Genomic DNA, 212,999 nt, shown 5'->3' with positions numbered 1-212,999 from the left:
ACCGGTTTAAGGGCGTCCACACACAACGGTGCCCCACTCCCAATTGATTGAAGGGGGGGGGGGTCCCATCTGTCACTTGCTCTGGGCTGGTGTTCTAGTTGGTTGGGGTGAGACAGGTGTGTGCTGGGGGGCAGCGATGGATCCGCTCTGGGGGTCCGTTGTTCGGAGGAAGGTGGCCAAGAGGTAAAGGGGCCACCCATCCCCCCCCCCACACCCTTGCCTCTGAGCACCGGGCCCGGTCTGGGGGCAACCCTTGTGCCTATCACTGGGTGGGGAGGGCTATTTGCATATGCATGAGCCTGGGGGCCAATGGGAGCAGGCTGAGGGACTCTTGCACCAAAAAAAGGGAGGGGTAGGTCAGGAAGGCTTATTTGCATATTAATGAGCCCAGCGGCCAATGGGAAGTGCCGGGGCGGGGGCTGAGGCCGTTTGTAAATAACGGGAGGGAAGGAGGGGGTTGCGGTCAATGCAGAGTTCATTTGCATATGCAGGATCCCACAGCCAATGGGAGGGGAGCGGAGAGGCGCTGGGAAAGGCGCGGCCAATGTGGGGGCGGGGGCCGTGAGACCTCGCGCCGAGGAGGGCGTGGCCGAGCGTGGGGCTCATTGGCATATTGATGAGGCGGGGGGCGTGGCCAGCGGCTGGAATGCTCCCGGGGCGGGGGAGGCGGCGCGTGCGTGCGACACTGTAACCAGGGGCCGGAGCCGGAGCCGGAGCCGGGGGGGGCTGGAGCCGGAGCCGGGGGCGGCCGGGGGGGGCCGCTCGGTGCCTGCGGAGCCAGCGCCCGGGTAAGGACTGGCCGGGGGGGGGTTCCTGGGCTCCGATCCCCCCCCCGCGCCTTGTGCACGTCGCATCTGCCCCCCCGGGGGTGCAGCCCCCCCCCGCCATAATCAGCCTCGGAAAGGGGGGGGGGGGCTCAGCTCCGAAAATCCTGCCCGCCTCGGGCCGCCCCCTCCCGCAGTGGCGGCTGCACGGGGGGGGGGCTCTAGCGAAGCGGGACCCCCCCCCCATCCTCTCCCCTCCCTGCGTTTATTACTGATCCCATCTGGGGAGGGGGGGTCATCCGACCGGACGGGTTTATTAGCCTGCGGTCTGCAGCATGCTGGGGGGGGAGTTCTGGGGGCCCCCCCACCCCTGGTGCTGGGTCCGGGCGGGGAGAGCAGCTGAGATGCCGAGGCTGGGCTGTGGGCCTGGCTTTGCCCTCCCCCCCCCCCGATTATTTTCTCCAAAGCCTCATAAACGAGAGAGGGGTCTGTGTCCACCCCCCAGGGGTGCGGGGCTTTTGGGTCGCTCCCTTCCCTAGGCCTGCAGAAACTGGGGGGGTCTGGGCCTCGGGTCGGGATGGGGAATTTGATTGTTTTTTGCAGAGCTGGGGGGGCGTCAGTGCTGGGAAAAGGGAAATTCCCCCTCCGCCCCCCCAAAAGGAGGGAGCCGCGCCGGGGAGAAATGTGTCATTTATTTTTCTAGCGTTTTGCAGATCTGGCAGGACTGTGGTTCGGGGCCTTGGAAACCAGAGGCAGCCGCCGAGGGGGGGGCTGAGCGCTGGCAGATGGCGCAGGCTGGGCGATCGATCCAAGCCACGCGGGCGCGATCAGTCGCCCCAGGGCGCCGTGGAACTGGGGGGCGCCCATTTGCACAGCGCCCCGTCTGGCACGCCTGACGCCGGTGGGTTACGCACCGGTTTTGGATCGGAATCTGAGGGCGAGGGGTGATGCTATCCGGGGGGGGGGGCGATAAGCTCTTGCAAGTTCGCGCGTCTCGACGGGGTGCGGATGGAAGCGGAGCTGGTGCCCGGGAGACCGGATTTAGGGTCTCCCCACGGCCGTGCCCTGGTGCCCGCTTCTGCTGCAAAGAAACCACCAAGGTCGGTGCCGGTTACCCGCCCGGGGCGGTTTCTTTCAGACACAGGAGACGGGGGTGTGGACCATCGGGGGGACCTCAGGCCGCCCCAGAACAGCCAGGGGAGCCCGGCGCACAGGGGAGCTGCTTCTGTGGAGTGCGTGGATGGGGAAGGGGCCGATATGCCCTCTCCTGAAAACAGCTAGTTCTTGGGGGCTGCCTCCACGTCTGGGGGTGACCGATCTTTTGCGGGATGTGCCTGTCCCGGCAGGGAAGGAGGAGATATTTGTCACACCCAAACCAAGGGGGCTTTCCCCAGTGCAACCCCCCCTTCCCTGACCCCTCTGATCTCTGGCTCCTTGCCCCGCAATTCCCAGGCTGGGGCGTGTTTGCGCTGGGAACAGGTGGCGGCTGCAGCCGGCCTGGGGATGTGAGAGTTTTGCTGGGGAAGCGAGGATGTGGCGTATCCCAGGCAATGATCAAAAGACCCCCCCCTTCCCCCCCAGCCGCTTGCCTTAATCATGCGGCCCCTGGATGCTCAGTGACTCAGGAGCCGGTGGAGGGGGGCAGGGGAGTGGATGGGTCTTTATTTTCCCGGCTGCTCCTGGGAGGCCTTGTTGCGGTACGGATTATTCCCCCGCCACGCCCAGGCCTGGCTGCCCGGGACCCCGGGTGTCTGCGTCTGGCTGGGTGCAGGGGCCAGCACGAGGGGGAGCTGTGGGGACTGGGGCTCTGGGGTTCTACCTCAGCTCTGGGCAGGGGACCCAGGCGTCCGGACGCCTGGGTTCGCTCCCCAGCAAGGCGGGGTCCAGGCGTCCGGACTCCCGGGTTTGCTCCCGGGTGCGCCACATGAAGGGGCTCAGGGATGAAGTGGTTCCCAGGTCTCTGGCTCGCCGTTCTCCGGTCACGGAGCAGGGGTGACGTCTGGGAAGTGCTTTGAGGGGCGTTAGAAGCGTCGTATTTCTGCACAGTCCGAACACACTGGAGCTTGGTCCAGGCCACGCCTGGAACAGCAGGGGAGAGCTCCCTGCATAAACAACTGCCCCGCCCCAGAGTCGGCTGCATCTCGGCGCCAGGCGAGGGGTCCCTGGATAACCGGCCCCTGCACCCCACCCCAGAGACGGATGCATCTCAGCGCCAGCTCCCTGGATAACCAGCCCCCGCACCCCACCCCAGAGACGGCTGCATCTTGGTACCGTTCAAGGGGGTCTCTGGATAACCGGCCCCCGCACCCCACCCCAGAGACAGCTGCGATTCATCCTGTCTAGTCTGTATGGAGGCTGGGATCTCGCCAGGGGCCGTCGGGCTCTGGCGCTGAACTCAGGCTAGGCCCGGATCTTCTGCAGCTCAGCTGGAGGGGACAGCAGGGCCATTCGTGGGGAAGACACTGGGCCAGGAGCCAGGACTCCTGGGTTCAATTCTCAGCTCTGCCACTGGCTCCCTGCACCTCCAGTTCCCCACCTTATGCTGGGAGCTCTCGGGGGAGTCCTTGCTCCAGCTCCCCCACACCCCCGCTCTAACCACTAGACCCCCCTCCCCGCCAAGACCTGAGGATAGAACCCAGGAGTCCTGGCTCCCAGCCCTGGTCCCTACCTGCTTGATCACACTACTTCAGTAGGGATGTGGCCTGTTTCTCAGATCTCCTCCCTTCTGAATTCTCTCTCCCCACTGTGATTGCTCTGTGCCTTAGTTTCCCTGTGCAAATGGGGTGTGAATCCCTAGCTCTCTGCTGGGTCGTCCTCCCCGTGGATCCCAGAGCCCAGCCGGGGTGGAGAGCGGGGACCGGGGCCTGGAGCGGACGGTTGGCAGCGGGGCTGATGGGGCAGGGTGGGGGGCACTTGCCACGGGGGAGCGTACAGGAAGCGCTCCCATTCCCCGGCCCCTGGCAGAGACAACCGCAGAGATCCCCAGGGCCGGCCTGGCTGAGCTCAAGGAGCTGGGGGGCGGCTGGGTTCAAGGGGTCCCAGACGCCAGCCGGGAGCCGGCAGGAAGTTGGGAAACGATCTGGAATTATTAGCATCCGTTAGAGCCACATCGGAGGCCAGCTGCTGCTGGAGTCTCCAGCCAAAGGGGGTGGAGTGGAAGGGGAGTGGGGGCTAGTGGTTAGAGCTGGGGGGGTCAGGGAGCCAGGACTCCTGGGTTCTCCCCCCAGCTCTGGAAGGGGAGTGGGGTCTAGTGGGTAGAGTGAGGGGAGATCTGGGAGGAGAGTGGGGTCTATTGGTTTTGGGAGGAGAGAGTCAGGATTCCTCGGTTCTATTCCAGGCTGTCGATAAGTCACTGTGGGGTAGGTCACGTCCCGTGACTCAGTTTCCCTGTGACCAGCATAGCTCCCTCCCAAGGAGCTTGTGAGGCTGGATTGATCCACCAAATGGGGTCAGGAGCTTTGGGCCGAAGGGTTGGTGCCCTGCCAGGTACCCACAGAAATGCAGCTCCGCCCAGCCCACCCTGCGTGGCCTCATCCGGAGCTGATCAAGGACGGGGGCCGGCCTCGGAGCCCCCCGGAGCTGCCCCCACGGGCAGGGCTGTGTCCCAGGCCAGACCAGGCCCCCAAGCTCAGCTCTACTCTGGGGTCCCTGCTGGGGGGGGGGGGGAACGGCACTGGCAGGCGACTGGCACGGCGGGGGGGGGTGTCTCCTGGTGTCCCCGGAGTGGAGCCGAGCCCCCAGAGCTGTGGGCGGGGGCAGATGATGCCAGCGGCTGTGCGGCACGGATCCCTGGGCGAGGCGTCCGCTTGGCTCTGCTCCGTGGGCACGGTCTGGACCGGGTCCCCCCAGCTCCTCCCCCGCTTCCCGCAGGGCTGGGAGCTGGGCACCGGCGGGGCAGCGTCAGCCCCATGGGGGGGCGTGAATGGGGAATATTTATCTCCCCGTCCCGGAGCTGGGGGAGCTCAGCCCTTCAGGGGGTGGGCAGGCTGGGCTGGTCCTGTCGGGGCTCCGGGGGCTGGTCTGTTATTGTAGGGTCTGCGGGGGCTTGTGTGTTATTGTAGGGTCTCTAGGCGTGTTGGCTCCGGGGGCTGGGCTGTTATTGTAGGGTCTGCGGGGGGCTGTGGCTCCGGGGCCTGGGCTGTTATTGTAGGGTCTGCGGGGGCTTGTGTGTTATTGTAGGGTCTCTAGGCGTGTTGGCTCTGGGGGCTTGTTTGTTTATTGTAGGGTCTCCGGGGGCTGGTCTGTTATTGTAGGGTCTCTAGGCGTGTTGGCTCCGGGGGCTGGTCTGTTATTGTAGGGTCTCTAGGCGTGTTGGCTCCGGGGGCTGGGCTGTTATTGTAGGGTCTCTAGGCGTGTTGGCTCTGGGGGCTTGTTTGTTTATTGTAGGGTCTCCGGGGGCTGGTCTGTTATTGTAGGGTCTCTAGGCGTGTTGGCTCCGGGGGCTGGTCTGTTATTGTAGGGTCTGCGGGGGGCTGTGGCTCCGGGGGCTGGGCTGTTATTGTAGGGTCTCTAGGCGTGTTGGCTCTGGGGGCTTGTTTGTTTATTGTAGGGTCTCCGGGGGCTGGGCTGTTATTGTAGGGTCTGCGGGGGGCTGTGGCTCCGGGGGCTGGGCTGTTATTGTAGGGTCTCTGGGTGGGGGGCTGCAGCTGGTCTGGTATTGATTTGATTCTCGCTAGTTTCACTTTGAATTCCAGTCCCTCCTGCCCCCACTTCCCCCCCGCCCCGGCCCCCGACACTGTCCAGCCTGGTCTGATTTGTAGGAGCCAGGACCCCACCCCCGCCAGGAGAACTCGCCCTGCGCTTGATTTCACCCAGGCTGCTGCTGACGGGGGTGGGGGGGACTTGCCCCCCATTCTGTGGGAAGACACCCCACATTCCCTTAGCCTGCTGGGGGGGCGTCTTTTCCCCCTCCCCCAAGGGCTCAACACCCCAGCTCCCCGTGGCCGGACACCCCACGCTCGAGGGGGCGGGGGCATTTAGGGGGAGCAGGTGGGGGGTGTTCAGAAGATCGGGTGTGCAGGGGGGTGGGGGGCTGGGCAGGGGAGGGGGGGCGGGGAAGCAGCTGAGGAAACAAATCCCCTTGGCCAAATGTTTGCCCGGCCCGACCTCCCCGCACGGCTCCAGCTGGTGTTGGGGGGGAGGACAGCTGTCCAGAGCCCTGTGCTGATTCGGGGCAGCTGCCTCCCTCAGGGGAGGGGGGTTACCATGGGGCTGCCCCCCCCCCCCCGCGGCCTTTTGTTCTGGCCGCCCTCGGTTGTCTGGGGCTGAGTTTAAATCAAGACCCCGATGCGGGCCTGGCCCCTCCCCCCCATTGCAGTCCTGGCCCCTCCCCCCAGGACTTCACCCCCCTAAAACACAGGCCTGGCCCCTACCCTTCCCTCCCCATCTTCCCCACTCCCCCTCCAACGCAGGCCTTGCCTCCCCTTGGCCCCATCGCCCCATTGCCCCCCCCACAGCCCCCAAAGAGCCAGCCCTGTCCCACCCCCCAGCCCGCCCCCTCCCTGTCCCCCCCAGGAGTCCCCCCAGCCCAACCTGCCCACCTCCCACTACCAGCCACAGCCCCCCCCGTCTCCAGCCCCGACAATCTGCTTTGGGGGGGTTCAGGCCAAGTCGGTTTGGGGGGTGGGGGGTTCCATCTTGGCCCCTTTTGTGCCCCTTGTTAGGAGCTGGGGGGGCATCGTGTGGGGCACAGGCCAGCTCGGCACAGAGGGGCCCACAGCAGATGCCCTCTGTGAGGGAGGCTGGGGGGGAAGGGGTTATATAGGTCCGTAGCACCACCCCGCCCTGCCAGGGCCCCGCAGCCCCCCCTCCCCCCCGTGCCGTTTGTGTTTCGGGCACACCCTGAACCTTCCTGCATTTCGGGGCACCAGGGGCTGACGAGTGGGGGGAGCCCAGCTCGGGGAGGGAGGGGCTGAGTGTCTCCCAGGGGTGAAGAGGCAGCTCATGCGAACTGGGGGGGACCCCCGGAGATGGGGTGCACATTCCCAGATTGATCCTTGTGTCTGTCCACATTGGCAGCTCCTGAGGGCAGTCCTGGCTCCCTGCCCCCCCGCTCTAACCACTAGCGCCCACTCCCCTCCCAGAGCTGGGGAGAGAACCCAGGCATCCTGGCTCCCTGCCCCCGATTCTAAGCACTAGCCCCCCCCGAGCTGGGAGAGAACCCAGGCGTCCTGTTTGCAGTGGGGGCCCCCGGCCTCACGCCCGTCTCCCCCAGGCCCGGCGTGGCGCGATGAACAAGCTCCGGCAGAGCCTGCGGCGGAAGAAGCCGGCCTACGCGCCCGAGGCCAGCCGGCCTCACCAGTGGCAGGCGGACGAGGAGGCCGTTCGCCGGGGCAAGTGCAGCTTCCCTGTGCGGGTGAGTCCGCCGGGCGGGGGGCTCTCGCACGCCCTCCGCTCGCCCCCCGGCGCACTCCTGTGTGCGAGCGGCTGTCACACACACGTGCCCAGCTGGGTGCCCACCGGTCCGGGGAGGTCGCACGCTCTGCTCGCACGGCCGGCACACGTGGGTCGGGGGTTGTGTTCTCAGCTTGCACGTGTGGGCAGTGGAGAGGCACAGGCTGGGGGGTTGCACGCTAGGTTGCACGCCTACGTTCTCAGTAGCTCCCCTGGGAGGCACACGCGTGTGCCCCGGATTTGCACATCCCCATCTCGCACACGTGGGCCTGCTCAGCTCCTCCCCCTCCCTGCGGGGAACCCGGGGGTGGCGCTGGGCATGGTGGGTGACGGGGCACTTGGGCCTTGCCTTGGGGGGTGGCCTGGCTCTGACCTCTGCCCCCCGCAGTACCTGGGCCACGCGGAGGTGGAGGAGTCCCGGGGGATGCACGTGTGTGAAGAGGCCGTGAAGAAGCTGAAAACAGTGAGTGCAGCTGGCCTGGGGGCCGGGGGGGCAGATCTAGGCCAGATGCCCCCACTGGGGGCCCCCAGCACCTCCTCCTTCAACCCCCCTCTCCATCCTGAGTTTCCCAGCACCCCCTTCAACTCCCGGCCCCCCCGAGTTCACCAGCACCCCCTTCAACCCCCACCAAGTTAACCAGCACCCCCCCAGCCACCCATCATCATCCCCCCATTAATCTCCCCCCAGCCTTGAGGGCACTAATGGATTTCTCCATTCTTTGAAGTGGTTCCCCCCAGCCTGGGACTCTGCCCCACCCCCATGGGGCAGAGGGCTCAGGAGCGAGGGATGGGCTGGGGGGGTTTCTAGTGTCCCCCCACTGACACCCCCCCCCCCGGTTGCAGAGCGGGCGCAAGTCGGTGAAGTCGGTTCTGTGGGTGTCGGCCGACGGGCTGCGGGTCGTGGACGACAAAACAAAGGTACGGGGGTGGGGGGAGGGACTGGGGATTGTGGGGGGCACGGCTGGGGGGGTTATGGGGCGGTTGGGAGCCGTAGGGGGGTCCTGCCAGCCCCCATGGTCTCAGTGGGAGCCCCGTGGACGTGCGGTGTCTCCCCCTGGGCTGAGGCGGGGGGGAAGCGGGGGGGGGGGTGAGCTGCCCCTGTCTCATGCCCCCCCCCCCCAGGATCTCATCGTCGACCAGACCATTGAGAAGGTTTCGTTCTGCGCCCCCGACCGCAACTTCGACAAGGCCTTTTCCTACATCTGCCGCGACGGCACCGCCCGCCGCTGGATCTGCCACTGCTTCCTGGCCCTCAAGGACTCGGTGCGTGGCCCCCGGGGGCGCCCCGGCGCCCCCCCCGCCCTGGCATGCCCCGCCCACAGCCCCCGGCACATCCTGCCCCGGCACCCCCCCCGCCCTGGCATGCCCCGCCCACAGCCCCCGGCACATCCTGCCCCGGCACCCCCCCCCGCCCTGGCATGCCCCGCCCACAGCCCCCGGCACATCCTGCCCCGGCACCCCCCCCCGCCCTGGCATGCCCCGCCCCGGCACGCCCCCCCGCCCCAGCATGCCCCCCTTGCCCTGGCATGCCCCGCCCACAGCCACGGCATGCCCCCCCCGCCCCGGCATGCCCCGCCCACAGCCCCCGGCACGCCCCCCCCCGCCCTGGCACGCCCCCCCCGCCCCGGCATGCCCCGCCCACAGCCCCCGGCACGCCCCCCTTGCCCCGGCACGCCCCCCAGCCCTGGCATGCCCCGCCCACAGCCCCCGGCACGCCCCCCCGCCCTGGCACGCCCCCCCCGCCCTGGCACGCCCCCCCGCCCTGGCACGCCCCCCTGCCCTGGCACGCCCCGCCCTGGCACGCCCCCCTGCCCTGGCATGCCCCGCCCACAGCCCCCGGCACACCCTGCCCCGGCACGCCCCCCGCCCTGGCACGCCCCCGGCACGCCCCCCCGCCCCGGCACGCCCCCCTTGCCCTGGCATGCCCCACCCCGGCACGCCCCCTTGCCCTGGCATGCCCCGCCCTGGCACGCCCCCCTGCCCTGGCATGCCCCGCCCACAGCCCCCGGCACATCCTGCCCTGGCGCCCCCCCCGCCCTGGCATGCCCCGTCCACAGCCCCCGGCACGCCCTGCCCCGGCACGCCCCCCCCGCCCCGGCATGCCCTGGCATGCCCCGCCCACAGCCCCTGGCACGCCCCCCGCCCTGGCACGCCCCCCGCCCTGGCACGCCCCGCCCACAGCCCGCGGCACACCCTGCCCCGGCACACCCCCCCTCGCCCCGGCGCCCCCCCAGCCCTGGCACACCCCCAGCACGCCCCCCCTGCCCTGGCACACCCCTGGCACGCCCCCCCCGCCCCGGCGCCCCCCCTCTGCCCCGGCACGCCCCTAACACCCGCGCTCGCTGGGTCTCGCATGTGCCCCTTTCCTGCTCATGTTCCACTGCGCCCACTCGTGCCCCCCCCGCCCGGCCCCTGCCCCCCCCGCCCGGCCCCTGCCCCCCCTGACCGGGCTCTGCCCCCTGCCGCAGGGCGAGCGGCTGAGTCACGCCGTGGGCTGCGCCTTCGCCGCCTGCCTGGAGCGCAAGCAGAAGCGGGAGCAGGAGTGCGGCGTGACGGCCTCCTTCGGTGCCAACCGCACCAGCTTCGCCCGCCAGGGCTCCTTCCGCGCCCCGGCCGCCCGCCCGCCGGACAGCCAGAAAGGTGACCGGGGCGCCGTCAGCTCCTGACCAGCTCTGCCCCCCGTGTCTCCCTTCCCCCGTCCCCCCAGCTCCACCTCCCGTCCCCCCCACGCCCTCAGCTCCTGACCAGCTCTGCCCCCCAGCTCCGCCCCCCGTGTCTCCCTTCCCCCCGTCCCCCCAGCTCCACCCCCTATGCCCCCCGTCCCCCCCAGCTCCTGACCAGCTCTGCCCCCCGTGTCTCCCTTCCCCCCAGCTCCACCCCCTATGCCCCCCGTCCCCCCGCGCCCTCAGCTCCTCACCAGCTCTGCCCCCCGTGTCTCCCTTCCCCCCAGCTCCACCCCCTATGCCCCCCGTCCCCCCCGCGCCCTCAGCTCCTGACCAGCTCTGCCCCCCGTGTCTCCCTTCCCCTCGTCCCCCCAGCTCCACCTCCCGTCCCCCCCACGCCCTCAGCTCCTGACCAGCTCTGCCCCCCAGCTCCGCCCCCGTGTCTCCCTTCCCCCCAGCTCCACCCCCTATGCCCCCCGTCCCCCCGCGCCCTCAGCTCCTGACCAGCTCTGCCCCCCAGCTCCGCCCCCGTGTCTCCCTTCCCCCCAGCTCCACCCCCTATGCCCCCCGTCCCCCCGCGCCCTCAGCTCCTGACCAGCTCTGCCCCCCAGCTCCGCCCCCCGTGTCTCCCTTCCCCCCAGCTCCACCCCCTATGCCCCCCGTCCCCCCCCTGTGCCCTCAGCTCCTGACCATCTCTGCCCCCTCTCCCCCCCACCCCTCTGAGTACCTGCCCCCCCAATACCCCAAGCTTCTGACCATCTCTGCCCCCCATCCCTGCCCAGCTCTAACCCCCCCCCAGGTAGCCGCCCCACTCTGAGTCCCGCCCAGCCCCCCCTTTGCATGCTGGGCGGGGGCCACTCCTGGTCTGAGGTGGGGGGACTTGAATGTGTGGGGGGAGGGACGGAGGTTCGTGGGGGAGGGGGCCGTCCTGGGGGGAGGAGCCGAGGGCACCGGGGGGGCGTGGTGGGGGGTCCACGGGGGGTCTCACCCCGACTCTCTCTGCCAGCGGAGGCCGCCCCCGCCGCCACCCCCTCGGCGCCCCCCGGCCCCGCCCAGCCGGGCAGCGTCTCCCCGCCGCAGGGGGCCCCCTCGCCGGCGGAGAAGGGGGAGGGGGGCCCCCAGCACGCCATCCCGCGTCGCCACGCGCCCCTGGAGCAGCTGGTGCGGCAAGGCTCCTTCCGCGGCTTCCCCGCCCTCAGCCAGAGGAACTCGCCCTTCAAACGCCAGCTCTCGCTGCGGCTCAGCGACCTGCCCTCCACCCTGCAGCGCACGGGGGGCTTCCCGGCCCGGGGCGCCGGTGAGCCGGGGGCAGGAGGGGGAGCCGGGGCGCGGGGGGGCCCGGGGGGCAGGGGAGCCGGGCGCGGGGGGGAGCTAGGCAGCCAGGCACGGGGGGCTGGGGGGGAGGGGAGCCGGGCATGGGGCCGGGTGGGGGTACTTGGACCCTAGGGGTGGTATCTTGGCTTCCGGCCCTTTAAGAGATGGGGGGCGTGGGGAGCCCCAGAGGGAGGGGGGGTGGTTTGCTCCGAGTTGCCCCCCCCAACTCTGCTCCCCACACCCCCCCAGTGCTGGAGCTGGAGTCGACCCCGCCCGGCGACAGCGACGGGATCAATGCCCTCTGCAGCCAGATCGATGCCTCCTTCGCCCGCCCGCCCGCCGACCCCTTCAGCCCCACGGCCACCGACGGCACCGCCTCCCCCCCCGCGGGGCTCCCCCAAGGTACGGGCCCCCCCTCTGTGCCCACTCCCTGTGCCACGCCCCCCCAGGTACACCGTGGTGTGCCCCGGGGGGTCCCCCCAACTATGCCGAGCCCCCTGGGGTGCCAGGCCCCTTCTGCCGCGCCACTCTCCTGGGGATCCCGCCCGGGGATGCCCCATACCCCCACTGTGCCAAGGGCACAGGGACAAGCCGTCCCCCCGAGGGAAAACCCCTATATAACCAGCCCCTGCCCCCCACCCCAGAGAAAGCCGATCTCAGCGCAGGGTGAGGGGTCCCTGGGGAGCCAGCCCCCCGTCGCCCTGCCCCGGCATTGGCACGCGGCTCGCTCCTGACGTGGGTTTTTCTCCTCGCCCGCAGAGCCGGCCGCCTGGGGCGAGCCCGGGGCGGGGGCCCCCTCGCCGGCCCCCCCGTTCCAGCCCGGACACAAGCGGACCCCGTCGGAGGCCGAGCGCTGGCTGGAGGAGGTGGCCCAGACGGTCAAAGCTCAGCAGCTGGCCCCTTCCACGGCACCCGTGCCCGCGGCCCTGCCCGCCACGCTGCCCCCCTACCCCGTGAGCTACGCCGCCGCGCCCGCCCCCGTGGGCATCTTCCGGCCGCCCCACATGCAGCCGGCCCACGTGCCCGTGGGGGCCTACCCGCTGGCCGGGCCCTACGGGGCGCCCAGCGTGCCCGTGGTGGGCATCACCCCCTCCCAGATGGTGGCCAACGTCTTCTGCTCCACTGCCCAGCTGCCGCCCTCGAACTCGGGGGGCAAGGCCGGCCCCTTCCCCCCTGCGCTGCGGGGCCCCGTGCTGCCCCCTCCCCCCCAGGCCCGGCCCAAGTCCGGCGGCGCCGCCCCCTGGCCCCCGGAGCCGGGCCAGCCGGGGGCCATGGCCCCCCCGCCCAAGCCAGACCCCTTTGAGGCTCAGTGGGCGGCGCTGGGGGCCAAGCCCCCCGGGGGGGCCGACCCAGTCAACCCCTTCGCCGGAGACCTGCAGAAAACCTTTGAGATCGAGCTGTGAGCTGGGGGGGGCCACCTGGGTCCCCGAGCCCCCCACTATGGAACTGACTATGGGGCCAGATAGAGGTGGGGGATGTACGGAGACCCCCCCACCCCAGCGGAACCTGGGTCACCAGCTCCTTGTCAAATGGGGGGCAGCCTGGGGAGGGGCCCCCAGGACTGCTCCCCCCCGCCCGCCCGCCCGCACCAGCTTTGCTGCTGGGGGCTTTGCCGGGGGGCCAATGCGGGGCTGAGCGTGGGTCCCAGTCCCTGGAGGTGGGGCTGGGGTCTGCTGAAGTGGGGGGGGGGGAGCGTGGGGGTGAGGAGCCTTTCCTCCCCCCGATGATGAAATGGTTAACAGGTCCCTAGCTGGCTGGCTGCAAAAGGGGAGGGATCCTGGGCTGTACGTTTTGGGGGTCTGGACCGGGGAGCACCCCCCAGATCCGGGGGTGATCAGGGCTAACCCCCCCCCGAGTCTTATGGTCAGACCTGCAGAGATGAGGCCCCGCAGCCCCGGGCCTGGGGGCAGGTGGTGGGGGGCTGAGCGGAGGGAAAATGGGGTCCTGGGGGCCGGAATTGGCCTCCCCTGCAGGGAGCTGCCTCGGGGGCGGGGGGTTTGGTTCTGGCCTTTCCGACCCCATAGGCCTCTGCTGCAGCAGTGGGGGGGGGGTCACGATGCACCAGCACCACCTACTGGGGGGTGCTGTGGCCCCCCGGCTCCCTCAGCGTGGCCCAGATGGGGAGTCTGGAGGGAGGGGCAAAGCAGGGGTGATGCTAACCCTAAATCTTCTGCGGGGAGCTTCCCCCCCATAGGAAAAAACACCCAGAGCTGGAGCTTTTCCTGCCCAGACCCCTGGCTGGGCCTGGCCTGGGGGGGGTCTCAGGGGCCCTTGGCCAAGCGGGGCGGGGGGGTTGTTCCTGGCTCTAATTTATTGTCTTCGATTTTTAGTTCGGGGGCAGGGATGGGGGGGGGGGGATCCTGGTGAGGATGGGGGAGGGGCTCAGGCCAGGGTGGGATGGACGGACAGACGAGCAGTGCCCCAGATGCCCCCCCCAGCTGTCTGCCCTGATCCTGCCACAAGTCAAAGCCCGTGGGGGGGGGGGTGCATTGAAGTGGCAGCTTGTCCCCGACCTGCTGGGCTGATGTAGGGGGGATATTGTGGGAACTGGGGGGGGCCTGGAGTGGGGGGACCAGACACCCCTCCCACAGGCTGTGTGGGGTCAAGGGCAGGGCCGGACCCCCGGGGGGGCACCTGAGGCCTCTCATCCACCCCACGGCCTGAGCAGCGTGGCCTGGATTCACCCCCCCGTGGGCACCACCCGGTGGTGCTTCGTGGGCCCCGGGGGGCTGGGGCTGCGGGGGGGGGTGCAGGCTGGCAGTGCCCCACCGCTGGGGCGGGGGGGGGGGCAGAGCCACGTTGTAGGTGCACAGAGCCCTGGGGCAGGTGCTGGGGTGCGGGGAGGGGGAGGCAGCTGCTGTCCTGCCCCCCCCCCCCAGCCCTCCGGCTGGCACGGGCCCTGCACCGACCCCCAGGAGGTGACACCGGCCGGGGGGGGGGGGCGGGGGAGATTTTCTATCTTTATTTCCACACGTTTTGTATCAAAAATCCCCCCCCCCGCGTTTGTATGACAGAAATAACTGCCAATAAAGCTACCCTCTGCTGCCGGCTGGTGCCCTGCGCCGGGCGGGGGCCATTCAGCTAAGACCCCCCCAGCAGCGGATTGGGATCGCGTCAGGTGTCCCGGCCCCTGGGGGTGGGGGGCGCCACAGCGGGAATTGCCCTGGGTCCAGCTGCAAGATCCCCCCCTCCCCGCCCCTCCCCGCCCCAGAGGTGGCTGCATCTCCATACTGGGCAAGCAGGTGCCGTATAACACCCCCCCCCCGCGCTTCACCCCAGCATCTCAGCACCAGGAAGAGGGGGCCCCCTATAAGCAGCCCCACCCTGCGTAGCCCCCACAGGACCCCCCACGGGGCAGGGGGCTGTTCCTCTGGGGGGAGCTAGGGCAGCCTGGGGTTGGAGCCACCTGCCCCTGCCCCAGCTCATGGGGAGCGCTGCCCCCTCCAGCACCCCCCATTCACCTGCTGGGGGGACTGGACCCGGGGCCTGTCCCCTCTGGGGGGCACTGGCTCCCACCCGGCCCCAGGGCAGGGACTGGCTGGCTCAGGGGGCCGGGAATGGGGCAGGGTCTGTCCCCTCCAGGGGACGCCGGCCACGGGGTGTGATGATTCTGCTGGGTCTCAGCCCGCAGCGATGAGGCCGGGGGGACCGGAGTCCAGCCCTATGGATCTCCCCACGGCACCCTCACCTGGCCGGGCCTGGGAGCAGTCCCTGCAGCCCCCCATGGCTCGGGCACGGGCCTGGTCTGGCTAGATGATGAAACACCCCCCGAGTCCCCCCACTCACACCCTGCCCGCCACCCCCATCTGCATCCCTCAGGTTACCCCGCTCCTGGGACCCCCCCTCCTCCCCCTGGCAGGACCCCCCTTGCCTGTGCCCGCCCCACCCCAGGGCAGACGTGCCAAATCTCCGGCTGCCTCACGGAGCCCTGGGGGCCCCAGTTCCTGAACCAGAACCAGCGGCTGGGTCGCGCCCGGCCACGTGCCAGGCCCGGTGCCGTGGGGCTCGTGGGATGTGGATGGTGCCAGGCGGGCACAGGCCATGCTGCCTTGGCACGGCACACGGCCCCCAGGGCTCCGTCACCCCTGCACCCCCCAGGCATGGCCCATCCAGGCCCCCCAAGGCGCTGGCCGTGCCCCCCGGCGAGGGGGGTGCTCTGCTGGGGGTGTGGGAATGCTGCTATGGTAACTGCCCCCCAGCGGGTGGTTTGGGACCCCACGGGGGGGCCTTCCCCTGCCCTGGGGAACTGTCGGGGGGAGCCATGGCCCAGGGGTCGCAGCCGGCTTCGGGGCAGCTCTGCGGGAGATGTGGGGGTTAGAGAAAGGAGGCTGCAAGGGGGGGCAGACGGGGGGTCCCACACCACCCTGCACCTCCGAGCCAGCCCCTGCCCTGGACCCCTTGGGGCCTCCTAGGGGGCAAGGCCCTGTGCCCCATTCCCTGCCCCCCCGACCAAGCCAGCCTCTGCCCTGGGGCCCCCCCAGCGCTCCCTAGGGGGCAGGGCCCTGTGCCCCATTCCCTGCCCCCCCGACCCTGCCAGCCTCTGCCCTGGGACCCCGGCACCCCCTAGAGGGGAAAGGTGGGTGGGCGGGTGGATATGGGGGCAGCGAGACGGTTGGGGGGAAGAGAAGAGAAGGGAGCGGGTCTGTCACACTGGGGGCAGCGGTGGGGGTCTGTGTTGGGAGAAGGGGGGACTCCAGAGGGCTGGGGGGGGGATGCAGCTGCCGCACCTAGTTCTCATCCAGCCACAGGAAACGCCCCACTTACCCCTCCCCCAGCCTGGCCCCCAACCTGGATACAGCTCCCACCACCGCCTCCGCAAGGCACCCTCCCAACTCCCCCGCCAGGCCAGGGAGCCCCCCAGCTCTGCCAGTGCCCCTCACTCCCGACCCGCAGCCCCCTGCTCCCCCCCAGCTCTGCCGGTGCCCCTCACTCCCGACCTGCAGCCCCCCCCAGCTCTGCCGGTGCCCCTCACTCCCGACCCGCAGCCCCCTGCTCCCCCCCAGCTCTGCCGGTGCCCCTCACTCCCAACCCGCAGCCCCCTGCTCCCCCGCAGCTCTGCCGGTGCCCCTCACTCCCGACCCGCAGCCCCCCGCAGCTCTGCCGGTGCCCCTCACTCCCGACCCGCAGCCCCCTGCTCCCCCCCAGCTCTGCCGGTGCCCCTCACTCCCGACCCGCAGCCCCCTGCTCCCCCCCCAGCTCTGCCGATGCCCCTCACTCCCGACCCGCAGCCCCCTGCTCCCCCCCAGCTCTGCCGGTGCCCCTCACTCCCAACCCGCAGCCCCCTGCTCCCCCCGCAGCTCTGCCGGTGCCCCTCACTCCCGACCCGCAGCCCCCTGCTCCCCCCCAGCTCTGCCGGTGCCCCTCACTCCCGACCCGCAGCCCCCTGCTCCCCCCCCCAGCTCTGCCGGTGCCCCTCACTCCCGACCCGCAGCCCCCTGCTCCCCCCCCAGCTCTGCCGGTGCCCCTCACTCCCAACCCGCAGCCCCCTGCTCCCCCCCCAGCTCTGCCGGTGCCCCTCACTCCCGACCCGCAGCCCCCTGCTCCCCCCCCAGCTCTGCCGGTGCCCCTCACTCCCGACCTGCAGCCCCTGCCAGCCCAGCCCCAGGCTCCCCCACAGCTCTGCCGGTGCCCCTCACTCCCGACCCACAGCCCCCAGCTCTGCTGGTGCCCCTCACTCCCGACCTGCAGCCCCCTGCTAGCCCAGCCCTGGGCTCCAGTGCCCTGAAATCCAGAGGGTCACTGGCCAATAGAAGGAGCCCAGCCAATGTCAAATCCATCCCGTGCGGGGGTACAGTCCTGGCAGCTGCGGAGAACCCCCCACCCCACACTTCTGCCAGAGCCTTGGCACTGCCCTGAAGTCTCAGCCCCCCCCCCACCTCCCCGGCTCATCCAGTTCCAGCTCCTCCCCCCGCCAGACATCGGGGGCGTGTGGGGCGATTCCTGCCCGCTGGGCTGAGGCCTGGCTGAACTCATCGCAGAGAAGCCAGCGGTTGGGCGCGACCGGCACCCCCTGCGGGCACTGTCTGTTCCTGCCGTCCGAGGGAATTTTCCCAGTGTACAAGCAAGTTTCGACTCTTGGGGAGACCACCCGCTCGATGGTTTGAGCCGCTCGGCGTGATCTGCTGGCTGGGCTCCCTGGGGGGCTCCCTGGACTGGACTGGGCTACAGAGTGGAAACAAACACATAACACCCTGTGCTCACCCAGCTTTCGCCTCCCTGATTCCCCTACAACCAGGATCCGCCCTTCCCGGGCCCAGATGCCTGTTCCTGCTCAGTAGGGGGAAACATTGGTGTCAGCGGTGGGATATGGGCAGGGCAGCAGGTCAGTGCCCCATGGGGGCTCCATCACCCAGCCCCTCCTCCCACTCCAGGGTCGCTGGTGGGTGCAAAGCAGTGCACAGGAGATGCCGCCCCCCACCCCGCAGATTTCCCATCATCCCCCGGAGCTGCGACGGCTGCAGCGGGGGAGGGGAGACAGATATAGATAGATATATATATATATTTGCCTTATCTCGAATAAGGAAATGGATCACTTGTGGTTGCTAAGGTAACCAGCAGCCAGAGATACTCACCGGCTCTTAAAGGAGACGTGCCTGGGGGGGGGGGGGGGCAGCTGTTTAATGTGGAGCCCTGCCATGTATCACAGGGGGCAGGCACTGGACTGGGACCCAGGAGATCAGGGTTCAATTCCCACCTTTGCCATGGACTCCCTATGTGACCATGGCCAAGTCCCTGCATCTGTCCACGCCTCAGCTTCCCAAGGGGCAAAATGGTGATAAAAATCCTACCTGTGAGCCCTTGGGGGCAGGGTGTGTCTCCCTTTGGGTCTGTGCAGCCCCCGGCCGGTCGGGGTCTGGACGGGGCCCCCAGTCCCAGCTGGGCACTGCTGCAATCCCAGCGAGGCTGGGGCCTGGCAGAGGCAGGTCCGTTTGCTGGCTGGGCTCTGGGCCTGGCCTGGGCGGTCCCTGGGCACAGGGGAAGCAGGCGGCCAGCTCGGCTCGGAAGGGCAGTGGGGACAAAGGCCGGGGCCATACGGGTTGCTCTCGCTGGGTGGAGCTGGGGTCGCTGGGATGGGCTCTCTGCCAAGCCTGCCCTCCCCGCCCAGGGGAAGCCGCTGCAGCAAAGGAAGGTTGGGGAATTTCCAGCTCCTGGGATGCCCCCAGCGAACGCCCCAGCTGGCAGGAGAAACCCCCCCATGCCAGCCTGGGCCCCGCCAGGCCTCAGACCATCTCGGGACATGGCTCCAGTCACAACAGCTGGCATGAGTGTAGCATGTGTCAGCTACAGGCGGGGGCACGGGGCTGGGCACCAGGACTCCTGGGTTCTCTCCCCAGCTCTGGGAGGGGAGTGGGGGCTGGTGGCTAGAGCAGGGGGGCTGGAAGCCAGGACTCCTGGGTTCTCTCCCCAGCTCTGGGAGGGGAGTGGGGGCTGGTGGCTAGAGCAGGGGGGCTGGAAGCCAGGACTCCTGGGTTCTCTCCCCAGCTCTGGGAGGGGCGTGGGGGCTGGTGGCTAGAGCAGGGGGGCTGGAAGCCAGGACTCCTGGGTTCTCTCCCCAGCTCTGGGAGGGGCGTGGGGGCTGGTGGCTAGAGCAGGGGGGCTGGAAGCCAGGACTCCTGGGTTCTGTTTCAAGCTGTGTCCGTGGGCACACAGAAAGGGCCAGCGGGTGACAATTCCCTTGCGTGACCCCCACATGTGGGGCGTGCTCCGGTGCCAGCCGTGACCGGTGCGTTCCAGCCCAGGCAGAGCCTGCGGGAGGGGGTTTGGTGTCGGGGTGGGGCTGGCCGGGGGGCTGGACATTGGCTGGGACCCAGGCGACAGGGCCCTTATCTGGGGCGGGGACCTGGGTCTGTGCTTTGGGCTGGAGCCTCAGTCTAGATGCTGCCATGATTGCGGGGGGGGGGGGGATCCTCCCCTTCAAGCTGCTGCCCGTCTGGCATTTGCTCAGCCCCCCCCAGCTCACATCCCCCCCATCTCTAGACAGAACCGACGGAGGGGAGGGCGGGTCAGATAAGCAGGAGCTGAAGGTTTTCACACACAGACCCTCCCCCCCATCTGCCATGACCCCCCACACACACACACACCTGTGCCCTCTGCCCTGTCACATGAGCCACCCCCAGCCGGTGCTCTGGGGACCCCCCCGCAGTGAAGCCCCCGGCCATTGGGAACCAGAGGAAGGTGGAATTGCCCCCTCCCTGCGGGCGGGGGGGGCACCTCCCCCTGCGTGCAGGGCCCCGGCCTGCCTTACCGGGGGGGGGGGCGGACTACGTTTCCCAGGATGCAGCTGGAGTTTTGGGAGGCCCCCGATTGGCTGCCCCTGCCCCACGGCAGCCCCGGGGAATGAATGAAGCTGCAGCGGGCTGCGGCGAGCCGGGCGCGGAGCCGGGCTGCGGGGATGGCCGCGGCGGTGCATAACCCGCTCAAGTCGTGAGTACCGGGCCGGGGGCGCCGAGCGGGGGGCGCCTCCATTGTGCAGCTGATGCCCCCCCAAACCCCGCCCCTCCGGCGCCCCCCCCCCGCACCGCTTGAATCCCCTCCCGGGGGGCTCGCGCTGTGCCGGCGCCGGGTCCCCCGGGGGGGGCGCCCGGGGGGGGCAGATTCCATTGTGCGGCGGGCCGGGGGGGCCGGGGGGGTCACCGCTGGAGCCCGGATTCGGGCCGGTCGGCGGGGGGCGGGGCCGAGCCCCCCGGCCCAGTTACCGCGGGCGGGGGGGCGGCTGTCGCGGTGCCAGGGGGACAAAGTTCCTTGGGGGGGTCAGGGGCCTGGGCCAGAGTCAGCCCCGCCTTCCCCCCCCGGCCACCCCACCTTCCACCCCCCCCCCCCCCGCCAGCCCCACACATCCTTCTGAGCGTCCAGCGCCAGCCAGCCCCTGAGCCAGCCCCATCTGTCCCTCCAGCCCCACGCCCCCACGCAGGTCCCCACCCAGATCCCTGGGTCCATCGCCAGCCCCACCCCCCTCGATCTGTCCCCGTCCAGAGCCATCCCTGCCCCCCCAGTACAGCCCCTTCTGTCCGTCCATCCCCAGACACGCCCATCACCTCTCTGGCCCCACACCTCCGCCCGCTCGCGAGACGGGCCGTGGGTCTAGGCAGGTGTCTTCCACCCAGCGGGGGGGTCACTGCCGCCGCATGTGGGGGGCTGAGGGGTGCAGTCACAGCCCCTCCCCGCCTGGCCTGAGATGGTTCTGTCCTAAGCACCCACGTGACGTGGTTAGTGACACTCGGCTCCTGGGTCGGGGGAAACTGAGGCATGGAGTGGGGAAGGGATTCGCTAAAGGCCTGTAGCAGAGCTGGGACTAGTCCCGACTGCCAGTCCCACCTGCGCTAGCATTAGACCCCCGTCCCAGGGCCAGGGCTAAAACTGGTTAGCCAGGACTCCTGGGTTCTTTCCCCAGCTTGGGGGGCGGGTGGTCTAGTGGTTAGAGCAGGGGGCTGGGGGCCAGGATTCCTGGGTTCTCTCCCCAGCTTGGGGGGGGGGTGGTCTAGTGGTTAGAGCAGGGGGCTGGGGGCCAGGACTCCTGGGTTCTCTCGCCAGCTGGGGGGGTCTAGTGTTTAGAGCTCCCCGCCGGAGGCCGAAGGGTTAACTGGGCCCTCATTAGCATCTTATTATCCCTGCCCCGCCCTCCCGGGGCCCCTGGCTGCGGGGGGTCCCTGGGCCACGGGAGGTGCCTGCCCGGAGCCCGGCTGGGCGCTGCCCCAGCCGCGAGAGACGGTCCCGAGCTCGCAGCTTGAAGAGACAAGGGCAGGGCCATTAGCCCCATGTCACAGGTAGAAAACTGAGGCCCAAGGTCACCCGGGGGGCAGGACGCCTGGGTTCTCTCCCAGCTCTGGGAGGAGAGTGGGGGGTCTAGTGGTCAGAGCAGGGGGCTGGGAGCCAGGACGGCTGGGAGCCAGGACGCCTGGGTTCTCTCCCAGCTCTGGGAGGGGAGTGGGGGGTCTAGTGGTCAGAGCAGGGGGCTGGGAGCCAGGACGCCTGGGTTCTCTCCCAGCTCTGGGAGGGGAGTGTGGGTTCTAGTGTTCAGAGCAGGGGGCTGGGAGCCAGGACTCCTGGGTTCTCTTCCCAGGAGTGACTGGCCAATGAGATAGGTCAGGGCCTGCTGTCCCCCCGACCTCCTGCAGTCCGGTAAAGGAGCCCCCCCGCCGGAGACTCCAGATACTACAAGGGGGTGGGAGGTCAGAGGTGGGGTCTGTCCTGGACCTTGGGGACCCCGCCCCCTATTCCAAGTGGGGGGTGGTCAGATCAGATTCATTTTAACTTCCTGGGGAAAGGGTCGTGCTTGGATCAGCTGAGCCCCCCCACTGTAAGCTGGGCCCCCCACCCCTCTGGCCCCATCCCCACGGCAGGGCCCTGCCCTGATCCCAGTTGCAAGGGGGTGCTGGTGCAGGGAGGGGGCTCCACCCACAACCCCCCCCATCTCCCCTGACACTGAGGGGGGCCGGGACGGGATACAAAGGGGGGGCAGAGGGGGCGGGGTTGGGATGCAAGGGGGAGCAGAGGGGGGCTGTGACTCCGGTCCGCCCCCCCTTCCATTTGCACCTTCCCTGAGCCCCCCAGGTCCCTCCCTCACTGAGTGACCCCCCCCAGGCCCAGCCAATCCGCCCCCTCGGGAGGCGGGCCTGCCAGCTGTCAAGCGCGGGGCATGCTGGGAGCTGTAGTCCCTGCCCGCTTCCAGCTGTGCCCCCCCGTGCCCCCCCCGCCATTGCACCCAGCGCCGCCTCGCGCAGCCCGGGACGGGCCCCGGGGCGGGACCGCAGCCAAGGGGGGGTGCGGGGGGGGCAGCATCTCCCGGCGTGCACCGGGGCGCGGCGGGGGGGGCGATGGGCTCCCCCCGGCTGGGGAATGAATGAAACCGGGCCGGAGTCCGGGGCGGGCGCGGGATGGGCTCAGCCGGGCAGGAGCCGCTCCAGGGGTGAGTGAGAGCCGGGCCCCCCCGGGCCCCCCCAGCCCTCCCCCGGACCCCCCCACCTGCCCCCCTAGACCTCCCACGGACCCCCCCACCTCCCCCCCAGACCTCCCCCGGGCCCCCCCCCACCTGCCCCCCAGCCCTCCCCTGGACCCCCCAACCTCCCCCGCCTGCCCCCAGCCTCCCCCCCAGACCTCCCCCAGACCCCCCAACCTCCCCCCCAGCCTCCCCCGGAGACCCCCCAGCCCTCCCACGGCCCCCCAGCCTCCCCTCCCAGACCCTTCAACCTCCCCCCCCAGCCTCCCCGGAGACCCCCAACCTCCCCCCCCAGCCCTCCCCTGGACCCCCCAACCTCCCCCTCAGACCCCTCAACCTCCCCCCCCAGCCGGCCCCCACAGTCTGCCCCCCAGACCTCCCCCGGACCCCTCAAGCTCCCCCCCTCAGCCTGCCCCCCAGACCTCCCCCAGACTCCTCAACCTCCTCCCCCAAGCCTGTCCTGCCGGTCTCCCCCAAACCGCATCCCCAGCCTGTCTTCCCCTCCCCTCTGCCAGACCCCTCAACTTCTCCCCCCAGTTTGACTCCCCCCCCCCAGGCCCCTCAACCTCCCCGCCCTAGCCGGACCTCCAAGTCTGTCATGCCTAGCCCCCCCAAATCAGATACCCGGCCCCACCAGTTTAGCCCCGCAGCTCCCTCAACCTCCACCCCCAACCCCCCCCCCCCGCATCTCCGAGCCTGACCCCGTACCCTCCCAACCTTAGCCCCCAGCTTGTCCCATAGGACCCCAACCTGCCCCCTCTGGCTGCCCCAGACACCCCAGCCTGCGCCCCCAGCCTGTCCCACTGCGCTCGCCCTCACCCCCCCCAGCCGGGCTCTCCCAGACCTTCCCGCCTGCCCACCAGACTCCCTGGCTGGGGGGCGCGGGGCCGGGCAGCGCCCGGGTCTGGCGGGGGGCGCGGAGGGGCCGCGCGGGGGGGGTACGCTCGGGGTGGGGGGAGAGCTCAGAGGCTCTGTGGGGTCGGGGGGCCGGGCCGGCCCAGCCCCCCTGACCCCCCGTCTCGCCAGCCTGGGGGAGGAGTTCTACCGCGAGGCCATCGAGCATTGTCGCAGCTACAATGCGCGGCTCTGCGCCGAGCGCAGCTTGCGCCTGCCCTTCCTCGACTCGCAGACCGGCGTGGCCCAGAACAACTGCTACATCTGGATGGAGAAGACCCACCGGGGGCCAGGTGAGCCCCCCCGGCCCGGCCCCAGCCCCCCCGGCCCGGCCCCGCCGGCGCCCCCCCGGCCCGGTCCCCCCGGCGCCCCCCCGCTCCCGGCCCGCAGCCCCCCCGGCGCCCCCCCGCTCCCGGCCCGCAGCCCCCCCGCTCCCGGCCCCGCCGGCGCCCCCCCGCTCCCGGCCCGGCCCCGCCGGCGCCCCCCCGCTCCCGGCCCCGCCGGCGCCCCCCCGCTCCCGGCCCCGCCGGCGCCCCCCCGCTCCCGGCCCGCAGCCCCCCCGGCGCCCCCCCGCTCCCGGCCCGCAGCCCCCCCGGCGCCCCCCCGCTCCCGGCCCGCAGCCCCCCCGGCGCCCCCCCGCTCCCGGCCCGGCCCCGCCGGCGCCCCCCCGCTCCCGGCCCGGCCCCGCCGGCGCCCCCCCGCTCCCGGCCCGGCCCCGCCGGCGCCCCCCCCGCTCCCGGCCCGGCCCGCAGCCCGCCCGGCCCGGCCCGGCCCGCAGCCCTGCTGGTGCCCCCCCTCTCCCGACCCGCAGCCCCCCCAGCCCAGCCCTGCTGGTGCCCCCCTCTCCCGAACCGCAGCCCCCCCAGCATAGCCAGTGCCCCCCACCGACCTGCAGCTCCGCCGGTGGCCCCCCGACCCACATCTCACCCCAGCCAGTGCCCCCCCCGACCTGCCGGCACCGCCCCGACCCACAGCCTTGCCGGCGCCCCCCCAATCGCGACCCGCAGCGCCTGCAGCCGAGCCGTGGGGCTATGAAGACTGGGGATGGGGGGGACTCTTGGTGCTCATTTCACGTGCCCCCCCAGGCCTGGCCCCGGGGCAGATCTACACGTACCCGGCCCGTTGCTGGCGCAAGAAACGACGGCTGAACATCCTGGAGGACCCACGTCTGAGGCCTTGTGAGTTCAAGATCGGTAAGGAACCAGGAGGGCGGGGGATGGGGGGCGGTGGGGGGGGGCATGGGGGAATGGGGGGAGATTCTGATCCTGGTGCTCTCAGCCCCTCCCTGTCGTGGCCCCCAGATCATCCCCCCCGCACCAGGGGCTTTGGGGGGGACAGGCGAGGCTGAGGTTGGGAGGAGGGGGGCCATTGGGGGGGCCCAGTTGGTTTCCATGGTAACGCTGAGGGAGATCAGAGCCTAGGGGTGGGGGGCACCCCCTAATTACAGCCCCACCTGACCACGGTGCGTGGCTGGAGGTCGTTTGGGTGGCATTTAGGTGAATTGCAGCCAGTGGGGCGTTACCGGGGGGTCTCTCCGAAGGTGTCGGAGCACTTGGGGGGGGTCTGTATTTGGGGGCTCTGCCCAGCCGCTCTGACGTGATGCCCCCCCAGACTGCGAGGCCCCCCTGAAGAAGGAGGGGGGGCTCCCGGAGGGGCCGGTGCTGGAGGCCCTGCTCTGCGCTGAGACGGGGGACAAGAAAACGGAGCTGAAGGAGGAAGAACTGGTGCTGGACTGTCAGGTGAGGACCCCCCCCCGCAGCCCCCCCTTGGGGCACCAATCTCCCCCCAAGGGCCCCCCAATCCCTCCCAGGGGTGAGCCCCCCTTGCGTTCGGTCCCTGCCCCCAGCCCATCCCTGGGGGGCTCCCTGGCGTGGCGGTGCTGTGGGGGGGCAGGGCTCTGACCCCCCCCGGCTCTGACCCCCCCCCCCCGGTCTGTGGCAGAAGCAGCAGGTGGGTGAGTTCCCCCACGACCTGGAGGGCGACGACCTGGAGGACGACATCCCCCGGCGCAAGAACAAGGCCAAGGGCAAGGTGGGGCGGGGGGGTCTGTGGGGGAGGGGGAGCTGGGATGATGGGGGAAGGGGGGTGTATGGGGGTGGGGAGCTGGGGGGGTCTCCGGGTGCGGGGAGCTGGGGAGAAGGGGCCGGGGATGGGGAGGTGTATAGGGGAGCGGGAGCTGGTGAGAGCCCAGCCCCCCGGGGCATCCCCACCCCTGTTGGCTCTGTGCTGGCCCTGGGGTGGGAGCCGGGGGGGTGCTGTCCTGCTGCATCTCACCCCATTCCCGGCCCCCCAGGCCTACGGGATCGGGGGCATGCGGAAGAGGCAGGACGCCCCCTCACTGGAGGACCGTGACAAGCCTTACGTCTGTGACAGTGAGTGTGTGGCAATGGGACCCAGGCGTCCGGGACGGCAACGCAGGGCACTCGCCACTAGGGGTCCTACAACCCCCGGCTCTAGGGTGTGGATGGGACCCAGGCGTCTGGGGCGGCAACGCAGGGCACTCGCCACTAGGGGGCCCTACAACCCCCAGCTCTGGGGTGTGGATGGGACCCCGGCGTCCGGGGCGGCGAGGCAGGGCACTCGCCACTAGGGGGCCCTACAACCCCCGGCTCTGGAGTGTGGATGGGACCCCGGCGTCCGGGGCGGCGAGGCAGGGCACTCGCCACTAGGGGGCCCTACAACCCCCGGCTCTGGGGTGTGGATGGGACCCCGGCGTCCGGGGCGGCGAGGCAGGGCACTCGCCACTAGGGGGCCCTACAACCCCCGGCTCTGGGGTGTGGATGGGACCCCGGCGTCCGGGGCGGCGAGGCAGGGCACTCGCCACTAGGGGGCCCTACAACCCCCGGCTCTGGAGTGTGGATGGGACCCAGGCGTCCGGGGCGGCGAGGCAGGGCACTCGCCACTAGGGGGCCCTACAACCCCCGGCTCTGGGGTGTGGATGGGACCCCGGCGTCCGGGGCGGCGAGGCAGGGCACTCGCCACTAGGGGGCCCTACAACCCCCGGCTCTGGGGTGTGGATGGGACCCCGGCGTCCGGGGTGGCGAGGCAGGGCATTCGCCACTAGGGGGCCCTACAACCCCCGGCTCTGGGGTGTGGATGGGACCCAGGCATCCGGGGCGGCGAGGCAGGGCGCACCCCTCAGCTCCCCGCCCGCGGGATTCCCGGGGGTCTGAAGAGGGTGGGGCTGGTCTGGGGCTCTGACCCTGCCTCCCTCCAGTCTGCGGGAAACGCTACAAGAACCGGCCGGGGCTCAGCTATCATTACACCCACACCCACCTGGCGGAGGAGGAGGGCGGCGAGGAGAACGCGGAGCGACACCCCCTGCCCCTGCCCCGCAAGAACAACCACAAGCGTGAGCCCCGGGGCTGCAGCGCCCCACTGCCGGGTGACTGTGGGGTGGGGGGGGGGCCTGCAGCGCCCCACTGCCGGGTGACTGGGGGGGGCCCATGGGGGCTGCAGCGCCCCACTGCCGGGGTGACTGTGGGGGGGGCGGGGCCCTGCAGCGCCCCACTGCCGGGGTGACTGTTGGCGGGGGGGGGGCTTGCAGCGCCCCACTGCCGGGTGACTGTGGGGTGGGGTGGGGCCCCTGCAGCGCCTCACTGCCGGGTGACTGTGGGGTGGGGGGGCCCCTGCAGCGCCCCACTGCCGGGTGACTGTTGGCGGGGGGGGGGCTTGCAGCGCCCCACAGCCGGGTGACTGTTGGCGGGGGCGGGGGGTGCTGCCTGGTTTCTAATTGTTCAGTGGGGGGGTAGTTTTGGGGGGACCCAGCCTGGCCCCATTCTACCTCCTGCTCCATGTCCAGCCCCCCTCCGGAGGTCCCTTTGCTCTGGGGGGTGCCAGGGAGCCCTGGGGGCTCACCAGACCGGGCTCCTCCCCCCAGGGCCCACGCTCTAGTCAGGGGTGTCTGGGTGGGGGACTCCCCCCAATCTCTGTCTGTTGGGGAGCTGGACTGGGGGGGGCAGCTGGCTTTAACCTCATTCTGTCTGGTTTTTGCTGTTCCCATCAGAGTTTTACAAAGAATTGAATTGGGTCCCCGAGAACCAGCGCAGACACACAGGTAACCCCCCCACGCCCCGGGGCGGGGCAGGGCCCCCAACCCGGCTCTCAGGCCCGACACCTGGCCCGGTGCCCCAGCCCCAGTTTGGGGCCTTGAAGGGGACCTGGAAAGGAGGAAAGTGACTGCCTGGGGCAGCGGGGCCAGCCCTGCCTGCCAGGGGAGAGGCCCCCCGCCGAGCCCCCCGTCCTGCAGCCCAGTGCCCCCTAGTGCCCCATGGGGCTGTGATCTCAGACATGAGGGAGCCAAACCCCGTTTGCTGGAAGAGGTTTGGAGGACTCAGATTGGTGCAGTTTCAGGCCCGGGGACCATCCGGCCCGAGAGCTCGGTGTGTGGCCGCGCCCGGCGCGGGGGGCTGGGCCGGAGCAGCTCTCCCGGATCTCACCCCGACTGCGCCCAGCCCCGGGGAGGAAAACGCTCTGAGTGAGATTCCTCCCTGGGAGCTGCCCAGGTCTGGCCCCGGGGCCAAGGCTGGGCTGACCCTTCCCAGCCAGAAAGGGGAGAAAAACACAAAAACCCGCTGGCTCCTGGCTCCCCCCCTGGAGCGGGGCCTGCAGGGCCCTGGAAGGCCGCGGGTGGGCAGCTGGGGGCAGCATCAGTCTGCCAGGGCACTGTGCGGAGGAAGCTCGCAGCAGGGGGAGGTTGCTGGGGGGGGAAGGGTTGGCTTGTTGCATAACCCAGGGATTCCATGTTGGTACCGGGCTGTGTCGGGTGCCCCAGGGCCAGGGGTGGGGGTGGGGGCGGTGTTAGTGGGGGGGCTGCATGGGGCTGAGCCTGTTGCACCCCCTTCATCTCCGCCCCTGCTCGCTGTTTTCCAGCTAAGAAAGCTCCGGACGGCTCGGTCATTCCCAACGGGTACTGTGATTTCTGTCTCGGCGGCGCCAAGAAAACCGGCTGCCCCGAGGATCTCATCTCCTGCGCGGACTGCGGGCGCTCCGGTAACGACCCCCGGCCAGGCCGGGGCAGCCGGGGGCGCGGGTGTGACGGGGGGAAGCTGGCAGGGGACAGAGCCGGGCGCGGCTGGTCACGCTGCCCCTGCTGGAGGGGGTGAGCCCTGCTCTGGGCACGCGCGGAGGACGAGGTGTCGTTTCCCCCCCCCCGTTCCCTCCCAGCCCGGGGCAAATGAGGCCAGGCTGAGCTGTTCTGCATTTCGCTCCTCTGCGGGGGGCACGGGAGCAGGCCTGGGACGCCCCTGGCTGGGGGGCTCGCTGCGGCTGCGGCTGGTGTCCTGAATTTGCTGGGTCTCAGCCTGGCGGGGGCGGCTTCCCAAGCTGGGCAGGTGGTACCGGGGGAAGTAGCGGGGGGGAATCGCTTGCTCTGGGCCACCCCCCACCCCCCGACTCTCCCCGCTCTGTGCCCCCCGCAGGTCACCCCTCGTGTCTGCAGTTCACGGCGAACATGACGGCGGCCGTGCGCACCTACCGTTGGCAGTGCATCGAGTGCAAATCCTGCAGCCTCTGTGGTACCTCGGAGAACGACGTGAGCCGCCCCCGGCCCCTGCAGCCCCCCGCTCCCCGTACGCGCCAGCCCCCCGCTCCCACCTGCTGTTCCCCCTGCAGCCCCCCGCTCCCCGTACGCGCCAGCCCCCCGCTCCCCATACGCGCCAGCCCCTAACCGCCCCCACCTGCTGTTCCCCCTGCAGCCCCCCGTACACGCCAGCCCCCCGCTCCCCGTACGCGCCAGCCCCTAACCGCCCCCACCTGCTGTTCCCCCTGCAGCCCCCCGTACACGCCAGCCCCCCGCTCCCCGTACGCGCCAGCCCCTAACCGCCCCCACCTGCTGTTCCCCCTGCAGCCCCCTGTACACGCCAGCCCCCCGCTCCCCGTACGCGCCAGCCCCTAACCGCCCCCACCTGCTGTTCCCCCTGCAGCCCCCCGCTCCCCGTACACGCCAGCCCCTAACCGCCCCCACCTGCTGTTCCCCCTGCCCCCCCTGAACCTGCCAGCCCCTAACCGCCCCCACCTGCTGTTCCCCCTGCCCCCCCCCGGCCCTGACCTCCCCACCCCCTGGACCTGCCAGCCCCTCCCTCCCCCTTGCCCCTCCTGGGAGTGGGTCCCATCGCTGCCCCGGGTGCCCCCCAGGGGAGGTGGGGGTCACTGCTCCCCACTGACCTGCCTTTCCCCCCCTGCCCCGGCAGGACCAGCTGCTGTTCTGTGACGACTGCGACCGGGGCTATCACATGTACTGCTTGAACCCCCCCATGGCAGAGCCCCCCGAAGGTGAGTCCCCCGCTCCCCCAATCCCGCATGGCTGGCTGGGGGGACTGATGGGCCGGGGCTCCCCTGCAGGGAGGGGCTGCGGGTTAGGTTGGGGGCAGGTGGGGGGGCCAGGCTGACGCTCTCCCCCCGCCCACAGGGAGCTGGAGCTGTGACCTGTGTCTGCGGCTGCTGAAGGACAAGGCCTCGGCTTACATCACGCTCACCTAGAGCCGCTGCCCCCCCCCCCCCGAGAGGGCTCCCTGGGGGGGCACTGCGACCAGAGCGAGTGGGAGGACCCCCCAGCCATGTGCCCCCAGACTCCAGCACCCTCAAACCCTGCACCTGGGGGGGCTCCTATGCCCCCCCCAGCCAAAATCCTCCTCAAAGCCATAACTCCAGGTGGGGGGGGGGCGTGCTGGGCCTGGGTGCTCCGGGGGGGGGCTGCTCCCCAGAGACCCCCCCCGACTGGCTGGGGGATGCAGGGGAAGGGGCTTTTGCATGATGTGGAAATAGAATTGTTTGTTTTTCCTTTTCCCAGGGCTGGGTGGGGACCATCAGTGTGTGGGGGGGGAGCACTGCCCCCCTTAGTGCTGGGGCGGGGGGGACTAGTGCGTTCACTGCTGCTCCCCTGTTCCCTGGCACAGGCCCCAGTGCGGCATCTCATGGGCCCCCCCAGCCAGCTGGGGTGTATTTATTTTAGTGCAAGAGGAACCGCGGGGGGGGCAGTGCCCCTCACTAAAGCTGTTTGATGTGGGTGTTTATTTTCTGTTGTTCCTGGTTCAAGAAAAAGGGGGGGGTAAAAAAGCTGCCAGGGGCAGGTGGGGGCTCGAGCAGTGGCCAGCCCGGGGGCAATTCCCGCCGCCCGCACGGCCCCCCCGCCCCTCATTCATGGTGTCGTGCTGGTACTCTGCCGTCTGCAATGTGCTTGGATTGTTCTGTGCATTAAACCATGGTCCATGGCCCGGCCTTGGCGTCTTTCCTCCCCAGAGCTGGTGAGAGAACCCAGGGGTCCGGGCTCCCCCCCCCTTTAACCTCTAGACCCACCCCCGCCCCCAGTGCTGGCAAGAGAACCCAGGAGTCCCAGCTCCCACCACCCCCGGTCTAACCCCTAGACCCCACTCCCCTCCCCGAGCTGGTGAGAGAAGCCAGGGGTCCAGGCTCCCAGCCCCCCACCCCCAGAGATGGGGTGCACACAGGGAGTTTGGCCAGCAGCCCCTGGCCCTGGGCATCACAGCAACCAGCGTACCCAGCCCCCTGTGTGGTATGTGTGGGGGCTGCTAGGTGCAACCTTCAGGTGTGACCTACTTTTTACCCGGCTTATACCCCAAGCTGCTGGGTTAATCTTTGCACTCCAGGGGGGGCTGCTCCCAGAGGGGGGAGTGATGTTATGGTAGCAGACCCCTGCTGGGGTCACGGTGCTCAGGATAAAGGGGATTTTCAGCCCTCCCATCAGGCTGAATTCATGGCTGAGCAGATGGCAGCCCATGGGGGGGGCTCCTGACCTGGGCACAGGGCCATGGTGCACTGGCCACACCAGCTGCAGCTACCAGGCTGAGACAGGACAGGCAGCAGCCGCGGGCTCGGGCAGTTTCTGCAGCCCAGGGTCTTCCCTGCCCCAGCCCGAGGAGAGGTGGGGAGGGGCGCTGCCCCCTTGCCCAGCAGGGTCAAGCAGGAGGCTGCGATGTCCAGCTGATTGGAAGCGATGCGCAGCACTGCCGGGAACCTGGCCCGTGCCTGCTCGCTGGGGCACAAGAGATTTCATGCACTGACATGAAATTAGCACCTTGCTGCCCTGTGACTGCGTGGCCAAAGAAGTAAAGCAACAACGGGCCATATCTGGGCAAGCCGCCAGGAAAGCCTCCCCAGGCGGCTACCCGGAGCCCAGCTGTTAGCCCTGGGCTTGGATTCTGGAGGCAGCTATAAAAGGGAATTGGGGGGGTGCTCTGGGGGGTCACCCCACCGGCCACGCGCTGATCTAGCTGCCCAGGAGCCGCTCTGGGTGACAGACGTCTCTCCCATCGCACGCCCCGCGGATCTTACGGTTACCCACCAAGCGCAGTAACCGCAGGTTCATTCCCCGGCACACGCTGCTCCTTGCTTTTACCTCGTGGCCGCTGTAAATGCTCCCCGCCGTCTGGTGCCGTGTACAGAAATCACATGGAAAGAGCCTTACAAAGCGTCTCCTTTATACAAATATAGTGTTTTATAAAGAACATTTACATGGCAAGCCGCCTGCAGGGCCTGACCCGCACTCAGCAGGGCCTTCTCTGGAAAATAACTTAGCGCTGAGGGGGTGCTTGCCAGAGGCAGGGGCAATTTTTATATTCTCTCCCAGGTATGGATCCCATCCCCTTATAATTATTATACACCCGAAACCCTGCCCCCCCCAGCGGCCGTGACAGCGACCGACCCCGTCCAGCCCCATAGTGCTATGTCTGTGGCAGACGGCCGGGGGACCTGGCCAGAAGATGCAGGCTGTGTAACGTAGTGCAGAAGGGCTGTTCCTTAGCCCACGGCTGGAATCAAGTCATTTCACAGGGATATTTCCTAGATTAGTAAAGGTTCATGCCCAGGAGATAATCGCCCTGGATGATGCATGCCCAAGATCTCCCCTACCCCCCAACGGGTCAGATCCCCTCCAGGGTGAGGAAGTCACTGTCCCGGCCTGGGTGCCCAGCAGCGCTCTTTGCATGAGGTTTAACGTCTGGCACTGGTGCCCCAAGAACATCCTGGCGGTGTGGCAGAGAACAGACACGGATCCCTGGCTTGACACACAGCACCGCCTGGAGGGAGACGGAGCAGTAAATCCCCGTGTTTAGCCACATATTGCCAGGGGCATGGTGCAGGCGTGGAAGGGCCGGCAATGCTGCTTCCAAGCACAGGCCCCTTCCAGCACATCAGAAGCTTCCCCAGTGCCCTGCGCCACCCAGGTCACTGCTGCCCCCACCCAGCTGGCAGCCTAGGGTACAGCGCTGGGTGTGCCTGGCACCCAGTGCCCTAGAGGGGCAGCTCCCAGCTCCTTATCCACAGGCCTCGAGAAGATCTCAGTACAGCGCTGGGTGTGCCTGGCACCTGGCGCCCAAGAGGGGCAGCTCCCAGCTCTTTATCCACAGGGCTCAAGAAGATCTCAGTACAGCGCTGGGTGTGCCTGGCACCCAGTGCCCGAGAGGGGCAGCTCCCAGCTCTTTATCCACAGGGCTCGAGAAGATCTCAGTACAGCGCTGGGTGTGCCTGGCACCCGGCGCCCGAGAGGGGCAGCTCACAGCTCCTTATCCACAGGGCTGGAGAAGATCTCAGTACAGCGCTGGGTGTGCCTGGCACCCAGTGCCCAAGAGGGGCAGCTCCCAGCTCTTTATCCACAGGGCTCGAGAAGATCTCAGTACAGCGCTGGGTGTGCCTGGCGCCCGAGAGGGGCAGCTCACAGCTCCTTATCCACAGGGCTGGAGAAGATCTCAGTACAGCGCTGGGTGTGCCTGGCACCCAGTGCCCGAGAGGGGCAGTTCCCAGCTCCTTATCCACAGGGCTCGAGAAGATCTCAGTACAGTGCTGGGGGTGCCTGGCGCCTGGCACCTGGCCCCCGAGAGGGGCAGCTCACAGCTCCTTATCCACAGGGCTGGAGAAGATCTCAGTACAGCGCTGGGTGTGCCTGGCACCTGGCGCCCGAGAGGGGCAGCTCCCAGCTCCTTATCCACAGGGCTGGAGAAGATCTCAGTACAGCGCTGGGTGTGCCTGGCACCTGGCGCCCGAGAGGGGCAGCTCACAGCTCCTTATCCACAGGGCTGGAGAAGATCTCGGCGAACTTGCGCAGCTGCTCGTTGGCCGTCTGTGATTCCTCCTGCAGCCGCTGGTTGTTCTGGCGCAGACTGGCCACCTCTGCCTGCAGCATCACCTTGTCCTGCTTCTCCTGAGCGAGAGAGGGGGGTGGTTGGAGAGCTCCCAGCTGCAGCCAGCCCCACCCCCAGCCGGGCTACCAGCCTGCTGATGGCTCAGGAGCAAGGAGTGAACCCAGGAGTCCTGACTCCCAGCCCGCCTGCCTCAAACCTGCTAGGCACCCCAGCCCCCGGGCACAGGCAGGCACGCCCGCCCGATGGAGCTTTCCGAGAGGCTGCCCAGCGGCAGAGAGAAGGGGGTGCCCTGTGGGGCCGACAGAAGGGGAGGGGGGCAGCCCTGGTGCGAGCCCCTTACTTTCTGCAGGTCACTGTGTAGCTGCTTCAGCATGGCCTCCAGCTGACACACCTTCCCCGTCAGGTCCAGGGGCAGCTCCTCGCTGGGGAGGGGAAAACATGGGTCAGTGCATCTCGCCACGGCAATGGGGACCCAGCGCAGACAAGAGGAGCTGGCAGGGCTGTGGAGACCTGCTGCAGCCCCTGGGCACGCCGGGCAGCCTCCTGGCTTAACCCGCTGGTGCAGGGAGCCCCGGGAGCACAGGCCAGGGCAGCCTCGGGGTGGGGGAACAGTCTCCTTGGCCAGGCTGTGGGTGTGAGATGGGGATGGATGAAATGCGAGCACCACCCTACAGACACACACAGAACCAGGGGTGTGAGGACGCAGCCTTGATGGGGGGCTCCCGCCAGGCAGGCCGGCTGAGGCTGCAGTGTCTGCCCCCCGCTCCCCTATAGCTAGCAGACTGCTCCTACGGCGCCCTGCCCTGTGGCACTCTGGCTGCAGCGCCAGGCGGTGGCTCCATGACACGCCGGCCATGTGAGGTCGGCTGGGTTCCTGCCAGCAGGAAGAGGCCCTGGATTGCCCTCGCCCACAGCCCAGGCCTGGAGGGCGCTCGCTGCCCCGACTGCTGCTAGACACACCTGTCCCGCCAGCCACCTGCCCAGCCCACCCAGCAGTGTCTGCCCTGTTACGGAGAGGGGCCGGGGCTTACCCGGGCACAGAACCAGGCGCCCCCGCTTACCTCATGGTGGGCGTGGTGCGGGGCGTGGGGCCCGGGCTGTGCGCTGGCGGGGCGGCGGGGCTCAGCACCGAGTCGTTGAGGGAGAAGAGGGAGACGGCTCTCTGCACTGCAAGGTAAAGGAGGGGGGTTTGCTTTGCCGCGCCCATGCTGCCTAGGCAGCTCGGCCCTGCCTGGAGGGCACCCGCACTCCCTGGGCCTGAGCACTGCCCGCATCAGCCCTGCCGGAAGCTGTTTGCAGAGCTGTGTGCTGGAGAGGAGCTCCTCCCAGAGCCCAGTTACCAGGCAGCGCCCTCGGCTTGACTCACACCCGGCCCGCCCGGCCCTCCGTGGGCCTCGGGGGGGGGGGGGAGACCCAGGCTGCAATCGAGGCTTTTCTCAGCCTGAGGGGAGCCCGTCCTGCAGCACAGATGGCCAGCGGTCGGGGGCAGAGACCAGGCTAAGGGCTGGCTGGGCTCTCTGCCCCTCCTGGGAACGGCCAGTGTGACTCCTGCACGGTTGGTCCAGGACAAGCTCCCAGGCAGGGCCGTGCGTGCCACGGCCAAATGTGAACTACGTCAAATGCACCCAGGAGGAAATGCCAATGGCACAAGCCCCGGCAACTCTGGCCTATGGGGTGCCAGTCTCCACGGGGGTCCCTTGCAGCACCGGTATGCCGAGCACTCGCAGGACACCCCACCGGGCACAGGCCTAGCCCCTGGACCAGCTGGGATGCCGGGTGAAGTACCGTCCCCTCCCCGCACACCTGCAGCACCTTCCAGGGTTAACCCTCGCTGTGCTGCCCTGCTGCTCACCCTGGCTACACGCCTTTCTCTTCCAAGCAGAAATTCGGGGGTTGAAATTTCCCTTTCACTGGGAACGGACACGGTTAGGAATGGGGGGGCAGTATTTGTGTGGGGCTGAAGCAGCTGCCCACCCCGATAGGTACATTTCAATGAGGGAATGGGAAGAGACAGGGCGGTGAGAATCTGTGGGGGCTCAGTTCTCCCTGCTAAGGCACGGGCCATGCCTGCGCTCCCAGCGCTGGCCTCCCATGGCACACAGCTCCTCTCCGCCAGGCTAGCAGCCTTGTCCCAACAGGGTCTGTTTATTTTGCCATGTCAGCGAGGAGGCTGGCGAGGCCATGGCTCCCTGGGGTTACGAGCGGCAGCGGAAGTCACAGGCGCGATGACGTGGAGAACCCAGCTTTGTTTAGAGGCGGCAGCCGGGTACGGAGAAGAGCAGAGGGGACCCAAGGGCAGGGGAGGGACCTAAGCTGCTTTTCAGGCTCCTCTGGAGACCGACCTCTGCACAGCCCGCGAGGGCTGGGGCAGGGGCCACAGCAGGGGGACGCACCCCACCGGCAGACCCCCCCACCCCCAAGATGCTGGAAGTAGGGAGAGGCAGCAACGCAGAAGGGCTGCGTGAGCTGATGGGATACAGGGGGCCCTGCTCCCCACCTACGCTGATGGGGTGCAGCCAATGCTCAGCACTAGACCCACCCCCCACCCCTCCTCCCCCTGACCAGGCCACATTGCACTCCAGAGGACAGAATTTGGGGCTTCCTGGCGCTCAGCTCTGTGCTCTAACCACTAACAGTGCTGCCCAAGGCAGGAGCCCGGGGTCCCAAACGCTCACCGCAGCAGTGGGGTCTTGGTGCTGGCACAGAGCCAGGGAACAGCCTCCTACCTGGGGAGGGGTCTCGGTCACGGGAGGGTGCTGGGAGCGCCCGTATTTCTCCCTGAGTGGCACGACAAGGGCTCCCGTGCGTCTCCCGGCCCTGCCAGAACCCCGGGGTGGGGCTCCCGGCCACGTGAGCGTGACGCATGGACAGGAGAGTCCCAGCCTGTCAGTGCACTGGGCGTGGCCGGCCGCGTGGGGCTGGCCAGGGAGGGGCGGCATCCAGACGGGGGCTGGGCAGCAGTAAAGACATCACTTGGCAGGGCAGCTCTAGGGGGAGGGAACGAGGGAATCCGAGCAATGAGCGGAGGGACTGTTGTGACCAGCTGCTCCAAGCTCCTGCAGCGCAGGGAACCACCCAGTGCAGACTGTCTCCTTACGGCGACTCCGAAGAGCTGGGGCCTCCTCGCACGCCCAGTGCCACCCTACAGACACCCCGCAGCCGAGAGACCCGACCGGGACACTCGCCCCTTGGAATCTGCTCCTGCTCTGGGGGCTTGAGCCAAGCCCCCCAAATCACAGGACGGCTCTGAACCTGGGGGCTCGCCCCTCCCTCTGGAGGGCACTGACCAAGTGCTGAGCTGGCAGGGGACAGCGTGGAGGGACTCTGCTGGTCCCGCTGGCCTGGGGCACTCTGGCTCCGAGTCGGAGCTGAGGGAGGCAGAGATGGAGCGGAGGGACAGAGGCTCACAGGGACGGTGCACAGATGACGCACGTTAGCCACTTGCCTTTGAAACCCCCAATTCATACCCACTTCCCGTCACTGTCCCAGAAACCCCCATATCACGTCCTACCCTGCTGCCCCCAGCCCCAGGGTGCTGGAACAATGCATACAGTGGGGGCTGAGAGCCACTGACCTGAACTGTAAACCCTGGATGTGATGGAAACCACTTCCAGCCAGGGGGTGCTGCAGCACGCCCCGTACCCCTAGTTCCAGCACCTTGCCCAGCCCTTCTCCCCACTCTGCTGCCCTCTGCCCAGCTCTGATCTCAGAGCTCTACGGCCAACAATGCCATGGTCAGTATTAATCACCGTCGCCTCCTGAAAAGGGAGGTCGTGCCTCGGTTTCCCTCTCACTGCCTTAACTGGGCAATAATTTCCCAACGCCGCAGCTGTCTGGGCATGGCTTGGCTAACGCGGATTGGCAGCCAGCAGCACCACCTCCAGTGTGGCAGGGCGCAGCTCCCTGGCCGCGGGGAGTGAGCGTTCTGCAGACGCAGGGCGCTCCTACCTTCATAGGCCTTCGCAGCATTGACCAGGCTGGACCATTCCAGGCCAGCTGCCGTGTCGGGCAGGGGCATCAGCCCCGGGTCGAGGCGTCTCGTGGGCTTGTCCCGTACATCGCTCAGTGACAGCTCCGAGGCAGAGATGGTGGCTTTGGGGAGAGCAGAGGGGTCAGAGGATGCTCGGAGTACCGGGAAGCAAGCCCAGCATCTCCCTGGAGCAGCACTCTGTCCTGCTGCCAGCCCCCCACCCACTGCCCTGTGGTTACGCCAGGGCCAAGTGTAGCCCAGGGATGAGCACCCCCAGCTTGTAGGCCAACGAATCATCCCCGCTAGCACCATGGGGCTGGTCTGCAGAATCCACATGCTCCAGCCCTTGGATCCAGCCCTGCCCCGGCTCCTGGAACGGACACTAGGGCTGTGCTCAGATCAGCCCCGCACACCCCAGCCCCGCCCTTCCCCAGGAGCCTGGGGAGACCTGCCAGTGGGGCCTGGCCTCACTGCCACTCACAGGAATGAGGAGGGACCGAGGTGCAATGACATGTCCGGGCAGAGGCACACGGGAGAGGGAGGGAGGGAGGGACTGGTCCTGTGACGGTCCAAGGACACCCGCCTGGTGCTGGGTGGAGACACCCTGGCTCTTCCCAGAGGGGAGCTGCACCTGCCCATGGGGAGACCCAGCTCTCGTCTACTACCAAGCACACGTGCAACGCAGGGCACCTCTCTGCCAGGCAGGGCACTGTGTGTGCTCCCTGACGAACCAGGATCACGGCAGCACCCACGTCACACGCTGCCCTGCGTCTCTCACATTCGTCACCTAGGGACTCCCAACCACGGGACATCCCCGTCCCCTTTCACAGCAAGGGCAGGTGACACAGCTGGAGTCACACAGCAGGCCAGGGCAGAGCTGGGGAAAGAACCCAGGAGTCCTGGTTCCTGGGCCCCTGCTCTAACCACCAGTCCCCACTCCCCTTCCAGAGCCAGGGACAGAACCCAGGAGTCCGGGCTGCTAGCCCCCGGCTCTAACCAAGACCCATGCCATACTCACATTTCTTCTCGGGGAGGCCCCCGGTGCCCGGCTGCAGGTGCTGCCGCCGGGTGGGCAGCGTGTTGGAGGGGTAGGTGCTGGTGAAGAGGACGTCGCTGGCCAGGGACTGTTCGAAGCAGGTGGCATTGGCGTAGCTGGCATCTCTCCTCCCGCTGCACAGGCTCTCATCTGACAATGTCCGCTGGAGAGTCTTCTGCGGAGACTGTCGCAGAAACACAGTTACTTTCCGGTAGCACCCAGGGGTTGCTACTGGGAGTGTCACAGTAGCACCGAGAAGCCTCATCGGAGACCGGGGATGGGGACTGCACAGAACCAGGGTGAGAGACTGTCCCTGTCCCAAAGACCTCACAGTACAGTGTGAGAGGGGAAACTGAGGCACAGAGAGGGGAAGGGATTCGCCCAAGGTCACACACTAGATAAGTGACAGAGCTGGGGATGGAACCCAGGAGTCCTAGTTCCCCAGCCCCCACTCCCTGCCTAGAACTGGGAACAGAACCGAGGAGTCCTGCCCACTGGAGCACAAACACCACCCCCTTCCAGCACCTGACTGCCGTTAGATGGATGGAAGGGAGCAGAGTCCCCCTTGTTTGTGGGGCCCACCTCATCGGCCTGCACCCACCATGGCTCTCTCCTGCTCCGGGCCCAAGCCGTCCATAATGATGAGCTTCTTCAGGTCGTCCTCAATGGTGGACTTGTAGTTCTTCCGCGGGGAGCGCAGGTCCCGGAGCGACGCCCGCAGCCTGGGCTGCCCGAAGACGTTCTTGGTGTTCACGTCAATTTGCCTAGAGCAGTGTGGGGGGGACGTGGTTAGAGACTGGCTCCAGGAGCAGCCCCCGTTAGCCAAGAGCACGGCAGGCCCGATGGTCATTGCCCTGCAGGCACAGGGCCACCCGAACCAGGTGCCCTGAGGCAAGAGGGGCATCTGCCTCCCAAGACTCCTGGGTGTTTACAGCCCTTCTCGCAGTCAGGAGAGCCCCCACCCCCTGCTCATCTGAATCCTGCGGAAAACTCTGTCTCCCGCAGTGCTCAGGGTGGATTTGGGCTTCACTCATCATCTCTCTGGGCCAGGACTCCATTTGTAAAGCAGTGAGCCCATGCAAGAGCGATGGAAACAATCATTTTCTTCACGAACTTCTGCCTGGTGCGAGTTATTTGTAGGACAGCTGTGCCCACAGGCCCCGACCGAGATGGGGGCCCCGCTGGGTGCTACACAGGCCCCAATGCGCTAGGCGCTGTCCAGGCCCAGTGAGACAGTCCCTGCTCCAAAGAGCACACTGTCTGGACAAACACAGAGATAGGCAGGGAAACTGAGGAACAGAGCAGGTGAGATGTGGGGCTACAACCCCTGGAGTCCTGACCCCCTGCCCAGTTCCCTCCCCACTGGGCATGTGTGATTAGGAGAGATTCACGGGTGGTGTGATTCGACAGCCCGAGCTGGAGCAGGCCCCTCCTGATGCCCAGCAGAGATGGGCTGGAAAAGCTCTGAACTGTCCAGGCAGCGGCTGGCCCAATTCTGGCTTTTCTGGGGTGGTTTTTGTTTCCTGGCCAGCGCGGGAGCAGCAACAGATCCAGTGGGGCCAGGCGACGCCAGTGGCTGCTCCGTTTATTAGCCTTTGTAGGAGGCAGGGGAACCACCTGGATCCCACGAGTGAGAAGAGGAGGCCCTAAACCCCAGGAATGGGGCCACAGCTTCGGTCTCTTTTTCGTCCACCAGCCTTGCTAGCTGAAAGGCCGGGAGCCGTGGCTCCCAGCTGCCTCTTGCCGAGCTGGACTGCAGGATAGCAGCAATGACAGGCCCACAGCGCGTCTCGCCATGCAGCTAACAAACAGCCGGTGCCCGAGCGGGGCCGACGGGAACGCCAAGGGCTTGGCTCTTGCCAGGCCGGCTTCGGCCCCTCTCTGGCGGGAATGCTACCACTGGCCCCTCTGCTCTTCCTCCTTCGACCCCTGGCAAGACGCTGGCTCCATGAACCAGTCAATGGCCCTGGGTCCAGCTGGGCGTCCCTGTGGCCCCAGTCGCTGGCAGGAGACAATTGGAAGCCAGGGCCAGGAGTACAGAGCGTCCCTGTAGACTTAGCACTGACCTGCCTGGGCCCGCGGGTAGCTGGGAGCTCCAGGTGGAGCATCAGGGGTGCAGCCCCCAGGCAGCCGCTCCTGCGGCCACACTGCTTGGGGGCACTGCTGCACACCTCTCCCTGGTGTGCAGGGCCCTGAGAGGGGGCCTGTTTGCTGCAGGAGGGATCCTGGCGCGGGGTGGACAGGGCAGGCAGGTGCCCATCTCTCGGGCTCCAAGCCCCAGCGCCAGGAGCAGCCACTGCTCGCACCAGCCAGGCAGGAGTCGTCTGAGACAGGCACGCGGCCGCCATCCTCTCCGACCTTTGGCTTAACCCTCTTGTGCTGGGGAGGGCTGGCACCAGCCAGGTTTGCCATTCATCCTTGTGGGCACAGCCACCCACGCAGAGACGCCAGAGCCTGAGAGAGTGTGGGGGGGACTCAGCCCCCTTGTTCCAGCTCCTCCTACCTTGCACTCAGGCCCACTTGCTAGCAGCAGCTCCAGACCTGCACTGGGGGGCACGGGGGCCACCCATGCCCATCTCCTCAGGTGCCAAGCAAGAGCTGCCCAGGCTGGGGGCACAGGGTGGAATGAGGTAGTGGGCACTGGCTGGCCCAGCCGCAGCATTCGCCTGGGAGTGAGCGCGGCTCCCACATGCAGACGGGCTCGGCTCAGAACTCATGGTGTAGAACTGATCCATGAAATTGTTTTTAATTGTTCACTTTATTAACATAACTTCATAAGTAAAGTTTTATGAATGAAACTACATCCATTCATAAAACCAGGTACCCCAAGAACCGGCTAATTGAGTTTCATTTTCAATCCAATTGCTGCTTAAATCACTGAAACTTGCACGGCCTCAACATGGGAACGTCTGCTCCCTGTTTGCCGTTCCTTACACGTGGCCATGGTGTAACCCAAACTCCACTGTACAACGCTCACTTCATTTTCGCTAAACCCTGCTGTAACCTGATGAGTGTAGTTTCGATGCGGGAATGAGGGATGGATGGATGATGGACTCAACCTCCAGCCCCAGCCGGTCCTGATAAAATAAAGTGTAAACACCAAGGGCTGAAGATGCAGACAACAGCCCTGACAAAGCGAGAAGAGTCCACCCTCAAAAGAAAAGAACAGAAGTACAATTGAAGAATCATTGAAGCCAGGTCCCAGGCTGAAAGTCAGGTCTGCAATTGACGGGTGATCACTCACACCGGACCCAGAGGCAGCTTGACACAGCAAGACCTATAGACTCTGGATTCAAACTAAAGCCTACAAAAAGGATGGGTGAGATGGAAGACTTTGGAGGGTAACATTCTGCTGCCAACATGGAAGGGCATCGGTGCATGCCCAACAGAGACCCAGTTCTTCCTTGTGCCCGGCTTTCCTGGCCAGTTCGCCGCCACAAGCCACAAACTCAAGCTACATTCAGGACTGGTAACTATCTAGCAGCTGCAGAACATTTGGGGGGGGGGGGGTGTCTATGTGCGTAGGTATTAGATATTAGTTATTGGTCTTAAATCAAATTGTGTTATTCTAATAAACGTGATATCTTGTCTTGTCCCCTGAAACGATCCTGTGCAGTTTTGTCTGTATAACAACAGCAAGCTATTGAAGGCTATCGCTCGAGTACCATTCCCCGGAATGTGCTCCCCATGGCAGAGATCACACACGCCTGGTGCTCTGCTCAGCCCCATCCCACCAGCCAGCGGTTCAACGAGAAGCACTTACTTCTTTGGGTCTATGAAGGCCACAGGTCTTGTGGGGGTCTCCTCGGCTCTCTTCCACCCTGACGCAGGCTTGCCCCTGCTGGTCTGTTTGGAAAAGAAGGATTTGGGGACAGAGGCAGACAGCTGGAAGGAGCTGGACTGGGACATGTGTGGGGGCCTGGGATTCTCAGCCACGGGTGTTTTGTAACCCTGAGCAGGACGGCCTTGTCGCAAACTGAAATTACTACAAAGTAAAACAAAAAAAATGAAAGCAAATCAATTCCAGGTCAGGCGGAAATCTGATTTCACCCCCAGCACCAGTGCCCCCCGGCTGGAAACAAGCCACTCTGGGATGACCCACGGGTAGCCTTTCATCACCAATTCTAAAACAATGCAACCGCTACAAAACCCGGGCGGTTTCTGGGTTGGGATTAAAACTCTGCTGCTCCACGGTAGCGCTGGGTTTGGGCCAGAGACTAGCACGTGGCCCAGTCTCCTGGGCTTTGGCATGTCTGAGCATTTAAAGCAACACTGGAACTTTACAAACCAGCCCTGTCTGATAACATTTGACCTGCTGGTTTTACAATGGGGCAAGATTTGCAGGTGTGAGCAGGGACTTGGATGCGGGACTTGAGACTCTGTAAAGGGCCGGGATTCGGCTGGGGCGGAAACCCCGACTTGTGACCATGGGGACCCCGGACAGGCACCTCAAGTTGGGAACCCCCAAATCACTTCTCACTGAGGGAATCTTGACCCCCAGAAGTTCGTGTGTAAAGTCTATTTGGCTCAGAGTTTCCAGTTTGTGATTCTGGGAAGGTAACGGAGATCTGAAGAGAATCGCTTTCCCGGCTGCCCCTCTACAGCCCGGTGCCTTGTTGGGGAGAGGAAATCAAGCAAACACAGGGGCTGCAAAACCCCTCAACTTGGTGGGGGAGCCAGGGGCTGGGGCAGGAGCTGTAGCTGCTTTTCACTGTTTCAGTGGAACAGATCTGGGGTGCTCTAAACACAGCTGAAACGTGGCGGGGGGGAGACGAGCACTAGCTAACAAGCAGGGTGTTTACTGAACAGCCTGGTGTTGCCAACTCATGAGATTTGGGGCGTTTTTCCTTTAGGGCCCAGCTGCTGCAGTCATGTGAGTAGGGGGTTCTGTGCCTCGGTAGTTACAGAGAAAGGCCTGAAAGTGACATCCCAGGAGCTCCCCAACCAGACAGCAAATACCGAGCCCAGCGGGGAGCAGTTTGGAAATCCCATGATTCAGGGGGCTGGGCTCATGAGTTCTGAACCCTTGGGACTGGCAATACAGCAAGAGCTGGAACAGTGTCACCAACCAAACCCATGCCTCCCGGGGCAGTACAGGGCAGGACTTTTAGCCCGTGCTCCAGAGGGGTGCCAGGAACCTGCTCTCTCTTCGTGGTTCACTGTGACGAAGCAGGACTGTTCTTAATGTTTCCTCTGAATATTGAGGGGGTGCCTCAGTTTCCCCTAGGCAGATCTTAAGTCTCTAGGGGGTGGGGTAAGGGTGTGTGATCGTTGCAGAGCCCTAGAGGGCAGGTGTGTGCAGGGGTCTGGACACAGAGAATGGCCGACACCCTGTTTCCTGGCAACTGATGGCCTGGGCCCTTCCCCCCTGCAAGGTGAGAGCTAAAGGGTTGGAGAACAAAGGGATCCGGTGACCTCCTGGGCCGGGAAAGGGACAAAGCCCAGAGGAGGAGGGGCTGGAGGGAGTTTCAGTTTGGGGCTGGCTGGGACATGGAGTGAAGGGCAGACGTGGTTGTCTGACTCACTGCCCCCCCAAAATGGACCCAGCTGAGGGGTCCTGTTCTCTGCACCTACAAGCTCTGTGTTAGACCTTGTTCCTGTCGTCTAATAAAACTTCTGTTTTACTGGCTGGCTGAGAGTCCCGTCTGACTGCGGAGTTGAGGGGCAGGACCCTCTGGCTTCCCCAGGACCCCGCCTGGGAAGCGCACGGAGGGGCAGGGGATGCTGAATGCTCCGGGGTCAGACCCAGGAAGGTGGAAGCTGTGTGAGCTGTGTGTCCTGCAGACAGGCTGCTCCCAGAGAGGAGACTCCCCCAGAGTCCTGCCTGGCTTCGTAGGGAGCAGTTCCAGAGCATCGCCTGGGGACTCGGTGACAACTGGTGGCAGCTGTGGGATACATTTGGTTACACTCAGACAACTGCTCAGAGTTATACAACATACCAACATTGTTATACACCGGACTTTCAAGAGGATACAATTTCTGCTGTTCTTCCATTGCTTTTTTGACTTGGAGCTGAAGTCTGTCAGCTTTTTGTTGCATCTGGTGGACACTCTCCTTAGCAGCCAGCCTTTCCTTCCGTCTTTCAGAAGCTTCTTTTTCCAACTGGGCCAAGGCTTGCTTCTCTCTCATTCGAATTTCTGCCAGTTTTTGTTCATGTTCCGACTGCAGGCCGTCTCTCAGGGCTTGCAGTTTCATTGCTTCTGCAGCGTCTGTGGCCTTAGGTAAGGGCTGTGCTCCTGCCTCCTGATCACTGCCCATTAACAGATCTCTCAGTGCTTGATTTGTAGCTTTCTTTCTAAAGCTTATCCCCTTTTCTGAACACAAACCTTCCACGGCTTTTTCGCCAAGGCCCTCATATGCTCGTTGCTCACCCATTGCAGCTGCTTTTTAACCATTCAAACTCTCGATACCAAAAGTCAGATTTGGACAGCGTGGGGATCTGACCCAAAGTTTAATTGACCTGGTTCTGTGGATCCTGCCGACTACGCCACTGTAACGAGGCTGGTTCTGGCGGGACCCAACGGAGAGGCGCCGATTCAGGACAAACTGCTTCAAAGCAGGGCAGTCACAGCCCCAGGCTGGGGTTTCTGTGCACACCAAGGAAAACCAAACCAGCCAGACAGAGAGGACTTTGGTCTCACCCCACTGGCTAACCACAAGTCACATAAGCTATTCCCTTAGACACCCCAGTTTCCCAGTATCCCCACCAGTGCCACTCGTTATGGGGACAAAGGGTTATGAAAACCAATACCCCAGTAAAAGAACAAAGGTTCTCTCGATCCCAAAGGACCAAGCCCCAGACCCAGGTCAATATACAAGTCAGACCTTATCCACAAATCATGCTGTTCCAAACCTTTAGAATCTAAAATCTAAAGGTTTATTCATAAAAGAAAGAAGATAGAGACGAGAGCTAGAATGGGTTAAATGGAATCAATTATATACAGTAAGGGCACAGTTCTTGGCTCAGGCTTGTAGCAGTGATGGAATAAACTGAGGTTCAAATCAAGTCTCTGGAGAACATCCCTAGCTGGGATGGGTCATTCAGTCCTTCATTCAAAGCTTCAGTGTAGCAAAGTCCCACCAGAGATAAGAAGCAGGCAGTTGTCACCGAGTCCCCAGGCGATGCTCTGGAACTGCTCCCTACGAAGCCAGGCAGGACTCTGGGGGAGTCTCCTCTCTGGGAGCAGCCTGTCTGCAGGACACACAGCTCACCCGGCTTCCACCTTCCTGGGTCTGACCTCGGAGTATTCAGCATCCTCTGCCCCTCCATGTGCTTCCCACAGCGAGTCCGCCCAGGCGTGATCCTGAGGAAGCCAGAGGGTCCTGCTCCCCAACTCCGCAGTCAGACGGGACTCTCAGCCAGCCAGTAAAACAGAGGTTTATTAGATGACAGGAACAAGGTCTAACACAGAGCTTATAGGTACAGAGAATAGGACCCCTCAGCCTGGTCCATTTTCGGGGGCAGTGAGCCAGACAACCAGGTCTGCACTTCACTCCTCGTCCCCAGCCAGCCCCCAACTGAAACTCCCTCCAGCCCCTCCTCCTCTGGGCTTTGTCCCTGTCCCCGGGCCAGGAGGTCACCAAATTCCTTTGTTCTCCAACCCTTTAGCTCTCACCTTGCAGGGGGGAAGGGCCCAGGCCATCAGTTGCCAGGAAACAGGGTGTCAGCCATTTTCTGTGTCCAGACCCCTGCACACACCTACCCTCTAGGGCTCTGCAACGATCATATACTCTTACCCCACCACCTAGATACTTAAGAACTGCCTAGGGGAAACTGAGGCATCCCCACAATATACAGAGAAAACATTAAGAACAGTCCCACTTCGTCACATTCACTAACGGGCATTTCACATCCTGGAGGGGAAGAGGCTTTCTGTGAACGCCCTTCCCTGCCTCTCCCAAGAGACGATTCGTCCAGGCCCATCCCAGCACCAGAACATTCAGGTTCCAGGGGAGCAAATCGGCTTGGCCCGCTGGCTTTGTCGGAGTTAGGGCCGATTTACCCCAGCTGGGGATTGTATTTCTCCAGCACAGACCTAACGCCTTCAAAAGCTACCTGGGCTTCCGTTCCACTGCTAGGTGCTGCATACTGAGCAGCAGGAGGGCTCAGCTGTGCTGGCTATTACCTGGAGGACACTGGCCAGGAACCTGTTTGGAGCTTTGCCCTCCAGCTCCACAGCAGGGGGGAGCTCCACTGTTCACGGCTGCCAGATGTAATGCCTCCCCCAAGCTGGGCCATGGAAAGTGCTGCAGATACAGAGGCTGCGATGACCGGAGGACACAGATCCCCTGTCTGCAGCTCAGAGCCTCAGACTCTACACGAAAGCAGCGTCTTTGCAGGGGACATCAAAGGGGGACCTGACCCACCAGATCTGAGCTATGTTTACACAAGGCCTCAGCCTTTCCCCCACCTACCTCTCGGGGGTTCCTGGGTATTTCGCTGTGTACTCAGACCTCCCCGGCCAGTGTCTCTCACCCAGACTGGCACAGCCCATGACCGGAGACACTGCCCAGCTCCAAGCAGTGGCGGAGGGAGGAAGTGGCTGGCCAGGAGACTAGCTCTTCCCCACTTTCCTCCTCTGTCAGCCTCCCAGCAAGAGCTCAAGCAGACCCTGGAGCCTTCCCATCACAGATGGTGGTGGGGGGGTTCCCCCTGCTTCCCACCCATCCCCCACCAAGCACTCTGCGCTGCACAGGCCAGGTTACCTTGGCTGCTTGAAGAGCTCACTGCCATGGTCGGGGGCTGCGGCAGGCCCGGCCACACTGGCCCCTGCTGCGTACATCTTAGGCCAGTGGCCTCGGCTCTGGCTGCCCACGCTGACAGCAGGAGAAGGCTCCCGCCTCTTGCTCCCGGGCCGCCCCCCCGTCTCGTGCAGGCTGGCGTAGCGGGCAGAGCCCGGCAGGGCTTTGGGCAGCTGGTCTCTCTGTGGCCCCAGGCGGGGGGGCTTGGGGTAGAGCATGGTGTCAACGCCGCTGTCGCTGGAGGCCCCCTTGGAGACGGGGTCTGGCTCCCCCTCGGCAGGGTCGGGCGCGTCAAACCAGCGCTCGTCGCTGTGGCTGCTGGAGGCGTTGCTGGACAGCGTGTTGCTGCTGGAGTGGCTGGAGTACTGAGCCTCGCCCTGCAAAGACAGCCCCGCCGCGGGTCACCGGAGAACGGCCAGCGGGACTCCTGCCGCACGCCCACCACTGGGGGTCTGAGCCCTGTCCCGCCTTCTCCAGCCAGGGACCCCCTGGGGAGAGCCGTGGGGATTGAACCTCACGCCTCCGGAGGGCTCCCGGTACCTCGGCAGCGCTGGGACCCTTTCAGGGGCTTCTTTCTGAGATGCTCAGATTGCTGGGTCTGGGGAAGGCGGGTGCAGTCTGGCGGGTCAGTCAGAGCGCCGGGGCTGGGCCCACATCTGAGTTCCCTTGCCCACAGACTAGGCAGCGGTGCGCTCACTGGGGAGATCATGGGGACGGCGCAGCGCCCCCAGGCAGGCCGGGGAGGGCGTACTGGCAGCCCCAGTTCTGATGGGCTGGGGCATTCAGAAGCATCACCCGCAGCAGGATCGCTGTGCCCGGCGGGTTAGATGACAGCCATGCCCAGACTACGCTACAGCCGCTGCGGAGACAGCCCAAGGGAGGCCGGCCTGCGTTGGGGATGCAACGCAGCAGAGGCTCTTGTGCAGCCCTGCAAAGCCGGGACAGATGCCGAGCAGCTCCATTGCTCAGCCGCGGTGCCTGCAGCAGCCTCTCCTGCTGACAAATGGGTCTAACTGGCTCCGAACGCTTCTGGAGATTCGCTCAGGTGGGTGTTGCTCTCAGGATATAGCCCGGCCCTTCCTAAAGCACACAGTGCTGGGAACCATGCTGACCACACAATCCGGGGCAGCGTTTCCTGCCTGGCCCCCACCCTCAGAACAGCAGCTCCTAGACTCAGCTCCCCTTCAACTGGGGGCAGACGCTGATGCGGGGCTCAGCTTCCCTGGGGTATCTGCCCTGGCACGGTCGCCCCCCCCCCAGGCCCAGACCTTTTCACTAGGCCTCTGCACGAGAGAAACCCTATGAGCCGAGCTGGCTGCTTCTCACCAGGGGAGAGCCAGGACATCCCTGTGGCTCGCTGGGGCTGGGGCAGGAGCAGGGCAGAGGGGCCTGCCTGCTGTAACAGCTCCCAGGCACCATGTGCTGCAGCCCACGTGACCCAGGCAGGACACTCGCACCGGGAGAATGCAGTGAGTAGCCTGGGGCCGGATTCAGGGAGAAGCTCCACTCACTTTGGAAGGCCGGTTGGGAGAATCCTTTCCTGCCAGCTCCTGTCTGCTGGGCCGCTTGGTCATGCTGCTCCCCGTCGCAGCAGGGAGCCGGGACTGCACCGGCACGTGCCACAGGGGCTCTGCAACAATCCACCACCACGCCACATCAGGAACGACATGCACAGCAGGCCCCGTGGATCCCAGGGCACCCACCACCGGCCTGCGGCATGTCAGACCGCACCGGCAGCCTCCTCTGGGGCAGAAGGCGCCAGCCTGTAACCAGAGTGCAGTGCCGCTAAACGACAGCACAGGGCAGGGAGGGGGCAGCTTTAGGGAGCTGGTAATTAGCCACGGCTAGAACATCGGCCCCTGCGACGGGAGCCACTAGGGGACAGGACACTGCTCCTCCCTTGCCCAGCCCAGCCCCCATTAACGCAGCACTGGCCTCTCCCAGAAGGAAGAGCACCCCTCCCGCTCAACACTGATGCTACCTCCCAGCCGCACACAGGGATTTCCAGAGAAATCCCCGCCGAGCCGCACCCTAAGCCATACCGCTGGAGGGGCCCCTCCCAAGGGGTGAGTCCGCCAGGGCCGCGGCAGAGCCTGCTGGCGGACACGCCAAGCTGGTGCCACACAGCTGTGCTGCCCTAGCTGGTCAGAGGGAGTTTGCTTTGCTCATGATCCCACCAAAGGAAATCTCCCCGCTTGCTCTCCCGTTGCTGATACAGACCAGCTGTGTGCAGCTGGTCCCCGGTGTCTGTTCTAAGGGCTTGTCTCGGCCACCCCTTCATGCTGAGTGGGGCTAGGGCCCTGTTCCTGCAACCCCCCAGCCTCACGAACATTAACCTGCTCATTGGCTCACCACCTGAGGGCAGGAAGAGCAGAGACACAGAGTGGGGAACATTTTCATAGTACCCAGGTGACTTAGCCACCTAAGTCCCATTTCCAAAACAGGCATGGAGGAGCCTAAGTCACCTAGGCACTTGGAAAATGTGCCCCAGAGAGATTGAGGCATACCTTGACTCAGGGCTGACAGGCCAATCTGAGACACCTCAAAGGGGCCCACTGTACACAAGGCAGAGATGGGCACCTCCACCTGGTCCCCAAACCACCTGTCCCCAGCAAGCCTGAGGCACGCCAAGTGCCAGCCCAGTGCCTCCCCGGATACCGCTGCAAAGAGAAGCAAGCAAAGGATGGTTCAGCAAGGGGTAAACCATTCACCAAAGTGGGAACCAATCCAGTTCTAATCCCCTGTTAATGACAGGGACCTGGAGAACTTTAACAGCTCCAGTCCCTCGGGGGCAGCTTTCCTGCCAGCCGCTTTCCTGCCAGCTGCTGAGTCTGGCTGGATCCAGTGGGTTCTGGGTGTCTGACTCTGGGGAGGACCAAGGTGCGCCAGGCAGACAGGACACCTGGTCTCTACTCCCAGCTCAGCCCATGACCTGCCTTGGGGAAACTGCCTCTATGGGCCTCTGTTCTCCTCCCGCCGTGTGAGGCAGCGCCCGGCACAACAGAGGCCCTGACCGCTGGTGGTAACTGGGCCAACACATTCATTGGGAGCTCAACTGTAAGAAGCATGTGAAAGTTGACAAGAGATCCCAATACCTCAAACTTTTGGCCTGCTGGAGAATGAATGATGGAAAATAGGTCAAGTTGGTTTCAGTAACAAATGTTATGAACAAGGGCAAGAAAACCCGACAGCGGCTGAGCCAGTCCAAACCACCACCAGCACGAGTGACTCATGGACTGGGTTAACATCACGCTTCTAAAAACAGACCATGTGGAGCCAGAAATTAATGCACCAAAATTGGTGCATGGGATATTAGGCCTAATGGTCGGCTGGAATAACGAGGGACGAACTATGCCACCGGATTTTCCCCTTTCAGGGGTTCTTAAAAAGAGACTGAGAATCTCAGCAGGCTGAGGGAGCAGAGCAGACCGAAGGGTTTCCATCATGAGAGGGTGGCCAGCAGGCCTCACTCCCGTTAAAGGAGCTGTGTGCTTCACCTCAGCCCATGGTGGGGACAGCTCATTGCCACCAGAGCCGAGCCTCTTTCGTTTCCCTTCCCTGCTGTGTTATGCTCTTCCCCTCCATTTCTTTCCTCCTGTCCTGTCTCTCACTCTCTCAGCTTCTAATCAAAGCCTGAAACCAGCTGGACAGCCTCAGCACAGCCAGATGAGATGGCCACTGCCCTGCCCGAGGACGATGTCCCTGAGCAGAATGGGAACCGGGGTCCAAGCACCAGCTGCCCAGGAGGACCTGCCAGCCAAAGCATCCATTCGTAACTGACCAGCAGTCCAGTGTCCCAGAGACATCACCCAAAGCTGCCTTTCCCCCCTTTGCTATCCGTCCCCTCCTCCACATCGGGTCTGTCTGTTACAAACAAGAGCAGCGAATACCCTTCACATACTTCAGCACTGAGTAAAATCACCTCTCCCCTCTGCACCAATGCAAGGTTGGTAATGAAAAGAGGAGATGCCAATATTTTGCCCCAAAAGGAGAGAGGCTTAAATAGGTTTTGCTGAAGTTTGTCTGGTATAACTCCAGTTCGGTTTCACTATAAATGCTCGTTTTAATTTCTTGGGATCTTTGTGTTTGAGCAATAAACTTTCAGCTTTAGAACAAATGCTTCTGGGTGTTTGCCAGACACCCGAGGAACCCTCCCCCGCTGAACCTTTTCAGCACTGTTCTAACGTCGGACACGAGAGAGTTTATCACACCTGTAACTCCTCTGATCCTTGGGATGAATACATCAGGCCGCTAGCCCGGCTTCAGTAACCTGGCTGGCTGAGCAGCCCAGCAGAGCGAGAGACAGCGCACTGAGGCTCTTCTAGGGAAGATGGGGCTGGACAAAGCCAGCCCCCAAAGCACACCAGCTGGGAATTTTAACATCCCGTCTCTAATAGCTTCGAGTTTCTGCCATCGTGAGGCAGCCGCTCCCAGAGTCCGCAGGCGTGCAGCTCCCACAGCGGGTGCTGGGAGACAGGATCAGCCTGGTTAGCTTCTGAAGGCTCTTGTATCAACGCCCCACCTGCGGGGCTCTCACCTCAGAGCAACCCCATCAGAGCCTGCTGGACACAGGATCTATAAATAAATAGTCTCCCACTTGGCTGGCAGAACAAAAGCAAACTTGCAATCACTGACCCATTGAGGGGCTGGGGCCAGATCAGCAGAGAAACGCCAGGAGAAATCCAGAGTCTGCTTTTCAGCACTTTTCTATTCATTGATTTCTCCCCCTCTCGAAAACAGCCAACTGAGAGTGGAGAGGAGAAAGGCATGGAACCCTCCTGCAGAGCTGATGGCAGACCTGATCCGTGGGACTCACCGCTGCAGGCTATTACCAAGGCCAGGAGCTCAGTAAAGATTTGTCAGGACAGCAGAGTGGACACAGCACCGGCCTGGGAGTCTGGAGACCTGGGTTCTATTCCCAGTTCTGCCACTGTCTTGCCACATGACCATGGGCAATTCTGTGTCTCAGTTTCCCCTCCCCCCATCTGCCTCAACCCTAACGACCCCTTCCCCCCCACCACGCCCAGCCTGACCCTCAGCGGCGGGGCTGCCAGCCTGCCCCAGACTGAGCAGGGACAGCCAGTGGCACAGGAGGCAGGGCCACCTCCCCAGCCCCCGCACCAGCTGGGCAGGGTTCAACACGTCAGTCTAGGGTGCATAGAGCAAAGAGGTGGCTGGGGAGTTTAGCTCCCAAATCAAGAGAAGACACAGCTGCTGCAGAGACTGCATCATGCCACAGGCTCCACTCCGGCTTGAAAGCAAGGAAAACCCTTGGGGAATCATAATGGAGCCTACGTGCCCAAGTCATTTTGCATTTGCTGTGTTCAAATGCTTCAAACCCCAAGGCGAGTGCACCGGTAACTGCGCCGGTGTGAGGGAGCCTTACCCGGCTTGTGTCTCTCCATGGTGCTCTCCTGACTGGGGAGCCCTCCGGATGAGGAATCGCCACTCGAGGTCACTTCGGGGCTATAGTGCTGTTCCAACGGCAGCAAAGGACGTTGAGAGGCTGCATATCTGCGAAGGGAACGGGAGGTGTGACAGATGAAGCCGGCAAACTCAGGCTGTTAAAATAATCCTGTGTTCTCATTAGCAGGTTTTTTAAAAGCCAGGATTCAGGCTCGGGCGGGGGAGGGGGAAGGGGAAAAGCTGTGAGCCGAGTAAGAGGCAGAATGTGCAATGAGAAGCCTTGTGAAGTCTTGCCGCTGAACACGGGCACCAGGCAGACCCCCTAAAATAATGGACGAGCCGGAGGGACACAGCACGGAGCCTGGAACTGCAGGCTAGGAGAGCAGCCATCCGAACTCACCAGGGCTACAGTAAATCCGACATTGCCTGGGGGCTGTGTGCAGGAATAAGCCAGCGTGGTACGCGTCAGGCAACGGACAGCCGAAGACCCTATCTGAGCAAACACAAACCACAATGCCGGGGACAGAGAACGGCTCGTTGCTGGGGAGAGACCCCCCAGAGCTCTCTGAGGAGCAGGGTACAGCTGGGCCTTTCTCCACCACATGCCCACGCCCCGGGAGTCACGTGCTGCGGTGGCTCCCGCACTGGAGCCGGTTCATTAGCAGTCTGCTCAGCCGGCGCTCGACGGCTCCATTTCCCTCACTGGCCCCAGAACGTGGCTGTTCCCACTGGAAGCTCTCTGGGGCAGGAGCTGGGTCTCACTATGTGTCGTGCATCGCCCAGCCTGACGGGGCCCCTCTGTTCTCTGTCAGGGGGTGTCTGTGCAGTGCCTGGCCTGATGGGGCTCTGATCTCAGTTGGGGGGTGGCCAGGGCGTTTCCCCAGCTGGATCATGGCTACTGAGCACAGCTCCCCCAAGCGAATGCTACCAGTGAGGTGGCTGGTGAGTGGATCCCTGCACGTCCTGTGGCCGTGCTCTGTGCAGGTGAAAGCAGCTGGCCAGACCCCATTATAAACACACACTGCTCTTCGCCAGATCCAGGGGCACTCGGCTCTGGTTTCAGAGCTCAGGTAAAGGCTGATGGGGCTCACCAGGCGGGCAGAGGGATGGGATCAGCCCAGAAAGGAAGAGTAACTCCTGTAACAGGCCAGTGCATGACAGTCACCTCTGCGGCTGCTGCTCCCATCTTCCCATATGCTCAATATTCTACAGAAAGGGGATCGGCACCGTACGTGGCTCCTGTCCCAGCTGCTGGACTACAGCATGCCGAGTGGACTCCTGCTCACCCAGCACTGGACAGGACCCTGGATTGTCAATGGAGAGGAGTTCTGCTGAGCCAGGGCAGAGTAAAAGCTGCAGTAACTGGCCGTGAGAATGACGCGTCGCCCCCCTCCTGGTGAAGCAGAGTTGCCACTTCCTGGCTCCCTTGGCCCGGCATACGCCATTCTGGCCAGGGCTCAGAGCATCTTCTCACGAGGGGGAGGGTGGATGTGTTAATTGCTGGCAATGGAAGATCCCCTCTGTGCAATACGGGACACAGTGAAATGGGCACTCCCCCCGACATCGCTCCAGGCTTGCCGGCAGCAGACGGGCTATCAGACTCGCGCAGCGGGGTGGAGAGGTTAGCACCTTTCCCCTTTTCCTTAGCCTACCTTTCTGGGGATGGCTTATAGCGGGTGTAAGCGGTTCCTCCTGAGCCTGGAGTTGAGAAGCTGCCTGACGGCTGCCGATAGGGCTGGGCTCTCTCTGCCCCTGCTGGGGAGGAGGCGGTGGAGGCATGTGGCGTCTCAGGGAAGCTAACCGGCCTGGTTCAAAGAGACGCACACAGAGAAAGAAAGGCTTTCAGTGCTTGGTCTGCCCTAAAGATTCAAACATCCCGAGCCAGAAATCCCCCAGAAACCCAGCCCAGCTCTGTGCACTTCCTCCTGCAGCAACCAGCTGGAGAGCCCCAGAAAGTACCAAGACTCGGGCCCAAAAGAACAAGAGCAAGGCAAGTAGTGAGTGAGTGTGACGGCCAGTGGAGCTGGAGAACATGGACAGTGCGGAGAGCGGTCACCGGGACGTGCATCTGCACAGGTGCGTACACGTTCACTCCTTGGTGAATGGCAGGGGACACTTCCCCCCAGCCGTAATACATCACTGCATGCAAGAGTCCCTGGCAAGTGACATGGAGTTGCACTGGAAGCTACTGCTGGGGCTGTCCCATGTCAGCCCCTCCCTGTGCTGCTAGCCACCCCGTCTCACCACATTCACCCTTTCTGCTTCCCGTTCTCAGCTGGAGAGAAGGAGACACTAATGCAAAGGGAGGCCCTGACGTGCATTAAAGGGCTGGCGCAATGCTGCTAGGGTTCTCAGGAGTTCGTACTGACCAGCCCCTCCCTTGCCGGAAGGGAGTTGGAATGCAAAAGGCCGATTGTCTTGAGCAGCCTGGACCACCACTGGCTGGGCGCGGCTAACGCAGGCTGGGGACTGCAGACCAGGCTCTCAACAGGGAGCGAGATCAAAGGCTGCTGGTTCAATCTGCCCCCAAAAGCTGGAATCCCAGTGTTCAGGAAGGTACGAAAGGGCCGTTCAAACAGGAGCCCCCCACACCCTGGGGTAACCAGCTTGGAAGAGGCAGATTTCCACTATCTGTGGCAATGTTTACAGTAAATTGGGTGTGCCGTCTGCTAGGCCCCATTTTCACAGCCTGTTCCACCCACCGCAGGACCCTGGCCCAGGCAGGAGGGTGAACCTCAGTCAAGGCCACACAGCTGGGGGACACCGCAGTGCTCAGTTGTACACACGAGCCATTTCCGAAAGCCTCACGTACTGACCTCAGCGTCAGGCTTGTGCACACGGCTCGCACTCACTCGTGCGCTGCACCACTCAGGCCCCACCCACAGGTCACCCCACGGACTGCCCCTCGGCCCCTGCACCTCAGCCCCACCCCCTGCCTTACCTCTTGCTGGGCAAGGGCTGTGGCTCGCGGTAGGGGACGACAGAGGCCTGTTTGGGGGGCCTCGTGAGGGACTGGGCATGGCTGAGGGGCGGGGGGTCTGCCCATTTGGCTGCCTGCGAGGAGTTGTGCGAGGCAGGGCCGCTCCACTGCCATGCCGAGTTGCTGCGGTAGGGCGGGCGGTGCCCCGTGGGCACGCTCTCCAGCTCTGCCTTGTGCTCCATGCTGCTCATTTCGAAGGACTCGGCCCATCCCCTGAAAAGCAAACAGCACTCGTTGCTGCGGGCATGCGAGACTCTCTGCATGTGAGCCCGGGCGGGCAGCTAATGCCGCCTCTTCCCCTGCCGAGGGGCCGCCCATGCAGCCGCAGAGGGAAGAGGCGCTGCTCCTTGGAGGTTGTGCTGCCTTCCCCAGCTCAGCACTGTGTTTAACCGCACAGCACCACGCCAGCAGCAGCATCTCCCTGCTGCTTGCCAGGGCGACGCACAGGCAGCTGGAACGGAGGAGGTGACCTACTTAGCCTCTTGTGGGGGAAACCAGGACGCAGGAGCCTAAAGACGGACGGACAAAACCCTGCCCGCTGGGGGCTTCTCAGGCCAGGGTCCCCCATGGCCCTTGGAGGGGAGCGTGCTGCGCTCCTCCCACCCACCCACCCACAGCTCCCTCTGTGCGCGGGAAAGGCACCAAACGCCCCCAGGCTGGAACCCCGCTGAGTCCGATTTACAGCCGCCTCAGTGCTCACGGCCCCGGCCTCCGTGGTTCATCGTCTCGCTGCGCCAGGTTACTCTGCTAACAGAGATGCCGCACTAGCCACAGCTCTGCTTCGAAACCCTCCTACACATCCCATTTGCCGCAAGGGGGAACCGTGTCTGGAGCAATTCCTGCCCCGGCACTGGCTAGGCCACAGCCGCAGGCTGCCAGAGGCAGGTGCGGGGCCCTCAGCAGCTGGCAACGGCTCAGCCTGGTGGAAGGGAGCCTGCACTGGCCCCCTCATTGCTTCATTTCATTATGGGCAGCGAGACAGCAGCACCGCCCGGCCTCGCCAGCGCAAACCTCCTCGGTTCGGTTTGGGGCAGGGAAATGAGCTGGAGCAAGAGAGTTCTCCAGATTTCTTAGCATTACTGGGAGCTTTTTGTTCAAAACAGCCATGGGGGGAAGCCCTGAAGGACAACGGCTTGGGGATTGGCTGCCTACTGACAGGCAACAAGAGCCATGTTTAGGCTCCTGGACACCTGGCTTGATTTTCAGATGTGAGCAGCAACCGCCCTTCCCACTGACGGGGCTGTTGGTCTACGGACTTCGCACCCGCCATGGGAAGAGTTGGGCCAACGGGAAATGGCAACAGGTCTGGAGGAATCCAACTGTAAAGCCCAACGGTCCTAATTCTGCTGCTGCCGTTAAAAGCCGAGGTTACAGACGATCGCTGCCAAAGTAAGTAACCAATGGCCAGGAGCGAGAGCGGGCACCTTGGCGGATGGCAAATTCCACTGCACTTTAGTTGGACCCCTCGGCTTGCTGGGCAACATCCCTCTCAGCACTAGCAGAAACGAGTGCTGCACCCGCGCCCCGAGGAAGCCCAGGGGTTGACACTCAGGTGAGCACGGCAGGGCCACGCCCGCTCTCCATGTATGCTACGCTGGGACTCTCTCCTGAGAGGCGCTAAACAGCAGTGCGGACGTGTGGAGCCGGGGGGTTTGGATGGGCTTGAGAGCCCGTGCTGCTGTCCTTAGCACATCTGCCTGCCCAGCATGAACCAGCCCTAAGAGCCTCATCCCACCCACCCAGCCAAGGCACAGGAAGGGCAGGAGGGTGCTCCATGCTGTCCATCTCCCGGGGCAGTTTAGCTGCAATCCAGAGACCGACTGAGAAATAAGCCCTGATGCTATGAAACGGTTTCTCAGCCCTGCTGCTAACTGGGGCCTGCCACACAGTGAGGTCATTGCACAGCCCTGGGCTGGCAAGTCAGCGCACGAGCCAGCCTCTCGCTCCTCCCTCCTAGCGCAGGAACTAACTTCACACGCAAGACGACAACTTAGCACAACTCCCCTTTAGCTGTGGCCATTACGGTACCTGCTCCCTGCTCTAAGACATCAGCCGTCTGGCTCCCGAGCAGAAAACACGGCTCCCATCCCTGCAACACGCGACCACTCCAGCAGCCACCATTCACGAGCAGAGCTCGGTCCACGGCCGGGTTTGGGTTTTGATTTGGGAGGAGACGCTGCCTACAAGTTTATCACTGTCTGAACTTGCCCTGCAATGCCGCAGAGCAGGCGTGGCTTAGAAGTCAAAGCACAGAGAAAGCTGCAGGGGCCACATGCAAATCTGTTCATAAATGGGCCCAACTTAACCCTATCAAAGCCAGAGAACTCTGAGCAAGCCCCCCCCAGTAACTCAGCTTGTCGTGCTGAGCGACTACAGCACAGACAGTCCTGGCCTTGCCAGCCAAGGCCAGTTGGCTCTCACGCGTCAGGGGTTAGCCAGGCTCATGGCCCCATCTTCCCCTGGCCCAGTGTCCTGCCAGCCGTTGCCCCAGGGGCGGAGCCGGATGGCTTTGGGCCCCGCTGTTTGCACTCCCATCAGTATACTTTCCTTTTTAATGAAAGCTAACAGCAGCTCAGCTCCCCCCGCCGCGGCGGAGCGGAGGGCCCGGGGAAGCGAGGCGAGCCTGAACGCCATGTGCCACTGCGCCTTGCACAGCACGGCCCCCGGCGCTGCACTTCGGTAGCACTAAGGCATGGTGGGAAACGCGTGGCAGCCCCTTGGGGAACAGCGCTGGCAACGGTGCAGGGCGCAGTACCTGCGAGGGACGCCGTCCTCGTGGGGCGGGATGATGACCACTTTCACCGTGACCGAGGTCCGCAACAAGTCGATCATCTGGTCGTGGGACAGCGTCACCACGGCAACTTTACAGATCTCCACCAGCCGGCTGCCCTGCCGGAGCCCCGCCTGCCACGCAAACCCGTAGTCCTCCACCTCGGCCACCGTCCCGTCATACTTCACGTGGAAGCCGAGCTGGCCCAGTCCGTTCCTCCTGAGGGTCATGTCGACTGTCTCGCAGCCCAAGGTCATGACCTGCGGAGGGCACATGGAGCAGCAATCCCAGCATCACCAGACCAGCAAATGGCCCCCACTGGGACAGCCTGTTTCAGCCAAAGCTGCCTGCCAAACTAGCCTGCAGCCTCAGCCTCTCCTTTGGTGCCAGCTTCACCCCGCTGCCCCCCGACGCTGCTCACAAGAGCTCAGGGGCTCGCGCTTGGCTTGGCACAGCAGGGAACCTGCTCGGATGCTGCCACCCTCTCGAGCTGAGCGCCATGGGGCAGTCTGACCGCGTGCCCAGTGTGGAGGTCCAGGTTTCACGGACAGGCTCTGCACCCTGCTCATGCTCCTCTGCCACAATACGCGTGCATTTGCACTGGTGTTTTTCACTGAATGCTGCCCTTTACCTTCCTCCCAGTCCCCAGACTCAACAGAGAGCTAACAGCTAGCACCCCTGGGAACCAGGCAGCCACTTTGCTGCTGGCTGCTCCATGGAGATCAGCTGGTTGTGGGCAGCCCCTCTAACACGGCGTGTGCAAACCCATGTCCTGTAGCGCTCGCGGCCGGCATTCTGTGCACAGGGCGCTCCCCTATGCTGGGCTCCTGTTCATTTCACCTCTACCTGCCAGCAGGGGGCCTGCTGGGCTCCCCCTTGCACCCCAAGATCTTGGAGAGAGGAATCGGGCCCATGGAGATGAAGTCCCAGGCAGATGGCCTGACCCTGGGCTGACTGTGCCTGGATCAGCTGCTGCTCACTGCCCAGGAAACGGGGTCTGCACACAGTGGGCGAATGAATACAAACGAGGAGACAGGAGCCCGAGACAGTCACTGGGAATCCTGCAGCGACTTGGGCCCATGTGTGACCCCATCACACCCACTGGCAGCTGGAAACATTCTGCCCACACCACTGAGGAGGCAGTTTGATTAGCAGGCAGCTGGGACGGCTGGGTTCCATCCCTGGCTCTAGGAGGCGAGTGGGGGCTGGTGGGTTAGAGCAGGGGGGCTGGGAGCCAGGACTCCTGGGTTCTCTCCCCAGCTGTGCCACTGATCTGGTGTGTGTCAACTTGGACAGCCTACCTCCCCTCTCACCCCCTTCGTCGGTCTCATCTATTAAGAGTGGAGGCTCTCTGCGCAATGGGGCCCCCGGGCGTGACACTAATGCACCAGCCAGCTTTGCTCCTACCTTGAGTCGCTGCACTATCTCCTTGATGTCCTCAGGGCTGCTGTCCGCGGCCTGGATGGAGACATGGTCCCCTCTGCCGTAGAAGATCCGGAGGGTGCTGGGATCAGGAGTCCAGCCGATCACATCCCTGCAGAAGCAGTTGAACACCACCTCCTTGGTGGCGAGGTCCAGCAGGACGATGAACTCGTTGGAGATGGCCAAGATGCACTCGATCTCCACCCCCTGAGCAAAGTCCTGGGCTGAGACGCGCCAGGCGATGGCCCCGCTACTGTACTGCTCCGCCCCCACACGCGCCTTCATCTTCTCCTTCTTCTTGGAAGTCAGGGAGATCAAGTTGAATTTCCCCGTGGAGTCGATGGGCGTATTAGTGACGCAGTTCTCTGCCAGGTCCTTCAGGTACTCCTGCCTGGTGCGCGTCGCCATGGTGTGGAACTTGTCAGACTTGTGCGCGGCATTCTCAGCATTGATCACCTTGGCCAGTAAGAAGTCTCTAAAGATGTCAGACTTGCGGAAGGTGACGCCGCTGGGGATGGGGGGGCCGAAGGGGGGAGCATCTTTGGATCTGGTCACAGCCACGCTTAGGAAACGAAGGGGAGGAGAAAAACCACTTAGAAGAGCTGTCTCCTGCTAGCGCAGCAGCTTCAGGACACATCATGTGTCTTTCTGGATAGGGCTTAGCTGTGCAAAACTGGCTAGGGGTTTCTGTGCGCCCGAAGGAAGGCGCCTTTCGGAGGGCAGGTGCTCAACCCCAGCTGAAACTCAGGCCGCTGAAGTAAGGCACCAGGTCCCGTAGCCTGGTGCCAAGTAAGGCACCAGGTCCCGTAGCCCCAGTCTTCTTTGAGCGATTCACAGAGCTGGAATCAGAAAGCCTCTGTTCCCAGAGCAGAACGGCAGGAGAAACATTAACTCAAGCCACCCACACGTCCCCCACCCAGTGACTGCCTGGAGCATTCAGTCATGTTCGCTCCCACACAGTGCCAACATAGCCCGAGACCTCGGGTCAGAGCCTCGCCAGGGCGAACAGGCATCCTTCCACCCCAGCACCTGCGGCCAGTTGAGCGGAAGAGCAGACAGCACCATCCCGGTGCAGAAAGCCAAGGGGCGCGGGTGGTGACACAGAACCCGAGCTGGCAGCCGAGAGCCAGGTGTCTAAAAGCTAACGGTGGGTTAGCAGCGGGTGAGGCTTACCTATAGCAAACGTTATCAGTGCAAGGGCTGTGGACTCTGACAATGATAAAGACATGCTGGAAGTGTGAGCGGATATTCTGGGGGGTGAAAGGCAACGCTCCAGGCTCCTGGAAGATGATTGTGACTATGTCGTTTCCTATGTGCCGCTTCCTGAGTAGCTACCAAGGTAAGAACACACACACGTTAGTGCCCCGGGTGCCGCATAAAGACAGCATTAACGGGCAAACACGCGCAAGGCAGATGACAAAGGCTCCGGGGGACCTCGCCGTCCGGTCAGATGGCGAGAGGAGAAACGGGCAGGAAAACCGGGCCTGACCCAGCACAGAGACGTAGCCACAAGATTTGAAAGGTTAAAGCGAATCCCATTTGGAGAGCCTGGGCTGCTGGCAGCTGCATGGAGAGCGGGATCGCCCTTCACCTCCCAAACCAGCGGGCACCACATTGCTGTGTTCTCCCCGCCAGAGCACGTGGAAGGACTCGGCAATGCCAGTCAGCGATGGGACAGAGCCACAATCACTGCTAGCTTTGTGGGGAGCCCAGCAGACTGCTCTCCATCTGAGCTCTCTGTGCCCATGGCACGGCTCCTTTGCAGACGGGGAAGGGTATCGAGACTCTCAGGCCAGTTCCTGGCAGTCTGGCGCCTAGCTCCGATTACAAACCCAGATTGTCAGGAGCCCAGCTGCTATTTGCCCCCAGCCCAGCCCAGAGGAGGGATGGGCCAGTGGGCAGGAGACCCAGGTTCTCTTCCCAGCTCTGCCACGGACTATGACCGTGGCCAAGTCATTCAGTCTGGCTGTGCGTCAGCTCCCAGCAGTGCGTCCAGCGGGGACGACAGCACGGCTTCCCTCCCGGAGCGTGAGAGGATGAATCCACTGGAGTGTGTGCAACAGAGCACGGACACTTTCTCCTTCCTTACTCATCTACAGGACCCGCACCCAGAGCACCCTGGACATCCCACGCTGCCTGACAGCCGAAGCCGGGAAGTCTGAAAACACATTTGCCTAGGAAGCGAGGGGAATGCTGACCCTGGTCATCAGAACAGCGCCACCTCCAGCCATTGTGCGGCACGCCAGAGCCCCGCAGGCTCTCCAGTACCCTGGGCTCTGCCAGCTGAAGGGCCGTTTACCTGCTGCCGGTTGTTGAGTGTGTAGGGGAGCATGGTGGAGACGTGGAACATGATCTCGTAGTCCTGATACGTGGTGTACAGAGAGTGGGTGCCGGTGGAGTCGGCTGCGAAGCAGAGGAAGAGAACAGACTCCGTGAGGGGGGAGCTAGCTGACGCGCTCGGCGAGCTGACATAGCACACGCGCAGAGGTACGCTGTGCCGGCAAGCTCCGCACGCGCTCTGTAGCCACGGGCACCGATGCCCCCTGCCCGCAGACCCCTTGCCGCACGCACTGGGACTTACTCTTTGTGTCCAACTGGGCAGCGTACTTGCTGAAGGCTTTCAGACAGACCTTCTCCCCGATGAGGGAGAGGAACTCTTCGAAGGCCGGCCCAGCCTCCTCATTATTGTACATCTCCTCCTCTGAGCTCTGACGTGCTTTGCAGTACAGGATCCCCACCTTGTGCTTCCTGCAGAGCTGCGCGATTGGGAAGGGGCGTGAGGCGCTGCCTGCTCTGCCACCAATCTCCCACCCTCCCACCAGCAGGGTGCCACGCCTGGCCGAGCGCAGCCCAGCCCAGAGGATGGAGGGCTCAAAGGGGCCTAGGTGACTTAGAAGCATGAGTCCCATTACAAAGAGGATGGAGCCCCAGGGCCTAGCTCTGCTCCGAGATCAGCATTCTGCCTTTGCAGACTGGCTGCGAATGGCCGCAAGCTATGCTCCTCTTCTAGCCGAGCTCAATGCCGATCCCCGAGCCAGCCCCTCGTCCCCGTTCCCAGATTTGCAGCGGGTCTCCCACAGCTGACAGCAGGACCCCCAGAGGGCACGAAGCACAGCTCAGCACTGCCCATCTGCTGCACGCGACTCACCCCCTGCTCGTCAAGTTTCAGGAGCTGCTCTGTGACTTTCGGTGTGTTCATGGCAAGCCGCAGACAGTGGATGTTCAGCTCAGGGACCACATACTCCAGCACGTCCTTCAGGGGGAGGCCACGCACCGTCCCATGCTTGGTGGTGGTGGGAGTCGCGTCCTCCAGGATGGAGCCTCGCAGGGTCACGAGCTGCACCAAACACATAGAAGTGGGGAGAGGAGTTACAATCCTGTTCTCTGGGAACCAGCATGTCTCCAGGCAGACCTCCTGGCACAGGACGTCAGCCACTTCAGCCACGAGCTTGCCACGGAAATCCTGCTTAGAGAACTAAGAATGAGATGGCTTTGCTTAGGGAGGTCGGGCACGCCAGCGAGGGTCTTTGCAAACCTGCAGGGATGAGCTTCTCCTAGGAAAACACACTGTGCTTTCTAGACTCAGTAACCAGCGCAATGGTAAGGTCTCCAAACATACAAGCCAATGTAAAAATAAAGCCAAGTATCAGCATTCGACAGACTTGAACAGAGGTAGCACCTAAGCCCCCAACTGCGCCAGGCACTGCCCAGACCCCAACCAAGGCCAGGGCCCTGTCGCACTGGGCACTGCACAGCCCCTGACCGAGGCAGGCCCTGACTCAGAGAGCTCCCAGTCTGAATAGACAAAACAGGCACAAACTGGGAGAAAGGAAGGATCCTCACCCCCATCTCGCAGACTGGGGGAAACAGGTCCACAGAGATCCAGTCGTGCCTGAGGTCAGACAGGGTGTCTCTCCTGGGTTCCAGCCAAACCCCTTCACCTTGGAGCCCCCCTTCTTTTACAAGTACAAATAAAACAGTGCAACCCTTCTTCGGGATCTCCTCCAGCACTCTGCCTGCCTGGGGGAAAGGTGGCGAATCTCTGGAACCGCCCTGTCCCTTGCACCGACTGCAGGTGTACCTGGCTCTTCATTCGAGCCCCTCACCTGGCCTAGGACAAGTCACCAGGCCAGCCCCTTTGCCTACTGCGGGGCCCTCAGCACCTGCGATTGCAGAGGCCGGACCAGGAGAGCACCAGGAACGGGAGCCCCCAGCGTCAGCACTGAGACCCTGGCTCGTGGCGCCGACGCCCGCCCCTGGCAGGAGCACGGAGGCAGGGCCGGTCACCAGGCTCGCGGGGATGCCGGAGAGTGCTGAAACTTCCCGCTGTGGCCTGTTCCGGCTGCGGCTGCCAGCGGGCTGCTTGGCAAGCCGATGGCAAGCCACGGCGCCCTCTGCTGGGGGCCAATCGGATTTCAAGGGCTGTTCTAAGGTCTCTCTAAGGGCATGTAAGCCCAGGGTTTTCCAACCCGGGCTCGAACCCAGGGCTCTGGCATGCACACTGCAGTAACCACGTCCCAGAGTCCGAGAGCCCTCACTCTAGCCCTAAGACCGCAGTGCTCGGGGAAAACCTCACTGCCCGCCCCGCACGGTACCAGCAGGCAGCTCCCTAACCCACCTGCAGCCAAGCACTTACGCAGCTTGGAGAGGTCCTCTGCTGAGTCCAGACCCGGTCCTCTGGCCCAGAGCAGGGTCCCCGACTCAAGCCCTGCCGCCTGCCCAACCCCTGCAGGGAGGCACCTGGAGCCACACTCCTGACAGCTGATTGAACCTGACTGGGAAGGTTAGCGCCGCAGCGTACCAGAACCCTGCTTGTGCCCCACAGGACGAGGCTGGGGGGCCCTCGGACAGAGGTGGTTTCCAAAGACCCCCTCGATCCAGAATACAGACACGCAGGCACTCTCTGGAGGAGGACGGCAGCCGTGGCCGCCCCAGACGAGCTGACGTACCTCGCTGGTCCGGAAGATAATCCTGTACTGGTACTGGGGCCCGTGGTCTTTATGATCCTCCAACTTCTCTCTCCTGATGCTCACAGCCACTGGTCCCAGCTTCTCATCCACGCCAAAGTAGTTGGAATGCTCTGAAAAAGCAAGGAGGTGCCTTGCCAGAGAACAGGAGCAGGCACCGGGCACAGGGGCTGGTCGAGTGAACGGCATCCTGGAGACACGAGTCACTGACGTGCCCTCAGCAGAGAGCCATGGGCCGGTCAGAGCGGAGCTAGGTGTTACGGAGCCCTGGCACTGCGCACTCGTGTATGGAAGCTAGTTTCGGAGCACTCAGGAATATAAACCTTTGTACGTGCCACGAGGGACATCCTAGTTCTGGTGCAATGCTCAGCCCTGGCACTGGCAAACTCAGTAGAACCAGAATCTGCCCTGACCACGAGCTACCCTAGGAGATATGCACACACCCATCCGCCCCTGCAGGGTTATTGTTAGAAAAGCCCCAAACCACCAGCTCTCCACTAAACAAAATTCCATCAGCCCAGCCCCACATTAGACACGCCAACAGACCCCTTGGGAGCCACCCTACAATAATAAGCCAGGCTGTGGGCACAGAGTCACAACGACAAACCCGGCAACATTTCAGCCCCAAGGTGATCAGACAGAGCTGTTCACTCCTCGTGTGTGACAACACAAGGCAGAACACTGAAGGCTGATACAGGAAGTGACTTTCTCTACACAATTAGCATGCGAAATTCATTGCCACATGTATCACTGAGACCAAAAAATGTAGCAGGGCTCCGGCTTGGGTATCGATATAGTTACAAAGAATGCCCAGAGCAAGGCTTTAGCAGCCCAGGCCTGGGAGAGGGTATTAAACCCTCTTGCTCTGGGACACAGACAAGCCTTTAACTAGTGAGGGTTCGGAAGACCCCTTCTCAGGGGGCAGGCAATCCCATCACTACGGGGTCTCTAGCACTTCCCGTTGGTGCTGGCCTCTGTTGGGAGACAAGAGGCTGGGCTGGCCAGAGCCAGTCTGGTAACGCAGATGTTACCTGACCTGCGGGAGCCGAACTACAGTGGCTGGGACGAGCGGCAGGACGCCGCAGCTTTGCAGGGCTGGAGGCGACTGCCCGAGGCGCTGCTGGGGCGTTACCTTTGCCATGGAAATAGAGCTGGTAGTAGCGGGCCCCCAGGTCGACGTGCTCCACGTTGTAGCGTGTTAGCCTGCTGGGGCTCCTCTGCAGCTCCCTGGGGACCTCCAGCACGGAGATGCTGGCATTGGTGCAGTAGGCGTTGAGGGAGGGCTCCAGGAAGCCCCCCTCGCCCGCAGCCCCGCCGGGGGAGCCAGCCGACGCCCTGGAGAAGCTGACGGTGCGCTCGCACATGCCGCCCACCTCATTGCGGAAGTGGGGGCAGCTGAGCAGCAGGTCGTTGCTGTTGTTATCCCCGAGGTCGTGCTCCAGGCTCTCCTTGTCGTTGAGGTCTTCGGTGCTGGCGAAGGCCGGGTCCAGCTCCCCCAGGCCGTAGGCCCGGGAGAGGGCAGCCGAGACGGCCGAGGCGGCCGAGGCGCCCGTCGTGGTATTCCGCCGCTGCGCCACCACTACTCGGGTGGCTGCCACCTGGTTGAGGTTGAAGAGCAGGCTCTGCACGTCGTAGTGAGCGAAGCTCTTCTGGCAGACCCAGGCCTTGCCACCCTCCTCCGGCTCCGCCAAGGCCCTCCCGGGCTCCCCATCGCTCCGGCTGCTCCGCAGCTTCTTGAAGATGGAGTCGCCTCCTGCCTCCCCCTTGGGGCCCTTCTTGCGGGGCTTCTCCTTCGGAGGAATGGGGGAGTCCTCAGGGGGGAGCCCCAGGCCGTTCCTCACGTCCGCCTGGGCGCTGCCAGCCGCTTGCAGGCTGGAGGCTGTGCTGGTGTTGGCCAGCAGCAGGTCGCTCGGCTTCTCGGGCGGCAGGCATCGCTGGGCCGGCTTCTCGCCGCGGAGCTCACTGAGCATGTCGAACAAGCTCTGTTCCGAGACGCCCTGCACGTCTATGGAGGAGGTGCTGCCGTACTCGCGGAAGAGGGGCAGGCCGCTCCCCAGCTTGGCCCCACGGGGCTCGAGGGCCTCTTCCAAATCACACTCGCTGAGGGTGATCTCGCTGTTACTCCTGTTGCGCAGCGGGACGAAAGCCCTGCCAGGCGATCGGGGCCAACCCTCCTGGAACTCCACGTCCTTGGATCTCCTCCTGGAGAGCCGGTGCAAGCCCCTGAGCCCTGAGGAGCCCAGGCTGGTGGGAGGAGGCTGCTGCCCATTCTGAAATCTCTTGGGTGAAAGAAAAGTCCTGCTGATGCCTGTCGAAGTTTCCATGTCCCTCGTGGGGCTTGGAGCGGCTGGATCCTTCAGTGTCTCTCTCTTTGGGGGCCAGTCGGCAATCCTGGCGCGCACGCCCATCTTTGGCATGGCAGGCGTGGTGGTGGTGGGCCGTGGCCCAGGCAGACTGTCCCCAGCTGGCTGCGAGGTGCCACCATTCTGCGCCCAGAAGCCTGGCGAGAAGTAATCCCCCCGCGTGCCAGCCAGACCGTCATTCCCCTTCAGCGCTGGTCCGCCAACATCCACACTTGCATGTGGAATGGGTCGATAGGATGTCATACTCCAAGGTCAGCGCTAAACCCTACTTCCAGGGGGAAAGGTCCGCTCATCTCCGGTGTGAAACCGGCCCCTCAGCCATTGCTGGGTGCAGCCAGGGCAGAATGGAAAGGCAAGGGCTTGCCAGAGCCAGCGTTACGACTTTCTGCCTGCTCGTCCCATGCTGCCATCCTCGCTCCCCGGGAGCCTGCAGCCTTTTATCGGGAGGCAACAGATTGGATCTGGTCCGAGGGGAAAGTCACTGCTCAGCCCTTGTTCCCAGCTGGTGCTGCTCCGGGGATGACAGTTCCAGATGCAGGCCAGGCGGGTGCAGTACCATTTCCCAGGCCTCCTAAAGCAGGGAGAGTAAAGGGAAACATTAGCAAAACGATGGAGAAGGATTGAGCTTGTGAGTTCTTTGCAATGCTACTCACAGCAACTCTACAAATGGCCTTGCTTCTCTCCCCCTCCGCTACTATTCATGGTACCGCCCGGAGCCCCACCAGGCAGACAGTGGCCGACTCCTCCCCATTTCACAGGGGAGATCTGAGGGCCAGGAACTTGCCCAAGGTCACCCAGGCAGTCTGCAGCAGAAGTGGGGATTGAACCCACAACCAGTGCCTTACGCTCCCTGGGTTGCTAGGGGGCTGGGTTTTCCAGGGTCTGGGGCAGCCTGCCTTGCACTCTGCCCAGCGGCCTGACACCCATTTGGAATAAAACCCAATTAACCCCAACCCCTGCCAATTTCCCACAAACTGGAACCCTGCATTCTGACCGGCTCGAGCTTTAATTCCAAGTCCAGCCCCCTTCTGTGTGACTGCCACAGGGAGCGACGCAGGTGCGGGTTTGGGGACAAAGCAGACGTGCCGGCCAGGCGTAGGACTGACGGCTGCTAGACCAGGCTGTAGTTGCAGGCACTGGTTTCTTAGGCTGCATCGTTGCAGGTTGAGTTCCTAGTTTCGTCCTGATCGGAAGTTTGTGTATTTAAAGCAGTGCACCAAGCGGAACTCATGTGAGACGCAGAGGTGGTGACTGTCCTGAGGCTGCAAAGAACGAGCGCCACTGAAATGCACACCTGTGATTCACATGCTCCGAACTGATAACAGCTAACTGGAGATTCCCCAGGAGTTCCAGGAAGGTTGCTTTGCTCACTTGGCTGACTGATAACAGTTCAGTCCCCACTCCGGCTCCACCTGTCACATTTCCCCCAAAGAACCTTCCCTCCTCAGGTAAAAGCCGTTCAGACCTTTCCCCAGGGTTAAAACATCTTGACTGGGTAGTGCTGCAAGTATCATCTAAGCCATAGGAAACTGAGTGACAGCTGCAGCATGAAATGGATTTAAACCCACAAAAGCAAGGAAAGCCCCGAGTTCAGACTGAATGTGCCCAGGCACCAAAAGGGAAAGGAGGCCGCTGTTGGCCCAGCCACCCGAGCCAAACAGAGACCACGGAGCAGACTAAACATGAGAGGACTTCCCTCTTCCCCCATGACTGTTTAGTTTCCCTAAGAGCCTTTGGTGAGGGACCTTGTCAGGCTTTCGGAAAGGCCAAGAACACGAGCCACTGGATCCCACCTTGGCCACATGCTTGCGGATTCCCTGAAAGAATTCGAACACGTTGGTGAGGCGGGATTTCCCTTTATAAAAGCCGGGCTGACTCTTCCCTGACTATTGGGTTCAGCTGCGTGTCTGAGAATTGTGTTCAGAATTTTCAGTGCGTTTGGATCAGGCTGTTATCCGGACAGCGAAATTAATCATGTGACCCATTTTTATATGGCAACAACATTTAAGATGACTAGTAAATGCATCTAATACTGCAGCTGGAACGGCTCCCACGTCTGTGGAAGGTGGGCAAAGGATCTCGCTGGCTAGAAAACAACCGAGGACTGTGAACGTGAATTCTCAGTGGCCCTGTCTTTTTCTCCCCACCCCCCGAATGTTTTCTGAAATACCAGTTGGATCTTCTGTCTACAGCTGCAGAGTGCGGCCCATTGGATTGCTGGTGCCTCCCATAACGTGGTGGGCCTTCGGCTACCTAGCACCGTACAGACCTCCAACTGAACAAGACAAAGGGATGCTCCAGGGATCGCATGACACTTCCATTCTGAGCTCAAGCAGAGCAGAGGATTTCAACCAGTTGGCTCCGTCAGTGTTTGCAGAGCAAGGCCACTGAACGTGGACATTTTTCTGTATAACAAAAATATAGCCCAGCACCGTTCCCAACTGGCCCTTCTTCGACACCAAGTGATTTGCAGAGAATCTCTTGCCTGTCCTATGGTCGCACGCAGCAGTCCCACGGCGCCAGAGCAGGGTACTGTGTGGTGCCGCCCCGTTGTGATAGCCACAAAGCGAGGCAGGCCCTGCCGTGAAGAGCTCACAAACAAGACACTTCCCCTCCACACAGAGCTGCAGAGAGGGGGAGTAACTTGCCAAAGGTCACCTAGCTGGGAGCAGAACCCATGCTGCCTCCTCCCAGTAGGCATTGAGCAATTATCCGGGTGCTGTGCAGGGCAGGGGAAATAACCTAACCAGAACAGACTCAAACCCAGGGGCCTGGGAGTGAGAGCGTTACCGAGTGGGCACCGTGCTGGGGCAGTGTATAAATCCGAGGAGAGGAACACCAGAAACCCCAGTGGTGATTTTAGCCAGGCTAGGAGAAGTCATCCCTGGCCCATTGGTTCCAAACAGGCTTTGTGACAAAGCAGGACTGTTCTTAATGTTTCCTCTGAATATTGTGGGGGTGCCTCAGTTTCCCCTAGGCAGTTCTTAAGTCTCTAGGGGGTGGGGTAATGGTATATGATCATTGCAGAGCCCTAGAGGGCAGGTGTGTGCAGGGGTCTGGACACAGAGAATGGCCGACACCCTGTTTCCTGGCCACTGATGGCCTGGGCCCTTCCTCCCTGCAAGGTGAGAGCTAAAGGGTTGGAGAACAAAGGAATCCGGTGACCTCCTGGCCCGGGAAAGGGATGAAGCCCAGAGGAGGAGGGGCTGGAGGGAGTTTCAGTTTGGGGCTGGCTGGGACATGGAGTGAAGGGCAGACGTGGTTGTCTGGCTCACTGCCCCCAAAATGGACCCGGCTGAGGGGTCCGGTTCTCTGCACCTACAAGCTCTGTGTTAGACCATGTTCCTGTCGTCTAATAAACCTTCTGTTTTACTGGCTGGCTGAGAGTCCCGTCTGACTGCGGAGTTGGGGGGCAGGACCCTCTGGCTTCCTTAAGACCCCGCCTGGGCGGACTCGCTGTGGGAAGCGCACGGAGGGGCAGAGGATGCTGAATGCTCCGAGGAAGGTGGAAGCTGCATGAGCTGTGTGTCCTGCAGACAGGCTGCTCACAGAAAGGAGACTTCCCCAGAGTCCTGACTGGCTTCATGGGGAGCAGTTCCAGAGCATCGCCCGGGGACTCCGTGACAGGCTCTTTGCACAAAAGTCCTTTTAGATACCACTGCCGCCCGTCCCTTTCCCTTACAAACCCTGCCCCACTCAGTTACCATGGGGCTGGCCCCCCACAACTGTAAAACAGCTGGAGGCTGCAGACTGGATCGACAAGGCAGATGGGAGGCTGGAGACAGGATATACTACCAGAGTAAATTCTTGCTTTATCAACCTCCCAGAATCATCTGCAGAGCTGCTGAGCAAAGAAGCCCGGGAGGAAGGATGCCCCAGGAACCCACACTTTAAACAGCTCCAGCCTCCCTTCACCACAAAGCACAGGGAAAGTGCCTCGGTTTCACTTTCATGCAGCTGGGGGACAGGAGACATCTATTTCAGGGGCCAGGGCAGCTGCTTGGCATCTTACAAGTTCCTGGACGCTTCTCTTTTCCGTCAGCAGCTTCAAGAAAAGAGCAGAGAACCTGCCTTTCAGCCTTCTCTGATAGAAAGGAAGAAATAGGTCGGCCACTGAGGTACACAGAAGGGCAGGGGACATTAAACCACCCTCGGCAATGGAAATCAGATGCCAGGCAGACTGCGGGGCTCTGCTGGAGACTAAGACTGGAGAGCTGTTAACCTCCACGGAGAGGTTTTTCGTACTGAAGCCTGAAAGCAGGCGCTGGGTAAGGAGGTGGCAGTGAATGCAAGGTCCCAGACAAGGTGAGGAGAGTGCTCTGATGTACAGATTTGATCAGACAGAAGGTGGCAGAGTCGCTGTCCAACCCCCTCCCCCCGCACACCCCCCCTCACCCCCAGTGGCACCAGGGGCCTCAATCAGGGATCAGGGCCGTTGGGCTAGGCACCATGCAGCACACAGTACAGTTTCTTAGGCGCCACTTCTCCCTTGCCCTACACCTGGTGCCGTCATTTACACCAGTGTAAAGGGATTGCAAAGTGGAACCAGGAGAGCGCAAAGCAGGCACAAGCAAGTGCTCACGGTGCAGGACTAGAGGGAATCAGGCCCACAGAGTTTCAAGCCAGACAGGAGCATTACAGTAACATAGTCTGACCTCCTGCACAGGGCAAGCCAGAGATGCCCCATCCAGCCCGAGAACTAGCGGCTGAGACAGAGAGATTTCAAGTCTCCATGCCCCTCGGGAAGTGCTCCAGCATTCCTAGAGACGACCGGATGATCACAATTCACTCCCAGGCACGCTTTGCTGCAGCAACATGGACAGAACCCAGAAGGAGAAGAACATGGAGAAATACGGGTAGATCTCCTACACCTCATAACTTCTCCAAGCCCAGGAAGGCTGAGAATCAGCAGGACCAAGAAAGGATCTCTAGGGGCAGGACAGCAGCTCGACGGAGCCTCTTGAAGGACCCCAAGTGAAAGAAGATTGATGGCTGCATCTCAGAGCATTGCCCGGCACGGGGGTCCCAGGGGGCTCCAGGTGAGCGATGGCTCAGGCAGCCATGGGGAAGCGCGCACCACTGCAATGAACTGGAGTGCCCAAGATGGAGTGCCCATTTCTCAGCACTGAAATGGCGGCACTCTCCCTTTCTTTGGTAAAAGTGGCTATTTCTCGGTGTCTCAGCGACCCCTTAGCAGGGATCGGGTCTGTACGAGTGGGTCTACACTGCAATTACAAACCCGCAGCTGGCCCGTGCCACCCGACTCAGGCTAAGGGCTGTTTATTTGCAGAGTAGATGTTCTGGCTTGTGCTGGAGGCCAGGCTCTAGGACCCTGCGAGGTGGGAGGGTCCTAGGGGCTCCAGTCCCAGCCTCTACACTGGAATGAAGCAGCTCCACCAGCCGAGTTGCAGTGTAGACATACCTGAGTGCCTGCTCCTCGAAGAGGAGCACGTTTCCCAAACTGGGCTGGTTGCTCCACACCTCTCTGAGACAAGGGGGGGCCTGGGCGAAGAGGCGATCAGAGCAGGAATGTGGCACCAGGCAGCTCAGGGACTGTGAGCTGTGCATTTCACCCCCTCAAGTAGATTCCTGTGCTCCTGGGGACAACAGTGCATGCACAGTGAGCACGTGGCAGATCCCTGCCCTCCTAGCCGCCCTGGCCCTCTGGAAGTAGCACCCAGATGAGTGATGAGCTGCTGCATCCTTTCACCAAGCAGAAGGGCTTTGCGCTCCACAGAGGAAGAGCAGCCTGTGGGTATGGCATTGACAGGGCTCAATTCCCAGCTCCGCCATGGACTTCCTGCGCCACCTTGGGCCAGGGCAGGGAGTGGCTATGTGCCCAGCACAATGGGGGCCCTGATCTCAGCTGCCCTGCAGACACTGCTGAAGTACAGACAACTACTAAGGCACTCGGGCACTTTCCCTCCTGCTTGACAGGGCCCTGGAACAGACTAATACAGTGATTGAAGGATTAGTACGCCTGTGTGTTCCTGCTGCCAGGTCTCTGGGGTAAGAACACTGTCTGCCTCTCTCCTAATTCCACTGCAGCCCCTGCATAAAGCATGCACACAATCCTGGACCTCTACACTAATCTAAACCAATTATAAGAGAAGCCCACTAAGATCACATCTGTTCAGAATGGATATTAAATCAATATCTGAACGTCTTAATTAAATGCAAGCCAAAGAATCCTAACGAGGGCATCTGCTGCAGACACTGAACGCTGAGCTACCCTCCCCTTGCCCCACGGTCGGCAGATTCTCAGCAGGAGCCCAGGAGTTGCCATGCCAGGAGGCTCACTGCAGAATCCATCTGCAAGCCCAGCGGTGAGAGAAGCAGCTGGGGCTGGGGAAGGGAGGGCGCTCACCTTGTGCTCCATCGCAGCGCCTGGGGATCACTTCCGGGACTGTCCTGCTCTGGAGTGGCCATGGAAGTGCTCGCTGTAATGTTTAGAATGGAGCAATAGAAATGGGCCAGTACAGAAAAGTCAAAACACTCTCTGACATTTTCACAAGTCTCTAGTCCAGGCTCCAGGGGGAAGCGGGAGGCACGCTCTGTCTGCGCTGTTGGAGGCATGTAAACAGGGGAAGGAACGTCTCTGCTATCCCCACATTTTAGCTGCCGAGTTCCCAGCGATGGCACATACATTTCTTGCCACATTCATAAAAATAACTGGTTGGAGCTGTGGCTGGCGTCCGCTGAGGGGCCCCGGTGAAGTCAGTAATACTGTGAGATAGCCAGACTTACCGACTCACCCAGGGCCGCATAGACCACATCCTGCCTCCCATGGCGGCCAGCACCAGATGTTCTGAGGAAGGAGCAAGAACCAGACAGGCAAATGTGAGATTGTCAGCCCCCTTCTACCACTTAACAGAAACTGGTTTCAGCCCCCAAAGCCGGGGGTTCTCGAGCCTTCCCAAAGTATTTTACTGAGCACTGACCACACCAACTCTGGACAGTTCTGTTATCCAGAAACCTCCACTCTCTCTTTATTGGCTATGGCCAGCTCCTCAGTAGCAAGGAGTTCCACAGTCTCATCATGGACTGAGTTAGACCTTTACACAGGGGATTTGCTCTGTTTTGCCATTAGTGCATCAGAGAAAACCTCTACAATAGATGGGCAAAGCCACTATTTGCACTGAGCTAAATCATCTCAGTTTTAACCAGGGGTAAACTGAACTGGTATGAAGTGCAGCCCAGAGCAACTCTGCCCGTCCCCACTCGGTGGCTGGGATCCCTAGTGTAGAGGAGGCCAGAACATTCTCTCAGCTCCCAAAGTCCCAATTTGCATAAACCTGAGCGCCGCTGCTCTTTACCAAGTCTCAGCATGGGACGGATGCGCTGCCCACAGGTTTCATTTGTCAAGAGTTGGGGTCAGCAATCCCGCTGTTCTGCTTTGCAGAAGACAGCAGGCGGGGACCAAAAAAGTCTCACTTCTTAACAGCATCTATGCCCTGCCAGTGCAATCTAAATGGAAGTGCAGAGCCGCGTCGCACAGCTCCCCCAAACTGCACTCCAGCCTGGCTGGGCCTCCCCCAGCCCCGGGGAAAGCCAGGCTCTGGAGGAGTTTGCTCACATCACCCAGCAGAAGAGGAAAGAACTCACTTCAGGCAGAATCAAGTTCTCTCTTCGGTCACCCTTGCTATTTGACATCAACTTTCCCATGCGCTATTCTCCAGCTGACGGATGCCAGGTGGTTTGTTCTGTGCCATGGACAGCATGACACGGTAGCTGCGGGGAGGCAGGAACCAGCAGCGTCAGGCGGCCTACGGAGAGCTACCGTACCACCATTCTTCCGCCATTAACGATGCTGGGCGGGGAGCCACGCTGCCCTGCTGGCACATCTTCCAGCGGAGACGCTCCAGGCCACTCCTCAAGCTCCAGAACACCCCCCTTCCACCCCCGAGGCCCAGCGTGCCAGTCACTTCCCAAACACAGAGCAGACGGCACAGCAAGGTGAAAGGACTTGCACAAAGCCACCACAAGTCAGAACTAGATCCCAGGAGTCCTGACTCCCTGCTCCCACCACTAGAGCCCATTCTCCTTCCAGGGCTGAGAAAGAGAACCCAGGAGCCCTGCTTCCTAGCCCCTCCTGCTCTAACCGCTAGACACATTCCCTTATCATTCAAACCCTTTGCCATTGTTTCATGACACAAGGTAGATGCTGGAAACTGCCTGCCTCCCTGCAGCAGAGGGAAGTATTTTTTATAAAGGAAGAACACGACTGAACTGTCGAGAGCCAGAGAACCACCATAGTAAAGACCGTTTCCCCCAGCGCCACGCGATTGAACGAAGCCATGGAGCAGAAGGGTGTCTCTGGCCAGCCGCCCACAAAGCAGATCACGCTCTAGTATTTCAAACAAGCATTCCCCAGAGTTAGAGAGCACATCAACTGACCCAAAACCCGCCTAAACCACTCCAGCTTCGCTCGTGTAAACACTGTGGAGGGAAAGCTTTTTGGGTCTGCCTTCACCTGTCTGGACGAAGGGGCTAGAAAGACGCCAATCCAGGCCAGGAGAGTCAGTAGGTTTTACAAAGCCTCTTTGTTCAGGATGCCTTTTTGCGGGGGGGGGGGAGGAGACGAGACAACAGCTCTGTTTGCAGAATGGGAGGAACTTGAAAAAGGAAGCACAGCATCACACCTGCTTTCCTACCCGCCTACCTCCTGCCGGAGGGTGTGGCAGTTGCTGCCACTCTGCACATGCCCCTAAATCTGGGAAAGGGGCAACAAGACAGAAGGCGGGAGGGTTACCTTGTTCACAAAGCAAAGGCTGGAGTCGGCAAAGCAAGAAGCTGCTCAGGGGAGATGAGCTGGAAAGAGGAACTGAATGCAGCACGAGAAAGATGGGGCTTTAGCTTTGCTGTTTGTACGGCTGCCCAGACACGGACAGCGCTACACGGGGGGATGCATCGGACACATTCCCGGGCCCGGCAGACACTATGGCTGGGTAGCATTGTGGTGGGGGCGGGGGGGAGAGAAGAAAGAGTACTCAGATGTTAGCAAGAAACCCCAGCATGCTGCAGCCCCTGCATCGAGGTGACTAGATGTCCCAAGATTATTGGGACCCTCCTGATATTAGGGGTTGTGTCTTATATAGGTAACTGTACCACCACAATCCCCCCCAAAAAAGTCCCGATTTTTCACACTTGCTCTCGGGTCACCCTCCGAGGACCCCTCACCGGTCGGCTCCTTGGTTACAAACATCTCCGCACCGGCTCAGCTGCAGCCAGTTCTCTGCAGCTCTGCACCAGGGAGCTGTTCCAAGCCCTTGCTGGCTCCAACACTCAGCTGCAGTATTTCCTGGAGTAGAGGGGACGGAGGCTTTTGGGGCAGCAGAAGTGGAGAGACTTGCAGGCTGGCTGCTCTCACGCAGCTTGGTGCAGCGTGGCACAGCGGATCAGTCTTAGAATTCCCAGAGGTTTCACGCTACATTGCAGGAGCCCTCGGGAGTCTCCGTCACAGACCAGGACCCTACGGTGCTAGGCATTGTGCAAACCAAGAACACAGAGAAAGCTCACACAGCAGCATTGCCAAGGTTTGCCAGTTCTTCCCCCGCACGCACGCTGCAAAGCGCATGCCCCTCACGGAGGGCTCCTCACCTGCCACTGCGCTGCGTGTCCCCGCCCGGAGTCACAACAGCCCCTGGGCGCTGTGTTCAGGCACAGAAAGCCCCAGCACACAGGCAAGTGAAACCCAGTGGCTAGCTACAGCATGCACCGTGGACCAGACCCCCGTCCCCAGCCCAGCGTGCCAACAGAGCTCCCTGAAGTGCTGCAGCCGAAAGAGAGGTCAATGACGAGCGTGAACTGGACACCGCCACAACTCGTCTGATTCAGGCAAGGGAGAATACGGGAACCGGGCCTGATCCAGATCCAGCTGATGGCAGAGCCCCATTGATTTCAATGGGGTTTGGATCAGACCCTCAGGGCCCAACTGAACTCCAATGGAGTCCTTTAGTCCTCTTGGAAAATTTCAGCCTAAGGTCCCAACAGGGGCCAAGGGCTTGCTACTGTCCTGCACCTTGCGCACAGCAAGTACAAACCCACCATGCTGACCTGGCAGCATTTTGCAGCCATTTTGCCCTGGGTGCAGGTGAACCAAGCCCCATGTGTTCTCGGAGAACCTGGCCAGTCTTTATTCTGGGCTTTACCTCCTCCCCCACACCTGCGACAGAAGACATGCCTCGTTGACGTGCCCTGGAGTCCCAGGGGCCTTGCCCAAGGCAGAATCTGTCCCTTTGCTTATGGTTAGTGCTTCCCAGATTGCACACGCAACAGAACCCAAACGAACACAACAACGACTGTTGGCTGCAGTTAGCAAACACGAGACTGGGGAGGGGAGGGTGGGGAGCTGTTGGCGCAGATGCTCAGAACTCAGTCAGTGGGGTAAGTCAATGGAGATTTCGCCCGACTCAGCAGGACCCACGGCAGCAGCATGGAGCCAGCTTTCAATGCCCCCAAGGCGTTTTCCCAACTGGCATATTTGCTAAGGGGGCAGTCCTTAGAGAAACCATACAAGTCAAGTTACCGCGGGCACATCCGGCATGTTGTTTACAGGCAGTGCAAGGAACCTGTTCCTCAGAGCCATCCAGAGATGGGCTGTTAACGCTAGAATCTCCCTTCTGAAGGGGAGGCAGAGGAAAGAGTCCATTCACCAGGGTGACAAGACATCCAGCGAGCAGCTTTCATGACAAGACAGCTGCCCCAAACCTCACCTGAATCAAAACGTACTCCCGTCCACGCTGCGAGGAGGGAACAGACATTATTTAGTCTAGGAACCAGAGAGCTGAGAATCAGAGAGAGCTCGGCACTAGCAGCTGTGGGCTTATCCTCCACCTCAGGGCTGTGCTTCAGAGCCGGGAGCTTTGCAAAGCCCCTTTGATGGTTTCAGAGCAGCAGCCGGGTTAGTCTGTATTCGCAAAAAGAACAGGAGGACTTGGGGCACCTTAGAGACTAACCCATTTATTGGAGCAGAAGCTTTCGGGAGCTAGGTTTGTTGGCAAACCGGCTCCTTGCACACGTGCAATCAGCCCCACAGGCACGCAATGTTCTAACAGTGACACGCTGCTATGCAATGAAGGCTGTAAAGTTGAGTTGATTGCTTCATTTTCCAGAGCAATCTGGATCTGTCTGATAGAGTGGCGAGATTTCTACCCCCAAATAACAACGTTTGACTCTCCCTGTCAGCGCGGAAGGCAGCTGCGTTCAGTGCAAACAGGGAGTTCACTGAAAGAGTCTCCATTTTGGTGCACTATATTTTCAAATTCTACACCGTCTCAACAACCACATCTGTTTAGCCTAGGAATCCTGGCGTGTCCTTCTCAGCAGCTGGAGCAGCAGGGAGGAAATTGGAGACAAGGCTGCCATGCCTGCAGCTGCTGGTACCGAATCCAGGGGTCATTCCCAGAGCAGCGCTATCGCAAGATCAAACCAGACCGTGAGCTTGGAACGGCCCACAGGCCCAAGGCCCCAGTTAGTTGCTCTCAGGTGCTCAAAGCTAGCAGTCACTGTCTTCACTTTTAGCAGACCGGGCATGCTCCGTCCTCGCACTGTCACACCCCACCCTGGGAGCTGGGGGTCTCACCGCCCTCCAAGGCTGCGCGAGGGAGGCAGGAGAGGTGCAGGAGAACACTAGCTCGCAGTCCAATAACCAAACTGAAGCCCTGAGGCCAATGACTGAGGAAAGGCACCTCACCACGGAAGGGACAAGGCATAATGCAGCTCCCAAGTGACCAGAGATGGCCCATGGTGGCTGGCAGCAGGTGCGACAGCGGTGGGGAGGTAACACACACAATTCCTGGATCACAGGTGAGCAGGGGTGTGACTGCACCCAGGATCCTGCCGGTTTCCCAGCAAAGGGGGAGTTCACCCAGGTGCAGAGGGTGAGGTGTGAAGGAGCAGCCAGGCACTGGAAGGGGTCCCAGGATGCAGAGGTGGAGCAGGCCTTGGGGAAAGCAGGGCCCCTAGCAGAGGCGCCCTGAGATGGGTTCACTTCGAGAACGTCTGCACAGCAGTCAGGGGTGCGATTGGCAGCTCGTGTAGACGTACCTGCACTGCCTACCTCGCTAAAACAGACACGAGGCTGCGGCTTGGGCTGCACAAGCCGTCTGAGCCCGCCCCGGCACGCACTGTTGCCCCCACCACACACTAGCCAGCGCACAGCTGGTGCAGGTACCTCACACGTGCTGCCAATCCCACCCCCGGCTGCAATGCAGACGTACCCACGGGGTCATGAGTGCTACACTCTGCACCTGCTGACTCCTACATGCTCTGCCGGCTCACTGGGGAGATAGCTGCTGGCCAAGGGGTCCTCCTAGCAAACCACTGGAAGAGGTGCAAGCCCCCAGTCCCTGCAGGACCCTGTGCAGCACGCAGGAAGGGGACACAGCATTATGGTGGTGTTGCCAACCTCAAAATGTTCACAGGGAGTCAGGCCCTACAATCCTGATCGATAACAAGGATCTATACCTGGGGGGTTCTTTTTATTTGCCTCCTGGCTTTTAGACTGAAGCGGTCCCATTTGCTTTCTTTTCACCACATCCAGGAGGACTAGAAACTTACTTTTCCTTGAAACGCAAGCTGAGATTCTCACATTCATATGACTCCAGGAGCTGGGGCTTTAATGTAGACACCCAGCGTGGGTGGTTCTCTGTAGCTGTGGGGGGGGGGGGAGAGACAGGGTTCTAGGCGCCCAGACACATTCCCCCACGTGCCACAGATGCCTCTTGAGACTAGTGCTAAAATCACAAGAGGTGGCAGCGTGGTTCAAGGGGAACAATTATTAAACCAGCAGACAGACGTGCTTAGAAATGCCTCAAGCTGGCTGGGGCCTGACTCCCCTCGGCCTGGACTCGGTGCAGTCACGCTGCACACTCCATTACGGGGCAGAGCCAAGTTCCTGTAATAACTGTTTAGCATTCACGTAGCACTTGCCAGCTTCAGAGCACTGTGCAGCATGAACTGACCTTCAGCCCCAGGGGAAGTCACTTTATGGTCCCAATTTTGCAGTGGGCTAATGAAGGCAGGGAGGTGTTGTGAGAGCAGGGACAGAACACGCCAGCTAGTTCTGCCTGCCGGCATCTGCACAGATTTCAGAGTCCCGGGCCTTGGTCTGCTGCCCTGCACCCTGGCCAGCCAGCCCCCCCCCCAGCGAGATGTGACACGATCCAAGCAGGGCTGGTTACCCCCATGCAGTCACGCGCATGGCTGCACGAGGTGCATGGCCACGTGGACTCCAGCCGATGGCCCCTAAGGGCTGACCGGACCCCCAAGAAGTGACCACTTTCTACCTGGCCTCAGCCGACTACTCATTCCACGAAGCCAGCGCACACCACGTGTGGGGTAGGGGAGAGGCTGCCAACCGCCCAGTTATACCGACTGCGCTGCCCCTGCCGAGCCCAGCCCTCCCACAGGTGATGCTGCAGCTCTGGAGTCTCTCTCCTGCCCGGGGAGATGGCAGGGGCGAGTTTTAGCAGCTTTTCTCTCAGCACGAGGTTGTACAGCTCTGACAGCTGCTCCTGGCTCACCCAGCACTCTGCGTGCCCTGTCCTCTGGGCTGGCCCTGCCAGGGTGGGTGCCTTCAACTCCCACTGACTTCAGTGGGTGCCAAGGTGCTCAGCATCTCCCTGGATCACACCTGCTGCCCGACAGCCTCTTTCTGCAGGTCTGCAGTGCCAGAGCGGGTACAGATGGGTGCAATGCCTCAGGCTCATCTTGCACCCTCCTTGTTTGCCACTGTCCATCCCCCCCTGCCATTTCGCATGCCCACTGGAAACCAGACCGGTGTGCCTTCCACTACTGTGAACAGGAATCTGAACGCAAGCAGGGATGACCAATAGCCCAGATCCAGCCCGGGTTGGAGCACCGTCAGGCACTTGTACGGGTTGTCCCCTGTCACACGGGCACTGCCCTGCCCCTTGCCCACAGCCACGGGCCTCTAGCTGCAGTGGTTGACGGGGGTGCTAAATGCTGGGATGTGGTGGCAGGCTCTGCTGCAGGGTGGGTGCAGTCCAACTCGGCTCCCTTCTGTTAATCACCTCTACCTGCTATTCAAATATTCCTTTGCACAGCAAACACGCTGCTTCACCACGGCGCAGCTCAGCCCACCCCAATGCTCCGTTCCCAGGACGAGCCCGGTCAGCCCGGAGCAGCTCCCAATGAGCCTAGGAGGTCTGCGGGAGGGAGCCCCTTAAAAGCACAACACCGAGCCAAAGGAAGGGACCCGATGCAGAGATGGGCCCTGCCACTCACCCTGCTGGGCCCAGGCCTTGCCTACACTAGGGGAAGAGGGGTTGGCTGGCATGCTTACACTGGACTTTCAGAGCTGTGCTGACTAACGTGTTCCAGCCACACCCTGCATCCCAATCTAGGCAAGGCCCAGCTGCCACGGAAAAGCCCCACCAGCCCCGCTAACTGGCCAGATGGTGCCTGCAGAGCAGAAGCCTGCTTGTTTGCACAGCTAAGAAATCCTCCAAGGTCAATGAACACATCCCAGAGCGCACCACTCTGAAATCACAGAGCAGAGCACAGTGCTGGAATTGGTGGTGCATCTCTGGTCTTCGCACAAAGATTGCATGGGTTTAATTAAAACTGGGGGTTTGTGTCCTGCGTGGGCTTTCTGCTCTATTTAACCCGGACTTCTAGCCATTCAGCCTTCATCTGCAAGGAACTGACAGTCAGGTGTAAAGGGACTGAAGAGTATCTGCACAAGGCTTGCACCACTTTAAATCCATTTACAAAACACACCTTTAGTTAAACTGGTGCAACTGGGGGTAGACCAGGCCCTGCTGGGTGAATTGGAGTGTAGCAAGGCGAGACAGACAGATATTTACATCTATCTATATCTTGGGCCCTGACTTTTCTGAGCTCTTTTTAATTTAAACAGGGATTGCTCATCTCTCATTTTTTATTTAATGCAGTTGGGAGTTCTGGGACTCTTCCTGCTGTGATCAGTGCAGACAAACAAGCAAACGTGGAAAAAGCCAAGAGCAAAATTAACCCCAAACAAACATGTTTTATAAAGAAAACCCTTAAAACATGGATTGCCAGGCTCTTAATCCTCCATCTATTATCCGCTCCACGTGGCCTCAGGCCTTTCTGATTCCAGACGCCTTACCACGCAGCTGGGCTGCACCACCACTCATGTTACCTCGAGGATATTACACAGGAAGCAGCAGCATGAACCTCCATCCAAACTTACTCCATCGGATGCCCCAGGAGCTGTCCTTCAGGATTATGAAAACACAGGGAGAAAAAATGTAGAACAGCGGCAGGAACACTGCTGCCATGAGCTCACTAGCCGTCCTTCGCAAGCAAGCCTACGGGCAGATCGGTTTAGCTGAACAATTCTTTGTGACATATTCTCAGCAGTCACTGCATTGCATTTGCATGCCACATCCTCAGCACTTGAGTCACAGCTGTAAGGAACTTCTGACAACTGTTGAAAAGCAGCAACACAGATATCCAGTAACAAGACAATCATAGAATCACAGAATCATAGAATATCAGGGTTGGAAGGGACCCCTGAAGGTCATCTAGTCCAACCCCCTGCTCGAAGCAGGACCAATTCCCAGTTAAATCATCCCAGCCAGGGCTTTGTCAAGCCTGACCTTAAAAACCTCTAAGGAAGGAGATTCTACCACCTCCCTAGGTAACGCATTCCAGTGTTTCACCACCCTCTTAGTGAAAAAGTTTTTCCTAATATCCAATCTAAACCTCCCCCACTGCAACTTGAGATCCCTTGTAAGGGGAAGCTCAACAGAAAACAAGAAATGGTTCAATTCCCTGCTCTGCCACAGATGCCCTGGGTGACCCTGGGCTAGTCACTTAGTCTCTGTGCTTCATTTTCCCTCTGTGACACGGGATAACAGCCCTGCACTCCCTCACCGGGGGCTGGGAAGATGAACATGGTAATGACGGTGCGGTGCTCAGCTGCTAGGGTCACCAAGGCAACGTAAAGTACCTAAGAGATGAGATCTAGGAGCGAAATCTGGATTTCAGAGTCAATGGAAGTTTTGCCACTGAATTCAGTGAGTCCAGGATTTCACCCAGAGAGTTCTATGAGCTACCTGACCCTAAAAAAGCACAAGCACCTTCTCAAGTCAGACCACTGTAAGGTGGGGCTATTGCCTCTCGGGGTTGTGGAGGAAGAGCAATGCATCTTTCTAACAGGTTTCAGAGTAGCAGCCGTGTTAGTCTGTATCCGCAAAAAGGAGGACTTGTGGCACCTTAGAGACTAACAAATTTATTTGAGCATAAGCATCCGATGAAGTGAGCTGTAGCTCACGAAAGCTTATGCTCAAATAAATTTGTTAGTGTCTAAGGTGCCACAAGTCCTTCTGTTCTTTTTGCATCTTACTAATGAATCAGAAGCTCAGAAAGCAGCATTGGGCACTGGGAGAAGGGGGAGACCAAGCTGCGTAAGGCACAGTCAGCCCCCCTGCGTAAGGCAGGAGGCAGAATGTCAGACGCCCAGAGGAGAGGGCACCCTAGAGAGAGCCCTGTGTTGCATTATTAATAGAAACTGACCAATTCATTGAACACAAATGGCAGAGCCCCCTTTAGGAAGCTGCAGACAGAAAAGAATTCTGGTGGCTGACTGGCCGTGTCAGCACAGGAAGCACCCTTGGCAGAGACTCAGGCCTAGCATGAGAATAGCAGGATTAGGGATAAGGGAAAACTCAGCCAGGCTTGAGTATTCCCTGGGGGAATCTCCCTTTCAACTGGCCGTTTGTTTCCAAGCAGATGAATTAGCTCAGTCGCCCCCGGTTCAAGCTGGATGTTATCTGTTCTGTGCAGCCTTTATTAAATACTTCTGTACAATCACTAAAGTCAACTGACAGGTCCCCTGGAAATGTGCCAAAGAACCCTCAAAGAAAGCAAGCAGCACCCTGGAAAATGATATTAACTGCAGGGATCTGAGACTGCAGAAGTGGGTGAAGTGTTACAGAGATAATTAGAGATGACAACCTTCATGCAAAATCATCTAACATTGCACTGACCTATTTGCTACATCGTAAGTAAGGAAATCACAGTGTCGCATTTAATTTGGGACTCAAACTAATAGTCAAAGGAATCTGTGGCTCCTGATCATTAGAGGGCAAAGCAGTGATCCCATGGCAAAGTACAAAGAGTCCCAAAGAACTGCAAGGAAAGAAGACTGTCTCTAAAATCCAAGTGGAAAAGTTTGGAGCTTGCCGACAACGAATTCCATTCAAAACAAAAGCCTCCTGCAACTCCGCTGTGAAGAGCAATGGCAAATACATTGACAGGCCACCTCCTGCCCCAGAGGGAGAACAACGTCCCCCCACGATAACTGAGGTGTGCATCACCTGCTCCAAACATCATAAAAATGGAGCCAAGTCACTCAGTGTCGTTTGGTGGGGGTGCCCAAAAGGGACTAGGTGTTCTCCAGACATACAGGAAGAGATGGCTCCTGCCTTGAGGAGCTTGGAGTCAAAGGGTGGGCAGAGGTCCCAGAAGGGGAACCACAAACAGGATGGTCTATACGGATCCAGGCAGCGTGGCAGAAAGAGGTTAGAGAGACACCTGAGCAGGAGAAGAGAGGCCTTGCAGAGGAGCTCAGGGTGGTGCACTGAGCTGAATCGTCCAACATTAAGACACAGCAAGCAGCTAGCTGACTGATTAGGGAGGGTGACCAACCACTCCTTTGGCCAGCTCTGGTCCCAGAACACCCAGGTCTTCCAGACCTGAAGGCATGACACCTTCCTCCTCCAGCAGCATCCAAGCAGTCCGGCAGGCAGTAACTGATCAAACCCAAGCACTGTCTCCAGCTGCAGAATCACTAAATCCTAACCGGATTATGGATCACTGTGGGTTTAGTCTGGACATTTAACATTTTAAATCAGAGCCCTACCTTTAGGGAAGGAAAATCCCACGTCTCATCTATGACATTACTTCCCACTGTAATACGCCTGTTATCCCAACTGCGAGAGCTGCTCAGTGAACCTTCCAGCAGCTGGCAGGGAGCTGTGCTTTTCTCAGGAACGCTGGAAATAGCTTCCAAGTACACAAGCTGGGAAAAGCTGGGGGAAGGAAGCCAATTCTTGGGGCTGTTTGCAGCCAGGTGTTGGGAGTCCTGTCAGTTTGGCTGACATACTTCACAGCGAAGGAAATTCAATACATGTTGATTCGCATCTCTGACCTTTGTGAAGGAGCATGTCAGAGAATGAATTTCCAATCGCTAACAGGCTTCCCTCAGCAACCTGGGGGCTGGGAACAACCAGTGATTTTATCACGGCTTCAGTGTTACATAGAATCATAGAATATCAGGGTTGGAAGGGACCTCAGGAGGTCATCTAGTCCAACCCCCTTCTCAAAGCAGGACCAATCCCCAACTAAATCATCCCAGCCAGGGCTTTGTCAAGCCTGACCTTAAAAACTTCCAAGGAAGGAGATTCCACCATCTCCCTAGGTAACGTATTCCAGTGTTTCACCACCCTCCTAGTGAAAATTTTTTTCCTAATATCCAACCTAAACCTCCCCCACTGCAACTTGAGACCATTACTCCTCATTCTGTCATCTGCTACCACTGAGAACAGTCTAGATCCATCCTCTTTGGAACCCCCTTTCAGGTAGTTGAAAGCAGCTATCAAATCCCACCTCATTCTTCTGTTCCGCAGACTAAACAATCCCAGTTCCCTCAGCCTCTCCTTATAAGTCATGTGTTCCAGTCCCCTAATCATTTTTGTTGCCCTCCGCTGGACGTTTTCCAATTTTTCCACATCCTTCTTGTAGTGTGGGGCCCAAAACTGGACACAGTAGTCCAGATGAGGCCTCACCAATGTCGAATAGAGGGGAACGATCATGTCCCTCGATCTGCTGGCAATGCCCCTACTTATACATCCCAAAATGCCATTGGCCTTCTTGGCAACAAGGGCACACTGTTGACTCATATCCAGCTTCTCGTCCACTGTAACCCCTAGGTCCTTTTCTGCAGAACTGCTGCCGAGCCATTCGGTCCCTAGTCTGTAGCGGTGCATGGGATTCTTCCGTCCTAAGTGCAGGACTCTGCACTTGTCCTTGTTGAACCTCATCAGATTTCTTTTGGCCCAATCCTCTAATTTGTCTAGGTCCCTCCATATCCTATCCCTACCCTCCAGCGTATCTACCTCTCCTCCCAGTTTAGTGTCATCTGCAAACTTGCTGAGGGTGCAAGCCACACCATCCTCCAGATAATTTATGAAGATATTGAACAAAACCGGCCCCCGGACTGACCCTTGGGGCACTCCACTTGATAGCGGCTGCCAACCAGACATGGAGCCATTGATCACTACCCGTTGAGCCCGACTATCTAGCCAGCTTTCTATCCACCTTATCGTCCATTCATCCAGCCCATACTACTTTAACTTACGGGCAAGAATACTGTGGGAGACAGTGTCAAAAGCTTTGCTAAAGTCAAGGAACGACACGTCCACTGCTTTCCCCTAATCCACAGAGCCAGTTATCTCGTCATAGAAGGCAATCAGGTTAGTCAGGCATGACTTGCCCTTGGTGAATCCATGCTGACTGTTCCTGATCACTTTCCTCTCCCTTAAGTGCTTCAGAATTACCCATCTGGCAGCACCGAGTGGCGCTGGGAATCTGAAGTCCTCTCCTCAATGGATCCATTTACTCAGCAAGGTCACGAATACACTCTGGGGACGGCAGAATTATGGCTCTCGTGAGACAGGAGCACCCACAGCTCTTTAAAATGCGACCCCAACCGCTGACAGGCAGGCCCAAGACTTTTTGTGAACAAACCTAGGGGCCTCAGGTTAGACCCCACCATTCTTGGTTAGGCACAGATTCACAGATCATAAAGCCGACCTCCTGTGTAACAGGCCACAGGACTCGCTTGCGTTAATTCCTGTCTGAACTAGAGCAGAGCTTTTCGAAAAACACCTCATCTTGATTTAAAAATGGCCAGTGGTGGAGAATCCACCACACCCCTTGGGAAATTGTTCCACTGATTAATTACCCTCCCTGTTAAAAATTTGTGCCCATTGCCTGTCTGAATTCTCTAGCTTCAATTTTCAGCCATTGGGTCTCATTAGACCTTTGTCTGCTCCACCAAAGAGCCTACATATCTGTTCCCTGCATTGCTCCTTAGAGACTGAGATCTAAACACCTGAACCTTCTCTTTGCTAAGCTAAAGAGAGTGAGCTCCTGGAGTCTTTATTGATGGATTGGTGATCCCTCGATTCGAGGATGATCTCTACCACGGATTTACATATGGGTCCTGAGACGTCATCACTTGTGCTGAAGCCACCCCTCTGGGAAGTAACCCAATGGCTCAGAAGTGCTGTGCACGCGGCTGTTCCCACAGACTCCGCATCTCAACCCAGCTCCTGACCTGGGTGTGAAAACGCTGACCGCCTGTTCTCCTGTGTGTGATCCATGTGATGGATCAACAAGAAAACGTTGACCGCCTGTTCTCCTGTGTGTGATCCATGTGATGGATCAACAAGAAAACGTTGACCGCCTGTTCTCCTGTGTGTGATCCATGTGATGGATCAACACCGTTCTGATCAAAAGTCATTGCAATCGCAAACTCTCTCTACGGTTCCAATGTGTGTTTGTACTGGTGTTCACTGTCGCGTGCATCTTCAGGGGAAACTACATGGAGTCAAACTGTAGACTTAGAAAATTCATCTACCTTCCCCTCCTAATACTACCTCTGTAATGACACCATGTTCATGGGAGAGGGAAGTCCCAGCACTAAATTTAGTGAGTGCTTTTTAACAAATGAACAAAAGATAGAGTGATCAGCTTCCTCTATAGCCAAGGATGCAAATGCAGCCCTCACTCAGAGATTACCAGATCCCACTACAACCTTTCTCCAAAAGCATCAAACATTTAAGGCAGAGGTTTTACAACCTTTTCCGAACAGGTACCCTCTTTCCATTTAGCAATATGAGATGGGCAAGTTGACAGCCACACCCATTTGAACCCCATCCTGAGACCCTGAGAGTCAAGGATTTTATTTTTTTTTTGGTCACACAGGTACAGAGGTGGGAAGGGGAAAGGAGAAAAATGGACCTAACTCACATAATTGTAAGTTTCAGCAAAACAGCAGTGTCCTGACTGGATTAGATTGGAGGCCCATCTAGCCCAGGGTCCTGTCTCAGACAGTGGCCAGAAACAGACGTTTCAGAGAAAGGTGCAAGAACCTCACAGTAGCAGTTGTGGGATAATCTGTCCCCCAACATGAGCTAGAGATCAGCATAAACCTGGTAGCAGGAAGTTAATATCCCCTCCAAATGCTGTTAGCATTAACTATAACAAGTCTGGATAGTCTTGTTATGCATATAAATGTCCAATCCCTTTTTGAATTGTGCTAAATTCTTGACCTGAAGGATTTCCAAAGCCTGGCTATCCTTTGTGTGAAAAAGTATTTCCGTTGATCAGTTTTGAATTTGCCACCTTTCCCTTTGTCTTTTCCTCTTTTGACCTCTCTAGTAATAAATAAATTCCTGGGGAAACACACAAGCCAAAGAAACTCTTCTTCCGCAATAGCCTACTCCCTCCCCCACGTCAGTGCGCGCATCAGATGGCTAATGGAAAGCCTAAGCAAGATGAGCATGCGGTGCAGCCCAGTTTGCTGTGCTAGGTACAACCAGACGGAACTAATCAGGCATAGCAGAAATGTCTCCGTATTGATGAGAAAGAATGGCACGGAGAGCTCGATTGTTCCTTGGTGTGTGGAAAAAAAATACAATGAGATCATTAAAAGCAGGAAATGTGATGCACATGACCTGACAGTTCAGCACTCCCCCTCTGGGTATCCTAAACACAGACTTGCTGGAACAACCTTGCTGCACTCAGTGTGCCCAGACCTTTGCACTGAGCAATTGTCATCCTGGGCGTCAGAGGTGCCCAGTAGTAGTAACATAGTTAACTTTTGTCTAATTAGCCATGAGGCATGCCCTGCCCTCAACTCACAGGTTGGCACCAATGAGAAAACCACCAAGCAAGAGGAAGAATTCTAACCTTCCTTCGAGACAGTCTTCTTAATTTTGTGGCACGTCTGCTCAAAATTTAGCCTCAGATTAACAACATTCTAGTCCTGGAGATCTGCACCATAACGGAGTCAAAGCCAACCCCTGCATGCCAGCAGGGACGAGTTAACAAGGCAGGGTTGTTGGCTGAGTTAGTGAGTCGAGAGCTGATGTCCATGGCAGGAGGGTGGAAAGACCTGCAGTATTAAGGGCTGGCAGCGGCTCAGCACTCGGGAACCGGTTTCCACGGTATTTTTGGGGGTGGGGGGAGCCATAGAGGAGGGGATGAACAGAAGGTGGGGCTGAAAGAAGAGGACTCTTGTCTTACCTGCTGAGTGGCTTCTAAGCATTAGCTGCCCAGAGTAGGGACAGGCAGGGCTGAGTAATGATCTGCTTGACGAACAGGTGTAAAGTCACCTAGCACAGGGCTGCCTGATGCAACTCTTACGTGGGCTTTGTCCCAGCTGCCCTACCCAGGAGGTGGTCGGATTAGAAGAGCGCAATGGCCCCTTCTGGCCTTAGAAACCATCACCCACAGACAACATCCGAGGTGCAGCCTTTGGCATTTCCCACGCGCCCGGGCTGGGCACAACACCCAACCTGGACGAAAGCCTCGGCTGTCCTGCCACCTCCTGCAGAGACGACTATTATCCCACAAGAAACCAACTGGCAGGGCTTGGCCTGTGAAAAAAATACTGCAGGAAGCCAGTGAGAGAGAGTTCACTGCCTAAACAGCTCAGCACTGGAGGTACTTCCTCTGCTCTTTACAGACTTCCACGAGAGGCCACAGCATCAGAGCATCGAGCCCAGGAACTTGGGAATGAATTGCAGTGCCTTTTTCCAGAGATCCCCAGTGTTCAGGGAGGAAGCGAGCGGCAGCGAGCAGAGCTGACTTGTCCAAGGTTACCCAGCAGGCCAGCAATACGCCTTGCTACGGTGGGCACCTGCCACTTGAACACTCACGCAGCTGATCTACTGCACTGCCCTGCTGGGCACACGGCTCCTAGTTCTCTGTGCCTGGCAGCCACTCCTGCAGCCTGCTGCTCGTTAGGGCGTTAACGGTTGTTGGCACCCAAGCGAGACAAGTACAGCTGGTAAGCGGAAGGAACACGTAGGTTCCAGATACAGGGCAGTTCAGCATGGTGCAAAGTAACAGCAGCAGGGACTCAAACGAAGCTGCAGGTGGTGCAGACGTCGGGCACGAAGCACGAGAAGTAGGCTGGCACTTTTGTCTTGGGTAAACAGCAAACCGATACCACTTTTGTACAATAAAAGAGTCACATGCTCCATGGAATGCTCACTGAACAGCAGGGTGGGGCCACTCAATTCCGCACCCACAGATCTGGAGGCCAGACACTTCACTTTAAAGAGGCATCCAAAAAGTCGGCTAAAAATTCTTTTTAAAGGCTGGCAGGCTTCATCAATTATACCCAGCGGCAGGTACATGGTCAAGTTTTAATTTCTCCATGTTTCTTCCAGGGATTGTTTAAACTCCAATAAAAAAAAAATAAGAGGGGGGGGCCATATTTCGAAAGCACCCCAATGCCAGGCGCTGGAGACCTCATCTGACTCTCCTGAGATACAGCGCTTGGGAGAGCTGCATGCATTGTTGCAGCATTTAATCATGAAACAGGACCGGGGGGAGCATTTTAAGGTATTTAAGGCCCCTGCATATTGCATCAGTACTATTTCCTGTTCAGAAAGGTGTACAATTCAGTTTGGGTTCTTAGAATTTCTCTGGCAGGGAAACACAACTCAGCACCGGGTCAGCTCATTTCTCTGATCATGCAGCCACCAAACTGAAATGCGTTCCTGCCCACTAAAGGCCTTAGCAGGGGGACCAGAGAAAACTGCCCTTTGAACAAAAAGGCTCTAAGCAGGATTCTCAAGCACCCAACAGCTCTCACTGAGCACAGAGCAGAATCTCACCCATGCTGAAAGCAATGGGAGCTGCTGGACGTCTTTCGGGTATCTGGCTCACCGTCTCCTCTAACAGCTCGAAAGAAGTCGCTGCTTGCTCTGACCGGGACAGAAGGTTATGGATGTGAATGGGATTTTGTATCTATTGTCCCTTTGCCATGCGATCCGCGCATGGCGCTTTGATCCATTTATGTGGGACTCAGACTCCCAGGTTAAATAGGATGAACTCAGATAGGATGGACCAGCGTTTCCAAACACAAATGCTGCTCGGAATGCTGCTTACGTCCCTTCAGGGAAACAAACGATGCATGAGCACTTGAGCTGCATGCCTATTCTCAGACTGATGGAGTGATTTATTCATGCTAAACTGCTTCTCTTCCGTGCAGCAATACACTTGAAGGACGAGGAAAACAGATCTGCACTGTGGAGGTAGCTGGATTCCCCGCTTACAGAGATAGAGCGTCCCCATTTAGCTCAGGACAGTCTCACCTCCCCCGGGAGCCTCATTCAGCCTGACTCCCGGCACTTCTACACTCAGCTGCAGAAGAAATTAGAGGGGAGACCTGTATTAGACACTTAGGAGTTGGTCATTTTATTTTAGCTCCAAGTTGTGGCGTTCCCTGTACTAGTTAGCACAGCTCGGGCTCAGGGTGGTTTTACCTGCACTTCTTCGTGTTGGCTTGAGGAACATGAGAGCTGCCAGGCTGCTCATCTTGCCCAGTAGCCTGTCTCCAACAGCTGCCAGGACCAGAGACTTGGGGGGTGTCCAGAACAGGGCAATTATGGAGTGAGCCACCTGTCTTTCACTTCTGGCTTCAGAGGTTTAGGGTCACTCCAAGCACGAGGTAGGGTCCCTGACCATCTTGGCTAATAGCCATTGACGGACCCATCCTCCCTGAACTTATCCAGTTGTTTTTTGAACCCAGTTATACTTTTGGCCATCATAACATGCCCTAGCAACGAGTTCCTGGCTAGCTGTGATAAAAAGTACTTCCTCTTGTTTGTATTAAACCTGCTGCCTATTAATTTCATTGCATGACCCCTGGTTTTTGTGTTCTGTGAAAAGACCAATACCACTTCTCTAGTACCTTTTTCCACACCAGTCAGGATTTTATAGACATTTTTCTAGCAGGTCCAGGCCACCAGAAAGTTGGAAATGCCCACTGGCCACTAATTTGGCAAGAGATGATCAGGACAAGCCCTTGGATCTAGTCAGGAGAAATAATGATGACAGCGAGATATAGGTCTCCCCTCTTCTACAGCTCACAGGCTCTGTGCTTCCCACCCAAGGGCATGCGGAAACGTGGCTAAAGTCATCATACACATTTTGTTAAGGGTTAATAATAGATGTTTTAATAAATGGTTGTGCAATTACTAGAGATTGTCAGAGTCCAACAAGTCAAGAGGTTGGTTATAACCAACCAGAACCCCTCCAGTTGTGACACTTGTAACCACCTAGAACATGTTAGTCATGTTTATGACAGGCTAGTAATAGCGAATAATCCTTTCTTAACTCTTTATTGATGGATTGGCGATCCCTCAATTCGAGGATGATCTCTACTATGGATTTACATACGGGTCCTGGACGACTCAGGAGTCCGATCTTGGAACCGTAAATGCGCCCGCGGTAGGTACAGACATTTCCTGGCAGGTCAGCTGCCTACTAGGAGAAAGTTCTTTCTTTTTCCCTCCTTCTCTCTCTCTTTGCAGCTTCAAGGGCAAGGCACTTCTCGAAGCGGGCCGCTGTCTGATGGAGGATATGGTGCCATTTGGGTTGGTCGGTGGCTTGCTCCTCCCAGCTTGGGATGTCCACATCAGTTTTCTTAAGATGCGCTTTCAGTGTGTCTTTGTAGCGTTTCCTCTGGCCACCCCAGGATCTCTGACCATGGGTGAGCTGAGAGTAGAGAACTTGTTTTGGGAGGCAAGAGTCTGGCATCTGCACACATCTGAAGCTGGTGCATGAGGATCATGGCTTCCATGCTGGTGACACTGGCGTCAGCAAGGATGTTGGCATTAGTGCGGCAAGTTGTCGCGAAGGATCTTCCAGAGGCATCACTTTTTAACCCTTCATAAACCATGTATAAATGGCTGATAAGTATAAAGTGAGACTGAAAAGCCACATGCACCTTTGATCTACCTTCATTTTTATGTACTCTGTAGCATGAAGGGCTCTGAGCATTGTCATTTCACTGATGTGTACATTATGGAGCTCCTGGCTGGAATTCCCACAGAGTCAGGAACGTTTTTCTGAAGGAGGAAGAACTCTGAAGTGGATCTGGGAGTCCAACCCTCTAAAATATATCCCTAATCCGAACAGCAGGTTACCATGACGACAGGGCGGCCTCATGGAAGCCTTCAAACTGGTGCAATCTGATGATTTGAAATCCCTGTATTATCTAGAAATGTAAGGGCTTTGATTAATCTACCAAAGTGTCTGCACAAAGCAAGGATTTATTCCAGCGCGCTGGGGAAGGGCTGCAAGAGTTTGCACCGAGACTGAAATTAGGTTCTCTCCTGGAGTCTGGGGCAGCTAATTCCAGCAGCACGTGACTGAGTGTTAATCCTGCCTTTCATACAATGACATATTGAGAAGGGGCCATGCCCACGTTGTCTCGTTAGAAGCAGCACATGGTGGTAGTAGTTCCTGAAGAGACCATCACCACTGGGCAGGATGAACAGGGGGTTAGATGCTGGTCACGTTGAAGACAGAAATTCACCCAAATGTAAGGGGACTGTTGACTCCTTATTAACATTCAGTGGGGGTGTTTTGGTTGGCTAGCTCCCAGTACTAAAAGGGGAAGGGTCTATGGGGAATCAGGACCCTGAGACTGATAGTCCCCAGGAACAATGGGGAGAGGCCAATGCTCCAGGTCAGACTGAATGACAAGGTGGGCAGGCTAATCAGGGAGTCAGGAGGCCAGGGAGGTCCCGTCCTCCATGTGAGCTGGATTTGCCTGGGTCAGACCGAGTGGGGCCGAGCTAAAGAGAAAACAGGGGCCTGAGCTGAGCTGGGGAGCAGAGCTGGGCCAGATGCAGAGGACCAGAAAAGCAGCCCAGGGAGAGCAGACCTGTCCTGGGAGCAGAGCTGCAGCCCCAAAGCCAGAGGCACAGCCCAGAGAGAGCAGACTTGTCCTGGGAGCAGAGCTGCAGCGACCCGAGCCAGAGGGGCCAGAGAAGCAGCCCAGGAAGCAGGTCAGTGCTGGGAGCAGAGTCACAGAAGCAGCCTGCAGAGCAGACCTGTCCTGGGAGCAGACCTGCAGCAACCAGAGCCAGAGGGGCCAGAGAAGCAGCCCAGGAAGCAGGTCAGTGCTGGGAGCAGAGTCACAGAAGCAGCCTGCAGAGCAGACCTGTCCTGGGAGCAGAGCTGCAGCAACCAGAGCCAGAGGGGCCAGAGAAGCAGCCCAGGGAGCTGGGGGCAGAGCAGCAGCTGTGCAGAGACCAAGTGGTGGAGCTGGGGCTGGAGCAGTCCAGAGCTGGGTGCGGTGAGCAGCTGGGGAAAGCGAGGGGGACCCTGGGCAGCGGGCCCCGCACAGGGAGACACCTCAGCCCAGAGGCTCTGCACGCCAGGCTTGGATCGTAACCCCAGCAGGGCGGGGGTGACACTGGGAAGAAGGGACCTACCACTTAGAGCCTAAGAGCGTGTGGCCACCACCAGAGCAAGCGTCCAACCCCCAGCATCCCTGCAGCACGGCCAGGGCCGGAGCAGGATGCCTGGGACTTACAAGAAGCAGACTGTGAACTGCCCTGACGTTCCAGAGACGCTGTTTGTGATGTTCCCAGCCACAGAGCGGGGTGATGTGTTTCCTTTAACCTTTCCCATTTTCTCTTATTCTTTTTAAAATTAATTGTTGATTAAATAACTTGCATTTGCTTTAACTTGTATGTAATAGTCAGTGGGTCAGAGAAGTGCCGAGGGCAGAGAGAGTACCTCGGAGTGGGGACACCCTAGCCCCTGTCCCAGGTGACCACAGCAGGGTTGGGGGTCGAGCCCCCCAGGAATCCTTGTTGGGGTTACGAGGACTCTGCCAGACAGGAGAGTGGAAGGGGAGTCCTCAAGGGCAGGGAGGCCACTGCGTAAAGGAAGTGGGAGTGAGGACTCAGATCCTTTCGCTAGCCCACTTCACTGGGGTCGTGCAGAAGCCAGGAAAATTCCCCACAAGAGCGGGACTATTCCCCTCCCTTACACAAAGCTCAGCCCAAGTGTCACTGAGCCTGCGGGAGTCCCTGCCTCTGGCTACAGACTGAAGAACACGGCGCAGAGCATACAGGTCAGGACAGTCCCCCCAGGTTCTCCAGGCCCCGGCCTGCCAGCTCTCATGCTGTTTAGTTTTAGGCAGCTATGACAGCTTATGTGCTTCACATTAAGCGTGTGCTATTGGGGAAGGCACAGATGGGAGTCAGGCACCCAACTCCCATGGGCTCAGGCTGGGATTTTCACATGTGCCTAAGGGCTTATCTTCCCTTCTGTTATAGCTCAAGTGTTCACACTGACGCCTGCCCACACTAACTACTCCCTCACGTGCAGCGGTGCCAGTAACATGAGTTGGCTGGCATGGGCGGGGGCTACCGTCAGAAACTGACAGGGAGGGGTCAGACCCGGGGTCAGACCCGGGGTCAGGAGTGCAGAACAGGGCTGGAGCAGGCGAAGGCCTGTGGAGTGTCACCATGATCAGGAGGGGACATTGGGCAGACTGAGCTCCTGTTTCTCCTGGGAGGCGCCAGCCCAGCTCCTGGCCTGCGGATTGGCAGGAGCCCAGCAGGAGTACTCGTCCCCGCATGTGGCTCGAGTTGAGAGACATCACCTTTGAGGTAGCGGCTAGCGCCCACTCTGGGCACAGGTTAGCTCTGTGATAACACTGGAGATTCACGGTCCTGCAATCCCTTCCCACAATTCCCCTGGGTGACTAAGGAGCAAGGTGCTTTTGGGAATCCTACCCTACACTGCCTAGCTACCCTTGGGGCCTTTGAGAAATCTCCCCCCTGCACAGGCAGGATCAGAGCCGGAGTTCCTGTCCCCATATGTAAAGCAGGTACTTTGACATGGGAGCCATGGCGTACTGCCTACTGTCCTGCACCAAGCACACCTCTAGATGGGCTCGAAGTATTGCAGCTTTATTCGTACAGGCAACGCTAACACATCTGTAGGAGATTCGACGTCCCAAAGGGCTCCAAGGTAGTAAAGACAAGCTATTTAGATCAGTGGTTTTCAAACTGCGGGTTGCAACCCAGTACTGGGTCGCGGAGTGTAAGGCACTGGGTCGTTACAGGCCATCAAAAGTCCCGTGGGCAGTGCTGCCCAGCTAAGGCAGGCTAGTCCCTACCTGTTCTGACACTGTGCTGTGCCCCTGGAAGCGGCCAGCAGCAGGTCCAGCTCCTAGGCGGGGCGGACACGGGGCTTCACCTGCTGCTCCTGCCCCAAGCACCAGCTCTGCACTTCCATTGGCCAGTTCCCAGCCAATGGGAGCTGGGGGGGCGGTCCTGCAGGCGAGAGCTGCATGGAGCCCTCCGCATAGGAGCCAGACCTCCTGGTGGCCACTTCCGGGGCGCAGCGTGGTCTGCGGTGCCAGGATACCTCCCTTAGCACCCCCACTGCACCGCTGACCGGGAGCCCCTTCCTGCACCCCAAACCTCTCCTCCCCGGCCCCACCCCCTCCCGCACCCCAAGCCCCAGCCCAGACCCCCCTCCCACACCCTGAACCCCTTATTCCCGGCCTCACCCCCGCACCACAACCCCCTGTCCCAGCCCAGAGCCCCCACCCACACCCTGAACCCCTCATTCCTGGCCCCACCCCACAGCCCTCACCCCTGCACCCCAACCCTCTGCCCCAGCCCTGAGCCCCTCCCACTGCCCAAACCCCTCATCCCCAGCTCCTCTGGGTTGCAGGCAGCAACAATTTTCTTCAACTGGGTCCCCAGAAAAAAAGTTTGAAACCCACTGATATAGATACAGCCCTGTTGGTGTATTGTACATTCCCCATATCCTCGCCCGATGCTCCATTACCATGAACCTTTGTGAGGGAAACAGATCCTTTGTTTCCCGAGAGTGCATCTGTGCTGCTGCTCATTCCCCACCTGAAGTCAAAATCTCTCATTTGTCACAACACAAAGGGGTGACAGGAAAGTGATTAGCGTCAGTGCAGACAGATGCTTACGACTCTCAGTGGAGAGGGGAGCAGGATGTAGGGGCCGAGTCCTCCTTCCCGAGGAGAGGGCATCTGGAGGTTAAGGCCTGGTTTTCAGAAGGGCGGAGCACTCGGAGCATCTGCTGAAGCCAATGGGAGCTGCGGACGCTGAGCTGCGGTCCTTGCAGCACAGCAGTAAGATGCGGACTTGTCCGAGACGTCAGAGCTCTCAGTTTGAGTCAGTCTGGCGTCTGATCTCCCCTTAATCCCTGGGATGCCCTGCAGTTAAATGGAGGGCCCAGGCCCCTGCTGCCCTGAGCTGTGTGTCACAGGTGCACAATGCGGCTGTTGTGATGGTCACATTTCACTTCCACTTTGCACAGGTGTATGTGACTGCACAAGGCAACAGGCGACAGAGAATCGGGCCCAGGCAGCATCTCTTGCCTGGGAATACCAGAGCTATCCCACAGCCAGCCCCAGAGCTATTCCATAGCTAGTCCAAGGGTTCTGCTTGCAGGAATGCAGCTAAGTGAGGCTCTGGATGCAGAGGATCTTGGTCTGCAGAATGAATACAGAACAGCAGGCTGCTACTTCAAACACCTCATTTAATGCAATAAGCCTCTTAGCCCTTGTCCACACCTGAACTTGCTCCAGTTTAATTAAACTAGCTCACACAGGGGTATATTCACTGATTTCGGGTTAAGAGCAGCTTGTGACGAAGTGGGACTATTCTTAATGTTTCCTCTGAATAGTGTGGGGGTGCCTCAGTTTCTCCTATGCAGATCTTAAGTATCTAGGTGGTGGGGTAAGGGTGTGTGATCATTGCAGAGCCCTAGAGGGCAGGTGTGTGCAGGGGTCTGGACACAGAGAATGGCCGACACCCTGTTTCCTGGCAACGGATGGCCTGGGCCCTTCCCCCCGCAAGGTGAGAGCTAAAGGGTTGGAGAACAAAGGAATCCGGTGACCTCCTGGCCCGGAAAAGGGACAAAGCCCAGAGGAGGAGGGGCTGGAGGGAGTTTCAGTTGTGGGCTGGCTGGAGACATGGAGTGAAGGGCAGACCTGGTTGTCTGGCTCACTGCCCCCAAAATGGACCCGGCTGAAGGGTCCTGTTCTCTGCACCTGCAAGCTCTGTTTTAGACCATGTTCCTGTCGTCTAATAAACCTCTGTTTTACTGGCTGGCTGAGAGTCCCGTCTGACTGCGGAGTTGCGGGCAGGACCTTCTGGCTTCCCCAGGACCCCACCTGGGCGGACTTGCTGTGGGAAGCGCACGGAGGGGCAGAGGATGCTGAATGCTCCAAGGTCAGACCCAGGAAGGTGGAAGCTGTGTGAGCTTTGTGTCCTGAAGACAGTCTTGCTCACAGAAAGGAGACTTCCCCAGAGTCCTGACTGGCTTCATGGGGAGCAGTTCCAGAGCATCACCCAGGGACTCCGTGACACAGCTTAATCAGTTTGTCTCAAGTCTGTTCCTAAGTGGTAAACAAAACAAACTAGCTTGGCTTAAACAACATATTGCACCAGTTTAACTGAATCAGTTTCAAGTCACTCCTAGTTAAAGTGGTGCAGCTCTGGATTGAGACCAGGCTGTCGATGACTTTTGGGAGCTGACTGAACTCCACCAGCTTTTCCACACCCCTTCTCTCTCTTTAGAGGTGTTTCTATGCACTCATAGAATATCAGGGTTGGAAGGGACCTCAGAGGTCATCTAGTCCAACCCCCTGCTCAAAAGCAGGACCAATCCCCAATTAAATCATCCCAGCCAGGGCTTTGTCAAGCCTGACCTTAAAAAGTTCTAAGGAAGGAGATTCCACCACCTCCCTAGGCAACGCATTCCAGTGTTTCACCACCCTCCTAGTGAAAAAGTTTTTCCCAATATCCAACCTAAACCTCTCCCACTGCAACTTGAGACCATTACTCCTTGTCCTGTCCTCTTCCACCACTGAGAATAGTCTAGAACCATCCTCTCTGGAACCACCTCTCAGGTAGTTGAAAGCAGCTATCAAATCCCCCCTCATTCTTCTCTTCTACAGACTAAACAATCCCAGTTCCCTCAGCCTCTCCTCATAAGTCATGTGTTCCAGTCCCCTAATCATTTTTGTTGCCCTCCGCTGGACGTTTTCCAATTTTTCCACATCCTTCTTGTAGTGTGGGGCCCAAAACTGGACACAGTACTCCACATGAGGCCTCACCAATGTCAAATAGAGGGGGACGATCACGTCCCTCGATCTGCTCGCTATGCCCCTACTTATACATCCCAAAATGCCATTGGCCTTTTTGGCAACAAGGGCACACTGCTGACTCATATCCAGCTTCTCTTCCACTGTCACCCCTAGGTCCTTTTCCGCAGAACTGCTGCCTAGCCATTCGGTCCCTAGTCTGTAGCTGTGCATTGGGTTCTTCCGTCCTAAGTGCAGGACCCTGCACTTATCCTTATTGAACCTCATCAGATTTCTTTTGGCCCAATCCTCCAGTTTGTCTAGGTCCCTCTGTATCCTATCCCTACCCTCCAGCGTATCTACCACTCCTCCCAGTTTAGTATCATCCGCAAATTTGCTGAGAGTGCAATCCACACCATCCTCCAGATCATTTATGAAGATATTGAACAAAACCGGCCCCAGGACCGATCCCTGGGGCACTCCACTTGACACCGGCTGCCAACTAGACATTGAGCCATTGATCACTACCCGTTGAGCCCGACAATCTAGCCAACTTTCTTCCCATCACTCATTCACTCATCCCAGGAGTCCCCACTGCAGGTTTACCGCCCTCCCCAGCTTGCAGAAGCCCTGCCACCTTGGCTGGAGAGCGGGAGCTGGGCGGCACAGCTCCTGCGGCACCAGATACCCTTCGCAGTGAGGCTCTGAAGAGATGCTCTCAAAGATGGATACCACATCGCCGATTCATGACCAGTCTCCGCTAGCCTTACTGACGCCCTTGCAGAGCAGCCCGAGGCAGCGTCAATGGAGATCAGGCAGTACACCACGTTCTAAATAATGAAGTGAGCAGTGCTTGTCAAAGCGGTGTTACGGCGCACTCCTGGAACATGCAGCCTGCAGCCAGCCTCTCCTCCTTAGCCTGCCTCAAAGATCAATCCCTGCCGCCCCTTCACACTCCCTTCTAGCCCCTCCCCCAAGCCCTGCCCATCCCTGCCGCGCTGAGGAAACATCTGCAGCGTGGGACGGCACGGCCCAGGCAGTAGGGCACAGGACTGGGAGTAAGGATGCCTGGGTTCTCTTCCTGTCTCTAATCCCCTGAAAAGTCACTCTGCGTCGGGTGCTGTACAAACACAACGATGGCTCGGTGCCACCATCTCCACCGGAGCCTGTCCGCACCACCGTAAGAGATATAATAGAGAAGGGGCCAAATTTTGCTCTCAATTACTGATGTAAATCCAAGTCGCTCTCCTTAAGTCTTATTAGATTACTGCATATTTTGCTAGGCACACGTTCTGATCTGAGGGAGGGATGGGATCTTGCACTTGTGGATACGATCTTTAGGAATCTGGTGATGATGGGGTTGGAAAAAAGGGATCTGCTAGCCACCGAGACACGGAAGGTCAAAATAGCTGTCAGATGCACCCTTTCAAAGCTAACAGCCAAACTCTGTTTTGGATAGAGAAGATAGTCCAGTAGCAGGTCCAAGGAAGCCTACTCTGGAGATGCACCTTTCTGATGGGACCAAATGGAGAAGGGTTTCCACTTTAGCCAGGTAAGTGCTCCTCATTGAGGGCTTTCTGCTATTCAGAGGCACTTTGTGAATGTCCTTAAAACAGGATCTTTCAAAGGGTGTTAGCCAGGAAGCATCCATTCTGGGACGGAGGAGGTGACCGTGGTGCTGGGAAATCACATCTGGGTCTAATGGGAGAGACTGTGGAGGCTCAACTGATAAGGTCAGTAGAGTCCCAGTGCTGATGAGGCCAAATCAGGGCTATAAGGATGAGACAAGGATGGTTTTGTTGGACTTTGCACAAGATCATTGGCAGCAACGGAATCGGATGGAAGGCGTACAACGAGGGGATTCTTCCCGGACAGGAGAAAAGCATCTGTTAGAGAGCCTGGGCCGAGACCTCCCCAGGAACAAAACTGATGGCATTTTCTGATGGTCTTTGTTTCAAATAGGTCCACTTGGAGAGCCCCCCAAGCTAGAAGATGGATCTGGCCAGGTCTGGGTGTAATGACCACTCGTGGTGACTGGAGAAGGACCTGCTCAGCTGATCCGCTAACGTTTCCCTGGAAGGTAAGCAGCCCTGCCACGAATTGAGCTGGTTATGCTAAAGCCCCAGAGGCAAATTACTTCTTGGCACAGTTGGGTTCTCCCAAACATTTCAAACCACCTGGGTGTGGGTCGCTGACCAGCGTAGGCTTAGCGCACGTCTGGCAGGACTTAACCTGTGAGTGGAGCATTGTTCCAGTACTGATCCTGGTACTGAACGAGAGAGTGACCCAAACCAAAACCTACAACTAAAATCTGGCTACACTAAACCCAACTAACAAACAATAGTCGGATATGTATACAAAACAGGGAGGGAAGCACTTGTCACAACAGGTCTGCAATTACTCCAACAACCCTCGCTGGTGGTAAGAAGGAACTGAGGTGGGGCCAGGGGCAGCTCCACCCTCCCATACCAGCACGCAGGGGTACATGTCCACAGAGGGCACTTGGGCCACCCCATCAGGTACTGCTGAGGGGAAAAAATTCCCTGACAACCGTGCACGAGGCAAGCACACGCTGGCAGCAGAATGGACAAGTGGAGCCACTCAAAGAATGTAAGGGAATAATTCTCTCCCAAATTGGGCTTGTAGGTGGGCGTGCACACGCACACACGCACACGCGCACACACCCCCTACCTGCCAGGCTCCTATGGAAAATTCGGCATGGGAGACGGATCCGGCAGCTGATCCGTATCTTGATTAGTTCTGGACCTAAGTACTATTACACAGTCTCAAAAATCCGACTACACAGCCCCCTACGCAAGACGAGAAACTGCAGAAAAGCCAGTCAAGTCAGGATCTGAAACCCACTTTGCTGCACCAGTGGCTCTCCAACCTATCAATTCAATAGCTGTCTCTATAGGGAAGATGCCTGTTCCCATCTCTCATCGGTCAGATAGAGATACAATCTTTTCTCCTCACCCACTTTACTCTGTCTTGTCTGGGTTGTAAACTCTTCAGTGCAGGGTCTGTACCGCACTCCCGGCTGCTGCATGTCTATACCGCACCCCGGCACAGCAAGGCCCCCCCAGGCTAAAGCCCCCTAGGCACTCCTATAACCCAATAAAATAAGCTTCAAATACTTCATTCTCTGGGCCACCAGGGCAGGCTCCTTGGACCACAATTAATTCCTGCCCACTCCCAACAAAACTCCCACTAAACGATTCAACAGCATAGTTCAAGCCCTTTAACTCCCCCTTGGCATCTTGTCCCACCCAGTAAACTCCCAACACAGAAAATCTCCTAAACATCAGGTATGATGGTGGCAACCCCAACATGATTGCTTCTGCTATTTTATATATATAATATTTCATATTCTAGTCATATACCTATGCACTATCCCTCAATGCTGGTACCATCCCAATTAAAACAGGCATTCCCCGAACGTTAAACAGAAGGCCAGAAATAAATGTGAGAGACACACATTGCTTCTACAGAGAATCACTCCTAAAGTTCTCCACAACCCCGAAGAAGAGCTCTGTGAAAGTGGCAAGGCTTGTCTCTCTCACCAACAGAACCAACAAAAGGTAACACCTCACCCACCTGGTCTCTCTAGCAATACTAACAAGGCACAAGTGGCCCTAAACAACACTTAGGCCACTAGACAGAGCTCTGAGAAGGCAGCATAGTGCCCCGAGAAGAAAAGATTTAACATAAAACCACAGCAGGTAGAGAAACTTGCACAGAAACCAGTCTCATAGACAGCCACAGTCCTGGGAAATACACACAGGGAGGGACTGTGTAAAACAAAGTAAGTGACTTTGGAGCACGATGCTTAGTTAATTAGATACTTTTGGAATTAATACAGAGCAGTTTTCCTCAAACTTAAACGAAATCAAAGGCACAGTGGAAACCCAAGAAGCAGCAGCTTTGTCATCACTGGGAAAGATGAGACGGGCGCCATGTAGAAACCCACTAAGCTCGGAGCAACCTATCCCAGACTAACAGATACTACCTGCATGTTGTCACACCAATAATTACTCAATTGAGAACCCTAAGCAACAGGTTTTCCTATAGTGCATCCGTGTCAGATGCATGAAACCAGGCAGCCAGGCTCCCAAGAGAAACCATTGATGTTCAGCGTTCAGTTGAGCTGTCAAAGGGAAAAGAAAAGATGTGCTCTAGCCTGCACTGTCCCCTTGACCAGATGGCTATCGGAGCAGAGGGCAGGCTGTTTGGTCAGAGAGAGGCCAGATGACCATTTGGTCTCCAGCATCAGACACGCAAGCAGGTTGGAGGGCTGTTCGCCATGACAACTCACGGAGCGGAAGCTAACGAAACGGGGCCAAAAGAGAAATAGATAAAGAAAAGGGAGCCCGATTCTGGTCTCATACCAGCTTTACAGCAGAGCAAGTGACTCCGCAACCCCAATTAGCATCAGGTCCAGGCTTTAGAAAGGGGGACTTCAAAAGCACCTAAAGAAATCAGGAGCACAAGACGCCCCGACTTTCGCTGGGACTTGTGCTCCTAACTCTCCTAAGTGAAAATCTCACTCTGCTTTCTTTATGAAAGAGTTATAGCAGATTTAGGGTCAGATTTCCAAGTGGCATAAGGGAGTTGGGCACTTAACTCCTACAGGCTCCTTTGAAATCCCAGCCATAAAAATCTTTACTGGAAATCCTGGGGCCAGATTCATCCTGGTGGAATACCTCTTCACTCAGAGCAGCCACCTGCCATGCAGACACATGCAACCCCAGAACTCATTGCTGGCCATGGATTTAAAACACAGTAGGTTTATGGCCAGTAAGAACTTTCAGAGGCGTTTGCTGATATTGTTGGCAATTCCATCGTTAACAGCAGTGAGAACAAACAGGCAGAGCACCCTAATGAGATTTTCCCCTAGGTAACAGTTCCTGGATTCTTGCACTTCGTTACAACGGATACAATATTTTGTTTACTTTATGACTCAGTCTGAAAGAGGGCAAAATATTTCACCAGCAATGCTCAGAAGCTGCCCCTGGACACTAGAAACCCTGAAATTGATCACAAAGACAAATGTCTGCCACATAAGGCCATCAGAGATGCATTCTGACTTCTCCATCATCATGCACTCCTTAAGTCTGACGTGCGGGACAATACTGCTATCTTCTGCTCCTGTGAAAGCCTGACCCACCTCCAGTTAAATAAAAGCTATGTTTTGCTGCAGGGGTCATGGGAAATGCAACTCACCTCCTTCTGACACAGTTCAGGGAAAACAAACAAACAGAGAGTGTTATTTAATTGGTCACCAGCTGTAATTATTTACGGATTCACAATTTACAACTGTGACTGAGTGAAGTACTGAGGCCAACAACAGAAATCAGCCTGGAAAGAACGAAAAGTCCAAAGAAATGCCTCCTAAACACGAAGAAGCAGCTCAAGCAATTCACGAGATAGCCAGCTTTCACGTACAATTGGATTCCGAGAGCACAGACACACTGGGAATCGTTGAGCAGTGCTCAATTTCATTACAGCAGCTTTGCTTAGATTTAGTACTAAAAGAAACTGTAAACTCTGTATTTGCATAAACCGAGCAGCATTTCCGCTTCGGAGAAAATCCATGCAGAAGGCTTTGATTCCAATGTTAAAAATACACATGCGCGCGCACGTACAGACAGACTTGTTGAAGAAAGCGGAGAAAAGTGAGAGTGCTTGAAAGACTGACTTCATTTTTTCAGGATAAAAGGGATGTTTACAGTGGAATAATTACACTGAATAAGAGCCATTCAGTCAGTCAATAAAAAGCGAGCAACAGATGGCTTGGCAGATATTAGCATAAATTATGCATACTATTGATATAGGCGATGCTCTTTGGGGCTGCCAGGCCAACACGGTGGGAGAGGACAGCAACTGAAGTAAATGCGATGAGGAAAAGGTATTCTACCTCCTGCAACATGATAAAAGTTGCATGAACAGTTGGTGTGTGATTTTAGAATTCAAGTGACTGCTCGGATCTAATTAATTCCCAGTCTAATTTTTAAAGAGGTTTTTAAAATAAAAATAAATTGGGCACATCTCGCACTCTGAACCATGCAGTAACTCAAAGACAGGAGGAGAGCTACTCTGATCTGACAGGGCTTAGAAGATTTCATTACATGTTACTGGTCATTTTAAGCATAAGTACAAAAGTATGCACCAACGTATCAACAGGGAAACCCTCTCTGCCTCTTTTGAGGAAGTCCCTAGTGCTGTAGAGACAGGAACACCCTCTCTGTGTGTTTCTATTACTGCAATGCCCACAGGCCTGCACCACCATGAGGGCCCTGCTGTACATAAGCCTAGAAAGCTAGTCCTCAACTCCAAGTGCTCACAATTTGAGGCCCCAATTCTGCAAACAATTATGCACGTGCTTAACTACTGGGTAGTGCCACTGATCTGAAATCCGTTTACAGTGGTGAGGCTAAGCACCGGAATAAGTGGTCGCAGGGTTGGGGCCTAAATAGTCAAGACGCAAAGAGTGGGAGAAGAAAGGCAGGCTGAGCGCCCCGTGTTACAGCTGGGGAAGTGACCTCTGGGCAGAGCAAAGGTCGTACAGCGAGTCTGTGGGAGAGCCGAAACTGAACCCAGATCTCCCAAGTCCATTCCAGAGTCTTAACCACAAGAGCTTCTCTAAATTACACCAATAAACTAGCCAGTAATCAGGATATACTGATTATCCCTCCACTTCCCCAGGGCACTCCCTTCAACCCAACTCTTCCGGCTTTCTAACGGGCACGTAGCAGTGACCCTTTGCAGTACAAATATATTCAAAGCCTGAGTAGAGAGAGGGCCAAATCCATCCCAACAGAACTACACATGTTTAAACCAACAAAGCAGCTACAAAGTTATACCCTCCCACTCAATCCAAGTGTGAAGGGAAAAACAATCTGAAGGGTCAAATTGTCACAGTCAGAATTACCTGCTTTTAAATATAGACTTCAGCTATTAAAAGCAATTACCTGAAAGTCACCCTGTCCCCATGCCAAATGATTCACAGACCAAGCATCTAAACGTTAATTTCATTTGGAGGATTCGTAGCAGAAAGCACCTCCTTTGATTTATTCAAATGTACTTCACAATCCATGGATAATTAATTCCATGTACATTCCACACAGCGTTATGTAGCGACATGCTTAAGCATTTCAAAGGGACACAAATATTTCTTTTCCATTCTGATAGACTATTCAACCAAGAAAACAATTCTGCAGAGGCAAAGGTGGCAGGCTCCCGGTCTACAGTCTGATTTACAAACCCACTTCTCACCACCTGCATTACCTACATCTTTAGCTTCTCCTATCCCCTCCTTAGCTCTTTCAAGTCATGTATTGCACCAATAAATTCAATGCCATGCATGTTTTCTTTGGATCCTAGGGGTAAAGCCATTCACATGCCTATTGGAGCCCAGTACAAAATGGGTATCAAGTTCCAAAATCTAATCTGCACATATTGGTAACTGTCACAAAAGCAGAACAAAATCAAACTAAAGCAGAAGCAAGTAACCCAAGATGCAACATGCTGTCTGATCCAGTCGGAGCATGCTGCATGAACAAGCTCCAGAGGGTTAAATTCCAAAGGAGTTCCTCATCCGCATGCCATCCCAGTCTGGACTTTCAAAGGAAAGCCTTGGTAGGAGTTCATTCAAAGCAAAACAAAACACTTGTATAATCTATATTTACCTCAAGTAATTGCAATGTCAATTGGAAGCATCTCCAGGAAGCACCGGAATAAACCTTTATTCCTCCCAGGAGCCCTTTTAGAGACAGAAGTAAACAATGCACCTAGAGATAATCAGGTGGCTTTTCTTCCTTTATTGCCACATTACAAATAAGGAAATCCTCAGGCTTTGAGGCTTGTGCTTCTAGGACCAGCAGTTCATCCCACTGAAGTGTTCAGTTCTAGATTCCTGGGCCAAATTCACCCCCAAGATGGTTCACCCAACAGCAATGGGATGAGCTTGACTCCTGACCTCTTGACTAAGCTGTGACTCCTGCTGAAGAAGAAAGCCCCAGATTTCCTCTGAGTAATCTTTTCCTTTCCCATCTCCACATTCACATGTCTTCTAGGCACTGAGGTTGCAAAGCGAAGGAAACTCGCAGCACGTCATTTCTCAATTACTCACAATTCTCTCTGCAACAGCATTTCCTCCAGGACATGAGAAATCACCAGTAAGAGTGAAAGCGCTGGACAGCCCAGACGGTCAGAACTATCTGAGCGATGATGCGGCATCCCCTAAGTAACGTTCCTAAACAATGAGCCTCTGAAGATAACAAAGGTCAGCAGATTCTGCTCAGTTTCCCCACCAGGGAATACACTGAACATCTCTACGCTGACTAGTTCTTTATAACAGCTGTTATTGGAATAATGCAGCAGGCATATGACCAAGAGTTACCAAAGAATTATTCATCACAGACTACCTCCGGTGTAGTTATTAAGATCATTCATCTATCTTCTACCCATCCTTCAAGCTCTCGTTACTATCGTGGGAGGAAAGACCTTTCCTTTCATGCTCCAGCACAAAGGAAAACACCTTGGCCAAGATTCCCAAAGCCAGGCTTCCAAGGTCATTTTTGGGCACCATAATAGTCAGTGGAGGCTGAAATCAATGGGACCCAATGAGTGCTCAACACAGTCACAAAAAGCCAAGCCATTTATTTAGGTGTCTAAATGCAGATTTAGGAACCTAACCATGGCCTGCCAGCTACAGAGGCGGGTTTTCAAAGGTACAAATGGCAGTTCAGTGCCTGACTCCCAATGAACATCAATAAGAGTTCGGTGTCTGAGTGCACTTTAGAAAGCCTTCCCCAAAGTCAAATCTTCCTACTCTAAGGGTGGTTATAAAGTTGAGATTCCCACACTTGAAACAACAATGGCAGGCAGACTAGTGTTGAAACATAGACCTAAGTGCACCGAGCAGACAAGCACTGGGAGAAACTGGGAAACAGGAGTTCATAGACACTTCTTCAAATGCAAGCATCAGTCTCTTTCCAGCTAAGCTAACTCAGAGTAGCCACCTTTATGTGCACTGAGGATTAGCAAGAGCAAAGTCAATATTTGGCCATTACGAATGATAAGCCAGTTCAAATTTTGCTCTTTTGTGCATAAATTCATCCCCCAAAAGCAGGTGAGGGGTTGCAGGTGTCTCCCCCAACAGCTGCATAATTACAAAGCTAGACACAGAATCAGAGGGTTAGAAGGGACCACAAAGGTCAGCTAGTCTAACCCCTTGCCAAGATGCAGGATTTGTTGTGTCTAAACCATCCAAGATAGATGGCTATCCAGCCTCCTTTTGAAAACTCCAGTGACTGTTATCCAAGGAAGGCCGGCAAAAGAGCGTCTCTAGGCAATGAAATGTAACCAGTATATAAAGAACATTCCTGGAAGTAAAACCAGCTCCCTATGGGGTGCAGTGAGGAGTGGGGGGCCAGGTCCAACCCCAGCTACGCGTTCTGGGCAGTTCTCTTCCAAACATGGAGCTGCCGGGTTAGCTCCACCCAGCAGGCTCATCTAGTCTCATATCCCATCTCCAAGAGTGGCCAGTACCGGCTGCATTGGAGGAAGGTGCAGGAAGCCCTGCAATGGACACTGACACAGATTAGTCCAGGGAGCACACATCTAGAACGGACACTGACTAGCCAAGGCCATGGGCAAAGCCCAGCCTGCTGGCCCTTTACCAGGGAGGGAAAGGGGCTGGGAATCTCCAGCTAGGTGCTGTCATGACACCCTACACTCAGAGCTCAGTTTTTCACGTAAGTCACTGGCTCAGAGACCTCTGAGGAACCGGAAGTCTCCCCTCCTCCTGCGCCAGCTGGAAGACGGGATAGCATGGGTCTGCTCCAGGATGGTAGTTCCCAGGATCCCATTCCCTGCCCTGTGCACACACCCAGAGGCATGCCCACGGACCCCGCTGGAGCCGCAGGACTCCAATTGCATAAGAAACTGCAGTGCACGGGAAGCTCCTTTCAGAGTTGCTGGCCGGAGAGCTTTTGTTTTGGCTCTTTGGTCTTGTCCAGGATACGTTACGTTCCCCACTACAGGTCACCTGCTGTGCACCCACATCTCGTCCCACTCATGCCCCAGGGCCAGACAGCATGAGGTATTTTTAGTTGGATTGGAGGCCAGAGTAACAAAGCCACCAGGGGTGTGAACAGATACTTCAGGCCTTTGTTTGAAGAGGCAGAGAAAGGTGCAAGCGTCCGAAGGCAATAATTGTTCCCCATTACAGCACCACTTTCCATGTCATGTCAGAGCAGCCGCACCGGACACAGCAAGGCAAGAGGGCCACTGGCTCCCTGCTGGCCATTGCCCAGCGACCTGCTCTCACTGGGGGGAGGGGGCAGTTTTTACACCTATCTCTGCTGTGCGATTTCTAAGGCACTATCTCCCGGCAGCCCCCGGGACAGGCTGTGATTCCTGACCGTGGGCCTCTGAGCGCCACACCCATACAAGCAAACAGCCACTCCGCTGCATTGTCGGGGCTGTAGTTCCATTCCTAAATAGGGGCCGAGACCTCATCTTGTACCAGTTCAGAGGCCCCCAATCCTACCAGCAGGGTATGCCGGTCCTTGAGCACCACAGATAAACCATCAGTGCTTTTAGATAACCTGGACCGGCCAGGACCAATCAGAGACCCACCCAAACTAAGAAATGCTCTTCACTCAGACACAAGCCATGAGGGGGGAGTAATTCTCTCCATTGCAGGAATCACTGGGTGCATTTCCATTTCTCTGGCCTGTGCTATCCAGGAGCCAGGCTAAATGATCAGAGCAGTCCCTTCTGCCCTTAAAGTTTATGCAGTGGGTGCCTAACTCCTTGGAGTGCCTTTGAAAAATCCTAGCTAAGATGCATAAAGGAGGGAGGCTGAGGGATACGACAGACAGCCCTGGCAATGAACTCTCAGACGTGCTGTGTGACTGGACAGAGGAGTAAGGCTACGATTCTGTAATACATTTATCTGCACATGAAGCATCCCGGGAGTAAATCTGTAAAATTCCATCAGCAACCAGGCAACATGCCTCTGATTAAGCTGCTTGGTTTGTTGCAGGGCATGTTACCGGGAGGTTTGTAACATTTTCTCTCCCTCCATTTTAGAGTCTCAGACCCATTTGTTCGTCTCCAGAACAGCCTATCTACCTAAAAGACCAAGCCAAACCCGCTGTGGCTTTGGAGTCGGATTCAGAAGGGCAGCTGCTGCATCTCCCTGCTCCAGTTCACATGGACGAGAAACCCTTGCCAAGACATTGGGGGTTTTTTAAACAGTCAAGGCAAGAGATGGAAACAGCAGTTTCCTTAGCCAGGAGAGGCAGAGCTCCTTACACAGCTGCTGAAGTCTGTGGATTAACTGCCTGGTACAGGAAATTATGTCGATAATGCTGGATTAAAACAGTACTAAGGAAGTGGGAAGATGAGGCGAGTGGGATGGGAGCCGATATTGGACTCCTGGTGCTGGTCACTGGGCTTGGTTCTCTCAGAACTACCAGGGACCAGCCATTAAACCCTGTAAAACTGGGGAGAAATTGGCATGCAAACCCTTCCAAGCCCCAGTACCATAAAACCTCAGCATCTGCAAACTCTGTGTACATACAATGCCTAGCACAATGGGGCCCTGCTCCCAGCTGTAGCCTCTGGATGTTACTGTAATACAAATTTATTAAATTATGGTTATACTAAGGTTAGGGGGAAAAGAAAAAAATCTTTTGATTAGCCCAAGAAAACCTGCTTTCTGCAATACACTTCTGATTTCACAGAGAACACTAACACAGTCCAACACTACCACTTAATGTTCTCTTTCCCCTTAGGAAAGTCACGGACTCTCTCTGTGCTCGCCGCCCCCCTGCGAAATGGGGACAGCAATCCTTCGTTTGTCTTGTTTGTTTCGATGGTGTGCTCTTCTGGCAGGCGCTGTCCCTCACTGTGTGCCTGTTCGGCTCTGACCTGGGCTGGGCACTCCAGTGCTAACTGTCACACAAATAACACACCTTGACTCACTAAAAAAGGGCATTGAGAGGAAAGCCTTTGTGTCACGCTCAGTAATGCCACATTCTACTGGCTTTCCCCTAGTCACACCCGCACTACAAAATTCACACACCAGCAGCCCACAACAGCCATGAGTGCAACTGAGCCAGAAATTCAGAGCTGGGCGTGAAATGTAGCCCGCTGTGTCTAGAGACTGCAGCACAACCAGTACAGGTCATTTTCCACTAGACGAAGTCCTCCCAGGGAAAGGGAGGAGGCAGAGTTTGGCTTAAAACAGAAGAGCTGGAAAATGAACACATTTGAAATGTAAGCAGTAACCCCTTTGCTGAACTGTATGCTGCTTAACACAAAAGTAAAGAAAGCAACTTACAACAAGGACAAAACTGAAACAAGGCAGATGCCTATAGTAACGTGGCTGGCTCCTGTCAGCTAAAATTCAAAACACCTACCTTTCTGCCCGTTGTGAAAGGTCAGCGAACATGTTCCGTGCAGGTCTGATTCCCAAGCCTGGAAACAAGTGCCATCCCCTGGCTGCCAGGACGGTCAGGAACGGCGTTCCTTCACAATTCCCACATTGTGAGCCAAAAGCACAATGCTGGGCTACCGCTGAAAACAGCCAGACAATACACAAAGAAGAGCCCCGTTTGTCACTGATCAGTGGGGCACTCCTGAACGCAGCAAAACAAGGACACCAGTCAACTCAATGAGCAAACCCAAATCAAAACCAAATTAAAGGCTCACAGAGAAACATTACCAATTAGACACAAAGGCAAGTCTGCTGCCTGGAGACAGCATGCTTTGCATGCTGCATCTCTGTCGGGCCTGGAGTGCAGATGTTTTGGTGCGGAGTTCTCGGCTCTTCATGTGCAAATTTCAGTGCAGAATACTTAGCTATAACTAAGCCTACGCTCACTGGGATTTTACCTGCACTGGTTAATTTCATTTTTCTGTCTGTCACAGAATGCCCATGCAGCACTGCTGCACAACCACGGACATCAGCTGGAGATGTAGGATACTCGCCACTTCTGAAAAAATTCAAAGCCAAGGTGTCAAGTTGGGGACCCAAAAAATCACAGGCCACTTTGAAAATATGGGTCAAAGTAGCTGGCCCAAGTTCCTGAAGTGAGTCAGCAAAATAGCCAGCAATGTAGCCAGGAGTTTCCAGCACTCTGGTCTATGCTGCCCCCTTAGACTGAGAGCCAAGTATAAGCATACACTGAATTTATTATAACCATCTTTTAACATCTTCCAATTTTACTCCTGTTTATCTGAACAGCAGTTAAAACTCCAGAGGGAAATATTAACTCCTACTGGGCTACGAACAACCTGTCAATTACAATTTTTAACAAAGTTAGTTAAAAATGATCATCATCATCATCCCCCACATTAGCATCATGTTTAAATATTTTAGTATGAAGCTTTACATTTCTCCTCATTGTAAGACAGACTCATTTGTATTAACCTCCTAAAACATTTGGCTGCAAGCCCAACAAAATAATTCCCCTCAACAGAGCCAGAGCGGCAGGGGTTGGAATCCTTCAGGCATTTGAGGGCAGAGCGTGGCCCATACCCGTGGCTCAGGTTCAGAATCCACAGAAGCATTACATAAACTTGCTGAAAACTTAAGATGCAACAGTTACCTCAACTATGTTGCCTAATTATGGAGGATTATAATGTCTTTCACTACATGCAGTTGAAGAGACCTGCATTCCATTTTTTAGTCTCATGAGATGCAGAAGGGTGGAGATTTTACCTCTGCAGATACTAGAGTTTATACCATAATACTGACAGAAAGGGCCTTCGCAGGTACATACAATATATGGCTTGCTGTAGCATGTCATTCCCTCCGGCCTTAGGAGCGTGGTCTCTGTAACTCAGGCTATCTCAGGAGAAGATGAGCCATGGCAAGCTTCTGAAAGAGAAAGATGGATTGTGTGTAAACTAGAGGCTAAAAGACTTAGGACCTGCTCTTGCATGATGCTCTGACGGCCCTCAGAGGATTGGGCTGTGAATATCTACGCTGGAGCTACTTTCAGAAGTAGCCTCATTGTTTGTAAACTGTGTGAGCAAGTTACCCAAGGAAGCGTATCACGGGCTTCACTCCCTAGGCCTTACTGCTAACAGGACAACTCCGAGCTTCACGACAAGCGCAGACATCCACACAGAGTGCAGACATCCACAAATAAAGGTTCCACCAGACTCCTCGCTGTTTTTGTGGATACCCACTGATACACAGAGCTAACACTTTGATCTCTGCTGGTCACCGCCAGCCCTTCATTCTGAGCCATTCAAGTCTTCACGTCGCAACGTGAGTGACCCAGCATCCCCCTGGAGCGCAGGGTGCTAGTACCTACGACATGGAGGCCCAGCCAACTCAAACAGCCACCCAGGCTGTGTACACAAGGATGGAGTGTGCAGGAACCTGACTGAAAGGAACGTATACTGCAGCTTGTAACTAATCCTTTCAGCAAAGAGCTTCTGAACACCCTCGCCCCCGGGGCCGGACGCCCAGTGAAGACCTGCTTTCAGTCGAAAGAAACAAGACAAATGGCATCGTAAAGAGAGGAGTTAAAGTGAGCTGCTTTTGCTGTTTTAGAGAACTGACTAGGATTCCTATCAGAGGTGGTAACCCTATTACAACGCAATGTACTTAAATGCAGCCCAAAATGTATTAACCTTAGGGTGAGGCCTGAAGATCTATTAATGATTATGTATAAACAGGTCCAATTTTCAACACTAATTCCTCATAATTATTGACTCCCACATCTTGGTTCACACACCGAGGAGGAAAGGTCAATGCTAGTATTCCAAGATGATAAACACACACTCCTGTATATACAGCTGAAAGATCAGCTGGAATCGACTAGCTCCGTGGCCGAACCCCCTGAACTGCAAACAGCAGCATTCCTGGAAATAAGAACTGCAACTGCTTCCTCTGTTTAAATGTCTCAGGAGTACAGAATCCTTTTTACATATGCTGCATTTTTAACCCTTTTTAGTTAACTGACTTGCCATCTGAAAAAGTGATTTTTTTTTAGAAGGCATACTAATTTAAGATCTACATCACATATTAACCCAGAAGCACCTTAGGAAATAAAACCATGCAGAGATTTATAATGCCAAGTACCTTTTTCAAGAAATATTCAAGACCAAAACTAGAAGACTTTAATCTTATTGCACCTTTAACACAGTCACAGTTGCCACCAAAGCCTCCATAACCACAATCTGGATTGTGAAACAAACTTCTTTAATGGCTATATTTCTTCTAAAAAGGGATCTGAATGTTGGTCAAGGCAACAACTCTGGTGCGTGTGTGAAATGCACAGCCATTTCAGACACTAAATTGTTTCGTTCTTTCTGAGAATGCTCTCGTGCCATTTAAATTGTCAGAATAGTGTATCCTGTGCAAACCTTTCAGAGAGCCAGGAATCAGGAATTCTGTCTTGAATAGAAGTGAAACCAAACAATTCTATTTACCCAGATTTCATGCATCAAATGAAACATGAATGGTGGGGGGATACTTTGGAGAACCTCACCAACCAGGTGATCCAACACAGTTTAGTTTCCATCATGTATAAAAAAACCTGTTAGCCAAAAACCAATAACTTACAAGAATAACTGCTGCAAAGGGACAAATGAACAGAAGAGAACTAAACCAGCAAAGAGGGGAAAACCCAATCAGCCTCTCTGTAACGGACCTGGAACACCGGAGTGATATTCTTCAGGGCACTTGATCAGCCAGCAAAACAGCAGCAGATGAAAGCTAGCACTGGCAACATCTTTATTTCAAAGCTGCTCTATTAGATAAGTGCATCCCTTCAATCAAACCTAAAATTCATCAGAACATTTTTTCCTTTTCTTCACCTCTAGACTTTTATTGTGCCTTATGCTACCAGAATGACAAACATTGATTGATAAATAGCAAATGTCTGACCACATGAGTGGAGGAAAACACGCAGTCAATCTCTACAAAAGAAAAAAGACATTAAACTTTCTAAACTACTACATGCTACAAGGGGCCACAGCAATGGTTCCCTCACCCCACCTAGCAATATTGTTAACCTATCCAACTATACTCTCAGCCCAGCAGAAGCAGCTGTTCTATCTCGGGGCCTCTCCTTCTGCCCCTCCACCCCCACGAACATGATACAGTTCTGTGGTGACCTAGAATCCTATTTTCGACGTCTCCGTCTCAAGGAATATTTCCAAAATACCTCTGAACAACATACTAATCCACAGAGGTCTCCCTGCCAACACTACAGAAAGAGGGATTCTAGATGGACTCCTCCTGAAGGTCGAAACAGCAGACTGGACTTCTACATAGAGTGCTTCCGCCGACGTGCACGGGCTGAAATTGTGGAAAAGCAGCATCACTTGCCCCATAACCTCAGCCATGCGGAACGCAATGCCATCCACAGCCTCAGAAACAACTCTGACATCATAATCAAAAAGGCTGACAAAGGAGGTGCTGTTGTCATCATGAATAGGTCGGAATATGAACAAGAGGCTGCTCGGCAGCTCTCCAACACGAGTTTCTACAAGCCATTACCCTATGATCCCACTGAGAGTTACCAAAAGCAACTACAGCATTTGCTCAAGAAACTTCCTGAAAAAGCACAAGATCAAATCCGCACAGACACACCCCTGGAACACCCCGACCTGGGATATTCTATCTACTACCCAAGATCCATAAACCTGGAAATCCTGGGCGCCCCATCATCTCAGGCATTGGCACCCTGACAGCAGGATTGTCTGGCTATGTAGACTCCCTCCTCAGGCCCTACGCTACCAGCACTCCCAGCTACCTTCGAGACACCACTGACTTCCTGAGGAAACTTCAATCCATCGGTGATCTTCCTGATAACACCATCCTGGCCACTATGGATGTAGAAGCCCTCTACACCAACATTCCACACAAAGATGGACTACAAGCCGTCAAGAACACTATCCCCGATAATGTCACGGCTAACCTGGTGGCTGAACTTTGTGACTTTGTCCTTACCCATAACTATTTCACATTTGGGGACAATGTATACCTTCAGATCAGCGGCACTGCTATGGGTACCCGCATGGCCCCACAGTATGCCAACATTTTTATGGCTGATTTAGAACAACGCTTCCTCAGCTCTCGTCCCCTAAAGCCCCTACTCTACTTGCGCTATATTGATGACATCTTCATCATCTGGACCCATGGAAAAGAAGCCCTTGAGGAATTCCACCATGATTTCAACAATTTCCATCCCACCACCAACCTCAGCCTGGTCCAGTCCACACAAGAGATCCACTTCCTGGACACTACAGTGCTAATAAACAATGGCCACATAAACACCACCCTATACCGGAAACCTACTGACCGCTATTCCTACCTGCATGCCTCCAGCTTTCACCCTGACCACACCACACGATCCATCGTCTACAGCCAAGCTCTGCGATACAACCGCATTTGCTCCAACCCCTCAGACAGAGACAAACACCTACAAGATCTCTGTCAAGCTTTCTTACAACTACAATACCCACCTGCAGAAGTAAAGAAACAGATTGATAGAGCCAGAAGAGTTCCCAGAAGTTACCTACTACAGGACAGGCCTAACAAAGAAAATAACAGAACGCCACTAGCGGTCACCTTCAGCCCCCAACTAAAACCCCTCCAACGCATTATTAAGGATCTACAACCTATCCTAAAGGATGACCCAACACTCTCACAAGTCTTGGGAGACAGGCCAGTCCTTGCCTACAGACAGCCCCGCAACCTGAAGCAAATACTCACCAACAACCACATACCACACAACAGAACCACTAACCCAGGAACTTATCCTTGCAACAAAGCCCGTTGCCAATTGTGCCCACATATCTATTCAGGGGACACCATCACAGGGCCTAATAACATCAGCCACACTATCAGAGGCTCGTTCACCTGCACATCCACCAATGTGATATATGCCATCATGTGCCAGCAATGCCCCTCTGCCATCTACATTGGTCAAACTGGACAGTCTCTACGTAAAAGAATAAATGGACACAAATCAGATGTCAAGAATTATAACATTCATAAACCAGTCGGAGAACACTTCAATCTCTCTGGTCACGCAATCACAGACATGAAGGTCGCTATCTTAAAACAAAAAAACTTCAAATCCAGACTCCAGCGAGAAACTGCTGAATTGGAATTCATTTGCAAATTGGATACTATTAATTTAGGCTTAAATAGAGACTGGGAGTGGCTAAGTCATTATGCAAGGTAGCCTGTTTCCTCTTGTTTTTTCCTACCCCCCCCCCCAGATGTTCTGGTTTAACTTGGATTTAAACTTGGAGAGTGGTCAGTTTAGATGAGCTATTACCAGCAGGAGAGTGAGTTTGTGTGTGTATGGGGGTGGGGGGGATGTGAGAAAACCTGGATCTATGCAGGAAATAGCCCGACTTGACTATGTAAAGAGTTGTCACTTTGGATGGGCTAGCACCAGCAGGAGAGTGAATTTGTGTGGGGGGGTGGAGGGTGAGAAAACCTGGGTTTGTGCTGGAAATGGCCCACCTGTTGATCACTTTAGATAAGCTATTACCAGCAGGACAGTGGGGTGGGAGGAGGTATTGTTTCATATTCTCTGTGTGTATATAAAGTCTGCTGCAGTTTCCACGGTAAACATCTGATGAAGTGAGCTGTAGCTCACGAAAGCTCATGCTCAAATAAATTGGTTAGTCTCTAAGGTGCCACAAGTACTCCTTTTCTTTAGACAGAAAAAGGTGATCACTCATTTCACCCGAGAGCCATTAGATAGACTAGGTGAGTTCCCGCACCACCAAAACTTCTCCTAGACCTACTTCCTAGAGATCTTTCTGCACATACTCTAGAATAGAGCCCTGCAAGGGACAATTCTTTAATCCTGCTCCCGCTATTATGGCAGCAGGCCCCGCAGGACCCGCGTAGACATGAAAGTGGACATGGAGCAACTGTTCACCGTGACCACTGGCATCCATCGGAGAGGAACAAATTAACTAAAGCAACTCTACCAGCCCCATGAGATCTTGCAGGCAAGTCTGATGCACTTCCTGGTTGGCTCTGTCAAAGGGCTTTTGGGTAAAAACCAGATCTTAAACTAAGATCTTTTCTTCCATAGCTTTCCCATGTGCACTTGGGAAAGCCTCTTCAGCTTCGTGCAAAATGGGAACAGCCCTGTCCGAGGTCCCTCTCTGGTGTTGAGACCCTACATTGGGAAGCTCTCCACGTCAAATTATTAATACACATTGTGCAAAAAGTCTGTTTAAGTAGTGTTACAGCTGTGAGAAAGCAAACAAAAGTAAATAGATAATAAAGGCTGGAATGCTGGCCATGCCCTGTGCAGTGTTTGTCTATTTGTCAAGTTGAAGACATACACAGTAGATTAATGTTCTGCCTAATTGTAATGGTCTCATTACTTTAGAAAACCAGGAAGTTGTTCTACTCTTGTCAAAAATACCTAGTGTTAAAAGTCTATGACGACAATGCACAAGTACTCCTTTTCTTTTTGCGAATACAGAGTAACACGGCTGTTTTTTTTTAAAAAAGACTGTAATACAGCTGCAAGATTAACTTGTAAACTATTTAACCTGGCATATAACCTGAATTGAACACATTTAATTCAAATTTCATTCCCTGTTTATTCAGAGTCAGGTTTCTTGTTTGATCACTTATGAGTTGCAGTTCAGCAGCCTGGGGAACAATTAATTTGGTTAGCAAGAGATACAAGCAAACGTATCGCAGCCTCCCTTCCATTTGATTTTCAAGAGACTTCCCCATAGTTTAAAATATCTTATAGCTGAGCAGCTTGGTATTTTTCAAGCCTTATATTCCAAAGTTCTATCAAATTTATTTGAGCATAAGCTTTCATGAGCTACAGCTCACTTCATCGGATGCATTCAGTGGAAAACTCAGTTTTCCACTGCATGCATCTGATGAAGTGAGGTGTAGCTCACGAAAGCTTATGCTCAAATAAAATTTGTTAATCTCTGAGGTGCCACAAGTCCTCCTGTTCTTTTTGCGAATACAGACTAACACGGCTGCTACTCTGAAACCTGTCAAAGTTCTATGTTACAGTTAACACACATCTTCCCTGAGTGTATATTTAGGAAATAAAACATTTTTATCCCAAAATACATTGTTTATCAGGTGAAAAGTGAAAGCTGCCTTCTGAAAGGCATCCCTGGATCGACAGCACAAGCTCACGAGCCTGTCTTTGGAAAGACCCTTTTTTTCCCTACATGAATAGTTATCAGAGTAACAGCCGTGTTACTCTGTATTCGCAAAAAGAAAAGGAGTACTTGTGGCACCTTAGAGACTAACCAATTTATTTGAGCTTATGCTCAAATAAATTGGTTAGTCTCTAAGGTGCCACAAGTACTCCTTTTCTTTTTATAAATAGTTATGTTTGTCCACCTACAGCAACGAGATCACCAAGAAGAACAGGTGTTCCTTTCAGCACCAAATCTCAGATTCTATTGTGGGCAAACTACAACCTGGAGGTGGTGTGTATCTCCCTACATGTGTAAATAAAGCCACACACATCCGCCCCCCCCCCGCCATCACAATTCCACCTTTAAAAAACAGCAGCATGTCTAAGATGCTGCTACAGTGAAGGTAATTACAGCTGCAGTTGGAATACAGTAGAACCCCTTTATCACTCAAGACAACTATCCCACTGCCAGAGAAAGCTTTATTGGAATGCGCACACAAGTATCCTTACTGAACCATGAAGTGGCTGCTAAGGGGCTTAGAACACATGAGGGAACAGCACACTGGCCCAGCCAAGCAACCTGCCCTGGTGCTGCTCCATTTCTCCCACTTCCCCAGATCCTCCCCTCTCTCAGACTCATCTACACTCAGTCCCCGACAAGGTAAACAGGGAAACTCCAGCCAAACATGTTAATATTTTTAAAGTGTCCCTCTCTCCACCCACACCACCCTAACCCACACCAAAACTCACTATCCACCGGCCTGCACCATGACTGATGAGATGGAAGGAGCCTTTTCCAGCAGTCCTGTCAACTCTTATGTCTTGGCTTCAAGAGAACTCAGGAGCCTGGCTTGGCAAGGACAACTCCCCCCCCCCACCCCGGCCTCATTCCCAGCCAGATGACTTTATTACAAGCGAGAACACTCCCTACACATTTAATGAACAGCGGCAGAAAAACACAGAGCAGCTTTAAACACTCTCCCACAGACACTCCTAGGTAAACTGGAGCAAGCATAAAAGATTTACAGCAGCATTAATTATTCATTTGGTAGTGATACATTCGTATGTGTGCTGGAGAGACTGGAAAAACCTCTAGGGAATTCTGCAGGGATCTGAATAGCGGCCTGGCCACGACGTGTCCATGTAAAACAGCAGCAGCTATGCTCCCCAGTTGTAGGTGAATGCACAATAGGCCAAACTCTGCAATCAATGGGACTGGCAGAGGGGTTCAAGTCAGTGCAGAAATTAGCTCAGAACCAGCCACCTCGTTGTCCCACGCCAAACAGTAAGCTATAGCATACCTAACAAAGTCTTGTCCAGTAGTCGCAAAAAGAAAAGGAGTACTTGTGGCACCTTAGAGACTAACCAATTTATTTGAGCATACAAGTCCTCCTTTTCTTTTTGCGACTACAGACTCACACGGCTGCTACTCTGAAACTTGCGCAGTTGTGTTTTTTTAAGTATCCATTGGAGGCAGTACAATCTAGTAGATAGGATACTGGGCTTCTATTCCCAGCTCTGCCACTGGCTTGCTGTGTGATCTTGGGCAAGTCACATCATTTCTCTGGGCCTCAGTTTCCCTTCCCCACTCTTCCATCTGGTCTAGCACTCATGAAAGCACTTTTGGGCAGGGTCTGTATGAATATGTGCAGAGCCTAGCACAATGGGGTCCCAATCCTGGTTGGAGGACCGGGTGCTACTTTAACAAACTATTAACAACAGATCCCTTAGCACAGCAGGTACTTAGAAAGATGCTTCTGCCAGGAACCATGTATTTAGCCAATGTGAGACCCATTGAGTAAGCTTCTGAAATTGTTTAAAGTCATCAACCGGAGGAGGTGGCGGTGACATCACCACCTCATCTAGTGAGGGCGAGGAGATGGGGTTTTGTCAGCTCACATTCAAAACCAGCGAGTGAGTATTTAGCCGCTGGGGCACATTAGGCCGACACTGGCAGTGCTGGTGGAACAATGGCTGGAGGCTCAACACGCACGGGTCAGTTTCCCTGCCTCTGTGGAAGGATGTCGGGGAAGAGTGCTGCACGGAAGTCAAGGGTGGACGGGGTAGAGCAAAGGGAGGGGGAACCACCTCTGGAACTTTAGCAAAGCAACGGATGATTCAATGACACAGCAGCCATGTTGGCTCCCACTGGCTTGGAGCTTCTCTACCCACACAGCTGCATTGGTTCACAGTAAACTTTTAAACCAGCTTGGTTAATCTGGTGCAGGAGGCTGAGTGGACACTCTGATTTCAGTTTAAACCAGGCTTAGTTTGGTTTAGCTCAAATCAATTCGGAAGAAAGTTAGACTAAACCTAAACAAGCCGTTCTTAACTGAAATCAGAGTCTCCAGATGGGGCTTTGCATAGGTTTAAACTAAACTGGTGTAGGTTTGCGAATAGACAAGACACTGGGCTCTAACCTACTAATAGCAACTCTTTAGAAGGCAGTGGGCCTGATTCTCCTCTGCCTTGCACCTCGATGCAAAGTGTGGTATTCCGATGTGACAGCTTATTACTCCTACTTTGTGCGGGTGTAAATGCCTGCACATAGTGCAGGGCAGCAGAGACTCAGGCCCACTGTTTAGCGAGGACATTTGATTGGTCTGCAGACATTTTTTTACAATGAGATGTTAACAAGAATCGTCTGCTCAAGAGTTGTTTTGTGCAGCGGTAGCTAGGCTGGTGCGCTGCACTGGTGTAAAAAATGATTTGTGCTGGTGCTTTTCGCACCCTGGCAGTGACATTTGTGCAACAGCAAACCTGTGTGGACAAGCACACAAAGAGATATACATAACCCACCCCTGCATTTTAGCCTATGCCTTTTTAACACTCTGATCACCCCCTGAAATATACTGACCAATTAGAAACACCAAGTTAGTTTGTATGTTGCATTAACACAAGGAGCACAAAAAGAAAGTGGAGTTTTCATTTCCTACAAAATGCGCAGTGGAGGGTGTTTTCCCTTAGGTTTATGGAAAGCTTGATTCAATCATTTTAAAGAGCTCAAAATGAAACTAAGATGTATAAATTCATTGTGATTATGGATCTCACTCAGCGCAGAACCAGCCTGCTCTAGAAAGCTCTGAAAGATCCCAGACTTCAAAAGCTACCAGATTAGGTCTCCCAGAATTTAACATCTCCTCAATGAGGTCACCTTCTCTGAAAAGGCTGTTTATTAAATTGTATTGCTTTATCTGCTTAAGGAAGTTGGCAGCCAAGGCACTCCCCTCCTTTCAGCACAGAACTAGGAGTAAACCCCACCCAATCTTCCGTCTCCCACACTCACTCATTTGTGTATTCCAATTTCTCACTAGGAAGCATGGACCTGTGTCCCCTCTTGAGCATGGACCTGTGTCCCTATCCTATACAGATAGGATTCCCAGTAAGGTTAAGTGGAGAAAATAAAGAACGTAGTCCATGAGAAATGTGTCCTGCCATTTGCTCCGGAGTTGGTGGCAGCTGCAACTTCAAATCTGAAATCAGGATCGAGCCCTTTCTAGGTAAAGTACTAACTAAAAATGCACTGAGTTAAATTGGTAAAAAGCCTTGGGCAGGGGGAGGGAGTATTCTGAGTGCAACAGCAAGCAGATAGAGCAGATATTTCGGCAAGATACCCAGGCACTGACATGTGCACTTCAAAAACTCTTCCAGTTTGGGGGAAAACATTTTAATTATTAACCACAGACCTTTTGATAAACAGCACTAGAATTTTTATGCCTCTAACAGAAAGCTCTACAGAGCACATGCAGAATATATTTTTAACCTTCCTTTAGCCCTCAGTGGAAAAGTGTTTGTAGTCCAAACTGAAGGAAAAATAAAGTCAAGCCTTCTTCCTTTTTAAACGAAAAGGGGGAAGGAGAAACCCTTATCTAGGAATGAAACAAATGTATTGTTTCTTTTTTTGTGACATAAATTATCTCGATAAAAGAAAAACCAGTATGGATGTGGATCAAAGTGATCCAGTCTCACAAAGAACGGCTTTTATCAAATATGAGTTGTAAAAATCAGTGTTGTAGAAAGAAAATACAGCCCTGTTTGAAGTATCAGTCACGTGGAAAACCTAATCTGGCCACAGAAGGCCAACCCCTATCAACAGGGAATTCAGATTATTACAGACTACTGCATCTCAGTTTAACAATTCATTCAGCCCCACAGGGATTCATTCAATTGTCACAAGCTTCAGGATGCCTTCCTTATGAAGAGCTACATTTGGAATTAGCCTCAGCAGCCCATGAAAATATATCCCAGAGGTTTGTTTTCATACCCTGTTTGTAAAGTAAACTGCAGCTAGCCTAGCTGGGGCAAGAGAGCACAGATATGAACCATGTACCCTTTTGAATATTTCAAGACCATTTACAGGGACAATGTCAGGGCTAGCGAGCTTAAAATTAGACCTGCCAACTTCATGTTGGCCCCCAGAGGTGCCTGTAACCCATTGCTCTGATCAGAAGGCTCCCTCTTCCCTTCTGAGCAACCAGGCAGTTGAAATTCCCAAGAGTTTCAGCAGACAGCAAAGTGGGATCAATTTTGCCACGAGAGGCAGGAGGGAGGGTTCAATCTGCAATGGCAACCAAGACCTACCCCTTGTGGGAGCGGGAGAAGAGGTTGCTGGCGTTTTAGATACTGCTGCAGCCTTGGCTTGGGAAGAGGAGAGATTTCATTTTTTAAAATGACAGGTTACACATGGAGATTCTCAGTACCCACAACATCCCATCGAGGGCCAGATACTTAGGTGACGGAAATGGGCCCTGCTTCATTGACTTAAGGTGTGCCCATGTGTACCAGGTGAGGATCTGACCTGTGCCCCTCAAATCTATTGTTTGTGAATGACCAAACAATCTGAACGCTGTGCCAGAGCCTTCTGGAGCCCAAGATGTCTGATGGGACATCACTTTACTGGGGCAACAAATGGCTTCTGTGTAACTTCTCCAAAAGTTCCACAAGGCAGACAGCTGCAGACAAACTACAACTGTCCTGTTTCATTCCCAAGGAATAGAAAGAGGTGCCTCTGCTTAGCATACTTGCAAAGACAAGCCCTCAGATATCACCACGTATGGAAAGAACACAGTTGGTTTTACAGACAAGGCCCAGGCTGCGATAATTGCTTCTTGTAGGATGAAATTATTCCATAGCAGAAACTCAGCAAAGGAGAACAGCTGTTCTGCAAGGGGAAGGGTTTCTAATTTCACTAAGACCCAAATTCTGAATACATTATTGCAAAAAGCCTTATAAAACGTGTGTGTTATGTTTACAGGAAAGCTGAGCAGGTCTCTCCTGCACCTTCAGCTCTGCTTTGAAGTTCTCTACCTAGGAACATCTGCAAGATATTCCTAGTCTGTTCATCTGAGTCCGTCTATGGCCCCAGTACCGTAATAACTGAGTGCCGCATAGACTGTAATATACTTATCCTCATACTCACGTCAGGCAGTATCCCCATTGTACAGATGGGGGACCAAGACACAGAGAGGCTAAGTGAGCTGCCCACTGTCACAAGGGGAGTCTGTGGCGGAGCAGGGGATTCGAACCCATGTCTCAAGTCCCAGGCTAGTGCTCTAACCACTGGGCCATCCTTCCTCTTAGTCAGGGAACCCGGAATTCTATGGCACTTAGAGGCTAGGTTGCAATAAACTTGTAAGTCGTGATGGCAGCCAAAGGACAGTCACTAGTGCCAACTTAGTGAATTCACACACACCCCTTATTCTAAATCAAACAGCCATTTCCCTCCTTTTAGTCAGGTCCAATGAACCAATCTCTAAAATATATTTACAGCATGAGTGTGACCTTGAACGCACCAAAAAATCTACTGTGCTTTCACACCAGTGGCAAAGCAAGCATAACACACTCGCAAATCAGAAGGCAGGGCTTTGTAACGGGGAAAATGACTCATACAAAGCGCAGGACAAGAGAGAATCAGGCCCAGCTGTGTTTTCCACAAGACAGAGGGCAAAGGTCTTTTGGTAGGTTTGCACTGCCACTAGCAAACAATCATGCGCCAACTTTGTGAACACACCTGACCTTTTTGTCCTTCCTGTTTTCCAAAGAGCATTTATGCAAAGCATCAACGTAAGTGAAGAGCTAGTTAATTAATAAGCATTCCCCCCACTCTCTGTGCTCTTCGCTCACTCGGAGGTTTAAGTACATTGCCTGGCACTAAAGACCTTAGAGAAGAGAATTCTGTGCTAGATCAGTACAATTAGGCCAAAAAATATAAAAATTGTAGAGATTGAGGCAAGTGCACCAATACAGCCAACAAGCCCACAGGTACTGCAGAGGGAGCTACACTTCAGTCAGCTTTTACCCTAGGCCCAGGGTAAGTTGTTGCATTTCATGAATCCATGCACCGACATGGTTACACCATTTTCAGAAGCAGATCCAAGATCAAACTCTGCAGATGCACTCCTCGGCTGGAGACTGAAATCAAGGGTTTGTAACTCACATTTGGCTACAGGTGGAGGAGGGGTGGAATGGAGTACGTTCACAACCTTCCACTTCACAATGCTTCAATAAAATGGCTCTCAACCTTTTCCACAATGGGCCCCCAGCCCATCTAGCTGGGACCTTCATTTCTTCTACCGAGATGGGATGATGGGCAAGGCAGTGTGTGACCCCGCAGCTCTAAGGGAAGTCAGAGCCCACCAGCTAGGGCACTACAAGGTCACTTCTGCACAAGCATTCCTCATTATTCTTAGTGTAGACAGGACACTGGTAGCTACTCGTGTTGTAAGCCATGTCATCCAGACCTGTTCTGGGCAGACCCAGCCAGCACAGCGGCTACAGCACCAGTGGCCTGCTCTTTGCCAGTGCTCCCACCGGCACTTAGGCAGTGGCGGGAAAGTTAAGAGAAAAATGCACAGTCCAGGAGATTTTGTTGACATGGTAGCGTGCCATGAAACACTCTTCTCTCAGTCAACAGAGAATGTGCATGCGTCCCTGCCCCTGCCTGCCAAAGGAGCAGCTGGCCAGAGGTCGGGGATTGTCATGGCATCAGGGTACACATCAAACTAGTCTATCATGCAGCTGTGATGAGAGGGCATCTGTACTGCGAGCCATGCCAATGCTTTCCAGAAGAGCAGCAGGTTTGGACTGTGGCAGCAAGAGAAAATGAATGTGTGAGTATTGGAGACAGGAGAAAGTTACACATGACTGAACCAGTGTCTCCTCAATCCAGGTAGGTTGGGGCTAAACAAATACAAGTATTCAGTTTGGTTAAAAAGAGGAGGTTTTTTAGCTTGTGGGGGTTTTTTGGATTTGTTTTTTTAAGGGTTGCCTCTGATTCTCCATCGCCCTACGCCTTGCGCCCTCATTTTCACTTGTGCAAAATGGATACAAACACTGGCATTCTGATTTGGTCTTGTTTCACACTCAATTTGCACAGGTGCAGGATGACAAAGAATCTGACACTTTGTGCTTCATTATGTTGTAATTCCAGTTAAAGCAGTTTGTTTTAATTGAAACATATCCTTTGTAGCCTTTGCAACCCGGACATTGCTGGGTCATGAGAACCTGAATGCTGTGACCTGGTTTTCACTGCCCAAGGCAGGTGAAGTGCAAGACGTAAAGAGAGTATGAATGGGGAAAAGAAAACTAGATTGTTTAAATTCTAAAACCTTTCAGCAATCTCAGGTGTTCTTAGTAACAGCTCATAATATATTACAAAGAAATGCCCTCCTTTTTCATCCACAGAACATCTCTGGAATTGATTTGCACAACTGGAATCCAGGACAAATTGCAATGTGAGTGGGCAACATGAAAGTGACAAGTTTCATCTGTGTCCCCTGAGGATCTCATGCCCATTTACTGCAAGGTCACCATACTGAGACACAGCAGCAGACTTCCCAAATAAGTGCTCCATGTCAAACCTGACCAGCATTTGCGAGATGGGTGAGTGGCAACATTTCAGGGGCACAGTTCCGCCTTAAAGACATGCCAAACACACTTTGATAACAGCAACCAACCCCTGGTGCATGAGAATATCAAATCCATGTGTGCAGGTATACACATATGTTTCTAACTACACAAAAGACAAATCAGATCATCTAGGAAATTCTCGCTGAAAATGTACCTCCTTTGGAGTAAGCACTGGGACAGTTTTTAAAGTAAAAACTGATATGTACAGCACCTGTCTTTATGAAAAGCAGCCCCCACGCCCACTTTGGAAATCTATGATAGATAAACCTCAGTCATCCAGCAGAAATCAGATTACAGAATAATCGCTTAAATTTGTCAACTGTTTTGCCCTTTATTTTTCAGCTAGTAGGACTTATCTTTTTTTTTTTTTTTAACCACAACATTGGCATAAGAAACCATTTTGTTTCTTAAGTCTTTAAGAAGTTTGCTCCCATATTGAGGCTTCATAATCGTCAGCCTGTGCCCAGAGAAATATTTTAAACCTGTGATAAAGCCATGTGTCAAGGCAGTGGTGAGAGCACCTCACACAATCTTAGCGCAACAAAACTATTCCCAGCTACTCTAAAGGACTAGCCCCTGGCCTGATAACATTATGCAATTTCCTACATCAAGGGTGGATGTTTCAAAACAGTTTGACCAATTGCCCTTTGCGTCTCTCCCTGGCCCTTGTCACAAGAGCTCTTACTTTAATTTTAGTTTAAAGGCTAAGTTAACTTGCAGCGTAGGAATGTCTGTACCACTCCTCTCCTATTAAAGACTTAGTGTTCATAACGGCATATTGAACGGAAGTGCTTAACCTCTGCTCTGGATACAGGGATGAATAGGCTCTTTATACATCCTCACAAGCCCAAGATGAGAGCAAGCACATTTCACGTTTATCCCACAAGCCCTTGGTTCATTTATTTCTCACTACTGTCTTTCCTCAGAAAGCACCTTCATGTGCAGTTTATACAGGGAGGAACGGAGTTCCTATGCCCCTGTGCTAAAGAACAACTCAGAACAGGCACTTTTACTGCATTTCAGAGGAGGAAAAAGAGTTTCTGCATTCCAAGTTGTTGCTGCAAATAATATCCTTGATGCAATCAGGGTGGGGAGGCCAGGAGAAGAGGCGTTCATAATCTAAAGTCTTATCTTTCCTGAGTGTAAAGGTTATTTATGATACTGATGTGCCAGCTAGGGATGTAAATACCATTTCAAAGATTAAAAAATATTTTGTTTAAATGGTCAACCAATTAAGCAGCTGGGGCTGATCCCGCCAGCCAGCATGGCTTGGGATGGGGCTGGGCCAGGGGGTTAACGATTAAGGCAGGCTAATCAGTAAGACTAATGCTTACTGGTTAACCAGTTAACATTTTAACATCCCTAGTGCCAGCCTCCTCCCAACTCAAGGTAGCAGCTTTCTGATTTGAAGGAAGGAAGCAGTTTTTGTCGGACTGGGAAAGGAAAGCCTGCAAAGTGCAGTTCCTCATTCTGTCACTCCACACTGCAAATCTACAACATGCTTCTCTTGGAACACTGTCTCCAGAGAAGGAAAGAGATGCCATGAAACGGTCACAGGGTCAGCAGATCCACCCATAGAGACTCTAATGCTGATAATTTTACATCTAATTTGATTGCAGCTTCTATTTCAGAAAACTCGAGAGAGCTAGGTTCTGGCATAATAAAGAGCAATACTTATCTAGCTCACTGCTCTCAGGACTTGATCGAGTTTAGAGGAAAGAACGTAATTGTGTTTGTGAGCACAGCCACTTCATTTGCGGCCACAAGGTCAGAGACACTTAGCTCTGCTTTGACTCTCAGACAGATATGGATAGCTAGCTACATCATGGCAGATTTTCTTAAGCAAACAGATTTTCAGGCCCACACCACATAGGATCCTAAAGCACTAGTTAATATGTCCCATAACCCTAAAAATAAATCAATAAATCAGTCAAAGAGGAGGAGGGGATCTTCACTTCAGTAATATTAGGAGACGTGGGGTTCAATTCCCAGCTCCATCACAGACTGTGTCACCCTGGGAAAGTAACTGCCTCTCTCTAGGCCTCAGTCTCCCTTCTGTAAAATGGGGGTAATGATCCTTACTTTTCCCCCACCGTCAGGTCTGTTCTGCTATTTAGATTGCAGGCTCCTGGGGCCAGGACCATCTCTTAGTCAGCGTCTGTGCAGCCCTCAGCACAACATGGCCCCAATCTCCCATCGGGGTGTCTCGGTGCTACCGGAATACAAATAATTTCTCCATGGTTTTCAGGAACCCCATTTTCATTCAAGACAGTTTTGTGATATTCTATCAGCTGTTGCCAGAAGTCATAGAATCATAGAACATCAGGGTTGGAAGGGACCTCAGGAGGTCATCTAGTCCAATCCCCTGCTCAAAGCAGGATCTAATCCCCAATTAAATCATCCCAGCCAGGGCTTTGTCAAGCCTGACCTTAAAAACCTCTAAGGAAAGAGATTCCACCACCTCCCTAGGTAACCCATTCCAGTGCTTCACCACCCTCCTAGTGAAAAAGTTCTTCCTACTATCCAACCTAAACCTCCCCCACTGCAACTTGAGACCATTACTCCTTGTTCTGTCATCTGCCACCACTGAGAACAGTCTAGATCCATCCTCTTTGGAACCCCCCTTCATGTAGTTGAAAGCAGCTATCAAATCCCGCCTCATTCTTCTCTTCTGCAGACTAAATAATCCCAGTTCCCTCAGCCTCTCCTCATAAGTCATGTGCTCCAGCCCCCTAATCATTTTTGTTGCCCTGCGCTGTACTCTTTTCAATTTTTCCACCTCCTTCTTGTACCGTGGGGCCCAAAAACTGGACACAGTACTCCAGATGAGGCCTCACCAATGTCGAACAGAGGGGAATGGTCACGTCCCTCAATCTGCTGGCAATACTCCTACTTATACAGCCCAAAATGCCGTTAGCCTTCTTGGCAACAAGGGAACACTGCTGACTCATATTCGGCTTCTTGTCCATCGTAACCCCTAGGTCCTTTTCTGCAGAACTGCTGCCGAGCCACTCGATCTCTAGTCTGTAGCGGTGCACGGGATTCTCCCGTCCTAAGTGCAGAACTCTGCACTTGTCCTTGTTGAACCTCATCAGATTTCTTTTGGCCCAATCCTCTAATTTGTCTAGGTCCCTCCATATCCTATCCCTACCCTCCAGTGTATCTACCACTCCACCCAGTTTAGTGTCATCTGCAAACTTGCTGAGGGTGCAATCCACACCATCCTCAGATCATTTATGAAGATATTGAACAAAACCAGCCCCAGGACCAATCCTTGGGGCACTCTGCTTGATACCGGCTGCCAACTAGACGTGGAGCCATTGATCACTACCCATTAAGCCTGATGATCTAGCCAGCTTTCTATCCACCTTATCGTCCATTCATCCAGCCCATACTTCTTTAACTTGCTGGCAAGAATACTGTGGGAAACCATATCAAAAGCTTTGCTAAAGTCAAGGAATAACATGTCCACTGCTTTCCCCTCATCCACAGAGCCAGTTATCTCGTCATAGAAGGCAATTAGGTTAGTCAGGCATGACTTGCCCTTGGTGTATCAATGCTGACTGTTCCTGATCACTTTCCTCTCCTCAAAGTGCTTCAAAATTGATTCCTTGAGGGCCTGCTCCATGATTTTTCCAGGGACGGAGGTGAGGCTGACTGGCCTGTAGTTCCCAGGATCCTCCTCCTTCCCTTTTTTAAAGATGGGCACTACATTAGCCTTTTTCCAGTCATCCGGGACCTCCCCTGACAGCCATGAATTTTCAAAGATAATGGCCAATGGCTCTGCAATCACATCCGCCAACTCCTTTTGCACCCTGGGATGCAGTGCAGTGCAGTGCATCCAGCCCCATGGACTAGTGCTCGTCCAGCTTTTCTAAATAGTCCCGAACCACTTCTTTCTCCACAGAGGGCTGGTCACCTCCTCCCCATACTTTGCTGCCCAGTGCAGTAGTCTGGGAGCTGACCTTGTTTGTGAACACAGAGGTGAAAAAAGCATTGAGTACATTAGCTTTTTCCACATCCTCTGTCACTAGGTTGCCTCCCCCATTCAATAAGGGTCCCACACTTTCCCTGACCACCTTCTTGTTGCTAACAAACCTGTAGAAACCCTTCTTGTTACTCTTAACATCCCTTGCTAGCTGCAACTCCTGGTGTGATTTGGCCTTCTTGATTCACTCCTGCATGCCTGAGCAATATTTTTATACTCCTCCCTGGTCATTTATCCAACGCTCCTTAAGTGGCAGCCAAGCTTTCCAACAGTCTAGTCCCATTGCTGACCAGAAAGACACTTCTGCCATCAATGTGACAATGCAGTGGCTGGCTATTTCTATGGAGATAAAATAAGCCTTCTTAGACTCCTCTGAGTCACAGCCTGCTAGCTCTGGACAGCTCTTAGGACTGACAGTTCACTACTGAAGAGTCTGAAGAGTCCTGCCAGCCTACAGGTTGCCTAGCAGGAGAACTGTGCAAATGGAGCCGCAAAGTATCAAATGCTGCTGTGCTACAAGACGGGCTGAGTCAAATGGTCCGTCCTAAACCTTGTCAATTCCTTGGTCCTCTCCTCCCAAAGACAGAATCAGAAAACCAATCCAGAACACCACATTTCATCCCGCTCCAAAAGTGGAAGCAATCCCCAATTCATCCATGGCTTCCCCCATTTGTGGGCTACCGTTCATGCCCTGCATAAAGGTTACTTCAAACCCATTACATATCATTACACAAAAAACAAACCTATGCAACGTATTCTCTCTCTCTCATATACACACACACACACACACACACACACACACACAGAGCCTCTCTGGAGACCAGTTTACAAATCTAATGCCCTGACACATGATTCAAGCTTAGTTTGTCACGAGAGCAACTGAGAAAGGAAAAGGCCAATGGCAACACCTGTTTTAATTTAGGCAAGAATAAGAACATGCAATGAACAACGAAGGCCAGCCAATGTTAAGTGGATGCTATAACAGAATACGATGTTTGCTGCATGCGAATGGCAGATTTCCTTAGCGAAGCCCCAAAAGTCTCAGTGAGAAAGAAAGGTTTCACCAGAGGCTTTAGAAAGGAAGAGGGGTCATGCAATGGGAAGACACACACTGTTCACACATCAGTGGCAGAGCCAGAAACAGAACCGAGGTGCCCTGACTCCAGTCCAATGCTTTAATCGCTGAACCATGCTGCCACGGGAAGCAATTCACCAGTTACCTGTCCGCTGCCCTCCCCTGCACCACAAGACATAACGTGATTAAAGCACATACTACCTAGCTAATTGGCATCACCTTTAAAGTGCGTCATATGCTTTTCACCCCACCCACACACCCCGTATTACCTAGGGGAATGATGAGATGTCGGTTGGGTTGCTAGAGACAGCTGCTGAGTAAGGACCTCATCCCACAGTGATGTCCATTAACGCAAAGGCAGAGTACCTTGCGGGATCAAGAGTTAAAGAGCTACACCATTTGCTACCTTTGCTAGCAAACACTCGCTGAAACTTAGAGTCCAGTCTAAAGCATTTGCAAAAGCGCCATGGATGTTTTCTTGAATGAGGGTGCCTCTAACTGGCTGGCTCGCGAGACTAATTACAGATTGAAAATTATCTGCATTTTCAGGAGACGGAAGCCCATGACAAGACAGCCTATTACACAGTTTGATTTTCTGCCTCACTCTGCGTTTCCTCCTGCAACGTTTGCTAGCTCAGTGGCTCCTTTACGCAGCTTTGGCATAAAGACTGAGCATTTAAAAATAATATATATCTTGCCTCTAATTCGCCATTACTTGGAAAAGCGAGGAAGCCTCCCAATTGCTGTAAATAAGCATGAGGTGACTGCAGTCAAGGGGAATCCAGAAAAAACGAAACAGTAGCTGTTTGGGTTAATCATCATCTCGTGGGGCACAGCAGCTGTACGTTCATATTGCTGTGCTCATCATACTGAAGAGGAAGCACCTCACGTTTGACACATGGAATTCTTGTTTCTGGCAGGTATGCACTAAAAGGGACCCACTGCATCACAATGAGGCTGATGTCAGTGGGTGGCCTGTGCATGTAAGAGAAGGGTTATTTTGGGGGCTGAGAGAAACTCACTCAGTGCTGATGGCCATTCTGATTCAGACCAAGAGATCGGACTGCTGTAACGTTCTCCATGGTGCCATGTACGCACCATACCTGAAGCAGAATGCTGCATAGAGTTGCACATCCGGACCACGTTAGACAAGTGCTTTGTGATATGCATCAGCTTCCAATAAGCTTCCAAGTGGAATGAAAGGTGCTGGATTTAGCCCTAAAGAACGGTTACCAACCTTAGCATAAGCATGGCTCTTCAAGCGGGGTTTCTATTCATATTCCACTCTCGCTCCATGTAAACCCAGGTGCTCATGACCAGAACCTTTTGTCCACTGGGGCTGCGCCTACGCCACCCTCGTACCCCTGCTCCCTGAGTACAAAGGGTGAAGCAGGCCCAATCACCCCTCAGTTCCTTCATCAACACAAAATCCAGGTGTTATCAGAGGCCACAGTAGCAGGGAAGGAAGGTGGGTCCACTCTTAGTGACTCAAACTGTAACCTGACAGGTATGAGGTGGGCACACAGGTAAATCAGACAGTGATCAGAAGGCAGTCATCAGACCTAGAGGTCTCTAGAGGGAAGAGTATTTTGTAAGTGTGTGTACCAATCCCCAGGTAGCTGACCTACAAACTTCAGAGATGGCCACACGGATGGTGCTGGGGCTCTAGTTGCATGAGCCGAGAGCCTGCCTAGCAGTCTAGACAATCTAGCTGATAAGTTTAGTGCAGTCAGTCAGAGGTCCATTTGGAAAGCCTTGGGAATGAAAAGCTTGACCCCTTACCCTATCCGCAAAGTAATAAACAACTTTGAATCGTTTGATTCTACCAAGGTAAAAGGAGAGAGCCCTGAGTGCATCTAAGGTCTGAAGCCTGACTCCCCTTGACTGGTGTGTGGTTTACAGAAGAACACTGGTAAATGTTCCATCTCTTTTAGAGGGAAGTCAAAGATCCCATTAGGTAAAAATGTCGGATAGGCCCGTACGGTAACTTTGTCCTATGGAAGACAACGTATGGTGGGGCCTGCCATGACATACTTGCCACTGAAACAAAACACAGAAAGCAGCAGAACTGCTGCTCCAGAAGTGGGGGAAGCCCTGGCTCTCAGACAAATGAAGGAAGAACTGGGCATCGCTCTCCTTTCTTTCTGGAGAATTAGAAAATGAGACGAAAAACCCTTACCCCTGAATGGAGGCAGAAACTCTTCTGTCACCCAAAGAGACAGAAGTGAGTCCACTTCCTGTTGCGATAGGCTCTCATGAGAGGGGACTTGCAGGAGGACAGGGAAGAGGCTTGGGGGACTCTGGAACTGGAGCCAATGTCCCACCTCAATTATTTCCTGCACCCAGTGGCCCAGACAATAAAATAACCGGTCTCCAAATGAGGTAGAAAAAGGGTGGATTCAGAAGTGAGTCATGTGGTCCTCAACCACACTGTCCAACTGGCGAGGAAGAAGCTGAGGGGCTTCGTTTATGAAACTGCTGTTTCTATGAAATTCCAAGAGCTGTTGAGGAACCTGCCTACAACGTGTCTGCTATTTACCCAGTCTTCTTCTAGGCTGTGGAGTCTAAATACCTAGAGAACACAGAGGCCCAGGAGTCCTTCAAGGAACACCCCCTCCTCTGTTTTATTGCTGAACAGCTCAGTACCACCAGTTGTGTTCTGCACCTCCCTGGGGATTCCCAAAGATTGGAGACACGGTGACCTCTCTCATTACAACAGAAGTTGCCACAGATCTTGCAGCGATATCGGAGGCATCAGTCGCTGCCTGGAGGGAGGTTCGTGCCACTAGCTGCTCCTAGGCATTTATGCTCATCTCTAGATTCCTGATGGCGCTTGTTCGCAAACTCGCTCACCTTATGCCAGTGAAGGTAGTCATACCTAGACAATAATGCCTGGTAGCTGGCAATTCTGAGCCGGAGTCTGGCAGGAGTAATCCTTTCTCCAGAACAAGTCCAGACGTTTAAGTTCTCTCTCTGTAGGCACTGTCTTGGCTCCCCGTTGTCTAGATCCTACTTGTGTAGCTGTTGCAACCAGCGAACCAAGCACTGGACGTGTGTAAAAACATTCAAAACTAGATGAAGGTACCTGATACCATTTGTCAGCTTTCCTGAATGTACAAGGAGCTGATGCTGGCATCAGCCACAGGTGTTGTGCTTGGCCAGCAAACCCTAGTTGATTGGCATTGCCAACCTCTCTAGCATCAAGGAGTGGAGAATATCCAGAAGCTTATGGGATTTCAAAAGGGATTTCCAGAGCATCTGCCAGCCTTCGAGTCAAGTCTTGAAGAGTTTTCTTTTTGTCAGAAGGGAGCCATGACTTCACTGGGCCATGAAGGAGAGAGAGCAGCTGGAATGAGTTCTGCCAGCTGATGGTGGCAGTTGCTCAGACTTGGCGCAAGGTCTTTGGGGCTGATGATGGTGCTGCACCCTACAGGATCTTACTGGAGTTACTCTTGAAGGAGCCATGGAGAAGGGTCTCTGTCAGGTATAACCCCTACAAGATCCAATCTGCCCAGGGTTGAGAGCTTTAGGGTGCCACTGTGGGGTACCAAAGGGATTGTCTCCCTCCAACACCCTTTGCCTGCAAGAGTAAAAGGACCTAGAATCCCTCTCAGGTGAGATGGAGCCATAAGCAGAATGGGATCCTGGACAGCATCCAGGAGCAGCTCTCCTACTACCCTCAGAAGTGGAGTTGAAGACTTTATCTTTGAGTTTCTGTAGGGGTTGCTGGATGTGTTATAGGGAGCTCCCTTACCTGTGCTTCAGAACCATTCAGCACCAGTGTCCAGCCAGCAGCTGCTATCAAAGGGTGAATCCTCACTGCAGGTGTTAATAGCAGCCTCTCAGGAAGCACCAACGCCTTGAAGGCACTCGGTACCAAGAAGGTCGTTACTACGAATGGCCTGTGTGATGGGGCACTTGCCCCACATTGGGCTCTAAGGGGTTAATAGAGCCCTTGGGAGGCTGCACAGGAGGCAGCCAATCAGAGAGGGGCTGTGAGGAGCAGCCAATCAGGGCCGGGCTGGCCCATATAAGAAGGGCTGCAGAGCAGCTTCAGTCAGTCACTCCCTGGAGCTTGAGGAGGGAGGACTGGCTGTCTTGCAGACTGAAGGCAGCAAACTCCCTGGACAGAGCAGTACTGCTGGCAGAGACCCAGGGAGCTAAAGGCAGCTCCTGGTGGGCTGCAGAGATCTGCAGGCTGAGGCCCTGAGGCAAGGGCAAAGAGGGTGCTGGGGCTGCAGGGAAGTGGCCCAGGGAGATCTACAGAGGACTCGGAGGGGACGCAGCAAGTGGTGGCCATCTACAGGGTCCCTGAGCCGAGATCCAGAGTAGTGGGTGGCCCGGGTCCCCCCATCCCCCTGCAGAAGTGGCCGGACAGATACTGCAGAGCCCCCAGAAGCGGGAAACCCAGAGCGTAACATGGCTGGAGGGCTGTGTCACTGAAGAGGTCCTGGGAGTGACATGCTTCCCAGAGCAGAAGTGATGGTGGCAAGGAACTGCCAGAAGAGGGCGCACTGGCAAGAAAAGCTAATCCCGGTGACAGCCAGCAGGAGGAACTGGAGTGGTGAGTCGCACCCTGTCACAGCCTGTTGGAGTAAGAGGCGCCGAAGGTGTAGGTATTGAGGTCAGTGCCAGCACTAGGTGCCCTGTTGACAGCACCGCTGTTCCTGATGCAGACGCAGCTTGAAGCTGCTCCTTAGCTGGTACCGAAGCTCAGCGACCAGAGTCCTTAGGGTCTTTTTGTATTATGGGGTATTTTAGCCATGGGATGGGCACCCAGCAGATGGGGTGGATGCTTATAACTATATTTCAGAGTCCATAAAAACAGAGCAAATTTGCAGCTGCCAGTAAAAATTACTAGAATATCCATGAAGCACCAAAGGGCAGTTTCTTGTAGGATCTTTTGAAACTGTTATATCCAAGGAAGTTAGATGTGCCTGTCAGATTTAAAAGGCACAGATTTACTCCTGCCTTAAACACTAGTGTAAAGACTTTATAGGAACATAAAGACTTTTCTTCCTTGAATCTCAAAGTGCTTCTCAATGAAGCTACACAACTGACTGACATGGTTCTCGCCTCATTTTAAAAGGGGAGTGAAGAGACTAAGAACTCAGGTGGCCCGAATCCCAGCCCTGTTTTGTCTGCAGCAGAGCTCCCATTCACTTCCTCACCAGCTCAGCCATGTCCTGGGTTCACCCAGAGCCGGAGTACCTGGGGCAACGCAGACCAGACACGCCAAGAAGGAAATCTGCCTGACAAAGCTCTTTTATATGCATTTAATTTTTCTGGGTATGAATGCTGCTGCCTGAAGTCTGACCTGAGCTTTGCATACAGACACAAAGGGGGTGAGGGGGGCGGTGCACCAGCTGGCAAAAGTCAGATGCAGGTAAAAGCCAACCCAGAATAAAAACCACAGTCAACAGCTAACACTGCAGCCTCCAAACAGAGAATTAGCAAGGTAATTAAACTAAAAGGTTCATGATTTTGAGATTAATTAGGGTTGGTTAAAGCCAAATAATCCCCACTGCTGAGCAATCAGGATGCCATTAATTTTCTTCTTATAAAAGAAAATACATCAAACAGATGGTCAAACATCAGAGCTACAATAAGGAAGAAAGCCATAATTCAGGCCAATCAGGAGAACACTGGGAAAGGACATCGCACCCACTCCGCAGAGAGGCACAACACAGCCCAGAGGCTATTCATTCATATTTCTTCAAACTGAGTCTGGGATTAGAAAACTAGACCTCCATCTATTTATCTGATGGAGACAGTGTAATTGGAGATAACCCAGCATTCATGTTGGGTGTCAAACTAAATTAAAAACAACATATATCAACTGGTTTGTAACTATGGGCAGATTCATACTTGTCCAATTCTGGAGGCAGATCAACTGGAATATCCAATTACTGTAATTTTAAGATTCCTTGAACAGCAGCAGCTCCTGGCCCTGGAGGAGGAAATGCAGCAACTAATCTAGATGCTCAATAGGCTTTGGCCTGAGTTGCATAGATTTTGAAAGCCAAAAGGGACCATTATGACCACCTAGCCTGAGCTCCTGCATAACCCAGACCAGAGACCTACACTCACGGATTCTTGCAACCTGCCCATACCTTGACGGTGAGCTAGAGCAGATATTTTAGAAATATGAAGTTCAGTGGGAGTTAGACCCATTTGAAAAACTCAGCCACACTGTTTCGGAGGTGTGAGAGGGGCACACTGACCTCGCCTTGCTAAAGCCAGGGGAAACCTTCCCTTAGATATTTTTTCTTATGGGAGTCAACCAATGATGGCACAAGACAGAAGCAGATGAGGAAATGTCGTCTATTAAATAACCTTGTTCCTCTAGTTCGCCATTTAATTAAAATCTGTCCATCTCCAGGATAAGAAATATTGCCTATTAAATTGTCAGGGAACTCTGAGCCATGGGCTGCCTGCTAATGCCTACATTCCCGAGTGTACTTCCACTAACAGAATACCAATTGAGAGAGAGAGAGGCTGATGTCCACTCCCTCCCCCACACACAACACATAGGAAAAAAGACAGTCAGCCAACCGCATTAGTCTACATTAAACTGAACACCATGGAAGGTAGAGTGCATGCAGAGATATTTCATAGAGGTATCGCAGAGTTTCAAGAAAGCAAGGAGAATCTCTGGCTCAGCAAACAGCATGAGCTGCAACGTGCACAATGGGGCTAGTGAAGGATGGAGTGCAAGGTTTTGTTGATTTAAGGTTATGTTTATTTCAGCTACCTCATACCTCTCATTTCTTAGGAGCTCTCCCACGTGACAAGGCAGTGCCGAATGAATTGCCAATCTGGTCTCAAAGAGGCGTGCAGGCACATAAGATAGCAGTAGATGAATGGAATAGGCACACATACAAGTGAGTGGGAACCTGGTCCAATATCTTATTATTTGTATTAAAGTACCACCTACAGGCCCCAGATGGGATCGGGGCCCCATTATGCTAGGCATCATGTGTATACAAGGTAAGAGACAGTCCCTGCCTCAGAGATCTTACAGTCTAAACAGACAAGTCAAAGGAAGAATTGTTATCTTCATTTTACAGATGGAGAGCTGAGACTCAGAGTGGTTAAGGGACATGCCCAAGGGCGCCCCATGGATCATTTAACAGAGCTGGGACTAGAACCTAGGTCTCCTGACTCCCCGTGCCCTGCCTGTCAGCATGGTGTGCTTACAGAAGACAAGCTCTTCAGGGCAGGGACCAATTACATTTGAGACTTCACCTCCTGTATACTAAGCCACTATACAAATATACTGAGACTTCTGTTGTTATAGCAGGTATGTGGTGTTAGAGGCTGGTAAGACTAGCTGATCCATTATCCTAACGCATTCTTATTGTGCAATAGGTACATTAAGGAAAACAGACTTTGTTTGAACAGCAGCTTCTTCACAAAGCGAACTAGCAAGGTTTCATTTTTATGTTTTAGAAAGAAGCCCGTACGATAGAGTCAGAAAAAACCTCAAAGGAACAGCAAGCGATAAGCTCCCAAGTACATGAGAGAAGTGTTTTTGCTACCCAGGCAGTGCAACGCCTGGCAGCACCAGTCTCAACAGGGCATTTGTTAACATGTGGGCTCTCTGGATGGACGACATACCGTAAGTCTGTAACCAATTCCGATCAACAGAACACAGAGGGAACCCCAAAAACAGGTTTCAAAAGGCAGCTATTTCCAAAGGAACAGTGTAAAGTGACTGGATTAGAATCCTGGTGGTAATCCCAAGTAACAGTTCCTGTTGAGTTTGTGACTATTCGGCAGGGATCAGTGTCTGAAAGTCTGAACAGGCAGAACATTCCAGAGAAGAGCTTACCAGGCAACAATGGCTTTTCCTGGTAGGTGTGCTGGGCTATCACACGTCACACTGGTGGGAAGAGCACGGCCTGGAAACTAAACTAGAGAACATCAGCAAAGAGAGGCTTTTACCTCTGCATTACCAAGGGGCCAAGGCCAAAGCGTTTGGACTGCACTTCCTTCCGTGGAATTGGCTACATACAGACCTACACATCCAGGGTTTCCCCTGTGGCACAGTAACTGGCTAGATTCTGGCTAGAACTGTGATCTCCATGGGAAACTCCAAAATTTTACCAAAAAAGTGTTCTGTGTCAGAATGAAATGCAGAATATTCTAGATTTCCCACAGCAGGGAAACCACTTTTTAACAGGGTTTGGAAATCACTGACACACCCTCCCCCCCCCCCCCCCCCCGTCATTAGAAAAAATCTGAAATAAAATTGAGGCTCAGAGCCCAAGCAAAAAGCAAGAATTTCTCAATGCAGCGTACACTTGGTAAGAAGCTACGTAGACTCAGTTGATGGGCATTTTAGTGCATCAGCCAGCTCACAAAAGGGGTTTCCTAAAATGCTCACTAAATGAATATCCTATAGGTGCAGGAGTGCCATCATCCGCTGGGTCAAAACTTGAGGAAACTCTGAATTCAAAGAAAAATAAAAACAAAACATAAGTCCATGGCGATAGGAAAAGATATGGGCCAGTTAATTTTAGGGTAACAACATTAAAAGGGGCTCTAGAAATATCACAGAGTTTGGGAATGGTTAAGTAACCCCATCCACCCAACATGCAACAGCATCAACCATTCAAGGATGCCAAAGCATTGCATACAGAAAGAGTTTGGCCTCCCAGCTGCTGCCGAGGTGGGTCCTGCTCCCCATGTAACAGGCAGGAAAACTGAGGGTACATCTACACTGCAAAAAAACACCCAACAAAAAACACCCTATAGCAGGAAATCTCAGAACCAGGTCAACTGACTCGGGCTCACACAACAGGGCTAAAGACAGTAGTGTAGACGTTCCCACCCAAGCTGGAGCCCGGGCTCTGGAACCCAGCAAGGGGTGGGGCGCCTTTCCTGAGCCCAGGATCCAGCCTGAGCAAGAATGTCTACGCTACTATTTTTAGCCCCACAGCACAAGCCCTGCAAGCCCCGGTCACTTGAGCCAGGCTCTGAGACATGCTGCCTCAGGGTTTTTTTCTTTGTAGTGTAGCCAAACCCTGAGGGACAGAGAAGGGAAGGGTGTGAAAAACCCACCCCAAGTGACATAGTTATACCAACATGACCACTTGTGTAGACAGCACTAGGTCAAGGAGAGAGAGCTTCTCCCACCAACACAGCGACCACCTGTCAGAGAGGTGGATTACCTACACTGACAGGAGCTATGGGGGGCATTGTCCCCCCCTCTCCCCCAAACTGGATACATCACAGAGGTGACGCATGGGAAGGGGCCAGATTTCTCCCTTCTATTTGGCCCTGCTTCCTCCCTACAGAGGAACGTTCGGGGGGTGAGCAGCAATGCCAGGCGCTGTGTGTCCAGATCAGTTTCCCCACATGGGCTGCCTAAGAGCAGCTCCTGACCCTCACAGCAGAGCTCCAGCTTGGGGTTGTTTCAGTTTTACTAGCATATAAAATAAGAGACTTGCCCCAGAAACACAGTTGTCTAGACATAGGGGCCACTTTCTAATCAGCACCGGTAACACTGTAGCAAGTGAGTACAAGCTCTGAGGTGCATCCCAAGTGCTGGGCAGCGTTGAGCATTGACTGACCAGAGAAGGTTGAATGGGAGTGGAGCATGCTTAGGCACAGGGCAAAGAGGACAGGTTTTAGCGATGGATTGGTTTGGTGTGTGCATCACAAGTTTGTGTATCTCTCAAACCAGGGAGGCGTGATTCATAGTTACATGAAAGTGCTTGGTTCTGTTTATTTAAGAATTTGTTTTTATGCCAATGTTGATTTTTAAATGGTAGCTAGTAAACATGGCAAATAATTAAGTTAAAACAAAAACTAAGGTGATTAAATAATGAACGTAAACGGTATTTGTAATTTCAAGTACACTGTAATTTAAGTACCACTAACAATTGGTAAATCCAGAAATTAGAGCTATACCTATTATAAATAGTATTAAGCCCCTCCCCAAGGGAAAAGTCAAACTACACCTATGGACGCAGTTCTATCCATCCAAAAGTGCTTATACCAGAATAGTTTATTCTCTGACGGGAAGGGGAATAAGCGATAGCAGTGTAAGGTACCTTTATCCTGATAGAGCTGCACCCACACTGTGGGATGTCCCAGTGTAACTACATTGATAAAGAAATCCACCCCCTCACTAAAATAGCTATTGTAGAGCAGGCTGGGTGTGTGCACTGTGCCTTGCACACCAGGACTCTGCTCAAGGCACTACTGCAGCAGAAAAATTAAGACTAGTGGAAAGTATAGACTAAGGATAACGTCCATGCTGCCAGAGTAAAGGCAGAACTGGGATCCTCCACACACCCACAAAGTCAACAGGCAGGCGTATAACTGATGGCAGAGCGACAACCAACCTCCATCAGCATTTCAGTACTACAGAGGCAGAGTTCATTCAGATGGCTCAGCTTTCTTTTCCCCTTTCGTATAACCGTAACCAAAATAGGAGCCTATTTACTTGCCTCCGCACATTCTCAGCCCCCACCATCTGTAACAGCGTTAGTTAGTAAACAGCCGGGCTCACTGTTCTTTTGGTGCCTGCGCAAACAGGTCAGCGGACGAGGCAAGTGTTGTTATGGAATTGAAAACAAGTCGGCACCACAACAGTGCACCTCTGGAGGGGTTTCTGATGCAGCCTGTTGAAACACAGCCCTGCAGAGAAAAGGGGATAAGGCAGGAGGGCTGAATGGCATGTGTGAAAACAAGTATCAGCCCAATGTTCAAAACTGGGAGACAAGTGTGAAAGCTGTCAGGACTAAACAAACAGCGCCACAGCACATTAGCTGCCGCAGGTCAGATTACTCCAAAACACGGCTAGGAGTATGGCACAAATGCACCGTTATTATTTCGGCTCAGCCTGATTCGCAAGGGGACACTCAGACTCCAGCATTAAGCTCACGTTCTGCAGGATTCTAGAATTTAAAGCAGCACATATATCCTCTTCCAAAAAGTGTCATATTAAAGCAATTCGCTCATTACCAAAACAGGCTGTTGAGCACCACTCCCACAGTCTCCAGGTCACTGATTCAGATCCAGCCAAGCAGAATTAACAACCAGAAGTCATCCATCATCCGATGGCTGTGCGAAACGAGTTGGGGGAGGTCCTAACCCAATTCCCAGCAGGTTTGCGACCATGTCACCAAAACTGCCGTGCAATGTTTGTCAGACTCAGCACGGCATTAAGACACCAATATGATTTGCCCTTTCATCCCAAAGGATGGCTCTTCCAGCCAGAATGAGGCACAAGCATGCTAGCATGAGAGCAGCACGGTTCAGAATGTCACGCTGGCTCTGCCTACATGGTACCTAATCTATGGAGAGAGAGGATTCACTCGCGAGCCAGGCACTTTTCCACTAGAGCCAAGTTCAGTGTAAAGATACACTTCCACTAACAAAGGTGACTGCATCCAAGGAGAATGTATTTCCAGAAACGGTTTTCATCAAATTTCAGAGTAGCAGCCGTGTTAGTCTGTATCCGCAAAAAGAAAAGGAGGACTTGTGGCACCTTAGAGACTAACCAATTTATTTGAGCATAAGCTTTCCTGAGCTACAGCTCACTACATGGAATGCATCCGATGAAGTGAGCTGTAGCTCACGAAAGCTTATGCTCAAATAAATTGGTTAGTCTCTAAGGTGCCACAAGTCCTCCTTTTCTTATTGTGGTTTTCATCAAGTGGTTTTATGTTACCCCAGAATAAATCCTTAGAGGCAGCCATATTTCATTGAAAGGGACACACTTTCCTACCTAAATTGCTCCCACTGCTCCAGATTACTAGAATACAAAGATTAAGTTCTATTTACTGATTGCTTTGGACAATAGAAAACAAAGATGTAGGTTTCACTTTGAAGCGCTCAGGGCTGCAGTGTTTGGTCTGCAGGGATGTTTGTTTGAAAACAACTGCTGGAAGCGTTGGGAGGATTTTTAAAAATATGATGTACTACACTTCCATTGGTCTCTGGATTTTTCTGAAAGCCAATTTTTTTTAAAGGTAATTTGGGGGATGATCTGATTTGACAGGACACTTAATAAAATGAATAAATGAGACATTGATGTACAGCTGTTCCCATTAATGTTAATGAGAACTGTATATGTAAATCCACCAGCCATCAGTTGGAGAACAGACTACTCTCGTTTTGCAACTCAGAAATGCAAGATATAATTCCAGTTCCTGGCTATCCTCTATAGCCCTTTTATTTTCATGTATAGATCTGAACAATCGTTTTCTGGGAAAACAACATTGCTGCCTTTCTAGCATTATCTGCACTTCTGAAACCTTCACTACTACTCCAGGAAGCTTTAGAAGAACCACACAGGTGTTTGAGTATCAGGATGGGTAAGACTGAAAGTTTCCACCACAAAGGAAGTGAAATGCACTGTCTGATGTTCAAATGGGAGGGATGGATTCTGCTATAAATTCTGTTTGCAGAAACTGAGAAACTTTGTATTACTTAGGCAGAGAGGATCTGATCTTGATGCAGTGAGAGTATTTCCATTGACATCAATGAAAGCCAGTTCAGATCTGGACATACTAAGCAGACAACACATGTACAAGATTTGATTTCTACTGCAAGAAGTTGCAAAGTAGGGGCCCAATCATGAGGACACTTACTGGGCATGCTGCTTCCTACTTCAGGTCTATAAAGACTGGACAGCAATTTCATCTCTAGTACTCTTTGATCTATATAGTTTCCATAAACACATGAATGTCTTTCAGGATCTCTGCCTTGCATGACTGCACTCTATCAGTGCAGTTCCTTGGAACCGCAGGCTACCTTCAGATCTCATTTAATCCCCAGCTCCATGCTATCACAGCACTGGGAGAGCCACTTAACTCCCCCTTGTGAGAGTCTGGAGGGCATGGACATGTCTGTAAAAACAAAAGGGTGATATTAAGCCTGCATCTGACAGCCCCCTGCCCCTAATACCATAAATCCTGCTGCTGGCTTATGCTGTCTGATCCCCCTCCCCGCTTTTATTCATATTGCAGCTGTTACTTACACAGCATAATGGAGCCAATACCTCCAGGCAAAGCTAGCAAGTTTAACATCTTCCTATTTAATGTCATTTTGTCTGTTCTGCTTCCATTTAGCTGATTCAGCTCCTCTTACAACACTGGCCCTTTGATTCCTTTCACACGTGGAAAATTATTTCAGTTGCACAGGCAGAGCTGTTTTTAAAAGAATGTCTAGCAAGACCAAATACACCCCCCACCCACAGAAAGTCAGGAGATGAAACTCTAACGTCATCTGGAAGGTAAGCATCTAATACGCACCCTCATTCGGACAGGCCTGAATAAAGCACTTGTTAATGTGAAATACATTCATGGTGCTTTGGCCCACTTATATTATACCCCACTGACTTATTGAGCCATTCAGTGTTATTCACATCACAGGGTTAAGCTACCACCAGTTCTTTCAAGCTTTAACCCGAGCTCTGCACAGCACTAATTTTATACAGCAAGGATCAGGCAAAACTGATGTGAAATAGGAAAACACTTTAATTTCAGGGGAGAAGTTAATTCAAATAACTTGCCATAGCCTGGAAGCAAAGCCAAGTCTTGGGAAGTCTATACCACAGCTAACCATTTGTGTGTCTGCCTCCCCACTCTGCATGCCTGTAACAAAATACAGGAGCGCAATGACCATTTGCATTTAGTGCAAGGCGTAGCACTGTGCACCCCAGTCTTTCCCCTCTGGCATCAGGGCTGGGTTTAAAAAGCAAAAACCACCAAAAACATGACTGTTTTCACAGGCAACATCCCCACTAGCTGAATAGTCGATTGTCCCCACAATTCTGAGTTAGGTCCAAGGACTCCTGCAGAGGCTACTAATGAATTGGGCAAACATTGCAGCTGGGGGGGGTGAGGGGGCTGTGTCACAAACTGGACGCTCTCACCTTTTTACTCGAGCTACCTTTACATTTGCCACCTCCGGCTTGTGACCTTTGAAACGGTCCCGTGCCCCAGCCCCCGCAATCCCGAAGGGTGAACCCGCCAGCTCAGCAGGGCCCAGCGAGGAGGGGGCTGCCTTGGCTGCAGGCTCTGTCAGTGTGACTTGGGCAAACGCTGCGCTGCCCTGCGCTCAGCTCCCCGTCTGCAGTCCAGGGACGTGAGCTGCGTGCAATGACCCCCTCACAGGGCGCAGGAGCTCCCCACCATCCCAGCTCCCCCCCAAAGGCTCCTCAAGCAGAGTGCAATGACCCCCTCACAGGGAGCAGGAGCCCCCCCATCCTGGCCCCCCCCAAAGGCTCCTCAAGCAGAGTGCAATGACCCCTCCCACGGGTCAGCCAGAGCTCCCCACCATCCCGCCCCCCCCAAAGGCTCTTCAAGCAGAGTGCAATGACCCCCCATGGGGCGCAGGAACCCCCCACCATCCCGCCCCCCCAAAGGCTCCTCAAGCAGAGTGCAATGACCCCCCCATGGGGAGCAGGAGCCCCCCCAGGCTCCTCAAGCAGAGTGCAATGACCCCCCCATGGGGCGCAGGAGCCCCCCACCACCCCAGCCCCCCCAAGGCTCCTCAAGCAGAGTGCAATGACCCCCCCATGGGGAGCAGGAGCCCCCCACCATCCCGCCCCCCCAAAGGCTCCTCAAGCAGAGTGCAATGACCCCCCCATGGGGAGCAGGAGCCCCCCCAGGCTCCTCAAGCAGAGTGCAATGACCCCCCCATGGGGCGCAGGAGCCCCCCACCATCCCGCCCCCCCCGCGGCTCCTCAAGCAGAGTGCAATGACCCCCCCATGGGGCGCAGGAGCCCCCCACCATCCCGCCCCCCCCAGGCTCCTCAAGCAGAGTGCAATGACCCCCCCGGCCTGATGGCCCCCCCGCAGCCCTGGGCAGCCGGAGCCCCCCCCCACCTTACCCCTCTCGCACGGGACAGCCGGAGCCCCCCGAACGACCCCCTCCCGCGGGGCAGCCGCTGGCCGCGCGGGGGCTGCTGGGAGCTGTAGTCCGCGCGGCCGACCACCCCCGCCTTGCGCTACGGCCGCCCGGGCGCCCGGAAACTACAGCTCCCAGCAGCCCCCGCGCCGCTCCGCAGCTGCCCGCGGGGGGTTCAGGAAGCGGCTCGGAGCAGCGCCCGGTGGGGGGCGGTGAGCGCCCCCCCCCCGCGATGGACACACGGGGCCGCCCCCCCACCCCGCACCGGGGGCAGCACCCCCTCCGCTCAAACGCCGGCCGCGCGCGGAGGGGAAGCCCAACGGCCGCGGCGCGCGGGCACTCACCGGTCAGCAGCGGCGCGCGGCCAGGGGCCAATGGGAGCGGGGCAGCGGCGCGCGGACACCCCGGACCTGAGCCGGCCGGGCGCGAGGACACGGCGGGGGAGGGGCACAGCCGGCGGGGAGGTGCTCTCACTCGCCGCGTGGGCGGGGCCGGGCGGCGAGTGGGCGGGGCTGAAGGGAGGGACCGGCTCCGCCCCCCAGCACCTCCCACCGCTAGAGGGAGCTGCCCGACCGGAGGGAGCTGGCCCCGCCCCTCTCAGGCCTTAAAGGGCCACGCACCCCATTGAGCCTCCCCCCCCACAGCGCAGGGTGGGCAACCCCTTGGGTATATGGGGTGAGCGGGGGAGGGGTTAACCCCCACTGGGTACGTGGGGCGAGCGGGGGAGGGGTTATCCCCCATTGGCTATGTGGGGCGAGTGGAGGGGGTTAACCCCTCCCCGACTTGCTCCAGGTAATCACTGGGGGTTAACCCCCTCCACTCGCCCCACATAGCCAATGGGGGATAACCCCTCCCCCGCTCGCCCCACGTACCCAGTGGGGGTTAACCCCCTCCACTCGCCCCACATAGCCAATGGGGGATAACCCCTCCCCCGCTCGCCCCACGTACCCAGTGGGGGTTAACCCCCTCCACTCGCCCCACATAGCCAATGGGGGATAACCCCTCCCCCGCTCGCCCCACGTACCCAGTGGGGGTTAACCCCCTCCACTCGCCCCATATAGCCAATGGGGGATAACTCCTCCCCCGCTCGCCCCACGTACCCAGTGGGGGTTAACCCCCTCCACTCGCCCCATATAGCCAATGGGGGATAACCCCTCCCCCGCTCGCCCCACGTACCCAGTGGGGGATAACCCCTCCCCGACTTGCTCCAGGTAATCACTGGGGGTTAACCCCCACTGGGTACGTGGGGCGAGCGGGGGAGGGGTTAACACACACCTGCGGTCACACTCCAGTGCAAAGCCGGCAGGAAACGGGCCATTCTGATCCAGTTCCAGGGGGACCTGAGGTGACCAAATCCCAACCGAGCCATCGCTGTGGGTCCACAGGCCAAGCGCCTCGGCTGAGAACCGGTTCCCGGGTGAGCCGGACCCTGGCTGCCTCGTCAGCAGCTCCGGGGAAAGCGACAGAGCTGCAGCTGCTGGCAAGGCAGAGTCTGGCAACACTTTTTTGGCGAATAATAAATTGTGGAAATTGTATTTTTGTGTCTCTGAAACTTCACGAATTTGAGCTGAATTCGGCAAATAGCGAGAAATTAAAAATATGAGAGAAAAATTCTAAAAAGTCAAAATGCTTCAATTCAGCCATTTTGCAAAGAAACACCCCGACTTTTCAACAGCTTTGCATTTTGCAATTCAGCTGTTTGGAAAAAAGAAAGTGGGAAACACCCAAAGCCGACCCAAAGTGAGAACTGGAGAAAAATGACAGTTTGAACAAAACATTGGGTTTGACCCAACAGACAGGACAGTTTCTTCGTCCTGGGGAGAAAACCCGACCCGTACAGTTTTGCTTAGAACCGTGGTTTGTTTTTCTGGGTTCAGGCCGCTCTGCTCAGTTCTCCGCTCCCTGCCGCTCTCCTTTAGCAGCGGGAAAGCGCTTGCGGAACCTGTCCAACAGGATTTACTGTAGACAGGAGCCAGGCGTCCGGGCTGCGGTTTGAACCTGGCAACCACGTGCAGGGACACTGCCCCCTAGGAAGGGATCTGCGATGTGGGGTTCTGCTGACCCCAGGCACAGGGACTGACAGAGGGCCCAGGGTACCACTTGAGTCCTGCTGGGGTTGGCAATGTTGGTATTACTGGGACCCCCATTGTGCCAGGCGCTGCAAAGACCCCGACTGAGATCAGGGCCCCATTGTGAAGGCACTGCACAGACACAAAGCCAGAAGCAGTCCCTGCCCTGAAGAACTCACGGCCGGAACGGACAAAGGGGAAACTGAGGCCCAGAGAGAGACAGGGACTTGCCCAAAGTTACACAGGGACAGTGGCAGGAATAGACCCCAGGGGTCCTGAGGCCCAGAGTCCCATCCACGAGACCACGCTGCCTCCCCAAGCCGAGAGGACGGGTTGTCCAAGGAGCAGCCTGCTGCTAGAAGGAATGATTCCGCTACCAGGGCGGGGGCTGCGGTAAAAGCACCTAGCATTTCGGCTGAGCAAAGCCGTTCATCTCTGTGGTAACTGCAAATCGCTTTGCACCCTGAGGATTAACAGCTGGCCGGCACCTGGCTCCCCAGCACGGCTCCCGTGCTGCAGGGCCAGGGCCTGCTGTTATTAGAGCCAGTCTGGTGTCTTGTCTGCTGCAGGAGCTTGCAGGGGCTGCCTGGCAGCCCCCTGTGTCTATGAACCCACTCCTCACCCCTTCTGAGACATGATCCCCTCAGGGCTGGCCTGGAGTGGGGCTCAGGAGACTGGCTCAGGAGTGGGGCTCAGGAGACCAGCTCCAGTTCCTGGCACTGACCTGCCAGTTTGCTGAGCCCCATTCTTCCTCTGTCAGATGAAGGTGACAATCCTTCCTTGATCTTACCTTTGCGCTCCCTCCCCCTGACTTTGGGGGTGGCCCGGGGGCTGCCTGGCCCCCGGTGTAAATTAGAGCAGTGTAAATTAGAGCGGTGTAAATTAGAGCAGCCCAGGCTGCTCTAACTCTGTGGGCCCTGGGAATGGGAGAAGGATGAGAGCACGGCATGCCCCCACCACATCCTGATCTGCCGCAGCCCCTTGGAGCATGGCTGCTGGCTGTCCAGGTTTTCCTAGGATCGCCCCCAGGTGGAGGCAGCTGTCCTGGGAACCTGTTGGGATGCCCAGTGCACACTGCTAGCTGCCAGGTGGGTGGGCTCAATGCTCACCCCAGGCTTTTGTACCTCAGAGGGGGAGCCCAAAGTCGCTGCACGGCCCACGGCCAGGGAGTCTCTGGTGGATGGTCCAGGCCACTTCATGCTGTCTGAGCAGCCTGGCCGCTGCCTCCTTGGGGCTAACAACATCACCAGCATCCCCTGGATTTTCCTGCACCTCACTTAATGCCAAGGGAAGAGTTTCCCCATAACGAGCCATTCCTCTGGCCACAGCCTCCTGCTCAACTGTCACCACCCGCGTCCTTTGGCTCGAGCGGTTTGAAAATTGTCCCTCCCCCCCTCTGGTGAACCTCAAAAAATACCCCCAGGGTGAGACACCAGCAAGCGATTGGACAGGGACAAATGTTGGTGAAATCGTGGGGAAAGAGGAGATTTTATGCACATCATGAGGTGAATGTGGCCAGTCCTGGAAGGACCTGGGATGCAGGTCATAACCAGCTGCCACAAATGAGTGGCTATGACCCAGCGATTCTTTGGTAACCCTCCTGGGTCTTCTAACAGCTGCAGGGCGACTGACCGCCCCTCACTGGGGAAAGATAACAAGTCCAACTGCAGAGCAGTGGTTCCCCAAATCTGGGAGGGGGCTGTCCTGGAAAAATGAGTGCACTGGTGACATACCCAGCAAACCAGACAGAGGACAGATACTTAGAGATTTGGTTACCATTCATTCAGTACCCAGAGCATACTCACCTGCACACAGCCCAGCTCCCCTGCCTAGGTCTCTCGGCACACCTGGCTTGTTAAATGCGGGAGCAGCGATTTCACTCAGTCTAATAAACCAGTAGAAATGCTCTGACCTGGGGCGTGAAAGAGGCTCACTCCGTGACCTGGCGACACTCTGCTAATGACACCGCTGCAAACGAGGTCCTGTCACCGGTTCACACCTCCTACAGAAAGACATGGTTGAAAATCTCTGCGCATCCTCTGGAGGAGGGGGGAGAGCCTGGAAAGGGTTTTGAGGTGCCTGCCTCAGCTGCCCTGGTTCTGCTCTTGGGACAAGCCGGGAGACACGCGTAGCAGCGTTCGCATGAGCTTGGACAGCGGGCAGGGGATTGCCCTCTTTCAAAGCAGGTTTAAGATACGTGATGAGTTTGCGAGCTCTTTGGTGCCAGGCCTGTGTCTGGGCGGCCCCTGGCACAGTGAGGGCCCAGATTGCAGTCAGGGTCTGTGCAGCGCCTGGCACAATAGGGGTCCTGATGGGGGGGGGGGTGGTTTGCCGTCCTACTGGATTAATAAGTAAATTAACACAAGGTTTCAGCAAAAATGCTCTGTCCCCCTCCCCCGAGTGTGAAAAGTCCATTCATCAAATGAAGTAAAAGGGCAAACTACAGCTAGTGACCCGGGCTGGGGTTTGTCTAAGTGGATGAAGGGGACGATGCACCCAAAGCCCATGGACCATCCTCAGCACCGAACTCCCTATGGCTGCCCAGGAAGCATTTGTCCCGTGCTTTGCAGCCATGCAACCCATTATTAACCGATGGTGCAAGCCAAGGGCCAGGGCCTGAGCATCACAGCAGAGCTTTGGGCCAGTGACCAGCCGCCAGCGGGGTCCCGCCGCACCGCCCCAGCCGCTGAGCTCCGGCGCTGACAGGCTGATGGATCCCCCCATTAAAGGATTGCAGAGGGAAGTCTGTGCCGTTGGGAATTGGCACAACCCGGCTAATCCTTGCCTGGCTCATCCGGCCGTCTGGGACAGCATGCGGCGCCCTGCTCCCCCTCCCCATGGTGCCAGAGGCCGATGGGGGGTGGGGGGGAGTTTGGCTGCTCTGGTCGGATCCAGCCTAAGGAGAGATTTTGGTGCCCCCCCCAACTCCCCCAGGCTAGCAGAGACAAACAGCTCAGACAGCTCAGTCCCTGCACACAGTCCTGCCCGCCCTCCCCTCCCTCTCATCCTTTTACCCTGAGCCTAATTAGTAATTAGCGGAAGGAAGGAGCCATCTGGGGGCTGCCCAGCAGTAATCTACCCACCGGGAGAAAAATCCCTAATTTACACCAAAGTGTGGGCGGGGGTGGGGGGAACCCCTGGGAGGCCAAACAGGGCGGAGCAGGATGGACCTGTGCCTGGCTCTCCTGTCGGACGGCCCGCCGCACGAGCTGGCAGGCGTGGCATGGAGCGAGTGCCCGGGGGGAATGCCAGGACAGCATAGGAGACGAAGGGGGCTGGGTTCAGTGCCTCCCTCTGCCTGGCCGTGTTCATGCTTTCTTCCCCACCCGCCCCACGCCCCCAGACGCAACAGCAGCTACTGGAGTTCAAGAAGTGTCTCTATTCCCCCAGCCCCCTCGCTGTTCTAACCAGTGGAGCCCACTCCCCTCCCAGAGCTGGGGAGAGAACCCAGGAGTCCTGGCACCTCACTTTGCACAGGTAGAAATCACGGCTGTGTAAACTGCGACAGTGCAAATCACCATGCCCTGGTGCAAACTGTGCCTATGCGAGGGCTTGGCTCTGCTGCCAGCTCGAACCCCAGGGGAGGTAGGTCCTGGATTCTTGCCCTTGCAGCTACGCCAGGGGCCTGGCTGTGGCTGGGGGGGGTGCAGCGCCCCCTGCTGTTAATCTGCTTTATCTCAGGGTGCACTGGGCAACCAGCAGTACCCACAGTTGGGCCGTCCCTTTGCTGTTGCCAGGGAGATGCCCGGCCGGGAGATGCCGGTCTGCTCAGTGAGCAGATCTGTCTGGGGTGCAAAGGAGCCGGGGGGGGAGACTTGCTGGGGGGTGGGGCCCAGAGATGGGGCGGGATCGGGAACTGGGGGCAAGAACGTGATGTCAGCATCTGAATCCCAATCGATCCATCAGGCCAGGTATCCTAGTGGCGAGGGGCCAGCTACGGGACACGACCCCCGGTGGAGGGGGCAGCCCCAGGGCTAACAGGGTATGTGCAAGGCCTGGCTGGGCAGAGCATCTGCTGCCCTGCCCCATGCAGGACCATGTCCATCACTGCAGAGCAAGGGTGGGGAGACCCGGGCGCCAGGAAATGAACCGGAGGCTCCGTCCTGGTGCTGGCAGGAATGGGGAGCTGCGGGGGGAGGGGCTAGTTGGGACTGGACAGGCCCATAAACTATTGTACTTAACAAAGAACTACATTAATTATTAATAATTAATAGGCAGAGTATCTTGGTGCCTAGGAATCCCAGGTCCCCCACTGCGCCAGGCGCTGTGCATTTCTATTGCTATTAGGTGTGTTATATAGCACCACCCCAGCCCAGGTCCAGCCCCCCCCCCCCACTGCGCCAGACGCTGTATATTTCTATTGCTATTAGGTGTGTTACATAGCACCACCCCAGCCCAGGTCCAGCCGCCCCCCACTGCGCTAGGCGCTGTATATTTCTATTGCTATTAGGTGTATTACGGTAGCACCACCCCAGCCCAGGTCCAGCCCCCCCCCACTGCGCCAGGCGCTGTACATTTCTATTGCTATTAGGTGTGTTACATAGCACCACCCCAGCCCAGGGCCAGCCCCCCCCACTGCGCCAGGCGCTGTACATTTCTATTGCTATTAGGTGTGTTACATAGCACCACCCCAGCCCAGGGCCAGCCACCCCCCACTGCGCTAGGCGCTGTATATTTCTATTGCTATTAGGTGTATTACGGTAGCACCCCCTCAGCCCAGGTCCAGCCCCCCCCCCCCACTGCGCCAGGCGCTGTACATTTCTATTGCTATTAGGTGTGTTACATAGCACCACCCCAGCCCAGGGCCAGCCCCCCCCACTGCACCAGGCGCTGTACATTTCTATTGCTATTAGGTGTGTTAAATAGCACCAGCCCAGGTCCAGCCCCCCCACACTGCACCAGGCGCTGTACATTTCTATTGCTATTAGGTGTGTTACATAGCACCACCCCAGCCCAGGGCCAGCCCCCCCACTGCGCCAGGTGCTGTACATTTCTATTGCTATTAGGTGTGTTACATAGCACCACCCCAGCCCAGGTCCAGCCCCCCCCCACTGCGCCAGGCGCTGTACATTTCTATTGCTATTAGGTGTATTACGGTATCACCACCCCAGCCCAGGGCCAGGCCCCCCACTGCGCCAGGTGCTGGACAGACACACACCAGGAAACTGACAATCTAGCCCTTGCCTAATGACCCTAAGTACGTGCTAATTAGTACAGCGTGACCCTTGCTTTTGCATTACATGATGATGTTCCCTGGTTTCTGGCAGGCGGGGGAGGGAAGAGGGACTATTTTCTCTTGTGGATGGATAGCTCCACGGCCACGGGTGCTTTGGTCGGAGCTGGGTGATGTCACAATGCTGCGGTGCCGGCCATGGGGCCACAGCCGCGTGGGCAGGTGAAGCTGGTGCCCCCCGAACCAGGCCTCCCCTGAGGCGGCCGCCCATGGTGCCCCGGGGGGCCGGGCCGAGCCTGCCCGTACACCGGCGGTGCTGGGCTGAGCTTCGGGAGCGAGGCCTGGGCCCCTTCGCGGCCAGCGGAAAAGGGGGGCGCCAGGCGGGCCGCCCCAGAACCTGACCCCAAAGGACACAAGCCAGGGGGCAGATGCCGCTGACCCCCTTAGTGTGTGCTGTCCTCTTCTGCTGGGAGGGGCTTTCACCCCGCACCCCCCCGGCCCAACAGCATCACCCACAAAGATCTCTGTGTGCCTGAGAGACCAGAATAAACGTCTCACGCTGAGAGCGAACAGGGCGCCGGCTGGCTCGGGGGGCGGGGAATGGGGCCTGTCCACTCTGGGGGACGCCGGCTCCCATCCGGTCCTAGGGCGGGGACTGGCTGGCTCAGGGGGGCGGGGAATGGGGCACGGGGCCTGTCCCCTCTGGGGGGCGCTGGCTCCCATCCGGCCCTAGGGTGGGGACTGGCTGGCTCGGGGTAGGGGGAGCAGGAAATGGGGCACGGGGCCTGTCCCCACTAGGGGGTGCCAGCCCTGGATCAACCCCAGGGCGGGGACTGGCTGGCTCGGGGCGGGGGGTCAGGGAATGGGGCACGGGGCCTGACCCCACTAGGGCGTACTGACCATGGAAGCTCTCTGGGCAGCACCTGCTCTCCAGCTAGAGAATCCCAGCAGGGAATTCGCACCGGTTCCCAGGCTGCTCTGAGCTGCTGCTTCTCCCCGACGTCACCTCCTGGCTTCTGCAGTCGCGCGGGATAAGCCGCCCCCCACCAGCGCTGCCATGTTGGGAGCTGCCAGGATCATCCCCACATGGAAGAACCTGAAATCTCAGATCTCCCAAAAGCTGCAGATGCCAAAGGTAACGGGGTGAGGGCTGGGAGAAGCGGGGGGCCATTTACTGCTCCACACTGCTCCTTTCCTGTAGAGATGCACCCATAGAACCAGGCAGACACCCCAGCAGCCGGCGGATGTACAGACGCCGCACCCCCCTTCCAGCGAGATTTGGGCCTTGGTTCCAACAACGCTGCCTGGGTCTGCAGAGAGCCTGAGCCTGTCGCTCGGAGAAGGGAGAGCTGCCCTGAGCGTGACAGACGTTGCCAGGTTCTCCAGGGAGCTGGAGGGGAGAGGTGCCATGGCCGGGGGGGTGTCCTGCTCCACCCTCCTCTGGGGTTCCATTGCTGGCAATAACCTGCACCCCCTCAGCCCCCAAGGTGGCAGCCCCATGCTGGTCGGAGCCGGCAGCACCTGCGGTCACAGGCACCAGGGCAAATCGCCCTCACTGTCCCTCCTTCCTACGCAGGAGCTGCCCAAGGCGGCGCCCGGGACGCCGGTGCTGCTGAGCGACAGACCCTCCCTTGTGTACCGGGCCAGCCGCCACCCTCACCTCATGCCCCGCATCTGCTTCTACCCGACTGCCACCGCCAACATCTTCGTCTGCTTCTCCTGGGGAGGTCCGGGGGTGAAACAGGATCAGGTGAGACCCCCCACCTGAGATGCGCCTGGGGGATTGGTGCCCCTCATGCCCTCCACCACGATCTGCCGCATGGGGGGCAGCGTCCTCCACCTCTTGCCCTTGCCCCAGGGAAAGCGGCTGGGGGAGCCTGAAATGCTGTGGTCAGGGCACTCTGCTCCCAGCCCCCTGTTCTAACCCCACTGACTTGTCTCCCCGCCCCCAGCTCGGAGCAGAACCCAGAAGTCCTGACCTCCCCGCTCAGCCCACACTGGGAGTCAGACAACTGGCATCTGACTGTCAGGAAGGCACTTCCCCCGTGCCTCGGTTTCCCCACCAGTCCTGTCCTCAGAGGAGCAGCTGCATCACTTGTCTCTCACGTCCCCGGCTCTGACTCTGCGAGGGGAGCTGCTGGAGAAGCAGGAACCGTTTCGAACAAGGCACGTTTTCCATCCAACCTCTGCCTGCCTTGCTCACCCCAAACCATTTTCGAAACGTTTCCTTCGCAGAAACTGCCCCCGCTCCGGTACAAACAGGGTGGGTGCACTATACCGAGACACTGTCACTGCCGATGGCAAGGGGGGAAAAAATAAATGCAGGAAATGGTGCAAAAAAGGGCAAATGTCACCAACCCCCGATCATTCCCCCACAACTCACCCCCAAGTTTCACCTTTGGAAAAAAGCTGATTTGGTTAAAAACCCTAAACCTTCGGGTGGAGAAGTTTGAGCGGCTCCATCGACTATTGACTCTAAACCGCCAAGCCTTGACTAGGGACGGGGATTCCCAACGGGGGCCACGCACCGAGCCTCGGCCGGCGCTCGCACCCAGCTGCCGAGGGCCAGTGACTCAGCGCTGAGAATGGATCAGCAGCTGCCACCCGCTCTTATTGCCAGGCGAGTGGCAATGGCTGGGCACCGATTGCTGGCTCGCGCCCATCGGCCAGCACAGACGGCATTTCCGCGGGTTCTGCTCATCGCTGGCTGGGCGCCGGCTGGGGGTGGAGAGCCCCTCACTGATTGCCGATGGTTGATGATCAATTATGACAGCCATGCTTGGGCCTTGGGGCAGGGTTAGGGCCCCTCCTTTGCACACACACATGCTCGGCCCTGTCGTGCAAGGCACTGTACACACACGTACACACGCAGGGCCCTGTCGTACAAGGTGCTGTCCACACATGTACACACGTAGGGCCCTGTTGTCTGAGGCACTGTACACACACATAGGGCCCTGTCGTGCAAGGCGCTGTACACACATGTACACACGTAGGGCCCTGTTATCTGAGGCACTGTACACACACGCAGGGCCCTGTCGTGCAAGGCGCTGTACACACACATACACATCCATAGGGCCCTGTCGTGCGAGGTGCTGTGAACACAGGCAGAGCCCTGTCATGCAAGGTGCTGTACATGCATGCACGCACGGCCTACCTGCTCTGCTCCCCTGCCCTGATGATGCACGCCCCTGCAGGCCCGGGTCTGGCTGCAGCGCATGGCAGACGAGAGCGCGGTGGTGGAGAAGGACGTCCCCATGGCCCAGCGGGTGAAGGTGCTGCAGGTCTCCCACGTGCCCAGCCTGCGCCTGCTGGTCACCTACTGCGATGACCTGCACCTGCGGCTCTTCGGGGACCACAGCCAGGGCCTGCGGCTCCTCGGGGCCGTCCGCTGCCCGCACTCCGTCACCAGCATGTGCTACAACCCGGAGACGGGCGAGCTGGTCACGGGGGCCATCGGCACCATCAACTTCTGGGCCTTCAGCCTGGGGCCTGTGCCAGGCCTGAGCATCTCGTGGGCGGTGAGAGTGGCCGGCGGAGAGTTCGTGCACTGCCTGAGTGTGGAGCGGGACGCCCGGGCGCTGGTGGCCCTCTGCGAGAGCACCATCCGGCTCTACGACTGCCAGCGCCGGGCCGAGACCCGGGCCTTCCAGCTCAGCCAGGGCGTCTCCCTCACCTGCTGCTCCGCCCACGGGCCCCAGGGCCACCTGTACGTGGGCGACCTGGCCGGGCACGTCAAGCTGTGGAGCCTGGAGACGGGGTGCCAGGAGCGGCAGTTCAAGGCCCACCTGAGCGCCGTGACCAGCGTGGTGTGCCGCCCGGCCACGCACACCCTGCTGACGGCGTCGCTGGACGGGCTGCTCAAGGAGTGGGGCCTGGGCACCTGCGAGCCGCTGCGCCGGCTGGCCTTGGGCGAGCCTGTCTTCCAGCTGGGCTTCGTCACCGAGAGCGTGTTCTACTGCCGGTCACAGTACAGCTTCTCCCTCCATGCCCTGCGCAGCTTCTACCAGCTCTTCAACGCCGCCGGCTCCGGCCTGCGCAGGCTGGCCCGGGTAACCTGTGGCCCCGGCAGAGCCCGCATCCTGGCCACCACTGAGGATGGGGTGACCCGCTTCCTCTCGCCCGTCACCGGGGAGCTGCTCCTCCTCACCTGGCCCTTCCACAGGCTGGAGAAGGCCCTGGACTACGCCTACGACCCGGAGCGGGAGGAGCTGGTGGTGACCGTGGGGACGGCCGACGTCTACGTCCTGGACACCACCACCTGTCCCTGCCCGGCCAAGTACATCCTGCGCACCACGGAGAACAGAGACGACAAGGTGCTGTGCTTGGCCTTCTGCCGTCTGGGCCTGGGCACCCAGCCCGCTGGCTTCGTGTTCAGCGGGCACCAGAGCGGGCACGTGCGCCTGGTCTCCCAGCACGCCCACCACCTGGCGGAGCAGCAGATCCACAGAGGGGCGGTGGGCGCCCTGTGTAGCCTCTCGGCCTGCACGGACATGTCCTACTGCTCCCCGGAGTCCAACTTCCTCTGCTCCTACGGCGCGGACGAGCGGATCGTGCTGTCCAACGTGGGCCTGACGGGCAGCGAGCTGGCGCTCCGGCCCCTGGTCGTCATCCCCAGCACCGACTGCCGGATCCAGAGCCTTCTGCTGCTGCCAGGCTACCTCTGCGCCCTGACCGAGCAGAACCGGCTCAGGCTCTGGAGACAGGCCGCCCTGGTGCCCAGGAAGATCAACCCTTACTGGCTGGAGACCTGCCCCCTGCACTCCTGCGCCATCACCTCCTTGGACTACTGCCACCCGCTGCGGCTGCTGCTGACGGGGGCCGCGGATGGCTCAGTGCGGGTGTGGTCCCTGACGGGCGTCCTGCTGGTGGACTTCGACACCAGCCTGAAGATCAGCTGTGTTTGCTTCGCCAGCCTGCGGGGTGACCTGCTGGAGGGCTGCGGCACCAACATCTACTTCGTCTCCTGCCTGGAGTACCTGCCCCACAGGCACCTCCAGGCGCTGGCTGCCCGGAGGGTGGGGGACGACGTAGTCGAGGACCCCCTGCCCTTCCTCCCCAACTTCCTCCTGTCCTTCGACACGGTCTTTGTGCCCAGGTACCTCTGGGCGGGCGAGAAGTCCAAGTGCTACGAAGGCATGGAGGCCCTCACCAGCCACCGGGAGGTCACAGTGGTCAAGAGCGTGGCCAGGGTGGTGGCCAGTGCCAAGACAGAGAGAGGTGCCTCTCCTGGCTCAGAGGCCCCTGCCAGGGCGCCGGAGCTCACTCCCAATTTCCAGCCCGCTCGGACACGCACCAAGAGGCCCCTGCCCTCGCCGGCGGAGCCACCGGGCAGCGAGGAGCCCCAGGCACCTGGGAAGCCAGGGCTGCAGCTCCAGAAGCATTTCCTGCCAGAGGGGCCGAGGCCCATCAGGCCGGATGGCTACGTCTCCAACTCCGTCATCAGGGCCTGGCTCTGGCCGCTGGGCACGCCCCCGCACCTCCACTGCTCCCTCAAGGTGACCCCGCGCCGGCGGCTGCCGCCGCGGAAGCCAGTCCCAGTCCAGGAGCCGGCGGCGTCCCGGTGGCAGGAGGAGCCGGCAGAGAAGGGGAAGGCCGAGCAGAAGCTGCAGGACCAGCCCACATCCTTCGTGGACACAGAGCTGCCCCAGGACGTGCTGGCCGAGATCGCGGCCAAGAACTGGCTGAGGCACAAGCCCAGCGAGCTGACGCTGGCAGCCGTCTTGCGGGCCGTGCTGGGCCAGCTGGACGACGTGCCGCTCTCCGGCTACCGCCTGTGCACGGCCGCCCTGGTGCAGATCAGCCAGGCCTACGTGCTGCCCCCGCTGCTGCAGGCCGAGGCCGCCGCCCGCCTCTACCAGGGCACCTCCAGCGAGAACGGGCAGATACGGCGGGCGGCCTGGGAGACCCTGGGCGAGATGGAGCTGCTGAGCCGCAGGGACGTGGTGCCGCTGGCCCAGGCCCTGCTGGACCCGGATAGGCAGGTGCGGGACCAGGCCCGCTCGCTCATCACCGCCGTCGCCGGCATCCCCGACAAGTTCGTCCTCCAGAAGGCGATCAAGGGGCAGACCACGCCCGCCAAGGAGCAGCCGTGAGTGCCCCCAGGGCCCGTCCTTCCCTCTCCGCCCCCCGGTTCTCGGTCACACTCAGGCCCCTCTGTGCCAAGCGCTGGCGGGACCGGCCCTGCGGGAATCCCCGTACAGACCAGCCTCCCCAGGTGGTGTGGGGCTGGCATGAGGGCCCTGCTCCCAGCCCCCAGTGGAGGGGGTGGGGCGGGGCGGGAGCGTGGCTGGAGGGTCCTGCACTGTGGCTATTCTTTGTCTCCCCTCCCCGGGATCATAGGGGTGGATCAGGGCCATAGCTGGGTCACGCTGCACTGTGGCGAGTCTCTGCCCCCACCTCCCCAGGACCCCTGGGGTGAATGTGAGTTAGAGCAGCCCTGAGGCTGCTCTACGTGCCCACGGGGCAGGACAGGACCTGGAAGTTGGGAAGCAGAAATGGAGCAGAAAGCCACCGTAACCCCACGTGCAGGGCGAGGGGAGCCAATGGCTGCTGCAGGTTGGTGCCTGGGCCCGTTAAAGCAGCGGAGCGACTCCACCAGACCGTGCAAGGACGGGCTGGCTTTCCTAGCCCCACTCCAACTGTCAGCGACTGGGACTCCGCACTGACCCGGGCAGGGGATGGGGTCCCAGCAAGTTAGACCCACCCTCGAGTGACATCAGATGCAGGCTGGCGCTGGGCTCCCCCTGCCATGCCCCTCACCCCGCTTTCTCTGCTCTGCCTGCCCTAGGCCCGTCACTATCAGCGGGGTGTATGTGCCGTACGGGCTGGAGCCACCAGGGCCTGAGGCAGAGGGGCTGGGGTGGGCACCAGCCCCACTCAGCGTCACAGAACTGGAGATCCTCCTGGCTCAAGTGGAGACCAGGCTGACGGACAACCTGCACCTGGCGGACGAGTGCCCGGAGCCCAGGGCCAGGGGCCAGGGACCTGGCATCCAATGGCTCAAGGCGTCAGAGCTGCTGGCCGCAGAGGCAGGTGGTGTGGAGCCGACCCAGGGCCAGGCCAAGAGGCTGCAGCTCTTTGAGCAGACCCAGCTGCCCAGGAGCTCTGGTACGTCCAGCTGGAGCCGGGGGGCCAACTCCCCTCTCTCCCCCCACTGGAGCCCCGGGGGGGGCAAAGGGACACTCCCTCACACTCACCAGCAGCCAGAGGGGCGCGCTGTTCTCCAGAGCAGGGCGTGTCTGCAGGCCCGGCCTTGCCAGGGGGGCACCCCCTGCCATCGGGGGGGAGGGCTGAGTGTCAGGGTGCCCCCCCTCACTGCCAGTCTGACCCCGTCTCCACCCCGCCCAGGTGCAGCCACAGATGCCCCTGGCACGAAGAAGCAGAGCCCACCACAGGACAAGCTGCCCCAGATCCAGCCCAGGGCCCAGCGGCTCACGGCCCCCATTATGGTGCCGAGCAGCGAGGAGCTGGGCCCCGGCGACGAGGGGCTGGGCCCCGGCAGCGAGGAGCTGGGCCCCGGCGGCGAGGGGCTGGGCCCCGGCAGCGAGGAGCTGGGCCCCGGCGGCGAGGGGCTGGGCCCCGGCGGCGAGGCGGAGAGACAGCAGCGCCCAACCGGTACCCCGGGCGGCCTGTCCCCCAAGGTGCCCACGGTCAAGCTGCCCAGGGTGAGGCAGGCTCCCCTGGGCCCGCGCCAGGACCCGCGCACCAAGCTCTACCAGGAGACGCTCAAGAGGCAGATGCTGCAGAAGCAGCAGCCGGGCGAGCCCCTGTCCTGGCAGCCGAGCCAGCCCTTGGCCCAGGCCATGCGCCCCGAGTCCTCCGACCCCTTCCTCATCGACCCCAGTCGCCAGTACGGCGCCGACAGCGCCCGCTGGCGCGACGACCTCTGCAAGCTGCTCACCCTGCGCGTCGCCCCCTCGGCCGACGACCGCAGGACCCTGCAGGAGCTGCTGGCATCCGCCCGCCTGGCCCTGGACCAGCACCGCAGCTCCTGCGGCCTCGGCAAGTCCAGCAGCTCCGTCTTCTGGGACCTGCCCGACAGCTCCTCGGCTGCCCAGGAGCTGGTGGCCAGGCTGGGCACGCACCTGGCCCAGGAGGCCGAGGGGGCCTGGGCCAAAAGGGCTGAAGGGGGCCTGGCCAAGGGGGCCCCAGCTGAGGGGGGCCTAGCCGAGGGGGCAGAGCAGGTGCCGGGCGGCAGGGCGTGCGAGGCCCCGGCAGTGCAGCAGGAAGAGCTGGCCCGGGGCAGCCCGGGGGCGGTCCCTGGGGGGGCCGAGGGGCAGGTCTGGCGGAGAATTCAGCCGTTGCTGGAGACCCTGGCCGACCCGGCCAGGCTGGAGAGCACCGACCCGGCCGAGTTGCTGGGCCGGCTCCAAGCCCTCGGGCAGTGCCCCTCCGTGGAGCACAGGGTGGCGCTGGAGTCCACGCTGGCCATGGCGGCCCAGGTGCTGGGAGAGGAGGATGACGACCTGGGCAGGGCAGTGTCACTCTGCGCCCTCCTGGCCAGTCCCGGGCAGCAGCTGCCCAAGGCCACCGTGTCCACGAAGCTGCTCCAGGCCCAGACTGGCCCCGAGCCCGGCCTGGCCAAGGAGCTGCTGGCGTCCGCCCGGGCCCGGCTGCAGGCCAGCGCCGAGAGGATGGGGCAGGAGTGGGCCTGGTGGGAGCAGGTGGCCCGGCCGGGGCAGTCCAGCCTGGAGCTGGCCGCGCCCAGGGAGGGCGAGGAGGCCTGGCGCAAGACGCAGCCCCCGGCTTTGCAGCTGGGCAGAGCCCAGGCCCGGCACCAGAGGCTCCAGCAGCATGAGCCCAGGGCCGGGAGGCCCCGGGAGCAGGAGGAGGCGGTGCCCGTGGACAGCCGGTGGGAGAAGGTCGACTTGTACCTGCCGGACCGGCCGCCGGCCGCCGGCGCCAGCGGGACCGAGGTGGGAGAGCGTCAACTGCCGAGCGAGGACAAGTTCCTGGCGCTCTACCAGGTGCTGCTCGCCCTCCAGCAGCGCCACGGGCCCTTCTCCCCGGCCTGGTGGGAGCATTTCCACCGGCTCAGCGAGCTCTACAGCCTCCAGCGGCCCCTGAGCCGCGCCTTGATCCGGCAGCTGGGGGCAGCCGACCGGCACAGCGGCAAGTCCCTCCCAGGCATGGCCCAGGTCACGTGGGAGGCGCAGGGGCAGAGCGAGGCCACCCTGGGCCAGCGAGTTCTCTACCAGATCCTGCACCGGGCCCCCCGGAACCCGCCTGAGCCGCCCAGCTTCCGCGGCGTCATCCCCCTGAGCTACCAAAACAATGTGCACACCCTGCAGCCGCGGGGGGAGGCCCGGTTCGGGAGCGTGGCCCTGGCCTGGAGGGTGGCGCCGCAGGTCGGCCAGGGCCAGCAGCCCCAGCTGCACGTGGGGGTGGGATGAGGGGCTGGAAGGGCAGGGCTCTGATCCGCGGCAGAGCCTGTCTGGTGAGCTAGCGGCTCTATCTTCAGAGTCAGCCCAGCGCTGCTCCCCCGGCGCCACCCCAGCAGGGCCAGGGCCAGAGGGGCCCAGGGGACCCTGCGGCGCAAGGTGGCTCCGATCCCTGCCCGGAGGGCCAGCTCCAGCCGCCCCTCCCCTGCGTTCGGAGCCAAGTCTGTAATAAAGCTGGTGCCACGTCACGGCCCCAGGAGACGCTGCTGCTGTTTGACTCTCGTGTTCGATACGTCGGGTGCCCTGCCCGCGTGGATCAGCTGCCTCCCGCAGCCAGCAACGGGGGAGGGGGTCGCTGTGGCATCGACAGCACCCCGCTCTTCTGGGTGTGGGTACCCGGGCCGGGAGGCTGGCGGTGCCCAGAGGCAGAGGCCCACGGCTGGAGCTGCCCAGGCTCTATGGATGGACACTGGCGAGGGGTGACAGGCTGGCTGGACTCCAGGGAAGGATGGGCAGAAAGAAGAATTTTCTCCCTGGATCCTTCTTTGAATATTGAGGCTGGATCGCTGGCTCTGGCCTTGGGGGTGGCTGTGGGGGTGGCCGGCCCGGGGCCCCAACTCAGCACGGATTGCCCCACCCACCCGGCAAGGTCCCATCGGCAGCCCCACATAGCTCAGCACGGGGCGCAGGTGGAGCCCCCGGGCAGGAAGCTGATTCCTTCCCTAGCCCACCCCATTGTGTGTGTCTGGGCTCCCCTATGTCTGTCCCTCCATCTCCAGACACCCCCAGTTGTTGCCCTTGGGCTTCCCTAGCCACCCCCGCCCATAGTTTCTGCCCTCACAGTGCCACCGCTGGGAGCAGCCTGACCCCCACTGCTGGGTGCTGGGACCCAGCAGGCTGGAGCCGGCTGCCGGACCCGTCGGGCTGGTTTGCCACGGACGGAGGCTGACAGGGAAACAGCCAGAGGGGGTTGGGTGGGAGCAGCCCCGCCAGGGACCGCTCCAGAGTCACGCCTGCCTGCCGTGCGCCCGGGGCCCCCACAGTGACCTGTCTCGGGTGCCCCCAGCCCCAGAGGGCAGCCCTGGCGGTGAGACCTCCCTCTGGGACACCCGTGGGTTGGGGTAGCCCCAGCTAGGATGTGCCGGGGGGCCCAGGCTCTGCCCCAAAGTGCTGCCAGGTGGAACAAGGGGAGGCCTGGGACTCAGGACGCCTGGGATCCATCCCTGGTTCCGCTGCTGACGCCCCGTGTGACTCTGGACGGCTCCAGTCCCCCTCCCCCACGCTCTGCATGGCGCCCTGCCCAACGCTAGGCCAGAGCCGTGGCAGAGCCAGGACCAGCCCCAGGTCTCCTGGGTTCCGGCCCAGTGCCCGGCCAGCCTCCCACACCTCTGGGCTCAGCGAGCTGCCCTTCCCGCGGGCGTCCCCAGGCCAGGGAAAGCAGGAGCAGGTGCCGCAGCGTGCCCAGTGCCTGCTTCCTCCGGACAAGGCCACGGGAGAGCCAGCGGTACCGCTGGGGGCCCGGGAGGCGGAGACCAGCAAGCTCTCCTTGGCTCTGCCGCACGTGGGCTGGGAACAGATTGGGGGGCAGGATGGCAGGACCCGGGAGGCCCTCTGGCCTCTACGCTTGCGGCTGCGGTAACCTCCGTGTGGCGAGAACAATGATCCTGTAATCAGCACGTTGCTCTGCCTCGTTGTTGCTAAGACACCAGAAAATCTGCCCTGGGCTCGTTCCTCCGGCACACAGGATACCGACGCACTGAGCTGTTCAGGGCAGGGACCGTCTCTCACGCTGTGCCGCGACCAGCACAACCGGGGCGCCCCCAGCCCGGTCGGGACCTCTGGGTGCTACTGTCATACCCAGAAGCAGTCATACAATACACAGTGCTTTTCTCAGCCGCTGTAATGCAGCCACCTCTGGGGTGGAACGTGGCAGCTGTTCAGCGGCTGTTCAGCGACTGGGCCCAGGCAGCACTTACCTAAGGGGGAACTGCAGCTGCCTCGGGGTTGGCGGAGGGAGCAGCTGTTTAAACAGGGATCGCTTGCCCAGCACCGAGATGCAGCCACCTCTGGGGTGGGCCGTGACTGCTGTTCACCCGTGGTTTCCTTCCAGCGCTGGGGCTGAGCTGAGCGACCCTCCACACCCCGGATCCGCGCGTGACGTAGCTCAGCGGCCGCCGTCTGGTGAACCTGGCTGGGCGGGCAGGGGAGGCCGGCGGAGGGCAGGGCGTCCCGTGGGATGCCCCTCAAGTCGCCCCACATGCCAGCTCGCTCGTCTCGACCCCGACTCTCGGGATCGTTGCCCCCCGCAGCCGGGGCGTGGCAGGGGCCTCGCGTTGCCCCGGCACGCGGCGCCCGGTGGGGGGGGAGGCTCCGACGCCTGCGGCTCCGGGGTGCGGGGGCCGGTGGGCCGCAGCCGAGGGGCGATGGGCTGGGGGCTCTGGCAGGCCCGGCGGTGGGGGGGGGCAGTGCCGGGGCCCAGCGAAGGCACCGGGCTCTCTGGGCGCAGAGCAGGCGACTTGCCCGACCTGGCCCCGGGCTCCCTGCAGGGGCGCAGCAGCCGGGGGCTGGGCTCCCCAACCTCCCCCCGCCCCCCCGCCCCAAAGGCCCCGAGAACTACGAGTCCCAGCCTGCACCGGGGCGGCTCGCCGGGTCCCTGGACACCCCAGACCAGCTGACGGCCGGCGGAGCGCGCGGACACCATTGGCACGGGCCGGGGAGGCGCCGGAGCGGGGCGATGCGCTGAGGGGGGGCGGCGTCCCCCCGCCAGGGCCCCCCTGCACCCCGATCTCCGGCTGGGTGAGCGGGCGCTGCAGTTCCGGGGGGGGGAGGCGCTGGCCGCTGCAAAGCCAGGTGGGGGGTAGAAAGGGGGGGTGACCCCCGCCGGCCCCCCGCCCCCCGGTGCCGCAGAGGAGGATGCGCGGGGGGGCCCGGAGAGAGGAGCTGGCAGCTCCCTGCGGCGATGAGGCTGCGGGCTTGACAGAGGCGAGCTGAGAAGGGAGCGGGGCTCGCCGGGGGGTGCCCCCCTCCGCCCGCCCTCCCGCCGTGGGGTGCCCGCTCCGCCCGCCGCGGGGTGCCCGCTCCGCCCGCCGTGGGGTGCCCCCCTCCGCCCGCCCTCCCGCCGTGGGGTGCCCGCTCCGCCCCCCGTGGGGTGCCCCCCCCGCCCGCCCTCCCGCCGTGGGGTGCCCCCCTCCGCCCGCCCTCCCGCCGCGGGGTGCCCCCTCCGCCCGCCCTCCCGCCGCGGGGTGCCCCCCTCCGCCCGCCGCCGGGTGCCCCCCTCCGCCCGCCCTCCCGCCGTGGGGTGCCCGCTCCGCCCCCCGTGGGGTGCCCCCCCCCCCCGCCGTGGGGTGCTGCTGGGCGGGCTTCCAGCCCGCGGGGCGCGCAGAGAGCCAGCGAGCTGGGGCCAGGGCTGGGCCAGGCGTGGGTGCACCTTGCTGGGGCGCCAGCCGGGAGCAGGTGAGGAGGACGCTCTGCCAGCCGCTGGGTGGCAGGAAGTCGGTGTGTCCCAGCTGGGTCTGGCCTGTGCCCGCCAGCCCGGGCCCCTGAGCCGGTGACATACGGGTGAGCGGCGCTGGCCCGTCCTGCCACCTCGCCGGCTGGAGCCCTCGTGCCCTGACCCCCCGGCGCCGGGTCACCCACCGCCCGCGGGCTGCTGGGTGCCTCCAGCCTCACGGAGCCGGACCCAAGCCGGGGAGAGCCGAGGCTCCGAGCCGGTCCCTGGTGTAGCCTGGGCCCCCGCTCTCTGTCCGCGCAGGCGGGTCCTCTATTTATCTGTCCTCAAAGAAAGAATAAAGCCTCCTTTCTTCTGAGCGAGTCCGCGGCCGACGCTCAGCACCGCGGCCAGGCAGAGCCGGCGCCCAGAGATGCAAAGGCCGGACGCGCCAGGCCCTCGCTTCAAAGGGAAGCTGCGCCATTGAGAGGTGCAGGGGTCCCCAGCCAGGCTCCCGGGGGGTCGGCGTTGCCGGCCGGGGGAAGGCCCACGCTCTCAGCCGTGCCGTTGGGCTGCGGGGGTTAGTCCGTAGCGCCGCCCACCCACCTGCGGCCCCTGCCCGCCGGGCTGCAGCCAAGGGGCGACGGGCTGGGAGCTCTGGATGCTGCTGCAGAGCTGGGAGCGCGCACCGGGGGCCAGTCCCGGGGCCGGCAAAGGCGGGCGGCTGTCCCAGCGCGGAGCCAGGAGGCATGTCCCAGCAGCCGTCGGCGATCTAGGCCGGCCGTCCCCGCGGAGGGCCCAGCATGGAGGCCGGGCACAAGGCGCTGCCGGGCGAGGAGGCCGGGGACGGGGCAGAGGACAGCGGCGGGGTCTGGAGCCACAAGCCCCATCCCTTCTGGACGGCCGTATTCGACTACGAGGCAGCGGCGGAAGAGGAGCTGACGCTGCGGCGTGGCGACCTGGTGGAGGTGCTCTCTCAGGACTCCACCGTGTCGGGAGACGAGGGCTGGTGGACGGGGAAAATCGAGGGCAAGGTGGGCGTCTTCCCCTGTGACTACGTGGCCAGCGGCCCCCCGTGCGGGCCCTGCCCTCTGCCGCTGGAGATCTCCTTCCAGGAGCTGCTGCTGGACGAGATCATCGGGGTGGGGGGCTTCGGGAAGGTCTACAAGGGCGCGTGGCGGGGGGAGGAGGTGGCGGTGAAGGCGGCGCGCCAGGACCCCGACGAGGACATCGGCGCCACGGCCGAGAGCGTCCGGCAGGAGGCCCGGCTGTTCTGCATGTTGCACCACCCCAACATCGTTGCCCTGAAGGCCGTGTGCCTCCAGCCGCCCAACCTGTGCCTGGTGATGGAGTACGCCCGGGGCGGCCCCCTCAGCCGAGCCCTGGCCGGCAGGAAGGTGCCGCCGGACGTGCTGGTGAACTGGGCCGTGCAGATCGCCCGCGGCATGAACTACCTGCACAATGAGGCCGTGGTGCCCATCATCCACCGCGACCTGAAATCCATCAACAGTGAGTGCCGGGCGAGGGGCCGGCGGGGGGCAGCACTGGCCCCCAGGACTGGCTCCGCGGGCGGGTGGGTGCCCCTGGGATGCAGGTGGGGCCCACACCACTGGTAACAGACTGAGACCTGCCAAACTCACTTCACACATTGAACAGCTGCTGGCAGGAAAGCAGGTGTACCAGGATGGGACTGGCATCCTAGAGGGGACAGGCCCCCTGCCCCATTCCCCTGAGCCAGCCAGTCCCTGCCCTGGGGCCGGATGGGAGCCGGAGCCCCCTAGCGGGGACAGGCCCCTGCCCCATTCCCTGCCCCCCTGAGCCAGCCAGTCCCTGCCCTGGGGCCGGATGGGAGCCGGCGCCCCCTACCGGGGACAGGCCCGTGCCCCATTCCCTGCCCCCCTGAGCCAGCCAGTCCCCGCCCTGGGGCCGGATGGGAGCCGGCGCCCCCTACCGGGGACAGGCCCGTGCCCCATTCCCTGCCCCCCTGAGCCAGCCAGTCCCCGCCCTGGGGCCGGATGGGAGCCGGCGCCCCCTACCGGGGACAGGCCCCTGCCCCATTCCTCACCCCCCTGAGCCAGCCAGTCCCTGCCCTGGGGCCGGATGGGAGCCGGAGCCCCCTAGCGGGGACAGGCCCCTGTCCCTCTGAGCCAGCCAGTCTCCACCCTGGGGCTGGATGGGAGCCGGCGCCCCCCCTTCCCCAAGCACCCCTGAGTGGGGCCATGGGGCTGACCCCAATGTGCTGGCAGCCAGTGGGCCACACCAGTACCAAGCAGCACCAGGCCGGAGCAGGGCTGTATAGTTGCTATGGAGACACATGAACCCCTGTGCACCCCACCCCCCATCTTGTGGCATGGGCCCCAGCAGGGGTGCAGCAAGGGGGGCCCCAGACCCCTCCCCCGGCCCCTGACCTGGCAAAGGAGGGGCAGTCAAGGGACATGGCAGCCTGGCGTACTCCAGTCAGGGGGTGCCCCCTCCCCTTGGGTGCCCCCTCACGCCCCCCTCACTCTCCTGCCCCCCCCCAGTCCTGATCCTGGAGAAGATGGAGGACGGGGAGCTGGGCGGCCGCACGCTGAAGATCACGGACTTCGGGCTGGCCCGCGAGTGGCACAGGACCACCAAGATGAGCGCGGCCGGCACCTATGCCTGGATGGCGCCAGAGGTCATCCGGCTCTCGCGCTTCTCCAAGAGCAGCGACGTCTGGAGGTGCCGGGGCAGAGCGGGGGGCCCGCGGGGAGTGGGGATCAGTACGAGGGAGAGGGCGGGATCCCAACGGGCTGGGGGAGGGGGGTTCACAGCGTGGTGGGATGGGGGGGTCACTCCAACCCCCAGACCCATGCTCGGCGCCCCCCCCAGCCCAGCCTGTCCCTGTGCTGCAGTTTTGGGGTGCTGCTGTGGGAACTGCTGACTGGGGAGGTGCCGTACCGGGAGATCGACGCGCTGGCCGTGGCCTACGGCGTGGCCATGAACAAGTTGACGCTGCCCATTCCCTCCACCTGCCCCGAGCCCTTCGCCCGCCTGCTGGCAGGTGAGTGCCCAGGGGAGACGGGGGGTGCGAGGGAGGGTGCTCTTTGGGTGCCCCTGGGCCTGGCTGATTCTCTCTCCCCACAGAATGCTGGGACCCCGACCCCCATGCCCGGCCACCCTTCGGGAGCATCCTGGGGCGGCTGGTGGCCATCGAGCACTCGGCCATGTTCTCCATGGCCCTCGACGTCTTCCACTCGCTGCAGGACGACTGGAAGCTGGAAATCCAGCACATGTTCAGTGAACTGCGCACCAAGGAAAAGGTCAGTGGGACCCCCTACCCCCCTGGATTGCAGCCCCCCCCAACACAGCCCCCCTTCGGTCCCCCCACAGCTCCCCCAGCCACTGATCCCTCCTGGGACCCCCCCATACTGCCCGTGCATGGCACAGCCCCCCTTTGGGTCGCCTCCCATCCCCTCACAGCTCCCCCAGCGCCCGATCCCTCCTGGTACCCCCCCTACTGCCCGCCCCACGGCCTTCCCGGGTGCTGGCCCGTGCCCCACACTGTGCCCCCCGTGCCCCAGGAGCTGCGGAGCCGGGAGGAGGAGCTGCTGCGGGCGGCCCAGGAGCAGAAGACGCAGGAGGAGGAGCTCCGGCGGCGCGAGCAGGAGCTGGCCGCCCGCGAGATCGACATCGTCCAGCGCGAACTGCACCTGCTCATGGACCAGCTGCACCAGGAGCGGCCCCGGGTCAAGGGGCGCAAGGGCCACTTCAAACGCAGCCGCCTCAAGCTGCGGGACGGGAACCGCATCAGCCTGCCCTCAGGTACCCCCTGTGCCCCCCGCCGGCCCCCCTGTGCCCCCCGCCCACATCAGCCTGCCCTCAGGTACCCGCTGTGCCCCCCGCCGGCCCCCCTGTGCCCGCCGCCCACATCAGCCTGCCCTCAGGTACCCACTGTGCCCCCCGCCGGCCCCCCTGTGCCCCCCGCCCACATCAGCCTGCCCTCAGGTACCCGCTGTGCCCCCCGCCGGCCCCCCTGTGCCCGCCGCCCACATCAGCCTGCCCTCAGGTACCCGCTGTGCCCCCCGCCGGCCCCCCTGTGCCCGCCGCCCACATCAGCCTGCCCTCAGGTACCCGCTGTGCCCCCCGCCGGCCCCCCTGTGCCCCCCGCCCACATCAGCCTGCCCTCAGGTACCCCCTGTGCCCCCCGCCGGCCCCCCTGTGCCCCCCGCCCACCTCAGCCTGCCCTCAGGTACCCACTGTTCCCCCCTGTGCCCCCCGCCCACATCAGCCTGCCCTCAGGTACCCCCTGTGCCCCCCGCCGGCCCCCTGTGCCCCCCGCCCACATCAGCCTGCCCTCAGGTACCCGCTGTGCCCCCCGCCGGCCCCCCGCCCACATCAGCCTGCCCTCAGGTAACCCTGTGCCCCCGACGGCCCCCCTGTGCCCCTGTGTGCCCCCCACCGGCCCCCCTGTGCCCCCCGCCCACATCAGCCTGCCCTCAGGTACCCGCTGTGCCCCCCTGTGCCCCCCGCCCACATCAGCCTGCCCTCAGGTACCTGGTGCAACCCCCGCCGGCCCCTCTGTGCCCCCCGCCCACATCAGCCTGCTCTCAGGTACCTGCTACAACCCCCACCGGCCCCTCTGTGCCCCCTGCCCACATCAGCCTGCTCTCAGGTACCCGCCGGCCCCCCTGTGGCCCCCCTGTGGCCCCCCTGTGGCCCCCAGCCACATCAGCCTGCCCTCAGGTACCCGCTGCAACCCCCACCGGCCCCCCTGTGCCCCCCGCCCACATCAGCCTGCCCTCAGGTACCCGCTGTGCCCCCCGCCGGCCCCCTTGTGCCCGCCTGTGCCCCCCGCCCACATCAGCCTGCCCTCAGGTACCCCCTGTGCCCCCCGCCGGCCCCCCTGTGCCCCCCGCCCACATCAGCCTGCCCTCAGGTACCCCCTGTGCCCCCCTGTGCCCCCCGCTGGCCCCCCTGTGCCCCCCGCCCACATCAGCCTGCCCTCAGGTACCCGCTGTGCCCCCCTGTGCCCCCCGCTGGCCCCCCTGTGCCCCCCGCCCACATCAGCCTGCCCTCAGGTACCCGCTGTGCCCCCCCTGTGCCCTCCTGTGCCCCCCGCCCACATCAGCCTGCCCTCAGGTACCCCCTGTGCCCCCCGCTGGCCCCCCTGTGCCCCCCGCCCACATCAGCCTGCCCTCAGGTACCCGCTGTGCCCCCCTGTGCCCCCCGCTGGCCCCCCTGTGCCCCCCGCCCACATCAGCCTGCCCTCAGGTACCCCCTGTGCCCCCCGCCGGCCCCCCTGTGCCCCCCGCCCACATCAGCCTGCCCTCAGGTACCCGCTGTGCCCCCCACCGGCCCCCCTGTGCCCTCCGCCCACATCAGCCTGCCCTCAGGTACCCCCTGTGCCCCCCGCCGGCCCCCCTGTGCCCCCCTGTGCCCCCCGCCCACATCAGCCTGCCCTCAGGTACCCCCTGTGCCCCCCGCCGGCCCCCCTGTGCCCCCTGCCCACATCAGCCTGCCCTCAGGTACCCGTTGTGCCCCCCGCCAGCCCCCCTGTGCCCCCCGCCCACATCAGCCTGCCCTCAGGTACCCCCTGTGCCCCCCTCTGCCCCCTGCCAGCCCCCCTGTGCCCCCCGCCCACATCAGCCTGCCCTCAGGTACCCCCTGTGCCCCCCCGCCGGCCCCCCTGTGCCCCCCGCCCACATCAGCCTGCCCTCAGGTACCCGCTGTGCCCCCCGCCGGCCCCCCTGTGCCCCCCGCCCACATCAGCCTGCCCTCAGGTACCCCCTGTGCCCCCCTGTGCCCCCCGCTGGCCCCCCTGTGCCCCCCGCCCACATCAGCCTGCCCTCAGGTACCCGCTGTGCCCCCCGCTGGCCCCCCTGTGCCCCCCGCCCACATCAGCCTGCCCTCAGGTACCCGCTGTGCCCCCCCTGTGCCCTCCTGTGCCCCCCGCCCACATCAGCCTGCCCTCAGGTACCCCCTGTGCCCCCCGCTGGCCCCCCTGTGCCCCCCGCCCACATCAGCCTGCCCTCAGGTACCCGCTGTGCCCCCCTGTGCCCCCCGCTGGCCCCCCTGTGCCCCCCGCCCACATCAGCCTGCCCTCAGGTACCCCCTGTGCCCCCCGCCGGCCCCCCTGTGCCCCCCGCCCACATCAGCCTGCCCTCAGGTACCCACTGTGCCCCCCACCGGCCCCCCTGTGCCCTCCGCCCACATCAGCCTGCCCTCAGGTACCCCCTGTGCCCCCCGCCGGCCCCCCTGTGCCCCCCTGTGCCCCCCGCCCACATCAGCCTGCCCTCAGGTACCCCCTGTGCCCCCCGCCGGCCCCCCTGTGCCCCCTGCCCACATCAGCCTGCCCTCAGGTACCCGTTGTGCCCCCCGCCAGCCCCCCTGTGCCCCCCGCCCACATCAGCCTGCCCTCAGGTACCCCCTGTGCCCCCCTCTGCCCCCTGCCAGCCCCCCTGTGCCCCCCGCCCACATCAGCCTGCCCTCAGGTACCCCCTGTGCCCCCCGCCGGCCCCCCTGTGCCCCCCGCCCACACCAGCCTGCCCTCAGGTACCCGCTGTGCCCCCCTGTGCCCCCCGCCCACATCAGCCTGCCCTCAGGTACCCCCTGTGCCCCCCGCCAGCCCCCCTGTGCCCCCCGCCCACATCAGCCTGCCCTCAGGTACCCGCTGTGCCCCCCACCGGCCCCCCTGTGCCCCCCGCCCACATCAGCCTGCCCTCAGGTACCCGCTGTGCCCCCCTGTGCCCCCCGCCCACATCAGCCTGCCCTCAGGTAACCCTGTGCCCCCCTGTGCCCCCGCCGGCCCCCCTGTACCCCCCGCCCACATCAGCCTGCCCTCAGGTACCCCCTGTGCCCCCCGCCGGCCCCCCTGTGCCCCCCGCCGGCTCCCCTGTGCCCCCCGCCCACATCAGCCTGCCCTCAGGTACCTGGTGCAACCCCCGCCGGCCCCTCTGTGCCCCCCGCCCACATCAGCCTGCTCTCAGGTACCCACCGGCCCCCCTGTGGCCCCCAGCCACATCAGCCTGCCCTCAGGTACCCGCTGCAACCCCCACCGGCCCCTCTGTGCCCCCCGCCCACATCAGCCTGCCCTCAGGTACCTGCTGCAACCCCTGCCCCCCACCAACCCCCTGCACCCCTACCAGCCCTCCTGTGCTAGACAACCACCTCAGCCTGCCCTCAGGTACCCCCCACCCCCACCATGGGATTAGCCCCACAGGTTGGCACACAGTCACCCAATGGTGCCTCGCCCACTGTCACATCCGCTCCTGGACCCACATCACTCCAAGGACCACAGCATCCTCTGTCATGCAGCCCCCCAGCCCTGCACCCCTCCTTTCCAGGCGCGAGTGCTGCAGTCCAGCTATCCCGCCACTTCCCCAGCAGTGACGGCAGCCAGTTGTCCGGCCACTTCCCCACGGCCCACCACCCTCTTCGCCCTTGCATCAGCCTGCAAATCCCAGCAGCCAGGCAGGAGTTCTCGCCAGCGCCCCCGGTCCCTGCGAGTGGCTCTGCTCCCTCAAGGCTGCCGGCTGCCCACCCTGCCTCCTGCAGCTCCAAAGGGTCACTGGCCCTGCCTGGCCCTGCAGCTTTTCTTATATGGGCCTGCCGGGCCCTGACTGGCTGTTTCTCTCAGCCCCTCTCAAATTGGCTGCCTCCTGCACAACTTCCCCAGGCCTCGAGTAACCCCTTAGAGGCCAGGGTGGGGCCAGTGCCCCATCACAGTGCATGTCTCTTGCTGAGGGGGTTAGTTCTCTCGGTCGGTTCTGAATCAGGGGCGAGAGAGATTGTGGGGGGGACCAGCTCCTGTTGGTGAGAGACGAGCTTGGCAGAGCTCTGCTCCTGACGTCTCCTCCCCCCTCGTCTCTAACATCCGGGGACCAGCCCAGCTACGCCCCTGAGACTGACAGTCACCTTCCTGCCGTGGCCACCGCAGACACGGGTGGGAGAGGAGAGATGGGGCTCTAGCCAATCTCCTCAGGATCCGGGGCAGCTTGGCCACAGGGGACGCTCTGGGCGGGCAGGTTGGCCATGCCAGCTGTTGCTCTGGATCCCGCATAGGGATGCCGTCTGGCTGGCATGGTCAGGTCCCCCTCCTGCATAGGTCCTGCTCGGGCCAGCGGAGCTGGCCAGGCCCTCTTGTTTCCCCACTCTCTTTGGGATTGTCTCGGGGTCCCCGGGCGATGCTCTGGAACTGCTCCCTACGAAGCCAGGCAGGACTCTGGGGGAGTCTCCTCTCTGGGAGCAGCCTGTCTGCAGGACACACAGCTCACCCGGCTTCCACCTTCCTGGGTCTGACCTCGGAGCATTCAGCATCCCCTGCCTCTCCGTGTGCTTCCCACAGCGAGTCCGCTCAGGCAGGGTCCTGGGGAAGCCAGAGGGTCCTGCCCCCAACTCCGCAGTCAGACGGGACTCTCAGCCATCCGAGGAAACAGAAGGTTTATTAGATGACAGGAACATGGTCTAAAACAGAGCTTGTAGGTGCAGAGAACAGGACCCCTCAGCCAGGTCCATTTTGGGGGGCAGTGAGCCAGACAACCACGTCTGCCCTTCACTCCATGTCCCAGCCAGCCCCAAACTGACTCCCCCTCCAGCCCCTCCTCCTCTGGGCTTCGTCCCTTTCCCCGGGCCAGGAGGTCACCGGATTCCTTTGTTCTCCAGCCCTTTAGCTCTCACCTTGCAGGGGGGGAAGGGCCCAGACCATCAGTGGCCAGGAAACAGGGTGTCGGCCATTCTCTGTGTCCAGACTCCTGCACACACCTGCCCTCTAGGGCTCTGCAACGATCATACACCCTTACCCCACCCCCTGGAGACTTAAGAACTGCCTAGGGGAAACCGAGGCACCCCCTCACTGTTCAGAGGACACATTAAGAACAGTCCCGCTTCGTCACGGGGATCTCCCCTGGACCCCAGGGGTGCTCAGCGGGGAGGGCCCGGGGGCTGGTGTCGCAGCCACGATGCTCCCAGCACAGCTGCCCGGAGCCCCAGCACCTCTGTGCCGGGCCCCAAACTGGCGACGGGTGGAACAATCCAGCCGCCTTCGTTTGTCCACCAATTAGACCGAAATCCTGACGCCCGTTTGGTCCCTTGTTTTCTGCTCCTCTGGTGCCCAGCTTAGGCGTCACCCAGCCTTGGGCGGAACCAGTCGCTCCCGGGCTGGCGCCTTCTCCCGGCTTCGTTACTACCGGGTCACATCACGGCACCGTGGGAGCTGCGCTCTCCTCCAGTGGCCCTTTGGTTGGGTAAAGTCGTAGGCCGGTTATCTCAGCAACTTCCTGTACCACCACCAACCCCCCGTATGCCCCATAACCCCCCGTATGCCCCATAACTCCCCTGTATGCCCCGTATGCCCCATAACCCCCCGTATGCCCCATAACCCCTGCATTTGCCCCATAACTCCCCTCTATGCCCCATAACCCCCCGTATGCCCCATAACCCCCCAATATGCTCCATAACCCCCGCATTTGCCCCATAACTCCCCTGTATGCCCCATATCTCCCATAACCCCCCGTATGCCCCATAACCCCTGCATTTGCCCCATAACTCCCCTGTATGCCCCATATCTCCCATAACCCCCCGTATGCCCCATAACTTCCCCTTATGCCCCATATACGCCCCATTTCCACCCTGTATTCCCCACATCCCCACATATGCCCCATAACCCTGATACACCCCATAACCCCCCGTACGCCCCATAACTCCACTGTATGCCCCATATTCCCCCCATACTCCCCATATCCCCCGTATGCTCCATAACCCCCGCATTTGCCCCATAACTCCCCTGTATGCCCCATAACTTCCCCGTATGCCCCATATACGCCCCATTTCCGCCCTGTATTCCCCACATCCCCAGATATGCCCCATAACCCCGATACACCACATAACCCCCCATTATGCCCCATATCCACCCCGTATGCCCCATTACCCCCCGTACGCCCCATAACTCCACTGTATGCCCCATATTCCCTGCATACTCCCCATATCCCCCATATGCCCCATAACCACCGGCCCTGCCCCGCCCGCAGTGTCAGGCTACCAGAAGTCGGGGCCCCGAACCTGCTTGGGGAGATCTGTGGCAGTGCAGGGCGCCCGCCGCTGTAACCGCTGCCTTGGGGGGCTCCAGGGGGGCTGGGGCTCCGGGCTGACCTGGCCTCTCTCCCCCCAGGCTTCCAACACAAGATCACGGTGCAGGCGTCGCCCACCCTGGACAAGCGGAAAGGCACCGGAGCCAACGGCACCAGCCCCCCTGCGAGCCCCATCATCATCCCCCGCCTGCGGGCCATCCGCCGTGAGTCCCCGTTCCCCCCCATCACCCCCCATAGCCCCCCCAGACCCTGCCTGTGGGCCTTCCGCCGTGAGTACCCCATTCCCCCCCATCACCCCCCATAGCCCCCCCAGACCCTGCCTGTGGGCCTTCCGCCGTGAGTACCCCATTACCCCCCATAGCCCCCCAACCCCCGTCTGTGGGCCATCCGCCGTGAGTACCCCATTACCCCCCATAGCCCCCCAACCCCCATCTGTGGGCCATCCGCCGTGAGTACCCCATTCCCCCCCATCACCCCCCATAGCCCCCCAGACCCTGCCTGTGGGCCATCCGCCATGAGTACCCCATTACCCCCCATAGCCCCCCAACCCCTGTCTGTGGGCCATCCGCCGTGAGTACCCCATTCCCCCCCATCACTCCCCATAGCCCCCCAACCCCCGTCTGTGGGCCATCCGCCGTGAGTACCCCATCACTCCCCATAGCCCCCCAACCCCTGTCTCTGGGCCATCCGCCGTGAGTACCCCATTCCCCCCATCACTCCCCATAGCCCCCCAACCCCCGTCTGTGGGCCATCCGCCATGAGTACCCCATCACTTCCCATAGCCCCCCAACCCCTGTCTGTGGGCCACCCGCCGTGAGTGCCCCATTCTCCCCCATCACTCCCCATAGTCCCCCAACCCCCGTCTGTGGGCCACCCGCCGTGAGTACCCCATTACCTCCCGTAGCCCCCCATCACCCTCCATAGTCCCCCCCACACCTGCGGACCATCCGTGTGAATTTGCCCCCCAGCTCTGCCATGATTCCTCCTTCCCTTGCTGGGTCTCTGCTGCCCAGGCCTCAGGCCAGGCACCCTGTGGGGCTGCCCCGGAGGCCGGCTGTGCGGGCTGGTCCCTACGGGGCCGGGGAATGGTTGCGGCTCCTGTCCCGGATCCAGGAACCAGGACCAGACCCAAGAACTGGCGCATTATGAGCCAATGTCTCCCCCCTCCCCCCGCACTGGGCGGTAACCCTGGGGAGACGCCCCCCGGCCATCTCCCCGCTCCCCCCACTCCATAGCTCCTACTGGGAGGGGTACTGAGCCCAGAATCCCCCCTCCCGCCCCCCGGGTCCCGATGAACTGCCGTGCGGGAGACTCGTCCCACTAACCCCCTCGTTGCAGTCACGCCCGTGGACGGCAGCCAGACGTGGGGCCGCAGCGCGGGGCTGAAGAAGGAGGAGCTGGGGGGCAACAAGAAGAAGGGGCGCACGTGGGGGCCCAGCTCCACACTGCAGAAGGAGCGGCTCGGTGGGGAGGAGCGGTATGGGGCCAGAGAGTGAGGGGCACCGGCTGGATGGCGGGGAGCTCATGGCTGGGCTAGCAGGGGGCCATGGGTTGGGAGTGAGGGGCACCGGCAGAGCTGGGGGGCAGGACTGGGCTAGCAGGGACTGCGGGTCGGGGGTGAGGGGCACCTGCAGAGCTGGGGGGGCCCAGGGCTGGGCTGGCAGGGGCTGTGGGTCGGGAGCGAGGGGCACCGGCAGGGCTGGGGGGGCCCAGTGCTGGGCTGGCAGGGGGCTGCGGGTCGGGAGGGAGGGGCACCGGCAGGGTGGCACGGGGGGCACTCACTTCGTAGCCATCTCACCGTCTCTCCTGGCGCAGGCTGAAGGCTCTGGGCGAGGGCAGCAAGCAGTGGTCGTCCAGCGCCCCCAACCTGGGCAAGTCCCCGAAACGTGCCCCCATGGCAGGGGGCTTCGCCAGCCTGACGGAGATGGGTACGTGGGGGGGCGGGGCCCAGGCCCCGAGGCGTGAGGGCAGCGTGGGGGGCATGTCGGGGGAAGTAGCAGGGGGGCTTGGTGCCTCCAGCCGTGGGGCGAGGGGCCGTGCTAGCCACCCCCCAGCCCAGCACCCTGGAGCCTGGCTGGCTTAGAGGCCTCAGGGCAAGGAGCCCGACGCCCCCCAGGGGATGCCAGGGCCCAGAAGAGGGAGATGGGGGGCGAAGGCCCAGCGGGAGGGGCCCATGGGCAAGGGATGGGGGGGGTCGCTGTGCCCCTCCCCTGGCGCTGACCCCTGTCCGTCTGTCTGTCTGTCTGTCTCTCCCCAGAGGAGTACGCGGAGGCGGAGGGCAGCACCCCCCACTCCCCCTACCCGCCCCTCCCCCTGCCGGGGGGCGAGGACCAAGCCCCCGGGCCCGCGGACGAGCTGCCCCCTGGCGCCGAGGGCCTGCACCGAGCCGGGCCCCACAGGCGCAGCGAGTGGGCTCTGCTGGGCTGCGCCTCCGTCCTGGCCTCCGTGGGGCTGGGCAGCGACCTGCTGGAGCTGGGCCGGGAGGTGGCGGGGGGCCCGTTCCCGCGGGGGGGCTGCTCCCGGCGGGGCGAGGGGCCCCCCAGCTCCCTCACGCTGCTCTCGCTCTCCTCCCTCTGCGAGTGCAACTCCACCAAGTCCCTGCTGCCCGCGGCCGAGGAGCCGCCCGGCCCGGCCCCCCGCCCCACGGGGCCCCCCCCCCGGCGCCCCCCCCGCCCACAACCCCCTGCTGGACCTCCGGGCCGAGAGCTTCAAGAGGGGCCCGCGCCAGTCGCTGACGCCCACCCACGTGACGGCCGCCCAGGTGGTGACCCATGGGCACCGACGCACGCCCTCAGACGGGGCCCTGCGCCAGGCTGCGCTCAGCCAGCAGGGGGCGCCCACGGCCGGTGAGTGGGGGGTGCCCCAGCGCCCCCCTGAGCAACATGATACAGGGGTCGTGCCCCCCGCGGCCCCTCCCTGACCCCCAACCCGCTCCTCAGCCCCTCCCTGACCCTCCACGCCAACCCCCTCCTCACCCCCAGCCCCTCCCTGACCCCCAACCTCAACCCCCTTCTCACCCCCCGCCCCTCCCTGCCTCCCCAACCCCCCCCTCAGCCCCCCAGCCCCTCCCTGCCTCCCCGTCCCCCTCGCTGACCTGCCCATCCCTGCGTCTATCACACCCATGCCCCACCACAGCCCACCCCACCTCACCAGCCTGTTGGGGTCCCCAGCTCCCACCTCCCAGGTTCTGGGGTCCCTGGGGCCCTCATTTCTCATCCCCCCCCAACTCCCTAGGCCCCACTCCCCCTGCCAGAGCCAGGGGTCGAATCCAGGAGTCCGGGCTCCCTGCTCCCCATGGAGGGCCTGGGTGGGGTGCCTGGGGAGTGGTGCTGGGGGGGGGTGGAGGCGGTGTGAGGAGTTGGGACTGTGAGGTGGAGGGAGGGGGCCTGTGGTTCAGGGGGGCTTTATGGGGGGATTCTGGGGGGGCTAATGGGCTGCAGTCACCCAGGCCAGCTAAGATGGTTTCCTCCCCCCTCCCCACAGGCTCCCAGGAGACCCTGGACCCCCCCACGCTCTTCCCACCCCCGGCACGGCGCAGGCCCCCTGAGAAGGACCCGGCTGTGGAGCGCCCCAAGACCCTGGAGTTCGCGCCCCGGCCCCGCCCCTCGCCCTCCCGCTCCCGCCTCGACCCCTGGAAACTCGTCTCCTTCGGAAGGACTCACCGCGCGTCCCCGGGCAGCGGGTGCGAGACGCAGGGGGAGCAGGGCAGGGTCGGCGGGGAGCCACCGGACCCCGCCAGTGCCCGCCAGACGCTGCTGGACATAGACATGGAGGGTCAGAGCAAGGACAGCACGGTGCCCCTCTGTGGGGGGGCACTGCACTCCAGCAGCCTGGACGCCGACATGTCCCACTGACCTGGCACTGCGCCCCCCCGGAGACCAGGGAACCACCCATGAATGTACACCCCCCCACAGCCGGTGTGGGGCACCAGACCTACCTGGGGGTGGGGGGGGGCCTCTTGGATGGACCAGCCTCTTTACTGTGCGCCTACTCTACCATCCCCCACTCTGCTGCTGACCCCATTCCCCACCCTCAGCAGGCTGAGATCCCACCGCACCCACCAACCGCTCCAAAGGTTCTGCTGTGGGAGAAGCTGCTGCCCCAGAGAAGCAGGGTTGGGAAGGGAATTGTGGGGGAGGGGAGCATGTGTATTTATTGATGGGGGGTTAAGAACCCCCACCCCTATTTAAATTCCATGTGGTGTTTGTAAAAAAAAAAAAAAAAAAAAAGATGCTTTCTGAGCCAGCAGGGGGGTGCTTGTTGTCACGGAGTGTGGGGGAGTCCAGGCCCTGCACCCCTCTTCCTGGGATCCACTGAGACTCTCAGCCAGCCAGTAAAACAGAAGGTTTATTGGACAACAGGAACACAGTCCACAACAGAGCTTGTGGGTACAACCAGGACCCCTCAATCACGTCCTTCTGGGGGAGCAGGGAGCTTAGACCCCAGCCCTGGGGTTCCCTGTGTTCCTCCCCCCAGCCTCCAAACTGCCAACTAAACCCACCCAGCAGGTTCCCTGCTGCAGCCTCTGTTCACATTCCTGGGCAGAGGTGTCACCTCCCCCTCCCCCTCCTGGCTCAGGTGACAGGCTCTCAGGTCTCCCATCCCCAGGGCACATTCCCAGGTCAACACTCCCCCCTCCCTGCTGAGTCACATCGTCACATCTCTCCCCCCTTCGAGACTGAACTGAGCGGGGTCACTGTGACCAGTGACCTGGGGAAGTTCGGGGCCCCCTCTCCGGGACAGCGCATCCGCTATCAGGTTGGCACTTCCCTTCACGTGGACCACGTCCATGTCGTAATCCTGCAGGAGCAGGCTCCATCTCAGGAGCTTGGCGTTGGCTCCTTTCATCTGGTGCAGCCAGGTCAGGGGAGAGTGGTCGGTGTACACGGTGAAGTGCCGCCCGAAGAGATAGGGCTCTAGTTTCTTGAGGGCCCACACCATGGCCAGGCACTCCTTCTCGATGGCCGCGTAGTGTTGCTCCCGGGGTAGCAACTTCTTGCTCAGGTACACGATGGGGTGTCTCTCCCCCTTTTCATCCTCCTGCATTAACACCGCCCCCAGTCCCGTGTCGGAGGCGTCGGTGAACACCACAAAGGCCTTGTCAAAGTCCGGGTTCGCCAGAACTGGGCCACTGACCAGAGCCTCCTTCAGCGCCCGGAAAGCCACCTGGCACTGCTCGGTCCAGACCACCTTGTCTGGCTTCCCCTTCTTGCATAGCTCAGTGATGGGGGTGGCTATGGCGCTAAAGTGGGGCACAAATCTTCGGTAGTATCCTGCCATCCCAATAAAGGCTTGGACCTGCTTTTTGGTGTGGGGAGCGGGCCAGTCTCTGATCACCTCCACCTTGGCTGGTTCCAGCTTTAGGCGGCCGCTCCCCACCCGATGGCCCAGGTAAGACACTTCCGCCATCCCCACCTTGCACTTCTCCGCTTTTACAGTCAGCCCAGCCCCCTGGAGTCGGTCCAGCACTTGTCTAACCTGGGACACGTGGTCCTCCCAGGTCTGGCTAAAGACACAGATGTCATCAATATACGCCACGGCAAAACTCTCCATCCCCCTCAGGAGCTGGTCCACTAGGCGCTGGAAGGTGGCCGGCGCTCCCTTGAGGCCGAAAGGCAGGGTCAGGAACTCATAGAGCCCCAGAGGGGTGATAAAGGCCGATTTCAGCCGGGCATCTGCATCCAGCGGCACTTGCCAGTAGCCCTTTGTAAGGTCCATGGTGGTAAGGTACCGAGCTCCTCCCAGTTTGTCTAGGAGCTCGTCTGGCCTGGGCATGGGGTAGGCATCAGATACAGTGATGGCATTGAGCTTCCGATAGTCCACGCAGAACCGGACTGACCCGTCCTTTTTGGGGACCAGCACCACCGGCGAGGCCCAAGGGCTGGCAGATGGCTGGATCACCCCCAAAGCCAGCATGTCCCGGACCTCTCTTTCCAGGTCCTGAGCAGTTTTCCCTGTGACTCGGAAGGGGGAGCATCTTATCGGCGGGTGCGACCCTGTCTGCACCCGGTGGACAGTCAGATTAGTGCGTCCAGGCTGGTTGGAAAACAGCTGTCGGTACGGATGCAGCACCTCCCTGACCTCAGCTTGCTGGGCAGGGGTTAGCTGATCCGAGAGGGGAATTGTTTCCAGGGGGGGAACCAGCTCTGGTCCCAGGGAATAGATCTACTAAAGGGTCATCTCCCTGCTCTTCCCACTGTCCACACACGGCAAACACCACATTCCCCCTGGCATAATATGGCTTCATCATATTCACATGGTACACCCGGCGGTGGTGCGCCCGGTTCGACAGCTCTACCACATAGTTTACCTCATTGAGCTGCTTGACGACCTTGAAAGGGCCCTCCCAGGCGGCCTGTAGTTTGTTCTTTCTCACTGGGATGAGAACCATCACCGGATCCCCGGTGGCGTAGGCACGGGCCCTTGCCGTGCGGTCATACCAGACCTTCTGCTTCTTCTGGGCTCTGGCCAGATTCTCCCTGGCCAGGCCCATGAGTTCAGCAAGTCTCTCTCGGAAGATCAGGACATACTCCACCCCTGACTCTCCATCGGGAGTGGCCTTCCCCTCCCACTCGTCTCTCATCAGGTCCAGGGGGCCCCTCACCCTCCTTCCATATAACAGTTCGAAAGGCGAAAATCCGGTAGACTCCTGGGGCACCTCCCTGTACGCGAACAGCAGGTGAGGTAAGTACTTGTCCCAATCCTGCGGGTGCTGGTTCATAAAGGTTTTCAGCATCATCTTTAGCGTCCCGTTAAACCTCTCCACCAGCCCGTTGGACTGGGGGTGATAAGCTGAGGCCCAGTCGTGCCGGACCCCACATTTCTCCCACAAGCACCGGAGCAGGGCCGACATGAAGTTGGAGCCTTGGTCTGTCAAGACTTCCTTGGGGAACCCCACTCAGCTGAAAATGGTCAGGAGCGCATCGGCCACGGTGTCTGCTTCAATGGAAGCTAAGGGCACTGCCTCGGGGTAGCGGGTGGCAAAATCTACCACCACCAGAATGTATTTCTTCCCCGACCGGGTCGTCCTGCTGAGAGGCCCCACGATGTCCATGGCCACCTTCTGGAAAGGCTCCTCTATGATGGGCAAAGGTCTCAAAGCCGCTTTCCCCTTGTCCCGGGCCTTCCCCACCCTCTGACAGGGGTCACAGGATCGGCAATACTGCCGGACCGTGGTAAAGACCCCGGGCCAGTAAAAGTTCTGTAGCAACCTCTGCCGGGTGCGCCGGATTCCCTGGTGCCCTGCGAGGGGGATGTCATGGGCCAGGTACAGGAGCTTGCGGCGATACTTCTGGGGGACCAGCAGCTGCCTCCTGATCCCACAGGACTCCACTTCCCTTGTGGGAGCCCATTCTCGGTACAGGAACCCCTTCTCCCACAGGAACCTCTCCTGGCAGCCTCTCCTCATGGTCCGTACCACCCTGAGGTCGGCCAGGTCCCTGAGCTTCCGCAAGGAGGGATCTTTCCTCAACTCGGCCTGGAACTCAGCGGCTGGGGAAGGGATGGGGACCGGTTCCCCCTCAGTGGCCAGGTCTGAGGCCTCAGCCTCTCTGAGCCGTGCCCCTCGGCCCTCCCTTCCCACCAGGGTAGGGTCCTGCGCCTCCGGTGCGGTACCCTCCCCGAGGTCAGGGAGCAGTGGCCCTCGCCGGCTCTGGCTACGGGTCACAACCAGGGCGGTCTGGGGCTTGCTTGGCCAGTCCTCTAGGTCTCCCCCCATCAAAACTTCAGTGGGCAAATGGTGGTGTACCCCCACATCCTTGTGGCCCTCCTTGGCCCCCCATTTCAGGTGTACCCTTGCCACGGGCACCTTAAATGGGGTCCCACCCACCCCTGTCAGGGTCAGGTAGGTGTTGGGCACCACCCGATCTGGGGCCACCACCTCGGGCCGGGCCAGCGTCACCTCCGCACCCGTATCCCAGTATCCATTGACCTTCCTCCCATCCACCTCCAGGGGAACAAGGCACTCTCTCCGGAGGGACAGCCCCGCGCCCACCCTGTAAACTGAGCGCCCTGAGTCCAGAGCCTCCAGCCCTCTGGTGGAGCTGGCCTGGGGTACTCTTCCCTCCGGGGCAGGTGGTAAACTGGCAGCCCCCCTTGCCTGAGTCGTCTGCCCCTCGTCCAGCTGGGTCCCTACCCAGTTAACCCTGGGTAGGTTGGGTCTGCTCAGTTTGTCCCTGAGCCCAGGGCACTGGGACCGTACGTGGCCTCTCTGGCCACAGTGATAGCAGCTCAGGTCACGTTGGTCCCCTCGAGCGGGTCGGAGGGGCCCGACGCCAGGCGTTCCCCTTGGGAGGGGGTTCTCCCTATTTCCCCGCTGGGAGGCCCCCTGGTGACTCTCTCTCTGCATCGGGGGGGGCCTGTTCTTTTGGGACTCCTCCCGGCTACCCCCTGACCGACTGTTCACAAACTCGTCGGCCAGCTGCCCTGCGTGCTGGGGGTTCTCGAGCTTTTTGTCCACCAACCACAGCCTCAGGTCGGATGGGCACTGTTCATACAGCTGCTCCAGTACAATTAGGTCAAGCAGGTCCTCTTTAGCTCGGGCCCCCGCTGTCCACTTGCGGGCATACCCCTGCATCCGGTTGGCCAGTTGTAGGTAGGTGACCTCAGGCGTTTTACGCTGACTCCGGAACCTTCTCCGGTACATCTCGGGGGTCAGCCCAAACTCACGGAGCAGGGCCTGTTTGAACAGTTCATAGTCCCCTGCCTCCGGCCCTGTCATCCGGCTGTACACCTCCACGGCTTTGGGGTCCAGTAAGGGGGTGAGAAACTGGAGCCTGTCTGCAGGGTCAACCCTGTGCAGCTCACAGGCATTCTCAAAGGCCGTCAGGAAGCTATCTATGTCCTCCCCCTCCTTCCGCTGGGCCAGGAAGCACTTGTCAAAGTTCCTTGCAGTCTTGGGTACCCCCTCATTCACCACAGCCGGGGCCCCACTGCTCTTCAGCCTGGCCAGCTCCAGTTCATGCTGTCTTTGTTTCTCCTTCTCCTGACGTTCCCTCTCCTTCTCCTGACGCTCCCTCTCCTTCTCCTGACGCTCCCTCTCCTTCTCCTGACGCTCATGTTGACGTTGTTTCTCCTTCTCCTCCTGCTCATGTTGACGTTGTTTCTCATGATCCTCCAGCTCCCTCATTTTCATCTCCCTCTCCCATTCCAGCCGCCTCCGCTCCAGGGATGGGGAGCTCCGCCGGGAGGATCCCCTGCTGGGTGCTGGGGTCAGGGTGCCCTCGGTATTCGCTGGGCTTCCCCCAACCCCTCCCCCAGACATAGGTAGGAAGGCTCTCGGGATGTCCTCGGCAGCAGTCTGACCCCTCCCAGCCCGGTCAGGCCCCAGGGCCCACGCTGCGTCTGCCGGGCGGCTCCCCTCAGGGATAGGGATCGGGTCATCCAAGCGATCCCTCTCCTCCAACTGGGCAATCAGTTGTTCCTTGGTGGACCTCCCGATGCGCAGCCCCCTCTGCCTGCACAGCTCCACCAGGTCACTCTTAAGGCGTTTAGCGTACATTTCCCTGCTGGCCACTCGCAGGCCGGGCAGCTTCCCACGGTTTCCAGGAAAAGCCCTTAGTGTGCCAGTCCTTCTTGAGGTCACCACCTCTTTGCCAGGGTCGAGCTGCAGACTCCTCCGCCCCTGGGACTGCTCGCTGCAATCCCCCGGGGGACCCTGTTACTACAAAAGTCTTTCTCTCTGGTCACACATTCCCAGGGGTTAACCGCCCCCCGAAACCGTCTCTGAATCTTCAGCACGCCTGGTCCCCGTCAATTCCCCTTCGTTTTACTGTTCCCCAGTCACTTACTGCAGGAAGCGCCGTTCACGGGGTGCAGTAGATCCCACCGCTGCCACCAGTTGTCACGGAGTGTGGGGGAGTCCAGGCCCTGCACCCCTCTTCCTGGGATCCACTGAGACTCTCAGCCAGCCAGTAAAACAGAAGGTTTATTGGACAACAGGAACACAGTCCACAACAGAGCTTGTGGGTACAACCAGGACCCCTCAATCACGTCCTTCTGGGGGAGCAGGGAGCTTAGACCCCAGCCCTGGGGTTCCCTGTGTTCCTCCCCCCAGCCTCCAAACTGCCAACTCAACTCACCCCGCAGGTTCCCTGCTGCAGCCTCTGTTCACATTCCTGGGCAGAGGTGTCACCTCCCCCTCCCCCTCCTGGCTCAGGTGACAGGCTCTCAGGTCTCCCATCCCCAGGGCACATTCACAGGTCAACACTCCCCCCCTCCCTGCTGAGTCACATCGTCACACTTGTCCCCCGTGAACTTATTCATTAACTCGCAGCCTTCAGGCCTCATTTCCAGCCCAAGGTGTCGTGCATGCAGCTGAGCCCTCCAGTGCTTACAGGGACCCCCTCACCTGGCACCAAGATGCAGCCACCTCTGGGGTGGGACTTGAGAGCTGTTTATCCAGGGACCCCCTCACCTGGTGTTGAGATGCAGCCGTCTCTGGGGTAGAGCATGGGAACTGTTCAGATGGGGACTCCTCTCACTGGGCCCCTCCGGAGTTCGTCAGTCCCATTCTCCCCTTCTTTACCTGCTGGCCTCCAGCCCCTCCCTGAACAGGGAACGGAACCCAGGAGTCTGGTGACGCGGGCCGGGGCGCGGAGAGAGGTTATGGCCCCCTCAGCTTTGCACCCGGTGTTCAGAGGCTGGTTTGCGCCCAGGTTTCTGCTCGCTGCCCAGGGCGCAGCCGGCTCGGCAGGGCAGGGGACGGAGTGAGGCTGCCCTGGGTCTGACGCCGGTCCCCCAGAGGGGCCGGTGTCACGGAGTCCCTGGGCGATGCTCTGGAACTGCTCCCCATGAAGCCAGTCAGGACTCTGGGGCAGTCGCCTTTCTGTGAGCAGCCTGTCTTCAGGACACACAGCTCACCCGGCTTCCACCTTCCTGGGTCTGACCTCGGAGCATTCAGCATCCTCTGCCTCTCCGTGTGCTTCCCCCAGCGAGTCCGCTCAGGCGGGGCTCCTGGGGAAGCCAGAGGGTCCTGCACCCCAACTCCACAGTCAGACGGGACTCTCAGCCAGCCAGTAAAACAGAAGGTTTATTAGACGACAGGAACATGGTCTAAAACAGAGCTTGCAGGTGCAGAGAACGGGACCCCTCAGCTGGGTCCATTTTGGGGGGCAGTGAGCCAGACAACCACGTCTGCACTTCACTCCATGTCCCAGCCAGCCCCAAACTGAAAACCCCCTCCAGCCCCTCCTCCTCTGGGCTTTGTTCCTTTCCCGGGCCAGGAGGTCACCTGATTCCTTTGTTCTCCAACCCTTCAGCTCTCACCTTGCAGGGGGGAAGGGCCCAGGCCATCAGTTACCAGGAAACAGGGTGTCGGCCATTCTCTGTGTCCAGATTCCTGCACATACCTGCCCTCTAGGGCTCTGCAATGATCATACACCCTTACTCCACCCCCTAGATACTTAAGAACTGCCTAGGGGAAACTGAGGTACCCCCACACTATTCAGAGGAAACATTAAGAACAGTCCCACTTCGTCACATCTCTCCCTCCTTCGAGATCGAACTGAGCGGGGTCACTTTAGCCGGTGACCTGGGGAAGTTCGAAGCCACCAACGTTCCCATGGATGCCCCAGCATCTCTCCCATTCCTTGGTAGGAGTTACACCAGGCCCTTCCAGTTTCACGCCCTCCCTTAGGTCAGGGGTGGTCGATAGCACTCGCAGGCCGCATGTGGGAAGGTTTATGCAGCCCATGCCCTTTGGCCACCCCAAGAATGTCTCCCCATTGACCATCACCTTCTGCTCCCACTGGAGGTCCGAGGGGCCTGGCCTCAGGAAACTCCACACAGACATATAGGTTGGGGTCGGGGTGGGAGCCTGTCCACATCCCCAACCATCTGGCTGACGGAGTCTATGGCCTTGGGACCCAGCAAGGGAGCTAGACACCGGGGCTTTTCCGCAGGGTCCCCTTGGTTCAAATCGCCAGCCTGCTCAAAGGCAGTGAGGTGGGCATCCATACCCCCCCCCTCCTTAACCAGGGGCAGCAATTTAGTCTCGAGGTTCCCTGCGGAACTGGCCCCCCGGGGTCTATCCCCACTCACCCCTGGGAGGTCCCCTAGGCCTCTCCGCCCCACCACCGCCAGTTCATGCTGCTGCTGCTTCTGCAGCTCTTTCTCGGGCTCTCGCTGTCTCCCACAGTCCTCTTGCTCTCTCGGACTCAGCTCCAATCCCGTCCGTCTCGATCCCCCGATGGGGAACCCGATCGTGAAGACCCTCGTCTGGTCGGGGACAGGAGTCTTGGCGATGCCTGGCTCCCGCTCCAGCTGCTCCCAGATCCTGCTATAGCCCCAGTTGGGGTCAGGAATCTGTTCCTTAGAGCGGTCATCCTCCTCCAGCTGCACGATTAACTCTGCTTTGGTGAAATTTCCAACGCTCAACCCTCTCTTTTTGCACAGGGTGACAATGTCCTTCTTAAGGAGACGGTGACAGGCCATCACTCCGCTCCTCCCAAGTTGTTGTGGACTCACAGGCCCGTGTGTTCTCAGCTCCCCACGGTTTCCAGGGAGAACCCCTAGTGTGCCAGCCCTTCTCGAGGTCACCACCTCTTTGCCAGGGTCGAGCTGCAGGCTCCTCCGCCCCTTGGACTGCTCGCTGCAATCCCCAGGGGAACCCTGCTACTGCACAGTCCTTCTCGCTGGTCACACACTCCCAGGGGTTAACCGCCCCCCGAAACCGCTCCTCTCTGAGCCTTCAGCAGGCCTAGTCCTCGGCAATCCCCCTTCGTGTTACTGCTCCCCAGTCACTTACTGCAGGAAGCACCATCCACGGGGTGCAGTACATCCCACCGCTGCCACCAGTTGTCACAGAGTCCCTGGGCGATGCTCTGGAACTGCTCCCCATGAAGCCAGTCAGGACTCTGGGGCAGTCGCCTTTCTGTGAGCAGCCTGTCTTCAGGATACACAGCTCACCCGGCTTCCCCCTTCCTGGGTCTGACCTCGGAGCATTCAGCATCCTCTGCCCCTCCGTGCGCTTCCCCCCAGCGAGTCCGCTCAGGCGGGGCTCCTGGGGAAGCCAGAGGGTCCTGCACCCCAACTCCACAGTCAGACGTGACTCTCAGCCAGCCAGTAAAACAGAAGGTTTATTAGACGACAGGAACATGGTCTAAAACAGAGCTTGCAGGTGCAGAGAACGGGACCCCTCAGCTGGGTCCATTTTGGGGGGCAGTGAGCCAGACAACCACGTCTGCACTTCACTCCATGTCCCAGCCAGCCCCAAACTGAAAACCCCTCCAGCCCCTCCTCCTCTGGGCTTTGTTCCTTTCCCGGGCCAGGTGGTCACCTGATTCCTTTGTTCTCCAACCCTTCAGCTCTCACCTTGCAGGGGGGAAGGGCCCAGGCCATCAGTTACCAGGAAACAGGGTGTCGGCCATTCTCTGTGTCCAGATTCCTGCACACACCTGCCCTCTAGGGCTCTGCAATGATCATACACCCTTACTCCACCCCCTAGATACTTAAGAACTGCCTAGGGGAAACTGAGGTACCCCCACACTATTCAGAGGAAACATTAAGAACAGTCCCACTTCGTCACAGCCGGGTGGGATGCAGGACACCTGGGTTCGGTGCCTGGTGCTGCCCCTGCACAGCCTGTGCCAGCCCTCGCATCCAGGGGCTGAGCCACGGCCCTGATCCTGCACAGGGCGGGGCCTGACTAAACCCTGACACCACCAGTGCTGGGCCCAGGCCAGCCCTGTCCTGCCCCCAGTGCCACAGGGCCCCGTGGGATCGGCCAGGCCAACAGTGCACCCCTGGGGCGCTTGCTGCTGCATCCTGATTCCCAAGGGATCACCCCAAGTTCTGCCCCCGGACCCCAACAACTCCCAGCCTCTGGGCCTGCTGCAGTACTGCCCATGGCCACGAGGGGGCAGGCAGGGCCCGGCAATCCCACCCGCCAGTGAGGCCTGGCTCCCAGCCCCCTCCCAGAGCTGGGAGAGAACCCAGGCGTCCTGGCTCCCAGCCTCCCCTGCTCCAACCACTAGACCCCCACGCCCCTCCCAGAGCTGGGAGAGAACCCAGGCGTCCTGGCTCCCAGCCTCCCCTGCTCCAACCACTAGACCCCCACGCCCCTCCCAGAGCTGGGAGAGAACCCAGGCGTCCTGGCTCCCAGCCCCCCTGCTCTAACCACTAGACCCCCCACGCCCCTCCCAGAGCTGGGAGAGAACCCAGGAGTCCTGGCTCACATCCCCCCCTCCTCTGCCTTGCACCTGGGGGGAGCCTTAGGGTCCATCTCAGCTGTGTTGCCATGGTTACCATAGAGGGTGACAAGAGCATCGCTGCTGACGGGCTGGAGGCGGAATAGCTCCCACCCCCCACCCCCACCCCCCCGTTGGGCCATGCTGGGAAACGCAGCGTCTCCCCCTCCATGCCTGGGGCCTGATCCCTCCTTCTAGTGGTCAGAGGGGGGGGGGGGGGCAGCTGGGAGCCAGGACTCCTGGGTTCACCACCCGGCTCTGGGCACGGCCTGGGGTGTAGGGCTTCTAGCTGTGGCCGTCCCGTCCCTCCACCCAGGAGGCTGGGTGCTGGGCCTCGCTCTGGCCAGGGCCCACTCTGCCCTGCCAGCCCCACACGCCCCTAGGCCGGCCTGTCCAGTCTCCCCCCAATCCCCCCGGGCTGGGCCGGAACGCCACCAAGACGCCAGGACCGTCCCCCGCAGAGCCAGGCGCATGCTCCCGGCCCCAGGGATGGGGGCCTGAGGCGTGATCCACGCTCCCACCCTGATGCCCTGCCCCCCTGGGAGCAGCCCCAGGCTTGGTGGGAATGGGCAGTGCCCCACCGCCGGGCCGGCAGGTTGCCTGCAGACTCAGGCAAACTCCAGGCCGTTCTCCGACTGCTGCGGCTGCCTGGGGCCAAGGCCCACGGCGGATTAAGGAAAAGGCCCAATGCTGCCGGCCCTGGGCAGGGTCAGGGGCAACGTCCTTGGGCCACGCTGGCAACACCAGCCGGGCAGCCCCCGGTACAGCGCCCCCGATCCCGGTCCCCCCCAGAGCAGAAATAAAGGGAGGACAGGAGAAAATCAACACGGATTTTATAGCGTCTACGGTGGGGGAGGGAGAATAAACCCTCGACAAGAAATCACAGCGATGCCATAGTCCACGGCCACCCCAAATGCAGCCCCCAGGTCTCTGCCCCCCACGTCACCCCCCGCAGGACCCACGTCACTCCCAGCACAGGTCCAGCTGCTCTACGGCTCCTCGGTCAGAGGTGGGGCAGGGGGCAGCTGGGGGGGGGGGGGGGGGTTGGCCTCTTCCTCCCGTCACCCTTCTGTAGCCCCCCCCCTGGGATCCTGCGTGGCCCATGTTGGGGGCAGGGTGCAGCCTTGTTCGTGGGGGGCTGGGCCCCACAGGGGGGCAGGGAGGGAAACGAGCCCAGCGGCCCCGTGGCGTGCTGTGAATTTGGGGGGGGGGGGAGAAATCGCCATCAGCTGCGTGGGGGGGGCAGCAACTGGCCCTGGCGGGGTGGGACAGTCGCTGCGGTGGGCTCTGCCCCCCAGCACTGGTGGGGCATGGGGTGGTGAAAGGAGGGGCTCCATGCCAGGTGGGGCAGGGGAGTTGGGCCCTGTGGGGGGGGAATCTGGTTCTGCAGACGTCCCCCCTTCCCATCACCCCTCCTGATGCCATAACAACCCTGGGGGGAAGGTGGGTCCCACCCCATCAAATTCCACTATGGGGCTGGGGTGGGGGGGCAGTCTCACAGACCAGGGGCTGCAACCACCACCAGGCAGGCTGCTTGTGTGTTCTGGGGGGGGGGTGCCGTCCCCCCACCACAGATGTCCCCCCCCAGGAAGCCATGGGGGGACAATTTGCTTGATGCCATGGGGTCAATTTATCCCCTCACCAGAGCTGTGGGGGCTCCCCCTGGCATCACTGGGGGGGCCAGGGGGGATCTGCCCCAGGCGGGGGATGGGGGTCATCGTGCATTAGGACTCACCCCCCGCAGAGCCCCCCCCTCGGAGGGGGAAAGGAAAGGAGGAGACTGCCGGGCACCAAGCGCTCTGCCCGGGGGGCCGCGGGGGCCCTATGCAATCAGCTCCTTGTAGCCGTCCCGCTGCCCACGACGCAGGATCTTCAGCTCCGTCAGCTGGATGTAACGCAGGACATTGGTGTCTGGGGAAAAGGGGAAAGGGCTCAGGGGGAAATTCACGCCCAGCCCCCGCCCCCCACCCTGCCCCCCGAGCACCCCCTGCTGAGCCCCCGCCCCCCAGTGCCCCACGGGGCCAGCTCCGTCAGGGGAGACCCCCCCTGCTGAGCCCCCGCCCCCCCAGCACCCCATGGGGCTGTCCCTGCCTGCCAGGGGAGACCCCCCCGCTGAGTCCCCGCCCCCCCAGCACCCCACGGGGCTGTCCCTGCCTGCCAGGGGAGACCCCCCCGCTGAGCCCCCGCCCCCCCAGCACCCCATGGGGCTGTCCCTGCCTGCCAGGGGAGACCCCCCCGCTGAGCCTCCCACCCCGCTCCCAGCAGCCCAGCGCCCCGTAGCAGGACCAAGGCCATGCATGGCGCTTGCTCCGGCCCCTCACCTGCGGGCTCCCGGCTCTTGGCCTCCTTCAGGTAGAGCAGGGCGCGGGCGTAGTCCCCGAGGTGGTAGGAGGCGATGCCCGCCCGGTACGTGGCTTTGAAGTTGCTGCCTTGTTTCTCCAGCACTTTCAGGCAATATTCCCGCACCCGCTCGTAGTTCACCAGCTCTGACTGCAGCAGGCAGGCTGGGCAGGGCAGAGGGGCCGTCAGTGGGGCTGGCGACGGGACGCCCACCCCTCGCCCGCCGCGCCCTGACCCCTGCGTGGCTGGGACCCAGGGGAGCCGAGCTCCGTTCGCTACCTTCCTGGTCCCCAGCTCAGGGCTCCTCCCCGCCCCCCAGCCCTGCCGGTGCCCCTCACTCCCGACCCACAGCCCCTGCTACCCCGGCCCTGGGCTCCCCCCTGCCCCCAGCCCTGCCGGTGCCCCTCACTCCCGACCCGCAGCCCCTGCTACCCCGGCCCTGGGCTCCCCCCTGCCCCGCCGGTGCCCCTCACTCCCGACCCGCAGCCCCTGCTACCCCAACCCTGGGCTCCCCCCCAGCCCTGCCGGTGCCCCTCACTCCCGACCCACAGCCCCTGCTACCCCGGCCCTGGGCTCCCCCCTGCCCCCAGCCCTGCCGGTGCCCCTCACTCCCGACCCGCAGCCCCTGCTACCCCGGCCCTGGGCTCCCCCCTGCCCCCAGCCCTGCCGGTGCCCCTCACTCCCGACCCGCAGCCCCTGCTACCCCGGCCCTGGGCTCCCCCCTGCCCCGCCGGTGCCCCTCACTCCCGACCCGCAGCCCCTGCTACCCCAACCCTGGGCTCCCCCCCAGCCCTGCCGGTGCCCCTCACTCCCGACCCGCAGCCCCTGCTACCCCGGCCCTGGGCTCCCCCCTGCCCCGCCGGTGCCCCTCACTCCCGACCCGCAGCCCCTGCTACCCTGGCCCTGGGCTCCCCCCTGCCCCCCAGCCCTGCCGGTGCCCCTCACTCCCGACCCGCAGCCCCTAGTATCCCAGGTGAGGGGCTGGCCACAGGATGTGAGTCAATTGAAAACAAAAGTGTTTCCCAGGCAGCCCCTGCCCCACCCTGCAGCCACGTGGGGTCCCCTGGGGAATTGCTCACGAGAGGCTCCCGTGGGGTCCCCTGTGGCCTGGCACACGTGGGTCCCAGCTGCGGCCCAGGGCCCCGCTCTCTGGAGCCTGCATGGGGGCTGGACGAGGCGGTTCCCTGGGGCTTCCCCCCGCGGCCCGACTCGGTGACAGGCGGACGCACGTGGCCAGGGCGTTGGGAGCTGCGAACTGCAGGACCCCGAACCTCCCCATCGCCCGGCCACCTGGGTCCCCATCCCCCTGCTGGGCCCTGGGCTGCCCTTGGCCGGTCCCGCGGCGGGCTGCACAAGTTGCGGCAATGGGGCTCTGGCAGGGCACCTCACACGCCAACGCGGAGATGCTAGAAGCCCAGGACCCCCGGCTTGGCTGCTCCCACGGGTGTTTCGCTCATGCTTTGCACCAGTAAACACTTGTGCGAAGTGCCAGGGGGCATGGCGCACCAGTGTAAACAGCTGCCCATGGGGCAAGGCCCCATGTCATACGGGCCCAACCCTCAACCCAGCTCTGGGGCCCACCTCCTGACTGACCCCAGCCGGACAGCAGGCCCTTGCCTGGGCCCTGTCAGTCAATTCGCAGTGGGGCGCGAAAGCAAGAGGTACCAGCCCCACTGAGCAGCCCCTGGTAACGCTGCGCCGCTGGAGTGACACTCCAGCCCCATCGCAGGCAGGAGTGACTCCGGATTGACCTCGGCAGGGGGGCTGGGATCGGAACCAGCCCTGACCCATCACAGGCAGAGTGACTCCGGATTGACCTCGGCAGGGGGGCTGGGATCGGAACCAGCCCTGACCCATCGAAGGCAGGAGTGACTCCAGATTGACCTGGGGAAGGGCTGGGATCAGAATCCGGCCCCATGTCTACCTGGCACGGGGGGTCTCCCCCCCCACGGATGGTGGCTCTGCCAAGTGACAGGTGGGGGAATGAGCTGTAACTAGTCTGTCCGTCCCCCACAGCCCCTGGGTCAGCACCTACCCGTCAAGCTGTCGTAACACTCCACCTCGGTGCTCTCCACCAGCCGCAGCTGCTCCTCCGTCAGCGGGCACCGCCCCGGGTCCGGCGGGCTCTGCTCCGGGCTGGCTGCCCCTGCCCGGCCCTGCACCCCCTTGAGCTGCAGCAGGGCGCGGTGGTATTTCCCGATGGCCTCCCGGAATTTCTTCTCCTTGTAGCAGCGGTTCCCTTCCGCCTTGAACTCCACGGCCTTCCGGATCTGGCTCTCCGCCGCACCCTCCTCAGCGCGGGCCCGGTGCCCCCCACCAGCCTCGGGGCAGCCCTGGCCCGGCTCCTCCATGGCCCTGCTCAGAGGCAGCGAGCCATGCCGGGCGGAGGGGAAAGCCGGTCTCCTCGGGACGAGCCGGGGGGGTGCGCTGTGCAGACAGCGGATGGGGGGGCCCTGGCCAGGCTGTGACTCCGGCGGGGGGAGCAGCGAGGACGAGGCGCCGGCTGGCTCTGCAGCAACAGCACCGGGAAAGCTTCCCCAGATGCATTGTGGGAATATCCCATCGCACCGCAGCAGCGCTGACCTTAGATGTCTCCATGTTAAAAAGCCAGGAGTCCCTTTCGGCCGGGGGGGGGGGCGTGATCGGGGAATTAATCCGGGGCCCTCCCCTTTGCAAACCCTCCCCTGCCGGGCAATTGTTCCAGCACGCCTGAGTCACAACCTGCAGCCTCTCGAGGCTCCCCCAAAGCGCCTCCAGGGCTGGGAGGGGGCGGGGGGGGGAGAAGAGCTGAGAGAAGACGCATGTGTGTGCGCCTGGCACCGTGCACAGTGGGGCCCTGTAAGCATCCACCCCCCCCCCCAAACTCACCACTAGCCCAGCCCTGGGCTCCCCCCCAGCCCTGCCGGCGCCCCTCACTCCCGCCCCACAGCCCCCTGCCCCCCCCCGCTCTGCCGGCGCCCCTCACTCCCGACCCGCAGCCCCCTGCCCCCCCCAGCCCTGCCGCTGCCCCTCACTTCCTACCTGCAGCCCCCTGCTCCCCCCCCAGCTCTGCCGGCACCCCTCACTCCCGCCCCACAGCCCCCCAGCCCTGCCGGCGCCCCTCACTCCCGACCCACAGCCCCCTGCTCCCCCCCAGCCCTGCCGCTGCCCCTCACTCCCGACCCGCAGCCCCCTGCTCCCCCCCCAGCCCTGCCGGCGCCCCTCACTCCCGACCCACAGCCCCCTGCTCCCCCCCCAGCCCTGCCGCTGCCCCTCACTTCCTACCTGCAGCCCCCTGCTCCCCCCCCAGCTCTGCCGGCGTCCCTCACTCCCGCCCCTCAGCCCCCTGCCCCCCCCAGCTCTGCCGGCGCCCCTCACTCCCGATCTGCAGCCCCCTGCTCCCCCCAGCTCTGCCGGCGCCCCTCACTCCCGACCCGCAGCCCCCTGCTCCCCCCCCAGCTCTGCTGGCGCCCCTCACTCCCGACCCGCAGCCCCCTGCTCCCCCCCCCCAGCCCTGCCGGTGCCCCTCACTCCCGCCCCACAGCCCCCTGCCCCCCCCCGCTCTGCCGGCGCCCCTCACTCCCGACCCGCAGCCCCCTGCCCCCCCCCAGCCCTGCCGCTGCCCCTCACTTCCTACCTGCAGCCCCCTGCTCCCCCCCCAGCTCTGCCGGCACCCCTCACTCCCGCCCCACAGCCCCCCAGCCCTGCCGGCGCCCCTCACTCCCGACCCACAGCCCCCTGCTCCCCCCCAGCCCTGCCGCTGCCCCTCACTCCCGACCCGCAGCCCCCTGCTCCCCCCCCAGCTCTGCTGGTGCCCCTCACTCCCGCCCCGCAGCCCCCTGCTCCCCTCCAGCCCTGCCGCTGCCCCTCACTTCCTACCTGCAGCCCCCTGCTCCCCCCCCAGCTCTGCCGGTGCCCCTCACTCCTGCCCCGCAGCCCCCTGCCCCCCCCAGCTCTGCCGGCGCCCCTCACTCCCGCCCCGCAGCCCCCTGCCCCCACGCAGCTCTGCCGGCCCCCCTCACTCCCGACCCGCATCCCCTGGCGTGCCGGGACCTCACGCCGGACCCTCGTGCTGGACCCCGTCGTGCAGACAAGCAGGGCCTGGTCTGAGCCAGCACCGCCAGCTACGACCCACCCGTTCTCTGGGGGGCAGAGTCCCTCCCCCCGCCCAGGGAAACCACCAGAAACCTGCCCCTGCTGGCAGCCTGGGCCAAGGGCTGCGCAGCTGGAGCTGGGGGGGCCCCTCTGGGGCGGCCCCCCCCCAGTCACACCCGGCGAGCAGCTGGCTCCAGGGGGATTAAAACTCACTTTATTCGACAAACGCGCCTGGCCTGTTTCTTATCCCACCAGCTGCTTTTTTCCTGTTCTTTTTTTCCTTTTTTTTTTTTGAGGCCTGTGCGGGGGGTTGGGGGGGGGGCTGGGAGCCAGCCTGGGGGATGCTGCCCCCGCCCCCGATCCCAGCCCCCTCAGGGCTGCCACAGGCCCATGGCCCAGCCCCCTCCACCCAGAGCCGAGGGGCACAGAGGGAGACGGGGGGCAGGCTTAGAGAAAACCCACCCGTCCCCCTGCGCCCCCCTTTCTGCACCCCCAGCTGTGCAACAGCTCCACGGCCCGCCCGGCCCCCTTCCCTAGCAGGGGCCAATCACCAGTCACAGACACCCCCCCCAGAGCAGCTGGGAATCCCCGGAGATGCCCAGGCCCATCCCCGCCGGGCTCAGGGTGCCTGGCTCCGGCAGCGGGCGAGGTAGTCGGAGGTGGCGATGGCCGGGCTGGTGCTGGCCCCCAGCTTCTGGGGGCGCGAGTATTTCAGGAACACGGCCTGGAGGGTGGAGCCGCCGGCCCGGAGCGCGGCCCTGGCCATGGAGCAATGTACAGCACCGAGCGCCTCTTCGCTGCAACGAGAGCCGGGGGAGGGCGTCAACCAGCGCGGGAACCCCCCCACCCCCCGCTGCGGGGAACCCCCCACCCTCCTGTCCAGCACAGGGCCTGTGGCTCCGTGGCCCACCTGGGCCCCAGACAGCTGGAGCTCCTGCCGGCCGCATTTCAGGGATCCCCCCCTCCCCCCCACGCCTGCACCCACGTCACCCACCTGTAGAGGCAGAGCTGCGTGGAGCCCTCCGGCCTGGTGCCCAAGCCCCCGGCGCCCGCCTCCTGCAGCACCCGCTGTGCCAGGCCCAGGGCAGCCGCAGCCAGCTGGGCCGGCTCAAACGCCACACAGTCTGCCTCCATCAGACATAGCTCCATGAAGTACATGGCCAGGTGATGGACCTGGGGGGGCACACGGGTCAGACCGGTCCACAGCGCCCCCCGCCCTTGGGAAACCCAGCGCCCCCCGCCTACCCCTAGCCCCCACTCCCTGCCCAGAGCCAGGGATAGAACCCAGGAGTCCTGGCTCCCAGCCGCCCCCGCTCTAACCACTAGACCCCACTCCCCGCCCAGAGCTGGGAATGGAACCCAGGAGTCCTGGCTCCCCGCCCTGCCCAGCTCCCCAGCCTGCGTCCGCAGCAAGACCCCGGCCCCAGCGCTCACCTTCGGGCCACAGTGGCCCAGGGCCGCCAGCAGCCGCAGCAGGTGCAGGGGGCTGGTGAAATGCAGCTGGAAGTTGAGGCGGGACAGGACCTTGCGCTCCATGCGCAGCAGCTCCCGGCGGCTGAACGAGTCCTCGGTCATGAAGCAGAGCTCGGCCGGCTGCAAGGGAAGCAGGGCTGGGCCGGGTGCCCCCACATCTCACCTCCCAGCCCCCCAGCAGCTCCTGCGGCCGAAACAGCAGCCAGCCTCCCCCAGCCCCTCCTAGAAACAACAGAGCCCAGGAGTCCTGGCTCCCAGCCCCCTGCTTTAACCACTAAACCCCGTGTGACGAAGTGGGGGATTTTCTTGTTTTTTCCGTGTTTTCCAGTGGGTTGCATACAGAGGGGGTGGGACTCGGTTTCCCTGGGTGTTACGGGTTTAACGAGGGGAGGGGAGAGGGAGTTTGTGGGGGACACAGGACCGGCGAAGGACCTTGGGACCCCGGCCAATGGCCTGGAGAATAGAGACCCCGGCGACTGGGGACCTGGGGACCCAGAGGCCCAGCTCGGGAGTCCCAGCCAGGTCTGGCCAGTGGGGGGACAATGGGCTGTGGGGAGAGGACCCCGGTGACCTGACCAGCTGGTCCCAGCCAGAGGGGCCAGAGGACAAAAGAGGGGAGAGGGGCCCAGGTGACCCTGTTTACCTAGAGAAGAGACAATGGACAGAGCCGGGGAATCTGAGAGGCCCAGCTGGGAAGCAGGGGGGCTCGGGGCTGGAGAGGGGGAGCAGCCCCGAGCCCCCCTGGACGCAGGAGAGACTGGGATGTGCTGGGCTGAGGGAGGCCAGGCGAGGTTCCTGTGCTGGGTTCGGACTCTCAATAAACCCTCCTGTTTTACCCCAGCTGAGAATCGCTCCAGGCTAGAGAACAGGGAGGCATCATTCCCTCTGGGAGTGGAGGCCCCGGGGGGCCAGAGTGAGTGGACTCCCTGAGGGGGCCCACGGTGAGAAACAGGGGTGCTAAGGCTCGTAGAGGTGCAGCTCCAGGAGGTGCAAGGGCTGGACCCCCGGGAGAGAGTGGACCCCCGAGAAGGGCTGTCTCACTGAAGGGGGTTCCCCCCAGGGACCGCACGGGCCAAGAGTGGGCACGACCTGAGAGTCCGTGACACTCCACCCCCCTCCCACAGCCAGGGAGAGAACCCAGGAGTCCTGGCTCCCAGCCCCTCCTGCTCTAGCCCACCAGAGCCAGGGAGGAACCCAGGCGTCCGGGCGCCCTGCCTTACCTCGGGGAAGGTGCACTCCTCCACTTTGCAGGCCACGAAGAGACAGGTGACACCCAGCAGCTGCAGGGCCGGGACCCTCACTCGCGCCACCTTCATGTAGGCGTTCATCAGGTAGACGGCCAGGTAGAGCGTGTCGTCCGCCAGGCCCAGGTACTCCTGGGGGGACCAGGTCACCAGAGCAACCGAAAATGGGGGCACAGGGACAGGGCAATGGTGCCGGTGGGGGGGGCACTGAGTGTGATCTCTTTATCCCCTGGGGGCGGGGGAATTATTGCCCATTTTATGCAGGGGGAAACTGAGGCACCACGAGGTGGGGAGAGACCTGCCCAATCATCTGCCACAGGGGTAGAACCCAGGAGTCCTAGGCCGCCCCTCCCCTTCAGGGGCAAACCCAGCCCAACCCCACCCTCTCTTCGCCCTCCCCTGATCCCGGAGGCTCCGTGCCCAGGGACCCTGCCAGGGCTGGGGGGGTTGTTGGTCTGCCTGGTGTGGGGCCGTCGGGTCCCAGGGGGCAGCGGGGGGGTTCACCGATACCTACGTGCACCTGCACGAGCCAGTCGACGATGAGCGCCCGCATCTCGGCCGTCACGGTGCGTGGCACCTCCCAGCTCCGGAAGATGTAGCTGGATTGTTTCCTCTGGGGACGGGAGAGAAACGTGGGGATGGGGCAGTGGCCGAGCCCAGGGGCCGGAAGGGACACGCCACGGGGCTGGGCCAGAGCTGGGAGAGAACCCAGGAGTCCTGGCCCCAAGCCCCCCCTGCTCTAACCACTAGTCCCCACTCCCCTCCCAGAGCCAGGGATGGGACCCAGGAGTCCTGGCTCCCAGCCCCTCCTGCTCTAACCACTAGCCCCCACTCCCCTCCCAGAGCTGGGGAGAGAACCCAGGAGTCCTGGATCCCAGCCCCCCCTGCTCTAACCGCTAGCCCCCACTCCCCTCCCAGAGCTGGGGATGGGACCCAGGAATCAGCCAGGGCCTTTGGGTTGCTCCTGCCAGGGTTGGGGGGGGGGGGAGCCCCATTTTTCATCATGGGTGTAATTGGGGGCGGGGCTGGTCCAACCCCCCAAAAAGCTGCTCCCCCCACCCAGGGACATCAGCCATGGGGCAGCCGGGAAGCCATTGTCACGTGACCTTTAACCCCCCCGGCCATGCTGCCCCCTTCCCCCCCCGGCACTCACCATCATGCTGGTGAAGATGTCCAAGGCGTATTCCCGCTCCAGGGCCATGCCCAGGCTCACCAGCGCCTGCATCAGCTCCTCGGCCAGCGCCCCGGGCACGCAGAGCAGGGGCTGGCCCCCCCCGGGCAGCCCCCCGTCAGGGCCCCCTGCGGGGAGAGACGGGGTCACCAGCCACGCCCCCCCAGCGCCCCGGGCACAGAAAACAGTGCCCGGCCACCCCCCTCGGGGTCCCCTTCGGGGAGAGACGGGGTCACCAGCCATGCCCCCCCCAGCGCCCCGGGCACAGAGAGCAGCGCCCGGCCCCCCCCTCGGGGTCCCCTTCGGGGAGAGACGGGGTTACCAGCCACGCTCCCCCCAGCGCCCCGGGCACAGAGAGCAGCACCCGGCCCCCCCCTCGGGGTCCCCTGCGGGGAGAGACGGGGTCGCCAGCCACACTCCCCCCAGTGCCCAGTGCCCCAGGCTGGCGAACTCTTCGCTCATGGCCCTTCGGTCCCACCGCTGCGGGGCTCCCCACCAGCCCCTCCACCCCAGAGGCAGGTGCATCGCGGGCTGCCCGGTGTGCAGCTCCCCCGTGCTGGCACTGGCTGGTGGCACCCTGGGCCTGCAGCCTCCCGCCCCACGGCCCGCCCCTCCGGCCAGGCCCCTACCTCCCTGCAGGACGGGGTTCGCGGGGACCCTGGGGCAAACAGCTGCTGCTTTCTCTGGTGCCGCCTCTCGGACCCGGCTTCCCTGCGGCTTCTTCTGCGGGAGAGAGGGGTGGGGGCAGCGGGAATGCCACAGGGCCCTGGGCAGAGAGCTGAGAACGCCCCTGCGCCCCGTCAGCGCCCCGCTGCCCTGGGGGAGCCAGCCACCCTAGGATGACGGGTCTGTGACCCCGAGCCCCCCGCCTCCAGAGCCTGGCAGCCCCACACAGAGCCAGGACCCTCAGCCCCAGCTGTGAGCACTGGGGGCGTTTGGGAGAAGGACCCCGGCGTCCTGGCCGACACCCCTTGTCACCGGGGCAGGACAGAGGCCCCGAGACACTGCCGGGATTCACCGCCCCAAGCATGGGCCACGCCTCCCCATCCGCCCCCCAGAATCACAGCAGCCGGCTAGGGGCACATGCCCCAGCACCCCCTGCTGTGTGGGGTGAGCAACTCTTCCCGAGCACTTGGGGGGCTGGTAGTTTGCAAACAGCAGGTTTGGGGGGGTGAGAAGCTGATCTGCATTTTCAGCACCCCCACAAAGTTCAGGGCAACTGCACTGCACCCCCCCACCCCTGCTGCCCCCTAACGCTGGGCTGGCCCAACTGGGGGCCTTCTTGGACACTTCTTCCTGCCCCAGCGGGGACCCCTCCAAACCACCGTGACCCTCCCTGCACAGTCTGAGCTTGGACAATGCCTGCCTATTAGGTGTGTTACGGTAGCACCCAACAGACACCCCCACCCCTCTGACTTAGATCAGGGCCCCCCATGGGGCCGGGCACGGCCCAGACCCTGACTGAGCTCAGGGCCCTGCCCCAAGGAGCTCCTGGTCTGCACAGGCAGAGGAAGGCTCCTTCTCCCCACGGGACAGGTGGGGAAACTGAGGCACATAGCTGGGGGGCAGATCCGGGGTGGCAGTAGCAGAGCTGGGAGCCGAGCTCGGTCACCTCAGAGCCCATCCGGCTGCTCTTGAGGCTGCAGCCCGGGGGCGGTGGGGGCCGCACAGACAGTGAATGCCGCCCCCCCCACCCAGGGGCTCCAAACTCACCTTTGTGGCCCCCTTGTCCCCGCCAATGCCCTTGGTCTTGCTTTTCAGCGGCTCCCGTTTCTCTTCTGCCTGCAGCTGCTGAGAGACCCGGGCATCAGGGGGTCGGGGGGTGACCCCATCATGGGGGGGGGGGTTCCCTGGACCCCACAACATCCCCTAGGGGGCCTGGGAGCCAGAGTGTGGCCTGGAGGTCGCTGCCCCCAGGCTGAGCTGCCTCTTGTCTTGCCCCTGAGGCTGGGAAGCCCCAACCTGGGCCCCAGCAGGGAGCCCCCCACAGCACAGCCCCAGGGGAAGGCCGGTTCAGGACTTCTGGGTTCCAGCCTCAGCCTTTGGGGGGACGCTGGAGGGGAGCTTGTTATGGGCACAGGATGCACCCCCCCCATGCTCAGGACCCAGGTGTCCGGGCCCAGCGAACCCAAAATGGGCAAGGAGGGGTGGAACTCGCTTTCTGCGGAGCTGGGCCAAGAGCCCAGACTGACTCACCGGGGGTGAGGGCAGGGAGACCCCCCCTCCCATGTACAGCCCCCCACCGGGCCCCATAGGGGAGGGGAACAAACTTGGCTCCCCGGGGGCACCCCCCATGGTTACTGGAGGGGGAATCTCCCCGGGCAGGTCCTGGGGTACCAAGGGCACCCCCCTGAGAGCAGGGGGGCAGCTGGAGCTCAGTGGCCTTTAGCAGCCTCCCAGGCTTGGGCTGGTCCTGCGGGGGCCGCGTCCCGGTACCGTTCTCTGCTGCGGGGGCCAGGCTCTCAGCTCATGGTACTTGGGGGGTTGGCCCAGCGCAGCCCGCATCATCCTGCCCGAGAGGAAGAGCTGGGGGTGCGGGAGGGTAAAGGCACCAGCTGCAGGCCCTGGCCCTGGCCCTGGCCCTGCTAATTAATGCTTCGTTAGGGGTCAGCTGGGGGCCCCCACGCACTATTGGTGCATCTCAGCCCAGGTTAGTGCCTGGCCATTGGCTCAGGCTAGGGGCGGGGAGGGATAGAGCTCACCCCCCCCCCCCATGGCTGCAGGGAGGGGGGTCCATTCCCAGGGGCTGAGTCTGTTCATCCAGCCCCGGGGGACCATGAGGTCCTGGCATGCAGCAGGGTCGGGAAAAGCCCCTGGCCTGGCCTGGCCCAGCGCACGACCAGTGCGGGGAGCAGGGAGCATTTCCCCCCTTTGGGGACATCATCAAAGCACCCAGCAGTTCCAGCCCAAGCAAGGGCAGACCCATTGACAACATGAGGGGCTGTGGGTTGGGAGTGAGGGGCACCGGCAGGGCTGGGGGGGCAGGGCTGGGCTAGCAGGGGGCTGTAGGTCGGGAGTGAGGGGCAGAAATTCTTGAGAACAGTATTTGTGGGAACAGCCCCAGGGCAGCAGGTGCTGTGCATCTGCAGCCAGAGCAAGGAGGGCAGCAGGGGCCCTGTGCCGAGACTCAGGGGAGTTGGACTTTGTTCCCACCTCTGCCACAAACTGCCTGGGGGTCTGTGACGAAGTGGGAATGTTCTTAATGTTTTCTCTGAATACTGGGTGGGTGCCTCAGTTTCCTCTAGGCATTCCTTAAGTATCCAGGTGGTGGGATCAGGGGGTGTGAGTGTTGCAGAGCCCTAGGCGGGTGTGATGGGGTCTGCACAGAGAATGGCCGATACCCTGTCTCCTGGCAACTGATGGCCTGGGCCCCTCCTCCTCTGCAGGGTTGCTGGTTCAACTCCGGCTCGAAGGCTTTCCCATGCGTAACCCTCTCTTTTTCATAGAATCATAGAATCATAGAATATCAGGGTTGGAAGGGACCCCAGAAGGTCATCTAGTCCAATCCCCTGCTCAAAGCAGGACCAATTCCCAGTTAAATCATCCCAGCCAGGGCTTTGTCAAGCCTGACCTTAAAAACCTCTAAGGAAGGAGATTCTACCACCTCCCTAGGTAACGCATTCCAGTGATTCACCACCCTCCTAGTGAAAAAGTTTTTCCTAATATCCAACCTAAACCTCCCCCACTGCAGCTTGAGACCATTACTCCTCGTTCTGTCATCTGCTACCATTGAGAACAGTCTAGAGCCATCCTCTTTGGAACCCCCTTTCAGGTAGTTGAAAGCAGCTATCAAATCCCCCCTCATTCTTCTCTTCTGCAGGCTAAACAATCCCAGCTCCCTCAGCCTCTCCTCATAACTCATGTGTTCCAGACCCCTAATCATTTTTGTTGCCCTTCGCTGGACTCTCTCCAATTTATCCACATCCTTCTTGAAGTGTGGGGCCCAAAACTGGACACAGTACTCCAGATGAGGCCTCACCAATGTCGAATAGAGGGGAACGATCACGTCCCTCGATCTGCTCGCTATGCCCCTACTTATACATCCCAAAATGCCATTGGCCTTCTTGGCAACAAGGGCACACTGCTGACTCATATCCAGCTTCTCGTCCACTGTCACCCCTAGGTCCTTTTCCGCAGAACTGCTGCCTAGCCATTCGGTCCCTAGTCTGTAGCTGTGCATTGGGTTCTTCCGTCCTAAGTGCAGGACCCTGCACTTATCCTTATTGAACCTCATCAGATTTCTTTTGGCCCAATCCTCCAATTTGTCTAGGTCCTTCTGTATCCTATCCCTCCCCTCCAGCGTATCTACCACTCCTCCCAGTTTAGTATCATCCGCAAATTTGCTGAGAGTGCAATCCACACCATCCTCCAGATCATTTATGAAGATATTGAACAAAACCGGCCCCAGGACCGACCCTTGGGGCACTCCACTTGATACCGGCTGCCAACTAGACATGGAGCCGTTGATCACTACCCGTTGAGCCCGACAATCTAGCCAGCTTTCTACCCACCTTGTAGTGCATTCATCCAGCCCATACTTCCTTAACTTGCTGACAAGTTTTGCACAGGGGTGGCGTTATTGACATAATCTGGGACCGTATAGATCATTGTGGCAACCAAGGTCCTGTCGTGGCACCAAGTCTTGTATAAAGGGGGTCAAATGAGGTGTCTCAGACAAGGTGATGTTTGGCAGGTTAGGACTGTGCTGTCTATATGTGGGTATCATTTTTGTAGTTAAAGAGATGACTATTAGCTCTGTACTGTCTGTATTTCCAATTTATGCTCTGCTTCTGGGGGACACCCCAGACACGTTGGCGTCAGCTCTGCCTAGCCTGCTCGATGGCCCATTAAGGACCATCAGCGATACAATGACCCACTGAGGGAAGGCAGACACGCCTGGGGACTCAGCAAAGGGTGCAGGGACCTGCCCATATGACTCCAAACTCCATTTTGCTGTAACTTTCCACAGTCTGAACAAAGAGGGGTTCTTACTCTTGGAGGAGACTAGAAAGGGCTGATGCCTCCTCTCCATCCTGTCTTCAGTCCTGCTTCCGACCTCTGGAGGGACTTGGCTACACTGAAGGACCCCTCCCAGCTGGGGATGTTCTCCAGAGACTTGATTTGAACCTGCCGTTTATTCTGTCACTGCTACAAGCCTGAACCAAGGACTTTGCCATGACTGTGTGTCATTGATTCCATTTCACCCATTCCAGCTCTCACCTCTATCCTTTTCCTTTTATGAATAAACCTTTAGATTTTAGATTCTAAAAGATTGGCAACAGTGTGATTTGTAAAAAGAAAAGGAGGACTTGTGGCACCTTAGAGACTAACCAATTTATTTGAGCATGAGCTTTCGTGAGCTACAGCTCACTTCATCGGATGCATACCGTGGAAACTGCAGCAGACTTTATATACACACAGAGAATATGAAACAATACCTCCTCCCACCCCACTGTCCTGCTGGTAATAGCTTATCTAAAGTGATCATCAGGTTGGGCCATTTCCAGCACAAATCCAGGTTTTCTCACCCTCCACCCCCCCACACAAATTCACTCTCCTGCTGGTGCTAGCCCATCCAAAGTGACAACTCTTTACATAATCAAGTCGGGCTATTTCCTGCATAAATCCAGGTTTTCTCACATCCCCCCCACCCCCATACACACACAAACTCACTCTCCTGCTGGTAATAGCTCACCTAAACTGACCACTCTCCAAGTTTAAATCCAAGTTAAACCAGAACATCTGGGGGGGGGGGGGGGGTAGGAAAAAACAAGAGGAAACAGGCTACCTTGCATAATGACTTAGCCACTCCCAGTCTCTATTTAAGCCTAAATTAATAGTATCCAATTTGCAAATGAATTCCAATTCAGCAGTTTCTCGCTGGAGTCCGGATTTGAAGTTTTTTTGTTTTAAGATAGCGACCTTCATGTCTGTGATTGCGTGACCAGAGAGATTGAAGTGTTCTCCGACTGGTTTATGTGATTTGTGGGTAAGATCTGATTTGTACATTGACCTGGGCCTGGGGCTTGGTCCTTTGGGATCGAGAGAGCCTTTGTTCTTTTACGGGGGTGTTGGTTTTCATAACCATTCGTCCCCATACCGAGTGGCGCTGGTGGGGATACTGGGAAACTGGGGTGTCTAAGGGAATTGCTTGTGTGACTTGTGGTTAGCCAGTGGGGTGAGACCGAAGTCCTCTCTGTCTGGCTGGTTTGGTTTGCCTTGGTGGGCACAGAAACCCCAGCCTGGGGCTGTGACTGCCCTGCTTGAAGCCGTTTGTCTGGAATTGGCGCCTCTCAGGGGGGTCCCGCCAGAACCAGCCTCGTTACAACAGGGTTACAATGGCTTTCTTAAGGAGACGGTGACAGGCCATCACTCCGCTCCTCCCAAGTTGTTGTGGACTCGCAGGCCTGGGTGCTCTCAGCTCCCCACAGTTTCCAGGGAGAAACCCTAGTGTGCCAGCCCTTCTCGAGGTCACCCCCTCTTTGCCAGGGTCGAGCTGCAGACGCCTCCGCCCATGGGACGACTCGCTGCGATCCCCCGGGAGACCCTGTTACTGCAAAAGTCCTTCTCTCTGGTCACACATTCCCAGGGGTTAAGCATAGCTCCTCCGCTCCCTGAAACCACCCCTCTCTGAGCCTTCAGCACGCCTGGTCCTCGTTACCCCCCTTTGTTTCACTGCTCCCCAGTCGCTTACTGCAGGATGTTCGGTCCACGGGGTGCAGTAGATCCCACCACTGCCACCAGTTGTCACGGGGTCCCTGGGCGATGCTCTGGAACTGCTCTCTACGAAGCCAGGCAGGACTCTGGGGGAGTCTCCTCTCGGGGAGCAGCCTGTCTGCAGGCCACACAGCTCACCCGGCTTCCACCTTCCTGGGTCTGACCTCCGAGTATCATTCAGCATCCCCTGCCCCACCCTGTGCTTCCCACAGCAAGTCTGCCTGGGTGGGGTCGGGGGGGGGCACAGGGCCCTGCCCCCCAACTTCGCAGTCAGACGTGACTCTCAGCCAGCCAGTAAAACAGAAGGTTTATTAGACGACAGGAACATGGTCTAACACGGAGTTTGCAGGTGTAGAGAACAGGACCCCTCAGTCAGGTCCGTCTTGGGGCCAGGGAGGCCAGAGCCCCATCTGGACCTCCCCCCATTTCCCCAGCCAGCTCCAAACTGAAACTCTCCAGTCCCTCCTCTGGCCTTTGTCTCTTTCCTGGGCCAGGAGTCACTTGATCTCTTTGTTCTCTAGCCCCTTCAGTCGGCACCTTTGCAGGGGTGGGGGGCCAGGCCATCAGTGGCCAGGAGACAGGGTGTCGGCCAGTCTCTGTGCACACACCATCACACTGGCCCCCAGGGCTCTGCGACAATCACCCCCCTGATCCCACCACCTAGAGACTTAAGAAAGGCATAGGGGAAACTGAGGCACGCACCCAGTATTCAGAGAAAACATTAAGAACAGTCCCATATTGTCATAGTGGCCTTGGGCACGTCTCTGCTGGGCCCTGGGCCCCCGTTTCCTCAGCTGTCAAATGGGGACAATGATCCTCGCTTTGTCTCTTTTGACTGAGATCTTAGGGCCAGGGACTGTCTCATGCTCAGGGTCTGGGCCCGACGGGGCCCCGATCTCGGCCGGGGTTTCTAGCTGCTGCTCAAGTGCACGTAGTGAGCCGTCTCGTTCGCTGCCTTGTGCAGCTCTCTGCTTGTGGGAGGGGGCGGGCGGCTCTCACACCCCCTCCACCAGGAATTTATTTCAGGCTAAAAGGCAGAATGAACCCACCTGCGCCCAGGGGATCCGGGCTGGGGCCCAGCTCAGCCGGGTTTGTGCGTCTCAGCAGGCCCCGGCCCCGCTTGGCTGGGTGACCTCGGGAAAAGCGGGGCTGCGGGTGGCCGTGCTGTGTGGGGCGTCAGGAGAGAACCAAGGGCCAGGGAGGGGGGCGGCTGCGGAACTCCCTCTGCTTCTGCCCCCCGCAAAGCCCACGGCCTGTTTTCCAAAAGGCGGCAGGGGGCTGGAGGGGAGGCGGGGGGCGTTAAAAACCTGATGTCCAAGCGAAATTCCATCCTGGGCACTAATTCCCTTCAGCCTCCCTGAATTTCCCCTGCAGCTTCAGCTGGATGCAGGATCCGTCCTTGTAGCCATTCGCTGTTGCTGTTGAACAGTTGCAGTGTTTCACCCCAGAAGTGGCTGCATCGCAGCACTGGGTGAGAGATCCCGGTATAAACAGCCCCTGTGCCCCACCCCAGAGGGGGCTGCATCTCAGTGCAGCACAAAGGGTCCCTGCCCCAGGGCTCACCCCAGAGACAGCTGCATTCCCCGAGGCAGTGACATCGTGTGCGTGCGCATGGGGGTGTGTGTGTGAAGGGGATCAGGCCCCATTGGGTTGAGAGGCCCAGAGAAAAGGAATGAAAGGGCCACAGGGCAGCCCCACATACAGTGAGAGGGGGTGGGGAAGAGGCGTTCAAGCAAGGAGCACAGGGGCTAGGAACCGGACACTGCAAAATGTCCCCTCCTTTGCCACGGCCTCCCTCTGCCTCTCTCTCGGCCTCCGCTCCCGCTCCGTAATATGGGGAAAGGATCTTCCCTTTGTATATAGGCTGGGAACTCGGAGGGGCCTAGACCGCATCTCCTTGTGCTGCACAGCGCCCAGCCCCACGGGGCCCCAGTCTCAGCCGGGGTCTGGGCAGCGCTGTCAGCATAGGGCCATGAGAGGCTCACGGGAACGTGTGTTGCTTTGAGAGCAGCTCCTGACCCCCCCCACCCGGAGCCAGCCCCACCCCATGCCCCGGCTGCTGGGCTCCCTTGGGACCTGGCGAGGGGCTAAGCACGCCCAGGCTTGTGGGGTGAGTGAGGGCCTGGTGTGACGAAGTGGGACTGTTCTTAATGTTTCCTCTGAATAGTGTGGGGGTGCCTCAGTTTCCCCTAGGCAGTTCTTAAGTATCTAGGGGGTGGGGTAAGGGTGTATGATCATTGCAGAGCCCTAGAGGGCAGGTGTATGCAGGAGTCTGGACACAGAGAATGGCCGACACCCTGTTTCCTGGCAACTAATGGCCTGGGCCCTTCCCCCCCTGCAAGGTGAGAGCTGAAGGGTTGGAGAACAAAGGAATCAGGTGACCACCTGGCCCGGGAAAGGGACAAAGCCCAGAGGAGGAGGGGCTGGAGGGGGTTTTCAGTTTGGGGCTGGCTGGGACATGGAGTGAAGTGCAGACGTGGTTGTCTGGCTCACTACCCCCCAGAATGGACCCAGCTGAGGGGTCCCGTTCTCTGCACCTGCAAGCTCTGTTTTAGACCATGTTCCTGTCGTCTAATAAACCTTCTGTTTTACTGGCTGGCTGAGAGTCACGTCTGACTGCGAAGTTGGGGGGCAGGACCCTCTGGCTTCCCCAGGAGCCCCGCCTGAGCGGACTCGCTGGGGGAAAGCGCACGGAGGGGCAGAGGATGCTGAATGCTCTGAGGTCAGACCCAGGAAGGTGGAAGCTGTGTGTCCTGAAGACAGGCTGCTCACAGAAAGGCGACTACCCCAGAGTCCTGACTGGCTTCATGGGGAGCAGTTCCAGAGCATCGCCCAGGGACTCCGTGACAACTGGTGGCAGCGGTGGGATGTACTGCACCCCGTGGATGGCGCTTCCTGCAGTAAGTGACTGGGGAGCAGTAACACGAAGGGGGATTGCCGAGGACCAGGCCTGCTGAAGGCTCAGAGAGGAGCGGTTTCGGGGGGCGGTTAACCCCTGGGAGTGTGTGACCAGCTAGAAGGACTGTGCAGTAACAGGGTTCCCCTGGGGATTGCAGCGAGCAGTCCAAGGGGCGGAGGAGTCTGCAGCTCGACCCTGGCAAAGAGGTGGTGACCTGGAGAAGGGCTGGCACACTAGGGGTTCTCCCTGGAAACCGTGGGGAGCCTGTGAGTCCACAACAACTTGGGAGGAGCGGAGTGATGGCCTGTCACCGTCTCCTTAAGAAGGACATTGTCACCCTGTGCAAAAAGAGAGGGTTGAGCGTTGGAAAGTTCACCAAAGCAGAGTTAATCGTGCAGCTGGAGGAGGATGATCGCTCTAAGGAACAGATTCCTGACCCCAACTGGGGCTATAGCAGGATCTGGGAGCAGCTGAAGCGGGAGCCAGGCATCGCCAAGACTCCTGTCCCCGACCAGACGGGGGTCTTCACGATCGGGTTCCCCATCGGGGGATCAAGACGGACGGGATTGCAGCTGAGTCTGAGAGAGCAAGAGGACTGTGAGAGACAGCGAGAGCCTGAGAAAGACCTGCAGAAGCAGCAGCAGCATGAACTGGCGGTGGTGGGGTGGAGAGGCCTAGGGGACCCCCCAGGGGTGAGTGGGGATAGATCCCGGGGGGCCAGTTCCGCAGGGAACCTCGAGACTAAATTGCTGCCCCTGGTTAAGGAGGGGGGGGGTGTGGATGCCCACCTCACTGCCTTTGGGCAGGCTGGCGATTTGAACCAAGGGGGCCCTGCGGAAAAGCCCCGGTGTCTAGCTCCCTTGCTGGGTCCCAAGGCCACAGACTCCGTCAGCCAGGTGGTTGGGGATGTGGACAGGCTCCCACTCCTGACCCCAACCTATATGTCTGTGTGGAGTTTGTCACGGAGTGTGGGGGAGTCCAGGCCCTGCACCCCTCTTCCTGGGATCCACTGAGACTCTCAGCCAGCCAGTAAAACAGAAGGTTTATTGGACAACAGGAACACAGTCCACAACAGAGCTTGTGGGTACAACCAGGACCCCTCAATCACATCCTTCTGGGGGAGCAGGGAGCTTAGACCCCAGCCCTGGGGTTCCCTGTGTTCCTCCCCCCAGCCTCCAAACTGCCAACTAACTCACCCAGCAGGTTCCCTGCTGCAGCCTCTGTCCACATTCCCGGGCAGAGGTGTTACCTCCCCCTCCCCCTCCTGGCTCAGGTGACAGGCTCTCAGGTCTCCCATCCCCAGGGCACATTCCCAGGTCAACACTCCCCCCTCCCTGCTGAGTCACATCGTCACATCTCTCCCCCCTTCGAGACTGAACTGAGCGGGGTCACTGTGACCAGTGACCTGGGGAAGTTCGGGGCCCCCTCTCCGGGACAGCGCATCCGCTATCAGGTTGGCACTTCCCTTCACGTGGACCACGTCCATGTCGTAATCCTGCAGGAGCAGGCTCCATCTCAGGAGCTTGGCGTTGGCTCCTTTCATCTGGTGCAGCCAGGTCAGGGGCGAGTGGTCGGTGTACACGGTGAAGTGTCGCCCGAAGAGATAGGGCTCTAGTTTCTTGAGGGCCCACACCATGGCCAGGCACTCCTTCTCGATGGCCGCGTAGTGTTGCTCCCGGGGTAGCAACTTCTTGCTCAGGTACACGATGGGGTGTCTCTCCCCCTTTTCATCCTCCTGCATTAACACCGCCCCCAGTCCCGTGTCGGAGGCGTCGGTGAACACCACAAAGGGCTTGTCAAAGTCCGGGTTCGCCAGAACTGGGCCACTGACCAGAGCCTCCTTCAGCGCCCGGAA

The 212,999-nt window shown here is 59.3% G+C and overlaps 7 protein-coding genes across 18 annotated transcripts; 4 read left to right on the top strand and 3 right to left on the bottom strand.

The window, feature by feature from the left end:
• Positions 1 to 700: 700 nt before the first annotated feature.
• NUMBL (NUMB like endocytic adaptor protein) lies at positions 701 to 14,219 on the top strand. Of its 4 annotated transcripts, none has more exons than XM_048832848.2 (9): positions 701 to 788; positions 6,783 to 7,119; positions 7,546 to 7,620; positions 8,001 to 8,075; positions 8,280 to 8,420; positions 9,626 to 9,797; positions 10,827 to 11,117; positions 11,384 to 11,536; positions 11,894 to 14,219. In XM_048832848.2, exons 2-9 carry the CDS (start codon positions 6,994 to 6,996, stop codon positions 12,535 to 12,537), a joined length of 1,677 nt encoding a protein of 558 aa, XP_048688805.2. In that variant the 5' UTR covers positions 701 to 788; positions 6,783 to 6,993; the 3' UTR covers positions 12,538 to 14,219. The 4 variants fall into 4 exon arrangements, with proteins under 4 accessions (XP_048688805.2, XP_048688806.2, XP_048688807.2 ...); XM_048832849.2 differs by having other exon boundaries at positions 707 to 788; positions 6,979 to 7,119; XM_048832850.2 differs by having other exon boundaries at positions 729 to 788; positions 6,945 to 7,119.
• Positions 14,220 to 19,414: 5,195 nt separating this feature from the next.
• On the top strand, positions 19,415 to 30,175 carry DPF1 (double PHD fingers 1). 5 transcript variants are annotated; one of them, XM_048832855.2, is made up of 12 exons: positions 19,418 to 19,558; positions 23,097 to 23,257; positions 24,050 to 24,142; positions 24,576 to 24,703; positions 24,906 to 24,995; positions 25,258 to 25,336; positions 26,182 to 26,316; positions 26,971 to 27,021; positions 27,837 to 27,956; positions 28,385 to 28,497; positions 29,156 to 29,237; positions 29,374 to 30,175. In XM_048832855.2, the coding sequence occupies exons 1-12, from the start codon at positions 19,476 to 19,478 to the stop codon at positions 29,442 to 29,444; spliced, it is 1,206 nt and encodes a 401-aa protein (XP_048688812.1). In that variant the 5' UTR covers positions 19,418 to 19,475; the 3' UTR covers positions 29,445 to 30,175. The 5 variants fall into 5 exon arrangements, with proteins under 5 accessions (XP_074978542.1, XP_048688812.1, XP_048688811.1 ...); XM_048832854.2 differs by having other exon boundaries at positions 24,050 to 24,157; XM_048832856.2 differs by lacking the exon at positions 19,418 to 19,558 and adding an exon at positions 21,892 to 22,040 and having other exon boundaries at positions 24,050 to 24,157.
• A 1,210-nt stretch (positions 30,176 to 31,385) lies between these two features.
• SIPA1L3 (signal induced proliferation associated 1 like 3) lies at positions 31,386 to 147,408 on the bottom strand. 5 transcript variants are annotated; one of them, XM_048832859.2, is made up of 23 exons: positions 147,287 to 147,408; positions 112,711 to 112,808; positions 111,346 to 111,502; positions 65,487 to 67,288; positions 64,337 to 64,467; positions 62,536 to 62,724; positions 61,969 to 62,143; positions 61,687 to 61,790; positions 60,561 to 60,718; positions 59,373 to 59,949; positions 57,951 to 58,225; positions 55,157 to 55,408; positions 53,868 to 54,020; positions 52,196 to 52,323; positions 48,321 to 48,439; positions 46,774 to 47,186; positions 41,831 to 42,052; positions 38,669 to 38,831; positions 38,050 to 38,251; positions 37,010 to 37,153; positions 34,123 to 34,228; positions 33,402 to 33,483; positions 31,386 to 33,120 (listed from the first exon to the last, which is right to left on the bottom strand). In XM_048832859.2, exons 4-23 carry the CDS (start codon positions 66,958 to 66,960, stop codon positions 32,974 to 32,976), a joined length of 5,214 nt encoding a protein of 1,737 aa, XP_048688816.2. In that variant the 5' UTR covers positions 66,961 to 67,288; positions 111,346 to 111,502; positions 112,711 to 112,808; positions 147,287 to 147,408; the 3' UTR covers positions 31,386 to 32,973. The 5 variants fall into 5 exon arrangements, with proteins under 5 accessions (XP_048688816.2, XP_048688815.2, XP_048688818.2 ...); XM_048832858.2 differs by lacking the exon at positions 111,346 to 111,502; XM_048832861.2 differs by lacking the exons at positions 111,346 to 111,502; positions 147,287 to 147,408 and adding an exon at positions 119,851 to 119,868.
• Positions 147,409 to 155,241: 7,833 nt separating this feature from the next.
• On the top strand, positions 155,242 to 165,203 carry WDR87 (WD repeat domain 87). Its single transcript, XM_075122655.1, has 6 exons — positions 155,242 to 155,319; positions 155,761 to 155,934; positions 157,364 to 160,272; positions 160,972 to 163,567; positions 163,822 to 163,956; positions 164,832 to 165,203. Exons 1-6 carry the CDS (start codon positions 155,242 to 155,244, stop codon positions 165,201 to 165,203), a joined length of 6,264 nt encoding a protein of 2,087 aa, XP_074978756.1.
• A 1,655-nt stretch (positions 165,204 to 166,858) lies between these two features.
• Positions 166,859 to 181,281, top strand: MAP3K10 (mitogen-activated protein kinase kinase kinase 10). The gene is given in 11 exon segments (XM_048832880.2): positions 166,859 to 168,500; positions 169,514 to 169,694; positions 169,868 to 170,016; positions 170,100 to 170,275; positions 170,537 to 170,777; positions 177,121 to 177,243; positions 178,379 to 178,517; positions 178,856 to 178,968; positions 179,298 to 179,671; positions 179,673 to 179,886; positions 180,524 to 181,281. Coding segments are annotated over 11 exon segments (2,787 nt in total). The 5' UTR covers positions 166,859 to 167,794; the 3' UTR covers positions 180,895 to 181,281.
• Positions 181,282 to 192,042: 10,761 nt separating this feature from the next.
• TTC9B (tetratricopeptide repeat domain 9B) lies at positions 192,043 to 196,115 on the bottom strand. Its single transcript, XM_048832922.2, has 3 exons — positions 195,602 to 196,115; positions 193,548 to 193,730; positions 192,043 to 193,137 (listed from the first exon to the last, which is right to left on the bottom strand). Exons 1-3 carry the CDS (start codon positions 195,915 to 195,917, stop codon positions 193,049 to 193,051), a joined length of 588 nt encoding a protein of 195 aa, XP_048688879.1. The 5' UTR covers positions 195,918 to 196,115; the 3' UTR covers positions 192,043 to 193,048.
• A 2,118-nt stretch (positions 196,116 to 198,233) lies between these two features.
• Positions 198,234 to 201,771, bottom strand: CCNP (cyclin P). Its single transcript, XM_075122654.1, has 7 exons — positions 201,765 to 201,771; positions 201,511 to 201,656; positions 200,872 to 200,970; positions 200,334 to 200,489; positions 199,075 to 199,233; positions 198,635 to 198,813; positions 198,234 to 198,437 (listed from the first exon to the last, which is right to left on the bottom strand). Exons 1-7 carry the CDS (start codon positions 201,769 to 201,771, stop codon positions 198,260 to 198,262), a joined length of 924 nt encoding a protein of 307 aa, XP_074978755.1. The 3' UTR covers positions 198,234 to 198,259.
• Positions 201,772 to 212,999: the final 11,228 nt, after the last annotated feature.

Source organism: Caretta caretta, chromosome 23 (genome assembly GCF_965140235.1).
Source record: "Caretta caretta isolate rCarCar2 chromosome 23, rCarCar1.hap1, whole genome shotgun sequence".
In the NCBI taxonomy this organism is placed as follows: Eukaryota; Metazoa; Chordata; order Testudines; family Cheloniidae; genus Caretta; species Caretta caretta.
Note: the sequence above shows the minus strand (reverse complement) of the source record. Positions and strands in the feature narration are given on the sequence as shown.

Coding starts and splice junctions, on each gene's coding strand:
- DPF1 (XM_048832854.2), top strand. CDS start 19,476: ATGAAGCTGCAGCGGGCTGCGGCGAGCCGGGCGCGGAGCCGGGCTGCG. Junction 24,704..24,905: donor AACTGGTGCTGGACTGTCAG/GTGAGGACCCCC, acceptor GGTCTGTGGCAG/AAGCAGCAGGTGGGTGAGTT. Junction 29,238..29,373: donor CATGGCAGAGCCCCCCGAAG/GTGAGTCCCCCG, acceptor CCCCGCCCACAG/GGAGCTGGAGCTGTGACCTG.
- SIPA1L3 (XM_048832859.2), bottom strand. CDS start 66,960: ATGACATCCTATCGACCCATTCCACATGCAAGTGTGGATGTTGGCGGA. Junction 58,226..59,372: donor AGATAGTGCAGCGACTCAAG/GTAGGAGCAAAG, acceptor TGCCCTCCGCAG/GTCATGACCTTGGGCTGCGA. Junction 33,484..34,122: donor CGCACCACGCCCACCATGAG/GTAAGCGGGGGC, acceptor TCCCCTCCCCAG/CGAGGAGCTGCCCCTGGACC.
- CCNP (XM_075122654.1), bottom strand. Junction 199,234..200,333: donor AGGAGTGCACCTTCCCCGAG/GTAAGGCAGGGC, acceptor CTTCCCTTGCAG/CCGGCCGAGCTCTGCTTCAT. Junction 198,814..199,074: donor TGGGCCACTGTGGCCCGAAG/GTGAGCGCTGGG, acceptor GTGCCCCCCCAG/GTCCATCACCTGGCCATGTA.
- WDR87 (XM_075122655.1), top strand. CDS start 155,242: ATGTTGGGAGCTGCCAGGATCATCCCCACATGGAAGAACCTGAAATCT. Junction 155,935..157,363: donor CGGGGGTGAAACAGGATCAG/GTGAGACCCCCC, acceptor CTGCCCTGATGA/TGCACGCCCCTGCAGGCCCG. Junction 160,273..160,971: donor ACGCCCGCCAAGGAGCAGCC/GTGAGTGCCCCC, acceptor TGCCTGCCCTAG/GCCCGTCACTATCAGCGGGG.
- TTC9B (XM_048832922.2), bottom strand. CDS start 195,917: ATGGAGGAGCCGGGCCAGGGCTGCCCCGAGGCTGGTGGGGGGCACCGG. Junction 193,731..195,601: donor GTGTTACGACAGCTTGACGG/GTAGGTGCTGAC, acceptor TGCCCTGCCCAG/CCTGCCTGCTGCAGTCAGAG. Junction 193,138..193,547: donor CAAGAGCCGGGAGCCCGCAG/GTGAGGGGCCGG, acceptor CCTTTTCCCCAG/ACACCAATGTCCTGCGTTAC.
- NUMBL (XM_048832848.2), top strand. CDS start 6,994: ATGAACAAGCTCCGGCAGAGCCTGCGGCGGAAGAAGCCGGCCTACGCG. Junction 7,120..7,545: donor AGTGCAGCTTCCCTGTGCGG/GTGAGTCCGCCG, acceptor TGCCCCCCGCAG/TACCTGGGCCACGCGGAGGT. Junction 11,118..11,383: donor CTTCCCGGCCCGGGGCGCCG/GTGAGCCGGGGG, acceptor ACACCCCCCCAG/TGCTGGAGCTGGAGTCGACC.